Source organism: Struthio camelus, chromosome 2 (assembly GCF_040807025.1).
Source record: "Struthio camelus isolate bStrCam1 chromosome 2, bStrCam1.hap1, whole genome shotgun sequence".
Classification (NCBI taxonomy): Eukaryota; Metazoa; Chordata; class Aves; order Struthioniformes; family Struthionidae; genus Struthio; species Struthio camelus.
In genome coordinates this window covers 130349291-130637648 of record NC_090943.1, presented here as the reverse complement: position 1 = coordinate 130637648, position 288358 = coordinate 130349291, and the positions used below count along the sequence as shown (strand labels likewise).

Sequence of the window (288358 nt, the reverse complement as noted above, 5' to 3'; positions counted from 1 at the left end):
GTTGCATTTTCCTCCTAGAAATGTTTGCTTTGAGAGGACTAAATACAAAAGGAATAAGTAATCTGAAAGACATTTTTTACATTGGGTTCTCTGCAATCTAGGTATTGTCATACAACTCCATCGAGGTTATCTGTTTCCGAAGATTTCTTCCAGAAGGCAGACGGAGATGATCGGTAAGGTTAAGTGCTAGGACACCTCAAGAGATATGATAATAGTTCTGGATGCTGGTCTGTTGTGCGTAAAGTTTTCCTTAATAATTTTCACAAGCTTTGAATAAATCACTCAAAAATAAAACGTAAGTTGGATCTGGGGAATTGACCTCCAGAAGCTAGCTGGAGATGAATATATGTGCAATTATAGGAGAAGTTTCACAGAAAAAAAGTATGACTGTAGCCAGGAAGGTAAAAGAATGTTTTGCATCTCTGAGCAAGTTTATCTTCTGTAGCTAGAGGGCTTCAAAAAACCTGTTATAGCTAGAATACGGAATTGAGCAGTGTTGGTATGAAACCAGTTATAAACCTCTGGCACAAAAATCCTCATTTTCTTCTGTGTCATGAAAAGTATACCTATTTGAAGCATCAGCATGGATTACTATCATATATTGAACTGATTTTAAAATAACTTACTGACGTAACCTAAATTACAAAACTGATGTCTCTGGTATTGCATAGCACTACTAAGGTCAGCCAGAAAGATTTCACTGGAGTAAATGGATACTTTATGTGGGACCTTCTGGAGAATTATGAATTAGTCAAACTTAACCTTAAGGCACCAGAAAGATACAGAAACACTCTCTTGCACAAAAAAAGTTGTAAGCAATAAAATAATGAGAAACATTAATGATAAAATAATAGTAAATAATAAAATGATAAGAAGCAGTCGGAATAGACTGCCAAAAGCAAATTGTGCCAAAGCTCATTCCAAATATAATTTTCTCCTTTGCTGAATAAGTACTGCGACGGATAGACAGGAAACAATATTAGTGACATATTTTGCCTCTACTTTAGGAAAGTTTTTAAAAATACTATCTCTGTGTGCCGTATCCAGGAAAAATGGGAAAATAATAGTATTTTGATGACACGAGGTCAAGATCAGTAGATGCAGAATTGCCTGAAAACCTGCACCCAAATAGTAGTTATTTCTAGTTTTCGTTTATGTAGATAGGATATAAGTAGCATCTGCAAGGACATATCTTGAGCCAGTATCATTTAGCACTTTCAATATAGACTTAACTGGTGGAACAGAGAACATATTTACAAAATATGCAAGCAGCAAAAATGTGTGAAGGGTTACCTAGCAGACTAGAATAAAGGATCGACATTTTAAATGACCTTGCATGACTGAGAAACAGATAGAAATCAGTTAATTGAATTAACTGAATTCCATGGAGAAAAATGCAAAAGAAGGAAAAAATAAGACAGCTACAAGGTGCAGAATAACTGGTTGATGTATTAGGAACAAGCAAAATACGAGTTAAAGGGGAATGTCATTTTAGTTTCTAGTATCAAAAATATTCCAGCGACAATACATGAGAAAATTATTCTATTTGGCTTTGATTAGGCTTTATCTAGACCATTGTTTTCATATTGGTGAACGTCCTTTCAAAAAAGGTGCGTTATCAATTAGGGACAGTCTAAAAGGGCAGTAACAAAAGAGTTTTATAAAGCACAACCCACAGGAGACATTAATTAGTAAAGATACAGCTGAGAGAGATACGGAAAGATTAACTATTTTTTTTAACAAAACTATGGATCCCCAAGCATCATCCACCAGGCATTCCTAGAGGTATGCTTGAATTTGTCTGAGACTGGAGATTGGCCTAGATTACACTTTGAGGTCCCTCTCTTTCTGTACTTTGCAGTTAAGGAGATGGAGACAGTTCTATTTAAAGCAGCATTTGTCATGTTTTCTTTCTTCATGCTTTCTGAGCTGGCGATTCAGGGAGCTGGGGACAGGTCCAGGCATGCATTAGAATTAATGGATGTTTACACAAGAAACAGTGTCTTTGCACTTGAGGAATTCAAAAACAGATGAAATCGGAAGAGGGGCCTCAGCAGTGCTAAGGGAGTTTGGATGAATGTCTGTATCCTGTAAAAGCAGCCAGATCTTCCCTAGCCATACAGGACCGTGAGCTCCAGCTACTATTTAGCCAGGTACCAGTCTGCTATAGGTTGAAGGTGTTACCTTGTGCACGTTGCTGCAAGTTTTGGCACACTTTCAGGACGTCATAAGAACACTGCTATAATTAAACAATCTGCTGTGCAGAGCTTCTAGCCATAGGTCAAATTGTTGCAAGACTTATCTTCGCTGCTGCGGAGTTACAGAAAACGGATCAAGATGTCTGTGTTTACAGACTCTACGGACGTCTCAAACAGGGCTGATGTTTAGATGTGCGGACAATGCCGTATAGAGTATTGGGCAGGTGGCCAAGCTGGGAATGAATCAAAGTTGAACTGTAACCTGAATCGGTACAGTCAGACCTGATCAGCCTTTTCTGAATTGCTGACACAGGTTGATGAACTCTGACCGCTTAATGACCTAGTTATTCGACCTGGCAAAAGCAACACTAGGACTTGCTGTGGGGTAAATATGAGAAGGAGAATCCAGAGAGAAGGAAGATTGTTTAAAAAAAATAGCTGAACATAAGATTAGTTTGGGCAGAAGTGTTTGTGAGGTGAGTTGACAGGAAGTGTGGAAGCATGCAAATCACATGATACTGGGTTTCTGTAGCTCTATAATTATGCATATGGACTTCTAGTACAATGAGCGATTTTTTTCAAGGATGAAGGAAGGCGTTTGTTGGATACTTGGACTGACATTTGGCCTGGAGTCAAATCCTAAAGGCAATCTGCGGAGAATCTTTTCTGAATTATGGGTTATGTGATGGAAACAATACAACTACTCTTACCACCTCATTTGTGAGGGTGGGAAACACAGGGTAAACAACACCAAAGAAGCACAGAACTGTGACCTGATTCTTAAACTGATCTGTTGTCACTGCAAATCTTGATGGATGGACAAAAGAAGCCTTGTGCAATTTTGTCCTGATAAGGAAAATATACAGTATAGTTTTGCGTGCCTACAGGGAATCCGGGCTTTTATTTCTAATTTTAGTTGATTAGATACTTTTTTTGTATTTATTATACTGCTATTTTAGAACAACTATAACCAAAAAGATAAGCAAGTGCCATTTTGTTTTAATGGTGATAGTGTCTTTTTTAGTGAAGTCAGCTGCTTCACTCATGCTGAAAATATTCAACACTATTCGTTAGAGCAGTATTCAGATCAAAGTATTCACTGGATAATACATTGTCAGAGAAGTCACACTCATTTGCAAGAAAAACATTATGCCCACCCTTTAACTAATTCAGAGTATAAAGCAATAAAATATAAGGACAAATTTTGATTGTGATAATATTCATCTCTCAATTCTTTTTGATTCAGAACTGGAACCTGAAGTGTCACTTCAGCTCCGACGGTAATGCTGCTTATTAACTTACATCTTGTGCTGGGGTAACCTAACGCCAGCTACCCATATAATCCTATTGTATTGACAAAAACTGAAGAGTATGGCTAGGATAGACCAGGTTTGTATGTTATATCTTACAGGGTTTCAACCCTATTTCTTTCTTTTTTGATGATGAAGTCCAGATCTCGTTGTCCAAGCAACCAGAAATATCTGACCCACCCTCACCCTGCTGTCTACATTTCTCTACCACAGCTTCCCTTCCCTCCCGCACACAGTCCCTTGACACTCTGCAGCAAATGCAAATCCTCTAGTACAAAAAATGCTAAAGCTCTAAAAACTGCAGTGCTCCACAGAATCACTTAGAGTATTGATCACTAGATCACTTAGATCACTAAGAGTACTGTCAATGTACCAGACTGCTCTTACTGTAACGGAATTTGTTAGATGAAGTTATCTGTGAAGATCATTTCCTAGGATAATTCCTCAGAACTACCCTTATTCACAGAGAAATATGAACTCCCATTCCCCTGAAAAATCCTCAGCAGTCTCTGCCAATCTTCTCTGGGCAAAAAGTCTTTAAAATTTAGTCACAGGGCCTAACTCAGTCCCTTTCCCCAAAATTTTGTGTTCAGGTACTAAGTACTGCCTCCGCTACTAGTGATCATGATTATCAAAATAGTACTAGCGCAGTTATATCTTGAAGTCTTCTCTTTACTTGACATACAGGAGTAGGCATATAACCGTATACAGTAGTTGCTTATATTAATGTATGTGAAGCAGAATCCTTTAAAGAAGCGTTGAATAGATTCCTATGACACACTGCACCTTACCTCTGATAAAAATGATAAAGTAACAAAGATCTGTGAGCAGAAGAATGAGTAATTACAGGGAGATAGAAGATAAGAGGCCACAGTGTTCATAGGCCTGATTTACAAATCATCTTTGATATCCTAAGCTAATCTTGGTTTTCGGTGTCTTTCAAGATATTACTCTCTACTTACAGCTTCCAGGTGGATACCTAGAGTTACTGCAAGTCTCTAAAATCATGCTTCTTATGTCCACGACATCCCAACCCCTTCAAAATGGTAAGCGTGTTTTTGCATTAAACAGATGCTTCCCTTTAAAAAAGTTTTGTTACAACAAAAGGATAGACTTCAGAATCAAGGGAATTAGGTAAGCTGTGCAATTACCAGAAAATACATGCTCCAATGCAACTGGAAAGCGCCATCTGGGATGTTTCAGACTGTAGCAGTTCTGCAGAAATCCACTTGTTGAAAGAAACAGACACTGCAAGGGCATTTAATCATCTTACTTTCTTGTATAAAAGGAAATCCCTGAACTCCTTTGGAATATTAGCTTTGGGCATAATTAACCTGGTGATGATAATGTGCTTCACAAAACAGTATTTTTTTGAAAGATTTCAAGTATCTGAGAAACACTTTTATCAGCTGATGTTATCTCTTGTCGCCGTCACCCACCAATTTCAGCAAAACGGAATTGAAGAGACAAGCAAAAATTTTTCACTTTAACTGCCTTCAAAGTTATCAAAAGTAAAGCTCAGGACCGAGTAGGCTGTGTTTAAGATGCATCTTCAGAAGTTCGCTTTGAGCCACATTTCTGATTTTGGAATATGCTAACTACTTACAGTCTTCATGATCACCTAACATAATTACAGTCTACATGACACTTTGATGTATGGAACAAACTTTAGCAGTAGCATATATCAGCAACTAACAAAAACAATTACCTGTATACTGTTATCTTCAGAATGAGAATGTATCTCATCACACACTGATCAGATGTCAGACTAGTTCCCAGATTCACTGTGTTTTGAAGGAAAATTCATTATCCTAACAGTATTTTTTTGAAATATGGTTGAAAACACGGTCCGTCAGTCTGTATCAGAAGCTACTGATGTTGGTTTTTGCTCGGCTGAACTTTTCTTCTGGCACAAGCAGAGAATGGAATCCACTTTGTAGACTTCATAGAATTAAGCCCTCGGAGCTGCCCTCAGCTTTTCCCTGTTGAGTTCTTTCTTATAAATTTGCCACCAGAAAATTTTCTCTCTGACTTTGATACAGCATCAGGGAATGACTGCATACATAAATGCCTTAGCATTTCTTTCTCATTCAGATAGAAAACATTGAAATTCCTTTCTATCAATGAGGCATGCTTCTCCATATTGCAACTAGAAGACAGCTTTTCATGGGCTAATTCTTTCCTCTGAGACCTGGGGCCCGACATAGTGCTGTTTACTTTAATTGATAAGTAGTATCCTGAAAATGCTGAAGATGATATAGAATATACCCTCACAATATACTGAAGGCAGACATGACTTACTACTGATAGAAGTTATGTGACTATCAGAGCCTCCTAACACTTCCCATATCTTCATACAGCTTATTAGATTGTGTGTGGTGCTGTGCTAACATGGGCCTGTGGGTTCAGTCATGGACACAAGAAGCTTCTTTTCGCCCACTCTATCTTATAGACATCCATATAGCTATGCTGGCAAAACTTCTGAGGGTAGAGGCATTAGCCAGCCTAATTTTTATTCATAGATTATCAGCATCCTTCCAGTATAAGTTAAAGCTTCCTCAGATGTCAGAAATGCTTCAAGCCGTAAGTGTGATCTTTCCATTCACGTATCATGCTTTTGTACACTGAAGTGCTATATAGGTACAACAGCTGACCCCATTTGCTCTAAGAGCCTTCAAAACCTGAACTGTGATGGGATAATTTGTCACCTACATAATGGGTGTGAGAGCACAGGCACAGGCATATTGATGAGAATATTGTTTTGTTCTTCAGAACACATTTCTAGACCAGTCCAGTCCAGGACCTGTTTGAAATGTGTGTTGAGCTATCTACATACCTGCCTGAGCTTTCTGGTATCGCTGCTCTAACACCTCCTTTGATACAAAATTTGTTCTGTTCAAACTGCCCTGGTTTGTGACACAGAGTTATCAGTACAGTTACATCCGCTTTAGGATGTGTTTGCATACGAGCAAGAAAAGCCCGATGCATGCATTGCCTAAATCTCACTCACCTAGTACAACCTGAAATCTAAAATCTCTACTACATTATTATGTAGTAAAGACAGTAGCTGGTATGCTTACTAATATATTTTATTGGATGAACATAAAAGGGAATTTACACAACCGGCTCAGGCAGCCTGGGTCCCCTTCTTCAGGTGCGAAATGTGAATCTAAAGCATATGAGCAGCTACAGCAATGGCAGCTTGTTACACAATGTCTGTCTTTGTTACAAGTGTAAGCCAGTCTCACTGGAACCTGAAATTTTGCCATGTATACGAGCTTAATCAAACCAACAGATGTTAATCAGATGGCACTGCTTTGTTCACGGGGAGTGTTATGTGCTGCTTCTGTGGAAAAGGACTTAAAAGAGAAAGTAAAGCACAGATGTCCTGAGCTCTAAACCCCGGGACCAGATGATGAACTAAACTGGAGCTGCCTGTATGTCCCTTTACAAATTGTTCAGAAATGAATGTATTTCCCTCATGCTTTTCACACAAGCCATGCTGTCGTGTGATTACTCTCACAGCACCATCCCATCCAAAGTCAAGTCTTAATCCAAAATGTATTCTTTGGTTTCTAAGCAAGGCTTATTTTACCAGCGCATATAAATCTGCACACTTTCTTGGAAGCCAATAAACATTGCATATTTTAAGCCAAAAGGGTAATGCTGCTGACCTCTGTTATTCATTAGGACTCTCTTCCTACAGGGGGCTTTTAAAAAAGAACTAAGAAATCTATCTGTGCAACATCCCTGAAACAAAAGGAAATTTTGGTTAATATTTTTGGCTTGTTTTGGAAGAAGGAATCCATGTGTCAGAGTGAGAGATTACAGAAGAGTCCTTCATTTTGGCAATAATGATAATATTCTTTGGCAGAATGATGTTATCTTCTTCTGTTATTCTATTTCTGTTTCTGAATTTCGTATAACACTATTGTTATATAAGAAGGGAAAGAAGAGTTGTTTGACATGGTCAAAGAGTCCTGACTCAGCACAGGGAATGCAAGCCATTTCGGTTCAAGTGTTCAGAGTCATTAATTATCTCAGGACTAGACTAGTTTCAGTTAAGGCGTGATTTCCTTGACTTCTCCCTCATTTCAGCCATAGTGATACTATCTGATAGGCTTCAGCGTTAGCAGCTCTCTTGACCTGACATCCAGCTTTAAAACTGCCCCTTCTTATTGAGATCTAACAAGGAAACTGCATGGTCTCCAAAGGAACAGATTTTGTTCTAGATCATTCCAGGCTCCTTTGCACAAGGAGGGGAGGTAGAGAGCAAACCTCCTGAAAACAGACCAGAAAGCAATTTAGTGCTGATGATGCTTAATGAGACCTCATGTTTCCAGTTTAACATCAGAGCTCACGAGTCCACATGAATTCGGTTTAACCTGTGATTGACGGTTTCCTGCCAGGAGGACAAGTCCCAGATAGAAATGCCACTGAGGTGACTAGCAGAGACTCCCAAGATACTGCTCCATATCAGTGCTGATCATCACATCATTCCATGAGCTTCAGCACATTATAATCAGACTAGTCCGGGGAATTTGGGTATTCTATTTCTTGAAGTTTCCTGATCAATAACCAAAATATCTGATAAAATGTATTGGCAAGCCTTGCACATCACCTTTATTTAGGAACACTGGACCAGATTAGACCAATACCCTTGGTCAGCTGCTGTCATCCATGTAATTCTAGAAGATTTCACAAGAAATCTCATTTCTAGCATTCTTAGGCTGTAACTACAGAAAGCTTCCCTCCTGAATGCCATTTAACCGTAACCTCTTTACAGTTCTGATCAGCTTGTGTTATGTCATGAGATAACAAATACTGATAGGAAAGCCCAACACAATAAAAGAGAGATCACAAGTATTCGGTATAGACAGAGCTGCAACCCTTATTTACATATCCAGGGGAATTTTATGGCTGTCTAAATTTAAGTACTTAACTGATAGATCTATATTAGGATCCCGTTTGCCCAATTCCTACTACATAGCCGTTGGGAAAGATTTCCAGTGTCTATCCCTCCATTCACTTTATGGACAACCTTAGATGCCTAATGTTAGGTAGCTTAAACCTCCTATTTCGTCTCCCAGTAATTTCTGATATCTGTTTAGTTCCTTTTCTTAGGAACAAAGAAATCAAAAGTTTGGGCAAATATTTTTTGCAAATATGGAACAAAATGTCTTGAATATCATGAATGGTGATTCCGGAACAGAGCTAATATAGTAAAAGGCGCTCTTATGTAACCAGATCCAAAGTGGGACCTTTTAAGTTTTGCATCAGTTTTGGCTGGATGTTTAGAGAGCAAAAAGTTAGCTCACCTGTCAAGCTGAGTTTGCTATTCCGGGTAGAATATACTGTCCTGAGTTTCAAAGCATTACTGATTAACGAATATATTCAGCATTACTGGGATGTCTAACACTAACAGTTCATGACTTGGTTAGTAATTACACCAGCAGAACTAAAGGATGGGGTATTGCCAAGGGGTATTGCATTCTTTTGATCCAGATTCGAGAGAAAAAAAAGTCTAGTTTGTGGCTGTACAGGCATAGCTATTTTTAGAGGTTGCCATTCTTACTAAATTACCCAACAACCACAAGAGTACATGAATCAAGTTCTTTTGTTTGCCTACTTACTGTTTAACGTCATTTATGGTATCAAAGTATTTGACTTGTCAAACTAACTTAATGGAAAATTAACAGGGGTTGCAGCTCTCGCTGTGGTTCTGCCTGTACAGTATGAACAAGTCAGTGCAAACCACTGCAAACAACCGCTAGTCACTTCTTGTTACACAGAGCAGACATTTAAGAAGAAAAATCCTACATATTATGCTGCTCTCTGGAAAGTAGAGAGCACGATTTGTGGGACAATCCTGAAGTAAATTGGAGATTGTGGGTTCTACCACTGTGTATATTACTTGACAATTACTTCAGGAGAAGAATGAAAGATTAAGAAGATTACAGCTCTCCAACCCCTAAGTCTGACTTCCTCTCCCTCACATATCACAGAAGAAAAATTCAAGAGAGAGAGAACATCAGGAAACAGCTTGCTTGGCACTGCCATCTGGGTTTCTACCATATTCTATTTTGAACTTCATATTCAGTTCTATATTAGGAGACTTTATATTTTATCTGTATTTTAACAGATATTTTTGTTCTATCTTGAGCATACATTTTAATTAAAACATTCTCATCTTCTTCCCGTTTTATGCATTCTTTTTATCAATTTCAAAATGAAATCAGTTATCGAAACTATAACAAACTTTATAGACTTTCTTCTAAAAATAAATATGATCTATAGATGAATAAATAGACTGATTTCTGTTTAAATTCTTTGTAATATATGAAGGATGTCTAATTCTTCTTCCTCCATCAATTTTTACATCTGAATTTTAGATCTTATCCACACTATTTCCTCTGAAAGGCTATGAGAAACCTGACAGTCATTCTGGCATCTTAGAGCAGACCTGTGTAATAAAATTGATTAAAAGTAGAAGATATTTTTATTAAAATGATACAAACAAAATTCTGAATTTTGAACCAATGATTTGAATCAAAGAAAAAAACCACTTGCAAGAAAAAACAGTTCCGGCAATTAAAGATGTGATAGAAATAGTATAGATCAGAATTGTTCCTTGAATTACCTTGAGCTCAGCTGCACATTTTTAAATAATCTTTTTCCTGTATTTTGTTTTTTTTTGTTGTTGTTGTTGTTCATTTATGGGCTGATGCGTAGACACTCAACATGAAAGTTCCTACAGGGATCTGACCCTGTTTTCCCCCAAAGACTATGCACATTCATATACATTGCGGTAACCATTTCTCTTTCATAATGAATTCTGCTGAATGACAAAAAAACAAAAAGAATAGTAAAAACAATATTTGATATCATAATCATGAAAATGAATCACCAGGGGAATTAGATGCAGAGGTATTTAGCAGAATCAACCTAGATAATGGAAATGTTAAAAGACAAAGCAAATATTCACATGCAAATTAGAGAAGGTGATCTCCACCGCAGTCAGTTTAAGAGCAGGAACTGAATGATCTAATCCAGAGCTGTTCCTATGGCAATCTTGAATATGTAACAAGTCTTTATAGCCAGTTGCACTATGAATCAACAGCTGGTGATGCATTAATGGAATGAGGCATTTTCTCAACAGTTATTTCAAGCCATTTCTCTCCTTTCTCTGCAGACTGAAAATAAGACATTCAGATAACCCTTCATATACAGATACGTTGCCCTTCCTTCTGTGGTGAAAAAGCACCCTACACCTATGTATACAGCAAAACCGCCGGCAAAAAAATAGCTTTTGTTAAACTCCAGATAATCATTCTGGTAATCCTTTGTAACAGTAACATGAGTGCATACAGAGAGAAATTACATCTATCTTTGAAGGGAATAAAGTTCCTTAATAATTTCCTCACTCACATACCATTCAACTTACTATTTTGGACCCTGACACATCCGTGTCCTAGAAGTGTAGCTTTATTTCTCTATATCAAGACCCCCCCCCACAGCTTAGAGCTATTTCAGTAGCAGCCTGCTTCATGCTGGAGTAGCTTCCTTAACCGACATTAAGAATCATCTCAGTTTCCCACCGTTAGAGTGGAAAATCTCAGCCTGGAGATGATTCATTGCCTCCTTTTTGAGAAAAGTGGGACTTTAAGGACAAGAGGAGCTGCTGTATAACCTCCTTCTGTTATGTCTACCTAGCGCAAAATACAAGGGTCAGTTTTAGGTTTACGGTAGCAGATATTTGGGCCAGCAAAGATGATGGAAGGGTTTTTTTTTTTTTTCTAACCACATTTAAGCCAGCTATGCCAAAATTAAATTGAGAAGGCAAAAAGCGCTTAGAAAATTGCAGCAATTTAAAGCACAGTATTTTAGTGCAAGTCCAGAGGGATGGCAGAGGTGTGGTGACATTTATCAATAACTACAACATAGAGTTCCAACAAAAAGAAAAGGAAAAATCTGCTCTCTGCCCTTGGTATGATAATTTGCCTTTTACCTTCTGCATTTTCATATTTTAGTTTGAAAAGCAGAGGACCAAAACAATCAGCAACAGATGTTCCATGCAATCAGTGTAGTACATTAATTCAGTTAGCATGCAAATTGTCTTCCCTGGGCTATTCATACAGACTGCTGAGAAAACATGAAGCCTGCTTTGCAAAAATAGATAGAAGGGGTATGATTAAAATGTCTGGACTCAATCACATGTTTAATCACCATCCCATTTTTTATCTCAGCTACAATGACTGGTAGCTATTATGACAAAAATTTGAAAATGTGCATGATACACAGTGGCACTCAGAAGCTAGATAGGTGGTCTGTGCTTGATCAAAGAGATCAAAGCTTTATTCTGTGTTTCTCTCTTTTCTATCTCGCCATGACAACTTTAAATGCACAAAATATAATTTACAGAAGAGTATTCTATATTTTTCTTTTTAGGCTATAAACTACATCTGAGTTTTTCGATGAAATCAGTAAATTACTGAATTACATCTCCCTAAAAACAACAACAGATGACTGTGTTATCTACTTAGAAATGAGTTCTTAGGGATAATACAGGGGAACAGACATCTATATATACTTCTTCACAACTCCCACTCACTTCAAACCTGCCTACAAACAAATGGTGGGTGAATTCTAAAAAAAGTTGGTGCGGTCCAAAAAACCATTCCATTCTGAAACTTATGGGTCAGATAACAGCCATCCTTGAATTATTTTGGCACTTTCCTTCTAGCTGTGGATATGAGCCAGAAGGTCAGGGAAATGTAGTAGGAAAAAAAAAATAATCTCGATTTCTTTTTTTAAAATGTAAAAAGTCACTTAGTTAGAATTTTTGGCAAGGATGTATTTTGTTTATGCAAAGAATGATATACCAAAAAAGAGCAGCCTCTGAGGCACAGAATGTGAAAACTTCACTCACTGTGATAAGTTGCCTCCAAAGTGAAGAGCTCGATTTGTTTCAAAGAAACTGTTTTTTTGAGTTGCATAATCCAGCCCAAACTGCCTTGAAAAGGGAAATTGTCAATGGACCAAAAACTATGTACAGGACCCTATAAACTAGAGATCACCCTAAACAGCAAGAAATTAAATATCGGGAAATTGTCTTAATGGGATACTCTAAAGATCAGATACAGTACACTACAGTAATGATGAAGAAATGAAAGCAAGAAACACTTTAAAGAAAATTCCCAGACAATAGTAAACTGAAAAAGATTTACAAACATGGGCAAGATAAGCAGCCTAATTCAGGAGTGCCTCAAGAAAACAGCAACCTGGCCAAAAAGGATAAAACAGGATCTGGCTTGGTAAGATGCATGCTATCAAAGCAGAGGAGAAAGTAATCTGAAACACAAAATTAACAGCAGAAACCTGGAAAGCAGAAATGCCAAGAAAAGGAAATTAAGAGTGAGGAGATGGCTCCACCTCCACCAACATTTGCACAAGTGAATAGGAGACCATGACATCGGTTATGTGCGGTCCATGTTTAGAAATTTGAATAAATGGGAAGATCAACGAAGGCTTGTATTTTTGAGAAGCAAATCGAATCTGAGATTATCATCCCTTATTGGGGTTGTATATGGGTCTTTACTGATACTCCCTTTCATAGGTAAAGGACCAGGACAGGTACCAGGAATTTGACTTTTCGGGGAAGAGGGAGGCTATACTGTTTTAGAGACTGAAGTCTTTCAACCTGAGACAAATCATCTAAGAATTCTTATGTCCTTTTGATGCGCCTCAAGTAGCAAGCCAGGCTCTACCTGGAATACCAGAACAGCAGTCGTGCATCCTCCATTACAGAACATAAGTAACAGAAAATTTCAAATACAGGGAAAATAAGAGAGATGGCAAGTTAAACATTTAAATGAAGAACGATGATACTGTCTGCTTTTAGAGTTGTTGTGTTATTAAAAGACAGCATTCACTCTGGTTTTGCAACAGCTCTGTTGGCAATTGTAAGCTCGTGTTGTTACTTAGAGTGTCTGAGCCATTTAGACCAGGTTGGAGGACCATAACAAGAAAGGTAGCATATGCAATGGATAAGATGCAATTTATATACTTAACATTGAAACATTCTATCATGATTAAAGCTTAATTTGGCCAAAACGCTAACTCTGTAGACTTCTTGACTATAATAAACACAAATATTTAAAATGCACAGTTCTTGATTAAAATAGTTAGTGTGCACTACAACTAACAGCTCTAATATTTAAACAAAAAGGAATGCAATGAAAATATAAAATGTTTCCAAGTTGCCCAAATAGAACTGCAGCCATAGATCACTATGGCTGAAGTAAGTCCCTTGAAGTTATGGAATTCATATTTTTTTGTTTTCTGAGGCAAATTAAGCACCCATTCTTTTTTGCTTTAAATTGGACTTGGTTGGCCAATTGGCCTTGCTGCTTTTGAAAGCCACTTCTAAATTTATTTGTCATTTCTTTTACTTGTGCAGTTTTTAGTTCCCCATCAAGAATACTTGGAGAACACTGAGCAGGAGAGCAAAACTGAAGAAGAAAATTCCAGTTAGCTGCTGGCAAAATGGTCTGGAGAAAAAGGTTCACTTAAATGGTCCGTCCTTTCTCCAAGCATAACTTTTAAAAGTTTTATATTGTTCAATCACCTACATGAACTGCTATTTACTAGTCCCGTCTTTGGTAAAGGGCATTTCAGACAACAGAGTGGAAGATGAAGAAGGAAGGCTAATAGAGAAGTCAACAGCTGTTACTCACAACAGCCAATGAGTTTTACAGGTCTCTCCATCTGTTTCCACAAAGGTAGGTATTAGCAACTTATTCCACCAAGTTTGACAGCAGGACTTAGCAGTACTTCCTGCAGGTCCAGAACTAATGCAACCTGCATTCAGTTCTAGGCTTATCCATAAGAATTGCTCTCAGACGACACATGACATTTCCTATCTTCCTTTTTCCAGAAGAACTGCTCATTTGACAGGACTAAATCTTATTTGTTTTGGTAATTCTCTGAAGTACAGAGCTACACAGCTGCTAAATCTGAAGGATGCAAACCACTGGACTAGATCCCTTTGCACTAGTTAAAAAGTGAGCCTATCTTAGTCACTTATTTAATATGTGAAAGGCACAGTTGTTGCCTAGATATTTCATCAAAAACACTTAGCAGTAGAGGAGTATTGCAGCCTTCTCAGTCAATGGCAATAGGTCTTTACTATAATCGTTGATCCTTTGATTTGGTTACATCTAAATTGCACACAGAACCCAAGATACATACAATAGTAACCAAGCTATGGGAACAGAACACAATTCTTCTCTATGGGATCAAGAAATCTTCCTATTGCCAGTTTCACTAAGCACTCTGGCCTGTCACATAGTATTGTAGGAAGTGGTTTCTAATCTGGGTAGAAGAAGAAAAGGAGGAAGTAAATACTGACTTACATATAGGAAGATTGGAAAGTAGAGAAAAAAATCTGCATAGTTCAGGAAATTTCAAATGTATTTTCAAATATACAAAGAAAAATTAAAAATAAAAATCTTCCTCCAAGCCTTCCAGAATCTAATTCTGCCATTCTCATTGTTTAGAAGAGCTTAAAATAAGAGAAGATGTTAACACATACTCCATTGTTACATTAAAATGGCAACAACCCATTTTCAAAGCAGTCAGTTTTTAATCGGACTTTAATATCACCCATGAATTGTAAAGCTATTTGAGTAACCATTTCTTCTACAAAAATGAAACCCCCGAAATCCAAAGCTTTGTAGACACAAACTTTCTGTAAAAGTCATATTTGACAATTACCGAGCAAAAATGCTTTGCAATGAGAGGCTGCCATCTGTTTACTGTATTAAATATATGGATCACTGTGTTTTTATTAGAAGATTTTTTCCTTTAACAAGGCAGATGGAAGGGCTTACATATACAGCAAACCCTTTTACTGCAAAAATGTGTATAACATGTAGTGTTGAAATAATACGACATTTGGGGAAGATTAGAAATTCTCTCCCTGGATGCTGCTCAGAGATGACCAAAACAACTATATTCGATTCACTCTTGCAGCAGTGGGTGTAAAACTCTCTTGCTGGAGAGGACAAGAGAATTTCACATCACCTCTGATACTTTTATTCTGCTAGGAGACCCTTCTCATTTAAGAAATTCAGAAGAAAGTCTCTAACTGGATATTATTATTTCTAATATGCACATATATCTCTGTGTTTAATCTCCTACAGGTGTTGATTCCTATGCTATGGAAAATCCTTTGTTCAGGTAACCAACTCTTGGACCACAGCTGGACTGTGAGTGAATTTCTGGACCACCTTGCTTACTCGGTCATGCACTTCAGCTCTTCCCTAAAGAAATGGCATTTTAACATAGGTATGATATCAGAGATTTGTAAACTGCAACGAAATCCTGTTGTCATTGAACACATTGGTCTTCTTCTTTAACAATATTATTTGAAGATATCTTACGCTGGTTGTATTTTTCGATTGGTTATACTTTAAGTTTTTAATGGAGATTGCTCCCATCAGCAACAACACTTATTATAGTTAGGTAAAGAGCTTTTCCAAAGATATTTTTTTGGAAAATGCACTAAGTTGCCTAAAAAGTTGTTTATTCATCAACAGATTTCCTGTGGATTTTTAATTTCTATTGTACATCTATGAATTCTGTACAAAGAAGACAAAGACTGAAATTTTTGGAAAAAAAAGAAAAGAAAAGGAATTGCTACACACCATTGGTCTGCTAGAAATAATTTTGCACAAACTGGTGACAAAGTGTATTGAACAAGTGATATCGATTTAAGGCCAAATTCACTGCTGTATCAAACGGATGAAACTTCACTGATACTACTAGAGCTTTAGTAACTTAAATCAGCGGAGAGAATAGGCCTTTGTCTTATGAGATTCTTCTAACAATTCACATGTGATACACATGAATTGTTAAAGTGAATTAAAGTTCTTAAAGATGGCAACCATTTTAATTTATTTCCTCCTAACATTTAAGATCTCATAGAAGTTGTCCCATGGAGAAAGAGGAATAGCTATTGCTGTGTCCCTATTTAATGTTTTGTGCTAAGAGGTGTTCAAGCGGATCTGAGCTTTCAGTCCTGAATAATTTACTAGCAGTCAAATATTTCTAATACAACTTTTGCAAAGACACTACTGCCAGCTGATCTGTAGGCTGTTCAGAGGTTCTTAGTGTGCTGTGTTATATTCCAGAATCATCTCATACCCTCTCCTCTTTCCTCACAGTAGGCCACCAAATCTCAGCTAGCGAGGTGTGTTTTACTGGAGAAATATAATAACGTTAAAGATAAGGCATGACATGGAGCCCAAGCTAACACACTTTATGTATTTATTAGTATGGTCTCTGTCCCAGCGCTGTTGGGGTGGTGGGAGTGGGAAGAGTTAGGAAGAGGAGAATGGAAACAAATTGACTTTGGCTGTAGCGTGGGGATTGGGCAAGACAAGAGGAGTGTGATGCTGGGTGGAGGGGAGAGGCATCCAAACAGGTGAGAGAAACCCTACTGCAATGACATAGCTGGGTCAACATAACCACCCTGAACGATGGGCTGGTTCTCCAGGATGGAGGGTTGCTCTGCAAATTAAAAGGTACCATTCCTATATGAACAACCGTGAAGCACCTCTGAAAGGAAAGAAGCTCTTTCCCTTACAGAGTTACCAGATATCCACAGTCATTTCAGCATCTAAATTGGAAAGGCGAGAAAATGAAGCAATGCAACGTCACCTTGAACTTCCTTCCAGTATGTAAATGAACATACATTTTTAAATTAGAGGGTATTACTGTTCTTTGGCAAAAGCCTGTGTCATAGCCCGTGATAATTACAACAGGCCTGAATCACTGTCCTGCCTCTGAAGTCATAGCAGTTAAAAAATGTATTGGAGGCCCTAACTTATCTGTTAGAAGAATGCAACGTGCCTGAATACGAGATGAAAAATCATAAGAAACATAGAAAGCTAATTAATAAATGCTGAAGGGATACATTTGGAAGGGAGTGGGAAAGCAATGAAAGCCGAAGTGGAAGGCTAGCTTGTGACATTAGAAGCAGCAAAGAGTTAGTGATGGTTGTGGAAGTGCTATGGATTCTGCTTATAGGGGCCTCTAATGCCAGTGAAAGTGTGTTGCTCCTAGGGGTTGCCTGTGCTTGGCCTACAGAAAGCTATTACACTTCTGGCATGGCATAGGACCCATCTGCCCCACCACAGCAGATCATCTAGCAGAGCCAGCAGAGTAGGTGTCTAGAAGTCGTACAAAGTTTTTTCCACAGTGGTAATTCCCTCTGTGCTGTCAGCGGGTGGTGGAAATTGCAGCACATTACAGTCCCTGCTGGGAAAGAAGGGTTGGCTCACAGCAATCCTGAAAAAAAAGAATACAAAAGGTATAACTGAAACCCCTTTGAAGTCTTTTTAATGTGAAATCTTCAGCTGCAGCTGCTGACTCGGGCCTTGACTTTTATTGTTGCCTATTCTGCAGTTATTCTTGCATCCAATAGCTGGAGCAACCATAAGCAAACACACAGCATGGAGTCAGAGCTAATGTCAGCTGAGGAAAACCATTGCTGGGAATCAGTTCAACTGACAGCATCAGCCCTGGTCTTCTCAGCAGTTGCTTCCCCACCACTTGCAGGAGCAAGTCTGCTGTACTCTCAAAGACCCAGCTAGATATTGGTTCTTTATTGGTTCCATCACAATGTGCAGGAACTCCTATATCCTTGCCATCTCAGTACAGATCCTGTTATTTTAATTGTTTGCTTAGCAGTAGAAGAGGAAAGAAAAATTCACATTTCCTTTTCTTTGTGCTGTCCAATAGAATCATTAAAGTCATTGTGCATAATAGCATAAAGATAAGAAGTTGTGACATTTATCTGTTCTCACAGTAGCAAATTTCATCTTTGCATTTGCACAAGTAAGACTTATTGTTTACCATATCCTTCAAATATATCTCATAAGGATCATGTATACTACATTGCTCCCACAGTATGTGGTGCACATGTCATCTTTCTACTTTGCTTCCTACCTGTTCTGAAAAATCTTGGGCAGACTTCTCTCAGCACTGGTAATATGTTAACAATACAAAAATACTTGAAGATAGAGCTGCCTACAATAATAATATATCTGTTATACTGAGTTCAGAAAACAGCATTTAATTAGCATCCCAACTTGATTCCCCCATACGTTATATTTGGACCAAAAGCCACTGCCTGTTTCGCTTTGAATAGCTCCAGCTTTAAATTCTAATAACATTTATGATCTTTGGCCAATGTATTTCTCAAATAACATGCGGCCCTCTGAACCCAACACAAGTTTCTTCAAGGTGGTCTTCACAATGTTAACCTAATCCAAACAAGAATAATTTAGTGGCTGGTATTTTTGACCTTAGATGCGATATTTCTGTTTTTGAAGTAATTGTAACAATATTATAATTTCCAAAAGTATTGGAAAATCTTGGCTTCACTGAGAGTCAGATGTATTTCATGGCAAGTGTTCCAAATTATGATGCAAAATCTCAAGAGACGTATGAATAAATAAGATTCTTTCATCTGTTTGCTTCTGATCTTTTACAGGTATGCTAGAAGTACATTTCTGAGACTGTCTTTAAAACCAGAAAGGTTTAAAATTGACTGATTCTTTTAAAAGAAAGCTGAGATTCTCGAATAATCACCTGACTCTCACAATTGGGCACTGCAGAAAAAGAGCACTAGGTATCAAGAAGCAAGAAAAAAAATTGCAAAATTTGACAACTGCATAGCAAATCAAAACACTAGGTTAATTCTTTTGGATGGGGAAGAAATAGAAATGACCAGTTTTCACTTGTGAGTAATTGATTATGCATGCAGAGCGCAATTGTACTTTAAGTAATTATCAGTGCTATTCATTTAGTTGGAAACTCTGATTAAATGTTTCCTCAGCTACACTGATCCTCTGTTTTCTGGTGGTTTTCTAATATTAGGGAGCGCTATCCTCTTCTCTTACATGCTGGAAAACACTGAAAATGTTATAACCTGTTTTTAATTTTCTGCAAAATAGGTACCTTTAATTACAGGCCTTCAAAAATTTCCAAAGAAAAACATCATTTATTGGTGCTGATTTTTTGTATTTCTATTAAGAAATAGAACACTGTTCAAGGAAACAATGTGATGTTGTTTCCTCTGGTCACATACTCCATTTCTATAGCTGGTCATGCTTTTCTTCACACTGTACATTCTTGCTCACTTATCGTGTTCACGGTGCAGTCAAAAGAACTACCCTGCTCCTCTTGAAATGTTTTAAAATGTGTGATGATATGCTCCAAACAGAGTTTTAGATGGAAAAGCGTTCACTAATTGACCTGTTACAAGCTTCCTCCTCAACCCCCCTTAGTCTGGAGACTGAAGGGCAGAGTGCATCTTAAAGAGCTGCATTTTTATGATGTGCTAAATCAGCATTTGCCAAATGTGACTTTTACTCTGTACCTCCAGTATGAAAAGACCCTAGTACTGCACTGCTGCTGATTTACGTCACAACTCTATTGGACAGTTACAACCCCTTACCACAAAACAGGAATGTGGTCTTTGCTTGTTGTTCCAAAATCTGTCTCATTTGCGCTTCCAAGGGGTCAAACAGTCTCTCTTTTCACTTGCCCTTCTAACTTGTTCTTTGTACAGTTTGTGAATATAGCAGAACAAAAGTTTACAGTAAGCTTGGTCTGCCAGTAGGATTAGAAATACAGACTTGTATGGATACACGCTTCACAGAAGGCGCTTTCATTTCACTGTGGCTTGTCAGGGACACACAGAGAAACCTGCAGGGGAATAGCTTAAACACACGCACACACTGCTCCAACAAAACCACTTCCCTGAACAAGAGCCAGGGCCACTAGTTTTCCCAGCAGGCACAATGCATTACAAATGGAAATAGAACGGCGTGGGCTTGTGCGGGGCTAGGGTAACTGCAGCGGATATGAGCAGTCATCGACCATTCGTAGGGTGCAGCCAATATAATTAGCGATGGACACACCTTGGTTATGAGGCCAGAAAAGCAGCTACTACCAGCATCCCAATCATTTTGCTTCATGGTTATTATGAAGGCTCTTTGTTTGAAGGGGGGTAACAGGCTGGTCACCCCCATGCACAGCTTCCCCAGCCTGTCCTCTGCACTGGCAGGTCCAAAGGGGTTTGAACTGAAGCAACAAGGTTGGCATATGAAACTGCTTTCAGCATTTTAGGCTTTGTCTCTGCTAGGAAAGTCTTGCTCAAATCTGTATTGGTATCACCTTTCGAGGATGGACACAACTACATTGGTATAAATGCAAGTATATTACTGTAACTCTTTGTTCCTCGGGGAACTTAGCACCAGATCAACCCAGACCCCTAATCAAATGGCCAGCAAAACTTTCAAGCGCACAGATGACCTAATACTTGCAAAATGCTTTAAAATATGTTTCTTAAACTAGTGTTGAATGTATTTAAACTTCTATAAAAGGCTGCACTGTCACTCATCTTGGTGTGAATAGACTTTTTTTTGTGAGACCAAGCTAAACAAAGTAAGGCTGGATTAAACCAAAATAAAAGTGACCGTGTAGCTTCTTGCACCTGATTAGCAACATCTGTTTAAAATCATAACTTAAGCTCAACTGGTGCAGTTTTCTCATGCGTGGAAGATCTAAGTTTTAGCTGTTACAGGTGCCGGGACAGAGAAGGCAGCTCCTCAGAACTCCGAACAACTTCTTTTTCCTATTTCACACCATGGTTACTTGGTTTGCATAGAGTCTTCTTTCATTAACTTTTGTCAGGAGCAATTCGTTTTTATTCAGATTATAGTTAGGTGAACTTGTTCATAGCACAAAAAAGACCAGGACCTAGGATCAAGCTTCCAAATTGAGAATTCTCAGATCTAGGGATTCGACTTTGTGACCACTTTAGTGTATACAGGAATATTTACACCCAAAAGCTTTCTGGCAAAATTTCTTCCCCTTTACTTTCTCCACAGGCACAGTTTCTATGATTGAAAAACAGTACTTTCCACGTCTTTTTCCATCCAGGACACATGAAAGATGGTGACTGAGTAGGAGGAGAAGCACCTGCTCATGCACGTTATTTGCAGAGAAAATTACTTTTTTTGAAGAAAGAACTGCTGTACGTAAGGCTGCTCTGAGAGTCAAACATTACAATTTCTTACTTAAAGGAAGGGTTCCTCCCTTCTTATCTTATGTTCTGTTACACTCCCTGTTATCTCTAATGCTATTGAGAAGATTTCACTGGGCACTGTGGCTGATAAAAAACGGCCTTCTCTTCCTCACATATCTCCCAGATTACTATGAAATGCGTCGTGCAATCAAAACTAGGTGTATCTATCCTGAGCTCACAGATTCTTTCATTTAAAAGGAAAAATGTTATTGTATATATGCATACTCAGTCAGAGGCTGAAAAGTCTCGCTCTTATTTTGAGAACCCTTAAGGTAAACAGTTATTATTCTTAAACAGACATTGCCTTCATAGAGACTCCTGAATTCCCAAAGAGAAGTCATTAAAAGCTCTGCCAAAGCTTTTCAGTGACCTCTAGCTGCTTCCTGAATCACCTCAGACTCTGCTAACACACAATGTATTATATGCCCCTGTAGCAGATTTGGAAAAAGCATCACTTTTTGCTTATTCATTGCTGAGCTAAAGGTTGAGCATCAGTAAAATAACAGATAACTCTAATAGTCATTAACTTAACATGGTAATATGGAAACACTTAAAAAGTAAGTTTGACTTTCAGAAAGTTGAAAGCCTTAGAAATTTCTATGCTAAGGCGTTTAAAAATGATTTGAGGTTGGCTAGCCGGAATTCACTAGCCACTTGTAAAAATCATAGCCATTAAGATTGAACAACCGTTCCTCTTTCTTCTCCCCACAGATATTGCCCTCTCTGTCCCACAGAGCTGTACTTCTAGCTGACTAACGTAAAAGTCTTTGACAAGACTGGTAGTATGGACTTAAGAAAAAAATATTGAAATTTACAGTAATAACCCTATTTATTTCAGCTCATTTCCTTTGAGGATAGAAGTTAGTAAGAGATGCAAGGAACTGGATTAGGCAGCCTGTAGAGGTTCAAATGCTCCCTGAATTTCTTTAATAAGGTCAGCTTCAATCTATCAGTAAAAAAACCCAAACAAAACTCCAAGTCTGGAACACAGTGAAGACTAAAGACTAGTGTAGAGACAACTGAGTGAAGAGGACAGAGGCATGAATTTCAAAATAAAGATGGTGAAAGACTTATTTGTTTTTTAATAAATCACACACTTTCTATTTTCTCCTTGAATCCTAAAGCTAAATGAAGCTACTGGAATAACAAGAGAGTGAGGTAAGTTCCTGGTCAGATTTTAGGTTTAAATTATCTCCTTATATGGCTAAACCTTATTAAACCACACATCTGTCTTTGGGTAATGGGGACATAAAGTGTACACTGAATGCTGACAAAGCCAGGTTAGTTTATTTGCACAAAAAATTATTTGAGACTGGTCTTGCTTAGATGGAAACGTCAATAAGTACCCTTCCTGCAACAGTGTTATCCTTTCTTCCTTTTCTCCTTAATATGAAAGCACTTTAAAGGACTGAGTTCCAAATTCATTAACATCATCAGATCAGAAAAACATACCAAGAAGTTTATTTTGTCCATCATCCTGAATAGCAAGCTAGGCAATATTTATCACTTGATATATTTGTTATTCAGTCCATCTGCTCTCGCACATATAACATAACCATAAAAATCAAGTGAACTCTCTAAGGTGAATGAAACATTTTAAAACCTTCTAATCCTCATATACATTAAAAAAATATATTATTTACTTCCAAAGTTCCAAATATGAAAATCCTGTTTTAAATGCAGTCTCCTAATACGCAACTGGCAAGGTGGCAATGACAAGCAGAATGAGGTGGGAACAAAAGTTACAATAAGATTAAATATTGCTTAAGGAAAAGACAAGGGGAAAAGTACTTATAATCGCCAAAGAGCTGCCAAGTACCAAAGTATTCTTCAGCTGTGTTGAATTTGAACAATTTCCCATTGTATCACATCATCCATTTCTAGGCCACCTATAATTTTTAAGGTTGGCTTGTTAAGTAAAACACACAACAACTCTGTAAAGTTGAGTAATTCCCTGGAACCATTTTCAATACCTTCCTTCTTCCTTCCCCCTCACTGTTCTCATTTAGAAAATGAGGAAATGAAGTAAATTTAGAATGGTGTTTTCCAGCAGAGTGGCTAGCTATTCATATCAGGTCTTAAAGACCTGTAACCTAATTTTTTTTTTTAGGTTCACAGAATTATATTTACCAGAGTAGTTGCCATGTGTGCCATTTAAACCCTAAGAAGTGCAGTAGAATCAACCTGCATAGTGTTAAAACCATAGGCTTTTAAAGGTGAACACTGAAATATTCATTACCAACAAAACTTAATTTCTATGAAAGTATTTTTGTTTGATGATTTAAACTACTATTCAGCACTTATTGCAGTCAGAAGGATTATGGCTGTAGTTCTGTCCTGCTATTCCTTTCCCCCTGCAAGGTGCTATCAGAACTTATGTATTATCATACTAACAGCATCAGAGAGACTAACAGGCAGAACTAAGTCTAATACAATCTGTGAACTTCAGATACTTTGCTGGAAGTATGGAAAGAGATTAAATGCTGAGCATCATGGAAGTGGGAGAAAAAAAGAAAGAAAAGACACTTGTTGGGAGGGGAGTTATCAGCTCTCCTTAAACAGCTGCTCACCTGATTATTACTAGCAGTGTTAAGCCTGCATACTGCTGCACTGCTTTCCGAGAGGTTTGACCCCACCTGCCAGAAGCTAGAGGAACTGGTCATTCTCTGGGTCGGCTCCGGGGAGATTTCAGTCTGGAAAGCCCTGAGCTGGCTGGCAAGGCAAATGCGGGCAGGGAAGCATACCAAGGAATGGGCTTTTATTCTGATATCCTAAGAAAGGGCTGCCCAGCTACTGAAGGCCAGTAGTGCTCTGTCCAGAAGCATGAATAGAGGGCAGAGGATTGGCTTGGGGCAGCCTTTGCATGCATTTGAGGTGTGGATTGAAGAGGGTACCTGATGAACAGTGTTCCCGCTGTGATTTACCAGCTGAACAGCCCTGCCGTGTGCAGTTCCTTGACAGCTCTCAACCTGCCGTGCTAATATCCATCTGTAATTTAAATCAAGTGTTAGTGAGAGATGACTTTTCAGGAGGGACTTGATGGAGGGTAGAGGTTGCAAGCTGGAAGATACTTCCTAGGTGTAAGATCTGGCACGGTGCTCTGGTAAGAGGGAGTTCATTGCTCTTTGTACTTGTGGGGCATATGCACACAGTCTGGAAAACAGACATGGAGATGGAGAGCTTTTCTGTCAAATAAAGCAAAGATGTGTTTCAGCAAATCACTATGGCTGTCTCTTTAATAGCAGACCTTGGCTACTGTTCCACCAGAGCTTTGCTGAAATTGCTCACAGCCTCTGCACCTCGACGGCATTTCCTGAATTCTAGCAGCAGCTCAACAGCTCTAACCCTTAATATGTATGTATTGGCAGAGTGGTACATAAGGGTAAAATAAATGACATCAGGTAAAAAGGGATAGTTTTCCATTCTCTAGTAAAGGATTAACTCTGGGACCATCTAGATGTTGCCAATTCAGGGCCAGAATCACATCCCTACTTTTGTACTGCAATCTCAACTGTACCAGTGCTTTCAGGGGGGGAAAAAAGAGAATACCTCCCATTTTTTATAACTTTTGGTCACTGAGCAATTGCTATTTGTGTGGGCCAAGAACAAGCATGTTTACTAGTAGATCAACTGTCTGGTTACTGCTGTTTACCTTTTCTTTTGCCAGAAAACAGTTTCTATGGGAAATGGCATGTATAAAAGTAGAGGGTACCAAGTAGAGGGGGTAAAGATAACCTCCATCTATGTGGATTCTTGATCATATCACTGAAGTAAAAATAGCTAAGGGTAACTTTTTCTCTTCAAGGTATAGCTATGTTATATAGCTTCAAGGCAGAATAGAGGAACTACATATTTTTAGAAACAGCAGTGTTAGCCACCACTAGCTGTAGATGGTTTCTTCTGCATAACTGCACTACCTTTTTTTTCCAACATTTAGTGTAGCTTTTGAACACGTTCAAAGATTGGAACAGCAGAAAAGCATGAGCAAGCATAGTTGTCCTATAAATAGAAGCTACATAAATAGAAGCTACATGGATAGAAGCTTACAATAGAAGGACACTGCATGTTGTGGAGAGGATACGCTCTCATTTCCCTACTCGCTTCAGAGCTGAATCTCCAAAGACTGTGCCCAGATCACTGGCAATTCACTGCATTTTTGTAATGTGTATTAATGTCATCAAAAAGTAAAGCTGAAAAAAATACTTAAATTCTATATTTGCTCCAGTATTTGGTTCATTAATGACACATTTATTATCTCAAACAGTACTGATCTGGAGTATTGTACCCTTTTTTCCTTTGTCAACGTGATTAGACTTGCTATTTTGACCAGGAGAAACTGTGGCGTGGGGTTCAGATGAGGAGCAGATGATAGTTTCCATTCAGCTCAGGTTGATGCATTTCTGGAAGAAGTCTCCTGTTGCAAAAAAGCTTCATATGAAAAAGCCTCAAGCTATTTAAGAAAAGATATCAAAAGATATTTTGCTGTTCTGTGTCTCATTTCACAGGGGTGTAATGTAGTAATGACACAATTATGATAATTAAAGTATTTTTCTTAAATAAAATAATTTCCTGAGTAAAATACAATTGTTTGGTATAAAATTTAAGAAAGGGAACTAGTAAGTTTTTTAACAGAGACATGAAATGGATTTTAGTTCAAAGGGAATGTGAATTTTATTTGAAGTCACTGTGTAAACTCAAACATTTTGAGAAATGTTTATTAATAATACTTTTAAGCCTTCTGATCTATTTTGAATATATTACACTAGAGAGCAGGCCAGGTGATCTCTATATTCTGGATTTGAATGCTGCCACAAGGCAGAAGGATGGACTTTTAAAAAATGGAGCGTTACTGATACAGCTAAATGTTTCAAAATATGAATATAAATCCCATTTTAGCAACTGGAGACTTAGTTTAGAGGGGAATAAATCAATATAGCCAGTATTAGTAATATACAAAACTCAGCAATCTGAGGAAAAACTTATTAGGCTTTAAATTGCCAATTCTTTTCGAGGTAGAGTAAGTCTTGTACTACGGACAAAAATATCACTCTTGCAGTTTAGGTAGTGAATATCTATTTACTTAGGTTTTACTTGGTTGGGCTTTACAAAATGAATATCACTTGCCCTGGTGCAGCTAATATCCACGCAGCTGTGTGATTTTGAAACTGTATTATAGGCATATAAAATATTTAATACTAAATTTAATGGGATTGTTTTAGGCATATGGATTATTGCATAGGAGGTCAGGAGCAGGGGAATCTGAACCTGAATTCTGCTTGTGGAGTTAAAAGCCAGGAAGAAAATGGTATCAAGAGTTTTAATACAAAGTACTAATGCCTCAACAGTTTTTAAAACTGCAAATGCAATTTTTAATTCTTGGATGGACTTTCCATGTTATGTTAAAGCAATTTACCCCCACGCACCATGCTCTACATTGTCACTTGATGCATCCTTATTACTTCTCCAGGTATTAAAATGGTGTGATATGTTTTCATTTCATTAATCTTCTCTCAGGGGGCAGTGATGAGTTCATCCAGCTCTCTCCTCCCAAGACTGAAAATTCTTTTCAATTAAAAAATCATCTCCACAGATGGTACTGGCATTAGCAGCAGCCCGTTCTGTCTGCAACAGCAAATATTGAGATATTTCAAGAATTACCCTATAAATCACTGGACATGGCACAGTCTGCAGGATTTAAAAAAAAAAACAACAACAAACCAGAAGTTAAGAAGATGCGAATCTGGCCCATATGGTTTATTGTCTCTTCGATGTGTCAGTTTCATCACTGAGTCTAGACAATTTAATTGCGTGTTAAGGTGAAATACAGTGAAAAATTTAACAAAGCTACTAGCTACAAGTATGTTATCCAAAATGTTAGGATCACAAAGGTGATAATAGAAATGGTTTAAACTCAGGGAAAATGCTCTGTTAAAGGGGATTAAAGAGACCATTTATTGAATAGGATGGATTTCTTCCAACCCCCTATGTGCAGAAAGCATGCAATGCGTGAATAATTCATCCAGAAATTCTATCGTGAAGTTGTATCAGTTTCCACAGTAAAACCTGGCTGTGGAGGAGGAAAATACATCAACATCTGTGACAGGCCTTATGAAGAGACAGTTGCAAAGCCTTTCAGGCACCAGGAGCAAAGCAAAATATAATAAATTCACCAAGTGTCAAATTTGTGTCGGCTGAATAATGACACCATATGTCTGGGTTGCTGTGTCACTGCAGGCTGCCCCACAAAAGCAGCCCCCATGCCTCCTGTTCTCGCCCCCCCCTCTGAAACACCCCCACGCCTTTATAAAGTGTATGTCAGCAGGGGAAGTGCTCTAGCTACTGTTTTCCAGCCGTAAGACGGATAGACATCCACTTGATAAATACGACTCTTGGCCATTCTTTTAAATCAGAGCTCGAGCACATATTTTTATCTCCATCTCAGGCTAGGTGAAATGGTCACTTCCAGTCCAACACAAGTTCTCTAATTTATTGTCTGATGAAACAGAGGCATCCGGAGCCCAAAAGGCTGGTTAGCGTTCCACAAGAGGCAGGCTTTCCCCAGCTCTCAGGGGCATGAAATCACATTTAAAACTGCTGTTGGAGCTGACTGAACAGGCTGGTGGCGAACCATTGCTACCCTGCATGAGAAGCACTTTCCTGGATGTAGTGATCTTCCCTGCAGTGAATAAAGGTAATAAATTCTGATCTGGTGCTTGTGCCCCAGAAAAAGGTGCTGACGGCACTGTTCCTACTGTCTGATCCCTGCTGGCAAAAGCTAGGTAAATATAAGAGGGGAACGAAAAGGGGAGGGGGGCAGAGGAAGAAATCAGCAGATTTTATGTGGTTAAATTAGGTTTACTCTACAGTGGAAAACAGGGACAAAGAGAGAAGACTCAGCGTTTCCCTGAATGATTTGTGCTAGCAGGCAAAATTAATCCTGGTGACGTATTTGACTCAATTCCTTGGAAAAGGACCTGAACTTCTCTCCAAATTCTGCTTCAAACCTCAGTCCTTCTAAAAACTGACTCAGAAGCTGCCAGCTTGCATTTTGTTATAAAGGACTGAAATTTCGTTATCTTTAATACCGTGATTGCTGTTCCTTATTCTGAAACCACCTTGCCCTAGCTGATACCTTTTATAATATTGTGTTTCATAAAGCTTCCACAGAAACTACAAAGCAAATGTTGCAGAATCAAAACTTACGTGCTCTTGCTCTGTTCAATAGGGGTGAGACAGGTGTGACATTGACTGTTTACTCAATAACAAATATTAAATTCTCTTTTACAGCTGGGTTTATCCCTAATTATCTGATGTCTTTTTCACATATCCTAAGATCTGGGAAATGGAAGTAAAAGATTTTCTGAACATTGTGAAGATGATCCAGGAAAAATAAATAGATAACTGGCAAGCAGGTAATTGTGGAACAGCTAGAATATTACCTAGTCTGGAGATGGAGATGGTGATGAGCACTTAAGATATCAGCAAGCTACCACTCCTCCCTTATTAAACAAAGGAATATTAAATAAACAAAATATCAGATCAGTCAGAACTGAAGTGTTTAATTTCAACAAAGTCAAGCAAATGTGAATCTACGTAGAAGGGAAGAAAGGGCTAGCAGAAAATTTTGCTGTCCAGCAGAATCCTATTTTTTCAACATCTAGTCAAGGAAAATAATCCCCAAATCCCTAAATACGTTTGCTCTGGAGAATGGGTAACAAAGTAAGTAGAAAAAAGCTAAAAGAAATATCTACTAGAAGAAGTGAACTCCACTGTGAATTGTTTTACAGCTATCTATCTGTCACCATTTCTATGAACATCAGAATCAGTGAGAAGTCTGTTAATAAAAGGAGGGAAAAATAAATCAGGTGCTTAAAATAGAGGAGAAATTCATTATATACATATATCTACAGGCTATCAAACTAACATATATCTACAGGCTATCAAACTAACATACACATGGAAAACAAAAAACAGAATGTGCTCTAAATAGGTCATTGCAATGGAGAGAACAAAGTCCTACCAAAATTGTCTTGGTTTGGGCTTTTTGTTCATTTAATGAATGAGAGAGGTCTGAAAAAACTTTTATTGCAAGAAAAGCCAAATAAAAGGTTGATATTTGGTTGAAGAAACGATTGTAATTTGCAATGAACAGTGTTTTGGAAACATATGGGCTCTTGCTGGTTATTGAATGGCTCGCAGAATGCTATTTGCTTTTGTTGCCTAATTTTTAGGTGACAGATCATAGAGTAATAAACTATCTCACTAATAAACTATTGTATTATTTTTTTTTCTAATTAAATAAGTGGAATTCTTGTCAAGATCTTCTGGGGTGTCAAGAGAAAAAGGTGGTAAGTTTAGGAGAGAGGATATGGATAGGGATCACAGAATCACGGAATCACAGAATGACCAAGGTTGGAAGGGACCTCTGGAGATCACCTAGTCCAACCTCCCTGCTCAAACAGGGGCCTCTAGAGCATATTTCCCAGGGTCACATCCAGGCGGGTTTTGAATATCTCCAGCAAAGGAGACTCCACTACCTCTCTGGGCAACCTGTTCCAATGTTCTGTCACCCTCACAGTGAAGAAGTTTTTCCTCAGGTTCAGATGGAACTTCCTGTGGTTCAGTTTCTGCCCGTTGCCTCTTGTCCTGTTGCTGGGCACCAATGAGAAGAGGCTGGCCTCATCCTCTTGACACTCCCCCTTCAGATACTTGTACACGTTGATGAGATCGCCTCTCAGTCTTCTCTTCTCCAGACTGAACAGGCCCAGCTCTCTCAGCCTTTCTTCAGAGGAGAGGTGCTCCAGTTCCCTCATCATCTTTGTAGCCCTCTGCTGGACTCTCTCCAGTAGTGCCACGTCTCTCTTGTACTGGGGAGCCCAGCACTGGACACAGTACTCCAGATGTGGCCTCACGGGGGTTGAGTAGAGGGGGAGGATCACCTCCCTCCACCTGCTGGCAACACTCTGCCTAATGCACCCCAGGATCCCATTGGCCTTCTTGGCCACAAGGGCACATTGCTGGCTCATGTTTAACTTGTTGTCCACCAGCACTCCCAGGTCCTTCTCTGCACAGCTACTTTCCAGCAGGTCAACCCCCAGCCTGTACTGGGGCATGGGGTTCTTCCTCTGTAGGTGCAGGACCCTGCACTTGCCTTTGTTGAACTTCAGGAGGTTCCTCTCCACCCATCTCTCCAGCCTGTCCAGGTCCCTCTGAATGGCAACGCAGCCCTCCGGTGTGTCAGCCACTCCCCCCCCCAGTTTTGGATCACCAGCAAACTTGCTGAGGGTGCACTCATGTCCCTTCCTCCAGGTCATTGATGAATATATTGAACAAGACTGGACCCAGTACTGACCGCTGGCGGACACCGCTAGCTACAGGCCTCCAACTAGACTCTGTGCCACTGACTGCAACCCTCTGAGCTCGGCCATCCAGCCACTTCTCAATCTACCTCACTGTCCACTCATCCAACCCACACTTCCTGAGCTTGCCTATGAGGATGTGATGGGGGACAGTGTCAAAAGCCTTGCTGAAGTCCAGGTCGACAACATCCACTGCTCTGCCCTCATCTACCCAGCCAGTCATTCCACCAGAGAAGGCTATCAGATTGGTCAAGCATGATTTGCCTTTGGTGAATCTGTGCTGACTACTCCTGGTCACCTTCTTGTCCTCCAGATGCTTAGTGAGGACCTCCAGGAGGAGCTGTTCCATCACCTTTCCAGGGATGGAGGTGAGGCCCTTTTTGAAGACTGGGGTGACATTGGTTTTCTTCCAGTCCTCAGGCACCTCTCCTGTTCTCCAGGACCTTTCCAAGACGATGGAGAGTGGCCTAGCAATGACATCCGCCAGCTCCCTCAGCACTCATGGGTGCATCCCATTGGATGATTAGGGAATTTAGGAAGTTAAAAATCCTTCTACACTGTACAAAGCAGGACTTTCCAAGGGCATAGCTCTAAGAAAGGTAGGTTAATGTCAAGTTTATAGGACAGTGAAAGGGTAAAAGGGTGTATTTCATCATCTTATTTTCACAGAGCAGTTATATGCGTGTTGGTAATTTTAAAATGATTTTTGTCACACTGATCTGGCTTATTCCCATTCAAGCTTTGGCTTCCCTGTATACTTAAAGAGTCAATAAATTCATTCCATGTAAAAAACTGTATATAGGCGAGGCTTAGAGCTTGATTTCTCTAAGCCCTTATGTCAGTGAGACTTGATTGTTAAAATGGCCGTCGTAGCAGATGTGAATACAAATGGTTAATGTTTCAGCTTGAACTAAGTCAACTGCCAATAATTTTAGACTTGACAGCAGGAGCAATAATTTCTTCCTAGACTCTTCATCTGTTTTCTGCTAGCCTCACTTAGCTCTACCTGATCCTTTCCTGTCCTCTTCAGCTGCCTCTTTCTCTTCTTCAGCTCCCAGCTCAGTTTCTACAAGAACTTTCTCCTTCTCTCCCTGCTTACTGTAACACACTAGAAGTTAGCCTGACGTTTGCCAAACAGTCTTGGATCACTTTGCTCTCTCCTCCTTGACTTGGTCTCTGGGAAAGTATACCCCCAAGTGTGAGGACGGTGTCAAGGTACGTTCAGTGTCTACAACACCAAGGTCCTGATCATGACTGCAACCTTTAGAGAAACAAACATAACACGCTTCACATAAGTAGCAAAAGCTGAAAAAAAAGCAGTAGTGTCATCTAGCTGTAAAAACTCTCAAAAGAGCCAAATGGAGTGACCTTCTCTTCTAAAACACTGCTCTTTTCTTCTTTGAAGGTGGTTATGAAAATAGAGCTGGGATGAAGGACCCCACTGCTCCGCAGAAGCGTAGAAACAATTGGAGATATATGGGGAAATATATCTGTGAAAGTGACCTTTACCCCTGGAACAGAGTGCTCTTTATGCGTAAATCTCAAGGAGAGACAAGCAGAAAGGGCTTCAGTTGCTGATTAAACCCTCTTTTTCAGTCATGTTGAGACTGGATAGTAAGAAAAGCTTGAGTGGTTGTTACTTAAGAGGTACTGAAAAGTCCTTTGAGGGAAAGAGGGTGGCCCAAAAAATGCTGAAGAAACATCAGGTTAATGACTGACAGACTCACTGCGCTGTGTTTAGCTGAGGAAAATGGCTAATAGATCCTTGACATTTATATATTTATTTATTTTTAAAAACAGATGTAATCTGAACTCCTTCCCACTACAATGGCAGGCTTACTAGTATCCCTCTCAATTGTTTCAGGGTTTTATACAATTAGAGAGTATTCAGAGGAAACCATGGGAATTTTACTGTACTGAGATTAGGCTGTGTGAAAGTGCCTATACTTCTCCACAAATATTTTAAAACTGAAAATCTCAGGAGACTCATTTTGAGCTTAGAACTGACATGTGACATTTTGTGAGCATGAGATTTTGAGCAAAAGTGATCCATTTTCTTCAGTGGGCTGCATAAAAAGAAAAAGCGACTGCACACACCCTGGTGGCCCCACTCTCTGATTATCTAATTTAGAAAGGCTCTTAACTACTGCATCCCCAAACCTTGTGTAACAAATTTGATGCAGTAACAGTTTTCTGGAAACTATATCATTCCCTTTACTCCCTGTCAAATTCCCCACAGGTTTTCAAAGCTGATGGAGTCAGTCTTACACATTTTGACTGCAATTAGATCTTTGACTTTATTTTTATGCATACAAACATGTTTGCAAATACAGAGTTAATGGTAGGGCTGACGATCTTGCATCAGTTTCAGTTCACTGATATCTTGCCTGAATGTCTACTGTGAGGCAGAGGTGCTGTATAAATCCTCAAGAAAACAAATGAAAACACCTGTAAGCTAAATGCTAGGATTTTTCTCAGCTTGGCACTAAATAAAAGGAGCAAGGATATATGAGTGTAATGGAAGGTACTATACAGTTATCTCAATTAAAATGCAAGTGTTCCCTGGCTGTGTTAAGACAGGGGGATTAAAGAAGTTTGTAGCTTGGAGCAAAGATGAGCCTAATCCAGCAAGAGAGATTTTAGGCCTTTGATACTGCAGACAATTTTCTGAGCACCACCTTCCCGCTTAAAAAATAATGCATTTGGAATATGAAAATATTCTAAAATGCAAGCCTATTTCAGTCTCTGCAATAATTATAACAGTATCTGGTGCATGTCTGTAGCAAACCATTTATAGATTCCCCTTCTAAGAACATGAAGAAAAGTGACACATCAAATTCATAGTGTAACACAGGCAACCAAGGGAGAGCTGGGCATGACAGCACATAAAATCAGCTGTATCATCAACTGGAATATTCCTGGTAGAAACATTCTGAGACCTTGTTGGTATCCAGATATGGCATACAAAAGCCACTTGTATTGCTCTTTGACTGAAATTCCAAATCTGAAAAACATTTTCTAGAAGGGGTATATATTTTTATGAAAATTGTACACTCAGAAAAAAGGCAGAGGATTTTCTATTTACAGAGGTTTTTTGACCATTTTGATCTGTTGCTTTGATGAATGCACTGATTATTTGTTATGACTGATGTTCCGTCTCCAAAAGTCTTCTAGCTACAAGGCTCCTGTCCTTCACAGTTATATTGCAAATTAGATTTTCACTTTTTAGGTAAGCGTAGAGACGTAAAGCAGAGAGTTCAGATTGCTGTTTGGTTTTCCAGTCTCTTTTGCCAGTATGCACTGCATTTATATTAAATGTATATCTAAATAATTCCAAATTCACATTCAATGTAACAAAAGTGAAAAGAAGAAAGACCATATGTTATGTATACCCACACTACCACTTACAGCAATTCTAGCAGCTTTGTAGACTCTTACAGTGACAAGTGCAATGGACTAATTTTAACAGAACAGACTGCTTTTGCCAATTTTTCAGTAAATTAAAAGTTGAGTTTTGAATGACCAGACCATGGCCTACACCTTGCCTATTCAGAAGTTCTCCCTGAGATTTTGTTCAAGTATTTCCCATGTTTGCTTTTGTACATTTTTTCTCAAAGCTGCATTTCTTACTCTGGCCTAAATTGCAGTTCTCTTGATGTTTATGCCCTTTTCGATCTGGATTCTTAAATGTTACCCTCCCATCCACAGATTATGTGGGTACTCGTAGAAAGTGTCAGTGAACAATTGCGGGCTAAACAGTACAAAATTAGTTTTTTAAAACCTTTTCTCATGCATAGATCTCGCCAGCTCCAGATTATTTGTATTAGACTTTTCTGAGCTGTCCTTATTCTTCCAGCGATAGCTTACCAAAAGTTGATTCAGATTTCAGGAATGATTACGCTATGGTTGCATGGGATGGTAGCTATTGCCTTTGTTCTTTGGTAGGAGAAAGCTTTCTCTGAGGAACAGTTCCTGGAAAACACAGTTTTTGGTTTTACAAGGCGCTGTGGCTACCGTTCAGCATATGTGAGCATACACTACTTGCTTGCATAGGTAGTGATAGTATTATAAAACAAAATAATCGTAGTTTATGCATACTGAAGTTGTCCCCTGGCTGCAGTATTAGTGAATCTCAAACGTTTAAAATAAATATCCAAAGCTCTATCAGGCTGAAAAAAACCCCAAACTTTTTACTTAGCTATCATTGGCACTGTCAAAGAAATGCAAATATCCTTCAAGGATCTTTTAAAGTTAGACTTTAGTTTCTGGTTTTGAATAGACATTTTAAACCTTTGATGCAGAGCTGCCCTTTGTTTTACCTGTAGCAATAGCAGAAAACCTGTGTGGACCAGAAATCACCTCTAGGCATCAAACCTGCAGCCTCAAAAACCACTAAATGAGTTTCTTTTTCTTTCACATATCCCTTCAACACAGCAAAATATTTAAACTAGTGCCAGAAACATAAAGAAGGTGAGCTACCTCACGAACTTTTGGCTACCAGTGCTCGCCCTGGAGTCACAAGCCCATTGTTTACCTTTTCTTTTGAAGCCTGGGAAGAAATATATCAAAGTATTTCAAGCCGCCAAAACTTTGCACACAGAGACACTGGCACTGTGACAGAAACCCAGAAGAGAAAAGATGTCTAGGTTTAAACATCACACTCTCCCCTGAGCTCTTCTTGGGAACTTGAAAGCTAGCCTGCTTCAAGGTAATGATTATAAAATCCTGCACAGAAATGGAAGAACTGTATGACTAATATGTTCTTCCTTGTGTGAGTCTTCTGGCCCAAAGTCGTGTGACATTTTTTCCCAGAAACTGAAAAGGGAAAAGAACTTGTATGTGCCACCTTGTTTTACTGACAGTGCTCAACTGCTCCTTATGGTTTGTTATTGTTCAGTGAATGAGAGGGAGTCAGCCTGCAGTATATACTTTCCAGTATAGCAAAGAAAGCAAGGCATTTTCTGGGATTACTTATTGATATATGCAATGGATATAAATCCATTTTATTTTGTAAGCTGTGGCACAACGCATCATAAACTGCACAGTTCCTCTAGCAAAAATCCTTGCTCTAGCAACATGTTTTTCTCAGGAAGACAGTCCCTTTTCCTCTGACCTTCCAAGTACTGATTTTTGCTCTCAATGCACTGTACATCTTTATCCTGCCTGTTCCCAGGTAAATATTTCACTTTACCAGAGGAAACCTTCTGCTGCACACCAGTACCCTTGGGACACATGGAACTTGTGTCTTTCAAGCCCCGCATCAAACGACTTCATATAGCCATGGCTATAACTAACATGTACTTCAGCCATCTTGCAGTGTTGGAGATACAGTTGAAATGAAGAAATAGACAACTTCTCTTTCTCAGTGCAAATAATGCCAAAAGAAGCCAGGTTCTCTGAAGCAAAGATGCTGTATTTTCAGTACCAGTTCTGTGTATCATAAATTTTCCCCTGGATCATAATCCTGAAATATCCAAGACTTTTAAAATAATGGCATGAGCTTAATCCTTTGTATTTCAAGTAGAGGTGGTACGTCATCAGGCTGAGTGGAGCAAATAGATCTAGCTTATTTAAAACACTGCTTTATTTCTAGCATAACTTAGAAATACCCTTGTACCAAAGAAGGAAAAATATATTGCACTAAAACACACGTCTGTTCCAAAGTGCCAGTCCCTTCTCTCAGCAGGTTATTTCATAAACACAGAACCTAGGAAACAGCTCTAGCTTCCTCAGCTGGACTTCCAAGGTTGTTTAAGCAACTACCTTTTCTTCCTAAGGCCAGCAAGCCACACAACCCATTTGACTCTTTCTTATATAGACTGACTATGCTGTGCTTGGGCAACAGAAAGACTGCGTTCACATACAGATATAATAGAAGAAGAAAGGATGAGACATAATAAGGCAGTCTTCCACAAGTTATGCATATCCCATTCATCCCATCCCACACACAGCATTCCTGCCGGAGACCACCCTGTTACACAATATAATAAGGTGACGCCTTCTCCCATCGTTCTCTGGGTTTCCTTGTTACTTAAACAACATAGTATCTTTATAGTCCAGATGTTCCCACTGAAAAGCTTTTCAATAGTATAATAGTATTCAATAGATTAAACTATTCCAAGATGTTGGCAAATACCAACTAAAATTCCTGTAACACGCAATTTTAACATCAAGATCTTCTGTTTGAGCAATCTTTGCTCTGGGCGATACTCCAGCAACACCCTTCTCCATTGTCCTAGCAGCAGAAATAGGAACTATGAACATGTGAAACCCTTGGGGACTGGCTCCTTTTGAGTGATCAGTTCCCTGTTCCATGATAGGACAGTGTCTGCAGCTGTTGTCCCAACGAGGCCACCTGCACAAATCACAAGTGTTTCCTCAAGCCTTTAGATCTGCCTCTAAAGTTATATCCCAGCCACAAAAGAGAGTTTTCTTATTATAAACAACCATTGAAAAAATGTATCTTTAATTTTGACCAGAATTTTGTTTGATACAGGTAAAATAAAAATAAGTCTGTCTACAGGTTGCTGCAAAGGACCATCCTACCAGGTAGCTCAATACTTCTGTTATCAGAGGCTGACTTCAGCTACCATTCATGGCACTACTTTCCAGCATCCATTTACCTCTGCATCAGATATGGACAGAGTTTTAGAACTGCTCAGATGACATTAAGGCAATTTGAGAGCTATTTTTGCCTCTACAGATTCCAAACACAGAAATTAATGAAACTTCTTCCCTTTCTATCCGAAGCCACGTAATAGTTTTGCTAACACAGAAATAGTCGTTCTGTACTACTAGCATAGCCTTATAAAAATTTAAGTTGGGTATATCTGGGGAGTTAACCAGATCTATACCACCTACATTTCCCTTTTGTCGGTGGAAATTCCCTCTGCGTTGAGCTTGCGCCTGAGGTAGGTCACCTACCTCAGACCTCAGAAAAGAGCTCGCTTTTCTTTGGATGTCATTTCCAATTGAAATGCTTAATCTTATCACAACTATCTGCAAGTTCATCAGTTCATGCTGGAAACCTTTAGCATGCACCAAGTTTTCAGCTAGCCATATATGCAAGAAAAATGAATTTCAAGCAATAATTTCTCTATTAACATCCTAAAAGTGCTCAGAGAATTACAGAAGCGAAACCGAGAACTCTCACTCTCATAACACTCTTGTCCCCATCTTTTGGATCCCCTTCCACCTGCTGAAAGGCCCTTTTAAGGTCAGATTTGAAAAAACATAAATGAATCTGCTAGCTCTCAGCCTAACACACCTTGATGACAAAGGGTAGGATCCTTGAGACACATGGAATTATTTAAAAGTCATATAGTTCTGGTCTTTTTGCCTGAGTAACCGGAACTGTGACTGAGACCCCACAACTGGTTGAAAGCATAGTTTTACTTTCAGTGCCTTATATAATAACATCAAATTCTTCTTGAAAATGGTAACCACAAAGGTACCTGTATGATTGTGCCTAATCTTGCCTTATCCCACCAAATAAAACTCAGATCTCTGTTGTGTTTGGAGAACGGTTTCCTTTTCCTCATGTTTTCAAATATTTTTATTGCACTCCGTTTAAGTGCATGACAATGTCTGAAACCGCTCCAATAAAAACTCAGAGTCCACAATATCTCCTTATCCTGTGATGTTTTCCTGGAGCCAACAATTACTGGAATTACACATCTTGCCGCTGTGGACCTGTTCTTTATCTGTTGCTGATTTTAAGAAATATGCAGTCAGTGAGCATGAGGTAGGTCCTCCTACAAGCCCACAGGGATGCTAGCTGCTAGAAATTCTCTTCACATTTGTCTACTTCAAAGTTGTTATTCGGATACAGTTGTAATGATGACTGTATAAAACACAGTGCAGAGCAGCTCCTCTCTGCAATTCAGCTTCATCAAAGCACTCGTTTCAAGAAGACTGTGTGCTTTTTGGCTGTAATGCTTTTAATAGCAGACTTTATAAAATTACCTGACATGCTATTGGTTAAGTCAGAATTCACTCATTAACTTAACTTTGCCATCTGAAACCGCTCTATCAGCTTTCAGGGGTCCAATTTGTATTATTTATTTTTTATTTAACTTTTTGTACTTCTTCATGTTCCTCAGTATCGATGTTCTCTTGATACCAATTGGTCAGATCCCTTCTACATCTTCAGCAGTTTCAATTTAATAACAATTTACTGTATTTGCAACTGAGCCCGCAAGTTGTGTGTTTCACAGTCTGTCTTCCGCAATCCTAAAATGCGCAAGTAATGATGAAAATCACTACGTGTTGTCATCGCTAGGCAGAGTTACAGTTGTTGGGCTGTCTAATCTCTACTTTTCGGTAAATTTGTATGATTTGACTTATTTAAAGTTTAAACTCAAATATTTAGAGATTAATTCAGTATTTTTCTGTATGATGTTTTAGAAAATTTTGTAATGCATTTAAGCTTTAAATTATCAATATGTGGCCTCAAGCTTAACTGAATTTTAATCTATGTTTTTGTAATATATCATTGCCAAGATCAGCATTTTATTATTTGCCTATTTACCTATTCCAGTTAGAGCTAGGAAGAGCTCTGTTCCAGTTTATTTATCTTACTATATCCTTTAGTCACACGATGAAAAAATGTGGATAGGATGCAAATCATATTATCCTTCATAGGAGAAAATTTAGCATTGTTCTTTTTTTTTTTTGCAATTCAGAAGCATTCAGTAAAAGCAACAAAAGAAGTTCTGAACAGAAATGGTTAAGGGACCCTTTCCTGGCTCTGGGATTTGTTTGAGCTTGCTGAGTTAATAGCTCATAATGACTGAGCTATAACAAAACCACTTCATCCCAAGACAACAGAAATTGTGAGATAAACTCTGGAAACAAATCAAGGGTTTTTGTGGGGAGGTTCATGTGGTCCTGTGGGGCAAGAAGACTTGTAGGAAATGTCTTTGAAATCAGAGTTTATGACTCACTAGTGCCTATAACAATTGCCTGCAGATGTAATAAAATGCCCCTTCTATTTTGATTGTCAAAAAGGTAAACTGGAAACACAATATGTGTAACAACAGGCATACAAAGTTGATGTTTTATATGTAGAGCAGAAACAATTTGTTATTCTTATTAATCATATCATCTGCGAATGCAACTTCTGCAGCTGATGTCAAAATAGAGATAGCAAGTTACCTCTTGATTAATGTTAGTCTTTATGCATATATGTTATGCTCTATCACAAATACAATTTAAAAGAGTTGCCATTAGCATCTGTGGTCCTCTCCACAACTGCAATCTATTTCATTAGAACAGTGCTCAGACCTCTTCTCAAACTCTCGCACTACATGCCTTTTCCTGATTTTTTTTGGTCTTATCCATCTTACAACTGATTTTTTGTCTTCTTCATTAAATTTACTTCCCTGTGCTTGGGGAAGACTCTTTTAGCCTCCCTTTCATGGAAACAATAGCCAAGAGGTAAAAATTTCAAAAAGGTATTACAGAAGCCAGGGAGCACTCTTATTTTCCAGCCATGATCCTACCACTTATACAGAGATTAAAACTCATAGAAAAATTCCTTATCTAAGTGTATTAATATTAAAACAAATTCTGAGTTACCTGATAACACTAGCCTTTAGGGCGCTGAAGCAGTGCAAGGTGTCTGTAATGCACACCAGGATTTCTCCCTTCCATCTTCTGTTAGCCTAGCTAGCTGCTACTAAATGCCATGTGCACTGATACGGTCCACAAATAATAAAAAGTGCCTTCTTCCTACGGAAACCAGTTCTGCAGGCAAAACTCTAACATTCCTAACTGGTATCTTTTATCAGGCCTGAAGATATTGCTTCAGCTGACTGTAAAAGATCTTCAGTTTCCTCAGTTTTCTAGGTCATATATTTAGGAGACAGGAATCATCTCGAGATTTCAACTTCAGTTTAAGAGTTAAACAGCCTTTATAGGCATATTTTTTGTGATAAAAGCACCAAGAGAAAAAGATGTTTTCCATTCACAGTTACGAAACAATTTCTTTCCACCACAGAAAAGAGGATGGTGGGAGAGACATGTGTTTCCTCTGTTTTGCCCCCCATATGGACGGTTGGGTACATCTGAAAGTAAAATCTGGCTGGGAAATAATTCACTGAATTTAAGTAAGTGATGAAACAGCATGATGTATAGACTTAAACAAATTGTTCAGGCATGTGCATATAATGCTTCAAATATGTAATAGGGCATTAAGGAATCTGGACCTCTTACCAAATGAAAAATATGGTATATATTACTAAGCCACTCCCCTGGGCATCTATATCAAAGACATTGCTTTAAGACTCTCATTTTCACTTATGCCACTGACTGCTGTGCAGATACAGAGGGGAAGAAGTTAAGCTGAGTATTTCCTGTCCTTGGTTATTTTTAGAAAACTGAAGTACTGTATACGTCTGTGAAACTGCTGTATCTATACAAAGTGCATTGTGCCAGGCTGCTGTAATATTGTGTTCAGAGGGGGCTGAAGGCAGGGTCAAAGCAGGTGATCTGCTCAGAAAGCTTTCCATCTGGCATTAAGTGTGAGGGAAAAGGGCACAGGGTCATACAGGAGATGAAGGTGGTGCAGAGACTAGGAGCATGGACCCTTTTTCATTTTTTTTCTTTCCTGGGCTTCATTTGGACTGACTTAAGATTCAGAGTTTTGAACAGCCTGGGCTATTTTCCAAGGTGGTTTTAGTGATGTGGATGAAACAATAATAGTTTCAGACTTTCTTTGCTTGTACTGTCTACTTCAGCTTCCCAATACTGAAACGTTGTGCTCTGTTTGAATATAAGAGACAAGGCACAGGAAAAAGTACTACAGCGTATGTCAAATTGGAACAAATTGCCTAAGCACTAAAAAAAGTCATTTGCTATTTCAAGTGTATTATTATTTTAGAAGAAAATCATTTACAGAGCATCAAGTGAGATAGAGACCTCTGGGAGAAGGGCAGCTAGACATCTAAAGAAAGCAATAGCTCTTGTAACGAGGGACAGCAGCTTTCTCTTGGACTGACAACTGTTTTTTTCTCCCCTACACCTTGCAGAAATTTCATGCCCTGAAAAATGCAGGTTAAAGTACACACGGGTTTTGTTCTCCTCTCTCTGAATATGTTCCATCCGACGTTCTCAAAGATGTCTATCCAAAACTCCACGTGACTCATGAGACCTTTTCCGGCCCTGTGATTATTTGTTATTGAGGTTGTGAGGCTCTTCTTTTCACTTGCACCCCATCACTGAGTTACCATAAGCCATCTGAAATGAAATTATCCCATGTGGGAGCCCAAGACTGCAGACAATGGGATCTCATCCATACCCTGAAGGATGGTGCTTTTCCCACCCTCAGAGTCAGAATTTCCACTTGTAGTGGGTGATGGTGACTGCTAACAAAACTAACCTAACAAACACCTACTTAAACAATCCATGCTTTTCTCTTCAGTTTGCAGTGGTTCACTCTCTCTTTCCAAAGAGGCTATTAAAATATTCCTACCTTTCCCTTCATTTTGCATAAGACAGCTCTTTAGTTCCTTATTCACTCACTATAGCTCCTTCCTGTTGTTCAAACCTTCCTGGTATGCCCAACAAACTACATGTGCGCTCTCACAAACGTCCCAGAGATTTCTCTAAATCCTGAAGTCTCTGATTATGTAAATGTTATCTTCATACCTAAATGAATGTATACTGAACATCAGCCTTCCTGAAGACATGTATTTTTCCGCTAGTTCCTTTCATTTGTTGAAATTGTGGCCAGATCCCTAGAATTAATTTCTGCTATTATCAGGTGTGAGCTTCAACTCCAGCCTGAACCCAGTGAACTGCTCTGTAACACTACAAAATGTATTGCAAAGTGATTTTTCCTTCCACAGAAGAGAAAGGCAAATCGTTCCTAAACGCTTACCATAGCTAAATTATCTGATGTTGGCAATGGATCAGAGAGAAACTACAAACAGAACCATAATCACTGTGCCTTCAGTTTCCATAGGTCCGGCCAGAAAAGATTTCCCTCCCAGACCCTATCCCGTTTAATCCTGTTTCCTTTGTCTTCAACCATTTACTCTCTTCTTCATACTTAATTTCTCACACTCCAGTCATTTTCTCAATTTCCATTTTGGTTTCCTCTTCCAATTATCATACATCTGTTAATAACAGTAGGTGCAATAAAATTCTAAATAAATCAGATTCTGCTCAAGTTTTTTAATTTTTTCGCTCTTCTAAATAAAGCTTACTTAGGTATTAAAGTCCCAAACACATACACTAAATCTTTCATACTTGAGCATATGAATGTTGGCTCCTAAATCTGTATTTTGGCATCTACATGAAAGTAATTCTTCAATGATTTTGAACATCTACATCTGCCACTGAAGCGTTAGGTGCTTAAATTTAGACAGTCACCTTTAAAATAGTTTTAACCGCAAAATTTAAACATTTTTGATAGCTACAATCTTCCGTAAGTGATCTACAAATCTTGGCTAGAAATTAATGCTTCATACTAGTAAAGCTTAAACTTCTATATTCCATCCCATAGAAGTCTTTTATTCTATCCCTTGAGTAGGTCACAGAAGCAAAGAACAGCAAAATGCAACAGCACATTTTAAATTTTTTACATTCCAATCTGATCTTTCTCTCCCTTATGACTATGTAACAAGGAACTTTTCAAATAATTCCATGGATATTCAATAATTTCAGTGCCGGTATGAGATTAAAATGGGCCAGCTTGAATTCAGAATCAGATACTGTTTGAGGAGACCCCTGTGATGGCAAGAATCAGGTTACTCCCAACATAGACCCCACTCCAGAGCAAGGCTACTGTCGTCTCCTAGGGCACTGGAAAGGTCCAAGATTGGTTACTGTAAGGGAGCAAAAAAGGGGCCATCCATGTGGAGTGACTTTTCCAGATCGCTGTGATGGATTTGCTTTGTTTGGATTTGCATCAACTGGTATTGCTGTCAATAGAGAAAATCGGTGAGCAAAGTTGAAGGTGGGAGGAATCCACCTCTTTCTTTCTGAAGCAAAGTTCCTGGACAGAAATGAGACATAAAGTGCTTTCAAAAGATTGTTTTCTGAAACAAAGACCTATTTCATCACCCTGGTAAGCAAACAAGATGGAGACAGTGAAGAGACCATGGCTGAGGCCTCTAATGCCTAAGAAAGCTGACCCAAATCTGAATGCAGAGAAAGGTGAGACAAGACTCAAAACAGGTTTGAGACTCTGGCTGTTTTCCATACAGATATAGCTCTCATTTTCCTTTTTTGTTTTTGTTTTTGGGCATTTTTGTTTTGGGTTTTTTTTGTTTAAGAATTCAGCAGGAGCAAATGAAGACCAGATTCCAAGCATGGCCAGTCACTAAAGGCCTGAGGCAATGTACTCAGGCTAACAGAGTGAGCTAGTAATAGAGGAATACAAATTAGAGACTACTGAGTCATTGCCCCATTCTGCTGCAGCATAGATCTCACTTCCCTTAAGTCTCAACAATAATGCTCTTACCTTTGAAACTCTAATTTGAAAGCATTTGGTCCACAGAGTTAATTATTTGCCTTTCTTTCTCCTTATCCCCAGGAAGAGAATAATTTAAGAGTGAACAGTGGAGTTCTAATGATTTAGTGGCAAAGTTGCAATACATATTCAATTACTTTGTACTTTTAACATTTCTTAGACTTCAGTAGAGGTACATATGTGCAGACATAGCTGGAACAGGAATGTTGGTAATGCCACATTTCTCATAATACATGTTCTATATGACATTTTTTACTATTAAAATCTTCTCCTATGAGCACTGTTTTTTAGATTGCAGATATTCAAAATCCACACCACAAGCAATCGCTGCAATATAGCCAAAGGTAGTAGCAGCAAGGGATTTTCAGTAGGCAACCAGGGAAATTTTTACATTTGGAATCTTCTTTACCTTGATGTTAACTTTTTAATTGTTTATGACTTAATTTTTTTAGACTAGCTAGAAGCGTCTTAGTAATATGGACAATGAAAAGCTGTCTAATACCAGTGCCTATGTGGGCTTTATAGTGCCATTTGTAAATGCAGAGTTTTAGTTCCTAGACCCAATCTCCCCCTCTGAGCTAGGGGTCAAGGTGGGTGTTGGGGAAAATGCAGGCTTTTGCCTGCTTTTGCCCATTAAAAGTGATGAAGAATTTCCTTATACTGTTTAAATGACCCGTCCACAGTGGTATGTGAAAGAGCATCCCCACAGTGCAATTTTCTTTGTAAACATCCTGCTGGTTTGCTTCAATGAGTGCTCAATCTGTACCTTGAGGGGGAAAAGTCGGTTGCCTTTATAATCTTGTGTTTTAGGATGTTCTGAGAGGCTCATCCGACTATGAGGAAGAGGCCACCCCTCTACAGCAGGTTCCTTGGCCCTGGCCCCAGTAATGATCTCAGGGTAGAGTATATGCTGGAAATTGATGAAGGGCCCATCTAGGCACAGCACTCGTGAAGAATAGGGCATGAAATGAAGGCTAAGGCCACTGTAGGTCTTATCCTGAAACTGATTTGCAATATGCAGGCCGAAGCACTTCGATGGGGGAAGTGCTCCTGTGGTGCCCTGAGGCAGTCGTAATGGAAGCATAGCCTTTAAAACGTCTAATTGGGGGCAAATAGGAACATTAAATGCTTCCAAAAAACATGCTACATTTGAAATAAAGAACTGCCTTCCCATAGTCCTACTGGCGAAGGACTAAATCTTTAATTTTTATCTTTTCTGAGGACAATATCAGATGCGAAGTGTACACAAGGGTTTGGTAGGTAACAGCCTTAAGACTTTTGAAATGATGTCATGAAGGAATAAGTCATGCTATAGCTTGACAATTTAACCAGCTTCCTTGAAACAGAGCAGGAAGAAATGCTGAAACCAAATCAGCTGTTTATCAATAGTATCAGTACTTTGACAGCAACCCTCGTGGTGCTCAGGATTTGTTAGGCTCTGAGTCCCTACTCTGAAAAGGGTAAATGTATTATTACAGTGCTCTGTGCAAACCTCATCATTCTGCATGTTTACATAGATCTCTTGTCCATGTAGTCCGTCTATATTAGATTTTGTGCACTTACACAGACCCTTGACCCTTGAAGAGGATTATGGCTGTACTATGTTTTTGCTTTTATAGAAATCATGGTTTCTGTGAAAGCAGATGTAAGCTGGCAAACCCATTCCCCAACTGACATACTTAGATGAAGGCCCCAGCTCGTAAGTTCATTTTAGGACCAGCTTTATTAACTAAAAGACAGTGCAAAAGTCCTCATATGATGTTGCACAAAGCTGCACAGCAAACAAATGCCTGAGCCGTTCTACAAGCCAGAAGAGGGAAAGTCCTGTCTTCCTAAGCAGTTTTTCCTGGATCTCTCTCCACTCTGGACATTCCCCAAACATTTAATCCGGGCTAAAAACATTTGTTCTTTACTTTGTTCTGATCCCTATGGCTTAAAGGTATCATAAGCTAGATCCCGAGAGAAAGACTCTTACAGTTTCCCAAAACCGGGATAGGAGCCCCTCTATTTTGTAGAGCAATCAGCAGATAATCACATGGGACTTGAGAAAGCGACCTTTCATATACTTTGGCAAATACAACCTCCCAGCATCCTTTCCTGTGCAGGACTAAAAGCTATAAGGATAGTTAATCATCTTAAAATATATATCTGTGACTCTCTCTGTCTTAAGAAAACTAAGCTGATAAGTTAGGAGACTGGTGGAACTAAACTAACGAAAAATTTTGACAGTTGCCCAGCAAAGTTGTGTGTGGGGTATGAAGCTCAGGGTAAGAATTCAAATGAGACTGAAGTAATTCACATTGACTCAGGATGCCTCATTTGATGAACTGCATCCCTAGTAATGTGCACTCTTTTTGCTTGTGGATTGTTATTAAAAGAGTAAAAGGAAGTAAGTTCAGGCGGGCAATCAAATAAGCTGGAAGATAAGCTAAAGGACTATGTGTATTTCTGTCAACGTTACAGCCTGCAAGCAAGGAAAAATAAAGCAACAAAACACAATGCTGGTGTGAAAGTAAGCAGCAGGATACTGCTGCTGGTGTAAAACAGTAAGTGTTCTCCTAATTTAACAGGTGATACCAATTATACCAAATACAACATGTAATAGGGAGATGGATGCAACTGTAACAATATTGTTGCCTAATACTTAAAATAAGATTTCTTTATTATTATTGCTATCTTTGGGGAAGGAAATTATAAATATGGACAAACAGCACAGTCTTTAGGAAGAATGCCCAAATGGATGGGTCCAACATGTTTGAACATCGATCTCCTGTGGTCGGAGCGCCTCTCTGCCTTCTTTAAATTCAGGAAAGAGAACCAGAAATGCGTACTTACTTTGGGACACAAAAGCCTCAGCTCCGCAGCTATTCTCAAAAGTCATATTTACACCTCTGCTTGACACTATAAAACCAACCACGCTGCTAGTGGGGCCTCAGAAAAATCTTTCCTGTGGGCTCAGTTTGTGATCGCAAAGGTGGTGTAACCCAGCCATGAGCGCAGCCCAAAACGAGCTGGGGGAGGCGAAGGGAGGAGGAGGAGGGACGCTTGTCTTGTGCAGCAGCACTGCCATGGTTTTCTTACACCATGCAGCTGCTACTGGCCCCGCCACACTGGGCCACATGAAACAGGCACGCTGCCCCATGCCAGCTCAGGCGTTGGGCCGTGGCCAAAAAGAGGAGCACTGTCCTGGGCTGGAGCAGAGCACCACGGCCATCCCCTGCTCCTGAGCCCACACACCAGCTGCAGCTGGTGGAAATAAGTGCCAGATGTGTGAGCTGGATGCATAAAATGTGTGAGTTGACGTGTCTGCTAGCGTCCCACCCCCATTAATCCACACTATGTAAATCCCTCAGTAAATCCACCCAAACTACGGCAGCCAAAACCTGCTTCTGCTGGCATTCATTACACCTGAGCCCTGCTGCCTGAGCAGCACTGGCAAGCCTTTGGGTGCCAGCTACGCTCCACATCGGCGGCCCCTCACCATGAGATCACCTCTACATCCCTGGAGGAGAGCAGAGAGTTCCATGTCCTTAAGCAAAAATCTTGAGCATAACTTCTGCCCATGTAAATCTCTTGATACTCGTCCTAAATAAATAATAATATTCCAATAGTAGTATGAGTGTTGGCTCAAGAAACCAGTAAATCCAGTATTTGAATGCTACTACTCCATTAATTTGTTATGTGACTCTGGTACGCTTCATTCATAAGACAGGGAAATAATTTTTTCTACTTTTCTACCTGGTAAAATCATAAAGACTATTTATTTAACATTTATAAATTGATTGAACATATTAAATGCTAGTGATTCAGCACTTACCATTATGCCTAGGCTCCTGGAAGCCAGTTTCGCTCCTGATTCAGATGAAGGGTTGGGCCCTAATGAAACTTTAATTTCTATATTTAGATTATCACCAAACATACAATAGTGTCTATTTGGACTTTATACATATTTTATTATTTATAAATATTAAAGTATGCAGGATAGAAAGTAATCTTTCTTTTCTCTGCTGCCGTACATTCCTCTTGCTATTATGAAGGTAGAGATCTCTACACTCACACGTAAATCACGCATGTAGAATGCATGATACAGATTTGTTGTTACTGTGTATTATATTCTTCTCGTTATAACAAAACATTTCTTTATCAGACGACTCTCAAGAGAATATGAACTCTGTGTTGTGATCTGAAGGGCTTGCATTATACATTTACCTGGAGCTTTCATTATTAATAGACCCTCCTTGAGCACCTCTTAGCTAACTGACATTCATTTGAGACCACTGGCTTCCTAAACTTGCTTGACCTTGCAGCATTATCTCAAGATTCATGGTCTCAAGTAGAATGTATAAACCAAATAAGATATTTTTATTATGATGTCTCAAAAGTCTCTAAGTTGACAGCGAAACAGACATAATAAAATTATGTTGAAAAATATTTCTCTAGAACAACATGTCTTTTTATTCCCTAGTTTACCATATTTTCCCATTTTTTTCAATTACAAGGAGACAATAATTTATTCACTTCTAGTACAGTGATAGAATTCTAAGATAAAAAATGGTAATAATTATACTGTATTTGAAGTCAAATCTGCATAGAAATATTTTTTAAAAATTATTTTCATGAATATTTGAACAGTCAAACGAACTCACAAGCTTTTTACAGGAACATTAGTCTTCAGCAGCTAGAATATGTCAGTCAGTACAACTGTAATGTGAGATTCTGGTAGGGAAGGGTATTGGATTTGTTTTGTGTCAAGGCTTCCTTCAGAGTTTTCCACAGACTCCCTGCTGAACGGTTTTTCTTTTTTAACCTGTCTTGGATCGTGCCTGCGTTTTGACTCACTTACTCTAAGCACCAGATTCCTTTGTTTCTGGCACTTTGAGAAGCAGAACTTGAGAGCAGAGGACACCCGCAGAAACCTCCTGGCCCCACTGCGGACAATGGCAAAATTCCCTTGGCTTTCATTGGGTCCAGGAGGTTTCCCTCAGTGGCTTGCAGCTTATACAAGTGAGCATAAAGTCCCACTCAGAGCTCTAGGAGAATCTCACCAGCGAAAGTTCAACTCTAGGTATGATAAATGAGAACAGCATAGACAGGGAAGGGTACTTGCAACTGTGTGCGAACCCACCACATGGTCCTCAGCTTTCTCCCTCCTCTCCAGGGACACAGGAGTTGCTCCAGAGTCAGCCTCAAGGACATTTCAGAGAGCTGAAGATGAAACATAGTGGGAGCTTTTGCATATTCCTTGTTTGGCTTTTAGAGTTTTCTCTTATTATTTTAATGTGCAGTAACAGGTGCCATCTTCTACCCACTGTAGCTTGCATACCTCTTTACAAACTGTGCTGATTTTGCATGGCAGAAAACAGCAGTTCCTTTCTGCTGGTCCTAACTAAAGTAGTTATGAAAAGGGGTGGCAGCGCAAACAATGGAAAGGAGGAAATAGTCAGGAGTGATTTACTGACATAAATAATAAAAAACTCCTAAGGTAGACTTGGGATTTCATGGCTCTATATTTTTGTTAAATATTAGGAGGCACGGAATGGGAAAACAATTGCAATGGAGGGAAAAGAGGGAGTGAAGAAGGGAGAAAGGGAAGTCAAGATCTCTGTAAAGCGATGCCATTTCCTCCCTGAACTCTGACTTGAAAAATAGAGCTGCTGTGAAGCCACCAGCCTGCCGCACCAAGGATTATTTTAAACACTGCAGCCTCACAAGTTACAGCTGAAGCTTAACAAACTTGCACAAGGCTTGGCCAAAATCTGAGGCCGTCCTTCAACCCTTAGATATGCAATACACCTGTGGAGTGTCCCTGCTCACAGGCAAAGTCTGTGTTCCTACAAATGCAGCTGTCGGAATAGATCCAACTTTTAGGATCAGGGCCTTAGTGAGGATCAGGGTATGGCCCATGCAGGGACTCAGATTCCTACAGTCATTTTTCTTCACATTTCAGCACTTTTGCAGCTGTTTTTATATCTTTGTAAATCGCCTATAAAAATGTTCTCTTTGCCTTTGAATATTTAACTGCACTTCTTCCAGCAAGTCTAGTGTAGCCTCTTTCAGGTCTGCTCATCACTGACAATTCGGAAGTATGATATAAACAAAATATAGTGAAGGCATTCAAGACATTCCCAATACTCTTGACACCCTATTTCTTTCAAAAGTCAACTCATATTCTTTCCTTTTGTTCACAAACGTAATTCAGAAAATCAAATCAAAAAAGTCAAAAGTGAAACAAATAACATGCCCACAAAATCCTACAACTTAAATGAACTTTCCACCTTTCCACAATAAAGCATTCATAAGCCTGGTAGCTAGATACTCCTATTATTAATGATTCACTAGCGGTGTATTCATTAATAATAAGTGCTACTGTCATCTCAATAGTGCATCTGAATTGAGCTAATTATATTACTTGAAGCCTCATATTTTATGAGAATAATTAATTTCCTGTTGGATAAATCCTTGGCTTTTTTTCCAAAGGCAAACAAACAGACCTGGTAGTTTATTCCCCATTGGAACTGGGTCAGAGCAGAGCCCTTTATACTCTGTCCCCGGGTCCGTCCTGTAGCCTGGAGTTTGCAATGACTTCCACATTTGCCAGTGTGGCAAATCCTTATCCTTGCATAAGGATAAAGAATACTGCTTCCGCCTTTGTGTTTGTTTTGTACCCCCACTGCTTAGCCTGAACCTTCACTGCAGCGGGAAGGTGAGTTGTCTCACCTTCCAAGGGAGAAGGGCGGTCAGTGGCCACACTCATGCGCATGTCAATGTTCAAAGAGAAGAATTCACCTTACCATTTCTGGGAAGGAGTTATTACTGTAGATGTTAAGTATTTTCTTGTTGTTTTAATATTACTCTAACGCTCTTCGAGCTGGTGTGTCCTTTTAAGTGCTTCAGGACATTCACAAGCACCTGAAACCTCCTGACGTGAATTTACCCCTGCCTTGGGTAAATTCAAAGCACAGCTTCTCGTGTTATCTTTCTGATCATCTCTGAGCTCTTCTGCGGACTAGTGTGTGCCCACGGGAGCAGACAGTGCAAGCAGGTGCAGGCATATCCTGACTTGCGCAGCCTGGCCCATTTAGAGGACGGTTTCAGCAATCCGTCATGGAACAGAAGAACTGCTCTCTAATGTCTAAGACCTCTGGATGAAAGCAACATTTTCGTCTCGAATGATTCGAAAGAGGTACAATTTCCGGAGGCAATATCCTTCTCTAGGCAGGGCAAAGAAATTGTTCCCAGTAGGACGAATCTTCAAAACATTTCAAAAGATTATTTTTTTTATTAAAAATAGGGACATGTTCCTTTGTAAATATTTTGGCAGAATTTGCTCACCCTTTGTCCAGATGTGGTTACTAATGTCTTTGTGTCCCCAACTGGCTGCCCAGCTTTAGTACTCTAAGGTAAAATAAATGGGCAACAGAGACATTCTGACAAAGTTAAGGAATCTAACTTGATACCCAGCATATACCCAGCAGCCTCCATGCAAGCTGTAGCAGTGACGGTGTTGCTGGGCAGACATAGTAACGGAATTTTTGGGGGGAGAGGGTGCCAACACCATGTGCACAGGAGCAAACAGGATTTGTAATAGCCCTTTGCTTCGTTGCTTACCACAGACCAGGTAGTCCTACAGAGATGGACCTGGGGAGTGCTCTGTGTTGCAGGCCTTTTTCAAGACTTGTTGCTACATCTGGGGAGAGCTGCTGTCTAATGAGATAAAATGAACAGGTGATTCCAGAGGCACCCAAATCGCATGCTTTGTCTTAGAGGTACTAGCTGATTCTGACCAAAGTCAGCATCTTTTGCAATCTTTTTGGAACATGGGAGGTAGGAAGGGGAGATGTGGGGTATCATCCCAAAATAGCTCAGCTTCTGATTTTGAATAACTCAACGGATGAGGCTTTGCAAGGCCGGAATCACCCCTTATTATGCTGTTGCAAGCTGACTGAAGCTTTTCTAATATCCACATTGTCCCATGCAAAAAGGAGCAGCTTAAAAAAAAAGTCTACATTATAGGAAATATACTTTTAAACAAAAGAATAAGCATATTTCTCTAAATTTCTAAATTTCTTTTATTTTGAGGTATAAAAAAATTACATTTTCAGTTCAGAGACCAGGTCATTGAACAGGCATCCTCATAGAGACCTTCCCCATGTGAGCACAGTAAGATCTTCAGTAGCTATTTAACATTTTTATAACAGCCCAAAAATATGTCCTAGATTTCTCAGTTGCATTCTACTATATACTTCCGTGGTCACTTAAGTCTTAAGTTCCCTGTGAATAGGTCACATGTAGGACACTGTTGAATGTTAGATGCATAAAAGTTGCATAAACTTCATTTTAAAAATAAGACTTTTCTCCTACAGCTACTTAATTAACGGGAAAACAACCTTTGACAGGGATGCACCAGGCACAGAATGAGTACCTTGGAGCAAGATGACTTGTAGATGATTTTGTTTTAAATAACTCCACCTCCTTTGTTAAATTTCCCACTGAAAAGCAAATGACTCTATCATGAAATAAAATTTAATCTTATATTTCGGTGTGTGCATTGTTTTTTTCCCCTTAGATTCACTAATTCAAGAGCAAATCATATTTGATTGTGGATAAACTTTTAATGAGTTCGCAATTATATTTTGTCCTGAATTCTTAAGTATTCATCTGATCTGTGTGAGCAGAATTATATTTCCACCGAAAGCTCACCAGCCAAAAGGACAAACTAAGTCTCAGTGTCAAGTTGTTTCGTGACCTTCACCTCTGAACTTGCTTTATTAGTCTGAAGAATCAAACCCAAAATAAATGTACTCAGATTTACTTGGCCTTTCCAGCTTGGCCTTTTTAGGCTCAGAGAAAGAAGGTCACACGCTATATCTCTTTCTTAAACCAAATTAGTCATGTGGGCATTAGGAACCCACTGACCCTTTGGGTACCAGACCCAAAAAGCCACATAGTATTTACAATTTAGGAATCCAAATAGTTCTTCTTTTAGAAATCATTTACTTAACAGGCAGGAAAACTGCTTGTAGAAAAGCCATGCTATGTTGTTGCAAAAACAGAACCATAGGGGAACACGCGGAATATTGAATTTCATGGATTGCATATTAGCTTAGCACTGCATATGAATTTGCAAAGGAAAATAAACAGATTCCGTGAAGCAAGCATAACTTGTAAAAGAGATGATTTCTGTGTACACTCTCCTGGGTTGTCTTTCTCTCTTGAATAAAAATACCTTGGAGGAGACTGCAAATGATTCCTAGTTCAAAAGATAGAGGTTGAGGGTACAGTAAATCTTCCGAAAGTCAGGACACTTTCAGTTTTCTCTCACAGGCTGTGCAGCAGACAGAACAGTACAGTTTCAAAAATGGGTGTGTTACTCTCCTTATAAAATATATGTGTATTTGCTAGCACTTGCCATGATTTTCCCCAGCAGAATATTGCTATGTGAACATGCAATAAAAGGTCCCAAATCTCCCGTCAGATATGTGCGTATGGAGAGGAAAATCAACAAGGCTCCACGCCATCTACTCTGCTTCTAACAATCTCCTTTGTTAGAAAGCCTGCCCTGGTGTTACACGATTATGGTTAAGAGCAGGCATAGCACTCTCCAGCATTCAGACTTTCAGTGGGTAGTTTCAGCCACTTGCATCCTACTTACTAGTAAAAACTTCAGAAAAGTTTGACACATAAGGAGGCCTAGGTAGTCCCAAGCACGCCCTTGTTTTTCTTCCAGACTTCTTACCTTATCCGAGCAGCTTGTTAATCTGAGTTCTGCTCCCCTAATACCAGATATTTCCACAGCATGCATAGAGATGAGCTTTACAGCATGTGCACAGTACATTCAATACGTCTGTGTCATATTAGACCTACTGCACATGTGCACAAACTACTTCATGGTAAAGGTGCAGCAAGTGTAACGCTTATTTAAAACAGCGTCCTTCTGTGCACAGCATTTCATAACCCGTACACATGTATTTCTTCATGGCAAAATGCCTTCTTCCTTCTCCCTTCCTGCTATCCACAGCAGGAGAACTTTAAAAAGAGATAAGTTTCCATTTAGGACCCCGATGGAGGAAGATGTGCTGCACGCTGAGCTCCCGTAGCAGCTTGGCTGTAAACACCGCATGTTGGGGCTGTAGGATATTTTGAGCTCTTATGGAAACTTGGTATCTGAATATGAGCGTCAGAAAAATCTGGCTGTAACAGCAGATGCTGAAACGTTTGCAAATCTGGCTGACAGTAGATATTTTTCCATCTTGGTAGCAATACGTTCTGAATGAGAAAGTTAAATAACAATATTGGAAAGGAAATAGATGTCAGGCCAGACTGCAGCTCTGCAGAACCACCAGCTAAGCACCGGGGTTGCTGGGCTGAGGTATCCCTGCGAGGGGACCCAGCTCGCTACCACCCAGTCCCACGCAGCTGCTGCCAGCACCTCCCCGCTGCAGCTACCCGCTGCAGCCCCCTGCGGTACGGCCGTCTCTTACTGCGCTGCGGCCTTCATGCAAAGCCTTGCGGTACTGCTGGACTGATCTTTGCACACCTGTTTGGCAAAGAGAAAGCTCAGAGGACTATATATTTAAATATCTGAGTATATATTATCATCTAATGTCATTGAAACATTCTCTCTGTTAAATAACTATGTAGAGGAGCGGAGAAATAGCCCCCAAACTGACAAATGCAATGAACCTTAAAGCTTAGTTTAATAAATCTGTGAAACAATTCACTGCACTGATTTCAGAGCCATGAATTCTGCGGTGTTTGCTATGCTACATTTCAGCGCAAGGCAAATAAGAGTATAAGCTTTTGCATAAAATTCTTAGGTTTTTGTAGTCATGTGCTGAAAGGTGAACCAGGCTACTGACAGCAGAGTTTGCCTGCAGCAGTGAATAGTCCTAAAGGGTTTCATATTGAAGATGGTTTACAACCCCCAAAACTTGTACAAATCACAGACATCTGCATATTTTTCACTCATTCCCTGAATATCTCACTTACTTACTGCAGAAAACAGTATCTGTATTAAGGATATTGTAAATTGTAAAATGGTACTTTATAATCTTCCCAAAAGAGAAAGACCTCTCTCTCCTGCTCCCCCCCACCTTTTTTTTTGAGAGTCTTTTTTGAATAGCTGGTAAGTGCAGTGGGGATAAAATATAATTCTGTATACGATTATGCCCATGTATTTTGAGGAATAGCTACAATCAATCAGTAACTTTCTCATTTAGAGTTGCATTGGTGAATATTCTTGACATTACTTTATGTGTGTATGAAAGGTAAATATTAAGACAATTCTCTTGGAGTTCTATGTTTGAGAAATTTCATATATTTCTGTATAGCTTCAAAAACCTGGGAAATTTGTTGAACCTTCCATCCTCCCTGCCCCTGGATTTACATCAGTATCTCATGCTATTCATTACTCCTGGTGACTCATTTCAAGTGAAGAAGACAGATTTCTAGCTAAGCACCAGCCTGCGTGATGCCTTTGTGGTAGAATAACGTTCTTCTAATCTTCAAAAAAATGCAGGTAAGCTCATGCAAATTGGTATGGTCTAGTGCTATAATAATTACACAATAATGCAGTGATTCTCTAGCTCATTTTTTTCTCTGGCATAGCTTAATTCCACCAAAAGCAGAGTTTTTGGTCAACTGAAGCTGACTTTAAGCCTACTATCTTTACTATTCCCTTCATTCTTTTAGTTAAATCTCACCAAATAGAAAATGGAGTAATATTCGTCCTTAAGCTTAATTCTCAAACCTATCAAGTTGAAATTGGTTTGAATTTGGGGAAAATGAGTTCATACAGGCCAGAAGAAATGGCTGTCCTAGAGAAGCACCTAAAATTACCCATGATAATTATTTTCATATTATCTATACTGTAATGCTACAATGATATATTTACTGCCTGTTCTGGCAGAGATATAAAGGTGCTATGTGAACAAGTACATGTCTGACATTCCTGTGTTTGTAATTACGGTTCCTTGCACATGCCAGATGAGCTGAAGCATGGCACACGTGCCTGTGTGTTTTTTCAGCCTAAATCCATGCACTTGCTGTAAGCTTTCACCAGGCTGGCAGAGGAATCCCTTGTCTTCAGCCTTTCCTCTTAACAAGTATATAAAATTTTTTATTAAATTACAAGAGTGATGAAATGTTGGGACCATCTTCTGCGCATCGGAAGGCCAAATCAGCACAAATCAGCAGGCCACATTTTTATTCATATGAGCAATCCAATTAATTTCCATCAGATCATTTTATAGATATATTATTCCTGCCTGGATGGATAAACATTGGTAAAAACTGAGACTTCATTTTTTAATTATATTTGTTATGAATGAATGTGACATAGCTTTAACAGTAGGAAGTGAACCCAGTGAAACTGTTAAGTACCACAAAGGGTCCTATCAGGAAAATGCTAAATCAAGTGAAATTAATGGGAAACCTGATGTACGAGAGAAGCATCAGAAATATGGTGCATGACCACAAGAATTCTTGGGCATATGCTCTTAGTTAAACTGTTTAGAAATTTAACAGAATTTTACTTCTTACCTAAAATTTAATATTAAGAATATTTTTGTTAGCTTAGAACTCAAATCATTTGAAGTGCTCTTCATTTCAACAGATCACTTTTCACTTTTTTTTTTTTATTTTTGGTATAAAACTAAAATTCACTTCCACTGCAGAACATAATTGTGTTCTATGTGAAGTATTGCAGGTAAATTGGGAATATGAGATATTTTTTATATTTGAAGGCAGGGCTTTTGCATAATTAAATCTGAGTAAGGATTTCAAAAGTTGTGTCTGACAGGTTTTGTGTGCGTCAATTTTACTGTGGTAAATAAATTAGATTCAGTGTTATGAGGCTACAATTATTGCAAGACGGGAAAACAGGACCAAGACAATTTTGTCTTTGCAGCTATTTGAAACTCCCTGTGCAAGTTAGTAGTCTAAGGAATATCTTGCAATAGCATCTGAGTGGCTGTGTCCAAGTGGTTCTGGAGGCTAGAACAGGGGATTAGAGTTGCTCCCAGCTTTTGCAGCTCTATTGCTTATCTTCAGCTATGACTTCTGCAGAACAGTCTAAGGAGATGGGAGAGATTAGGAAAAAAAACCAGACAACATTTATTTTGTGTGTTACAGATTACAGAAACAAAATTGCTATGCTTGTTATATGGCAATCCACTTTTATAAATATTTGAGTTTTCCTTTTAAAAAGCAGCCAAAAACTATTTACAATTATTTTAAGTCTAAACAAATTTACTCACTAAAAACAACTGAGAAAAAAACCCAAACGTACTCAACCATGTAAACCAAATGCAAAACTCTACCAGCCATTTTTTGAAAACGGTTTTGATTTGCCAATATATAAATTGGCAGGGGCATTTTTTTCCCTCAGTATCACTAAATTGGTTTTACATAAGGGGCTTAATAAAATAGGCGGCATTAGTGAAATGCAAAATGTGTCAGGGATGTTATTATTGCCTAACAATATTGAGAGGAAAGAGTAATAGACATTGCGCCTTCTTTCAAATCAAACATACTCCATATCATCTCTTGTAAGAGGAAATCTAGAGCTATACTGATGGAGGCTCAGTATTTTGTAAAGATATTTATCAAAATAAATTACATAAACTGTGCTGCAATATCCTGCTTTTCCTATAGTATGCAAGCAGTCTTCTCTGCAGTGAGACCACTGAAGTAAAGTTCCAGGCAGTTACCTTTGCATTCAGTTTACAAACGTATTATAAACATCATTGCGTATTAGTACAGCAGTGCCTAGAGGCCCCACTTGCCACGTTGTTGAAATGTATTAGCCAAAATAATAACATAAATACAAAACCTTTTCCATCTGTAGATGGAAGGAGAAGCAAAAGAGAGAAACGAGGAGATTTAATAATGTATCTGTCTAAAATAGGACCTGTGCATTACAGCTGACCGCTCTGGCAATGCATTGAATTTGCTACTAATAGTTGTTTGAGCCTGAGTACGTCACGATCACGTAATGAGGCTTCAGATGATCTTGATTCTGTAAAGCACACACTTTTTCAGAAGTAGAAAATACATCTCTGACATCCAGGAATAAATGCTTATTTTTTCTTATAGCTTTCTTAGTATTTTTATCTGCATGTGAGTTGCCATATTTCTGATTCATGGTAGAGACAGGGTTTTGTTATTAAAATAGGCTTGGAAAGTAATATCTCATTATTTGTTACAGGACCAAAAATAACAATGTCTGAAGTACTTAGTGGCATGAGAAATGCTGGGAAATTTAGGCTCCTGATGGTTTTGACAGAAGACCAATATTTTTCATAAATACAAATATCACATCTCAAATCAGATATTTGAAATGGAACATCTCATTTCTGAAAACTGACACGGGATAATATCAATACAAAATGCTGCATTTCACAGTTCAAAGCAAAACATTCTGTCTCCAATTTTCTCAACAAAAATATCTTTAACGCATAATAAGATTCAATATTCCCTAGGAAATATTTTTCATTTCAGTAAAACATCATGTTTTATGGAGCAAAGATAATGGTTAAAATCTTTGAAGTTTCAGAGTTCAGGCTCAGGACTGTATCTAGACTTTTCCACAAAATGAGATGGCAATTTAGCCTAATTCTATGCCTAATATCTGGAGTTCTAAAACTTTGTGGCTAGCTTTCCTGAACAGTATGTTAATCAAATTAGAGTAATATTTACTTAAGTACATTAACATAGATAGTGGGGCAAGCCCGCACAAATCTGGAACAAGCTTTGCTGATTACCTAGGAGTTCATAAGGATTTGCATTATTACTAAGAGAGAGCAAGGTTCGGCCCTGCTTCTTTGCTGTACCTGTGTATATAATTTACAAATCTCAGCTCTGGACTCTCTCAGCCTCTCTTTAACCGTTTGCATAACAACGCTTAAGCCTGCTCAGGGAGGACACACTGAGATTCCTGGCACCGTTGACTCATAGTGCCATCTGGTTGTATTTGCTGTTCCATCCGTTGGAGGTAGGCGTGGAGAATTTACCATCACTTTATAGCACGTGGTTCATTTGGATCTACGGCAAGACATTACAGTGCTAGAGAAGAGCTGCTGGCCCCTTTTCCTTCCCTGTCCAAGCACTTATCCTCCTTTTAAAGCTTTTCTCCTAGGGACAGCAAGGGAGTCACCAGAGCTTAGAATTTGCATTGAGCCTACCATCTTGATCCAAATTAAAATCATGGGTAAAAGAATGACCTGTAACTGCCTCTTTTCAGACTAGAATGGATTTAGCTGCAATTATGTTTACTGTGTTTTTAAAGAGATTTACATATGGTTTTCTGCTATGCAAAAAGAACATTGGAAAACGTGTAAAATACCACAGCCCATGAGACAAGCAAATCCATCCTCCTTTAGCAGCATCAGTGACTTCCAGCCAAGTTAATGCTCTGGTTGCATATGTCTGCAGTAAATCTTCGCCTTTTTCAACACCTTCATACCATTTGCTGGCTCTAGGTATGCTGACACCCTTTCTCATGTGAGAACTTTACGGCTTGATAACCATAAAGGGACAGTTGGCTCAGTGGAGTGGTTACTACTTACTCTCACCTCCTAGTTGGTAGGAATTTAAATATATAGAAATTCCTGTACAATTCTCTCTTGCAACTTGATCTACAGGAAATGTTCCTTTATGTATGAGCTTATTACTGTGGGGATGTGTGTCTTACATCAGCAGTGGCTTTGCAAGTCTCTCTTTAATAATATAGCAATTAGCAGTGGGCTCAGTCTGAACACCCCTCAACTCTGGAAAAGTCTGGATCCAGTTCTGAATCTGACCCAATAGGTCAGGCCTATTTCTATTTTCACCTGCTTCTGCACACACTGTATAGGAAAGAAGAGGAAAAAAAAATCTAAGGTACAGGTAGACATTATTTAGAAAAAGCACAATATTTTATAAGACTGATATACCCACTTCTACAATATTACTTACAATCAGCTACAACATATGTTTAAAATTGAAAGCTGACACTTAGTGTCAGCAGGAGGATTGTAGCAGAAAATCGTAACTATGAAATCTGGGGCCTGAAGCTGTATTGCTTGTGCTGAAAGTAGTTTGTTGCTACTTTTGTAAATAAGGAAAAGAGGACGGCAATGAACAGGTTCTCTTCATCAATCCCTTTCTCTTTCTTTCTCAGCATTGTGCTGATTATGTTTTATTTTGGACATGATATGTTAGATGTCCCGTTCGTATGAAGCTGAGATGCTCTTTGTGATTCACTGCCTGCAAGAGCAGCAGATTGTCTTGTAATTTATAGCCAAGGCAGACCTGCCGGGACAATGACTAATTACCTCCATTTATCATGCTCCCAAGCAGTCTTTCAGGTAATTAGACTGGAATCTCCTCTCTACCAGTGGCCCAGGAGACCTCAATTTGGAGGACCACCATAGAAAAGTGCTGAGGTTTTGGCACCAATTATTGTTCTGGCTGCTAAGATACTTAATTGCTATAATGCAGGGGGAATAAATTGCCCATTGGTCAATTGCTATTAAAACTTAATTCTTCAGTGTTACCTTTAGAAACCTAAATTCACCAACAATTTTAAGATCGTAGTTCGTGTTCCCTCATCTCACTGTAGTGAGAAAGAATAGATGCTAAATAAAAATTGTCACTTCTAGGTGGCCCAGAAAGGAAGGATAATAGAGCAAACAGGAGCATCACCACATCAGCCCTGGCCAGCCTGTCGCCCTTGAACCGCCGCAGTGTCCGCGAGCCACTGCCGAGATTTTCCTCCACTCACGTCTCTGAAGAGTAGTATGCGATGTGGAGAGGCTGGCCACAGCAAAGAGGTTTTGGAGGGTCACAAAAATTGCCCTTCCTCTACTGTGGTGAGGGGGTGCATGCACACACATTGGAACGGAGTTGGGACTAGAGCGCCCTGGCCCCGCTCTGGCTGTACCCCAAGAGTTTTCACTGTTGCTGTCCTGTGGCTGACTGAACCCTGGGGAATCCTTAAGAGGGGGGGAAAAAAAAGAGGGTCTGAGGTACTGAGATCGAATAGCTAGAAGCAGCAGCTGTTGTGTTTCTCAAAAGTCAAAAGCTGACCACATCCCCTAGCAACTGTAATGACATGCCATAGTACAAAAACAAAAAGTTGGCTTTTCTTGTTTGTTTCTATCGTAAGAATTTTGACAGTTGGACTCCTTCTGACATTATTTTAGGCAATTCTTGACAAATTCTTAAATTCTTGAGCAAAATCCTTAAAAATTACATTTTATGCCAAATTAGTGGTGCAGCATCTCAAAGTTTGTCACTTCCCAGTATGTTTTCTATTTAGTTCAAGACGAAAAGATATTCTTTTTTATTTTCTCTCCCACTTGGCTATATTCTTCTAAATTCATGGGATGTGCCTTATATTCTGCAATATGAAATCAATAATTACTTCATTAGAATTTTAAGCCTCATGCTCTTCTGCTAATCTTAGTAAAAGTCACAGTGCTCTGCCAAGACCCCTGGGACGCCTTATCAAATTCGTTCCTGAGGACATCTTACCTTGTAATTCTAAACACTTGAGAAATGTGTGTGTGCATTTAAATGCAGAAGACTAGATTTAGTGATGCAGAAGACCTTTTTAGGTCTTACCTTCCTCTGTTTCTAACTCTTTTATTACCATTTTCAAAATCCACCCAAGACTAGAATTTATCTTTAGTAAGGGAAACTGGTATTTTAGTGTGCCCATTCTCTGTACCATAGATTTAAACTTTTTCCCCTGAAATCCCAGGTGATTTCAGTACAAAAATCTTATGCATGGAAAGATGTCAGTTTGCAGGCATGAAAATGAAGCTATAAAAATAATTTTTTCCAAATGCAATATTCCATAAGAGAAAAAACCTCCAATAAAATTAATTATTGTTTAGACAGTGATTTTATTTTCCTATTTGATACATTCTTGGAATGGAAAATGTTGAATTGGTCCATTGACTTACATAAGGTCCTAAATTTCCTTTATTTAATGTTCTAGAGCTCTGCTAAATATATTTTCAGCCAGATCAGTAGCAGTGTAAGTCTGTGGCTTTGCTAGTCATGTGCTGCATGATATTGTGTTACCTTGATAATATATTTTGGATCCCACACACATACATTACTGTACAATGGGCAAGTACTTTAATTTTGGCTATTCTCTCCAGGATATCTCCTTACACTTGCAACTAACATCCTCAAAATACTTACACTGTTTGTTAAATATACATTTATAATTTAATAATACATTCCAAGAATGATCACTTAAAGCATCAGGTACCTGGAAAGTATGCAGAGCAAAGCCAGTACATTCTCATATACATTTCCTGACCTTCTGCCAGCATATACAGTGCTTTCCTTGACTCATTCCTTGCTTTTACCAGCTTATTAAAGTAGAGCTTTCCCGAAATAAATGTTTCTTTTTAGGGTCATTTCACTATTTGGAATATATTTCTTTGAACTAACTGTTAAGTTCACTCTACAAATATTAGTTCCTTCTTATACCAGTTCTGCACCTACAATTAGAAACCGAGTCCAGTCAAGTGACAGAAGTCACTGTCGTCTTCCGAACTGATTAAGTCTAGCCTCTCGCTGATTCTCTGCTCACTGAGGGGATAGGAGCTGTTTGTGTCAAACACCAGATTGTGCTACATTCACTCATAATTATTCTACTGCAATACAACTTATATTAAAGCTCTATTATTCCTAAACGTCTACGTTAGAAAGAAATCTTGCAATAGTCTTCATACTAATTATGTGCCTCAGAATTGTGACAGGAATATAACTCTGTCAGAAGCTAATGAAAAAATATCCTTTCACAGGCAGAGGAAGGGAAAAAAAATGCCTATGATAACGTAGTTATTGCTACTGTTTGTTTTGAAAGATATTTTACTATCGTCTGATCTGTTTTCTCAAACTTTGATACGGACAGAACTCCTAAACAAAGTTGAAGCCAGAATACCAATGACAACAAGACCAAAAAAGATAAAAATCGATGTGCGATGTGAGCCAGTAGTAAAAGCCTTTGCTAAAGCCGTATTTTACCTAATTTTCTACACTGTTCTTGAGTGTGGGAGTTGCTGGGCTTATAGCCTGAAGTTATATTTCTGCTAGGAAAAGAAACAAATGCTTAACTCCATAGAGTGGGGAAAAGTTGTGTGTTCACAGTAAGCCGCGTTAAAAAACAGAAGGTCGAAGGCTTTTTGTGTGATTCTGGGACTAGTCAAAATTTTACTGATTTTCAAAGAGGGAAATCACTTATGCACCTCTCCCTCTGTTCCCAGCCCAGAAGCTGTCCCATACAAGGGCTGGCGGTTCCCTCCACAGCGTCCTGTCACAGGTGCAGTGGAGCAAGAGGACTTTTGCCTACTCTGCTGCCCAAGGAAGGTCAGCTCTCAGGGGGAAAGGAGATGTCTCTTTTGGCTCCTTAAACGTTTCTGTACGCTAAAAGAAAAGTATTTTTGAAACTAGTCAAAGTGATTCTAGCTGTTAGAAGTAGTTTTTAGGAAAGACGAATTGAGGCACAGGAACAAGGGAATAATTGACTCAGATTGAACCGTATCCCTGAGGTGGGTCTCCAGGTTACCAAAGCAAAGTGTATGTTTACGGTTAGTACTCTATCAGTCCTTCTCCATATAGATATTATTCTTAAAGCAAATGCTTTTCACCTGATTGCAGAAGCCTGACAGACAGCAAGAGAGTGAACACTTCACATCATAAGTAAATTACTGTAGCAGGGGTGCTTTTTTAAAAAAGGAAAAAAGCAAACAAAAGCAATGAAAGCAAAACCGGAGGCACAGGGTAATATTGCTGAAGGATGCTCAGCAGGAAGCCACGCGTTCGTTCCAGCCGGGCTGAGCCAGAGCGGCGCTGCCTGTTGTTTTCATGGGGGGAAACCGCGACGGCGCGCTGCAGCCGCTCGCTGAGCAGGCAGAGAGTGGCAAGCAACGCAGGGCCTGCTGCAGCAGCATGGGACACGGCATGTGCTCGGGAGCAGGTCACAGTCTGGGAATTTGGCCCAGAGACTAGGCGATTCTGGCCTACAAGGTCAAAGATCCTAGAGGCACAGCCCATCATTGACAATTTGATTTAAATTCACCTGGCCAATTGTCATTTTAGGTAATTGGCTGCGCTGCAGGGGTAATCCACAGATATACCCCTGCAATCCCAGAGGCTGAGAGTAAAGGCTATTAAATGATTTCTTCAGGCTAGAAAGTAAAAGCATGAAGCCATGTGAATAACTGCAAAGATTAACACGCTACTTTTCAGTATTGCAAGGAAATTTTATATGATAGAAAATTAGTGAGGCTGATTTTTTTTGTGCTTGGGACATTATCAAGGAAAAAAAAAGAGCAAATACCTGTAAACATCCTCAGTTTGCTGGTGAGATAGCTGAAAACCACCTGTTGGATGACAGATACATAACTATGAGAGAACCTTCCTCAATTACTGCGTAAGAAAAAAATAATTAAAGGCAGTGTATGACTGACTGTACCCTTTTAGCCTTGTCAAACAGCCACAGCAAATTAAATTGATTTGACCTGACTCTATAACTTGTGTTATTTTTCAAACCTACCTTTTTCTTACCAAGAAGATTTTATTCAGGCGTTTGTTTATCAAACTGCGATTATTTTAACATTATGATATATGAGCCATCATTACGTTAACCACAGATTTATTACTACAGTAGACAAATAAAGCAAGCACACTTGTTTTCCAAACAGCACTCTATGTTTGTGCTTAATCATATTGCAGGGTTCTGCCAAATAATTCAGAATAATTCATTAGAAGAGTTTCTTAGCATTGCTTTAGCTTCTTATATCATCTTTAGACTTAAAAATAGATTTTTTCTTAAAGGTTCTATGGTGCATTTAATACATTTCTGCCCCTATTCTGTAATCCTACTTCAAAATTTAAAGCATCTCAAAGCAGATACTTAACAGCTTTAGTCCACCAAAGCTGTTTGGTGACTAGCTCACCAGTTGCAAACAATTGCAATTCAATGGGAACTCAGGATGATCTGAACCACTTGACTTTTGGCTTGTGCAGACATCATAAACAATATATTTGCTCAAAAGGGGAAACAGTGGCTTCTCATATGGAAGAAGGCCGCTGAGGCCTCAGGCAAGGATAGATCAAAGCACGGGCAGAACGTCAAGTACATGAGCTATCATCGACTACAGTGGGACTATTCCAGAGCTGAAAGTTAAATGAATAGTTAAATGCTTTCCAGGTCTTGTGCTTCACGTTGCACAGTTTTTTAGGGCATAATTTCAAATATATGTTTAATTTTTTTAAGCATTAAACAACACTTCATAGTATTGCAGGTTAATATAACAAGATAGGTTTACCTTTTACATCAAATTAAAAAATAAATCTGCCCTCAGTTTTGACCTGGAGTTGATATTTCCCTTGCTCTTTTTGTGTATAATTGCAAAGTGCTAGCCTAAGGGAAGACATTTGAAGAATTCTATGTTTATAAGTGGCCTATATTATATTTTATATGTGTAGGCAGCAACTATGGTCTTTGCTTTTAGGCCTGACGGGAAGGCAATGGTTTCCTGCGTCACAGAGTCCCAGCTCCTGTCTGTAAGCAGGTACACAAAGCTCCCTTTAACTTGCTTGAAATGAGCGGCGAGATGAAACATGCCCACTGATGGTTAACAGATCTGTCCCTTAAGACTCCTTTTCTTAGAACGTGGCATTTGTTTATGCTCAACTAAAGCTTTTAGCATTTGGGGGCCTATAAGAGGATTTGCTGGTAGCCCTGCTGTTGATTGTCCTATTCCCTAGCTAGAAATGTCAGTTACCACTTTTCTTTCTTCTTCCATTCATTAAGCTTTTTGTATATTTTCTCTATCGTTCATAGGAATTAGTGATGACAAATGCCATTTGCATATTACTGTAGTTCTTCCAAGGGATGTGACTACACACAGAGCTTGCCGTTTTTAAACCAGTAGGGACTCCAATGACTTGGAGGCATGCAATATCATCTGAATATTATTTGTAGCATCTTATATATGGAAAAACCTATTGAAACAAAATAAGAGTTGTTCAGCAACAACTGAATATGCACAAATACTTCCTGATCTACAAGCAGGCATTTTCTGTACACATGACAAAAAAGCATTTCTAGATACCTATCAACAGTATAACTAACCAAAAGGGTCAGGCAGCTAAAATTGTTTATACCACCCTTGTATTACCATGTACTGCTCAGTCTTCAGCATGACTGATTTCTCAGAGTTCCCATTAAGAACCCTTGCTGATACCTATTCCACACTGCCTGCCTAAGAAACTAACGTGGAATTTCTCTATTTCGCTCTTGTGCTTACCCATAACATACCTGACAAAACCACTCACCCCATTTCCTTAGAAAAGGAGATCTTTATAACACACAGAATCTTCTTTAGTACAGAGCCTAGGCTCGAGCCCACAGAATTAAAGCTTCAGTCATGGTCAGATGATGTACCCCAGTGGCTGCCGTCTCACGTTTGGTGGCAACCAGCCTAACTCCCTTTATCTGGCTACTCATTCCTATGGGGATGACCTCCATCATCTGTTAACCTTTTTCCCCAGTCAACCTGTTTCATTCACAAGCTTAGAGTACAGTGTGTTGACAAGCAGTTAAACCAGCAAAAGTGAGAGGGACATAGCCTTGGAGAAGATGGTAGGAGCAAGCAGCTGGGGATCAGCAGCAGTTGACTTAATCTGCCTGCCATAGCTGCCTTTAGCTTCTTGCAGCATTGAACTGGTGGGGTCTGACTGCACTGTTGAAGTCAATTAACTTACCTTTACCTAGCTAAAAATTAGATGTCTGGTCCTAGCTCATCAGCTAAGGTCCCTTTAGAATCCAAAAAAGAGACAAGCACTTCCAGAAGGAAGTTCATCTGGGTCTTAAATGTGTATCTCAAGTGCTTTCAGAGTGCCTCATCCAACTCTGTCTCCATTGATGATGGTGAAAGCACCATCATGGGATCAAAGAAAACCTTCAAACCACTATTCTGACTGGGATTTTGGTAACACTGTGCTGGACTAGTGAATATGCTGCAAGTGATTCATCTAGGATAGAAGTGTCTTCCTCCTTGAGATGAGTCTTCAACCCCTTATTTCTTTCAGTCCTTCAGTGGACTGTCGTAAGAGACTTGTGGGCCCCCTTACATGCAAACCAGCACACAGGCCATTCCCCTTATAGCCATTATTCCTCTGTTTAAATTCAGGCTATCCTACCCCAGATGACTAGATTAGACTATCTGTCTAATCAAAAGTGGCTAAGATCTAGTGAAATGAATTGTATTTTTAAAAGCTAAAGATAGTACAGACAAAGCCACACCGGCTGTAAACTAGTTAGCTCAGAAAACGTGAGCAATGCATTTATTAGGGAGATCAGGCTAGGCTGCAAAATTCACCCTTTTCAAAAACTTTATCAAATACTCAAGCAAGCAGCCAGCACTGAACTCTGGTCAGCCAGGGCTACACCTACAGCAGTATCCAGTAGCTCCTCAAAGGATAAGGGTCTATCATACAAGTTTGGGGCCTCTTAGCCCCAAAATGAGACTCAATACATTCTTTAAGAAAGATTCTAACATAAAATGGCTGTAATTTCTTAAAGGACACATAGTTATCCCAGCTCAATCTGTGGCTGGCCCTTGGCATTTATGTATAATGAATTAGAAAGTGGGGTGGTTTCTCCTCATATGGATGGCTTCATTTTTCTCTTCTTTGAGAGAAATTCCACTCTTTCAAAATTCCTCTCTTTCATTCTGCAAGCCTGGAAAGCATTTCAAAGCCTGTCCTGTTCCTGTGAACAAGAACAGTATATTTAAAAAGTAAATCTTTCCACTTTCAACTCCTGAAGCACATATCCTGGCCACTTAGGCTTGTTTCCATTTGTACCACTGCTGGAGTTTCAGAGACAACTTTTTGATCTTAACTGATACATCAGTGTAACTAAACTTCCACTTCTATGTCAGCATGAATACCGCGAAGAGAAAATCCCTTCTGATAAGAACTTTATTGAAAATGGCCTATGGGAACTTGCACAAATTGCAAGACACAGATGCCTATTTTTTTAAAACATACTTGTTCCTAAGTTCCTAAGTCATTCAGTTAAGGAAATATTAATGGCCCTGCCATTCAGATATGACATACACAGATTTCAGGGGGCACTCATATCCTCTGAAGATGCACTGCTATAATTCAGGTAGAAACAGGGTGGGCATACCTTATGCAATGGAAACCTCTGATGCAGCGGCAACCTGTGCTACTGCCAGAGGCATTATATGGGGGACTGTGACCAAGGTCATTAGTCCTGTTGAACTGATATATGTCACATGCTTCTGAAGGAAAAATTATGAAGCAGCCAATATTATTCTCTCTATTTCAAAGGATCTATTAGAATTTGTAGTTTTTTCTTTTTTTAGTGAACTAAGCCCCTTAAAAAATTCTATAACTACTCTTTAATCATAAACCGTAATGCAAATGCTAGGTTGCACACCCTCCTGTTATCCTCTGGATAGTCCAGTGAAATCTCTGCTGGTCACCATAAGCAATACAGCAACAGCTGCTGTCGGATTCAGTTTCATTAGCCACTTCCTGCCTGCTCTGCACTGTTGCAGGGACTCTCAGCTATCCTCTCTCCCATCTTTCACTTCGCTCCCTGCTCATTTATTTTCAGCTAAATCATATATTGTAAGGTACATCAGCTCCAGTGTCTGTTCTCAGCAGTTTGCAGAAGAACTGATACTCTTAAAGCATGCACAGCTGAGTGTATCCAGTTGCACAAAAGTATACACAAAGCAATTGGAAAGACAGAAAACTCAGGCAATGACTTTAGTGCCATCAGGTAGCAGAGATGCATTTGTACCTTGCATGTCGGCATATTTTTTACACTATCTGAAAGTACAGTAAGAACATTGACACAGAAGGAGAGGGAACGCCATGATTTTGGAGCACAGATGCTCTTTCTGTGAGAATTCAAAAATGAGGGCATGTGCTGAGATTGGCCACATTTTGCTGTCTGATGAGTTCTGCTTTTATATTAGGTTGCATAGGCTTAACAAAGTGTGACTTGGCTTGCTGTTTTCCCACAGTAAGTTGTTTGCAGGTATTTGTTACATTTGGGCAATGTTGTACCTTGTCTTCTATGCTGAAGTGTAGATGTTTTTTTCATGATTGTACAACATTAACCCAGTGAAAGTGGGGGCTTGTCAGTACCATACGATTAAAATAGTAATGCTAGTAACTTAACAGGTGCTTAAGGCTGCTTAGGAATTTTCTCCTTTTCTGTTATTACTACTTTTCTTAAAAATTCACCTTTCCGACTCAATTAGCTTTCTGAAGGATTATTTTATTTTGGTCTGGAGTCTTTCATTTGTCCTCTCTTCATTAGTTAGCAAAATAGGGTCTTAGTCATTTTTGAGTTCACAAAATAATTTTTGACTTTGTTAAAAATATTAGCACTTAAAAAAATTTTTAGAATATCTCTAGCATCTAAGCGTTTCTTAGATAAAGACTTGAATTTGGCACAGAAAGATAGTGTCACGGTCAGAAATGTCCCAGTATTTTGACAGCATGGTGAAAGTCTATTTTATTTCATTCAGACTAACAGTTAAATATACGCAGCTTTTGTAGAAAACACAAAGTGATTGTGTTCCTAAAAAGCTGCCTCTCAGTCTTCTCCTGACTCTGTGCATGCTTGTGTAGGTAACCTGAGATGAATGTTCAGTTTCTGAGGCTACAACTATTCTAGTAAATTAAAAAGTGGCAAGGAACATTCTCAGATGCCGGACTTCAACTGTCTATACTGATAGACTTTTTGAAAAGTCCCTGGGATGTTTTTAGCTCATGTCAAATAGCACTCTCTCATACAATACCCAGGCATGGTCTGAGGGTTAGGGATGGACATGAGCTCTTCTCTGTGGGCAACCTGAATGCAGGCACTCTGTCTTGGAGGGCGGGAGAGTCATAACGTGAATGCAAATGCCAGTCGCTCTCAGTGCCAGAGAGCAGTTCCAAGCACATTTGGTTTATTAGTTTAGACACAATTTGAGTAGTATTAGGGGACCTCTATCTCCTTGATATTTGAAGGACCTGTAAGATGTCCTTCTCATTTCAAAGGAACTGTTAAAGGTCGGGGAAACTTTGATGTACCAAGATGCTTAAGCAAGTAAGTAGTAGGCAGTGTAACTCATATGCTTGAGGTTAGCTCCATCCTTGTCTGAGTCTGAGCCTCAAGCACGAAAGCGTTGAGCTATCTCACCTCACTGAATTTGAACCTTCAGAAGACAGTCTTCTCTTACTTCACAAAAAGTATCTCAGAAGACACATGACAAATTCACCCCAAATTCAGAAATGAGACCTTTTTTTAGTACCTCTACTCTCTTTACCTATACTGATGTGTTCAGTTTCTGGCCACTGTACTGTTACTCCAGATTTAACTTGCATAATATATATAAAAAAAAAAGATATTAGATGACTCTCAGTGCTTCCTGTCTCAGAAGACTGATGACAGGGCCTGTGTTGTCATTAAAATGAGCATCCTCAAAATTGTGCAGCCTAGGAACAATTACCATATAAATGAAGATTGACATGGCTGACTCAAACTGAAAAATGTCATCCACAGCTTAAATTATCTAACAGAAAAGTTAGTGCATTTGTCACTTTGATGTAAAGAGGGAAAGTCCGTTTCCTTTAAATTTAACCACCTAAAAGCTACATCTCTGATCTAATCTAGATGAGGTTCCCTTTGGGAGAGACAAGCTGCTCTAAAGGGAAATTTTAGTACCTAAAAGAGTGGTCTTAGAATGAAAAGCTTCTGAAAGTACCTTGAGGTTGATGATATAGATTAAGCACGTGACTTTTACACTGCTAAACTGAGGGATAACTACAGTGAATAAGTGAGCTTTGATGAGCATCTATTCACATGAAACTCCTCTGGATGTAGTGCCATCTCTCAAAGTAGCCAAGTATTCACTGTATAGTACAATTCTGACCAAAAAACAGTCATATTCTGCTAGGACAGATTGGAAGGGCATGTGATGAAGCTGATGGAGGATTAGAAGAGATAAACTTGCATTTGTCACCTATCAACTATCACAGACCTCCTCTACCCCCCCAAAAAAGTGCACTGTAAATCCTGAGTCCCCCAAAGCGGGAAAAAAATCTGGGGCAATAAAATCTATGTAACCCATAGAGAAGTCTGTAGGTTATGGCCAAAGGCAAAAGGCTGCTATGAAGGGAGGGCAGACAGAAGACCTGTGCCATGGAAGAGCAGCCAAAAAGAAAAGATTTTGGCTGCTTATTCAGACCAGGACGGTGTGAACTAATGTGATATCCTTGTGATGACCAGGCTGGAGACACAACCTGAGGGCCGTGCGGCATGTCTGGTGGTGTTCTGCTGTGGCGTCCAGGTGACAGTCCCCATAACACCAGTTGCAATAAGAACAAACTAGGTAAGATGCATAGAAGTTACTGGGAATAGCCAGCAAAGTACCAGGATAACCAGTCCAGCCTGATACTGTAACAAGTAAACAGCAAACTCTCTAGGTGTAAAAGAACAACACTTACAGAGTTGTATAGCTTGATTATAATCAGCTGGGCACATGGAATTCTAGTATTTATTAAAGATATTTTTCCTCTCCTTTTGCTTTGGATTAAAAAATAGCAACATCTTAGAAAGAAGTCCAGCAACTCAGTGAGGCAAGAAGATTTTCTTTAACTCCAGACAGCCCAACAGCCTCAAAGTGGGAAACACAAAAGTTAATTGCTGCTTCTCTTTTACCCCTTCCCCTTGAACAATTTGTCATATCTGATTGAGGCTGGCTGATTTTATAGCGCAGATGACAGGTCTAGGCAGGCAGCACTGCTTGTACCGTAGAACTAGGAGGGAAGCCCAAGTAAATCTGTGCCAGCTCATGAAGTTAAAACAGTTTTGCATATAAAAAGGAAACCATAACTAATTAACACCAGGCAGGTGGTCTAGCTGGAAATCTAAAATCTAAACTAGTTCACAAGGGAATACGGGACTTGGCAGACAGAACAGTTGCTGAAATCATCTCCCAAGACCAGCCAAGTGAGAGCAGAGCCAACTACCCTTACGAAAAAATATGCCTGTGCCAGTCATTTCTGAGAAAAACAAGCCAAGGACAAATGACTGCAGCTCTCAGAACGAGCATGATTACATTTGGACTTCAAGGCTTTGTTTCTAAAAGGGTTTTTTGTTAAATGCCGATTTTATTTGGTCAGATTCACTGCGAGATCAAAATCAGCCTTCATGGTGCTTTAAGAAAATCAGCAGGGAAGAAGAGTCGGGGGCTGTTAAAAACTAAAACAAAGAGAAGGGTGTGAAAGTTTATGTTAAATTTAGGTGGGGCTTGGAGGAAGCAATGTTCCCTGCTGAGTTACAAAAGTAAAAGCAGATACCAGCAAAGTGCAGAGCTGGCTAGATATCAGCTGCAGTATCAGGGATTCTGGCTGTTACCAGAAGGGGAGAACGAGTTTTTGCCTCTAGGAAAGAAATGGAGAAAGTGAGATTTGTAAGGTGAAAGCCTCAGCTGTTACACTGAAAATAAGGACTGATCAAATGCAAGTACAGTGTCTTAAAATTTACCACGAGTAGTGTATGTGCTTTGGGAAACTAAACACCCAGATCACATTTTCAGTTGGTGGCCCTTAGGGATGCACGAATTATTCCCTCCCCTCAACCTCCTGAAATGTAATCTTATGACTCACCTAAATGAGAGAGCAGACTGATGGGGATTTACCTGCAAGTTAGAGAAACAGTAGATAGATTTGGACTTTTAAAAGCTTATGAGAGCTTGCAAATGTGTACTGTAACAAAGTATGTACAAATCCACAATTTTTTCTTTATTTAAGCTAGATTCTTCCATTCACCTTATTATCGCAGCAGTCAGAGTATCTGTAGTCCTGTGTGTGAAAAACCTTACTATGTATTTAATGCACAGTAAAAATACAGACTGTAAGGTCAACTGACTGTAGTTTAATGGAGTCCTTTGGCAAGCAATTCAGTGAAGAGCTAATTGTAATCAGTGAGCAGGAAAGTAGCTCTTCAGCTTTAATCAGCCTCATGGCACCGTTTATGCCTACTAGGATAAACCCCATTACGGTAATTCTACAACAATTCGTGTTTGTAATTTACTAAGCTTATGATTGTTCTCTTTAACATTGTAATGCTCACACACAGTCACTTATAGCATTATACACGTGGCTAAAAGACGAAGGGCCAAGCTCTCTGTCATTCAATACTGGTGTAGCCTACGGATGTCAAGTGGATCCCACGTTCTTGCCCAAAGCCCCACCTGTGAATATTACTTAGCCGTATTTAAATAAGTACAAGGCAAGGCATAAAACATTAAGGGATCAGATTCTGTCTGTGAAAAAATTTAAGGCTTAAGACAATGTCTTCTGTGAGATCATACTGGAGTACTTGAGGTCCTAATTGTCCTCAGTTCACTGTTGCATGCTTGCAGGACCTTCTCGATCTGCGTTATGTGGGCCACTCAGGGTAAAGGCAGCCAGATGAACTTCAAAACTCATCAGGGTGGTTTGAGCTAATCCACTAACCCTGTGCTGAAGTAAATTAGGAAACACTCACCATGTTTATTGCTGAGGCTATTTTGGCATAGCAAACCTCTGGCATGATGAGTAACATCTAATGCCACCACAAGATTTGCAAGGTGTGTCATGCATATGAAAAATGCACCCAGACCTAACAGCTAGTTCCTCCCTTAGGGAGGCAGAAAGGAGACGTGGTTTCTCATAAAAGACAGGAGGCTGCTCCTTCTAGGAAACTGCAATATGGGTGAGGAGAAACATTAAGACTGGAAGGACATGAAAAGGGTAAAGTAGTTAATGCTAGAGGCTGGAGTGGCAGCATGAAAACCCATGTTATGGCACTGAACGACATGAGATCAGCTGTCAAGCTCCTGCACCATGGTAGGATTATACTGTGCAGGAGCTGTCATCCATTTCTTGAAGGGAAAGTGAGAGTTTATTCCCCATTTCTAATTAGCTGTTCCCATGGCATTGCCCTGTTAACTGCTTTTCTTGTGCCATAGGGAAAAATCTCAGTTCATAAGGGCAAAAAATAACCTACTATAAAAAGGCAGAGCAGTCTCTGACAATTGTGCGATCTATATCTCTTCTCTCTCCATGTTTTACTTCAGGCAAGATACTGTCTTTCTTATAGGCCATAATCTTCCCTGAATGAGAGTTAAAGCAGCCGACTACCATTACTTCACACTTCCGTACTATTATTAGTGAACTGGAGGAAACTATATACTGTCTACTTGGATTGTTTGAGAGCCTTGTACAGTTATGCACATACAGTCATTGTAATCGCTATAGAAACATTTCTCATTGTCTTGAGGAAACATATCTGAATCCTTTAAAACCTTTATTACTTATATTAAAATTATTCTCTTGGACAATTACCATACCTGTTGTTTTGGGCTTTGAGCTGAAACTGAGCTATTATAAAATCACCCTGAGGTGGTTTCTATAAAAGTTTTAATTACTGAGTTAAATAAAACATCAGTTGTCTTTTAAAGAAATACTTCAGTGCAAATAGGCTTTCTCTTGGGTTTACCAGGTACATTCAAAAAAAGCACTTAGAGACAGTTCAGTTGTTATCATTATTACTTTTACAGCGTCAGATATGTGCCTGTTTTATTCTAGAGAGAAAGATAGTAGACTCAATATGCTTGGACTATTTTTTAAAATAAATGAAGATCAAAGCAAAATAGGTTCTTAGAGGATGAAATAGTAGAAGGTCATGGTTTGGCCTCTACAGAATAAAGCTCATAATCTGTATTGCAATGGAAATCAACATTACATGTCTAGAGAAAAAAATATAGGTGCTTTAATTAGCATGTTAATGAATGTGCTCATCACATGTGACATAGCCAAGTGTTAGAGACTACTCTGAACAATTTCATGCACCTGCCACACCCAAAATACTCTTAAAATACAGGAAACTTAGTCACTTAGTTTATATGTAGTTCTCTCTGGCTATCAGTCCTATTTTCTTGAACACAGGCAGAATTAAGCAATGAAAGACAACTTTGCTTTTAGAAGCAAAATTTTTAGGGCAGCTTTTGCACAAATGGTCTTATTTCCCTCTGTACTGCATTAGGCCATTCTTCAGCTTCCTTTCCACTTTTTGAGCTTTCTGTAACTGCATCTGCACAACCTTCTGTACAAGAAGCAAAAGCATACACAGACCCACAAACGCATGTACACAGACCCAAGTGCATCCTACTTAATGTAAGTTCAATGTCCCTCTGCCAGGATTATTTAGACTCTTGAGCAGGATCTTACCTCCCTTTTTTCTGAATGGAGGCATAGGCTTGTGCTTTGGGTTGGAAAACTGCTATTATTTCAGCTATATACTTCCACAGAGGCTCTTAATGATTTCTCCCAGCCCTTTTAATAGTGGCAGCTTAATCCAGTTCCTTCAATGAATCCATGCCCAGCCTGTCTCCAAACCTGGCTATTGCCGTTTCTCAGACTGCGTGATTCTCGACACACTGCATTCCCATACTGGATTCTCGCTCCTGCATTCAGTACTGGATTTTCTGCACATTTTGTATATCTCTATGCAGATCAATAAAACAGATTGAACAATAAAATGCTAATGAATAACAACTGAGAGACTGCAGCTGTTTCATTTTAAAATGCTTTTAATCCCCATTACCATGGCCAGCAGCATGCTCCTGAATGACAATAGTTACCAAGACAGACATACCGTCCTCATCATTAGCGATAAATCGCCAAACAATCCACTCAGCTGCAGTGCTGCTGTGAGTGATGTGAATCCATTCAGTGAAGCTACTCCTCTGAAATCAAGGAACCTCTGCCTGGTATCAGTTTCAAAACAGCCAGATCCATGGAATTGTTCCATGAAGTGACTAACCAGCACAGTCCAGACGCTTTCCATGTCTGCAGATCTGCCTGGGGACACACGGGAAAGTTAAGGCAAATCAACTCAAGGTGGGAAGTCACTGCACATAAATTACAGCACGTTAATCCCTTCCACAGATGCTCTCACTTAGGTGTAACATGTTGGAGGCTATTGAAGTTCCATGCCACCCTTGGCAGGATTTATTTACACTTCCTGTGTGAGACTGTGGTTTGATGGTACAAAACGGTCAACAGTGATAACAGCTCAGGAGAAAGTTAAAGAGCTTAAAGCTTAAGAGAAAGTTTCCCCAGTCCAAAAACAAAACAAAGTATCAATAATTTTTTTCCACTAATTTATTTTTCAGCCGGATTAGCTCCCAGTCTTATTAACAGTCAAGTCACACAAATAGTTGATAGTCTATTGGAATCTCTCCTCTTTTCAGATACAGTTTGTTCTGGATACATTGAGGTTTTATGACCACATTTAACTGTAATGGGTCGTGTCATTGTAATCAATCTTGTTGAATTATGCCCTACATACTGTCATACTAATTGTAAAGGTAATTGTTAATGAATAACCTATATATCTAGATATGTTTGTGCATAATTAAGGCATAAACAAAACAATGTCCACTCCTAAGTTTTCCTCAGTTTGTGCGTCTGCAAACCCCTTAAGTACCTGCGGTGAAAAAAACATGCAGGATCAGTGAAAAACCACGAAATCAGTGTAGTTAACCTCTTAGTGAGGTATTATTCAAGAAGTATAAATCGCACCTTGCTGAGACTGCATGTACCTTTGCTGAAAAATTTGGCTGAGCAGGTCAGGGAATGACAGGAAATGGAACTGGAAGTGACAGTAAGTCTAGGAAGGTTGTATAGCAATATGTAAGATATTAAGTCTCTATAATCAGTTTTCTATTTCTATTTTTTATTACAATTTCTATATGGAAGTAATCAAGTAAAGGAAAGAAGAGAAGAGTTGGAAGCAGAGCATGAGTAAGAAGTACTCTGTAAGAAGTGGAAGGAAAGTATGTGATGAGACCAGCTTGGAGCGGCAGCCCTTGAAATCCATTCAGAGGATTATAGGAAAAGGGCCAGGATTTGGCAACCTCAGGAATGAGACACAGAGACTACATACACCCCTACATGAGGATGGAGAGGAGCTTCTTCTTGTAGTACTGAAAAGCTCATTATTTCTACAACAACACAACAGAAACTACCAAGCCGCTACTGCCTAACTAAACAACAGGCAATGACCTCTATTCTGCTCTTTGCTGTGGTTGGATGCGCTGAAAACATATTGGGAGAACTATAGGTAAGGTGCACGGGACTATTCAGGATTATTGATCTCCGTTGCTAAAGAATGAGTCTACATAATTCAGGTGCATTTGGAAATGTTTTCAACCGGTATTTCAAAATTCCCTTTCACTAAACCAATTATCTATTTAGGATTATTTCAACATTAGTCAGTAACATTCTTTGAATAATAGACTAGTTCCAGCCTCCCTGGCAAAACTCACCTTGATCTGTATTATCATTTAGACTCCATCTGAAAACATCATTAATTTAAATAAGCAATAGAGACTGAAATAAAATTCCATTCATGCTTAACTCTCCAATGTGGTTTTGAAAACCTTTCTTCTTTAGCCAGTCTTATGTTACATGCTGGATGGTCTTTGCTTTGACCACCTCATAAAAAAAGGCTCATAAATACTTTTCATGTGTTATTTAAACTAGCGGTGCTCCCTGAGGCACCATGCTCTTATTTTTAAAAATCCTTTGTGTATTCCTAAAGCATTTCTAAACCAGTAGCAGAGGTAAATGTATATTTCAACCCAGGAAAGCCATGTTCTGTCAATATCAGACCACAAATTTTCTTACTCCATGCTGATAAGAATAAAATATTTCTAGCAACCGCCACCAGATTTATTTGCTTTCCTTCTAAAAATCATCAATTGTTGGGTATGAGTGAAAAAAACTGAAATGATTTTGCTTGACTAGATGCTTTCCAAAACCAAAAATGCTTTCCTAGTATCCTACCACAGGCACAAGGAACAGACCAAGGATCTCTCCCCCTGCAGCCACCTGGGAAATGCTCCGAATGGAGTATCATTGCATAGAAGAGACACTTGGACTGGGGGCAACTTTGCTTGGAGAAGAGCAGGACTAGTAGAGACGTGGTGGACAGTGATCCTGAGTAAGTGGAGCAGGTGGGTAAATGGGAATGCAGAATTTCACCTAGCACAAGAGATATTTTATTTTCCTTGGCTGACAAGTGTAGATATTAGTAGAATTAAGTGCTAACCACCAAGCCAGTAGAAGAGCCTGAACTAACAGTAAGTGTTGGAAATGAGAAATATAGAACAATATTGGAAGAATATTTCATTTACAATAATCAAATGTAAAGGAGGATTAAAATCAAAAAGGTTAGAAACCAGATAGGCAGGATAAGCATTGGACAATTGAATAAACTCAGATATTTCAGAAAATCTAGTCTGGGTCTCTCATGTGCAGTTGTGCTCCTCATTTACCTTTCAGCAAAAACAAACAAACAAACAAACAAACAACAACAACAAAACCCTCCACCAACCAAAAAAACCCCTCAAACTCATAGCATGAGAATGTTATCTTTTGCAATTTATAGCAGGTGAGCTTCCTTATATTGCTGTGAGGGAGGCCAGAAATGATATCTGGGATGACAGGTGTTGTCATCCCAATCTTCTTGAAGGATCCGGGCTGTGGTGCCCACACAAATGTGTTGATAAGAAAACCAAGGGAGAGGGTTTCTAAGCTAAACCTTCTCTCTAAACACTGCTGCTGCTGCTGTGTCTCCTTCAACACATGGAGGTCAGCTGGTAGAACTGGTAACGTCTGCATGATTACTCATAGAGCTTGCAATCTCTGCTAGGATCTGACAGTGCTTTCAGGGTTCACATTTCTTTAATGGATAAATCCCTATTAAACAAATGTACATCCTTCAGAAGAACATGCAAAAGCACCAGCTCTCACGGAAACAAATCACTAAAACCTACTTACAATTTTAGACCTAGCTGACTCTCTAGTTGCAATATTTTAAAATAAATTTTATAGAAAATTGTTTACAGATTATTTTTAAGACTTGTTTAGTCAAATGCTTATATTGCCAAGACTTCCATGGCTCTTCATACTTTAATAACAAAGATGCAGGAAAACAAAATAATCAACCTCCCCCACTCTTGCCCCAGCCTACCCAATTATTTGATAGAGAACCACACATGAAAATTCTGAGGAAGAAAAAAAGATTTACGAGGAATTTAGGATTATTTTTGACAAGGGAGAGAGCAAGAAGTGGCCTCAGAACTGGTCTAATAACAATGCAGTATTTCTTCCTCCCTTTCTCACAGTCGGATTATGCCAGTCAGATAAAAGTCTGAAACAACTAACCTTTCACAAAACGGTTGCTATTTAGCTGGCACTAGTTTTGGGATTCAGTTCCAGTTCACATATCACAAAACGTGAGAGTCTGGCTGGGTTCTTATTACCTGGCGCACGCCTTGACAATAGCCAACACGGAAGCAAGGGATGGGGCTGAGGAGTGAGCACTGTATACGGAAGGATTTCCCCTCTGAACGTCTCACCACATTCAGCAGGAGAAGACGTTAATCCCTGCAGAGCCATCGGCCTTGAGTTTAGGTGGGGGGGGGGGGGACAGCAAGAAGCGTAATCTCTGCATACTTTTGCTAAGTGATTGTCAAGGATGACTGTTTTCTCTCCCTCTTACTGCCCCTGCACACCACAAGGAGAGCCAGAAGTGGGAGACAGTAACACTCTCTCATTGGACATGGAAGAGAAGGAGGACTGTCCCATAGACATCAGGACATCTGGCTGACCTACTGAGATCTGTGGGAAATTAAGAAAATAAAAACCAATGAGGTAGAAATGACTTTACTTTTAAACTGGAAATGAACAAGCAGTAAAATACTGACATACATTGAACATATTTGACATTTTTTTGTAATGTCTGAGAAGTGCGCAGTGCTTCACAACTGTTAGCATGCTAATGTCTGAACAGCTATTTTGCATATGATATTTTCTTTAATTAAGAGGTAAGAGACTTTAGATAGAGTTGATAAGTATTTTACTTAGCATAACACAGGGAATCTGAGAATCCAGCCCAGGCTCTGTATCCTGTAGCTGCATAAATCAACATTTTCCCTCCAATATGCTACTCCTGACTCACAAAAGATGCTACATGCTTGATATTCTCTTCCTATGTGAAATAATACTTTGAAGGTTGCAGTCAATCTCTGCCCTTCGAAAGTCACTTGTCAACTCACAAATCCTCATGAAGCTAAGAAGAAAATCTGTGGTTTAAAAGACTGTACAGTTCATGCTTTGTAGCCTTTCTGTGTAACAAAGAAGTCTGGACAGTCGCATTAAAAAAAAAAGGTGGTTTTGAGTTTGGGGAAAGAATATTACAGATTACACTTGTGGATGGACATTACACTTTAAGTGTCCGGGTTCCTTTCTGGATCTGTTTATTCCCCCCACACCTCACCTTTCCACATGGAAAATGGGAATTCTTGCCTTAAGAAAATGACATGAAGATAAATCCAAGTGCCATCACCTCTATCTGGAAGCTTTTTCTCCATGATACTTGGAGAATCATGCTTTGGTTTGGGGAAGAAGAGGCTATTGGGGTAGGGGTTTCTTGATGTTGGCCATGTTCACGCTTTGCCTTCTTATGGGATTTAGGGAGGTGTCCAGGGCATGCACATACCACACAGCTCTGCACAAGTCAGTATTCTGCTTTAGCTATGAAGGAGCCCACACGGCCCTACACAAGCAGCAGAGGTGGGAATGCACCTTCCTGGATCTGAGAACGCCATGCTGCAGATCCGCCAGCCCCAGCCTTGGAGCCCTGCCTGCTCCCTTTCCAGCTCTGGAGAGAGGTGTGTGAAGCACAAGTTAAATTTTCATGAGATATTTCAGCTAATATGGACTTTAAAATTAGCCACAGATGCTGGCATGGCAAGCAACAAGCTCTTTAAGCCAAGTCATTTCTCCTAGCCTGGATGATCCTATCTCCCTGACTGCTGCCCATCTTTTACTTTCTGGGAGGTAAGCAATGATCTGTCTTTCCACCAGCTGTATTAGTCAACATAAACCATTTATTTATAACGCCACTTTTTATCCTGCCATGCCCTGCCCTGCCCTGCCCTGCCCTGTCCTCTCCTCCCCTCTCCTCTCCTCCCCTCTCCTCTCCTCTCTTCTCCTCTCCTCTCTTCTCCTCTCCTCTCCTCTCCTCTCCTCTCCTCTCCTCTCCTCTCCTCTCCTCTCCTCTCCTCTCCTCTCCTCTCCTCTCCTCTCCTCTCCTCTCCTCTCCTTTGATTTTATTTGTAAAGATCCAGAATGGTCTTTATCTCCCAAGTAACCTGGACAATTCTTAAATGAAGGAATAGTAGCATAATTGCAGACTGATTCAGTCAGCATCTGGAAAGCTGAAATGCTGTGGCAAAGTCACAGAGACCACAAGCTAGGTTTGTGGGCAGAGGCTGTTACCATTATCCTATTTGGTTTTTTGGGTGTTCGGTCTCTTTCAGCAGCTGTGTCAATTAGCGTTACTAAAACATGGTTCTGTAGGATTTGCTGTCTATACTATAGGGCTGAGGATTTAGGGAGTTCTGGCAGAACAAAATGCCAGTGCTGATGGATAAGTAAAATGACATAGTTATAGGGGTTCAACTTTGGTTGAGTGATTGCAAATCATGGCAATGCTTTTTGATTTAAATTTTTTTACCTCCTTCTTGCAGGAAACTGCAAACCACCATAGGTTTAGAAGAAAATCTGAGGATGTCAGAGTTGGTTATAATCTGACCACTAGGACTTCATAGTTTATTTTTTCATGGGTTAGACCATGAATAGCATGCTTAGTCCTTGCTTTGGAGAAACTATGACTAATTTTATTTATAGCATTAGTGCAATTGTTTCCTCCTGGCATTGTTTAGACAAGCTTAAATTTTGGATGATCCTATTAAAGAATATTGTACTGAATTTGAAACAAAAACCTTTCTTCTATCCCTGGGCACAAATACACGATATTTTGCTTTTTTTGTTTTGTTTTGTTTTTTATCCCAAGGCACCTTTGGCGAACACTGAGCATTAAGAAGAAGTGGAAAATTTTCTTTCAAGTGAAGATATAAAATGGGTGAGACATGAGGACCTGACACTTAACTCAGTGACTTGGCTTGAATTTAATAGACAGAAATCTAGACTGCATAAAAGATCCAAGATGCCACGACAGTGAGCCACAGCTTTGCCAGTTTACAATCCTGTAGATTACTACACTGATTGTGAATATAGGGAGTTTATGTTATGTAGCATCAAAAGATCTGAAGAATGTACTCTGCAGAACATGAAATACTTCCGTATATGAAATAGTTTGAACTCAGCCATGACAGAGCACTACCCGTATATACAGTGTTGAAGCTATTAATATATAAGATGGATACAGACACAAATACTGATTCCTCCATCTCCTGGAGTCTCACAGGAACAGAGCAGAAGATGAACAGCAGCTAAAATATTGATTTCCACGTATATATAGACTCACAGAAAAATAGTGGGATGGACACACAGTGGCCACGGATCCATCTGAGAACTCCACATGCCAGCACTGATACTGACTGTGCAACTGGTACTGGAAGTGAAATCCAAGTAATCAGGAATGGCAATGGTTAGAGATACAGGCCATAATTGCTACACATGTTTAAGCGTGTTCACATAGCAGCTCAACCACAAACACATTGTGTCATGCTTAACTTTTCACACTGAGTTATCCTTTTAGTATATTAAAACCAATGTCATTTTGTTATAGATGGATTAGTAAATCAAAGGGCCCAAATCCAAATCTCAGTCTCTCTACTGAATTGTGGGAATAATTGGATCGAACCTCAGACCGAAGCTGGCTGTCAGTTTTCATTCTAAATAAGACTGAAAGGGGTCTACTTTCTATTTCGAGTTAGAAAGGAATGGATTAAATTATTTTTTCCATCTGTGGGAGCCAAAATCTCACAATGCTTTATGCCCCAAATTAGAACACAAACCCTTGAACCTCACCTACAAGTCTAATGCAAGCCTAATGCTCAGACTAATTTGAAAGCAGATTTCATAGCGCATCTTCAGATTTATGTTTCAGAACAATGCATTTATAATAGTTTGTTCTTCTTTTACATTACAGTTAGGTCATCATTTCAAATATGATTTTTATTTCTCTCAAGTTATTGGCAATTAGTTTGTCATTTGGATAGTAAAACCATCTGTCCAGAAGTATTCCCACCAGGAAACTAAAGGTTTAGAAATCCCATGTACTTCAACGCTTTAGAATGATACCACAAATATTCAGCAGAAAGCCACTGTCTAAGAATTAAACCGATGTCTTGTGGAACAGACTCCTTTTGCCAGCATGTTTTCAAAATTACTAGAATGGTTTTAGAAATCAGACCAGAGACAACATAAGTGTTCAAAGTCCTGCCAGAGACCTACACAAGGTTTGAACATCAGTCTATATTTGGAACAGATGAAAGAGCAATTAGAAGCCTGTGGAAAATATTAGTATCTGAATTGTAACTTTTTCTGCACAATTCAGGTACAGCATTCTCCATCTCAGAACAGAAGGAAATCTATTGTGTACTATTATAGAAGTATTAAATAGTTTTCGTCTCAGATGTCGATGTTTAAAACATTGGGGTATAGAATATGGAGGAGGAGGACATTGCACCCAGTAGGAAGAAGTTAACATGGCAAGAACAGTATAAGAGACAAATGAAGTAGAAAAGATGGTCCAAAAAAAAAAAGAACAAAGAGTGAGGTAAGTATCTGCTGTCATCACCCAGTGGCCCAGCTCAGGACTTGGGCTGTTCAGCAGGAGGGAGGAAATAAGATCAAACGTTTTCAAACAAAACAAGGTTCATGAACCAAATAAAAGTCTTAAGAAAAAGCTCTGGCTCAAGGGTTACTATGGCAATAGTCTGGTTTATCTATTTCCTATTCTTAATGGAAAAAATGAGCAATATTAACAAAAAATACCAATAAACTCTCAGGGTTCGCTTACAGATCTTACAGGATGCCCGTAACTTTTATAGACACCAATGGGTGTCCCAATGTCTGGGATTTGTAGTAGGCAGTTTAGCTTTAGGTTTTGATAGGAATTTAATCTTTGACTGCAATGGAAGCAAATTTAGCCACTGCAAACCAGTGGCTTTCTGCTTCTCTGCAAGAAAGAAAAGTACAAAAATAGGTCATAAATTGTAAAGATTATCAAAACTTCTCAGCTATCATTTACTACAGAAATATATTAACTTACTTCTCATATGAAGCAAAGATAACAACAGCAGCAAGTGCACCTTTGTGCCTATGAATATATTAACATTAGCTTTGTCTCCTGCTCTGAACACTCTTCTTCTGGTTTGGGCCTTCTGCAGGGAAATTCCCAAAGTTCCTCAGGAAAACATTCAGGCCTTCTGATTGACATAGTAATGGGAGTAATGGGAGGAGGAGTCATACTGCATAGAAGCAAGTAGCTGAGAGAGCTACATCAGAAGATTATAGAAGGATGGATCACAACTAGATTGTAGGAACATGAAAAGAGATCATAAGCACTTGAAAGAACCTATTTTTTCCTTACAATTGCCATATCACAAAAGGGACATTGCAACCTTCGTTACTTCTGCTACTGTTTTATTTTGCTGATCTTTCTTTGTCTTCTGGAAAGCTTAGTATATAATTTACGCTTTTTTCCAGTTGCTGTTCAAATATTTTCTGTCTTAAAATCAGATATCTCCAGGAAGAATGTCACTAGGGATAAATTGGACATTTTTAATGGAATTGCAAACTCTCGTTTCATAAGAAAATAGCAGGACTAATCCTGGAGGGTTTACCTGCTGTGTAATGGAGATATTACTGTAATAACTTTTTGCCACCCCAAAATAAATGGCAAGTACCAAATGGTAAGTAAGTAGACCTTCGATATCTGTGACAATGATACACTACTGAATGTTGAATAACATGAATAATGACTGCACAAATAGATTTAGCAACCTGAACATGAATTTAATGTAAGGTTACTAATCCTTTCTGGAATTCTAACATTTACTGAGGTAAAAAGAAATGCCATTATTTTGTTTCATGAACTGCATTTATTCACTTTGGAGAAGAGGGAGAATGGGTATCTTTCCACCCTCTTGCTGAATTTGTTTCAGTATCTTAAATAGATTTTTCTAAGGAGGGTAAAGAGCATGATTATAATTCAGTGGTGAGACCACAGGCCCACTAGGTAGGTAGGAGCACCAGACTAAGTGCCTGCTCCCAGGATCTTCTGTATTTTGCATTAAGCAGCTCTACAAAGGCAAGATATTCTTTCTCTGCAAAAATCATTCTTGGGTGCTTATATGAGAGCTTGCATGCTCTCTTGCTCTCTCTCGCTCTCTCTCTCTTGCTCTTTCTCTCCTTTATTCTTCCACTCCCACAAAAGATATTTAATGAGAGTATTAAGGGCAAAGGAATAGAAAGTACAACAATCTCTAGTCTTGTGTTTGGGGTAGCCTTCCAAGAGGTGCCAAACAGAGATTCGGATAAGGTAGAAAGAGGACTTGAATTCAAGTCACATGTTTCCTGAGTGAGTTTTTACTAATTGCCAAGCTTTTGCACAAAAATGGGCAGGGGGGAAGGAGTAGGAAATGCAGCACTTCCCATTAAGTGCCTTAGCACCAGATGCTTCTGCTCCCATTTGATTAAGAGAACAGGCAGGCAGTTACTTGTGGAAAAGGGCTCCCAGCTGTCAAGTAGGGCAACGAGAAGGGCCTGCGGCTAGATGTGGTACCCAAGCTCCTGAGGCAGTCAGGATTTCATGCACTGCTCTGGTCCTGGTCCCCAACTTGGGCAGTTTCCCGCTGCGGCAGCCAGTGCCTCCAGACAGGGGACGCAGGCCTGGCTGAAGCTCTGGATCTCTCTTCGCTCTGCTGAGTGCAAGTCTTTTTTGGACAGGGGCTGCTATGATATGACCAGGGGGTTCTGCGGTGGAGCTAGGAAACGAAACTTGCCTTCTTAAAACTAAAACTAATTCCCTCCATACTGGATGGCTCTTCGTTCTCCCCCATCCCTTGCTTTGGATTATTTTTTCCCAGATTTATTATCTTACATTTTTTCAAATCAAATTACGTTTCCTCTTTCTCTTTCTAACCGCTCTCCATCTCCTCTGCATTATTTCTTCTGTCTCTGTGGTCTCAACTACACAGTTTAGTGGTATCTCTAGATTTCATCTCACTCCCATGTCAAATCTGACATGAGTTGGCAATGAAGAAAAGGAAGCAGTCTAGGACTTCCTTTGCAAATGCCTCAATTCCCACTTTAGAAAAGTAATGCTGCATCTGTACACAAGCCTGGAAAAAGCACAGTGCCAAAGGCCAGCCCTTCAGGGAGTAGTTGTCAGCAGTCCACGCAAAAGATTTCAAAGACTGGCTGAGAAGTAAAGACTTAGTCACAAATGCCTCTTCCCAGAAAATAACTGTCAGTAAGTGGTGGGACAAAGGAAGGGGCAGATCACTAATGACATAGTTATACATTGGGCTGACTTCCACAAGGTGTTAGTTGGCAACAATCAGGTGGCTTACATGTGAGCTGGCAGAGCAATATTTTTCCTTTGGATTTTTTTTTTTTTGTTTCATTTCAGCAGTTATTCTAGCACCATATATCACTACAGAAGAAAAAATATATTTTTCCCCAGTATATCAGAATGCGAAAGTTTATTTGCACTACCACAGAATGAAAAGTTGGCAAACAATTATAAAGATGGATTATTTGTGTGTAGGCAAATGTAGTAGCTCTATTTATCTTTCATAACTCTGCTGGAGACTGATAGTAAAGAGATTTTCCTATTGCAAACCATTTGCTTTAAAGTCAGTGGGCCAAGTTCCCTAAATGACACAGACTTCTAGTTCTGCTGTTATAATCAAGCTTGGCAATATTTCTGTATATTACACGAAGGGCCACACAGGAAATACTCCTTGGAGGGACTTCAGAGCGTGTATTGCACACACATTTCCACATCATGCTGCAGCCCCCACAACATGGTGAGAGGTGAGGGGGACAGTAAAAGAGGATCTCAAGGAGTCAGGAAAGGGACTGCCACCAGCCTCCTCTTTGTAGACTCCCTCCACATCTGAAGCCTGTACTGAGCTGCAGTATCTCCTTGTGAAATTCCTCCTTGCCCTGGCCAAGCTGGCCATCCACACCATGAAACTGGTAGGACAAGGTGCCTGCAGATTGTGGGGCCTCTAATCAGTCCTCTTCCCCACTCATGTGTCTGGGCAGAGCATCATGCAGCTCCTGGGACACCGTCTGGGCATGGTAGGTGATCTGCTCCATGTCCCTCCTTGCCTTCCTATACACCCATTTTTGAGCCTTGCAACCCTCACACTTCTCCCCCTTTTTCAACCTGGGGGGTTGGTTGTTTTCCTCTGCATTTTTTGCTTTTTCTTCTAGGCCTTTGCCTTCCCCGGAGAGCTGGAATATTTTGCTAGAGCCCATCACTGGCTAAAAGGAGAACGACAAAAGCAGTAGCCATGCAGGCTTGCCATTGATAAAGAACAGAGGGAGTTTGTACTTCTCCCTTATCAAATCACACAAAGCAACATGCCTCTTGACTCTCATCCTCTATTCACACTGCAGGGCAGAATTCAAGAATCAGAACACTGAGAGAAGCAGAAATTTGAAGAAAAAGACAAAGGAGAATTTGTAACAGTATTTCATTGGCCTGCAATGTAAGCATTTTTTGGGCATACTAAGCGTGCTGTCCAGTAACGAAAGACAGCAATAATAGTAATTACTATTATTATTTTCACATCTTGGCCCTACCCCAAAGTTACATAGCTCCAATGATTTTGATGTGTTTTCTTCCCAGATCTAAAGCTTTTATAGTTGAACATTGTTATCACGGAGCATCTAAGAAACAGAAACTTGTAGCAGTACTGATGCTCCAAAAAGCAGATCCTGAGCTTACTTGTTACCTACATAACACAATGCCTTTCACTCTACATGAAACCCTGTTTGCTTTTAGATTTAAATAGGGCCTTCATACTAAGTTATTGAAAAAACAATTGTCTTACACTTGCCGTGGCCATAGTTCTCCCCATTACCACAGTTATGGGCATTGAGATGCTCAGAAAAGAAGGCCATGGATTTCAGAGGAGATTTAGGTGACTATTTCTGTGGACTACTTCCTAGAATCACTGCTGCTATGGTGAAAACATGTAGACAGAACTTAACGCTGAGCAGCGAACTTCCATCATGGTGCCAAATATAGAGAAGCAGTTCCTTGATTGATCTTGTTTTTGATTTCATTTGTTAGGCTGTCAACTTTCAAATAAAGGGAGGGAAATATAAACAAAAAGCTCAATTTCATCTCCATGTTATGCTGCTGCATACTGCTGATACTGTTGTATTGCTGTATTTGTGATCTGCCACTCTAACCTCAATGCTTTAATGGATTACTACAGAATAATATATCGCATCTGGCTTCTCTTGCCTCAAAAACATGAAGAGTACTGTACATATAATCATTTTAAGATGTGAAAGTTTTAAAAAATGAGGGACCTAAGGCAATATTTTTGTAACAAGAGTATGTGTATTCATGTATCAAAGGAAGGTAGAATTCGCAAGGCAGAATATTTAGGCTACACAGCCTCCATTGGTAGTGTCAAATATTGTATAGCTATAGGCCTAGTAGAGTTCTGGAAGCAAATGTTTGGAGCTAAGCAACATTTGCCATTTAATATTCTTGGTTTAAATCTAATCTGAGATCAGAAACAATCATGAAGGAGGACGTCTTTAAAACTGTGTGATCTTACAGCAGCCTAAACACTAAAATGAGCTCAACAGAATAGACGGAACATTTTCTTTGGGAGCACACCTGAGCACCTCATTCAGTGCATCGAGGGAAAGAGATTACTTTAAAGTCAGCCTCTTAAAGCATGGCTAGCTGGCACGTGGATTTCAGTCTCCAAAAGATCTTCAGCCTAAGACCTCGTAATCACAAGAGATGGCAAATCTCAGAGGCTTTGTTTATCATTCGCAGAAGCAAATTGTGAAAACTCTTGAAATGACAGCCACTGTGCTTATTCCAGAATATGCTGAATTGTACTATTTAGAAGAATTCATTTAATTTTTCTGCAACAGAGAAGAACTCCTTTTTTGAGCTTTTTAAGGGTAAGTAGCTTCCAAAAGGAAGATAATTTCTGGTAATAAGTGGCACAGCAGAGCTTACAGAGTCCTTCACTATATAGTAAGACTACACATCTCTCAATAAATGCTGCCAAAGAAGACACCCTGCAGCAAAACCCAAGTAGGAGGATAGGAGAAAGGGTAGAAGATACAAAAAAAAAAAAAGGCATTTGGCACGTGCAGGTTAATAATACTACAGCTTAGTTTGTCACCATATTAGCTTTTATTCATGTCATTTCAACATCTTTTTCTCTTCCACTGGACTGAGATAGATGCTAAAGGCTAAATATAGAAAGGATCCAAGTTACCTGAAGTGGGTCTCAGGTGGACTATGCGATGAAATTGTCATCCTCTTCCTTACCTAAAATTCACAGATACTGCAGTGTGCAAAGCTAGAGCTCCTTGCATTTAGATGTTTAATCTCTTTACATAACCAGTCTTTGTTCCTAGCTCACTCCTAGTGCCAACAGAGAGCTGGAAAGCAGACGTTTCTTCTCCTAGATCTGCTGAGGACTTCATTTGCCAGGGACTTCCAGGACCTCAAATACTGGTAGGGTCAGGTCCTCCTTAGTTCTATAACATGCAGAGAATAGGTGCAATATACTCCTTTTGGTCAACACCGTCACAATCAGACAATTAGTTCAAGAAGGAAGCTAGGTAGACTTAATCCTTTATCTTTCTGAGAATATTCAAGCCCACACTTGACTAAACTATGCCTTTCCTAGGCTGAGACACTGTCCTTTGCTCCATTTGAAGCTGTGGCACAACACAGCAACAACACCAGACCTCACTAGACCAGAAAGTAAGTGCCCACTAAGTGCCTGCCCTTCCAGGTTCTCCCTCGTTGGGTGCAGGAATGACAAGGTCTCTTCAGTAGCCATTGTACCAAATACATACATCGCTCGTGGACTCAGTTTCTCCTCCTGGCTGATCCTGATTTTCCCTCCAGTACAGTTATATTTGCTCTTTGGCCCACTTATTTCTTTCATGCAGTCTCTGGCTCGACTAAGCCCTTTGTGCAGGGTGGCACAGCAGTAACAGGAGGAGTGGAGGACACTCCTCAGACTGACTGGCCTAAGATGACCCTTTGGAAGGTGAAACGTGGGCCTGGACATGCTTGTTCCCCTCATTAGAAGAGTGATTCAAACCCACTTTCTGGGTCAAGAACTTATGGGTCTACTATGAAGTGATCTCAGTCTGCTATGAAAAGCTGGGCACTACCACTCTTCCCCTGAGTTAAAGGGGAGGCCTTGCTCTTGTGCTTGCAAAGAACAAATCTAAGTAAGTGCCAAGTTCCCAGAGACATTCAGGTCTGCAGATCTTCTGAGGATGGAAGACTTTCTGTAGCCCTAAGATATCTGAATGACGGGATTTTCAACTTGCTTTCACATTTTGGCTGTTCCATAGGCAAAACTAATTTTAAAAGTTCTCCATTCAGCTTGTGAATTATTTTGGATCACATTGTGAAGCACTACGGCACCTTAATTTTAGGCATTTACTTCTATGAGGAACACACTTTAGCACACATTTCAGAAGAAGAGGACACCATGCACTGATTCCCTCTCACATGGCCTATTCTGCACTGACCTTCTCTAGCTCCTCCCAATAAGCAGAACAACTGCTGCCTATCTAGTTGAGCCTTTTGTAAACTAGATGCAAATGTTTTTACCCTATTTAGCTTCTCAGGTGGGCAGCACAAGCAGATGAATGACTTCTGCCTTGGGACAGCAAACCGTGAGAAATATCTTCTCATTCCTGACTTAGAGGAGAAAAATATCACATACTTGCATACAACCGGATTGTTTAATATGTTCACAAATCAATTTTATTAATTTAAAACAAAATTAATGACAAAAAATTCTGTACACAGTTGTGGACACAACACACTTTTTTGTACAATAAGGCCCAGATAAACTGTTTTTTCAGTCTGCGAGTGACTAAAAAATTGAAAAGCGCCCCCTAAAAAAAGAAAAGACAACCAACTCCCCATCACTGTCTACTTTGCTTGAAGAAAAAAAGGCTAATTATAGTCTCAATTCTAAAAACTACCTACCACGTGCTTTATGTATGTATGTGAGTACCGTGTGAATTCCAATACTCATATTGTGTAAAGTAAAGCACATGTGCAAGTCTTGGTAGGATAAAAACCTCTTCGTTGGTAATAAAGCAATTTGGAAATCCACAAACATTGAATTCTAGCAGCAATATGATTCCTCCAATACAGAAGGGTGTTGCTTTGAAGCTACGTTGGTGCTTTGTAGCTGTTTCAAGGCTGGTGTTTTTAGCAAAAGAAAACAAGAAGAAAAGCTGGAGAATGAACCCAGAAAGCTGAGGTTTCTTTTTAATGAAGGGATTTAAACCAGGTAAAGGGAATTGGTACAATTCAAGCCAAAAAGTCAGACTCACAGTTTATCTGACCAAGTAGCTCATGGCCTTCAGGATTAGAAAAGTCACAAGTCACAGACAGACACAGTCTAAGGTTGTCCTGTAATTGGATATAGACGAAACAAATTTCAGCTCCTTGGCGATAACTATTTCAGTATTTCCATTGCCGGCAATGGATGTTATATCTTAGGAAAATCTGACTCCTGGTGGAAGAGGATTAAAAGACTTAAATGTATAGATCTGGATATGAGTATTTCTTGCTCAATCTCTCAAAAACATTCCCATTTCTGATTTCTAAAAATAAAGATGATAATTTCCTTTATTTTTGGATGAGACAAAAACTATTTGGTACCTAGATTCCAGTTTAAGTCATGTCTTAAAATATATTTGTGTTTTCTATATACTTCTTTATGGAATGAATCTGTAATTCATTTTTCAATACTCTAAAAGCGTGTTACTATGTTAACACTAAAAGAGAAAACAAAAGATATCAAGAGACTCCTCTTCACTTACTTGTTTCATCTGCGTTTGCTTAGTAGGGGGAAAGAAATCAATCTTTTCATAGTCAGAGTAGCTGAGAGATAAGAAGGTAGAGAAATAGCTGAAAAAGAACAAAACCCAATTCCTATTGACACTTGACATCCATGCTTTTGGTCTTGACAAATTTATCTAAAAAATCCATTATCTACATATTTATATCCAACACATTGATAAGGCACCGCACAATATTTTGTGCACACACGGCCTCATTCTTCACCAACAAGGCATTACTATCTTTCAATAGCATTTACCTTAACAATATGTAAAAGAATCATTCATTATTACAAATTTACACAAAAAATTCTTCCTGTACATGATTGTCTCAGTGATGTACCTATTACTTTAAATTAGACATATTTTAAACTACTCTGTAATGTGCTAAAATCAAAAGTAGTTGCTGTATCATAAGGCAAAGGCTTATAATAGCCTTTAATCCTATTATACATATCCTCAGTTATACGATGTCAAAATATAGTCTGTTCATAAATAAGTAAAGATGTACAGAGTACCCTGGGTATGAGAAACCAAAAAGTAAACCTTCTTTACAAGAAAATTACTCCACTGGTATTTTGAAAATCTCAGTCTTCATTGTGCAATCAAGTTTGCTGTGTTGAAGAAACGGTGTGTGTCACATTGAAGAGTCTAAAAACTACAAAGCATTTGCAGGTCCTTTTTTTCTTCACAGGTATGAACCTTTTATTTCCTTTTCTTTCATTTCTACTTCTTCTTGGTAGCAAATATGATAAAGACGAGTTGTTAAAACATTCGCATGGCTTATTTTCGTTGGACTCGCAGTACCAGAGTCAACAGCTGTTCTGAAGAAAAAGACGTGCTCCTCCATTTACTAAGAGGGCAAGGGTTAAGACCAATTGCAGCTGTACGTCAACATGTTGAAATCACAAAGTTCTGTAGTCCAATGCTGACACAAGACACAGGCATACCGTCCGCGGGCACAGGGAGGTTCTGGGGTTTCAAAGTGCTGCTGAGCTGCTACAAGTACTCCAGTTCCAAGGCATGATGAAGGGCCATAAGGTCAGAGTGGCTTGAGATCCTCCAAAATGGCATAGCATGCTGTGAACAGCACAGACAAAATGTAAAAATAACCCCAAGCATTCTGGTATTTAGACCCACCCATTGTCTTGTGCAAGAATAAGGTAATACTACAAGGAGAACACAAGAGTCATGGCTCTTAGAAGTGCTAGCCCTTCACGTTTCTCTCTCATTTATCTACCCGCCCCCCCACCTCAGCATAAATTCTCAATAATATCAAATCTACTTGACAACAAGAACAACAACAAACATTTTAGGAGATCTTAAGGAAGGGAGGAATTTCTCATCTCTTTTTCAGAAAAGGATTTCGGCATAGTGCAAAAGAAAATATTATTTCTAGAAAGAATTTAAGGAAAAAAGTCTAGGCATGAAGCATACGGGTAGCTTGAAGAAGGGAATAACACTTGGTTAAAAATAAAAAGACAGGAAATGAAAGCATTATTTAGTATCAAAACTTATTTATTCTTTGTGGAACTATCCCTGGCAGGTGAGTTAAGAACATACCAGTGATGATTCAGAATAGCTCATATGTTGCTCACATCATTTGGAAAGGAATTTTATCCCGGTGGTTTGTACTATAATGGTCATTGTTAGCACTGATCTTAAAACATCTTTCCATATGGGAAAATTTTAAAATAAATTCATATTTTTTTCCTATTAGCTGTAATAAGATCTCACTTTGCAGCACAAGTATGTTTGCAAAGAACCTGAATAAACCAAAGATATAAATACCAGGAAAAAGCGCACATTACCTCATCCGTGAAGGGTAAAAAAAATGATTAAGAATACTCACTATCTTTATATTGCAAAACAGAGACTATAGTATCAGCAAAAACTTTTTCATAAATAAAGGAAGATAACCATCAGCTGTCTTCAGGAGAATATTCTACCAGTCTCATGGGAAAATAGTTTCAATTCAACAATATTCTGAAGGCTAACTTGATCCTGCTTACTATGATCAGTAATTCAGCTTGCGTTCTGGTATCTTTAGGATGCAAACCACAAGCAATTCGCTATCGCAATAGCTCCTGAGATTCTCAAGCATTTTATCTACAATTTCTCAGACAGGATTTCTTCATCCTCCTTCAGCAGCTCCTGAGTAAATTCGTAATTCTATGAAATCAGTGGCAAAAGTCCATTTTTTCTGATTATCATTTCTATGCTGACCTCCTTTTTTCATCCACATCATCGTCCTCAAATTTTAAATTGAAGAATAATATTGAAAACTAACAGGATGCCAATGTGAAACCAACACCAATGTGAAACCTTCTGTTCCCAGGTGTGTGTTTTCCTGTAAATGCTTACCAATTACTGTATCTTAGAAGACAAACTCCTTGGCACAGAGCCTATGATAAACTTGTCTGTAGGAGCCCAGGCAAACAACAGGCACTGTACAAATAGTAATTATTTCTAGGCTCCTTCAACTGGATAGCAGTGAGATGATGAACTCAGCTGAACTTAAGGAATAAAGCAGAGACTTTTAAAAGGAATGTAACCAGCTAAGTGGGCAAGTCTCTCTGAAGTCAAATGGCAACTGTTAAGGAACAATCAGCTGTTGCCCTTGTGAGATACAGTAGAGATAATGCTGAGCAAATTAACATGCATCAGCAAGATCTTGCTAAATAGTGGTACATGATCAGCAATGGAGCACTAGAAGCAAACTGGAAAGTACACACCTAATATAGGACAGAATACAGGCTGAGAGAGGCTGTTTGTCCATTATCAAGTCCTGCTGCACAACAGGAGTGGATTGTAGAGCTAAAGAGGTGGTGCTGCCCGCAGTATGCACAGTTTAGGGTTTTCATCTCGGAATAACTCTAGTCTGCTATCATGGAAAAATGCCCATTAGCGGTTAGAATGCATCTGGTGAGCACCTGGACAATACATTCTTGGTTAGTTATGTGGATGCATCAACAGATTCCCATGTTCAAGTTACGCCTCACTTCTAGAGCAAAGAATCTTCTTCAGGAAGAAAATAAAACGACCAACAGGGAAACACGACTGGAACAGTTTCTGATTTGTTTTGCTTTATTCCAGATTGTCACGAAGCCTTGAGAAATGGCTAACTGAATCTCAGCCTGAAAGAAGATGGGGGAGCCAGAGCTGCTTACAGAGAACTGAATGATTATCTTTTTCAGGGGAGAAAATAATAATTCAGGGACAAGTGAGATGATGTTGGAGCAAAAGCTCATAAGTCTTTCCAAAAGACTTTTCCATGTTACTCCCTTCCTTAAGAAGGAAGCGTTAAAATATGAACTGTGACATCTACCATCTCTACATCTCGATTGAGACTTCCCATTGTGTTGTCTCTGTGCTCCACCAGTGACAGAAACTACCTGCAACTAGCTCATCAGGTTACATATCCATTTCCCAGCGTCTTTCCTGTTACGCTGTGCAGATAGTCTGTCCTCTTTGCTTTGTCAAGCCAAACACTACTGCTTTCCAGCTTAAATCTTTCCTAAAGATTCATTTCTTGCTTCATGTTCAGGAAATGAACCAACATTAGCAAAAAAGAAATAAAAATTCCTAATCGTAATGTTCTCTGGACTCTCTGAAAGCTTCTGTGCACCCATCTCATTTAGGCCGTGAGATCTTCCTGCAGAGTTTGTAACATCTGATAGGGATATTACACCAACAACACCATGGGCACAGGCTGGTGCTTGCCGCAGGTTTGTGCAGGGCTTGCCAGGTTGCCTGCCTGCGGCTGGTGCTGCTCAGCAATGCTGCCTCTTGTTCTTCTGTGGCTGCAGTTTCCCTCTTCTCTCACAAGCCCACTGCTAGATAGCGCTTACTTGTTCTCCCTGGTACCCAGCCATAACTCTCTGCTTCTCGTGGTCAGCTTGACACCAATTCTACCTGAACAACTGTGTTAGGGATGTGTAAATAACATAGATAAGATGTGGCATGGTGAAGAGCCTGATGGAGATCTGCCTTTGAGCAGTGTCTACACAGAAGCCGAGAGTCCATGACATGAAAGCTGTCCAAGCTCATGCAGGGAATTAATGAACAGGGAGAACTGCAGTAGTAAATTCCTGGCTTGCAACTCCCACTTCATGCAGCCCCCACATTATACTGCTTCGCTAGTAACAACCTCAGCATCACATAGAGTACACATCAGGCATCCAGGGTGCTTACAGCACCTGATTGATTTAACAGAAGGTTTAGCTTTGCTAAATCAAAATCGCAGTGATTCTTGTTAGATGTCCATATGCAATATCAGTTTTGGATTAGTCACGGCTGTTTATGGTCAGATTTTAACCCAAAACTTTAAGTGAACATTATTTTGGCTATACCTTTAATATTCACTTAAATGTCCTTTGCTGTATTTTCTCTGTCTGTGAAAGGGGTATACCTTCATTTACTGAAAGGAGTGAGGTTTGGAATGATTGGGCCCAGAGAGTCACATGAAAAAAAGGGTTGTATAACTCTTAGGAGTATAATTATTTTCAGTTCTCCTGCAGATTGGTCAAAGGGCCAATACGACACTCCCAGCAAATAAAACATGCTGGGAATGCAGTTGCTGCAAGCGAATTGGAATCCACACCAGAGCTCTCTGCACAGGTCTCCTGCGGCCGACGCAGATCTGTATCAGTTTGATCCTATGGCACATTCTGCATAGCTAACTGGAGGGGAAACAAGCCTGATACATATCTATATATATCTGTGTGTGTGTGTGTGTGTGTGTGCACATACATACACACACACACACACACACACATATTTGTACAGACATTTGTGTATATTTTGCATGCGCAAAGATTTTCACCATATTTAACATAACAGAAATGATTCCCCAGACCTTACACATTATTCCTGTATTAGCAAGCCCCACTATCCGCCTTGCCAAAAGTGACAATACAGTGGTGAGACAGAGGCCCATTTTTCACATCAGATGACCAGGCAGGAAGAGTTTCTTTCGATAGATATTTACCCAATATTGCCTTTAGAAAGTTATCCCTGCCAACACTTAACACACATCTGATACACAACAGGTGCCTTCTATTCTGAGCACATTGAAAAATAGTAATATCTCACTTACTACTATGTGAGAATGGATGACAAATGCTAACTGCTAATTACAGGCAGTGTGACTGCATGCATTAGTATATAATGAAAACATGAACAAGGTTTTCTTATTGCTTATTCGAGGAATGTGTATCTAGACTGGTGGTAAAACAACAATTTTCTGTACTGTTTGAATATTGTTCAAGTAAATCTGGAACTTTTGTCAATTAAAAACATGAATTGTTTTGTAGATGTTTAACAACATAGGACACTTGTTAGTTAAGTACATTTATGAAGTATTTAATGATCTACTTTTGATGGCATTTTGAAATGAAATATGGTGGGAAAAGGTTGAATTTGTTTTGGTTTAGCACAAAAAACATCAAAAGTTCTCCCCTTATTAAATTATTAAAACTAACAATTCTAAAATTATTAAATAATTGTAAAATTATTAAAGTATTTCCTTCCTGAAATAAAAAGAATATTATTTTTACAGAGTGTATTTTCTAAAAAAACAAAAACCACCAACTATGTCAAAGAGAATGAAGTGTTTCTATTCAGTACGTGTGCATGCAAAACAAAACCATTTTTTGACTGGGCAATACTGAAAAGAGGAGACTATCTTCTTTCCCTTAAAGGAGTACATATTTATACAAAAATCTTACTCCTGAGATTTGCAACATATTTGAGTAGAAGACTCATAAGTTTCTGTCACCTTTCCTGGTATTTTTGTTGTATTTCTGCCAGATTTTGCTGAGCAGTCGTCTTTACTTCCTATCACAAACCCGAACAGCACAGTGTGACTGTGAGCTTTAAAACAGTGGCATATTGGATACCCATTTATATTCTATTTATTGCTCCACCAAGATTTATGATTTTTCCTCCCAGTTTCCCTATACAGCAGAAGAGCACTATGACCACTGCAGAAACAAAGGCAGAAACCGATTTGCCCACGCTCTCCCAAACCACCTGATTTAAAATCCAGCTCCTGCATGCAGACACCCTCCTCCCCTTGTCTCATCTCCCGCGCTCAAAGTCCTTCGGAGGACTCTCATAAGCAGAAAAACTCAAGAGCTTTTTCTGCTTTACGAGTATTTCACAACTTTGTTTCCGAACGCAAACAAACAAACAAAAGAAGAGCAAAGCCCAAGACAGTGGATTTTCCGGCAGAGAAACCCAGCCAGCGCAAACTCATTCTGCCGATAGCTACGTCACCCGAGTGGTATTCAGAGAGACACTGGTCCTGCCAAGCACAGGCGCAGGGAGCCGGGGGAAGGACGAGGCTCGCAGTGGGGCACGTGCCCCTCCGGCGGGGTGCAGACCCGTGCGCCCAGGCTGTGCCCCATTTCAGCCCTGGGGACTCCCACTTCCTCACACGGGTTTTGCTCTCCCTCTCTTTTCAGGAGCAAACTGATGCAAAGGCAGCAACCTCCACGTGAACTCGGGAGTTACAGCTATCCTGACTGTTTGGGGAATTGATCCAGAAGGGTATGACTTTTCCGTAGTCTGCAATGCAAATGTCCTGAGAATTTCAATTGTCTTATAAAATATTTTGCAGGAAATGACAGCTAAACAAAGGTGTTGATACCATGGCTTGTCCCATGCTACATGAAACATAAGAGCGTGCAGTTTCCTCAGGGTATTGTATTTATTTGCATCAAAAGAGGCACTATTTTGCTTTACAAAAAAAGTCCAGCCTCAGAATACTTCTTAAAAGAGTGTAATCTTGTAAACTGTATTAATAAATCTATGTTATTAAATTTTTACAGCAACAACAATAATACAAAAGATTTTTAGTAAATAAAGGCCAGAAATGAAAATCTTGTTTTAGGATGAAGCAACTGGCTACATTGTCAGTAAATTATTTCTAGTAACAAATCTTAACTTCCCTACTCCCCAACCTGGAAGCTCAGCACTTTTCACTACAGGAACACAGAATAAAAGTCTCACAAATGAAATAGGTTTGAATGTATATGCTCACTTAAAAATACTCATTATGTAGTTTATATGTCATCAGTGAAGTGATATTTAAACAGGAAAAAAAAAAGGTAGGCTCAGTGTACTATACAGTGCAAAGAAATCTACAGACTCCTTTAGCTAGCTGCTGCGCAGGGGGATAACATGAAAGCTGTCCCTACCCGGAGAATCTCACAAAGAGCAGCTTATGCATAGGAAGGAGCCAAGCAAGGAAGCAGCTACAATGTTGAGGGGATGAGCAAGGCAGTGCCGTACTTCTGTGGACAGTCACGTCAGTTCGTGTTGATGAGTTCAGGATTTTTTTATGGGACTAAATCTCCTGTTTTGCTGGTACACTCCCTGGAGAAGGTCTAGGCTTTTACTGTAGTCTGATAGAGTGATACCATTTATTTGCTGGGCAGGGCACACGTCTCTGTGTTGAAGCATAACATACACCAGTGCGCATACCCATGCTTCCTCCTCCTAGTAATGCTAAAAACAATCTGACGAGTAGACAACAAATAAGGCTTAATTTGAATTGGGAGCAGCTCCCGCTACAGCACGGCATGTTTGGTTCTTCCTCTTGCATTGTGTGAAGGCCAAAAATTAGAGGCAAATCTTACTTTCACAGTTTGAAATAGTAGGTTCTTTTTAGGTAGAGTAAGAAGTAGGAAAAGAACCATAGGAGCATTTTCCTTAATCAAATTAATAGTTTCTGCAGAAAGGCAGGCCTGCTGGTATACTTATTGACTTCTCTGGCATTACTGTAGCAGATAATTTAATCCAGAGCATCTAACATTCTTTAAATCTGAAAATTCCTTCCATCAAGAAAGAACATACAGAAGGAATGGCACAAAGGAACTTTCTATACTGCTACTTCTCTTAGCAACTCAAAAGGTTCTTTTTCTTACGCTTTTCTGAATCATGTTTCCTGTTGAAAAAAGTATTGGATTAGCTAATATTACCAAAAGGGCTACTCCTGCCATTATCATATACAACACTATTTCACCAAGCAACAGAAAAGGAACAAAGAGAAGACTTTTTCCCCCTGATCTTAAATGCAGCTTTTAAAATGTAATCATTTACAGCGGGAAAACATTTCTCTGCAAAGATGAAAGGCATTTCTGAAGGAGAAAGGAGCAAACTGTTCCCATCAGTCCGCCAAAGGGATATATGAAACTGACACTCTCGCAAAGTGCTGAGAGGAGAGGGAACCTACCCGGAGCCGTTCAGAGGGACAAACCCCCATATTTCATGAAGCAAAACCAGTCAGCGGTGCATCTTGCAAAACTCCATGTGGACTAATTAGTTTCACTTCTCCTTTTAGAAGGTTACAGTGGAAACAGATATAGTAGCAGCACAGAGATTTTAATGGGAAAAGAGAATTTGTGTAAAAGCAATTTACCCGTAAAATGGAGGAAGAACTGACATGCCTATTTTCCTACTCTTTCTCCTGTTGTTCAAAAAGGCAAAATGATGCTTCATTTCTTCAAGCGAAGACTCCTTCTCTGCTTTACTTGAGTAGAATAACAAGTCTAGGAATATTGCCTATTATTTGTCAGTGGAGAAGAACTGCTTTTTAAGGAGCTTAGTCCTCGTTGGAAAAAAATGTGATTTTTCTCCTTTTCTCCCAGAAGAATGTGAAAGAAATATTAAAGACATGTTCAGATAGTATCCTCAGCTCAGTTAAGTGAGATTGTGAATGCTGGACAAGTCATGAGTATTTACCATAATGCAAAAATCAAATTAGGGACCCACAAGAAAACTGAAATTTATGTGTAATTAATCCATTCCTACATACCTTTTAAAAGTTTAACTTCTTCATATAGTTAAATAGTACAATGTCTTCAGTCAAAATAATCACCAATTTCTGCTGACATTCATAACATCCTAATTGGTATTTTGGGATGCCAATGAAAATAGAACTATTAGTTCTTGGCACAAAAGCCATGGTACATTTTCTGGCTCCTTTTTGAACTAAATCAAACATACACAGCCACCCTAAGGTGTCCTTTGGAGAACAGCAAGGCACATCATTATCTACAGTTTTATGCAGTCTTCTACTAGATATGACCAAAACATTACATTTCATAAAGCAAAGATATAAAAATCAAATTTCAGTACATACTATCCCATATCTAAGAAAGGACATTTTTGCTTTCAGACTCTTGAAATCAGCCTGCACTGAAAAAGGGCCATTACCTTTTTTGCTCCTTGTTCTTCTTCAACACCATCCCCTATAACAACATATACTACTTTTCTTCCAAATCTTTGAATTATTCGCTCAAAACAACTTTCCTTTCCTGAAAGAAAAAATCAAACTATTCAGGATAGGTGATGATGGGATACAATTAGATCACTTTTTTATTATTTTTGCCTGGACTTTCCCAACCCTTCCAATATATAATTACCACTACTGAGAGAGCCAAGAGGTGAGCCCCTCCTGCAGGAAGAGGAGGATGAAGATACCATCAGTGTGATGATGTATCGAGGCACACTGCAGCTTTACTGCTGCTAGAGCACCTGACAGGCAACCTTAAAATCTGCTTGGTAAGGTCCTTTAATACACACGACATGGTAGACATAGGGTACTAGAGAGCCACGGTATCACCTTTCTTGTCTCCTTTACTAATCTGAGACAGGTTTCAGAGGGAACTTCCCTACCAGGAGAATTCCCTACTGGCTATTTACCAACAGGATCCTGAACAAAACTTGATGGAATCTGAGTAGAAATTCTAGCTTTTTCTCTACAATCTATGGCAAGATTAATCACAGCTCCTGAAACAGCAGTATCCTGACTTAGAAGGTCACCAAAAAGATTTAAATTTAAATGCATGTAATCCAATACATGGACAAGGTCCTTGATCCCGCACTGGGATCCAATAAGTGGCTCATTACTTCACTGCACAGACTGAGAGAAATGAATCCCAATACTCTAACTCTACACTGAATCCCAAGTCTCTACACACAGTTTTTCAAGTACTGAGAATACCAAGAATCCAGAAAGAAAGTAAATGCTTACAGTAAAATTTTCTTAAATGTTGCCATTTGTAAAGATTTCATCAGTCTGTTCATAATACGTGCTTACCTGTGTCTCTAAAGCATCCAAAAGGAAAAACAGTGTTTCAGACACAAGTTATTTCTGCTACAGGACAATGCCAACTCAAGAATAAATAGGCTGGAAATTTAAAAAAGGTTTCTAGCCAGCAGAGGAACAAAACTATTCAAGAATAGCCTTTAATAGTAGTACCAGACACCAGAAACCTCCAACACTAACTAGGCTAAGATAATGCTTGAAAATTATCAATCTTTTCATATTACAAAAATCTCATGATTGCCTGTGACAATCAGTGACTCAACTCAGTATTCCAAAAGCAACCTTCTCTCCCGTGTACTTAAAGTCACAAATGAACATTCATTAAAATGTGTTTTAATTGAAATGTGTATCTAAAGCATTACAATTCAAAGTTTTAATTTACTTTCATGTTTCTACAAACACGACAGTAATGCTTCTTTCCAGGAAATGATTTTAAATCTTTTGTGGTAATGCTTTCGAATTCTACATAAAATTCTCAACTAAGTTTTCTAAAATCAAAAGCAAACAGGCAAAACTAACCCACCAGTTTTTCTTGGCCTTTTGAGCTTCCTGTATTATAGATATTTAAGAACACATGAAAAATGTTTTCATGTAGCCCACAATTTTGAGGGACTCTGAGACAGAACAGATATGTCATAATCACATTAAAAACGAAAAGCACCCTTGCCATCTGGTACTATGTACTTCTACATGCTCAGAATAACATCTTTTATACTGAACCAGAAAACAGAAATAAACATTTGCCTGGCTGAAGCTTATTACGTTCAACATGAATTAACTTAAATAATTACCTTCTGCAGCAAAACATTCTTGCTTCTGGTAAATTATTTATCAAAATTTTGCTTCATAGCATATGAAAATGCATGCAGTCAGGGCTTACCACTATAGAATTTCTGCAGTTAATCTAGGATTACTTGAATGTTCTGAGTTTACAGCCTCCTAGAAATTATCTAAACTGCTACATAGCCTTACAGTTTTTAGAAATGATGTCAAAAAGCTATTGTATTGCCTCCTCCCAGAGGCTGCTTCAGTAAGTTTATAGTTTATAGTATGAAGTCTTCTGTGCCGGATTATGACATATATTTGTAAAGCAGATGTAGGATGCCTCAGCATGAAAAGTGTTTCATGAGATCAGTTGTTATTACTCTCTATGTGCTACAGTGAATGTATGTTGAGAAATTATAAATATAGACTACTATAGCATTTGATTTAGAATTACAGCTTCAATATATCACAACATTATACAAATCGCTCACCTATTTTAGTTGCACTGTAAATATTCTCTATGGGAAATACAACCCCTAATCCATACAACAAGACTTTTGCCAGAGCTGGAATAAGCTGAGTAGTTGTTACGAGAATGTTCACACAATTTGTCCTGCAGAACAGAAAACACAAACACCCTTTTTTAATCAAACAGCATGAGGAATACCTTAGCACTCTCATCAGAAACCCTCATCAATACTATTGCCATACTTTCTTTGCAAACAAAGTTAGTTTTCACCACTTGAGAGGAAAGAAGGCATACAGTGGCAAGGCCAAACCAGAACAGCGAATAAGGAAAAGGTCCTCCAGGTTCGACATTTTGTCCACCAGACCCAGCAGCCTCTTCTAAAATATCAGCAGACATCTGAACGGTTCATATCTAGTCCTTACTCTTGGTACTCACCTTGAATGAATAAGTGTGAGTGCTTTCAGTGCAAGCGTCAACCAAGAATCTGTCAAAGCTTCAATTTCTGCTCTTAGTTGTAACCAGGCCTCTCTCTTGGCCGGACCAAGAAGACCTGTGGAACAGACAAGGGCATGTCTGCACTGAAATTAGGTACCGTTCTGTCATTTTCCTTTACTTGCATTAGCTCAGAGAGAACTTTCGACACAGTGTGAGCTAAACAGCGCACAAAAGAAACATTACCATGTTAAAAAAGGAACAGAAAAGAAGAGAAAAGACATTCCTTTTTAATACTTCTCATTCGTCTTGTTATATACTTCATAGTCACTTGCCTCCAACATTATTTTTGTAGGTGTTATATATTTCTTTTACTCGTCTGTAGCGGAAAGCCAATTTTCTCATCCAGTCCACTCCTCCACGCACACCCGTTGCTAGGCACAAATTAGCGCTGGTGGCTGCTGCAGGAAAGCCATCTGTTCCAAAGTTATAGGTGCTATTTGGATATAAGAAAACCCCCAAATTAACAAGATGAAACGGGCAAAGTTCAACCATGAGCTATTCACAACTAAGTTGCAAAGGCGAGCTAAAAAGACTGGGCTACTGTAAAGCTTTACAACAGTTTACCACTTTCCCAGGAAAGTACTTGCAAAGCAACATTTTATCTTGTTCAGTTCTGTTGTACCTTAAATCTTGACCATTGTCATCTGAAGATACGTCATCAATGTGAACCTGGTCGCATTCCTGAGGTGAAAGAAAGACATTATGATTTTCTTTATCTTGCAAATCTTAAAAACCAAGCTATAAAAAAAGGAATAATCTACTCATCAGGATTATTTTTAATTGTGCAAATCAGTAGATGGCACTCTTGTTAAAACAACTATTTTACCTATTGCTTGTGCTCATTTCTTAGAATAAAAGCACACGATCGTTAACTGCTCCTATTAAATAGCTTTCCAAAAACACATTTTTGTGTTTAGAAAGGAAAGTGGTTAAAAACAATTAGCATATGTGTTCCATAAACATTCTTGTAGCCTTTCAGGTACCTTAAAACATCACGCTGCTCAAAGCTGATTCAGTCAGTGCATAAGTGTAACTGAAACCAGACATTTTGGTAAATGTAACATATTAGAAAAATTAAACCTGATGCTAACCGCCAATGAAATTATGACCTCTGATTGCTGTTGAGCCACACACCAACACAGCCTGAGGCCAGTTTTTCAGAGGAGTGCAGACAAAAAAATCTGTTCCTAGTTTGCCATTCATTTGAGAGCTGTGAGTTTCCTTCTCCCTCTTTGGTCTTAGTGCATGAAAGCAGCATGAAAAGATGAAGAAAAGCTGAACAGAAATAGCCAAATCAAACTGTCCTCCTTCAGCAACTTGTACACAAACTTACACGGCACATTCATAATTAGCTTTATCTACCACTAAATTAAAAATCATAATGAATATGGTTTGTCCATTAGAAAGCATTAGAACATTACGACTAACAATTTGACGTTTGGCAGGAAAACAAATAAACCTGTGGCACTGTAGATCAATCTCAATCCCATGCTTGAAACAACAATGGATTGCTATTATTTTAACAATTTCCTCTTCTCTCTCCTAATGTGAAATCTTATAACAAACATGATATATTTTAAAAATGAAAATATTGGAATCCTTTATTTTTGTGTTACTGCTTTCCCCTGAACAAATTTTTTTCTCTCCATGGATTTGTGAGGAAGGGAGGGAAGATAGAAGTGGAAAGAAACTCAAACCAGCTGTTCCCTAACAGAATTAAAATCATGACCCTCAACCCTTTTTCTAAAACATCTATTTTCCAGCCAACCCTCTCCCAGCAAGCAGCAAGCTCCAAGGAGGAAAAGACTTTGACCCTGTAACCTTCTCCTCCTCTCCTGAGGTCAACAACCTCAGATAAGAAAAAAGCAGAAGTCTATTTGGCCTCACATCATGATTGTGGATTCTACATTTTTAAAAACATAGGTCTATGAAAAATACCTTGGGAACTTTTCAAACTTTTTTGGAAGTAGAAGGGGTGGTCTTTTGCACTTGTACAACATGCCCTTATTCTTAATGTAATACATAGTTTCGCATTTTATATAGCAGTAGTTTGCATTAGAGAGAGAGAGAGAGAGGAAAGACAGACAATCAGGATAGGAAAGATGAACAACCAGGATATGAAGGACACTACTATATGTGTTCATATTCAACCACCATCTAGTGAATTTCCTCCTCAGGCAGAAAGAATGGATTAGACACACAGACAGAGCTGAAATTACAAATGTGAATATATTAAGGGCTTGAAAATCAATTCGGCTAAGAAAAGCAGGGATTTTCTTCAGAAAGTTACCAAATTCACAGAAATTAAGTTTTTTTGTTTAAAATCAAAAGAAACTTTCCAACCTACAGGCATGTGGAGTTAAGAATTTAAATACAAACTAAGAATAAGTTAATGAAGTCACATCCTCCTGAGCCTGCAAGTTTCCCATTTCAGTGTCTCTCCTACTGCTCAGCGATTTCTCTAAGTTTCCATGGATAGAAAACTTAAATCTTGAGTTGTCACTGTAGCAATGAAAATTATCAAGTCAATAGCTTCCTCTCCTAGCTTGGAAATGATGAATGACAACTGGAACAAGTTGCTAGAGAAGATTCAAAACGAAAATCAAGGAAAGAGAGACACTTTTTGTAGTAACCACAAAAGTAAAGGAAGGAGTAGAAGATCATCTTCTCATAGGAGATCCTAAAAGAAGGAAGAACCCTAAAAACATCCTAATGCAATTTTCTTGGGCAAAAGCTGGAAATGGGAAGGAGGAGACGGTTGTGTCTTTGATCCCGCAATTAGAGAGGGCCAGAGGAGATGGAACTTTAATTTACACGTGCAAGGTCCTGGGACCATCACAAACTTTGGGACATCACAAGCCTTTTCCCCTTTTGTCTAACCACGCTCATTTTCCATCTGCTTGTTAGGTAGAAAGCGAGAACTGAAAGGATACATTCAAAATAGCAATTATGGTATTGAAAGAGAGGGATTTTGGAGAGAAAAACCTGGAAGAGAGATCAAAGACTAAAAATTGCTGGGGTAATGGTAGAAAAACTGTGTCAAGAAAGAAAGCGAAGAGAAGAAAAGGTCATGAACATCACAAATTTCAGGTGAAATACTGAATGCAGTGGAAAAGCATACTGTCATCTTTTGGCAGGAATAAAAGAGGAAAAAAGAATCAAGTCAGGAAGGGAAAGAAGAAAGACAAAAATACAAGAGATACACATTATAATTTGGAAAGGATTAAAGATAAACGTGATTGACACTACATTACAGCTAAAGGAAGGTCACAAGCAGTGCACAACTGTTTTGTTCCTCTTGAGTGGCAGGACATGGCTTTGAGGCTAAATGTGAGATTCAAGTGCCAGGTATTTTTCACACTATCTTGCTGACCTGGACATTGGGTTGGAGAGTGATAGGTGTGCTTTTCAATCCCTGAACATGGGAAGCAAATACGTTCATTTAGCAATTGAACTCCTCCTCCAGCAGAGAAGTTATTTAGCAATAACTCTTTTCAAAGAAGTCCATTACCTGTGCACTGTTAATTGACTGATACCAACCTTCTATTTGAACCCCTTGTGTTTGTTTTCACCTGCTTGCTTTGCACGGAGCATTTTGTTCATGGGCAAAGGCAACTATCTGAGGCACTGTTCAGTGCCTTGAGGTTTAAGCAGGCATCAAGTTGAAACTTTTTTAAAATACTAGTTTACCCAGTGTGCATCATAATCAGGGTTATACTAAAATGAAGTTTGACACTGACAAATAAAATGGGCATTCCCAATGAGTATATTTTTGCAAAGGTATATTTTAATAAAAATACAAAAACTCAGAAAATCCTCCAGTACTTCCCCCAAAAGCTTCTGTGACTGGGAGCTAAGTTAGAGCTAAACAACTATTCAGGAAAAAATTAGTTTGTGTGCAGGTTTACCTTTTTAATCCTTTACAGCCATATTTGGCACTTGTTTATAACTTTTTCATAGGAAATACAGTATTATCATTCTCCCTCTAATTTATTTGGTAAAGTGATATTTGCAATTAATATTGAAAGTCTCTTTAGAAACACTATAAATATATGCTATGTATGCAGATGTATTTTATTATGCTAGAATCAGCTTAGCAGTCAGCTGTAAAGCAGCACATTAAAATTGTTTGATTCTCTTTGAAAATAGGTTGAATTGGCAAGTGAGGAGCAAAATATCCTGTGGCTCATGTATAAAGACTATACAGCAAGCTGTTATTTTGCTTCTAAAGGTGTTGACCTTGCAACTTCAGTGCATCTAGTTTGAAATCTTCATGGGGAACAAGTGATGACATGTTTGCACTAAAGGTTTGGATTTCAATCAGACAGGCTGAGATGCAGTGCTGCACTGTGAGAGCAATCATGAGAAAGCAAAATGCCCTTGGTACAGTTTAGGGATCATACTTTCAGAAGTGCAAAGAACGTCAGGAGTCTAAACCTTACTCTTATATAGGTCCATCTAAATAACCCTGATTTTAATGAAACCATCTCTGAAGGGCTTAACTCACATTTGAAAATAGGATTTGGGCTCCTAAACCGTACAGACATTTTAAAAGATGTTATTCATGGTGTCACATGCACTCTCTGTAGATGAGGGGCAAATATAAGACAGGACAGGTGTTCACAATGAGTAATTTAGTCAGTTTAGGGAAGCAAGGCTGCTCTGACACCTCCCCATCCCGTCAACGGAGACAGACTTGTCTGCCAGCTGACTCAGACAGCCCAAGCTGGACTCGTGCTCCCAAGTCTCCTGCCCAGAGGAGTTTATTTCCCTACAGTGACAACAGCAGAAATCAGAGGAACCAGCAACCTTAGGTTAAAATTTAGCACAAGTAAATAACTTCCTAGACAGTCAAGAAGGCTACTACCATACGTTTACTCAACGTTGCAACTGCGTGCCACGAGAGGGAGAGAAAACGTCCCTCGAGGGGAGGGTACGCTGCTGTCCCACTCTTCCCCCAGGCCTCGGATGTGGATTTCCCTGCCTCTCTTACAACGGAGGCCAACAAGCATAGGGCAAGCCGGTCAGAAACCTGGATGGATTCTCTTTCTCGGCTGCTCTTCTGCCAGATCCGCACGCTGCACCGAGCGCCACTGTGGGAAAAGGCAGGCGTGCGGCTGGGCGGTGGGAGCAGGACTGCCCTTCTGGGCAGCAGCCCGCGGTTACACTGCACCCTCAGAGAGCCATGTTAAATAAGTACAAGTGGTGAGCCGGGGAGCTTTGTTCAAAAGGCTTCATGGAAAAACTACATTTTAAGAAGGAATTTGGGGCAGAGAGAAAATTCTTTGGCTGTAAAGGGAGAGAGCAGGACTTTTCAGCACAGGAATGGCAGCATGAAAGAATGAAAGCTATGAAAAGCAGGATACAAACGCTTTTAGGAGGGAGGCCTGAACAAAAGCTACTGTCACACGCGAGAAGGGTGAGACTTCCGACAAATCTTTAAAAAAAATGTGGATGACAAGAAAATGGGATCTGAAAACGTCAGTAGCATGCTCAAAGCAGCTGAAAAGAGGTATGATGTCAGCAGTGGTCTGGGGGCTGTCTGAGGTCTTATCAGTTAGTCTAGGGGAAAATGAGAGTGTTGGCACACGTAGCTTAGCAAATCTACCTATAGTAGTTCAAGAAGTTATTGTCCATGCTGTCCTTCTGCTGGGACTTCCTGTGCTCTCAGCAAAGCTGGTTGCATGGGACTACATGCTTGTGTCCCTCAGCAGCTTCAATGCCACAGCTGGTAGCTTCTCTTGAAACACATCTGCAGCAGTTAAAATTAAATCAACAGACTGTGCACTGAATGATAGAGATTTGCTTGTCTATTCCCTTCCATCAGCTCTGCTTTGGGGATTCAACCAACAGGAGATACGTGCCTGCAGGAGCTCCTTAAACCGCTGCAATCATTTGCTAAGTGAAAATACGTCTCCAGTGAAATGCAGTAAGCCAAAGAAAAACAACAATCCAAAAACGAATGAATAGATGAATCTGGCATAAGACTTGTAGGTGGAAAGCTTGTTTCTTCGCCCTCCTCCATTCCCAAAGCATTTGCTAACTCCTTCCTGCTAACTTTTCCTCCTTCTCTTTTCTGTTTTGCATGATGGGCCAAAAACCCCCAGAGATGCTCCACAGCCATCATTCACAGCTCTTAAAATGCCTGAACCTATGTAGACTTACTCATTTAAACTAACTTTGAATCTTTATAGAGAGTCATATGCAAAGCATTAAGTTATGGCAGAAATGTTCTGCAAATATTTATATTACTTTGCTCCTTTGCTACCACCCGTCAAGTTGTGCACTTCTGCCATAATTATGTAAAATATGTCTTACTACTCAATTTACTGTAGGAAAATTAATAATAATAAAAAAAGAGATTAAGGCTGTTACAACAGTTCCTCTTATCTGTGCCAATAGCACATGCCAAGTGTAGTGATGTAACGGCTAGTATGCTGATCCTCTACATTTCTGTGTTACAAAACTAACAAAAATAAACCTAGTAATTCTGCTGTCTTTGAATAAACACTGAGTATAAGATAACTCTGGACAAGTTTGCACATTATAAAAAAGAATAATGTGAATAACATCAAGAACATGACCTCAGAGGATGCTGAAGTATTACAGTCCCAAATCTGCTGATTACAGCTAAAATACATTTCCACATTTGCTTAATCTTCTTAATTTACCGTGAGAAAACTAACACCATGCTGTCAACTAATTGCTTCAATACCTTAGTCTACAAAGTAAAATGAGAGGAAAAAAAAAAAAGGTCCTTCAGAACAAGCTATTTTCATTTTGCCTTTACATCAGTGTGTCCATTGAGACGACCTGGAAGTTAGCCAACTCACAGGAAATGATTGCTGGGATTCTCTGTTCCTCTCATATCTGTCATTATGCAATTATATCCACTGCTTCATTTTCCCTACTGAACAGTAGAGAAATTTGGTCATGTACATGTGAGAACAGATCTGGCATAACAAGTTAAAGCTGCAGTCCTTTATAAATGTGATGTATCTGAAAAAGACTTGATTAAAAAAAAATCCTCAAGTGTGCACTACTGTTTTTGTTGTGCAGTCTTGCTAGGACAAGAGTATCTCTGTGTATATCTGTTCCAGAAGTCAGAAATACACACCTTCAGATGAGTATCCAATCCACAAATACTCATCACTTCTATAAACCAACACCATGTGTTTCTTTGGTGAACATACATTCACAGACTATCATGGGATGGTTTTCCAAGCAACAATTGAATATTCCAAAGCCAGTTTGTGAATGTCCTTTTTTTTTTTAATGAATCTATCGGTTTCTATATCTTTTTACTTTTAGCTATGATTATCTTTCTGCAAAATAAAAAGCAGATTACTCCAACTAACCTCTATTCTAAGTTTAGAAAAATAACATGAAAGGATGCTAATGTTTTTTAATTCTAGTCATTAAACTTCACAACTAAATCTCTGTTTTTTACTTTACTAGAAAGACAGCAAAATCCCTAGTATGTGCACACAGGTCAGGAAGGATATATTAAACAGAACAACACGTCTATATCCCATATGTATGCACGGCCTGTGCCAAATGCTCCTCTACTGTACTTGCTAAATATACAAAAAAATCTGCACTATCTTTCAACCAGAGGCAATAAAGGCTTAAGTGCTGAACTTCCTAACCCATCATCGTGGGATGCCTGTTAACAAACAACATAAATCCATGTGAAAAAGCAGAGACTACGGTTCGCAGGTTCCCAGCACTGGCACTCAATTGGCAGGACCTGTCATCTCCGTCTAGCCTGCACTTTGTGACCCTAACATTTTCTCTTCTTTCCCACCACAATTATTTTGTGCTGAAGAAAAAGGTGCAGATTACCTGTGGGTCAGGCACAGGATATGAAGAACAAAGAGAGTTCTTGAAATCTACTTCATTCTGCCTGACAATTTGTGGATGAACAGTCAAGGAATCAAATCAGGCTGTGAAGGCTTTCAAAACACTCCCTTTTCAAACTTAGAATATAAAGAGAAGTTTATATTGCTAAAAAAAAAAAAACAAAAAACCACCTTTAAATAGCACACCAAATAAAGAAATAAGATGGAAAATTAATATTCCAAACACCGAGGACTGAGAACTGAAATATCTTAACAAACTTGTTTTTCACAGCCAATGACTTTGGAGCGTTTTACTGCGCTGAACATGTAACCCTTTTAGAACACACAATGGATCCCATTCTTTCCTAATAGAGAAAGTGATTCAAATCCTATTTTGCTTGCTCACACGAACAAGTGCATTTGGATTAAATTTGCTGCTCCCAAAGTAAACAGTATTTGTTCCAAAATAAATACAGATCTAATTTTGCAATTTGTGTTCACTGGAGTAGCTACACTAAAATCAGGGTTTACATTTTCATTTCAGCTGCACCTTGTAACTGGAAGAATCCAATTTAAAGTAAAATTTGCTTTAGAGAAGCATCTATAGAGCAATTATAATGTGTGAGACTGAATAGACATAAATTGTTGCCACTTTCATTCCCACAGCAGAAGAAAATTCTGTTTTGCTAGTTTTCTTTATCCCTTTAGCGTAATGAGGCAGATACTTTCAGAACTGATATTGTCTCAATTCTTTTATCATGTTATTTAAATAAAGCCAATAGATTGAAATCTTTCCATTTTTTACTGAAAAGGAAGATCAAAATGTAAAATCATATCCCTAACAAAAGGGTCAGGAGAGCTAAGGACAATCGCAGTTAAGTGCAGCCTGCCAAGCCCCAGAACTATCTTCCTTGTATTAGACTCTAGCTTTATAATTCAGGTTCCAGTTCAGAGGTACTCCTTATCACCCTGAATGTGTTCATTACACTGGAGTTGTTCAGATAATCTAAAACATAAAACAACTTTATTTCTGTAACGTGTGGTTTTACTCAGGGAAGTGATTTAGAGTATCAGTCTAACAATCAACTTGTTAGTCCATTTTCACATATTTTGGGGGGTTGGAAAAGGGAAGGAGAGGGTGTTAGAAAAATAATTTTACCAACAGACAGAAATGACTAAACGCCACTCTGATGAGCAAGGGGAGCAGATGAGAATCTGTCATCCCTGGAAAGGACAGCGTTAAGTTTAAATGTCAAATTCACTTCATTGTAAAAGTTCAGCACTTCAGGTTGCAAATACCCTCTTTACAACATGATTCATGTTATCTGTGGATATATACTTTTGTAAAAAGAAAAAAAAAATCTGTGTCTAACGAAAGCCAGTGAAAATAAAATGTGAATGTGTTTAAAGAAGTAACAAAAGCCATGAACCTGGTCAGTATGTCATGAATTATTCCCAAGTGAAATGGGAATAATACTTTGAAAGTATACTTTCAGAAACATGCACATTTTATTGAAACTATATACTAAGGTTTGTTTAGATATATTTAAATTATAAACAATTTTAAAGTTAAACCTATGAAATGACTGAAGTTTCCATAGAAGCTAGAAAACAATGTCTCATATCTCAGGAAATAAAAGTATTCTTGCGGTTCATGTGGAAACTTTTCCCAAGAAGATGTAAACGCTCTTTCAGTTGTATGTGACGGGATCATTTAGACTTGCTGTGCCTTGGTGCTGTTTGCCCACCTCCAAAATGCACGTTTCTAAACGCAAGCTATACTGCTTTGGGTTAGTGAGTCTCCTGTTCTTGTAATTATCCGCTAATGGGACAAAGACTGGGATTAAAATTCTCTCTGCTAACCTTTTCCGCACAGACTTTAAAACTTTTGCTTTTATGAGCAGCTCGAAGAGCTTTGCATAACACTTTGTATGCTTTGCCTTCCCTTTCTTTCTCTCTCCAGATGACGTGGGGCAGATGTGGATCCCTATCATGCTGCTCAGCGCCAGAAGTAGGGTGTCAGCTGAGATAACTCTGCCATTTCCCAGCTGAAGCAGAGAGCGGATTTGTGTTTTTTGAGAACTGCGTGAATGCCACAGCTGGGCAGGATGAGCAGCTTAACATTTTGTGCCATGTTAGAGCTCAGCCGTTTAGAAAAAGAGAAGCAACAGGAAGGTAAATAAAGTAGATGCTACCAGCCTGGCAGGCTCCTGCATATTTCAGCTGAGCTGGGGCTGTGCATAAGGACCACTCCAAGTGATTCTCCTGGGAAAGGAAATCATGAAAGTTTTATCTCCAGTGACACCTAACATGAAGGTGCTCATCACTGGGCACGTGAACGCGAACAAGTCATGTGGTTAACAAGTTGCATAAGCCCTTTAGGAACAATCTTCTCAAGTGAGCTAAAAGACTTATCTGTTATTATTCGTAACTCCAGGACTCATGAACCGCAGCCACACATTGCACAACAGCCAGGCATCGAGCACTTGGGGTGGGTCAACGCTTTTAGCTTTCAGCTCACATACATCAGCAAAGCCACAGTTCCTGCCTGTGAATACAGATTTTGTTTCACTTTTCTGTTCACTTACCTACAGCTACATGTGCAGTGTAATTTAGTTCCATGTTCATGAAGTGCTCCTTTTTATGGTTATATTTATCCACTGAGCTTTTTGCAAGTCGCCCATGGTTGAAGTGCCAAGCAGATGAGAAACTAGTTATTCCCTCATACACTTATCAGGGAAAATGCCTCACCAAGATTTCTATTCCCTTTCCTTTCTTTCTTTCTTTCCTAATAGGGAAACTGAGCTGTTCTTGGATTGTTACTGTGGAAAACCAAATGCTAACAGCAGTGCTGCGCTGCTTGCTGGAAGGGAGTCCACAACCACTGACTGGTTCATTAGAAAGCAAAAGCTGCTATGCTTCATAGGACTTAAAGAACCCTAAAATTTAGGATTACATCTAACATTGAATACAGTGAAGTAAAAAAAAGCATTACTGAAGCTTTCGGAATAATCAGATTCTGGTTTCCCAGAACTTTCTGTTAGGTTGAAGGCAGAATAACAGAAATTTCACTGTGGAATCCACATATAAAGAATCAGTAAGACAGGTCTGCAAATTCCAGTTATAGACATTGCAAAAAATAGGATGAGGTGCACTCCTATTTCAGCTAGAAGGATAAAAGGCATTTTTGGAGAGGTATTCCTCTGCAGGGCCCTGAATGACTCAGACTGTATCCTGGATTAGCTTAGCTGACATCCTTGCACTATGTGGAAGTGAGGGGAAGATAATTCAGCTAGTTCTATATGGAGTTTCCCTCTCCCTACAACCCCCTTGCATCTCTCTAAGAATAAAGCTTATTCAACAGACTTTCCAGTAATTACTTCTTTTTTTTTTTTTTTTGAGTTTGATGGCCCAGAAATCTATTTTCATTATGTTCCACAGTCCTTCCTGCCTGTTATTTTGTAACAGTTGGCTACAGTTGTTTTTCATTCAGCATTCAGGTACACTTAGGAAGTGAAGGAGCGAAGGTCCATTAAGACTTCCTAGGATCCATCCTACAGTCAGACGTATCAGAGTAACTTTACCAAAATCAGATACATCCTTCACAAAAACAGCTATTTTTCACTGTTGCAGAACCAGACCCAATGTTCATTGCTAAATGAAGCTCATCCAGTAAACTCCATCATTTTATGACAAGCTGGACTGTTAAATTCTCAATTTTTATATTACCAGCAATAACTATTCCCATGACCAACATGAGTGATCACATTCAACAACCATCAAGAGTTAATTCTTTTTTCACCTACATCTGTACTATCACGGTCTTTTGAATATTATTTTCAAACAAAAATATTTCTCTTAGATTGGTCTTTAAATATTTCTCATGAAGATATTTAAGATATGCAGGAATGCACTTCTTTTTTTTCTAATTTGAGAGACTATTAAATGTTATGGCCTTGTCACTGGCACCATCTCAGTCAATATTTACTTTTGGGTCAACACAACCATCCGCTCACCTCAAGAGAAATTAATCTCTACCTATTACCAACACCGTTCTTCTGTACTGGCTAAACATTTTGTTCTGACATCGACACAGCTAGGCTGATTTTCTTCTTTGCTGGTGCATCACTGGTGATCTCAGCACAACAGGGGAAATTTATGCCCCAGTGCTATACTGAGGTTTTGCAAAGCTCTCTGAGAAGTTTGTAAATGAAATGGTTGAAACAGAACCGGGGTAATTGTGCATGAGAGAAACAAAGAGGGGGAGCATTCAATGCTGCTATGTTTACTCCTTAAACAGCTGCTAAATATTTCTTAAAAAAAAAATCCTAACCAATCAGTAACAAAAAAAGATACTTCAGCAACTTTCTTCATGCATGAGTGAATGATTAAGACCTATGAAGATGCTGTATGGTTTTGGGAGAATCATTAAGTCCTATGTAACTTTATTCCTCCTCATTTTAAATGAAAGATAAAATCAATTATCATGGGGTTGCCACAGACCTAATCAACTCTTAAAAGAGCATTCTGAAAGGTTATGATTAACAGGAGCTAAATGCAATACTGTTAAGTTACTATCAACTAAGTAAGTTCATTAATATACTGTGTCCTCTATCACACTTTCCTTCTAGTAATATTTCAAAATATATCAAGAAGTCTATAAATAAAAATTTTATACTAAGAATACTATAATAAAAAACTTAATCAAAGGAGAAGGACTTTATTCTAACTCATACATCTCAATATTTTATGTTATGAGCCTGACTTATCTCAAGGAGAACGGTATAACTTTCAAGGAGAATGGTATAACTGCTTGAGAAAGCAGTAATTTTACTGATTTCTGAAGAATTATTTTACACTGCTGCAACTGAAAGCCTAAAAAACTTGCTTTATGGATAAGAGAAATGGGAGCTATTAAACAATGCATGTTATCACAAGGAACTTGTTTTGGAACAGCAGTACTCAGAAGAGCAAAGCTCTGATTTACTGTTGTTCTGATTTCTTCTTTTTCAATGAGTTAACCCATCATTCTGTAAATATAATTTGTCACCAACACCAGCCAGAGCTCTCTGTAACTACTTTATGCCTTTCTTTTAGATCTGTTATCCCTGCTGAGAGAATCTACTAAAGAAGAATTTTTCATACTGACACCAACTGTAGTCTTGCTGTGAATAACCACATTCCCATAAAAATCATTCCATTTATTGCAAAGTTGTTGGCAGACCATAGGAATAATAGTCAACTCAGGAAACCTTTTATCCTGAAATCACACAGCTTAACTCTTTCTATGGCCATATGAAGTTTATACATAAAAGCTATATTATCGCACTGCTGATTTAACTTGTTTTAGGAAATGTATTTTTGTTGTTGGCAAGTTTTTAAAATCATCTTTTCAGAGTATTTCATTTTTAATTCAAAAAAAGACAGAAGTGGATTCAAACAAGCAATATTAGGGTTCTTTCTTAACATATAATATTACATTTTAAATTATAGATCCTTTCTCAAAACCCAAAGTAATACATCAGCATGGATACTTGAATTTATTTTTGATGATAATCTAAAAGGTTCCACTCAGATAAAACTTTTTTTCTATGTTCCTACCTTCCCTTGGTAAGAAGCAAGATGCATATATTTACAACATAATGAATAATTTTTAAAAAAATTCTTTGCTATATGAGTTTTGTGAAAGACGTCAGTCATTATATTTGCTTTATTAAACACTAGACTAGTGTTGATTAGTTTCAGGAAAGAGACATTAATTTTGTTAGTCAGTCCTCTTGATAGTTTGGGAGTCAGAGGTTGCTTGTATTCAAATTTATATCTGAATTTATTAAAGTAATGCAATAAAAAAATGTTGATGTATGTTTTCATTGTCTTCTTGTTCTGTTTGTCAACCCTTATTTGTAGGCAACAATGGCTTAATTTATGCCAAGCCACATCCATAATAGGAATTTTGTATTTGAAAATACTCTTTAAATATGTGTGTGTGTGCGCGCGCGCGCGCGCGTGTGTGTGTGTATACACACACATTTTTGTCCAAGAAATGAATATTAAAATATGTCACTAGTATTTTTAAACATTTCAGTCAGAGCAAATATCTAGAAAACCTCCCACTTCAGGTTTGCTGTTACAGTTGGCTCTTCTCTACCAATATATGCACGAGCTGTTATTTCCCTGGCCAGTCATATCTTATCCTGGCAATCGGAGTTATACAAATGCACAGATTAAAATAGGAGACTCTTTAACTGACTGAAGTGATTTTTTTAGCGTTCTGAAGGGATCATTTGTTTGGATATATCTGATCTCTCCCTTCTTGTGGCAACAATATTTTAGCTAAGTTTAGTACTCATGTCAGCAGTTTGTATTCCACTGTCACTGAATATTTAACAGCTCTAGTCTCCTATCTGCACAGCAGCTAAGGTAACGCTCAGGAAGTGCGCAGAGAGAGAGTCCCTGCCAGGACTGCCCTGCTCTAACTGGACAAGGACCGTGGAAAAAAAAATACTTCATTACTTCAATACTTAATTGTTTCCTTGGGCTGCTTTTCAGCTATATTTTTTAAATCCTCATTAAATACTCACATAATAGCACACCTTAAGATAGCTTTAGTTCACTACAGAATAACTCAGCTTCATGACTATCTCTAAAGACAAACTTTCAAAATACAGGCAATTTAACAGCAGTCATATTTTACCTCAAAACATAGAATATAAAAGTGGCACCGCAGTGAGTAAAGGGAATAATCCCCCCACCCTTCTTTAAAGTTTCATTAGACCATTGACCTGGATGAAATTCAGATAGAGGCCTTATTGTAACCACACTGAAACAGTAGAAATCTCCAGAGACTGTGAAACTCAAACATTTTGGGAACCAACTTCAAGCACTACTTTCGTGCTTTTAAAAGAAAATAAATGAAAGACACTTCTTAATTTTTCTCCCTGTAGCAACATTTTAATGAGATTCTTGCAAAAAAACCCAGCACAAACAGATCTCCTTAAAATACACATATGTACCTATTTTCTCACAATTTAAACTACAGTCATAGCAGCCACAACTAAGCACGCCAGTGCAAACTCCATGACAGCTCTCAAGATACCAGAAAACGGCATGGGCAACATTGCAAATTCATGCTAAAATCAAACCTAGGCTGAAGCGGTTGATAGTAACTACCTACCACGCGTACCGCTAAGATGCTTATTCTGTGGTAACCAATCTTTGTACTTAAGTTAGGACTGGCTAATGTGATCTCATCCTGAAAAACGCATATAAGGATGACACTTAATTTTGTCAAGCTTTCCTAAAATAAAAGGTACAATATTTTCAGGGACTAATCCACTTAAAACGCCAGAGTGACCAATTCAAATCTGTGGTTTGGTATCTAAGATGGAACGTAAAGTAACATGAAGAGATTTTTTAAGGTGACTGTTGTGCTCTCTTCTCCAGTTTATATTCTGGGTTTTGCATTGGAACAGTCCATTAAGGAAAAAAAAGTTTGCCTCAAAGTGGTGGAATCAGCACAAAATAACGGCATTACATGAACAGAAAGGGCGGGCTGGGAAAGATATTTGAGAGTAAATTAATGTTGATCTTAGCTGAACTAAGTTACGCTCTTCAGCATACGCAGCTGCACCAGGGAGTTGACTGGCTGCATGAGATTTTACACATCTGTCAGCTAAACCAGAGACCCAAACACAAAATCTATTGCTCAGGAATGTTATTTGAATTTGTGAAACTTCTTAGATTTTTAGGTTACAAACCAGTAATGGATTACTTAGGAAACTTAGCAATGTGTTATATAGAATGAGTCATAGCTATAGCATTTACATCTGCAGTAGATAGGTTCTTGTTCCAGTGGCATTCGTAATGTTTTAAGAAAATGTAAAAAACATCACATCAGCTCCCTGATCTATTAAAAGTCAAAGAGAAACCCCTCTGTGCAAGAATAAACTGAAAGTAATACATTAATTAATGGTAACATTAGCTGCTTTTATCGTTAATACCAACTAATTACACGCTCATTTGGCACTATTGTTTTACTACTACAGACTATTGGGCTGAGGCACATAATAAAAAGGGCCTATTCAAATTTGCAGTGGCACTTCTGGCACTAAGAGGCCTTCAGGATGAATCACATCATGACCTGGTTTGGGATCTAGCGTGTGTGCGGAACCATTAAGCCGTGGATGACGGCTGCATGTGGCCTGCATCAGCAGAAGGGCGCTGTAGCACTTGTCTGTGATGCTGTAACCCTTCAAATGTGAAAATGCACTAATGGCAGGTGTGTATACGGGTCAGTAACATAGAATAAATCAGTAGTTTGAAATATTCTAATGGATTCACAGCAAAAGCATGGAAACAGACAGCTTGCAAACTAATCACTATGTTAAATTGCTTATACTGACTTTTGTGGGTCTTAATTTTCACCAGTCGTTCTAGAACAATTATCTTGCTTCATTATTTGTTGTAAGCGAATTTTTGAAACTGTCTCTACATATAGCTATTCTTATGTTACAGTTCAGGGCCTGAGATCGCAGCACAGCAGGAATGCAATTAAAGCAACCATACCTGGGGCGGATTTGAGATTCCCAGCAACAGACTCTGTCTATAGACTTCTCTGATGTGGGACTTTCAGGTAGTACCTCACCACTGTCCCTCAATACAGGATCTCCTAGACTGGTACTAGGAGACTCCTAGACTCCTGGACTAAATCTGATACTTCAGAATCTACTGAACCTAGCTGTAATGTGAAGGTACCCAGATTGTTATCCATGAAAAGCAGGCAATTTTTGGTATTTTTTTTTTCCTTGGAAGGAAAACGTTCAAGAACTTTTAAAGTCTTTCCCTTTCAGGAAGACCTCTGAATGTGCAATTTGAGTATGCGGGCAAAATATATTTTGTTTTCTGCTAGAAATTATTTTAAAGTACCATCCTGGAGACGGAATTAATACCACTAAAAGTTGATTTGCTGTCTGTCACAAACCCTTTTTCATTAGCACGGATGCCACTGACAAATCCTCTTTACTATATCGGGTAATTTGACATAACCATGCGCTTCATCACTAAGCGTGCCTACCCACTCTTTAGCTCATTTGTATCAAGTCTGAGAGGAAACAGATTCCCTTCCTCCTTCAGACTAAAGTAACAGAACATATGGCTTTATTGCTTCAAAAGCGTTCCTCCAGGGCCGTGGGGATACTGGGGACGTGTCTGTGTGAAGAGAGTGTGTATCGCTGAAGGACCTGGGAGGACAGTCCCTTAGCGGAGCCTGTGGTGTTGCTGAGACACCTACAAAGGAGATAATTTTACAAGCATATATGTCCCTGTGATGAAGAAAAGGTCTCCTTGAGTCCCAGAAGTGATTTATACGGGGTTTTCGCTTCAAGTAACAGGGAGCCTAGTTTCACACATAGGACTTGAAGGATCAAAGCGACTCATGTCGGAAAAGTTTTGCTCCATGAAATTACGCAGAAAACAATCCACAAAGGGAAGGTTTCATAAAAAATAACTAGCAGCTAATCTCTCCCTATCATTTTCTAGATCTGAGTAAATCCAAGCTAACAATTACAGAGCGACAGGAGCTGCAGAAGGGTGTGTCATCGTATCGGTAGAAGGAGGAGGAGGTCTGCAGGCCAAACGCAGGCCACGAGAGTGCAAGGATGTAACTGCTATTTATTCTTTTCTTTAATTTGTGAAAAATGGCAACTACCTAAGTCAGTATCTTGATGTTCTGTGAGAGCTAGGTGCATTATCATACACTAGTACGTAAAGAGTAGGATTTGTAAAAGATATCAGTACTAATCTAACTTTATTAACCCTCCCACAGATTGAAAAGGCAGGAGAGTTAGAGCAGCGCAGGTTGCTGCTTGTCTGCCACTTTTCTGGGTGCACTGATATAGCAACAGTCACAGCTGCTGGGGGATGACCAGCAGCCAACGAGGACAAGGAAGCAGCAAAGGTGCTCAGCACCCAGGCCCGGGGAGCGAGCTGCTGCCTCCCAGCCTCCAGCTGCATCTAGCCTGGAGTACAGGTACCGCCGAGAGCTGCACGTCAGAGAAATTACCTGCAGCCCTAAAGCAGGCAACATTTGAGAGGGGCTGTATGAAATAATGCGCTAATGCAATGCTTTAAAGGTGAATTAATTCGAAGTAATGCAAATCATAAAGCAGTTATGCAGCTCTTTTTAAAAAAAAAACATAGAAGAGACTATGCTCTGAACATCCATCAAGAGCACAGTAACGAATATCCAGGTGGATTTTAAGTAAGAATCTGAGGAAAAATAAATATAAATCTCTGTTGTATCTCCAAGCTACTAGCTATCCCACGGACCTTATTTCTTCTTTCTTTTTTATAGTTATAATGGTAAATGTAAAGAAAGTAGCCAAGTTCAGTAATGCTACTTGTTAGAACATAACATTAACAATGTTTTATTTTTCCTGAAGAACAAGCTATTGCTTTACAGTAATGCCTAATAGTTTTCCCTCTTCTTTTTATCAAGAGAAATGCCCCAGCTAAAGTAGCTGAAGAACTCATACCATACTGCCATTCATAACAAATGACTTTTCATAAACATAATCATCATTTAGCATATGGAGACTTCACAAACAAAAGTGAATTGTGAAGCCCTGGTTATGCGTTATGTATCCTTCACTGATGGAAGAAATTGAATGCTAGTTATCATTCTTGTGCCTTCATGCATTGTTTCCTTTCTTACAGGTGGCAAAAATGAAATTATTTATAGTTTCATAATATATACAACCTTATTCTGGAAAAAAAAAACCTCATAAAAACCCACACCAAAAATCTGAAATGAACAAACAGAAATTAAAAAAAAGCATGAAAGAGAAAAAAAATAATTCTGAAAGAAAATTACAAATTAATTGGATTTCTAATGACTATAATAAAATTCAACACTTAGATCAAAAAAGAAATTATCTTATTCATAAAAAGTATTAGGTAAGAATTAAAAAAAAAGGCTTCATAAGACTCACAAATGAATAAAGTGATATTTCCAGCTTCAGTAAATAACACCTTAACTTTCTAAGAGAACAGATCTAATGAGAGATTATCGTTTTAGAATAGAGTTTGAAAAGCGCTGAATATCTTTTTTAAAAAAAAGGTGTTCATAATTATTCACAACCAGTAACTCTTCCTATAACATATCACGCTATAATGTGCATCTGATATGCCAAAGAAACAAAAAACTAATTTTAAGATGGTCATAACACTTAAATACATACAACCTTTAAAAACACTATAGATAGATACCACTTTTCAATCCAATCATCAAATTGCCAATTTCCATGCAACATTTGAGCACACTTTCTAAAACACCTAGTACTTGTAATTCCTCCGTACAGATCATTAAAATATTACACCTTATGCTTCCTGTCACAGCATATTTCTAACTGCAGTGTAAAATCAGACATTATTCTCTGTTGATATAATTCCAGTTCTCTTGAGAGCATTACATCAACATATTTATTCCCTCCTGTACACAATTAAAAATCTACTAAAGGACAGAGAATAGCATATTTAAATCATGATTTTCAATACTGAAAACCTCAACTTAAATTTTTCAGTCTATACTTAGCCACATTTACTACCAACAGGTGCCTGACATTTTTCAAAGTGAATCTGCCTATTTTGGACCCCAAAGATGGACTTCAGAGTCTACATTTTGAAAAGAATATCTTTATTTTCTACTTCGGTTTAGCCTAGTATAGTTCTGTAATTCAATTATAAAATTGCAATTAATACAACAAATCATTGCTTGTGAGAGTACTTAGATCAAATTATACCTTAGTAAACATTTTCCTTTCAGTATGTAAAATACTTGTCATACACCTTTAGCACACTACATAAGAATTTATAAATGCTGCTTCAAGACTGGAAATTATTTAATATTATATCAATTTGGAATTAGTTTAATTACTCCCCCAAAATTGGTGCAAAGTGAAACAAACAATCCATCTCTCCCTTTCCCTTTCTTAAAGCAATAATAGAAAAACTACAACAAAGTGAGGTGCAGCAGCTAATTGGAAATCTGAGTATAGGTCACTTATTCATATACAGAATGTTTGCTTCAGAGCTAGAGGGTGAGATCTGACTAATTTTTTTCATCAAGTTTGAAAAATATCAAGCAACGGATTAATAGATTTTCATACACTAAAGCTTGGTGTATTCACAGGGACCAAAAAAGTTAAATTCTTTATAGTATATTATTATTATTACTACTACTACTATTACTTAAAGAGCAACATACAGGAAATGAGTTAACTCATTTACCTGGCTGTGTCCCTCACTAAATTACGAGGGGTGAACCAGAGTTCTGAATGCCACTGATATTCTTCTTGGCATTGATTCACTTTACACAGACTACAGAATGACTGCTGAAGTTTATAATGTAACCTAATAAAATTAAATGAATCTCTAATTTGAGATATGAAAAGCCGGTTAGGTAAGAAACAAATGAAGTGATTCTTTGGAGATCCCTACTGCAGTTCTGCCCTTTGCATTCAAAACGTAAGGCAGTCTTTAGCAAGTTGCAAGAAAACAAAATATTTTCCCCCGAACTTAGGTGACAGGAGTACTGCTCTGATTAGCACCTTCTGGAAAGCAACAGATGAAAAGAATAGTTTTGTTAAGAAAACAGTAAATTGTGGTGTCTGGAAAAATATGACTCACAGGCCAAAGTTACGATAGATGACTTGATGTACGTATGCCCAGAGGGGCTCCCTCAGAGCCCGGTAGAGAGCACCAGCTCTCAGGCCTAGGCTCAAAGCGGTAGCTACACTGCTATTAGACGTGCTCTCAAATCCAGCTTTGCTCATCTTCCACACTGTTTCCAGGCAGGAATGCCCAAGCTCTGGGGCTGGTGAATGGAGTTACCTCTGGACCTGCAACAGCCCAGACTCTGGTTCATGCAAACAGGACAGATCAGACCTGAGCAGGGGCACCAGCAGATGTTCCAGACTCAGTCCTTCACCAGCAAGAAAGATGCTTGGAGCTTGAGGCATAGCCATGCCATGCTGACAACCCGCAGTTTTGATGGAAACCTGTCAAGCATCTGGGGAGCCTGAACTTCCAAGCCACAGAGCTAAGAGCTTAGAGTATCTGGGGTAGATGCAGGGAATCTGCTCAAAAGCCACAGGGCTCGGGGACTAGGCAGGCCCTGCTGATAACGATGACGCTCACAAGAATGGCAATCAGCAGCTTCAGGAGGGTATGTTCTTGCAAAAATACTATGTGTCTGCAAAATATTTCAAAAAAATGAAACTTCCAGGGAACTGAAAGCCTCAGTCTTTGGCCAGGCCTAGGCCTAATGTGCTGCTTCCCAGATATTACAAGCTCTCTTATTGCTTCTCCCTCTGTACGTTTTCTGTAGACCTATGTCAATCCATGAGCACACCCCCACTCTTCTGCATGCAGAACATGCTCTTCACCCCTTTGGATGGGACATCACCTTTCAGATTAGAGTTCGTGTTCCTCAGAAATAAGGCAGGTAACTACATTCGCCCAGTCTTGTCTTAGGATAAGAATGAAACTTCACTGGAGTTGTGTGGCCACCAGGGAGCAACGTGGACATTTCCCTGCTCTGTTTTCCCACATGGTGTCTTATCTATTTGTATTGGCTGAAGATCTCAGTTGAGATCTGAATATTGCCATCCTAAAAGCTGTAAGAGAGCAGGAGAACAAGGCAACTGCTGCCATGCCCTGCAGATCAGCTGGCCGCAAGGGAAGGATCGTTTCCTTGGCCCCTCCTCAGCACACCCAGGACAAAATCCAGAACTTTGCCTTGACATATCACCTGACAGGACCACAACTGCTCACTTGCACATATGCCACACATGAAGAAGATACTGTGCTCTATCTTCTTCATTTAGATTACTATACTTGTGACTGGAGATGTCAGATAACCTCCTCATTGTCAGGGCAACGCAAAGAGCCGAACTCATTCTGGGAGCTCCTGTGATTTAGCGAAATACCTGGACTAGTATTTTTTCTGTACATAGTTTTAAAGTTCTTCCGTGAATAAACTGCTACGATGTAATGTTAAGGCCATAAAATACCAAATTACAGAAGATAACCCACTATCCGTAAGATGTATATGATTAACTTCCATTACAGTCAGTGACAGTTACATTCATGTATCAAGAAGTAGCTACGTGTCTACTAAATATCTGATTATGCACAACAAATGAAAACATACTATGAAATTTATTGAACATGCTAGTAAGATATGGTACTATTTTCTCTTCCTTCTCTGGATAAAATGCAATACAACCATAAATCAGAAACAGATTTGGAAAATAACGAGCATTTTTATTCTCTTCTACAAGTCTGAAAATCAATCCTATACATATTGCTCACTAGTGGTATTACTTATATCCAAAACAATAACATCTTTACATACCCTTAATGAAAGAAAATACTTTTTAAAAAATTTTGAGAAATCATGTCTTTTATTTGTAAGTACAAAAAATAAATACTTCACTAAGGAATGGAAGAAAAAATAAAGCACATTTAAATAATTTCATTACATTGCAAGATGCCAATTCATCTGTGAGTGGTTTCTTTTTAGATGAAAAGAAATCAAAATATAGGACAGATGTTGGACAAACCACATTTGAGGGCTATCACACACTGGCATTTTTCAAATGATTTTGGCTCATCTATTAAATAAGGTGTATTTTGCTTGATTTTGAAAGGGAAACATCAGGAAATATTTAAAGGCCAATTGCTGCCAATTAACTTTGATCAGCAAAAGTTGCATTTGAATCTTTTAGATTCTTTTGCCTGTCTGGAATAACACACATTTCTAAAATCTAGCAAAACAACAACTTGATGATTAATGTGTGTTGGCAGCCCCACCACAAGCTTGCTTAACAGTTGGATTTTAAATAAACAGCTGTCTTCATTACGATGGGAAAGAAATCTGACTGTTTTCATGTTTTCTTGCTATTAAAATATGATCAGAAATTGCTTTTTCCCTTTAAAGATGAAACAGCCAGGCATTATGGTGACAGCCTGTTTCAGCGGTTCAGATAGTTTTAGAACGATCTCACAAGAGTCGCCAAGCCAGAGTCGGTGTAGGCTGAGAAAGCCCTTGGCATGCCGACACCAGTGACTCACAGCATGCCGCAGGAGGGAGGCAGGAGTGACACAGAAACCCAAGCACATAACAAATTGTACCTGCCACTGGGGAAGGCACAAGACCCAGTGTAATAAGCCACTGAGACTGACAGCATATACAGCATTAAGGATTTCCCTCGGGTTTAAGGCAATACTTCCCCACAGTGGGACGTCAGTGAGAAATCTGTACCCAGCCATTAACTGTTTATAGAAGCTGAAGTTTAATATTTAATGGCCTGTACAGACTACTGAGTTCTAACGCTTATAGATGGGCTTGGTGTATCCACTTCTGCAACTTGTCTACTGTGGTCATAAATACAAAGACCTGGGAGGACAAAAAGCTACCGTTAAACTATTGTAACCTTTGAATGCCAGTGCAGACGTGTAAGGTAGACATTATTATATATTTTAATGACTAAATTATACGGAGCTTTTTTCTAACATTTCCATACTAAAACAGCAAAACCAATAATAATTTTCAAACTATCTGATAACTCTTAATGAAATATAAATGTTAAATAACCGTTATGTGCTTTAGAATAATGAACACTTACTTCCAAATCATTAAAGAATAGGTGCGTGTCTGCCAAATTGAAAATCATCTCTTCCATTCGCAGTCCAAGGGAAACTGAAGTGGGTGGATCCTTAAAGAAGAAATTAAAACAGTACGCCATCACTACCACTCATAACGTATACACCAGAATATACACTACAGGAACTATTTTTCAGGAGGGATTATTTCATGTGTTAAATGTAACATCCACACGTTTGGTTTAACTTCAGCTGTTCTCCAACCCTGTACTGAACCACTTACCAGTAACACTCTGAAATCTGACTTTAGCTTACACCATGAGTGTGCAGCTGGACCTCTGTGATCACTCATGTATCACGCACAGGTTTACGGCCCTCAATGTAGCACTGCAAAAAGGGAAGGATTCTACCAGCTGCAAACCCAATGCACCTAAAACTTCTTCAGATTTTACAACTGTTTACCAGTTTTATGACCAGCCAGGGGCATGATAATGGTATCGTTACTCAAAACAAACTCTCACTGGCCACAGTGAAAGGATTTGATCTTGGGAGTAGCTATGAACTTTAAAGAAAATCTCCATTAATATTTTATTTGCAAATCACAATTATATTTAAAATTACTCCTTGATTCTCCATAACTCCATGCTTTAATTACTCTTTCAGTTTGGCCCACCCACACCGAGTGAACAAATCTATTGTTTGTTATTAATACATAACACACTTTTAACTTCTCTACAGAAATTACCATAACAACTTATTCCTTACTGAGCTAATAAACTCAAAAAGCATGTTCAGCATTGTGGTTACCAAATGCATTACAGATGTTTGTCTTATTTTCATTTTTTTGTATGTTTTATATATTTTCAATTTGAAAATTTGAAAAGAAAGCCTAATATGTATATTTGATATACTTTTTCTCATTTACAATGCTAACTATATCCAAGGGCACAGAAGCATGAACTTGAAAGAACATGTTATATTATCTCACGACGCCCTCTACTAACAATGTTAGTTTGTTTGGAATTATATTTTAAATAGAACTGCAGAAGTGACAATCCATACTTTGCTTAAAATAAGTTAATATTCTAAAACCAATGACAACTCAAAGTTAAAAATAAAAGATGAAGTCCCCGCTTTCTCTTTCTGCCTTTCGGTCAAATTAATGGGTGTTTCAGCATGATCTCTGAACGTTCAAACATGTTTCTGTAACTACTGGTTAAAAAGCAAATCATAACAGTAGCAAACATTTGGAAAAGTGTGGCAATTTGTCAGCTGGTTTGTCTTCTTGAAATGCCCAAAACAAAGTGAAGCTAATCAGAAAAAGAATTTTGGAAAAAAGCATTTAGAAACAGAGCTACATAGCACAGGGAAAACATCTATTCTTGAACAGCCACATGTTAGGAGTCAAAAAGTTTTCTAGTATCAAAAAAATAGCCCTTAAATAGGACAGAAAAGGTGTGTCACACTATCTTGCTGATAATAAGGATTCTGCCCTTAAAAATAAGTCTTGTATTTAAACTGTTACCACCCAAAAAAGAGCATTCTAATTCAAATGGAAAGACTTTAAAATATGAACAAAAGTATTCTACCACTCCATTTTAATGTTGCTATATTTGCACACTTTATTTATTTTTTTTATTTTTGTAGGCAAGTGAGGTGGAAAGCAGGTGACATTTTCTCAGTAGAGACCAGAGGCTCCTTTTCCCTCTCACATTCCTGCATATCTTTGTTGCCGAGTTACAACCCCATCACTCTCCATATTTCATTAGTCATTTTTTAAACTGATGACGAGGATTTGTATTTCTCCCGAGCGCTAACAGAAGTCACCCAACAGAATTCTCAGCTCTAGTTATTAAAAGAAGTTAGACGATGGATGAGATGTCTAAGATGCGAATGAAGCTGGCTAGGTACATCTTGACTACTGACTTCTTCCATGACTTTATGGAAATAATTCCATTCCGATTTTCCATTCATAAATATGAACATTATCTTGAAAAACAGGACAGACTGGCAGTCAGAGCATGATCTTTGTTATGAATGTGTGGTTAATTTTAAACAAATGCCTGTAAATATATTTTAAGTTTCAATTTATGCAAGTTTTAAATTAAATATTTTACTAAACTTTTTAATCACACATTTGGGTCTGAAAAGATGGCTCTTTGTAATGCTTTCTGTAAACCATTTTAGTCACTTGTTTTTTAAATGGTAGACAAAACAGAATGAGGATTTCTCAAAATAATATTAAAAGAATGTCATTTGCTGGGTTAATTTAATTAGGAGAAAAACAAATAAGAAAATCATTCGCACCTACTGAAAATGTCAGATTAAATGCCATAAAATCTAAGAGAAGACACAAAACAGGTTTCTTTTCAAATAAACCTTATTTTCTTCAATAAATGCAACCTAGGGCAATAGAAAGTTCCACTTAGCATTAAAAATGTGTTAAAATGAAGCTCTGGATACTCACATATTTACCGGAGGCAAAAGCCTTATCTACATTAGGATTTTAAATGTCTATGTAGTTATAATCTTGCCCCAGTAAAACGCAAAATCTACAATTCAGTGGCTTTAGGCACTGCAGTAGAGCAAACTGATGTCAATCATTACAGTGGTGGCTAAAAATCTTAATGAAGACAAGGCTAGAATACGGTTAAAAAAAAAAAATCCCATGCCAAGCCTTCTTTTGCAATTTTAAGCCACTAATTGCTAACTAATTATTGTGAGGTGTCACACAATGCAAAGGAAAGCTAACAATCTGTTCTTGTTTATTAGGATTTGCAGGTTCAACCAGAGTGTCTTTTCAGGTATGGCCAAAATCAGGTACAAATCTCTGAGGGAGGTACAGTTTAACTAAAGAAAAGAAATACCAGTGTCAAACCGCTTAAGCAGGCCTCTTATTTTGAATACTGGTATTGGAGCCAAAACATTGTCTGTATGTCATTTCTAAATTCTACCCACTTGATTTCATTGTTTTGTGGAGAAACAAGAAGCTGAAAAACAGGAAAGTTCACTTTGGGTACAAGGCTTATTTTCCACTTAAGCCTACAGGTCACAAATGAAGGGTTAAGTGAAATCAGACTTTGTTTTTCTCAATCTCTTACATATAATAAATCATGTTAAAACAGCTTATAATCTAAAGGAAAATTCCTTTAAAGCATCTGAATATAAATGTTTTCATGGAGAATGGAAATTCATAAGACCACAGTACTCTAGTGCCAATACTAAGACATATTTCTACCTGCTTCAGGATATCAACACTAAACAAGGTCTCAACTTTTTCCAAATTTCAAAATGTAATGAGTAGGCTCAAAATTTCAAAATGTAATGATCTGGCTCAAAATATAGGTTTTTTTAAGTGTCTAAAGCACTAATGTCAATTAAAGTATCTGATAACTTGAAGTATTTGGTTGACAGATCTCTCTCTCTACATACATTAAAAAATGTTTCCGAAAGCTAATAGAAATGCTGTTCCCATTTTTTTCCTGGAAGTACAACACCATATTTCTATAGTAGATGATTCATTTCCATGACATTCACAACATTCAAATCAGCTGCAAATAAAAATGTAGCAGTTTATACTCTAACCAAACCGAAAAATAAGGGCGTTATTTTGTTCAACCCCGCTGACTGACAAAAGGAGGGAGAAAACAACACAATAGCAGGAAAAAGAAAGCAGGTGATAAAAACGGACAAAAGAAGGAAGAATATACAGAAAACAGTGGCAAAAATGAGAAGTTAGGAGAAACGAGGGAGAGAATAAGGAAAAGAAAATCTATCCCTTCAGCAATAAGGCTGCTCATCATTCATAGTCATTCACCAAGAAACTCTTTCAGGCTTTATAAAAAGGATTGAATGCCAAGCTGCCAAATCCCCACTATTTAATTAGGATATTTCTGTTTGTTTGAAGATTTGGCTTTTGTAATTTAATGATCATGTGAGCAGCTCAGGTTTCATTTTTAAAAGTGCATTTCTAACTCTTGTCGTAGTAGAGAAACAGAGGAAAATGTCATGTTAGATAGCTCGAAAAGCAGAAGACAGGCGAAAACAAACAAAATTTCCTTCAACAATTTTTGCTCCTTTTCAGATTGGCTTACGATTTAGGACTTCTAACTTTAAAGGACAGAGATCAATAGGAAACTCTCTTTAAAGAACTGTGCATCTCCCGTTGCTGCAGATAAACCCTAGAATTCCTATAGGACAGATACAGGTGGTTTTAGTATGTTTACTTAGCACAGTTGACACCATTTTGCTCCGATGACTACGGATATTGCTAACTATTGTCTGAAGCTGCCAATAAGGCAGGAGAAATTGTGATCTGAATGACACTTTAAGGAAACAAAGCAAGAACGGCACATTTTCCTGACTAACTCTGGAAGATAAGGACGGGTACGTTTCTACCTCTATCGGAAAAGACCTAACATCTATTCGCGGCGCTTCATGCATTCACTCCCAACGCAGGCAGTCGTCCCTTCTAGCACGAAGCACTTTTTTTTGTTACCACAGGTGACGCCCAGTATCCCTGCGTTACATAAATTCATTTTGCAGCGCGGCAACAAGACTCCGTTGTCGTTGCGCAAACGCAGAAGTATTCAGTCACGTGCAGCACAAGCGGAGGCAGCTGGGCTGTACTTGTGCACCTCAAGTACACCGCCTCGACAGCGATGGGGCTGCAAGCAGGACTCTGCCTCAGCCTCACGTAGCCAGCGAAAAAGGTGCTTATGTTCAGGCCCCAGTTAATGGAAACACTATAGGGAACTAGTAACAAACGAAAAAAACATGCTGGCACAAACACTTCTCGGCAAGGACTAATTGCACGTGTCCAGCACTGCTCTGCTGCCCAAGGCAAGGGGTGAGTTTCTGTTGGCGTTGAATTGCTCAGGAGGACTGGCACTTGTTCTCCTCATTCTGAACTGAATTGAAATATCAGATTTTGGGGTGCTCTGCAAAAGCTCTTCTTGGAAGAAGTTTGTGATACATCCGTAAAAGTTTGAGAGACGGAAACAAAAATTGAATTAAACATTGTAACGTTTCATACCTTATCATGCTGCTTGCCTGTTTGTTTTCATACCATAACCAAAACATCTGACGTTTTAGTGTCTTTTTAACTATCTAAAAATAAACCAATAACACTAAGAAACCAGGAATCCTGCATTAACTTGCTATTTCTACACAAAATGAAAATGAAAACACTAATTATATTCCTCAAACAGGTAAACTGCTATTACAACAAACACTTCCGAAAATGCACTACGCTGCCTGAAAGGAGCAAGAAAAGGTACTGCTTAAGATTTTTACAGTGCAATGAAGTATTAGGAGGAATTCAAATCCTGACCCAGTCAGGAACTGTATCAGCAGCAGCTTTGCCCTTCGCTCAGCTTAGCGCAGGTTCAAACCTTTCAATAAATATAATTCTTATCTGTTTATCACTTATAATAAGAATTTTTGAATTAAAAACAATTCTAGTTTATACCTCATGTGACACGAATTTTGAAATGGCAGAACATTAGCTTTTAGGCTCAGACATTAGCTTTCAAAAACACGACCCCCCAAAAAAGCAAGAGTTGATCTCACTAGGGCATTCCAATCACAGACTGGTTTTATTTACCTAAAATTGTGTTTCTCATCTGAGAAGTACCTAGAAAAGCCCAGTCTACAGACATGTTCATAAGTTCAGTTATAATTTAAAGACTGTGCGTAGCAGAAAGATGCAACACATAAGCAGGCTTTTAAAACCATCAAGCAATAGGAAGATTAAAAAAAGATGAGGACAAAAATGTTGGACTAATCTGTCTTTGTCCAGAAATATCTTCTCGTCTTAACACACAGTATTCCAGTACCGAGCCCTAGAATTAAAATGGTAATTTTAGAGCTCACTCCTGAAAGTTCTTCACTTTTGGAGAGGAGCCAAGCCTTGGCAGACTTTGGGTGATATCAACAGGTTTCACAGGCACTCTGCACCTACCTACAAACAAAACCTCAAGTGATCAAAGTATTACTCCCAATGCTATTTAATTATTTATTGCATATAGGAGCTGAGCAAATGCAAAAAATGGAAATATGAAAAGGCTTAACTCTTTGATCTTCTTATGTCTGGAAATACCAGCACTAGTACTTCTCTGGAAAATTAGCTAATGCTTTGCTCTTTCTGTAAAACAGTAAATATTACTGCAAATTAATGCCAGTTTCTTGACACTTACCCTTCCATATCTGTTAGCATAGGACCCTGTAAGCAAGGAATGGAAAATGATGATTGTCTCATCCAAATCCCAAATGAATACTCTCTGTAAAAAGAGAACCAAATCAATGTGTTCCTCGGTGAACTGATACTTGAAATGGAAAGTTTAGACTTGAATCAGTAAGTGCACAAATAACAAAATTGTATTGAAAGGGTTATATATTAAAACCATAGTTTCCTTGCCATTTTTTTTCAGAACTAACAAGTTTTTTTCCAGAATAGGGTAATACAATCTGTTAGATTTCTGTTACAACTGCTATTATATTGAATTATTCTATTAGAATAAAATTATAGTTATTGTCAAATACACACAGAAAATGCTATTGTACAATATATTATTCTAAAGCCAGATGTGAGATAAAAACTGAAATATATGAAGAAAAGCCTTTCAAAATTAAATCTTCTGGGTTTGAATTTTGTCTTTCTGCAAGACTTATAAAACAAAGTTCATATAACTCTTCCTAGAAATGACCTCTAAAAACAAGTAAAGTAGTAAATTCCTGCTAAGCACTTAAATCCCCTTAACCTGGGCTCATTTTGAATGGGATTTAGGCACCTGAAGGATGTAAATGGTGAATTTAGATGCTGCATACGTAAGAACTTATGGCAACGGTAAATAATTCCTTCACTTATACCCGGCTGGAAAATATGTATGTTTTAAATTTGTCCTCTGACCACACACAAAATGATATTTTAATGAAAAATAAAGTGTTCAAATACAAGTATTTTAAATCCTGGTGGGATTGTATTTCCCATGATGACTAATGGACTAAGCTTTTGGAAAGGAAAAGTAATGCAGTGTGGACATTCATAGCTGTGGTGTGTCATTGGAGATGTGTGTTCTGAACATAAAGTATGGTCCACAGAGTGGAATGTGAACGTAGCATGAGTGAACAAAAACCGCTATTGTGCTATAAGTGTCTCCTGTCCAAACTCAAACCCTTCTTTGGTTTAGGAAAAGCTTTCTTTGTTGTCAGAAGGAAAAAAAAAACCCACTATTTTTCAGAGAAAGTAAGTCCTCTTCATGAGAAAGGTTGCTTAGGTGAAAAATTCAGTCTTTCAGGAAAAAACAGGAAAAAACTGAGTTAGCTCTAATGCCATTAGATTTTTGATTTCTATGCAAAACTTTTCTCTGCAAAATAATGGTAAAATTAGAGTATGGAACAAGTGAAAGACATCTAATATAATATACCTCTAGGTCTGAATCAGGTGGTGGTGAAGGATTATTGTTTCTTCTGCCACGTCCACGTGATTTCCCATCTGAGCTACGACGCAATCTATCTGAATCCGAATCTTTAACGGGGGTTGATGGACTGTGGATTGTACTGTACTCTGCTGTAGTAAAGAAATGACATTTTTAATCTTTCAGTTTAAACTTCAAAATGTTCAGCTCACTTGCTTTTTAGATGAGGCATTAAAAATAGGATGCTCACTAAAAAATCCTAACTTTTTATTTAATAATTAAATATATAATTGCTAAATGGCAATACTAGTAAATTAATTAATTCAATCAAGTACAGGTCACGTGTAATCACAGAGAATAATTTATTTCAATCAGCAAGCAAAAAATGAATCCATAACTTCTTCATTCCTCCAAATCATAGAAAAGATCTTATCTCTTTGTGTTTTTAAACCTCAAATTAACCATTTTATGGGATATTAATTCAGAATACTTTTAAGCTACACTCATTTCATTCTAAGTCAAGTTTACAAAACCTCACCTTAAGATGATCATCACAGTGACTGGTAAGAAAAAAAAAATGTCCAGGTGTGAAAAATAAAATATAGAAAGTTGAAAATTAAACCTCTGAAAACTTTTCTAAATTGCTTGGTCACGGGCATTCATTTTCACATGACTTTTTTAGCCAGCTGAATAGAATTCTTTCCAAATAAGGCTTGAAGTAGAGTTCTTATTTTCTTAGGATAGGTTCAGTTAAGAATTTAAATCTCATCTCTATAATTGATGCTTATTTCAAAAGAATTTTTCAAAGGCCTGCTCAACACTCCAAGCTAAGATACAGCTATTTATAAACAACAAATTACACTATTGTGCCTCAGCAAAATGTATTTACAAAAATATTTATTGGTGTTGAATATGTAAAAAGGAACAATGATTTCTATGTACAAGAACAATGTTTTCCTGAAAACATGCTAGCTCAAAGACATTTTTCTATTCTTAACATCTATAGACTCAGTTAACAGTGACAGGACTGAACATTAACAAAGGAGGTATCCATAGCAAGCTATCCTTCCTAACTCATTTCAGGACATGTGATGTGCCCCTCCAAAAAGCAACAACATGTTTTTTAAAGTTCTCTTCAAGATTTCCTTTCACAGCCTTGAGTGTCCAGAGAAAAGACTTTCTTTTGCTTTCATGGTTACTATTGCAATTTTTCCTAAAAAAAGATTGTTTTGGTGAAGGTCACAGGCATTTTCTGCATACAGCATGTTTATCAACTTCATTTCTCAGTTGATATGAATTACTCCTTAGAATTCAATAAATGCTGATATTATTGATGCTAATTTACTTTTTAAAGTAATCTAGGCCATGGTGTTCCAGTTTGAACACAATTCTCGCATAAGTTATCCTTTCTTCTAAAATGCATCCTGTTGAGGTCAAAGGGTAGATTAAGGCTGACACCAGGAGATTTTGGACATCTGTGTAACACCATTTATTCAGAATTTCTCTCAAAATAATAAGGATTGCTTGTGCTGAAAATTAAAAGAATTAAAAAAAAAAGTCTTGAAGTTCTCATATTTGATCTTCAAACCTACACTTAACTAAAATGATTATTTTTTTTCCCCTATATATCTCAGGTTACATTAAACAAAGCAGAATAACTAATTACTATGTAACACCATGTAAAAAAAGAGTCTTCAAAAGAGACTCAACCTGTACCTAAAAGAATGTTTTTGTGCACATGCTGAACAGCAAAAACATTCAGCTGTCTCAGTCTACACAACTACAGACAGAAGAGATTTAAATAAAAACTTAGAAGCCATTGTAAGGAACTGTTATTTAAACTTAAAAGATCACACACATTCTAACATCATGTACACATAGATTTTCCACGATAACATACACTCCAAGATAATTAAATACTTGAAACACCGTACTGAAGTGTAAGTAAGAAATCTTAATTCAACTAGTACACATTTTGCAACCCTTGAAACTTAAATGAGTTTCTTAACTGCTGTATGTTACTTTTATTACTTAGCCCTTAAAGAAAAGAAAGAAAACAATACCCAAAAGCTCTGATATAAGTTATAACCTTGTAGAACAAGCAGGCCAAAATTTGTTCAACAGGTAAACTGGCCGATAGTTTTCTAAATATGTGCTCTAAAATTCTGACGTAACAGACGATTGCATTTCCTACTGACTAACTGAAATGAGAGGTGATCCTGGTTTCTGAGAGTATTTTCAGGTGTGTAGCTTTAGATCTCCGATTTTGAAAGTCTTCTCACAGAGATGAGATGCCTAAAGTTTTAAGTATTGAATTTAGGTTTAGTAGTAACAATACAAAATTAAGCAGGAAATGGATAGCATAGAAAAAATATAAATAAAACTTTATTACAAATAGAAACAAGTAAACCTAAGTAAGCGAGCATATACAGCAGTGCAGTGAGTGCAGGGAAGAAAGCCTATTTAAAAGAAACATGCAGCTTTCCACCTTCACAAAGAATTTCATTTCAGTATATTGCACTCAAAATTTCCAACACTTGGCTGTAATTTTGGAGTCATTTCCATCTCCCCTTTGCAGGCACAAATGACCAGGCGAGCTCCTCACTTGCTGCAACCATTCACAAGTCTGCCTGGCGACCTCAGCTTGGCTGGGCACACAAGGTCAACTAGTCCTCCTTTTTGGGCTAGCTGTACCCACATCGTTTCCCATAGAGATTTGGCTAACTTGTTCTTACAAGCAATCTACCTACCTCCAGGCAATCTATTCTGCTGCTTTAATAGCCATACCATTAGAAAGAAGGTAGGCAACCTCAGCCATCCTTGTTGCAATTTAAGTTCAGTCGATGAAAGCAGAGAAAAAATGATTCCCGTCACTGTATTTGTATGCATCTGAAGGTTGTTATCATATCCCCTTTGTTATTAGGTTAAGCAAGCCCAAACTTTCCTCAACAATCCTTCTTTTTAAGCTATTATTGCTCTCTACAGTCTTTCCAAACTGGATACGGTAATCCAAAGCAAGCTGTTGAGTAGAAGAAAACTTTACTGCAGGTGCCTCGCAGGCTACCCTCGCCTGGGTACCGCTTGGTAGGGGGCATTTTCCTTTTCTGCAGCATTTTCTTTAAATATTCATGCAAGGACCCCTAGATCATCTTCTGAAGAAGTATCACCTAACTGGTTGCTTCTCAAAGATTAAATGCTAATTTAAGCTATAAGATATGAAGGCTAGCCATTTCAGCTGTAGAACTACCAGGGCGGAGGGCTTTCAGTCTACTAAAAGAATAATGGAAACCTATACAGGCACCTATGAAGTTTGCTGAGGAAACAAGGAGATGGCCAAATATTGCATATGAAGTGAACATACAATGCTACTAATAGCTAGAGCTTCTGAGCGTACTTTGGAGAGAGTTGCAGCAATCAGTCCGTTAGAGATGGCAGTAATCAATGGTCGAACATGTGATATAGTGTATAAGAAACATATTCTATGTATGTAAAGAGAAACCGTAGCATGTATTCTTTGCATTGAGGTTGTATGACAGTCAAGCCAGTTGCTATCAGGTCCTCATAAGGAACCCCCAATCTACAAACATCCAGTATCCAACCGAGCTCTGATCCTGGATAAGCCCAAGTCTCATCCCTGATAAATTCTGGAGCAAGAAAAACAGTGGGTGAGGGTACTTGGTGTGGCATTAATATTTGGAGTACTGAGAGTGGTTTGCAGGGAAAGGTAGAGTCTGGAAGGAGCTGCCAACATTCCTCATCCCACATTTGTGCAGTTCATCATTCCTGCCTAAATGTATATCTCACACCTGCTTCTGTTCAGATCACATCTCCATTTTTTGAGTTCTCATTCTGTCTCCAGAGAACTTGCAGTCCCTCTCAGCATGGTGTCATCTACATATTTAATAGGCAAACACATTCTGTTCCGTCACTTAAATGATTAATGAAAATGTGGTCTGGTACCAGGCCCAAGACAGACACTCAGGAATGTCACTGCAGCCATGCTTCTACTTTAACAGTGAGCTGTTACTGGCTACTCTCTGAATTTGGCTTCCTAGACAGCTTTGTATCGTTCTACTGTAATTTCTTCTAGAGCACTTTACCCTAGTTTGCTTAAAAGATTGTTAAGTGAAAAGGTATAATTCTCAGGGCAACAAAAGCCTTGCTGAAGTCACGCTATCTAGCCACAACATATGCTAGTGGTATACTCATTGTTTTCTATGTGCAAGGCCTGTCATACACGGATGTTAGTGTTCTACCTCAGCTGACTTCATAGTATCAGATATAGTGTAATATTAGCTAAGGAAAAGTATTACGTTTCTAAAGTATTAAATCAACTTTTATTCTATTCCTGAGCGTCGCAAACACAGAGAAGTGCAGGAGAAAACCCAACCATCTTGAAAATCTTGAGTGAAAAAGGTGGACAGGATCAGCTCTTTGCCATCTGTTCCAATATGAAACGTACCACATCACCAAATGAAGCTAGCAGAAGCGAGGTCAAGCAAAAGACGGGGTTTCTTGCCAAAGAATGCTGGGTTCACAGTAGATGACACAGGTTCAAGAGGAGCATGGAGACATCCTCAGAAGGGACGCGTTCAGGGTTGCTATGGCCATGCCTGCAATAGCAGGTAGTGTGGCTGGTCTGTAGGACCAAACAAGTGCTGCCAACAACCGCAAGGCCGCATGCTGTGTGTTTCTGGGAGATCCTTTCAGCCTAGATCTAGTCTGACGGCCTCAGCACCCTTTTTAGCAGCTGGAGGAAGTAGGTGCTCTCCTAGAGGACATCATCCAGGTGAGGTCCTCTTGAAAGGCCCCTAGCCAGCTCTGCAACGCTCCACTGAGCCAAAGCACATGAAGCGGGACAGTCAGGAGATTCACTTCAAAGCAGACTCCTGGTCCAAATTAAATTCTAATGTAGGCACACCCTAAACAGATGAACAACGTGAGCTTAGGAAATCCCCTGAGAGGAAAATATCTGGAAGCTGGAAAAGTGCTTAGGGCAAGTCTTATATAAGCTCAGCCTGTCATCACTGCTCCTTGGGCACTACTCACAGCCACACTGTGGCAGCCAGGACAGGAGCCAGGTGGACCACTGGTCTGGATCACTACAGTCATTCCTGTGTGCTACCTATGACTTATTCTTCTGCATCTGTTAATGGACTTATTCTTCTGTGTGCTACCTATGACTTATTCTTCTGCATCTGTTAATGGATACATATAATTTTAGATATTCCTACTGTGATACCTCTCCACGCTCTGCCTTAGGCTTTCTAACACCAAATGTTAAAGCCTGTTTCAGCTTCACATACTCTTCCTGCACCTTGATCAAATCTAATAAACTCTATCTTGACTTCTCCAGTTAGTAAGAAAAACACTCTTAACCCAGGTTCTATTCATATAGATCTCCTTTCCCAAACCAGACAAAAACTATACTTGACTGTGAAAAATACAATGTTTTTATTCTGTATTACATAAAATATATGAACCGTATTGTAGCTTGATTTTCCGCTATGCTGCAAAGCACACTATTGTTGCAACTTGCCATAAAATGTCATAGGCAAATACTTGCACGTTATACATCACTGCGTGCAGTTTCCACAGTATTGCATCACACAGAACAATTTTCCATCATCTCATAAATTAGAATATTTTTATTACTTGTGAATAGACAATAGAATCACAGAGATACCATTTGCAACATCTTATTTTGTAATTCCTTTGTTTGTTACAGAAATTCCCCCTTCATATTTCTGTAAGAAGAGTATCTATTCTCATTTTTAATTAAATACTAAGAAAATACAACAATTACTTAGTTCCTATTATTGATTTCGATGTACTCCACAGAAATAATATGAAATGATCAGCTTTGGGGAAACCTAGTTGTCCCAGAAATCCAAAAATCAGGTGTAGCTCGTCTTTCTAGGCAACTCTGGTTAGTGTAAGGGCAGAGTGGGGCTCTTGCTGTCGACAAAAGCATTGCAAATTTCAGACTTTTTTCCTACTACATTAAAAGAATATGTAAAAAATAGCAGATGCATGCTATCAAAGTAATCATATCTCATCTCATAATGTAAATCACACTGATGAGATGGGTCTGGCATAGCTTAGTCAAATGTCTCTGCAAATAGGTATATACAAACATATTCCAATTAGATTATGCCTTAATTCATGGTTTTCCACAAAATTTTGATTTAAATTTGAATAAATATCTGAAATGCTTAGTCCAGTGTAATTTCAATTTCTGTACATCAAAATAAAAATATAATATATAAGTAGTTCTAAGATATCAACCTTATGCTATTATTTTCTTACTTTTACATAAACCTACCTAAACACAGCATCTCATTAGCACCTAAAAAACTTCTTCCTATTACTATTCTTGTGTATATAAAACTGTACCAGAATTTAGAAATGCAGCAGAATCATAAAGGTACCTGATAATTTTACTTCTCTATAAAAAACATATTACCACTACATTAGTAGTAAGAGCAAGTAAGTAGTAAGTAAATACTGCAAGAAATGCAGTAATACCTGTTGATAGGATTAGCGAAGGATATCTTTAGTGTTATTTTGACCAAAAGAAAAAAAAAAGTTAAATCTCCATTTGAAAAAACTAATCTGATATTTGCCTATTGAGGACTACTAGAATACTATTGTAACTTCAACAGAAACCCTCAATATTCTGGTAAAGAAGCTATTAGAAGTATTGGCAAAAAATCCTATTTATTTCAAGGCTTGGATGACTTTTAAGATCGTATATTCAAAATAATAACAAAATAACATATTAACTGTATAAGGTATACATAGAAGTGCAACAGTATATATTAACAATATATAACAGCAACTATACTAACAGACCCTGCAGCTGTCCAGAATTTTTTCTTCTTTAGTTTTGAAAGCTGGAGAAAAACAAGGAGTAAGCAATTCCATAATGGACAGATAGTACTTCTCTCCATTGTAGACCTTTCTTCCCAACTCACTATCTGTGGTTTTGGACACTTTGAAATTATTACTACTTTTAATCATACTGAAAACAATGATGAATATTCTATTTAAAAAATTATATATTAAAAAATATATTGAAAAGTGTTTCATGTTCTTAGCCTCAACATATCTCGCAACAGTGAGTCAGGTTATGTATTATTAAATGAAATTCAAAAGAATTACAAATTGTAAACTCATGGCCTTTAATGTAAAAAACAAGAAAACATCCAATATTAGAAAAACAAAACTTGTGCTGTAGTTTATGACCTTCATTGTTACAGTCGATCTCACTGCTATTTTTATAGAATTTTTATTGTGCCTCTTTCTATACAATATACTGTATATTTACTTCTCATTTATATGTATTTATATTTATGAAAAAATAGCAAAACAATAATAATTACTGTAAACAGAGCATACAATTGCAAACTGGATACGTATTAGTGAAAAATTGTCTATACTGTCTCTCTGCTCTGTTTCACCTTACTATTCTGATTTACTGTTATGAAATATGGTAAGGAGAAAGTGTAAAAGCAGATCTCCATTCTGCAATACTAAATGTGATATAGCGTTTGAGGAAAAGGTAGTTTAGCCTATAAGAGCAAAATGATGACCCATGGCTGAGAACAACTTTTGTTGGCTAGAACAGTTCTTGTAGGGTTTTTAATCTGCATTGTGAAGTATGTAATATGAAAAAAAACCTTTCAGTAATATTCTAAACATATTTATTATAGAAATTAAGAAAATAGAGAGATAAAAACTCAAGAATAATGCAAATCTCTTGCAAGAAAATCAATTTAATAAATCATAAATACAGCTTCATACAAAACAAAAGGATAAATTTGGATTTGTTGATTATATCTCCAAACCAAAATTTGCACAAATCAAAAAAATTATTAGCAGCTGTGATGATGGAGGTGACGTATTGCAAGAGAAAATTATTAAAGCTTTAGAAAAAAATAGTCATCTTCTTCATTAACTCTTAGAAATACTATTATGGATGTTCCTCACATCATTTTAGAACACAGGGTCTGGCATAATGGATTAGGGAAAAATTCCATCTACTCCGGGATAAATTTCAACCGTAAGAGGACACAAACAGGACAAAGACATGTAGTGCAAATTCATCCTGCATCTCCAGTGATTTTTTTGTATCAAGTACTTCTTGAATGAAAGTTGATATCTGTGTATGCCTAATCTATGAGTTTGTCTACGTAACGCTCAAACCTGCCTAAACTCCAGAAAACCCTGCAGCAAGGAGCTGCACAGCTGCACCACACGCAGCATGAAGAAATACTGCCTTTTACTTGCTCTGAATCTACTTTCACTAACTGTCCTCCTGTTTTAGCATTGGAAGGGATAGTGAATTATTGTCACTAGCCAATTTCCGTGATTTTTTGTTGTTTAGTTGTTATTGCATGTCTTACATACTACAGCTCAAACGATGACTTAAGAATCTTCACGCCTCTGTGTTCTGAATCAGCAACTCGCTGCTCATACCAGGGATGATCCGCTCAAGTACGGATTGAAAGCTCATCCCAGAAGAAAACTAATATTATACTGTTATTCTGAAGAAATAAATTTTTTTTATTGTAAAGCAAAAGTTAGAATTTCACAAGTGAAAAAAACATTTAAAAATTCTTACTTTTGATAATAAAATGTTCTGTGAAATCTGAAGCAGAGTACATTATAAATCTTAAAGATATCATACTAAGTTTCATTTTATTTAATAGTTTTCTGATTATTTCTATTTCGACTAGCAAAATTACAGCTTTCTGTAGAAAATAAAGAAAGGCACAGCTAATTTAGCAGAAAGGGACTACCAACCTTTGCGCAATCAGAAGTCTTTGTCATGAAATCTCCAAGGGCAAAGCTATTCTCAGTGCAGAAACTTCTCTCCAAATCATACTGAAACATGCATGCTTTAACTGCAGTATGCAAAATGACTTTTTTCAGACCCTCAAGGGGAAGAGAAAGAACTACTGAGCATGGAAAATCTCAGGTTCTTCTGCAAGCATTTCTGCAAGTATCACTGGGCATCCTGGAAAACCTGGACACCCCTTGCATAGGAAAAACTTGCTTTTTTAACTAAGGACTGTGGGAAACCATTAAAGGATTACTTTATATTTGGACAAGGAATTGAACATAAAGAAAACTATCTGAGACTTCTGAGTCTGCAGAACTCTCCTAGAATATCACAAGAGCCCATAATTACTTTCTTTCTTTTCACATATTCCTTAACAGATTGCTCTGTTTCACTTACTGGCTAAATTCACAGGAACCACCAATGACTGTGAAATGACTCTGGTGTCTCTGTAAAGTCTGAAGGCTGTTCTATGCTTGTCCTGGCATAGTTCAGAACCACATACATATACATATATGTATATATATTTAATATAAAAGATGTCTAGGAATATCAGCATCTAGTAAGAACAGCTGCAATTCGGCAGCTGCAGTCCATCCTAATAAAGGGGTATAACAGTCAAACATGATAGCCCTGCACTGCTCTCCACCATCCCTCATATACAGAGTTCAAATTGTGGAGCAAAGAAGGGAATTGTCATTCTAACTTGACCAGACATGCTAAGAAATCTGAATTACTGTAACATAGAAATCTGCATAATTGTAATAAATTTAATCACTGCTAAAAGTTGGTTAATTTGCTCATTTGTTCCGTTTTTGATCCAACTGTGAATTTCACTCTAACGTGCCTTTCACTTGTCCCCATGCCATCAGAACTGTCTTCCTCTGTGCTGTTCCTCCTTTTCTTTGACTCAGTCCTTGCTTTTAGCTCCCCCTCACAACCTATACTCAATACAGTAGCACCCAAAGGAATGCTAACACATCCAACCCAACAAAGCCTCACTTCAGATTACAGTTTATTAAATTGTTACTAGCTTTATCCATGTGACAAAGCTGATCATCTTGAAATTACCCATGTGAAAAATAAGCAACGTCTGTATATGCTTGCAGTGCAAACAGGAACTCTGCAAATCTAGAAAGAAAGATCTATTTTGGAAGATCACCAACATTTCCTTTGTTTTCTAAAAGACCTGTCACACTTGTAAACACAAATAAGTTGTTTTAAAAATACTGTGTATGTATATACACACATGCACACATATATATTTGTTTGTATAAACCAAAGCTCTACTGAGCAAGAAAGTGAAAAAAAATACTTTGTCCAAGGGAAAATACCAGGCACCACTCTGCATTTACTGACTGGTTCTTCGTTCCTCTCTTCCAGGGTTCAAGGTTTGAGAGGCACAGAAAGATGCTATATTCTTCCCACCTAATTTTAACCTAGGAACATAACACTGGTGGGTCAATGAGCTTAAGCGCCTTCCATACCAGTGGAAAGACTTTGGCATCTCTGGATTAAGAATGTACTCAAACTCAACTCTACATACTGCTCTAAAGGTGCTCATCTCCTTCCACTGAGGGTATGTTCTTAACTTAGGTGACTCATTTAGTTGCGTAAAGACAAATGGGGAAACCTGAACCTAACCCTGCACCTTCTGCAACCGTTTCCACATCAATAAGCAGAAGAGAAACACAGCTTCGCTCCTACTTTGCTCCTGCTAATGGAGAGTGGTCCACAGGAGGTACTCTCCCAAACGTGCCCTTCTCTGGTAGTCATAGACACAGTAAGACTTGTTATTTGCAAACAATTAGAAGGAAATTTTCAAAATTATTATATCAGTAACATAAATATCTCAAGGACAGAGATGCCAGTCCCAGTAATGTAAGACTAGATGTGCATGTGGAAAAGGCGGGGGTATGTGTAAGTGGAGCAGTGGTAAGGCACCAACATATGTATAGATTTCAATACATATGTGAGAACACAAACTAGAAGAGGGTTTAGGTCCAGGAACCACCCGTGAGAAAGCCTGCCAAGTTATTCAAGTTTTTGAACCAAACTTTCTTAATAAGAATTTAGCAGATCTGAGGGAGAAAAGACCGACCTCTTAAAAAGGAACAGATAGAAAAACCCTGTGCAGGCTTGTGTTTTTCCACACAAAAACACATTCTTGTGTTTTCCACAGAGAAAGCTATTTAAATACGAAGACACTCTTTGACTCAGCTATTAAGTTTGAGCTTGGGAAATATTCTTCCTCTTCCCATACATAATTTTTCTTTTGCTTTTAGAAAGTATCAAAGAGTTTTTAAAAATACATACATATACATATATATATATGTATACATACATATATATGAAAGAAGATTTTGCCAAACAAAAATAAAAAATTGAAAAAAAAAAATCAAGACCCATATGATACAGTAATTAAACTTTAGTCATCTTGGTAACACCTAAAACTTCACCGCATTTGTTTGTTTGGAGTAAGAGGAATTTATTGCTTCCAAATGAAAAAGCAAACAAAATCACAAACAAAAAACTAAAAACAAAATGAAAAGCAGAATAACTATGCATTCACATATTTAAAAAGCTTCCCTTCTCAAATATACTGATGTACATATATATGACTGTATGCATATACACACACATACAGAGTCTGCCTTTTCTTCCACATTTACTTTCACCAAATGTATCAAAAGACACAACACCGTACATTTTCTTCAGGAACACACTCATGCAGAAAAACAAAATGCTAACAAATTATATCCAAAGCTCATGTTGCACATACTCAACAGGTCCTGTAAAGTACTCAAAGGGAAAAAAATAAAAACAACCCCCAACAACAAAGCCCCAAAACAACACCTTGTCATAACCTTGCCAAATCATAACTGCTTTTTACCACATTACTGAGAAACACATATGCACCTAGTACTTTCTCGTTGACAGATTTCAAATTTCTGCCATCTACTAACTCCTGGCATGCTTGAACTGTTTTTTTGTTTTTTGTTTTTTTTTTAAATAATGGGAAAGGTATTTTTCACCCTTCATTTCCAAAAGACAGCTGGAGCAGTTTGGCCTAAATGTTCAAAAAAATATCTCAACTAGTAAAGGACTGCCAAATTCCAGCAAGAAAGGTAAAACGACTGGGAAAAAATACAAGCCACCAAAAATCTTTTCTTAAAATGGAAACGTTTGTGCAAACTCAACTACCCATTACAAGCATTATTATGTCCTCTGAAAGTGAAATATATAAAAGCTCTCTTTTGAGAGAGCTATAGTCGACGGACTATAGTCTAGTTCAGCCTTACTTAGGAAAAGTCAGAGGAATTGATCTTTAAAAAGAGATAGGGCTTAAAAGTGTCAGGTTTGGCTTGGTGTGAAGACTTTCCCATATCCTGCAACTTTTAACAAAAAGGTTTTGCAAATCAATACAAACAACTCACACTTTGCACAAACCTTAAATTTTTACTAATTTCCGTTTTTCTTTAGTCTATATTCTACCAGAATTTGTGCAAGACGTGCCACAGACTCAGGATTAAGAAATAATAATAATAAAAAAATGAACGACTAAACAAAAAAAAAATCCAATCGAAACCCCTTTCAACTTGCAAAAACGTGCCTCATAGGGACCATAAAATCCATGTAATTACCTGCTGCAGGATCTGTAACCGCTTGACTGGTGATGCCAGATGGTGGTTCTTGTAGCTGGTATGTTGCATTTGTGGAGGGTGTCGTTGGGCTGGTGTTGCTGTTTGTCATGTAATGGGAAGGGTACGGCGAACTATTATAATACTGTGCATACTGGCCCTGGCCAAAACTGGGATAAGAGGGATATTCCTGCAAGACAAAAAAAGCGATTGAATAGTCTATCAAAGTTTTGCTACTTTTTAGTATAAATTCCAAAATATAACTGCAAACATATGTCAGACTTTCAGCACGTATGCTTTCCAGACTGTATGCTGTAGGACTAAAACTGCAAAGCAGTAAAAGTAAATCTAAATTACACATAACTTAGCATATCTTCTCATACAAATAGCTTATTAGACATATACTTAAGATGCATAAATTAGAACATAAAACCCCAACAATTAACTTTCTTTTGGAAGATGACAAATTGAAGAAAAACATTTATAAACATTCATTTAGCTTGAAATTATGCTAATTTCTTACAAAGAGCTATTTAACAAGTACATTTTTTTCAATAAATGAGAAGCCTAAGTTTACAAAAGTTTCCTTAACTCATATTTACAAATTTACCTGCTGTGAATTATTAAATCCAGTAGAATTTGTGAGTGAATTATTTCCTGCATATATTCCTGATGATGTTGTAAAACTGCTGCCTGAAATTAAATGAAAAATTATGTGAATTACTAAAACATAGTATTGGAAAATAACTTCCATCATGCAATTATATCATAAGGATATGGCATATTTATAATATTTCCCATATGTTGACCGATTTCGTTGTCATCAGTTGTATAACACATCAGTTCAGGGAAAGCGATCGCTCATTGTTCTCAAACCCTGTTTTTTGTTATTTCAATAAAAAGGAAATCTACTTTTATGGCAACTTGAAATTTAGACAAGGATTCAGAGCCACCTCAGATGTGACTGCACATTTTGCCCGTCAGGTTCCAGGTATTCTGCCCTCCTCAGCTTCCTGCCCCTCCGAGTTATACCCAACATCGTGGGGGTAATGAGCGTTTTTACACTCGCATTTTTTGTTTAGCAATAACTGCGAGCTTTTTCCCCGAGAGATGCTGTATCCCCTCGCTGATGCCCACAGGCTCAGTTCCTCCTACAACCATCCAGAATTGGGACCTCTCTTACCACTGAACTGCAGCGCTTTAAAGGAACGGGAAAAGTCTTAATTCCCTGCGCTGAAAAACTCCGTCCGACTGTGAAGCCATTAGGATTCACTAATCGATCACGGACAGCCTTGGGCCACAAACCTCCTCCTTTTCTGATAGGGTCTACCAGGCATGACACAAGGGAAGAAGAGTACCTCTCTTAGAAGCGAGACCAAAAATTGAATTTAGCACAGAGACTGAATTACTGTCTTCACCTCTCTCCTCCCCTCGCAGCCCCCCTTCGCACGCCGACAAAAATAGACAGATGGGTCTCGTTTAATATCTAACCTGAGACGCTGTTCCACAAAAGGGCAGCAACCCCCTTTCAGCTGTTTCGCCCTCGTTGGTTATAACCCAGGAGCGACACAGCTACCAGCTGAGACATATGGATGCACAGGGTGAAACCGCATAAAGCCACACGAAAGTCTGCATTGAGGCAACCTATTGAACTCCTGCAGCAGGAGACAACCAGGGAGCGAGAAACTCGCATTAAAGCGTGCTGCTTGTTTACAGCCTCCCTCTCCGCTGAGGCCCACCTTAGTACAACGGTATACTGAGATCTTGGCAGCAAAAGCTTGGAGGTGAGCAAAGGAGGCAAAGGCACTGACAGGGATGAAAATCAATAGGGAGTCAGGCGTACAGATTCACTGATCCTCTGATATGCCCAACACAACTCCATTAACACCCAAATCCTACAAAATGGTGATACATTTAGAAAAGCAATGTTTCTTGCAAATCCAAGCTGCAAGGAATGCAGAGCTGCATGCTTAGTACAACCCCTAAAGGACATTTGAGAGCCATTTACTTTTCTAATTAAAAAAAAAAAAAAAAGGCATCCTAGCTATAAGAAGTCAGAAGGAAAACTATTTAAATGCTTTGATTGCAAAAGTTACTAAAAACATACACAGCTTAAGCCTCAGAGTAGGAGTTGAAGTGTGTCTGACAGCAGTGGGAGTTAAAAAAAAAAAAAAAAAGTGAGGCTTAAACTTAACGCGTGATAATGACTGTAAACATTTCTTTTCTATTTGCTATTAGTGCTGAAGTTCTGTGGTTGTTGATAGATGCTACTAATCCTGTGGACTAAAACCAAATTACTTCAGCAGAAGAGTTGACATCCAAGTTTAGCAGATAGTACAGATAAATAGTACTAATGAGAAAAACATGTTGTTTTAAATTTAATTTAAAATTGGAAAACAGATGTTATTTTTTTATTATAACAAACCCCAGAGCCAGAATACAGCTGAAAAATATTTTAAATTGCAAAACTTTGAAATGCTATTTTATTTCTAAGAGTGCTTTGGCTGGAAAAATGTAAGTTACTGTGTCTCTTTTCATTTCTGTAATTATTTCTGAGTGATGCAGTAATGCATTCAAACATAATGTTTATAGGTGGTATGAACCACTCTAAAAAGATATAAAAGGCATCTCACAGTTACAAGGCAGGGGGGGAAAAAAAAAGAACTTTTTTGGATGAATACATTATCTTTCCACTGAATGTTTGGCAAATAATTTGCAAGAGCAAATGAGAAAAGTAATTACATGCCAGTCAGCATCTCTCCCTCTCAGACAAAGACACACACATACTAACACACAGACCTCTCTCTTTCATCTTATGGTCAGTACTGGCTCCTATGGAGGAGGGGCAGGGGTCTCCTAGACCGTAACAAACATGAAGCAGGTTTCTCAGAAACTTCTCTTTGGGCCACCCAGCACTAAAGGCCTAAAGTTGCTTTTAATATACTTCAATTTCGCCTTTTTTTTTTTCCTTTCCTAAAATACTCAGCTGTGGGATGGCATAGAGTTGCTGTTCCTGCATTAGCTGAACTCACACGAAAATAAGAACCTTTATGAAACACGCAAGTTTTACTGCAACAAGTTGGCCAACCAAGTAGCTTTTAAACGTGATAAAAGCTGTAAATTGCAGGTCAAAGGTCTATTTTGCAAAGAGCGAGGACCCACATTAAAGCTGGGAACCTCCGGCAGCCTAGGAAGAACGCTGGAACCTGCTGGGAGGAGCGGGCGGCCCCGACGCGCGGGACGCTCCGCCGGCGCTCCTGCGCTCTGCAGCATGTGGTCCTCCCCTGTGTATTTTCCACAGAAGTCCATTTGCTTTCCCAGCTCCGTTGCTTTGCCATGGGCTATGTCTATCATCAGGGTACAATATATGTGGCAGAAGTTTAGCGCAGCCCTCTCGGGAGGGCCTAAGGAGGCCAGATGGGCTATTTAAACTCAAGGTTTCTTCCGTTCGCTCACAGTGTTTAAAAATCCTTGGCAAACTCCCCTTTGTTGTCCTAGTAACTGCTTAGCCATCCAGCACAATATTTTTATACTGTATAATAATAACCAAATACCTTAACGTTTACTTTTTATGGATGAATTCCCAAACCAATTGGTTAGTATATTCTGAAACATAACAATCTTCGTAACTAAAACAATACTGGTGCTCATCCCAGGTTTAGTGCCCTTCCAGTGGTTATGATACAAAGATGCCTGGTAATAAGGACGCTTTTACCCCAACAGCAAGGATACTCAAGACGACAGCTGCAAACAGAGCTCTTGCCTTGGCTTTTCCCCTGCCCCTTCTCCGCTCCGTTGACCCTCACCGAGCAGTCCTTCTGACTGTGCCAATGCAAGAACAACGGCCCATTCCCACAGCCATTAGTCATGTAAGTGGTCTTTCAACATCTATGAAGCAACTTATAGGGAAAAACAGCTTAAGGAACATCCTCATTAACGGTGGGGGGGAGGGGGGGAAGGAGAGAGTGGTGTAGGTCCTCTCCCTACCTTCTCCTCCCCATTATAGGGATGAAATATTCCTAACAAACGAAAATCCAATTGCCAGAATAATCTTAGTAAGCAGTCACACACAGTGATTTTCCTCACGGTTTTCGAAACGCGGTTGTGTCTCCCTCAGCTATTGTTCAGTGACTAATCGTGCTGCAATCTTTGCGTGGCCAGGAAAAGCAGGGGGTGTAATTGGCTGCACACGCACGACAGCGCGGTGCCTTTACATTTCAGGGAGACGTTCGCCCCACAGGAGAAGAACCAGCCTGATTCCACCCACGGCCTTTGAGCGCAAGGCAACCCCAAATCAGGGAGCGCAAGCACAACCACCGTTAGGCTGCTAGTAAATCCCGTTTACTACGGGCAGGAACGCCAGCAGGGCCCCAAGCACGCTGTCGGGTAATGCTTGTTTATGAAGTAGGTTGTGGGATCCATTATCTTCATTTAGCAGCTCAGCAGCCGCACACAGGAGATGAGGAACTGCTATTGCAGACCCTATGACAAGGCTGAATCTGCAGCCTGCCCGTATACTGCTAGAGGCAAAAGGGAGAACAAGCTCATTGCCCTCTCTGGAGGTTTCTGCACAAACATCTGAACAGCAGCAGCGCTACCCTCGTTTTCTGCGAAGAGAATGAATTCTGTCCTTGAATAACAGTTCAGACTATGAACAGTTTCTCCTTCCAAAATTAAAACTATGAAAGGGAAACCAATGTTCCTGTACACTTTTAACGTCTGTTCAGTCAAAAGGAGGAATTAAGTCAATTTAAAGTTGTTTGAAATACAAAAGTTAGCTTAATGAAAGCATTAAAAAAGGCATGTATCCTAGAGTATAGTATAGGTAGATCCTGAGAACATTTAGCAGCAAGAAAGACCTGGTTAGCAGGTTTTCTCCTTCACTTTCTTCCAACTCTACCAATATTTCATTTGAAACGCCCTCCGTTTCCATTCTTATGATCTGAAAGGTTTCTATAGGAGACCAGTCTTTTCTCCACCCACACACTATGCTGTTCAGAGAACACTTCCTTCCCGAGCACGACAGAATGGACACATACGTCACGGTGACGCCCTGACTCCCCCATCGCTGACCGGCGGTTCCTCCGCCCAAAGCAAACTCTCAGGTCCTCTGTCTGTTACCTTCTGCGGATGCCAGCTCTTATCCTAAGCTCGGGGCATAGGCTGAACTCAGGTGTGAACCACCTCCTCCCTCAGTGTCTGTCGACACTACTACCATGAAATCAACTATTTGGCATTGCCATTGTCCCGTCTCTCTTAGGGCTTCACAAAGGGGTAGTCTCTAATATATTTCTTTTGTACAATATTTTTAGACCTCAGTCTTTCAAAGTGTATAGCTGAAATGCTTTCCAAGATCTCACTGTTCCATGACTTGACAACTGCCAGCTTTTTATGACCTTGACAATTCTCAACTGATTCTTATTTTGCGTACTGCATAAAACAAAGCAATACCCTTTATAACAGGTCTCTATGTAGTCCATTGACTGAGTTCGAGCTTTGCTCTACTAATGCTAGAGTTCACTGCTTACTCTTAACATTTTCCAACAAGCACTCACACTATCCCATGCTGCTCCCTCTTTCCTCCCTCCATTGAATGAGTTTCCCATAGACATCTGCAAAAACACTTCATTGTCCTCTCTAAAATCCCTTTTTATCAACATCCCTCTGCTCTGAATTTTACAAGAAACAAACAAACAAACCAACCACCACCAACAACAAAAACACCTTTACGATTGTTAGATAACCAATATGGGGTGATCATTGTTTATTATATCTAAGCAGCATCAGCTTTATTGCTACTTTAGGCTCTCCCAGACAGTGTGGTTTTTGGCTTTCTCCTACAGAGACTTTTTTTTTTTTTTAATAGCACGGCGATCAGCAGAAAGTAAAATCTGGTTTTGATCTGGTTACGGTTATACCTACTCAGCTGAGTTGAAGCTCACTCCTAATCAGTGGGTAGATGAAAGGTAGTATACTAATCTTATATCATCCTCCTCTTCCTTGCCAAAGTGCACTACAAGTAAGCAATACTTCGAATGTCATATGGTCACTTCTGCCATACTGAGCTCCTCAACACACAGTTCAAAAGGGGATTGAAAAAAAAAATGAAAAGGTCTCTCTTGTGTCTAAGCAAAGGACTGGATCAATATACCCTTAAAGCTGTGGAACAAAAGCAAAACCTCATTCATTTGATCTCTGAATGCACTTCTGCCTCAAGACATTTCATGGAGCACAGTTTAAATGAAGCAGATAATAAAGAGAGGGGCTAAACTTAAAAGGAAAAAAAAGTTGTCCAATTCTGTGTAAAATCTGGAACCTGCAGAGCACTTGTTTCAGGAGTGCTAAAATCTCTTTCTGCAGTGCTCTCAAATTGAGGGGTGAAGAGTCCTAAAGTGGACATCCAAAATTAGCTAGTTGTATGAAAAGAGATTACTGAAATATCTGCAAGGCAGAGAAAATCCAGAACCAGTCACACCCAGCAGCCTACCGGTATGGAGGGGGTGGGGGGGATGATGAGACAAGAGTGAAATGAGGGGGAAAGATTTTTAAAACATTAGGTAAACCAAACAAATAAGCAAGACTACAAAATATAATTGATAATAATAGCCAGCATGTACAAAGACTTAAAGCTTTTAAATAGACTTCAAACAAATATACTTCAATCATTACTTAGCTACCCCCACAGCTGCAGTAGGTATTTTTATCTTATTTTCCCTCCCCAAACACACTTTGGTGTCAAATTATATTTGGCACGTCCTAAATTCATAATCCTGACACGTTTTCCACGACTCACTTTGTCACATTCATTATTTTTTAAACTACTGCTATTTGGAGAAATAGTTTTTACTTTAATAACACTAAAACACTTCAATATTAAAAAACTAATGAAGTCTCGAAGTGCGGGATCTTGCACACTGCTGAGAGCTGGCCTGTCGCCGCTCTCAGCGAAGGCAATCATGGTTTCAGCTCCAGCTGCAATAGCATCAGAGGTAAGCCAAGGCTCAAGCAAACATTCATTTTTATTCTAGGAATGTAAAGAAATTAGGAAAAACAAAACCCACATAGTATTAGCTACTAATTAATGGTAGTATCTATTTATACAGACCTTGCATCTGGTAGCTATAGGGAGCCTGTCCAGGTTGAGGTGTGCTAAAGCTTGCACCATAGCTTAGAAATCCTGTCTGTCCAGGTGACTGTGACTGTGACAATCCACCTTCTGTCTTGATGCCTGCCCACAATGCACCTAAATCAGTTAGTGACAGCAAATCTATTTGTTCATATTCAAACAGGGTTGGAAAACAAAATCACTTCATTAGCAGCACTTTTAACTACTGCATGCATGACAGAAGGAATATTGAGAGCATATACGAATAGATGGGGAAAAGGCCGTCTAAAAGTACACATAAAACTGAAGTTCACCAGGGAGAGGTTAAATTCAAAACTGTGTTTCCAATAACTGCAAAAGAAATTTATACATGAACAGGAAGTTGCATTATTCCTTTTTTCCTTTCCTGCCAGAGGCTAACTTTTCCATATATTCATGACATTTCACAGAGGTAGATTAGCAACTTTATATGATTTTAATGAAGCATAACATAGCCAAACTCTCCTGCCATCCACCCATTAATGACATAACTGAGATTTGCATTGTATAATACTCCTGCATCAAAATTACATGGCTCCAAGTTCCATGGCAGTCTGAAGAATTAAGCACCTCTTTAAAAGCGGATAAAAAGAACTATCTGCGTAAAGCGCAATGTGGATTTTCAAAGCTAATTAAAAATTATAGAATACGTTCGATCTTTTAACAAATAAACACATATAGACATGAAATACTCCTGAAGTAATCTCCCAAACTGGGAAAAACATAGCAGTTTCATTAATCTGCACTGACAGGGAAATCCATTACACACCACCTCCTCATTTCCAAATTCAATGAGAAAATAATCCAAAGGCCAATTTCACGAACGACTTGCTTCCCAACTTCAGTGATTCTTGCATAAATTTGTAAACAAATAAGCAAGTAAATATCAGCAAGTGTCACGTGAGGAAATGCACACAATTCAGCCTCTGTCATTCAGTTTGTTATTAATAACAATGTCCCAACATGAACTATCACTTGAACGCCTTTAAAAAAAAAAAAAAAAAAGGATAGCCAGAGAAATGCAAAAGTAACATAACACTTGTGTTTCATTGTGGTGTTCAGTGATACCTCACTGTTCAGAAACCAGCATTATTTGAACTGAGTTGACTAAGTGTGAATTAGTAACATTCCTTTGAAAATAAGTTCATTTCCTGGTGGGATTTTTTTTTTTTTTGAAAAACAATCTTCTACAATGTTTGAAGGTGGGAGAGGGCTGAGAAGTTACTGTGTTTGTGAAACTTCCGTATCTCCCTGTACACAAATGGCAGCATATTTTCTTGTGGCATTTAAATGATTATTTTCCAACTGGGGTCATTAATTATCCTTAATTCCTTCTGCCACGCTCACTAACTGCCAGACTAACCCTGTTTGCTTGTTTTTCCCTGGTGCTTACTTTCCTCTTCTATTTCATGTTGCAATTAAGCAGTCACGGTGACGAATCTGACACCTCATTTCCAGTGGGAAACTCCTGCTATGGATGTTTTAGTATCAACTATTCCCATTTGTTGTCTGTTTAAGGACCTCTGAATTGCTGGTTAAATATTACTTAGATAAAATTTAACTAAATTAAGTTTTAAAAGTTCTAGCCCAGCTTTAACAGTCTGATTCAACTCTCAATCTCAGATAAAGCGAGGGGAGACGATCAAAGGCAGTGGCAGGAGGATGCCACTTGAGCGAAGACAACTCGGCACGGATGTGCCCTTCCACCATCCTCCAAGCTGTGAGGAGCCTTTCATCTCTGGAGACGTGCTCTGCTCACCTGCTCTCCTCTACAAGGCCTTCACTCACTAAATCCCAATGCTCCCTCCTCCTCCTCTTTCTACCAGCCCTAATACATGCAAAGGAGCAGGAAGGGACAGTGTGAGAAACCCTAATGGGACTGCCAATATCTAGAGGGAGAAGAAGCTGGTAAACGAAGCCTTTACGAGGCTCCTATGGGAGCGGGCAGAAGGAAGGAGCTTCAGGAAATTCTCCAGCCTCCTCAGCAGGCTTTGCAGATGAAGCAGAGCCGGGGCGCCCTGGCAGGCAGCTGTCCCTGGCATTCCCCTCCACCCCCTTTCCTGCGGTCACGACTTCAGCATGGTCGAGGTGTAGGAGTGGAAAAACGAACAGACTAGATGCATTCAAAACAGCACCTTCCCAAATTCTGTCCTAAAGAAAAAAACTTTAGGGAGGTTGATAGGTGAATGTGGAATTACAGGTGACATCAAAGTTCCCCCCTCCCCCTTTTTTTTTTTTCTTAAAAGGACTATTCCCCCTTGCCCCCCCCCACTAAGTCCCAGAGTCAAGACACAAAAGCAAATGAATCCTCCCACTCCGATTCAAAGTGTTTCCTTTCACATAAGTCTCCTCTCTTTATACATGCTGGAACCTTTCTACCTGGAAGAGAGAAAGGCAAAACATATGATACATGAGATCTGTGCTGCAGATCCAAGAGGAGAATTTTGACTCTAAACGAGGTTCCACTTCTTGCCTTGTGCAAATGAGGGTCCCACTGTTTCCCATGCAATTTATTTCAGGAACACAGATTATATGATGAGCCTTACATGCGCAAAAATATATATGGTGGTAGCTCCTAAAGCTTTTTAAAAGTTATTTGCTTTTAAATATCACTGCTAGATGTTAAAGTACAGCAGCAAGAAGCACCTTAGCCCCCGTCATGAGGCTCTGTCTGAAAAGAACAAAATGCATAAAAACCTATTTGACTTCAGCAGCAAAAGCAACCCTGCAATGTAAAACATTAAGACAAAATTATCCACAGTCTTAGGCACAGGGGATGGACTGGGTAGAAAATCAAAACAAAACAAAACAAAAGAGCAGGCAGGCATGTTAACCCCCAGCTAGCAACTGCCAAGTAAAGCAACTCTCAATTATAGCCCCGACGACAGGGAGACAGCTACGCTGAACTAGTGAAATCAAGGCCCTGCTGAAGTCAGTGGGAGTTTTGTAGTTGACTTCAGTGAGGTCAGGATTTCATCCAGAGGAACCAAGCAAAAACAAAAAAGTCACTGTTTGGGCTGGCCAAGCCACCAGACAGCCAAATATGAATGCGAGGTGTCTGCAGGAGAAACGTGTCAAGAAAAGCATTGTAGGGAGAGGTATTGTCTGTCATGAGACCACCTGATACAGCTGGGGGGGAAAAAGAAAAAAAAAAAAAAGATAAGTACTCATCAGAAACGTAAACTTTCTTTTATGGGGGGAGAGAACCTCCATCTTCTTTGTCTTGAAAATGTACTTTAAATAATTTTAAACTATTTTGTTTGTGTAAGTTTAAAATATGTGGAATGGAACTGAGACATCCAGTTCATGTTTATAATTTCCGGCAGTAAGCAATCAAGATAGAAGCCATAGGAGGAATGTTACTTTGGGTTATAATTATTGACAATATAGTAATGAAACATATATTTTGTAAAGTCAGGGAAAACAATAATCTATTTATTCTACCTAGCACCCACAGTAATTTGCTGTAACATATGCTTATGCCCCTGTGGATTTCAACTTGCAGACTCAAGATGAAAGATTCACCAGTCTTGTACTTTGACTTTTTAATAATTTTAAGGAGCACAGGCCTACACTGTGAGTTCTGTCCTCTTGGTATATAACTTACATTACCTGAATGTATTTTTACAAAATATGCTGCTAAAAGCATGTGGATCATATATTTCCAATATATTCCCCCAGAGGAATATAAGACCTATTTTCTAATAATGCATCTTCGCTGCCGAACTGCTATGTGGTCTGCCAGCAGACAGTCTGGCAGCAAAATGGTCTCACCCACAGCAGCTTGTTTTTAAATTAAATTTTTTGGAAAGATTTGTTGCTTAGTATTATCTTCTTCATCACACAGACAGAGCTTTAGTGGCAATTTGCCTCAGTTTTCACCTCCAGGGAGTTCTGAAGCATTGCGAGTGGGATTTTGGGGGCGGGGGGAGGTCTTCGGAATCAGGTCTTCATACCATCAAAATCACTGCAGCTTCACCGATTCATTTATCTTATAATAATCTAGGTCAGCTGAAATTCAGACCTTTATTTACCAACTTACCCTATTACAATGCTGGCAAGCACGACTCCTTGGGAATTACCAGGAGTTGTGCCAGTGCAATGGAAGTCCCTAGATCTCCTTCTCCATTTCAGTGCTGCTTTTTTGTATCACCAGTAAAAGCCTGAGGAATTTCTCCCCTTGATCCATCTGTTTAACCAGAACAGAGCAGATCCTCCCGAGCAGCTTCTTTGTTCTTTATCACACAAATTAAGCTGCACTCACTCCAATTCGAAAACTATATACCACTTTTCCACGATAAACGTTCAAGAGCACAGCTGTCCCACTAAACGCTGACATGAGGGCCATGTAATCTTCTTCCAAAAAAAAAAAAAATAACCCATTTACCTCAGGAATATAATAATACGGATGTGGTTTCTTACCATACGAAGGGATTCCATAAGGCTGGCCTGGCTGCGGGTAGGTGGCGTAAGCAGTAGCTTGCTGCATCCCTGTTGTAAACTGTGTCTGCCCATATGCAGCCATCGTTTGTGAAGAGGGGGTAGGAAGAATATGTGGGTATGGTCTGCTATTGATTACAAATGACAGAAAATAGGACAGACACTGCATTAGACAGACATGCAAGTACTTATTTTTAGCCTTATTATAGTCCTGCTACTTCATTAACACATAATCGCAGGCTGCACTAGAGAACAGAAACTGTAAGACAAAGACAAAACAATAATAATAAATCCATTATAAAAGAATAAGTAAAATAAGGACTTTTCCAAATATTTTTTTTCAAATACATTCTTAGCATTAAAAAAAATATACATCTTTTTTCCTAGAAGCTGCTGCGGTTTAAATTATGACTTAACAGATGGACCCAATTATTATTTTAAATGAGGTTAAAATCTGCCTATTTCAGTTATTATTATTACTACTATTATTATTATTTTTAAAAGATATCATACTTGGAAGGGTAAATCTGTGGTGGGGAGAACTGGTGTGTTTGTCTTGGGCTGAAACCACTGCTTCCAATTGCTGCACCAAGGAGAAAAGAAAGCACACAGAAGTGTAAATACACACACCAAAGATAAATATTTTTTTTCCTAATAGAATTTCAGAATATTAACAAGACTTTAATTAAATTCAAATATCATTGATACCTGAGGTGGAAAATAATATTTTATCAGGAACTATGCAAGAATGCTTACCATTAAAATCGTGATTACAAATTTCAAATACTAAATTGCCCCTTTGTACAATTCCAGAGCAATAGTTGATTCTTTGCTTGCACACAGACAACATTTTCAATGCAAACAATCTATTTCCTAATGGAAACATTTTCCTTCATATTTTCAAAGGATTCTGATATCTCAAGTGCAACATTTTATGAACTTTTAGAATTTTTAAGACCTACATTTTATGAAGGAGCTTTATGCATGCCTCTATTGAAAACACATGGTCAGCTTCAGAGCATTGCCTCTTTTAAAAATAATTCCATAATGCATAAGATGCGTTACCATATTGCACCTCCTCCTCTTTTTCCCCGTGTTATCTACTTACTTCTAAAATGCTTTCAGACCTTCAAAACACTCAATATTATCTAAAGATGTCACGATAAAAGTGCAAATTTTCTTAGTGAAACGCTTCATACCTACGAGGCTAAGTAGTTAACCTCTCTTCAGACATTAAGGGTTCCCTAAAAGCAGTCACCGCTAACACAGTTTTACGTAAACCCATATGAAACTCTTCCAGTATTTATGGATGCTGACGAGAGCGTGCGTCAGATGCGCTTATGTGCTCTGCTCTCATCATTATTTTCAGGAGCTCCATACAGATGGCATTTTCCTCTCTGATTACCATTTGGTTGCCTTTTCTCCACTATGTCCCGAGGTTAATATTGAAGCCTTTGCCAGGAAGAGGTCACTTGCAGGTTATGAGGCTACTGTAAAAATCAGACAGCCAGAGAAACAACAGGCCCTATTGCTAAGTACTTGGAAATAAACAAGGCACGGATAATTACCCTTTGCCAGCTACCCCTTTCCTGGCCAACTACAGGGAAAATCCATCATCTTTACACTCTCGGAGCACTCGGGAAGTGTGGAGTAAAGCAGAGAAACTCTCTCTAGTCCTTCCACGCTTGAATTCTTTTTTTCGTGGCCTCTGAGGCTGTAGATATTTCAAGTGTCATGGCCCAGGCTTTAGTCACATCACCACAGACCTATGTAGCTACTATTAATCATACTACCTCCTCTCCTTTTAGAGATTTAAAATATTCTAGAAACCTCGTTTATCTTTAAATTTTGATACTTTCATACTCAACTGCGTACACAGAAAATGGAGAACATCTCTCAAGATCAGAAAAAGGTTGGCTACTTGGAACCTTACCGGTTGGGAGACGTCAAATTTTGCTACTCTGGAAGTGTAATCCCACTACATATTATTCCCTTTTTTTTATTTGATTTGTGCCATTAAAAAAACGTGCTAGAAATACCACAGTTAATCTGTAGGTATGCAAAATTTCTCGCAGTATTTGTCTCATGTATGTTAGCAGCTACGATTGTTTGGCTTCCAGCAACAAAAAAAAAAAACCCCAAAAGACTGACAAAAAATACCTTGATAATAACAACTTACAACAAAAGAAGAAGATCTTCACCTCAATTACAACACAAATCACAGAGGTAGATATGTTTACTCACAGAAAACAAAAGAGTAATTACTTTGGGCCAGAATACTCCCCAGCTCCCCAGTGAGACTCTGAATGAAAACACAGTGGACATCAATAAGCATGATACTCTCTGTTCCTTTATCAGGGAAAACTTACTGACTTGCACTACTTGAATAAGATGAGCAGAAACAGGCATAAGCTGCAAAGTGCACAAAACTTTTTAACAGCTGTGCACAAGTTTAGACCATATGGGAAAAGAAAATATTAAATGAAAAATTGCTGAGTGTAAAACCTTTGTTTATTCCTTACCTGATCCTGAGAAATTGTCTAAAGACCCGTCTGTGGTAGTAGTAGTAGCAATCTCACTGCTGCTCATTGGTTCTGTTTTAACTATAGAAATATAAATAAAATATATTCTATATGCACCTAATATTCTTGCACACACATGCGCACACAGTCACAAATTCAATAAAACAAAAACCTGCCAAAAACGTTTAAATCATGGCTATCAATATTTTGTGTTTCATCTCTTTGTGTGTGCAAACAATGCAAAATAATGGCAGCCATGATTTACAGATACATATAAAATGATTAAGAGGGTTATTTCTGTCCCCAAGGAATAAGAGCCACCATAACAAATGAAAAGTCCCCATGCAACTCTCTGCACCTGTCCTGACTCCTCGTAATCCTACAGACCCAACAATAAGAGGCTACATTTAGACCAGGTCACACAGACATTTACAAGCTTGAAACACAATGATCTGAATAAGATTAAAAATAATAATAATTTTTAAATGGTTTTGTCTGAGGGCTGGTCAAAACGTTCCTATCCAAATTACTTTTCAGAGGAAAAATGAAAATTTCAAATGAAGGGAAAAAAAAAAAACACCCAAAGACAAAAACATCTTTCCTCACAGTGCACTTTTCTTCTCAAAACAAAAAAGCAACTTCATATTCAGCAACTTTGAATACACAACGGGGACACAGTCCTCAGCAGATGCTTCACTAAAAAGAATGCTTTTACGTTTTATTCCTTTTGCAGCAGAGACCCAAGACAGCTGTCAGACTAGAAAAGGATGAGAGTAAGAGAGATTCTCCCTTGGCTCATGCAATATCATAATTAATTGTTAATGAACGACTTTTAATAAAGCCTCGAGTCAATGAACAAATGTCACTTTCTGTTACTACAGTGTGACGTCAGTAACAACAGTATTCTAATCTGCACACCAAAGATAGGGCTGATCTGGCATGGATTTAAATAGGCGCTATACCTATTCCCAATAAGTTGTTAGAGCGGCATAACAATGTCTCAATTTCATTTTTACATACCCAGCTTTTGGAGTTACGGTACACCTAAAGCAAGGATGAGGATGACGTTTCACAAATCAGCTGAGCTGATTTCACAATCTACATCCCAAGAAGGATGAAGAGCTTTTGCTCCTGTTGACATACAGTCACTGCTTCCTACACACCAGAGTAGGTGCATATCTGACCTTTCAATGCTGCAGTTCAGTTCCATAAGACGAAAGAAAACGAATCCAGGAAGAACAAGGTAAACTACATACACCCTATTTGACACATACAGCCTTAGTGTCACCTAAGTGTGTGTGTGTGTGTGTGTGTGTGTGTGTGTGTGTGTACACATGTCTGTGTAGGAATATATATAGGAATATATATTTGCAGAGGGTGAAGGAGGGAATCTTTTCCCTTTTGACTAAGGACCTTTCTTTTCCTTGCCAATCCAAATTGTTATTTCTGCATGTCTCACTATTTCTTTCACCTGACCTCATCTAAGGGATTTGCATGCAGCCTCTCAAGATTTTACTAATCACCCACTATTTTCATTTGATTCTCCCACAGGATGTTTTGTCTGATCTGGCTAACTGAGGAGATCAATATTAGCTCCACACTGAACTCAGCTATGTCTACATTAGCAAGAAGTGCAGCGCAATGGGAAGAGATTTATGGAGGGAAACAGTCAGTGCAGAGGGTCCAATATCCACAGCATGGGTGTTTTAGGGAAGGGTTACTTCATACGAGGTGTAGCCTTGTCCCAAGGCCGTGTGCCCACCAGCAGTTGGAGCACGTTGGCTCCACTTCTGGTTTCGTTTCATTTACAAGGAACAAAGGCCAAGGGCTGTCCCCAAGGTGAGCTACATCACAATCCCAGAGCTGGTCAGGAGATTCCCTTCAAGGCAGCACAATCTGAACTACAACTCTGATCCAAACTTATTGCTTAGAACACAAAGCATCTCATAGTGTATTCAAAGACCCATTTCATTCCTAAATACTTAACATCTAATACACTGATATAAAAAAATATTTGAAATGTCTACCCCAAGGCATTTTCAGGAAACTGCCAGATTTTTACAAATATTCTACATTAAATTTAGAGATCAAGAGTTACACCTACATTATCTTCTGCTTTTTCTTAAGAGAAGTTTTTTTACCACTGCATCTTACATCATGCTCTAGTACTTCCTTTGTAGAGTACTCCAGCTTCCCCAGCACTTTGCAAGTCTTCCTAGCTTAACTTCCTTAATGCAATTATACTTTTGGGAATAACAGTGAAGTATGCTTTTCTCTACAGTCGACAACTGAGAGAGAGGAAGAAGAAAGGAAAAGAAAGATCAATCCAACTTGGGGTAAAGGTTCACAGGAAGGAAGATTTCAATATCTGCCTTCTCCCAGCTCTTCCCTTGTTCTGTCCCGGGGAAATGATTCCTTTATTTCTTGTAAAATGAAATACCATTCTTTCGTATCACCATAAACTAGCAGCCCTAGGACTATGCTAAGGCACTTTCACATAATACAGAGACCTACTGCACCATTTGCCACTTATTTGAATCTCAGACCTTTGTTAAAGTTATCAGTTGGGGAAAAACCTGATCAAAATGGAAAGACTCATGAGCAGTATTTCAGGATAACAATGTTTAGAACTGAACTTTGTTTACATAACGTACTGCTTCTTAAGATATAGGAAAAATATATGAAATACACTGCAGTGCCTTCTTCATGGAAATTAATTCTATTTGCTGATTGATGTGCTCACAACTGCTCCCTAGTCCTCCTTCCTCAACTGTTATATTTCCTGAATATATGAAAAATAGGATAAGAAAGGCTATTCATGTTGTTCCTGATCTGAATACACATTAGAAGGTCATAATAAATAAGCCCTATCATTCCCTCTTTAGGAGAATGACCTTAACAGACCTTTGTGCTGCAGCTAGTTGGGAATTTAATAAAGATGGATATAGACTGGAAAATCCTCCACTCCCCAAACACTTTAACCAAAATGCCAGAAAAAAATTATGTATTTCCTTCTCTCTGCAGCCTAAAAATATTTCAAGAGGATGAAACCTTGCTATACAAAGAAGACAACTAAGAAGAAAAAGTCACAGTTTTACCCATCAGAAAAATCTACCACATGGGTTCTCACCGCAAAGGAAAGTCTGTCCTTCACCCAAAACAAACACAGACCTGCAACAGAGTAGACTTTCCCCCAGCACCATGGGGAAAGAGAGCTGTGAAAGGAGCTCCTAATGTCACAAGTGTACTGCTCTATCACTGTAGCGCTTCAGTAATCCATATCTATTATGTGAAAATATGGAGCTGTCCAAGCAAGCAAAGCTTTGGAAGATCACAGATTACGTTGTGTGCAGCAAGTGCAGACCCTACCCTTTCTTATTACATGTCATGTCTCTTCCCAATGGCCTAGTAATACGCTCCTTAAACAAGCCCTGGATTTTAGCTCTCTATATTTTTCCATGATAATAAAACTTCTGCAACACGTTCTAAGCTTTCGTAGTACAATACTGGGAAATCAGTGCCACATCTATACAGAACATGTTGCAAGTTTCCCAGTAATTGCCAACAGCGTGCTCAATGGTGGCAGACACCAAGGAAAGTAAAATAGAGGAGTTCTCATTTCTGCTGTTCCATTATCAAAATGGAAATTTGCAGAAGCACGACATTATCAGACTTGCATTAGAGAGAGCCTTTGTTTTATGAATATGCTACTAAGTTTTAATGCTAATAAAATTGCTCTAATAAAATAGAATATCAACAAGAAGCTCAAGAAGAAATCTGATGCATTCCTCATCTGCTGCAGGAATTAAACAGTTATTAAGAACTACTAATTTAGATTTGCTTTAGATGCCAAGTAACTTAAATATCTGTGTCACTGGAAAGACATTTTTCCTCATTATTTTTCTCCTCCTAGTTATTTATGAAATTTTAAAAACAAGATTTTAAAAGAGACTATATAAGGAAACAACACTACAGAATAGCAGGAAAAAAACAGGACTAGCAGATAATCTATAACACACATGCTAGCCCTGCAAAATAAAGCACAGAAATTCTTAGATAGCATTACTGCTGATCTAGCATTAAATTGGTTGTCAAAATACTCCATCTTAAGACGTTTTTAGAATGTAAGCGCAACGTGCCTTGTTTTGTCAGCAATATTGCAAACGGTGGTTCGTAATGAATTACTAATTAGTTTCTGAACTCCACTAAGAAAGAGTACTTCATATCATAACCCACAAGTTTGTGTGGTTATATTATATGAATAAATGAGCACAATGAAATTAGTCCTGGCTGACGACTGTCAGTATTCACGGGGCACAAAGGTCTCAACAAAGTAAATGAGGTGATTTGTTTATATACATACATCTAAATACAAACCTTTGGCCCTATTTTGTTTTGCCTCAAGATGATATGCTCTGTGAGAAAAATATAATACGCTATATAATAGCATATAATAAAATATGCTATAATATAATTGAACTAAAAATCAAAAGTTTTGAACAATTTTAATACTCTCTAAGGATGTGATTTGTCTGTTGGTTACATTCAGTGAAAACAAAATTAGCACTGTTATGTCTAGACATTACAGAGTTTAACAGCATCATTAAAGCAACACAAAACAATTCCTTTGCTACTCCAAAGTCATTTTTTTTAGCAGGCTAAGCTACCATACTTAGACAGGTTGATCTATTTTCAAAATCATACAGTTGTAACTAATATTTTAAAGGACCCTAATATTTTGCAGTTCCTCCAGCCTGCAGATTTTCTCCACTAATCATGGCTCCATCTTATTTTCAGTCTCATCTGATAACATCTTTTAGTATCTCTCTCACCTTCTCCTCCTTTTCTGGCTATGGCATTAAGCTAGTGCAGATATTAAACATATTACCACTTTAAAAACAGAAATTTTCACAATGCTCACAAATTCTCAGTCTTCAAACAATATTAGTAGCTAAACAGTATGCCTATACCGATTTTCACCTTTTCACAGCCTTGGTATATCTTCATTAAGTATTTAATATGTCGATTACTAATGATACACTATTTTGCCTGATACTATGCCCTTTCTGTACCCAGCAGAAGCCCAAGGCTCACCTGAAAGTTCAAAGGTAATTCTTAGGCACAAACAACAGTACAAAAATTCTACCTTCAATTTCTAAGCTGATGAAATTTTCCTGTGTTCTATTCAAACCTGAAACTGGAACCAAATCTTGCAATATTTGTATAAAAAGCTTATTATATCATACTAATTGCTATTGAGGGCATTATTCTCTCCTGTTGTCACAGACAATCAAATCATCAGCTTGCGGCCATGCAGCCTGATAAACTTACTTGCTCCTGCTTCTCCAACCAGAAGATTCTTCCCAAGTCTCATTTGTCTGGAAATTACCTTGTAGTAATTATCATCTGGTAATTTCCAGGCTAAATTTATGTTCAGTTTTCAAAGAAAGTCCCCACCCAAAGAAACGCACTCTAGTTCAAGCCCAGGCTATATCCTGCTCTACCTTCCTCTGATGTGAGGAGTCTTCACATATCCTGTGGTGTTTTGGCTACCGCTAGCCTCCAGCATTCACCGCACGTGTTTTTCCCCTACAAGCCCCTTGCTCTTATAGTATGCGTTGTAACTGAAAGAGCCTTAACTTCATTTTTCCTGCTCATTTAGGAACAAAAAAATCTTGAATTTACAAAGAAATGCTACCACTACAACAACACAAAATCAGAAAGAAAATTCAAAACCCAAAACTCTTGGGTTGAGCCAAGTTTTGATAATACTTGTAGCCACTAATCCAGTTTTAAGTCTGAATATTTATCTCAGAAGCATAGTCATGAGCTAAAATAGTTTCATTTACTCTGGTTAGGAAATCAGAATATCTGAATCAAAATAACATTCTTAGGTTTTGATATTCTCATGTCAATTTATACTAAACAATTGTATCACCTCTCCTGTCCAAATGGAGGCAGCATATATCTAGAAACAATCCTTTTAGAGGTGTTATGGTATATTTCTTTTCTTTCTTTCTTTTCCTTTTTAAATCATCTATTGTGAACTTGGTCATAGAAACTCCCCTATGCATAGGTAATAGTTTGCTCCACGTTTGCATGTAAAATACCAGTATTCTTTAACCAAAGTCAGATAATAATGCCATAGAACGACCACACAGGGAAACTACCGCAACCATTAATGGCAAAGGGGGTTCTCTTCAGCTACCCTGCAGCAGCCTGAAAGGCCTTCAGGCAAACAGAGGACCTCACGGAGAATTCAAGTCCGCTCTACCATTTTGGTGTACAAGGTGCATCACTGAGACATGACGCGAGAGGCAGAATGACAAAACGGGCAAGGCCTTTCATAAGTGGAAAATAATCTCCTCCACCTTTAGCCAGGCTCTGAAGTCCAGGGCTGACGGAGCTGGAGCCAGGTTTACCTCGATGAGGAGAGACAACATCAGCCCGCCTTCGCAGTAGGAAATTTCCAGGTTGTCCAATCAAACAAGGTGGCACAGGTACTTCTCTCCAAGTTTCAGCACACACTGGCCAGGAGTCAGATGATCTGGCTAACCCTGACTAAGTTTCATGTTTTTTCTGTCTGCCTGTGATAAGCAAAACCCCTCGGAAGACTGGAATATCCAAATGGAAGCACTGTAACGTCTAAAGGCCGCAGGTCTCTGAAGAAACTATCACCCTATTTTCCATTAAGGTGGAATCTTTTACCCTACACTTGGATGTCCTGTACCTGTTTCCTGCAGTTTCTGCTGGTAGACACAGGAAAAAAAGGGGTTGGGTTTCCTCTGGTTCTGGATTACTGGCCATGCTTACAATACTTCTATCTTCTGCTGTGGAGGGTAGCCCACATTACCAGCAGCTGCACATATGCGGATCACGCATGACAGCCCAGACATGTTGGAGAGATGCTGCACCCAGTGTAGCTCTGTTGCAGGCACAGCTTTTGATTGAATATCCTCACAGGTTCCTGGCAGCCCACAGCCTGCACGGAGCCGCCACACCAGCGGGGCTCTGGGACCTCACACACCCTTAGTGAGCATCTCGTGCCTCTATGCTCCACTCACTGCCGGGAATAGTACATGCTGCAAACAGCACGCTTATGAGAAACTTGTGAAAAGGACTTGTATTAAAATAAAGGCGTTTCCAAGATGGTTCATTCACTTTTCTTTCTTAAGTAGTTCTGTCATTTGGAGTATTTTCCTTCTCTCAAACGGCTCTGGGAATCAGTGTTGTTACTGGCCTTTTTTTTAAAGCAGTCCCTTCTTTCAGGAAAATGTTATGGGGGAAAATAAAATGGTGATGTTTGCACAAATAGACGCACATACATGCAGAAAAAGTGATGAATATGTAAATATTTATAGGCCAGTCTCCTCACTCAAGACCTCGCAGAAGGAGTTGCTGGACTTATACAACAGAAAAGTTATTTCGTTGGCCAAAAAGCTATGGAAGAGGAATAATAGAGCATTATGCTACATGTGCTCAGAACAGACAGAAGGACTCTTGGGGAAGCAGGAGAACAAAAGCACGAATAAAATAAAGAGTCTGGAAAGAAGCCAATGTAATACAGCAGGAAAAAAGGTAAAGAGCAGGGAAGAAAAAGACAGTTCAAGTCACCCCCTCGCCTTCACATGGACAGACAGAGCAGTGATGTGTATTGTTTTCTACTCCCCAGAAGTGGCAACAGGTAAAAGATTAGCCCCAGGTTGCTTTTGTAAGGCTGGCTGGACTGGAGTCTTCGCCTCTTGTCACACAACTGCCCTCCTGTGCTCTTCCTGGGCTGAGTAAAGATGCTTCCAGATCAATAGTTCCTGACATTAACACCCTACTGAAATGAAAAGATTAGTTTCATTTTTATAGGGCTATTTATTTCAGGTTGTCTAAATGTGGAGGTGCATCAATTACAATTCTCACTCCGTTGCACCCTTCCTCACAAACACAGGTCTCGCAACTTGAACATACGCAATTGGCAGAAACTCAGTTAAAAGATACCCAAAACCAACCGTCTCCTAAAGGAGGATCATTTTGTCTGATTGTCATCATCTACCACAATTTTGCACTCTAAAATATACAAAAAATTGAATAATTACTAGTTGTTAAAAAAATTAAAAATGATTAATTGCTAATGCACAGGATTGACTGCAGCCACGAAAGACTATTTTGAGTGCTGCAAAGTATCATTAGAGGTGCAATGAATACTCAACATATTGTTTACTTGCAGAAATCTACCTAACTATATAATGAACATATGGCGTAGTAACAACCAGCTCATACCCTCTCTACAGATCTCAATATTCTATTCCACTACTTTATTACACTCCTTCACAAGGAGAGCCTCCCAGAACTACACATTTAATAAACACTGTACCTCCTCAGTAAGCATATATCCAAAAATAACATCCATTACAAAACAAAATACGGTGCTGTAGTTGTCCAGATAATGAATGAATGAAGAGTGAGGTGAAATGATTAGTTAAGAAGAATTAGGACAGGCACATGGCTTGGATAGTTTGGGGGAAGAGAACAGAAATCTTTTGGGTGTTTGCTGAAAAATGCTGTAAATTATAGCTTTCTTTTTAAGTGAAGGTTTTTGTTTTGAGTATGCTATTGACTTTGAAGGGTCTTCTGTATACGTAAACTCATTTTACAAGCATTATTGTAACCTTATTTTCTTCTTTCATTAAGGAACAGACAAACTTAAGAAAGGGCACACACCACGGGTTTTGGAATGCAGATAAACTGTTGCACTTGCAACATTTTACACAACTTTAAGAGCTGCATCAGGCCCAACCTGATATACCTTGACGCTCATCTACATAACTTCACTGCTGGATCATATCCAGCTAGTATGGATCACAGGGCAGAGCGAGCTCATGTTGGCCTACTGAACAGAAAGGCTCAAAAGTCTTCAGGAAGTTGCCACTGAAGCCTTCAAATTAAAAAGACACCTCTCTCAAGAGTTTCTGGGAAAAGACAGGTATGTTTTTTTTTTTTTTATATGGTTATAAGTCCTTAGACAATGCCTAATGCAAATTTCTCTCCACTCTATAATATTACAAATGGACAGCAAACATACTACACAGTGGTCCTGCTGCCTTTTGAAACCCTGAAGAGGGATTTATATTCACCAGACTTAAGGCAACCTTTCTAATGGCCACCTGCCTGGTAGTCACATGGCGGGGAACTCTGAATGCCTTTGTGTGGGATCTCATTCTCATGTTGCAGCAGGTACTTTAAGAACTTTTTCTTTCCCTTCAAAGGAATTTTGATGTTCAACTCCCTTTGAAGCCTCCCTTCCTATGTATCTTTGAAAATCTGATCTTCAATCTGTTATTCATTTTCCCTTACCACTTGATATTAAAATGCCTTCTCTTTTTCCTTCTATATACTCAAAAATGATGGCTGAAGCACCTCCATACTCCTAATACAAATTAAGTGTAGTTGCCTGGAAAACCACTGCTCCTTCTCTCAATCTTCATCCATTCTTTTCCATTACGGTTGCATAATACATCGTAATAACGGGTCACAGGCTTCCATTTCTCACTATACGGAATCCAAGAGGATTGATTCGCACTCTTAAGATAAGAGTAAAGATCATTCTAAGTAGAAGTTGCATGCAGTTGGCCACTGTGGAAAACAGCTTTACACATCCTTACAAATTTTTGAACTACTCCCAGCCTTTCCCCTCAACAACCCTGTTGTTGGAATAGCCAGTACCTGTCGGATGAAAATAACCAAACTGCCATTTATTAGTTAAGTCATTTAGTATCAACCCACCAAAGCAATTTGCTGACAAAGTAAGTTTAGAGATAAGGCATGACTTTTTAAATTTTGAGCCGTACTTCAATTCTGTACTTTGTTGCAGATTTTCTTAGGTAAGTCAAACAGGGCCAAATTTTTAAAGGTGTCCAGAGTGTCTGCTGTTCATTAATACTGAGGGTATTATGTGGAAAAATACTTTAAAAGATCATGAAACATTCAAATACCGCAGTATTTATGATAGACATTCTATCCCCCCTCAGCATGCCAAGATTGCTTCTTTCTGAGCATTTTTAGCCAAACATTTTAGTGTTAGTTTTCTACATTTGCACCTGGGAAATTTCTGACTGGGCAAGATCTATAATCTTCCTGTAACTTTCCCTTCACTGGTTTGAAGACCATGCTGCCTGACCAGCCCAGAGAAAAGGAGGAAAAAACAAACACCAGTAAAGTCATTGGTTATAATTAGTTTTTTCCTGCTATTATTTATGGTTTTTTTTTTTTTTACTCAAAATGCTAAGGCAATTTTATTTTCCCCTCACCATGCATATATCAACAGTTATGAAGATCATCTCATGACCTGAAACAAACTTGAAAGAAGTTTTGCTTTAGAGAACTCACTAAAAGACTACTCTAAAAGAATCTCATAGGAGAACTGCTATAGAACACAAGAGGTAGTCAATCTGATTTGTTTAGAAGTTTTTAAATAGAAGGAAATAAATAGTAATTGCCTTAAAAAAAAAAAAAGCAGAATTTCTCCAGTTGCATCACTACCTGGTCAGTTCTGCACTATAACAATTTTGTTCAACTGATGAGAAATTAAGCACCCCAGTTACATAAAAGCTCACAAACAATTATATAAAAGCTGCATGCAGAGATTAAACTAAGATTCAATCACACAAATAAATCCCCATTCAGTGCTTTGAAAATCTACCACTAAGTGTGAAGCTTAAAATTTTAGCTAATAACAGTGAGCTCTCTTCCAACCACATCCTTTTGTAGGACAACATCAATAAGAGACAAGTCTGAAAACGTGCCTTAGAGGAATTAATGAACATTTGTTTGAAACAGGGCCATTTCACTTTGGGACAGGTTTCCCCCCACAATCTAGTGAATATACTCTTCACTTTGGGGTACGGAAACCTGCCTAAATCACACCCATGGTCAAATCAAATTTAACATATCTTTACAACACATTTATAACATGCAAATATGTATATACCTGGAGGCCCTGTTTCTCATTCACATGATGGCTCTTATGCCAAAAAAAGGAAGACTGTCTTGTATTAGTGAGAATGAATGCATAGATCAGAAGTCAGCTTCCTCTATTGTATTTAATATGTGAATGTTCAGCAACACACATTTCCATTCCACATGCAACAAACAAGCAAACCACACTGAAGCATTTTAAGAAAGGTGTTTGGCAACCCCATACACATGTATCCCTACAATCTGTCATTTGCGTTTCAGTGGGATTCTGCTTCAAGAAATTCAGGGGAAAAAAGTTTTACTTCACCCTTCATTAAAAAAAGAAAGCCTCACTACATTCACTCCATTTTTTCTTAAGCTTGTTTAGCAGCTGGAAGAACCCAAAGCAAACATTTTCTCAAGAAAAAACAAATTAACAGTAAAATTCCACCTTTGGATTCTTAAGCATCTACTTCACTCGCAAAACGTGGCTCTTAGCACGCATCTAGTTCAGAAATGAATGATTCTATTTTTTTTTTTTCATTATTTGTCACTTAAGAACAACCAGAGACAGGAATTGTAAGTTTAAAAAATTTAGACCAGATTCACGGAGCATGAGATACTCCTCAGGACTCTCTTTGGACAACATCTTAAAATGCATGCTAACAGCACACTTCTGGTACGTTCACCACAGCTACACAAACCTGCCGCGGTTTGTGTGCTAGTACTTAGTAACCAGTCTGCAGTGCTGAGGAGAATCATGTCACCTGGGGGAAAATTGCAAACAAAAGAAAACTTTGACCTCATCTCTGATGGCAAATGTGTATTTCAAGTTCTATTTTTCTTGGTAGAATTCACCCAGAATGAAAAAAACTGAACTTTAGAATTCTAATGTCAGAAAAATAATTTACTATGGTTTAACTTATCAGTCTGAGTTTATTGAAGAATGTAAGTAGGGATACTACTTTCAGAATTATTTGCTACATGAGGTTAGTGCATGAACGGATACAATATATAACTAATTTCTTGACAAAGTAATATTAAGAACCCAACGTTCAGAGCACAAGCCTGCACACAACAACTATTTGGAACAAAAAGAGTAGCCAGATGGTGAATGTCTTTCAGTGTTTCAAGGAGCACTTCCCATTTCTGTGTTACTAAAGAACCTTTAAGTTACACAGAAGGTACAAAAACTGGTGAAGTTTACAGCAAAGGCCTTAGTGATCAAGAGGGATTTTAACTCAAAAGGGTCAAACAATTTTATTCTGTACTAAAATCAGTATATACCTGACACTATAATGTAAAAATATAATAATACACTTGATATTATAAAGGAAGAAGACTCACCTGTGGACTTGAAATATTTTTCTGCTTAAACTACATTAACACATTAGGCACTTTATTTATTCTTTAAAAAGCTACTTTTTTTTTCCAAATTCCTTAAAATTTGAACTTGCAACAACACTTTTACAGCAATAGCAAAAGTAAATTATACACAACTCTGGCACAAAAGCCTGTTAATCTGATAACCCATAAGCCCTCCCAGCCATAGAGGACTCCAATTAGAATGAATAACAGAGATGTTTGGGGAATTGAGGGGGGGGGGGGGCAACATCTGTTTGATTGACATGTGCCTTTCCTGGAAGAATGCAATGCATGTCCAAAATCCTAAATAGCCTGACAGCACTAATGCGATCCAGTTTATAAAAAAAAAAAAAAAAAGGCATATCTTTGCTACAACAGTTGCTTAACTATATATTTATATCAAAAAGTTGTATTTAACGCATTACTAGTAATTAGAGTCATGCTTCTTTAAAGTCTCCCTCTATACAGCCAGCCAAAAATCATATATGATCTTTCCTATTATTGCCATAGCAATGTTACAGTAAAGAGTATTTTTCAGTGCATATTATATAAATCCTTCTGTATTTCATTATATGTCATTACTGGCAGAGCAGATAAGTTGTTTAGCATTAGTATTCTACCGAGAACAAACATAACTTATCAACTGGCTGACTGTTTCTTGAAAAATAGGTATCAGTTTACCCCATTGAATTACTACACCTGTTTGAATTTTGGCCACTCCATCAGAGCAGCAAGCTAGCCCTAGGAAATTTCAACACTCAGTTTTATCAGCCTACTTGACAAAGCTTTCATAGCCTTGGGAGCTTGCAAGAAGTGCAAACATAAAGAAATACTGAAATAGTAAAAAAGATTGCAAGACTGCATTTTACAGAGAAGACAGCTATAAACACTTCCTTTTTTCTCATCACTAAAATATCTTTGTTTTTTCTAGATGAGGTTTGTTTTAAGCATCGCGCATACTACCTACTCAATGCATTCAAGCTACATGAAAGGAACATAAACCTGAAACGGGAGCTATTGCTGAAAGTGGATAATAGTAACTACTGATAAACATTGAACATAGCTTCTATACATCATAAAAATGTAACACCTAAAATAGTAAAGTGTTTTTTCTCTATCTAGCTTACTGACTGCAGAAACATGGATGGAATAAGGAAAAAAATTGAACTATGAAACACTAAAAAACACGGTAGCTCACCTTCTGTGCCATTGGGTGTCATGGAATTATTATTTAGATGAGAGTTATCAAGTTTTGGACCATTAGGGGATTCACTACTACCACTTAGTCGGCTATGTGGGCTGGCTAGATCCTGCATTTCCATAGACCTGAAAACAAGATGCAACTACTTTTAATGACATATTCAACATGAATAGAAGAACTGCCTATAAGAAATGCTGCCCGCTTTTAATGAACATCCTAAAATACTTAGTAAAAAATGAACAGGTTCTCCCAGCATACTCTTTTCTCCTGTTAACTCTTGTGCTGTTGCTCCATATACACGATTATTGACCAGCTATCATGACTATTTTTGCAACTTCTAACAGAACGAAATTTAGATAGAGTACTGAACTTTAGACATTCATGTCACCAGATATTTTTAAGGTAGGTACAAAGACAGAATCGCCAACATATGAAGAAACCTATTCTCTTAAAAACAAATTAGTACAGTGTTTTTTCAAGATTTACCGCTCAGTGGCAATATAATGGGCCTCCAAACCAAATAAAACACTTGAAGCAATTGTTAAAACCCATCATGTAGTGACAGGGAATGAGATATTCCTGATGTATGTGTTTACTCTGGCAAACTACTTAATTGTTCTTCTGTTTCCGCTGAAACAAATGCAGCATTAAAACATTATTATATCTGCTCACTTGTTTGCTCTGTGGATTACACAAAGCGTGCCCAATTGAAAAGGGATATGACCAAACACACAGGGAATCCATATAGGTGTTAGTATGCCTTAGCACTCTGCACTATCTCAGCTGTCATGTAGTCAAAATAATAAGAGAGTAATTCAGATTCAACGCAAAAGTTAAACATTTATACAGCACACAAGCGGCTGAATATTTCCGATTCGCGTTTTTAATAGCCTCACATAAAAAGGCCAACAGCCATCACCACCATGACATATCTCTTGGTTTATGTCTGGGAAGCTTATAAATACAGTGCCCCATACTTCCGTCTCTTTATACCTAAAACATTTGATAATGTTATTTGATGTACTTATTCTAAGTAATTGCTCCCAGTAGAAATTTCACAGGTTACTGCGCCTCCAAGGCATTTGAACCAGCAATTTTTCTATTTAAACGAAATGGTTAGGCTCTTTTAAAAGACTTGTTAGAATTTAGAAAAAATTCTTTCCACAGTAATGGTATAAATATCCTAAAACATAACTGTCATTTCAATCATCCAGTTTTCACCTGAAACTGAGATTTCATCATAAATTCTAAACATAAATCCTTAATTTTATATTTCATTACTTAAAACCAACCTACCCACGGAAAACCAGGATGATTCCACAATGAGTTAAAAAAGTCAGTACCTTACGTAAAGTAAAATATTTAGTGAAAAAGCGAATATGTTCACAGCTTACAGGCTTCGCTGCATGCATTCAAATATGAAACTCCAGGATTTACAGAGCTGCTTGACGTGGAAAACAATAACAGATATTTACTCGCCACCTGAGTTTAAGAAGAACAGGCTTGCGGAAAAACAGCCAACTTCAGTCTCAGCCTTACCTGCAGCTTGAGGAAACAGCAACATCTGAACTGGTTTGGGACTTTTGCACCTGTAAACCAGGGAAACAAATAGAAGCGTCTATTACTCCGCTTTAATACGAGGCCTTCCCTTAGACAAAGGACATCACCGCGGATGACAATTCTGTCCTTTAAACCCAAACGAAGAGGAGGAGGAGGAGGAGGAGGGCACGGCGGCCGTGAAAGGCATATTGTCTTTAAACCGAAGGCTCAACTGCTGTTCCCTCGGCAGGTCCCTCTCCCTCCTCCCCGCGCCGGGAGACGGCGGCCAAATGACGGGGCAGTGATTCATCAGGGGCCCGTGACAGCTGCGGAGGGGCTCACTCCTCCCCCGCGCCGCCGTGGCCCCCGGTGGTGGGGGGGGAGGGAGCCTCCCCGCCCCGCCTGAGCCCCCCGGGGGTGGCCGGCCGCCCGCCCCGCCGTGGCCCCCCCGGGGGCGGCCGCCCGCCTGGGTGCCCCCGGCTGCGGCCGCCGCCGCCGCCGCGCCCGGGCAGCGCGGGGCCGGCCGGGCGCGGCGCCCCGGCCCCCGCGGCGGCAAGGCCGGGGCTGCTTTTGGGGAGGGGGGCGCCTGCTGCACAGCCCTCCCGTTCGCGCGCAGCAGCGGGACACGACGGCCTCCGAGAGGAGCCCGCCTGCCAGCCGGCCGCGCGAGGGGTGCGGAGCGGCCGCGGCCGCGCGAAGGCCGCCCGGCAGCAACTCCGGCCCCTAACGCGATTTCTGATAAAACGACTCGAGCGAACACTTCTGGTTAAATAGGCAGGAGGAAGCGACACCGTTTCCCTCCGAGCTAACTCACCAAAAAAGGCATCTGGTTCCATCGGGAAACCCAGGAATAATTTCCCAGTGTGACAAAAACCCACCTGAGTTACAGGAGGAGTTGTAAGAGACTTTCTTATCCTTTCAGCAAAACACTGCTGTATTTGCTTTGATTAAACAGACTCTTCTCTGCGGCCTGCAAGGATTGTCAGCAGGTGATAAAACTCAGGTGAAGATGCACTGTTCGCTTAAAAGCGCACACAAGCCTCTCCAGGCAAGGTATATATCCTCTTAATGTCCACACTGAGAATCTTTCATGTGTGTTTCCATTCAACCTGAACTGACATCTCTTAAACGATCACAGAGCAAAGACAAGAGAGATGAGGCATTTTAAGTGCCATAAAAATCATCCAAGCAAATCCTACTTATGTGTCTGTAGTTTTTTTGTTATTTTTAATCACAGACAGAATTACTACCAGCAAGAGTAAACAACTGCTAGGGGAAGCCAGACAATGCATAACATTACAAATGATGTCAAGAAGCATGCAATAACGCATGCTGAAAAACATCACTCTTTTTACAACTGAGTACTTAAAGTACTGCATAACGTGCTTTTCAATACATCGTAGCATGCCAAATCAAACCAGAGGAGCAGATATGCTCAGAACTGTGCACTTTGGTTGGTTTTTTTTTTTTTTAATCAGTTGTAAGTTTTTTTTTCTTCAATTCTTTACCCCAGAAACTGCAGCAGAGTGCCTTAGGAAATGTTTCTGCTGTTACTTCTAAACACCTGGAAAAAATTATAGGTGAGAACTAAGTTTGCTTACAGAGCTATCTTCACTCTCTCTTGCACAGGATCATTTAAAACATATCTTATAATATAAAAAGCTTCCTTTTTCAACTATATAGTTCAATTAACTGACATTTTCCAAAGTACCCTTTAGTATTATTCACACTTCACCAAACTCTAAAATGCATTTAATCCTCACTATTTTATCTACCCAAATTAAAAAAGTAGTAACACATAGACATGTTTATGTATGTGCCCGTGCATGTGTGTATATGTGTATAGTGAGAGAGATTTAATTCAAGGATTCATGGCAGAGGGCAGAAAAAAATCCAGCTCATTCCTAGTGAATTAAATACATACCTTATACGTCCTTTTACACTCTATGATTTGTGAAAGTTCATATCCACAATCTTCATTTTCATTAGACATACTTTAGATATATTCCTTTGTGTCTCAAGGATTATTTAAACCATGTGTTGCACGTTACCATATTTAAAAATGACTCTTTAATCAAAATAACTTTAAAACAACTAATCCTCACTTAGGCTGGTCAGCTGAATCCACATAGTGGTCCAGGAAAAATAAATCTACTCTCAAGAATGCGAATGCAGACAACAATTAGACACAGATGTGAGTGAAATTAGTTACAGTTTACAAAATGCTACACTTCACATGCTTTCAGTTTTTTATGTGTAGTACAAAATTACAATGTAGTAAGGAACCACACTTATGACGACTAGTTCATCGAACAAAAACATTTCTGGGTGGCGTGCGCTTGTTCTCATACATCCTCCTATTTTGCCAACAGATTTCTGGATAATTGAAGTTCTGCAACATAACTCACATATCAAACACAAAGAGAAAAAAAGGCAGTGGCCTTACCCGCCCAGTCAAAGGGATGCATAAGAAAAAAAAATTAAAAAGACAAAAACGTGGCTGTCACTCACACTTGATACTCTGCACTCTGCTTAAACTAAAAATGCCTTAAATGATAAATGATGTACACATTCTTCTTAATACATCAGAAATATGACTTTGCATAATTTGATTGCTCCAAGTAACATTCGCAGCTTTCTCTTTAATATGATCTGTAGGTATTGGCACTAGATAGTGTATGACCAGAAAAAAAAAAAAAAAGGACAATGACAGCAAAGCTACTTAAAATTCATCCACGTAAGAATCTTAAATCAGTAACATCAAATTCTGATTAGTTAATGAGGTCTTTTAAGTTTGCCTTTTTCCTAATTAAATTTATAATTCTTCACAGATGTAGGTTTTGTTGATGTTCAATTTGTCTCTCTCATTTTGTTAAACCTCACATAGTACTCCACCAATCCATTGAATAGCCACATTAAATCTGTTAATACCATGCTCTTCAACCCCAGAAATTATTTCCAGAAGGCAAACTTGCTTTGAGAGATCATCAAACAAGACTTAAGGTACACATTTTATCACATTTTCCCTACCACAGAGCTCAGGATGCAGAGGAAAATTCATGACTTTTGCACTGTTTATTATACTTTGCTAAATTACAAATCAAAAGCATCTGACAGAAGACCATGTATGAAGCCAAAAAGTTAATAATGTTCTGTGAAAAGTAAACTGTAAATGGGGAGGGATTCTAAATTTCAGCAGCACAGAGCAAATAAAATGTAGGTGCTTGTCTGAATTACAGGTTTTCCACAGTATTTTTGCTTGCTAGAAACAATTTTTTTTAATGGCTATAATTTAAAACATTTTTCCAATTGAAAAGAAAATTTTTAAGTGAAAAAAATCAGTTAACCCAGAAAAATACAGCCATCATATGAGCTGTTATTTTAAAACACACTTCTACTTTAAGGATTCAAGTCCCAAAAACAATGGCAATTTTCTAATCAGAATATTTCTCCTTAGGAAAAAAAAAAAAAAACCCACACAAACTGTCATTTTCATCCGGGGGTGGGGGAAGGGAGAGAGAAAAGAGTATTTTTCCCCAAACAGCACTCTTTTCCGCCTTACAAGCACCATGCAATCACTATCTACACACACATAATGGTTTCAACAACTAAAATGTTAAGAAACTGAAATACAAACTGGCTACAAAAAGGCACCTTGCTGACAACATATAACACTTCATAATACTTTCACTCTTCATATAATCATTTCGTTAGACTATAAGTGTGGAGGTAGATCTTTTCCACTAGGTACTTACTTCAAAGACAAATTGCACTTATTAAAACAGAGGCAGATAATTACAGTTACTTAATTTTTAATTACTAGTTTAAATTCTTCCAAAAGTACTATCCTTTATGCTCAACTCACACACTTATGAATGAAACGTTCTGCGACCTGAACAAGCTCTTCATTTTAAGAAAGAAGTGCCACGACGTGACAATGCTTCTATTATGACCAGAAATTTAAGAATGACTTTCTGCTTTTCCAAGATTTTTTGGCTCCCATGAAATATTTCATACTTATTGAAAGTTAAACAAAACGATTACTCATTCTTTTTCTGTGCACTCCAAAGATGAACCGTGACTCACGCGGCCTGTCACTGCGCAGCATTTTGGAGAGGGGATGGCTGCTCATTTACAGACCCTACCAGGCCTTGGGAAACCTCATACAGCAATGAGGTCCTTGGCTAAATGCTGCATTTCACCCACTTGTGAACATGTAAAATGGGGTGAGTGTGTCTGTGCGTGCATGTGTGTGTGTGTGTGTTTATATAAAATACACACACACATACACACAAACACATATTATTTATTTTACACATCAAACCGGCAGTCTGTGTCCTGGCGGACACTTTCCAAACTGTCTCAGTACGGGATGGAAAATAAGATTCTTTACATGTGGTAGCTAAGGCTAAAAACTTCCAGTGATGCACTAAACAATATTTACATTTGTTTTCTCCAAATCCCTCTCCATCATTATTTTAAATTTAAACAAATTACATGAACTATGCTAGTCTTTCTTTCTGAAAGCTGTTAACTTTTCCGCTCTTGGTTTTAAAGGTTTGCTTAGAAAGAAAGAAGGAAAAAAACTTCTAAGAGACACTTTTAAATGCACTGACACCTTTCCTTTTTCCAGGATAAACCCTTCACTACAAAAATCAGTCATCCCTCTTACCGATGTCTGTGAAAAACACCTAGAGAAATACGTACGCGTGAACGCTTTGCGGGTCTCAATTGCTCAAAAGCAAGATGTAAAGTTTAATGAGACTTGAAAATATCTTTAACTTCCTATTTCTAAGCTCATGGTTCTAAATAAGCCACCTAAAATGTCAATAAATGTCAAATACTTTAGTTGTGTAGATGTTTATTCTGTCATCCTGAAAAGTTCTCCTGTGGGGATCTGTATGTTTTGCTTAATGTTTGGAAAATTTAAACATATTAAGCAAAAGGATTTCCTGCTTCGGAAAGCGCTGTCAAAATCTCTGTCATGCATTCTTCCTTCCAATTTTTTTTTATTATTTTTCTCACGCTCTCACGCCTCTTCCTAAAAGATCTATAGATTTCCTATATTACACATCTCCCTTTTTTTTTTTCCATTTAACATCTCATCATCATGTTATTTATACTCAACCAACCATTAGCACTCTAGGAAATCAAACAGGAGAAGCAAAAACCTGGCTGAACACAATAAATAGAACCCCGTAACATCTGCTTTGTGGGAAGCCTACAAACCCGAGCCTGAAGCCCGGCCAAAATTAACTGCTGTACCTAGTGATTTATAATTGTGTATTACTCTTATCAGGAAAGGCAGAAAATACCCCTGGAACTTCATGCAAGGTTAATCCCCACAGTTGAAGAATTACAGGCGGTTTTGCAATTAGGCTATTTCTCCCCCTCTCTCTCTCTTTTTTTTTTTTTTTTTGGCTTTTTGGGGTGTTTTTGTTTTTGTTTTCCTCCCCCTCCTGCCTGCTCCTCCGCCCCCGCGCTGCCTCCTGCCCGGCCGCCGCGCACCGCCGCTGTCAGCGCCCGCGCCGCCCGCTCGCTCGCTACTCACGGTGCCGGGGCGCGCCGTCTCCGCGGCGCGGCGCGGTGCCTCCGCGCTGGCGGGCTCAGCGCGCGGCGCCTCCCATGGCGCGGTGCGGCAGGGCGCGCCCCGGGCCGCAGGGGGCGGCCGCTGCGCGGAGCGGAGCGGAGCCGGCGGCGGCGCGGGCAGACAAAGCCGCGGCGGAGGCTGCAGCCGCCTGTTTGTTTGCTCAGGCGGGTGGGTCTGCCCAGGCGCTGCCTGGGGGCACGGCGGCTCTCCCGCTCCCTCGCTCTTTCTCCCTCTCCCCCCCCCCCCCCAAACCTCCTCACCACACACACGCTTTTTTTTTTTTTTTAAAGGTTTTGTTTTTGTTTTGGTAATGCAAACCGCAGCTATTCTCTTGTCCCAACCTTATTGGTTTAAAAGCAACAATGGAGATGAGGCTTGCCCTGGCTAAAGTCAACCTTCCTGCTCCGGCCAGAGGCAGCGCGGCTGCCGCACCGGCGGCGCGGGGGCTGCGCGGCCGCGGGAGCGCGCCCTGCCCCGCAGCCGGCCGGCCGGCCGCCCCCTCGGCCGCGCAGGAGCTTCTTCCCCCCCCCACCTTGGGCACCTTTCTCAGCTTCACCCCACAACAAGCAATGAAACCCTGCTGACTGAAAAAGTTTAACTCCGTGTAGATGCGTCCCCTCGAGTAAGCTGGGTTTAAACAAAAGCCGTGCTAAGAGAACAACTGGAATTAGCCCAACGTTATATCAACGAGAGAAGCTAAATAAGGATACTCACAGAGGCTCTTAAGCATACAACCAACACATGCACGTCTGGACGTGCCGTTTTGATTGGATATGTAACAGATTTGTTCTCAAATGTCTGAGATTCTTGCAACCTTGTAAAGAAAAGGTCTGCTAAAACTATTTAAGCCAGCCTTCTCCAATTTAAAGGTATTTAAATAAAGTATCTGGAACTTTTTAAATAATTTAAACCATGCAGGTACGTGAAATATCTGTGCTTCTAAAACCAGCATTATAGTCAATTTATATTTTACACTGCTATTCTTCAGCCATCAGTATGAAAGCTTTATTATTTACAACTCCGTAAAGGCTATTAGAAATATTTCCAAAGATGAGGGAGATGGCTGTATCAACTTGAATTTGAGCATTAAGTTAACACTAACTGCTAAAAGCTTAACTTTCACCAATCAATAAGTAATTAAATAATTCAATTAGTAAGTCATCAAACTGATACAGGGTTATCATACATTTCTATTATAGCACTTCTAATTGCTCATAATTCAAATCAGTATTTTAAAAAATGTATACACCAAGTAAAAAACGTTAACTATAGCATACGTAATGACAAAACTTGACCAGGGTTCTCTGGAGCTTTTCCACTTCGTACATAGTATCTTTCAATTCATGTCACGCTTATTTTTCTACACTTTTTCCGTACGTGTAATCCAAATATGATGAGGAAAACAGTCTAATGATTTGCAGTACCCAAAAAAAAAATCTCAATACTATGCCAGTCGAATGCACTAAATAAATAATAACTCTATATTGTATAAATAGATTCAAACAGAACTTTTTTCTTTCAAAAATCTGAGGTTATTCACTGCTAATATATCCTTACCTTCAACAAACTAATCTGTGAATGAAAGCAATACTTCTAGAGGAGAAATATCTTCTGGCTACTATATCCGAGTAAGCGATACATTATTTTGTAGAAAGTACATTGGGAATACTTCAGGAAAGCAGATCGTTTTGCAAAGCTACAAGTCAACCTCCAGCTGAAAACGCACCTAGGATTTCATTTTGTTTAGCGCAGAAAAGGAATCTCGGGATAGTCACATACCATATATGGGAACTCATGTCAAAATAAGCAGATTTCTATTGGGCCTGTCCATGAAGCCAGCACAAACAGAATTCATTTACTTCTTTATATTCACAAAACAGATCTCATGCCAAAAAAACTATTTTATGATGTCCTATATTAAACTGTGAAAGAAATGCAAATTACTTATTACGGAGTTATGCAGTTTTGTCAGGTAAAATTCACTGAAATACTGCAATACAGGGAAACGTAATCATTCTGAACTCCATACTTTTTGGAACCGCCATGATCCCCTAAAGAATACTTACCTCTGAAGCATTTACTAGTGTTAATAAGATCATTAAAACCCAAAAATCTACCTAATCCCACATACACTTAAACACACGTCCTGCCTCAGTGTCTCTAGGAGCTCCATCCACTCATGCAAAAAAATCAGGCACGTACTTTTATGAAAAAGCAGCTCAGCGTCTTCTGAAAAAAATCTCAAAAATTATTAATCATATTGTTGCAACACACTATCTCACACTGAAAGATGTAACCCAAAACCCTCCCTCAGAAACAGTGCTATTTAAATGAAGTTATGGGAATGCAAAAACGATTTAAAAATCAATGACTGGGACTTCCAGCAATGCAGATGAATTTTTGCAAGAATCTACTGCAGTTTATATTTGAAAAAATCAAATATTACAAATATATGCATAAATTACACCATTTTGAAACTAAAGCTTACTGAAGCAAGTTTACTGTTGGAATTTGTAGTCTCTAATGGAATTCTGTCTAAGTAATAACTTTAGGAGTTTGCCCAGTCCCTGTATTGAATTAAACTAATATAGATCCCCCCCACAAACATACAGACCTTGATAACGTGATGATAAATATGGGATGAATTACACTGAGGCTAAGATGATCAGGAAAAGGGTGTTGACGATGCACTGCAAGAAAAGAATCAGCTTTGAATTTTTAATCTCTTCTGTAGTATGGCATGTAGACAGTATGGGAACTGAAGCCACATAAATTAACTAGATGGAGGATATAAGATAAAGCAGGGTCCTCTGTGTTTATACAGCCATTAAACAGTGCCTTAAAGTTCTTTATCTGATGTCTGAAGATTGGACTTCAGATTAGTCTATATCATTACCTCATGGCACGGTCTAACCTATGAACTTATCACACAGCTGATACCATGGATGCGATCCTCATTTGGGGTAAGTGAGTGCAGCTTTTTTATTTCAATAACAATGAACCAATTATGCCAGCTCAGCACTTCACCGACTTGAAACCAGGTTATGCATTTGTTGTGCCTAAAGCATAAATTTGTTTAGCTGGCTTTTTGATTTTGTTCTTCTGACTAACTGAATACCAAATCAGTGCAGACGGAGTTGTTTACCACTGTCACCCAATATCAATTTTAAACCACAATTACACTAACGCTGGGCTTGGAATAAAGATTTTGGAGGGATTTGTATATGTTTACATCCAGCCTGAATTTGCCCTGATTAGGCATTCCTGTTGACTCAGCTGGCATCTCAGGAGTCACAGAAGTAAAGGACCAGGCCCATTACATAATATCAAGTGTATAACAAGCTATGGGGTGTATTTTTATAACTATTACTCATACGATATGGTTTTAACTGCATAAGCAACGTCACCAGTTTAACGAAAGTAAAATGAGTCCATTCTGAACATGGTATTTACTGGGTATTTAGATGCCGCAACTACAGATGTACTAAAAATTTCAAAAAAAAGAATAAGATTGTGGTATGGAATAGTGGAATGCAGTAGCTGAATGTTTGTCTCTAAACAGGAAATGCTACTGAAATAGTTACACATTAAAAATATGTACAAAAAGACCACACTTAATTAAAGCAAAAGATACAGTCTGATGCTCCTGGAAGCTGCTATGTGGCTTTCCCATAACAATTGCCCACAACAACACCGAACCCTCTGAAACAGGCAATAGTTTTCCTATGTCTCCAAACAAGTTTTATCTTACACATGGCAGCTGTTGCCTAGATATGTGCCTGGCTGTAGCAGAAGTCTGCAACGTTTGACAGGAGTCCTTATTGTCTCATGCTACTCACGTGAGCAAAAGTAGGAGGACCTTGGTAATTACAAACAAACAAGAAGTGACAGAAATTAGCCATTGGAACGGTTTTATCTCAAAAATATCAGTGTGATTGAGAAGGACAATTTTACATTTCAAGTTATACCAAATAAAATTAATAATGAATTACCATATAAGTGTACTGAGTTATAAGAAAGCGTGCAAACTGCTAATCATAGCCTTTAGTCAAAAGGTGTATGAACTGCTAGCCTAAATTACATCTTTCCTATTTTGCATGGAAATATGCTTAAGTCCATAACTTCACTAGGAATATGGGATCATGTCATATAATTTAAAATAGGAAATAGTAATCTTTATTATCTTGAAGTAGATATTGCATTATTTTTTTACAGGAATTCATGACTTTGTATGATTCTGAAATAATCATATAAACAAATTCAGAGATTTTTCTCCAAAGTAATCGTCAAGTGCAAATTTGATAGCAATACATTGGTGTTTCTCAATTTTTCACTTCCAAAGTCTAGGCATGCATGTTTTTTCAATACATTCAGAGTACCTAAAAAGCATTATGCAACAAGAAACAGAAATATAGCTTATAAATATGTATTTATACATATACAGAAATATAGCTTATAAATACATATTTATACACCCAAACGGTATAAAGTATAAATATACCTGGTATTCTAAGTGAAAAATAAATAAGCAGCTTGGCAGGGAAGAGAAAAGTTTCCAATATGAAGATAAAAGTTTTATATGTCTACTACTGTCACATTTCTTTCGGTACCTTGTCACACCCAGCTGAGCATCTCCTACATGATTTTCTAGAAATCCCATCGAGGGAATCATACTTCTGATTCCCCCACAAAAATACTCATTAGCTTTTTTCTCCAGATCACCTGAAGCAGATGCTCTACCCAAAAGGGAGGGCATCGTTTTTCCCCAAAGACAGAGAAGACCAGGGCCACAACACGCTGCTGGCACCGCAGCGAGATCAAGACTCTCCTCCTCGTTTAGGGGCGATGTGGTTGTAGCTCTGCTAACGACAACAGCCTTTACTGAAGCAGTGTCTTATCAATGAAATTGAACCACTGAAAATGATTCACCGTATTCCAATAACGGTGAATAGGTTTAGAGTGGGATACTGAATACTGTTTCAGTGAATCAGTGAGAATGTCACTTTTTTGAACAAAAATCTCAGCTTGAAAGATGCATAAATATATTAGTAAATGTTTATAAAAGTAGTCCCACTGAAGGCCATGTGCTTGCTGCTGAAAACGGTTACATGGAGAATTAGCTGTTTGCAAGATAAGGCATGAAATGGAAGGAGTAAATCAGAAACTGTGAGCATCCTTGGAAAAGGGCTAATTTTTCTCATTTACACTCAAACTCTTACTCCAGCTCTGCACGGAAAAAAAACTGCAAAAAAATTCAAAATAATCATCCTTCCCCCTGATGTGTGAATCACAATTTGTTTAAAAGAAAAGTATAAGTCAAATCAAATGCACCAGTGATGATGAGGAGTAGCCTGTTATCGCTCTGATGGACGATAAAAGCTATAATTGGAAGTTCCCCAGAAGACGAAATCGTATGAAATAATGCACTATAAATGAGAGATTACCAGTTAGCTAATAAAATAATTAAGTACAGTTCTTCTGTAAAGACTATAAAACACATCATTTCACACACATGCAATTTTTCCATAGTTCATCCTCCCACAATTATTTAAGCCTTCCTCATCTTTCATTTAGTATTACTAAAAAAGACAGAACTAACAAGTCATTACCAGTTTGTTCACAGGAATTAACTTACATTTTGCCAGCCATATAAATATAGCATACTGTATAACATGAGTCAGCTCAGTAATGCTAGACTGTCTTTTCTCCATTTTCTGTTAACATGAACAAAACCAGTTTTGTCAGCACCTCCTGTAAGGTGAAAAGGGAGATGGAAAGTTCCTCTTTGTGTTTCAGCTCTGAATTAAAGTCCAACTCAGGATTCTTAATTCTGCAAGAAAAATATGTTTCTTCACCAGCCACAGAAGTAATAGGTTTATTTGTTGCAAATACCATTTTGTTATTATTTCCTAAATATGTTCCATATTTTTTCCTGAAGCATTATTCATGTCACTGTTCAACAGTAGATGGAGCAGTCGATCATTACTGTATTTTAGTTATTTGTGTCAATTATTGCCTAATTTTTCAGCTGCTGACACATGAGACTAGTCAAGCAAATAACATGACATAGAGAAAATAATAAAAAAGGTTAATTAAAACATTTAGAATTATGAAGAAAATGGATAGAACAAGATTCCAAGCTCACTCTGACAAACGTTTTAAGGAAAGCCTATATTTATAACTTAATATAGATGATTCATAAACACACGCTCAAAATCACAAACCTTGTGTTAGTTGAATATAGCATATATCTACGTCCTTAACCTTGAAATACTCAGTTATGTGGAATACACATATTTTTCTTACGATGCTCAGGAATGGTGAAGTGTCTTCTAAAAGTTCATAAATATTCCATATTTTGACCCTTGTAACGAAAAGGAAAAAGTGCAAGTCTAAGTTCAACTAATCATTACAAGGGCAATTTATTTCACACTTGCATCGTCCTTGCTTGTCCTTTAAACTGTTTATATGAAGTTTACCACAATAAAGGGTTTTGGACTTTACAGTAATTATATCATGACCCTCACTTGTTCAGCAGGGGTTAGATTCTTCCCACCTAACTGTATCCACGTAAAATGAAGCATTTAATTTGAGATGATCATCTCAACTCTTCTCTTCAACGGAGATACACAGACACTACTAGGCGATGTGTCTAGGGGAGACACAATTAACTTTGGGGTTTCCTCTCTCCATAAGCACAGATGATCAGCTTGAACTTAGACTTCAGGGTTTGATGGCTGTGGCTCCCCCAGGAATGCCAACTTATCCTTTGTAACCAACTGCGTAATTTCCTTTAAAATCTATGTAAGCAGGACTGGATCTCAATAGGAATTGTATTCACAGAATTTCAATTGCTGCATACTCTATTTTGAAACTTCGTATAATTACTGAGTCAGACTGCCAATATTTGTTGTTACAAATCAAGGCCAGAGGAAAACTTCTCAGATGGCTTCAAAGTCCCAGTTCTCATCTACAAGCCCCCTTCCCTCCCCCGCTTCCTTCCAGCAGCATTAACTTTTTTCTCTGCAATCTCACAAATCGGAAAAAGAGTAACCTCTAAAGCTGTTTTAGACTGAAGGTCAGAATTCAAAGGATTGGTAACTTTATCCACAGAGCTCTGCAATCACATTGCTATTGGAAACACACCCAGAAGCACCAATACTCGAGATGTTTTTATTAAGCAATGTCAATAGGTACAAAATTTGAAGGTTTTTTTTCCATACTGTAAAGTTTATCAAGACTCATATTTGCAAGAGATCAAGTTGCTTTCTGCCACCGAATTTTGGTTTAGTGTTCTCCGAGGTAAGGAAACTGGGCTCTGTGTTACATACTAATGAAAACAGCAGCTTCAGTTTGTTTATCTAAATACTTAAAGAGAGGCACCTCTTGCAGCCAAAATGTAAACAAAGCTTAAACTCTTTTTACTGCTTGGATACTTCCAGGCTACTAATACTGTTTTTTTTTTTTTTTCTTAATTAACTGAATCATACAGATTTTCTACTGTCAAGCAATTCCTGCTTGACAATATACCTTTCCAAAGAAATGTTTAATTCCTAAACCAATTATACGTAATTACACCTATATTTTCAGTTGATGAACACAAGATAACAGACCCCTAACAGACTTAGGCTCCGGGGAAAAAAAATCACAAAGGGCAGTCAGTAGTTTTGTCTCTGGCAAACCTTACATTAATTTGGGGGAAGTAGGCTGAAATAAAGGTTTCAAGAGGGATTGACAAGAACCTAGGAAGGGCCAAACTTTGAGTTCACTATCTGAAAAAACTAATCAGCTATGTTGCTGCTCTGTCTTGTGCCCATAATACATTAGACAAAAGATCGAAGCAGTCGTATCTGCCCTAGCAACTCACCTGCTGAAGTTCTGCAAATTCATCTTTAAGGACATATTGTCTATTATAGTACAGGAATTTCCACACACAGCACACTCCATTGAATAATATTGCTAAATTATTATTTCGGAGAGTTACAGACGAACGAAAACACACCTTGCTCTGAACGCCAGTTTATGTGTCAAAAGAAACAACGCAGGTACTGTAAACGGAGCAGAGGCAGAACACTTTTCCAATCATCATACTGGTAGAGTGCAATAACATGATCAAGAATGGGTCACAGACATACGCAATAGCTCAAAATTGTTTGGAGAACCTGAAACAGAGCTGGATGAGCAGAGTTAAATAGTTTTTAACTGTTATACTATAATTTGATTTTAAAATATTGTAATTTGGCCACTATCAGTATATGGAATGTGTTGAATGCAAGGCAGGAATGCTTATGCATCTTCTGTACATCTGTTACCACATTCCTTCTATTCATAAGCAAAGCACCTTTGTATACGTAGGCTGATTTTTTAATAGTTCTTCTGGGAGCCAACAAAACCAAAATTAGAGACATTTAGGAAAATTTAGCTGAAAACGTATTCCACCACGCTTCAGTTTATTTAAGACTAGAAGGAAAACTAAGGAAGTGCTAAATAAATAAATTTTAAAAAAAGAAAGAAAAAAACCCCAGAACACTGCTTATTGAAATAAAGTCAAAATTATTCCGATAGGGACTGATTGCTTCAAGTGATTCTTTATGGTCCCTGGGAAACACATAGTGGAGCCATTACCCTGGGTAAGGACCCTGGTGCTGCTGCCATCACATCAACCCCTGCTGGCTGCTTTGCAGAGCTCACGTTGGCCGGGGCCTTATTGGGGAACATCCCTGTCCCACCAGTCACTGGGGAACTATACCCCGCTGGTCACTGCAAAGCAGAACAGATGTCCAGAAAGAAGGCTCCACCTGCTGAGCCTTCCTGCACAAAAGTAAAGGATTTTGAATTCAGTAAGAGTATTAGGAACGATCTGGTGCATACCAGCCATCAGTTTAAGTCAGAAGAGGAAAATCCAAGGACGGGAGAGTCGCAGCCCCACAGCTGGGTACAACCCTGGCAGCATAAGGCTCTGTTCCCTCCATGAGACCTGCAAGACCTGGCACAAACCAGCAATGGCACCACGGCAATAGGATGCTCTTCCAACCTGCTTCTCCTCTCTCATAAAATTCTCATTATTATTTTTCAATTGTAATCTTCTATTAAATAAGAAAGCACTATTAATATTTTCACCTTCCAAATACTATAAAATATCATAAATGTGTATTTAAGCCTTATCTAAAATAAGTTCAATTTTATGATGAGTTTTCTCTTATGGAATTGGCCTCAAACATAAGTAATGCACCAGGCACAGCAGGAACTTTATCTTTCTCTACTAATTGCTGAGTTCCAGGATTCAGCTTTTGTTCTTCTGGCCAGTATGTAAATAAAATACTAGTTATACAGTATGCATCATAAGTAACAACTGACTGATCAAATATTTTTTACGATAACCTAAGATGGGGATGTCTAACATTGTTTTTACCACAGACATATGCACGTGATGAGATATGTTTCAGTTGGCCTCATGTTATGAGGTTCCCGTTGGCCAGTGTTGGGGGCTTTAACAAAGAGAAGAATCTGCTTCAGCCATGGCCAGAGTCCTGCAATCTGATCCAAACGGTGGATGAGCGTACCTGCTAATAGTCCTTTTGACCTCAAAAGGACTATGTGTCAACATCAGAGTCTACCCCCAGAGCTCAGATGGCATGATCCAGGTCTAGTTATCTCTTCATGTCTGGATGTACCGAAGTCTGCCAAGACGCTGGTTTCTCAAAATTGGAACGGGTACCATGAAATGACTTGCAGTGAACAGCAATGAAAAAATAGCTGAAAGTTAATACGCAGTAAAAATGTTTCCTATTAATTTAGTAAGAGAAGTGGACTTTAGAGACCCTGAATAAGAGGTTTGAAGACTGCTGTTTACATTTGGTTTAGAAATTCATGACTATGAATAAAAAGAAGAATAAATCACAGTGATTTACGAGATTGGTTTAAAACACTGATTTGCTAAATCTTTGCCCTCACCTAAGCTTGCTTGTAACTTTGTGGGACATAAGTTTCTTTGTTTTAATAAAGCTGAACTGCGCAGTTTAAAGATACATGCCAAATTTCCAACTTTAGCTGCTGGAATACCAAAAGTTTAAGCACATACATGACTTCTCTTGCTAGAAAGATGCATATATAATATCAATAAAACTTCCCTCTAATACCTGAGAACTAATAGTACTCAGAACTGTAAGTAATTGGAAAGTAATGATGTCATTTAACAGTCAACAAACATGAAAGTACATGTGGAGACATCAGTGGGAACAGGATAACATAACAAATAATAAAAATGGCAACATACAGACATACATATCAACATGACATAAGCACATAGGTGTCATTTGCTCAAGGGAATGATTAATTAATTTAATACCCCCTTTAGCTTATGAAAATATGTCCCTCCTCCCATCCTAGAAGAATTAATAAGCCACAGGCATTCTTCCCTGTCTGACAACAAATGTGACTACGTCCAAATTAACATCTCCAAAGGGCTGATTCTTCTGAAAGCAGAAGTAAATGGAATACATTTTGTTTGCTTCACTAGATCTTGGATGATCTCCATAATTTGAAAATCCTAAAGAATGAATTTATTGCTTATTCTGATTTCTTTCTGAAATTTGCAAGTGGTCACAGCTAGAATACCAGGTAAAGGTTAACATCTTATTAATGACTGCTAGCTAACAGTTACAATCAAAAATAAAATTTGTGACAAGTTATTAAGATTTTGAGTAATTACACTGGCTAATTATAAATTGGGTTAATAAAGTGGAAAGTATATATTTTTTCTTGTTTACCAGAAGAAAAACATACCCCTAAACTACTCTGAACTCCATGAATTGGAATCAGTTTTCGATCTAACTTAAACCTAGACATCTAGGTGAAAAGAAAAAACTAATGATGCCAGAGAGTAACTTTTCCAACACTTCAGTTGTGCCGCTAAGCATACTGAATGCCATTTCTCTTCTTGAAGAGCTGGGCATTGTACTTTGGCTACCGTTTTCTGCTGTTCAAGGCCCACCGGGATTCAGAAGACATCGCAGCGCCCATGTCCTCAAGCAAATCCAGGTTGCTCAGCACGAACCCTGCGTCCCTCACAGCACAGCGGAGCAAGGGGCGAGACCCCCAGCGCTGTGTGTAGGACAGTGTAGGACAACACAGCGCCGAGGGGCACCTTGGGAGTCAGCACCCACATGGTCAGACTGAGCAGCCTTCAGTAGCCACCCCGTGCTATCTCCGCTGTGTCTCGCACTTCCCATGCATGAATCCCACTTCGATCATTCCCTTATTTCTGGCAGAAGCGGCGGCAGCCTGCCTAAACGAAGGACCCAGGCTCAAATGTTCATGGGGAGGCTTCAGGGCAGCTCTCGGACACACGCACAGCGGAAAACCCTGCAGCAGAACAGCACAACTTCTTTGCAGTGCAGGAAGACCTCTGGGATGGGGAAGGGTGCAGAATTCAGTCCAGCTAGAACTTCTGCATCTTCCTGACAACTAATAAAGCCTGCTTTTAATCTAGCTTTTAATAAATATGACTGATTTTTTTCCCTGAGGAAAAGAAATTTCCTGAAGAAACTAAATTTCATATGAAATCATCAACTTTTTTTCTGATCTGGCATTTTCACAATGTTTTCACAAGATTTTAATCAATTGGCATTTGATCAATATATTCTCTAGAACATCTACTGTATTTGTTAGAAAGTTTATCAGAGTTATAGAATATGACAATGGTAAAAATAGAACAATAAAATTGTTTTTAAAAAACAGAAAAATGGCCTACTCCTAAAGAGATTATTTTCAATTTTCCCATTAATATCTTTCCAAGCATTTAGGTTGAAATGTACACAATCTTCACTTCTTGCAAGTCTAAATGAAATAGAAAACATAAATACTGATTTACTGTATAAAATCTGTTCATTTTCCTCACCTGCCTGCAATCACAACATTGACTTCATTACCTGAAGTCTGCTAAATGTATCCCAGTCATCTTCTCATAACTGCAACCTGAAAGTGTTTAATTTCTTCAGTCTTGATCACCTTATCTGATTATTTCTCCATCTACATAATTGCTTGTTAGCTCCAGAAATTACTTTTCAGACAGTGTTTATCAGAAAAGTCAATGCATCGCTCAATATGATGGTGTCTAGCCCCTAACCACATTATAAACACTTTCTGAAGAGTCGGTTCTCCCATGAAGAGGTGAGTCTCTGATTGAGTTGAAGCTTTTCCCTTGTCTTAAGTCTGAAAATTGAGGAAGGAAGTGGACATATTTATAGATCTGCATTGTGTTCACTGCATCAGCTCTCTTGATCTGAATCATCAAAGTACTAATTTGCAGATATCCTGAATTACATTCACAATGGACGCAATCTCTTGACAGTATGTGCTGGCTGGCATTTTTTGTTAACAGGTTCTGTTCTCCAGCTGACTGCAGAACAGCTACTGATCGCCACATTTACCCAGGATGATTTTCCAACCCTTTCTCAATGTACCCTTTGGTGAACTGTTTCACACACTTTGTCTCTCTTTACATAAGCTATTTAAATTCTTCTTCAGAGAAGAGCCAAACATATTTCCCAGAGAAGCTACTCTTAGATTTTCAACAGAACGGAGAGTGTGCTAAATTTTTGCTCGAGACATACATGGGAGGATGAGGACTTTAGAATCGTTCTGTCTGCTACTGATCAATTTGCTGTATGCTTCTCCACACACATTAAATCATTACTATGCCTGGTCTCACCAGAAAGGGTTGGAGCAGGTTGGTCGTACTGGAGAGAGGCTCAAGAGATATTACTGTTTCTTTTTTTTCAGTTTGGGATCTTGGGAAGGAATTTCACTGCTTTGCAACTTCAGGGGAGGGCGATGTTTGAGTTAAGGCAACGTTATACAGAGGGTAAGCATAACATTTCTTTTCTCTTGATCTTTGTTTTGTATCCAGTGTTCAGTTCGCAGCACAGAGAAGTTAAGGCGAACTGCTAAAGCCAATGATAGACTAATTGGCGACGGAATTATTTTGTGGAGGATCATTGCTCAGCTTGACAGGACCTCAAAATGCAGAAACTATTTGGCAGACAGGGAAGCACAGCAAGAGCTGCAGAATGTCTAGTTTTCCACCTGCAGCCATTTTGGGCAAGCAAAGGTGGTACAGTAATACTAAGAGCTGAAATTATGTCGCGGAGGTCTTCAGTTTTGGTTGGGGTGGAGACAGCTTAATTTTATTCAGACAACTCTACTGCTTCATCTTGCACACTTTCCCTGAAGTGAACTGTTATATCAGGAATCTGGAATTAGTTACCTTGTTTTGCATTTATACTGTTGAATGAAAGATCAGTGGATAATAAAATTAACACCATTCATGATCCTATTAAATATTAGCAGCGTTCGTGTTTTAGTAAGTCCATGGTAACTGGCTAGAGGACACTGTAAGTTCTTAAGCAAATGCATACCCCTTTCCTTTTACTTGCTTTTCTCCTCTTGTACCTTCCTCTTACAATCCTTCGCTTGCTCAGTTCAGGTACAGTCTTCAGAACACATAAAACCAGTTTAAAACATTGTTGAGACTGGTTTAGACTCACAGTACCATACAAGAAGATTGTTGTATTACAGAGGATCTGACTGACATATACCTCTCCCCTTAAATGATGCAGTCATCTGTCTTTTTTTTTAAACATACTTTAGACTGTAACTTTTAAATATTTTTGTTAAAAGTGCAAGCAGGGTTAGTGGCTCCTTTAGAAACTAAAACAGAAAAACATTACTTCTTTTAATAATTGCTGAACCTAGTTTTCTGTGTTTCTTTCTTCAGTTATGTATATTTTATTACTGGACAAAACTGAACTTTATGTAAATAATTAAAACATAAATTTTGTGATCACATTGTATTTACATTGGCTTTTGCTCCATTGTCTGCATTTTATTTCTGATTGCATAAATATTCATAGTGAAACATCTAGGGAAATTTTCAAAGTGGTACACAGAGACTAAACTATGCAGTTATTATTAATTTTAATAAGAGTCACATGGTTATGTTCTCACACTCTAATTTGAAAATCTGCCTCCTGCTTTTCACCATCTAAAATTATTGTATAATTCCAAGTATGCAATGTTTGCATCTCCCACTCTATAATCTATAAATACAGAAGAGACATTCAGTCTTTTCATATAGATAGTGATCAAGACGATCTAGCAGTATTTTGTACCCAAAGAAAAAAGTCCCCAGCCTAGTCAGTTACAAAACTCCTCATGCTGCTCTTAATCCTCATCTCTAAAGATGTTTCCATTCATTCATTTGCTAAAATACCTATCTAGGAACCTCTGACATAGTTAAAAGTACAATTAACAAAGAGTAAGATCAAAGATATCCCTAAAACCAGAATAAGACATAATCAACCTGATAACCCACTAAACCATCCTAGAAACCATGCTTTGACATTTCTCCCCCAAAAGCTAATGATAGCCGTTTATAAATGAAAGATTTTTGTCATTTGACTATACTTGAACTTTTCTCACAAGGTGCCAGAAAGGTCAGCCCGGGTATTTTGGAGCAAGGCTGCTAGTAGACAGAATTACAAGCTTAGAGTTACTTACAATGTTTTGCCAGAGATTCCCTCTATTTCACAGCTACTAGGCTTCAGCTTTCACAGTTGCTGCTTCTTACCAGCTATTTTACATCTCCTGGAAGCTGAGAGTGGTGAGGGGGAAGGAATTTTGTTTCCTGCACGTAAAACCTAGTTGAGGTCCAGCTGGCCTTAGTGGCCACCACTGAGAGAGTGGTGGTGAACACCCACAGCCAGCAGGAGCACAGGAGGCTCAAAGCAGCACTTCCACAGCAGGCAGAAATGAGGTGTGAAGTAGCCTTCATAGGTTCGAAGGATCTGCCTTGGGAAATTTGAAGAAAGGATTGTGGGAGGGCTTAAATAGGGTGTAATTAGGAGGTAGAGAAGAAAGGGAGGTCTGCGAATGAGGATGGTGTAGCCCCAAGTGGAAAGGGTAGGGCTTCCAGGATGTGCGTTGCTCAGAAATGAGACCTCTGGGCTGGGAAGCGCTGAGGATGTGTGGCTTGGGGCAGGAGTTGTCGTGGGATGGCTCTCCCAGGCACTTCTTACCGAAACCCTAGTCTGGGGAGAGGGACACACAAAGCACTGCTCCACCAAGAGCCCCCGGGAGCTGAAGAGCACCTAGCCTGAAATGAAGACTCACATGCCTCCAGCCTTCCTGAGGGCAGAATGGGACAGCCACGTCTTATGGATTCTCAGCTTAAAAGACTCATTCATCGTTAGCCTTTCCTTCAATCAAAGATGCCTAGGTGCCTTTCTCCACAACCCATCTACGTGTTTTAATAAAACTTGTAGGAGCATAATATTGTTGAGACTGCTAACTCTCCGTCAGACTTGGCTGAGATTACCCAACAAATCAAAAAGTTAGATTTACAGCTAGAAAGACATGCACCGAGAGTATAAAAGCAAAAGCTCTTTTTTCTTTAGGAAATCAAATTATAACTAGAAACGTCCTAATTTCCATTTAGTTATTTTAATGAACTTTTTCATTTTGCTCACATTCATTTTGGTGACGGAGCAACTTCATTGTATGTAGAAAGGTAATTTCCCAAAAAACTTGCTCCATGATATAAGCTGGATATACAGTTCCTTTACTGTTTCCGCATTTGAAGCTCTTAGAAATCTCACCTTTCTTGTACCACTTGAAAAACAAGATGTTATCATGTGTAAGAGGAAAAGACAAGTACATGGGGACTTGCAACCACTGCTGACTTACAAACACTGAAATCTTTAGTTTATTTAGGATCAAAGACTGAGGACACTTACCAACGCATCTGTCCCAACCGGGTAGCTATAATTTAAGTAGGTGGCCAAGCACGCATATTTTTATGTCTCAACTTTTCATTTCAGCTTATTTGCTAATATATAGTGGTATGTAGCCTGCGTGCTCCTTAACGGGGGCTTCAAAATAAAGTTCGAAACTACCAATTAATTAAATAATGAAAAAAATGAGAATAACTGTTGTCAGCTTACCAGACCCCAATATAGACTAAGATGGACTATTCCACTACTGACAGTGCTAGCAGCCAGCCAGTGCCAAGGTTTCAGAATGCAAAATACAGGAATCATCATGTCTTTGCCAAAGTTGATGTGTTTTTAAATACTAGTCATTCCTAATAAATCAATAGTTGACTTTATGTATCTTCATGAACAACTGTGGCCAAATTAAGAGTTCTGAAGACAAATGTACGTACCATCTAGATGGTAATTAGACAAGCTATAGAATAAAGCCACCCAGCCTTCAATGGCCCCTGTTACCACTTTGTGCTCTCTCTTCTTGTGCTTCCAGACTCCTCAGCAAACTAGATTTTTATTCTCCTCTATCCCTAGGTTGTAAATATTTTAAATGATGTCTATGGAATTGATTCTCTACATCTGCTCCTCTTCTCCTACTCAGCCTGTTTCGTATTCTCAGTCTGGGTTCTTCTCTACTATTAACTCAAGTCAGCAGAGTTAAAATGAAGTTTTTGCTGTAACTTACTGAAAAAATATATTAAAATATGCTTTTAGGATGAGAAGATGTTGAAATTAACTCACTTTTTTCACCATTCAATTGTTGGCATACGGCAATCTCCTTGCAGTGTAATGTGACAGAGGTTTCGGTCTAGATACTATTTTTTAGCTACACTTACAGGTTTGATTTTGTTGAGGACGTGTCAAAAGCCAAAATTACTAGTTATGGCACTGCCACAGGTTTGGTGTATAGATCCTGGAACACTGAATACGTCCAGGTCTTTCAGAAGAAATATAGTTGTATGTGAGCCCTTGCCAGTATTTGCTTGTATGCAAGATCTGGATTTATATGTGAGCACATTTTTATAAGCACAAGATGGCTGCATATTCTGGAAAATCAGAGGTAGATCCTTAGCTGGCAAAGGCAGCATACCAAGAAATAAACTTCATCTCTGAACATCACCTGGAGACCTGTTCTAATGAACATAATGTCTCTCTCAGGAATAAAACTATCTTACCAAGCTCACAAGGGTGCACTGAGACTTAATTAACAGTCCTGGCTCTCAGGCAGAAAGTGCCAAATAATAAAAAACATTACTGTCATACGTACAGGATATGACTGTTTCGCCAAATACAGGCAGTACTCCTCTGTTGTTGTCGACAGATGCATCATGTCTCACTCCTTCAAGATGAGGACTGATATTTTCAAAAAGTAATTTGTCTGAACTTTAGGGCATTTTTCTGAAACCCTCTAAAATATGCAGTCTGTTTGGCCAGTAGATTTCAAAGTTAATGAAGCAAACATCCTCTTATGTTCAGAAGGGAGGAGAAAGGGACATAAATCTTTCTGTTTGACCTCCATTCACATTTGAACATGAAACATGAGCACTTTTAAAGCAGGGTAAAATTTTCTAATGTATTAAAAGCATCTGCTAAAGCCTACTGCTACTAAAAAGCCTACTACTCCTAACTTTATTACTGCATTGCATATGTCACCTAGCAGGTGTCCATGAACTTTTATACACATGCTATATCTAAATGAGAAAAAAAGGAAAGAAAAAAATGTAGAAACAATCTTATGATGACTACGCAATTTGCAAAAGAAAGCTCTTTGAAATCCTGCCCTGAGCCACACCGAACTCCAGTTGAATAATTAATTACATATTGACAAGGTCTTATAAAAGAAAAGCTCAGAGTTGTATTGACATTTATGTCTTCTTCTTAACATTCATTGGAAAATGTCATTCTACTTGAAACAATTATTGGTAGATTATATGTCTTTGACTACATATCCAAATTCTTAGGAAAGATACTTGACCAATGATGTTTTATAGTTATGCACATTAACGATTTGCCTAATATTTAATGTTTACAATCAACAAATTTCATTAAGAGCGTATTAGTATCATCAAGAAATGCAGAAGAAATTGTCTTTGTATATAGCTACAGGCCTCAGTGTGTCACAAATATTTTTCGAACTATTCTATCTGAGCACTGCTTTTTAATCTCTGTGCATTTGGGAACCTTTAACTAACCTACATGAAAAATACAACCAGAAAAAAAAGCTGAATTAAAAAGATAGTCCATAAACTTTTTAGACAGGCTATCAAAAAAGGAAACATACCAAATAATTATGAAATCTGCAATTCTGTCAATGTGCTGTATTTGAAAATGAGAGAGAATAAATTTTCATATCTCTGTTTTCCTATTTCATTTGCTATTAGCTGGACTAGGATGGCATGCACATTTCTTGTAGAGCTCCTCTGTTACAGTACTTCAGATGCACTTAATAAATTGCACCTTCCATGAAAAGAAAAGGTGATGGATTGAAAAATGTTTAGCACAACCATGCATAATTGATAGGTTCCCTAGTGCAAATAAGTGTCTGATAAATAATTAAATTTAATCTCATTATAAGAGTTTTCATAATGGGATAATTTAATTAAATGAAAGCCAAAGGGTTTCTAGGGGTTGAAAGATGTTGGTGTTGCTATATTTGGCTAATGGTCTAGGGATAGTATATGGAAGAAGGGTAATTCACATGGGTGCATGCATTATTTAATGAATCCCTCTGAGATGGAGGAAAGGACAGATCAATGATAACTTGTCATTTTATCATTGCTTACAATGCACATTTAAACAACCTGGGAAATGTTAAAAACAGAGACGGAGTCTTGCAACTCTTTGAAGGCATCAGGCCTCTCTCTGCCATACAAATACTTTGCTTTTTCTTTTGCAATACATATTTTCACTTTCATCTAATATTGTTAATTTTTTTTGTCCTTTCAGACTGTAAATAAGCCTTACAAGCTACTGTACAGTTAGGGCAAGCCTGCCCCTAAGTGAAAGTTATAATGGATACAGCATGTATATCTGATACTAAAAAATTGATAGCTGTGTCATGTGGGACCCATTAACAAGCTTTTTGAGTGGGCAGAGTTTTGAGCTTTAAGTCTCCAGAAGCACTTAGCTAGACTAGGATACTAAAACCATACAAGTCTAAGTAGTTAGCTCATTTGTAGGTGATCAGTTATGAATTAATATGAATGGTGAAGGTTATATCTTTTCAGATAAGACAAAAGTGTCATCTTGCACAGAGTAAATGTGCAAGATCCAAAACCTAAATGGAGTGATTTTGCCATCTACTCTGCCCTTTACTAATGTCCTGTACAAACAAGCATTCTCTCTTTCAGAAATTGTCATCCTTATCTGTGAACTTTGAACGCAATGACCACAGCAGTCTTGTGGTTTGCCTTTTCCAGAAGGTTTCATCCATCTAATGGTACCAGATGATTACCAGCAAGACACAAAAAAGTTTTCTAGAACAACTATAGAAGGATACAATGGGCCATGGTTTTGTTTTTTGAGACATGACAGTTACGTAATATTAAAAAAAAAAAATCACGTTTTCATAAGTGCTCGTTATACATCTCATCCTTGTTAATATCCTATTAAATCCTTCTGAACTTAAATACTTAAAAACTTCTCTTTTATGGGTAACACAGGTTAATTACTTGCACAAAAAACATTTTCTAGTATCAGACTGACCATTTTGATATTTGACTGGTGCCAGGCTCTGAGCAGAAGTGACAATGAGGTAGGCACAACGATGCCTGAACCTGTCGAGGAATTCTGACCGCTGTAGCTCACAAATTTGCCAGCCTTACCCAGTCCCACAGAAGTTTCTCCCACCTTTCTTAACTTTCTTCACCTAAATTACCAGGTCTTAAATTGGCACTTCTCCCTTTATTCTATTTTTTAGTTCATTAATAAACATATTTACCAAAGAACATGTAATATAAATGCTGAAGAATGATGAATATCAATTTCTATTCTTTATTATCTGTGCCAGTTTTCAATCCAAGCAGAAATTTAATATAAACTCATTTCTTAAGTTACTTCTTGTGCGAATCTAAAGATTTTTGAAAATCCAAATACATTGTATTTGGCTGGGTTTTGTTCACTGTCTCAGCGACACATATGAGGAATGTAGCAGACTCACTGCATCACATAAATGTTCTCCTAGGTATTTATACCTCTACATTCACTATTTATCTCATACTGAAATATGTCGCAGTGCTCTGTGCTTTCCAGAATTGCCATTCTTTTGTTTACCCATTCCCTTCTTAAGCTGAACAAATACAATACAATTTGGCTTTCTTGCTGCTGTTCAGTTAGCTGCTTTAGCACCCCTTTCAGCACTGTCAAAGCAAATAGTTCCTCAGCTTTGTATAAATAGTAGCTTTTTAATTATCCACTAACATAAATGAATCATTCATGAATCATTATAAAGATATAATGCCTTTTCCCTTCTCAACTTTTATATTTACTTTCTTACAGCCTCAGAGATTTTTGTTTTGGCTTTTATAAAATGAATATTAGGATTTTTTTATCTTAATGGGAATTAGCAAAAAGATCTCAGGAAAAATGACTATAAATTAGTTTTCTGTTGTTTATAAAAGGTAGTCTCTTCCATCTATTTCTCTACAGGCAGAAAATAAATCATATATGACTTGAGAAACTGTAGGGACTTATCTGTTCTGACTTGGATGCCTAAAATTCAGTAGCCTGATTTCTATGAGAGCTCAGTATTTTCAGTGCCTATCAAATAAGTTTCAAAGCCAGTGGTCTGAAATTAAGATGTTCTTTTCTATAATTCTACTTCCTCAGGCAAAGTCATCTAGTTACATCTCTGGGAGGATTTGTGTACATTTTATTACAGCTTATTTAATTCAAACAGCTGGGAGGTAAGATCTCTGCTGACTATTCAATAATCTATTTTGTTCCTCAAGAACTAATGAAGTTCTCCATCTAGTTCTCCATTTTTCCAAGGAGACCTCCACTAAGTCATCTATTCAAGCTAAAACATACATTAACCTTTATAAAATTAAGATTTGCCATGCTTTATATAAAATACAGGACCAATATAAAACACACTTATTTCTTCCTTTCATAAGCATTTTCATAGTTGCTTGCTGAAGTATACCTGAATTCTGAATTACTCGGGACATTGTTCAAATTTTGGGGGGTTGAAGAGGGGAGGTTGGAATTTTAAGAGTGGGAACTTCTATTTATTTTTCCTATTGAAGTTACAAACTCCAATTTAAATAACCTTTTTTTTTTTCTCCCCAGGAACTAGTATTCACATATGAAAACCTTAGCCAATAGCTATATCTAATGTTGCAATGGCTATCATAATATAAAATTCTAAATATAGAAACTAGATTAAAATCTACAGTTTCAACTCCCCAGTAAAATGCTTTCCTAGATATTAAGAGAAAAATCCAGTAAGTCATAAAAAGGAGAAAAGACTCAAGTGAGAAAATAAGATGGAGGTTGGTGGGAAAATCAGACTATATGTATGCCTACTCAGTATAATTCCCTTTTTCTTTTCTTTCTTTATGACAATTTCTGCCAGCCACCTTAAACTCCTAACTTTGGCCATCAGCAGTTTCAGGCAATACTCCTGTATATTCAGAATTTAACACTGCCATGTGGCTATATAATGGCTCCATATATTCTAAAACACAGTAAAATAACCACAGCACAGCATGGAAATACTGTAATTTCAGCTTGCAAATCCACTTTGTTGTAACTAGTGATTCTATACGTCAATGTCTTCTAGTAAAGAGTCAGTAACCAGCACTAATGAGTAAACCAATAAACGTTTTCATAAAGCTCTGCTTTTTGCACACACGCGTTACGGAAGCTCACGTACAGATATTACGAAGAAACAGAAGAAATGCATGTAATATTTGTCCTGTTAAATGTATTCCAAAACATATTTTAAAAACTACTATTGTACCTAAGTTATTGTGCATTTAGGGCATATTTGGTTTATCTAATTTTTTTTCATTTCTTTTGAAATTCACCCTCTGTAAACATACCTTTGTTGCACTACTACCACTCAAAGTTGCACTACCACTGTTTTATGATGACACTGCGATATATTTTGGGTGACTTATTCAAAGTATATAAATTAATCTGAAAATGATTTCCCAGATGAGCAGTTATTTTACTACTTTCACAATTTACATGACTCAGTATCCCAGATTGGCTTTTATATAAAACAACGAACAGAAGCACTGGGAATTTACACTTTTAATTGCTAGAGCTTAAAATACAAGAATGACTGCAAAATAACTTTCTTTTTCTCAATGTACCAATTCATATCTCAAAAGTGTTCTCACCTAAACATAAATTTAATAGACCACAACAACCAATCAAAAACTACAGTTTTACTGCCATTTCTGGACTCCTTCCTGCTGCTGTGAAATCCTTCCCCAGCCGATTTCCATGACCTCAGTTCTCTATGAGACATACTAGTTGGCATAATGAACAACAAAACTTCAGTTACACTAGAGACAAAGTCTACTTAAAATAGAAAGAAACCAAAACACTAATATTTTTTCTGCTTACGGCCCGGGACGGATGCTCTGAATAGAACTGTTCAAAACCTGTGGAATTTGGACTGAGTGCATCTCACAAACTAAAGCCTCCACCATGGGGATGCTATCAAGCAAAGCTCAGCACATCTGCTCGAAGAGCTATCTGTCACCCTGTGCAGCGCTCTATCTGTAACCAAACCTAAATTAATTCTTCCTCACTTGTATTCAAAAGAACTCCTCTCCATTCCCATACTTTTTTATCCATCCACCTAGTATCTCTTTCCACTGAATTTCCTAGAAGTCTTTGAGCATGTATAGGAAACACTAAACCCATAAATGAAAGAAGAAAAAGAAAAAAAAAAAAAAGAAAAGCTTTCTACCTCTGCTTCCAGCCAAAGTAAATTAGGTCTTTACAGTAGGAATACTATATATGATGGAAAAAAATCTCCAAATACTATGTATAAAACTGTCAGGGAATCTCAAGGAATTCCTCATGTGTCTTGCCAGCAGTTTATGCTCTAATGATCTGTTGGATATAGTTCACTAAGGCTTTATGAAAGCTTCAGCCTCATGAAACCCAGCTACAAGACGCCAGTTCCCCTAGAAAGATACAAACACCGAGTGCCAAGCATAAAGTTGTGACAGATAAGCAAGGCTCTGAAAATAAATATGAATCCAGTCTTTCAAGTATTTTACACACACTGATTTCTGGTGTGCTCTAACTGTTGTATGTAAACTAATTAATGCAGCTGAACAAATCATTTCTGTGTTCTTGGAACATCGGCCAGTGACAGATTTGCACTTTTATTTCTAGGCGCACACAAGGTTTCTTCTTTCAAATGGAGACTGTAAAAAAATAGGAATGTTATAAACAATGCTTATTTTTGGTTAGTTTTGGTGTTTTGTGAGGGGCTCCCCTTTGAGTGCCCTTGGAGAATGTGAGGGAATATCCCCACGTACTCACCTCCAGCCAGAGGAACAAAACACTTCTGCATGCAAAGTAATCAAGACAACTAGCAGCAACTCGGTAACACATTCTCAGGCAACTGACATTCATCTGATTGTTTGCAAAAAAGAAACTGTCCATCGGAACAGATGGACCACTTTTCATAGTTTGAACATTTTCAGAGACCTTGCACTGAAAATTAAATGTCACCAAAGAAATGCAGAGCAGACTAGCTAAGGCTCTAAGAAAGGAAGAGCAGATCTCCCAGAAAGTTTATGAAAAATATTAAGAAGTAGGATAAATGTTCTAATTTGGTGAAGATAAGCTAAACAGAGGTTCTCTGAAGATGAACCCGTATTCCCAATACCTTTGTGAACCTGGCTTTCATTCTTCTATTCTCAGTCTCTAAATTTAAAACCCATTTTAGAGCTGACAGACCCTGCAAAAGGGCAGAAAGCAAGAAGGATGCCAAGGGGTATGCCCCTCTTCTAGAACAGAATAAAAAGCTGAAACAAGACAGGAGAGGAGCTATCCACTGACCTTTGGAGGAACCTTGAGTGATTAGTGCAAATAACAGATTACTCCCATTATATGAAGAGACAGTCAAAACCAGAGCCCCTGCAGCCAACAAAGAACACTGAACATCCACAACCTCAAAAAAATAAACCTACGTTTTAGTTCACCCCTGCTGAACATCTGGGCAGAGTGTTCACAGCCACTCGCTGATGTCAGATAAACACTAACTGCACTGATCAGTAAAGAAAAAGACAAAAAGTTTGAAGCATCTAAACATGCATTAACAGGCAGTTGTTTAAAGGGAAAAACCTTACTTCTCAGAATAACATGCAGCTTGCTCAGGGCATAAAATAAGGCAAATTTAACCAAGTTTATTAGGCTTAAGGGGTACCTGATAGCAGCCTTTCAATAGCTATAAGGAGGTTATCAAGAAGACAGAGCCAGGCTCCTCGCAGTGGCACATAGTGGGGGAATGAGAGACAGTGGGCATAAGAGGAAACAATAGAGCTTCAGATACGATAATAGGAAACTTTTTTCCCCCTGAGATGAAATCTCGGAGGTTTTTAAGACCTGAGTAAATGAAGTCCTGCGCAACCTGGTCTGACCTCACAGCTGACCTAGCTTTGAGCAGGAGGTTGGACTAAAAACCTCCTGAAGTCCCTTTCAGCCTGAATTTTCCTATAATCTTAAGGTCCTAAGTTATTAACTACCTAAACAGAAAAACAGTTAAGTAATTATTAATTAGAGAAGAACTAATGCATAAAGTGAAACTGTTTACCTGTAGTATATTATGCGGCATTAGCCACGTTGTGTGGCATTAGCCACAGATGGCATGCTAGTCTTTCAGATCTATTATATCATTATATATCACAATATCTCAGAACAAGTGCCTTGATAAGCTCTTACGTAATATATATTAAAAGTTCGGAAGAAAACTGTCACAATTTTTCAGTGAATAATCCACAAATTAAACTCTCTCCAGGTAGACCTTGGCATGATACGTTCCTTTTTCCTTCAGTAGGCAGATTGTAATGATTCACCTGCCACCAGGGATTCGTGAAATATACAATATGCACGTTCCTAAGCTGTGTCTGGACACAGTGCAGAGGGGCAGCTCCAAGAAGCTGGCTATTCCTCCCTGTTCTTGGCTTCGCAACCAAAAGAACAGGGAGCCTACCTGTACTTCCACTGATACAGTCCAGTGAACGATAAAGCACTGAGGAGTTTAGCTCCACCATGACCTGTCTCGGCCTCTAGATCCACTTCTCCTAACAGGAAAGGTAACAGATGGCACAGGAAAATTACTTATATCCTTTCCAGGGCAGAGCAGGGATTCTCATTATCTACCAAGGATTCAGCAGAGCACACAGCACGTGCTCCAGCAGAATCTGATGACCTGGAGAAATCATTTCTAAAGCAAAATATTATAACTTTCCAGCATAATTTCTGAACATCTCTGATTAAACCCTTTCCTTAGTGTCCACAGATATAATTCACTATTTTTACACCCCAGCAGCATCCACGAAGTTCTGCTGTGGGATTGCAGGTCCACGGGCATAACTGCAACATCTAGTACGTCACTTGGTTGCTGCATGTGTTTTACAAGTCAATAAGTATTCAAGGTCTAGAGTTCATATACTACTTACATATATCTGTAAATCTAGATATATATTGTTACAGATACACATATACATGTAAACACTGCAACTAATTCTTCCACAAATTTTAGTTTCCTGCCAGTGGTTGATCTGCAAGACTTGAGCAGTCCCACTAGAACTTTAAGAATGGATAGCTAAAAAAAGGGTATTCACCACCTATTATATCAAAACTGTGCTGAAAATCAAACTTTATTTACAGTATCACTTTACTTACAGTATTCCTTCTGGTGCAGTGAAAGAGTAAAGAAATAGTTCTTTTTTGCAGTTTTTCAGTAATTATTTTGCAGAAATATTTTCCGTTTCCCAAGCAAATTGTGTTATAGAGCTTTCTTAAATAAAGAACAGTACTGTTCAAATCATAAAATTATGGTGCTACAGGTTGTTATTCATATCAGTGATGTTAAGTATGCCATAAAGTTTCAGAAAAGTGCAGGAACATACCTTCACAATATTACCTATTAAACATACAAAAACATAGGCATTGTTCTTGGAAAGAGCTCAGCTAACCTTGTTCTCTGTTCTCGATGAAGTTACAGTTTCCTCAATCTGAATAAAAGGGGTAACTGCTGAAGTTAACAAAGAACATCTGTTTTTTATTTGAGGTGCATTTAAGTGTTCATTAAAGTGTCCTCACTGGTCATTTTTGGCATTTTTTTCCCTTCTTCACAATGCTGTGTTTCCAAATACTGTAGCAACTTCAATGTGTTACTTAAAATAGTCATTGTCATTTTACCTTTTCCTGTGAAAAACAGCAAGGGAAACATGAAAGAGAATCAGAAATAGTTCTCATCTGATTTCTGTGTAAAGTGTAAAAGCAACTTCTACAGTTCATCTTTTTCATACTTCCTAGGAGTGTTTATTCTTTGCAATTATTCATCTAGGCTTCAGTGAACTTGAATATTAATAAATGTTAAGAAGTGAAACAAGAAGCCTTCATGTTGTCTGCAGGGAGACATAGGAAAACTCTGAGTTAGGCTGTGAGTTATTAGTATTAGCACCTTTGGTGGCAGTTTTTTGTTACTTTCCACAGCAAGTCAGTTCAGGTAAAAACACCTGAAAAATAAAATAAAATAAAATATTTACAGGTTTGTTTTCTTTGAACACATGATGATCCTTCCATGCCAAATATAAAATTAAGGGGTTCATTATAATCGATAAATATTTTCTTTAGATTTGTGTTGTCGTGCTCGATAAAGCTATTGGATGCATTTTATGGAGACCTGAATGTAAAAAAAAAAAAAATTATTTCTTCAGTTTTTTACTAGTTGTGTAGCTAAATTTGGGGACAATCACTAATTCTTGCATTTAACTGTGTGCATTATTTATATTTATGGGTTTAAATTTAAAGAGATTACTTTTGTGCTTTAAGGTTCTGTTTTAATGCTTGACTAGATCAGGTCAGGAACACTGAGCAGAGCGCAGTGACTGCATCCTGAGTAAATAAACGTTGGGTGGATTACAAAACTACAAGCACACATGACACTTGGCAGGCAAATATAAAGACACACTGAAATGCGTAAGAAAAGGCAGCAAAAATTAAGGGCATATACATGCGGGCTTTAAATGCATGTAGGATGCACACTCCTACAGTTTTTTTGAAACTAAAATATTTTAATAGCTGCATAGGTGTTACACAGGTGGTTCTGATATTCAATAAATGTAATCAAAGCATTGTCTGCGTGACCTGGACTATAAAAATACTTAAAAGGCCTTGTATCCTGTCAACAAAAGGGTAGCAAGGAAGTTTGAGAGCAAATGGCTTTCCAGCTTAAACTCTCTTGGTTGCTAGTACCTAGAAAACTCAAGTATTTATACGCTTTTAATACTAGGAAAACAAGTTCCACAGCACGTTCCAAACAAAGATCTACTAAAACAAGATGTGATGTATAATAATGAAATATACATTATTACCTATTAAAGAAGAAATGTGTTACTAAATGTTATTTTTCACATAAGTTTTTCAATTTTATTTTAGCAAGTAAATAAAATTACATTCTAGGTGGAGATGACAGCATTCCTATAGAATCTATCTGTTATATATCTCACTGTAGGTGTTCATAGCTTTCCCAAGGTTAAGCTGGTTGGTGTGAAATGTCATGTCTGGCAACAAATTAATCAAAATAATTTAGCCATTTCTGAGAAAGATAAAAAAGAAAACACTTCCGTCCATATTCAGAATAATGACTGATTGTTTTTTAAGATGACTAGAGCTAGATCATGAAATTTATGTTAAGGAAGTGATTTTTACTTTCCCTATGAATTTGGTAATAAGTAATTAAACTTGGATGATGTGGCAACAGGTTACATGTTAGCAGGTTAATCATTTGGATGATTCTGCCCACGCTTGGCATACTACCAGGAAGTCTTAGCAGAACGTTCCCTAAAATTAGGATAGAGCCGGGTTTTTAACTTTTTTTTAAAATAATCTTTTACTTCCTTTCTGTTTTTTCACACCGTATCCAAGAAGGATAGCGAAAGAAACTGATTTAAATGCAAGGAAACAAGAGCTGTTGAAAGAAAAGAAGCTCTGAGGCTAAGAAAAGCACGAAGAACAGGTGAGCAGGCAGAGGAAAAAGAAAACTAGGAACGACTAGAGAAGGAGACTGCGATACAGAAACGTAACAGGCCATGTGAGAACTGAGATTAGATGAAGGAAAGTGGAAAACCTGAGGAATGAAAACTAGAATTGATCATGCAAAAGAAATGTTACCAGCAGGACCCATCAAGGAAGAAACATCAGGGTGACCTGAGTGATCCTGTGCTGATATCGCTGGTTGGCAGGACACAGGGGGTACCTAGGGGGACAGCTTGGGGGTCAGCTACAGCCCTCCTCAATAGATGATGCCAGTGGCACTCACATTACAGCGTTTTCCTGGCCACCCCGGTGATACATTTATATAAGCTAAGGGCAGGTAGGAGATGACTCTTTCATAAGCTGTTGTTAAAGCAGACAAACATATCCCAACAAAGCACTCAAGGAAGGAAAAAAAAACTGAGGCAAGAAAGGACAGCACAGGAAATATGTACATGACGCCAAAAGAGGATTAATGAACAGAAGTCCTGTTTGTGGAACCTACCTATGATTGCTAAAGCCAGGATAGCTGAGATGATACTTATTTAAAGTGGAATCATTTCCTAGAAAAAAATGGCTTCTGCGTGAGCATAAGACAGTTCTGCTCAGAATAAACCTCTTTCTGCATTGTTCACACTAACGCCACGTCCAGTCTTCCTTTTGCCTTCTGTTTACTTGATCTGACGCTGCCCTTAATATCCGATTAATATTACCAGACAGGGACAGTCCGGAAATCTCCTTTCTTTTCAAGTCCTTGACAGCCCTTACCTACAATAATATCCCTATGTTTGCTGAATGCACCACTTATTTAGGAACTCTTTAGGTAGCAAAGATTAATGTATAATAATGTAGTATTTTTCACTGCAATTACTTTAACTCATTAAATCAAGTATCCAAGAAAATTTCATTGTTAATGGTGATCCCAGCCAGGCTGAGTGATGTATTCCCTAAGGAAAGCCAAGTTTGCTGTGGATACTAAGCACATCACAAGAGCAAGCTTCCCATTAAACAAACAACTATAATCAACAACAAACAACCATTATTCACATTTCTCTGTAATACTTTTTAAATAACTCATACTTAAATAGATATTTTAAATTAGCTTTTTAGTTCTTACAAATTCTACATAAACCAAATATTTAATTTCTAACTTACATGTGATCCATGCAATATGCCACAGCACTGTCTGCCTAAACACTCCCATTTAGTACAAACAGAAGAATAATTTGTTTAGCTATATAATCAGCAGAGAGGCAGCACACAATAAAAGAAAGCATTCTAGCTTTAAAATGAATAAAAATTGATTGTGTCCCTATAAAAACTAAATTGGCAGAGTGTTAATTGCATTTCACATAAACATCTGTAGCAGTCGGTGACTCGTTACCGTGCTGTAATGCAATACAGGACACTTAGGAATAAATGCATCCTCCAGATGAGTTCATAGAGATTTTCTAAAAGCGCCTGATGAGATTGTAAAAATCTGATTAGTCAGAACTGCTAATGACACTTAAAACAAAGGGAAATCTTTAAATAAAATTATTTTGCTTTTCTTTTCTCTTGATAAATTATATGCAAATTACCATTGATTGAAAAATGCTTGCCTTGAAGGGAAATTCATACTAATGAAGGAAAGGTCATCAGACAACAAAAGTATTTGCTAAAGAAATCTGCAGGCACTTACAACTTTGGAAGAACCTAGTTTTCTTTGTGTATAGTAATCTACTAGAATAAGCAAATATACTAATTCTTCTTGTTATTTATGGCTATTATAATACATGAGGCACTCTCCAGGGAGGAAAGCAGACTGAGTTACTTCCCTGAAGACCTCAAAGTAAAAACTTAGTACTCAAAAGATGTAAACACATGCTCAAGTGTATGCAAGCAGTATACAAGCAGTCCCCTCAACTTCAACCACATTAGTTAACTGTAAATGTTCGTCTGCAAGAGCACGGTCTGGAAAGGCAGGGCTACGGGAAATAAACAAAAGCAACAGTTTATGTTTCAACACCTGACAAAAAATACTAACTTACAGAATTTTCCAGTCAATATAAATATCCTTCCCAAACTTCCACTAAATATTTAGGGAAAAAGGATCGATATAGTTACAGGATTCTGACAACAAAAAATACCCAAGTGTTTTAATCATTTAAAATATAGACTGCATGATTTCAGTCTAGTTGTGGTACAGCTCTAAATGTGTACTGAATATACACTTCAAGCACTCCACGCATAAAATATAAAAATCATTGAAATAAAAAAAAGAGTTGGATTTAAAGATGCTAACTGAAAGCTTCTATAATACCCTTCACCTGCCAAGTCATAAAATTGTGCCTGCATTTTAAATCTACTTTAATTATAATAAACTAAAGTTATATGCTAATATGTAAAACAACCATTGGAACATCTAAATTGGCAGCTGCACAGATTTAAGGCAGTAACTACAGGGTATGTAGCAGTCCCAGGGCAAAGGATTTGGAGCAGATCACCAATTCAGTCTAAGAGATCGATGTGAAAAAAAGTGTTCATTGCATTTTGACAGATAAACTGAAACGTCACATGCAAGACATGCAAAATATTCCTCCCACCCATCTCCACTCCAATACAGCATCAGCTTGTCTTACGTAAAACACTCCAATAAAAATGTGAACCAACTGGAGAGCCTCAAAAGAAGAATAACAGAGACAATCAAGTTAAGGAAACATGAGTTATCAGGAATGACTTAAAGAACTGTGCTCAGTTGGTTTAGAGAGGAGAAAATTGAGAAGACGTAGCATAAATTCTTTCTCATTTGTAAACATCTATCACAAAGAGGGCAATGAACTCCTCTGTGAGGACTGGAAATATGGCAAACTCCATCATCACAGATTTTGAACAGCAAGTTAAACATCCACTGGCACAAAGTTATTTAAGGTGTTTGGTCCTGCTTCAGAGCTGGTGATACATAAAATGATTTCCTGAAGTGCTCTCTCATTTATGTTTCTATTAACATTTTTATGCTTCTATTAACATTGCTTAATGTAAGTTAGTGTGATTAAAATATTGTGGGGATATGCAATGTAGTAAAAATGTCATGAGGAAAAAAAAGCCTACTAAAAGTTGAAAAAGGCTTCTGATGCATATTTCAAAAATTAGTCTCATATGGGCCTCAAATACATATATATAAACAACGTCCTTTACAGCTAATGGTAGAGAAACTACTGATAATAAGAGTAGGGGTTTTCTTGCGTTGTCTTTAGTATTACCACTTAGGCTACAATATTAGCTGAGAATGAACTTCACCTTCTTTGGATTTCTACAAGTGGTGTCACACTTCTGACACAAGCCTCTGAAGAACACTCTTTAGTTCTAAAAAGAGCAATGCCCAGCTTTCAGGATACAGGAGTTTCAAATGAAACAAACGTTTTCACTTCACTGCTATATGGAGTGTATCTTTTCAAATAAACAAGGCTTTGAGTCTTACCTTACTATGCACTGTATAGTCCTATTTCTAATATGTTGTAAGCAACGTGGTCTGAATTGCGACTGGTGCCGTACCTTTCAGCAAATGAAAGCGAGTGGACATACGGAACCACTGCAATCCATTCTGTTCATCTATTAATGGGAGGTCCTAAATCATGAACCATAACTTTAGTGTGTTGGTAGCTGCACTGAGTATAGTGAGACAGTTTACTCCTGAAGTTAATGCTTGAACTGATTCAGATTCTTAAAGCAATCAGATGAGGCTGGCTAAAATGTAGTTCTTGACAGAAAAGGATACTCAGAGCAGTACAAAGGGATTTGCCTACAGTGAGGCTAAATAGAAAGGCCAGCAGCAAGGTTTTAGTTGGGCTGGCAGGTAATCTATATCCCCTGTAGGGTCCAGCTTGCAGAAGCAGACAGAAGCTCAGCTACTTCAGGGCTCAGACACAAGCCAGGTCAGCGCTACAGAGCGCGGTTCCTGATTCTCCTAAGTAACAAATGTGCATGGCGTGGCTTTTTATACACAAGGATTTTAGGATGTGGCTCCTAAGATGAAGAAGTTTGGCCTCCTCTGGTTTAAAATTTGCAGCCCCATGGAAAGACTCAAACTTAAGTATTCACAGTTCATCTGCTCATTCCTTAGCAGGCTCATCCAAGGGTTTCAACTGGGATGCTTCCTGAAAAACATTAGAAAGTATAAGACATTTTTGGTGCTGTCTTCCCTTACAGAAAGGGCCCCAACTGGTGGTAGCATGTAGCCAAGAAAAGACGGAGCAATCACCAAAGCATTTTCACATAGTAAAGTCCTTCCCCCAAAATACCAGCACAAAGTCTTTGCTTCTATTTAAATCACTGATAAAATGTGCCAGAAAATACAAAGGAGTCCTTTCAATTCACATTTCTGTTTCTGTGCTTTTCTCCTAAATAAGTAAAATTAATTAAAACAGTTTAAGTGGCAAAAGTTTTATACATTACTTAATCACCAACCATGTGCATCTTAATGAGGGAACTCATTCTTTCCCAGGATATTCTCCAGTCCAGGCCTGACTGGAGAATATCTTTCCCCTGAGCTGTTACCATGACACAATCCACATGAAGAAGGTGTGACAGTATGGCTGAACTGGCTGTTTTCTGCCATTCTCTCCCAGCTCATCTTACAATACTTTACTCCAACAGTTAATGACGTTTGAACTCATAAGTTCCAGGTGCAGCAATGACATCTAAGTGCTTTTGGCATTTGAAGATAGGAGGTGGCCTATACCTTTGTGCTTCTTCCTCTGGCAAAGTAAAAGCTAACATTTTCCTAGGAGCCAGAAAAGGAGGATGACTAGAAGGCAGATCTAGCAAGTAATTTTTTTTTTTGAAAATGGAACAAAAGACAATAAAACAGCTAGTCTTTAGCACACTAACGACTTTGGCCTGATATATGCTAAAGCGCTCTCCAATTTCAGTTCTTTAAAAATTGAAAAAGGTGTGTTTCTGACTTTTTCAGATTTCCTCAAAACAGATAATTTCTGTTTTTTAAAATCTATCATAAAGACCAACTGTAAAATACCTTTCTGAGACTGTGTGTTGTAGCAGTCTGGAATGAATACTCACTGAAATATTTCAATGCATCATAAAATTACGTGTTCCAGTCCACTGGCTCCTAATTTAGATAATACAGTAAGATCTGAATTGAGAAGGTTGGTTGGTATGTAAGGGGCACCCTTTAAGGGACTTATATTAGGCTATTAAGACTTCAGTTTTAGCAGGGCTGTAGTTATGTGATCTACTTGAAGTGAAAGCATGACTGAACTTTTTGAAAAAAGTGCTCAGTGGGGTGCTTATATGTGCATTTATGAGGAAAACATTTAGACCTCATGTTTATGCAGACTGTAAGCAATTTCTAATAACATCCACAATATGTTCTTTATGAATAGCTCACACTCTCTTCCTTTATAGGTAAGCATTTAGATAAGAGGGTCAGATGTGGCTCTGGATTAAAAATCATTACAAACAAGCATCAGACTTAAACTGAAGGATACAGTTAATTGCTTCTTAGTCGTACATAACTGAATCATCTTCTTCCATGGAAGGATTAACTCTGAACATATCCGTTCCACGGCAACAATTTTGTATTTTGTCAAGCCATTCACTCCTCTCTGCTACATTTTAAGTAAGGTCAGTGAGTGAAGAGTCTATTATAGAGAGTTCATTTTTAACAGAGTGTTAGCTCCGCTGCAATTTCTCCTGACTGCTTTAATATGTATAACTATTATGTAACGCAGAGTGTCTCCCAACGTTTTAATTTATTTGGTCATTTCCTTTTTAAAACATGTGCTACATGGGTATAGCATACCTCCTGACTGTGATTTTGGAAGCTTTCAATTTATTAGTTATATTTCTGACATTAAAATATTTACTTAAAAAGCATTAAAAAATTATAAGAGTTTGAAACCATTGTTTTAATATTTTACTAACGACTTGTATGGAGGACTTTTGTCTCAAGGTGAATGTGTTAATCAAGTCAATGATGTGATTTGGACAAGCCCTATATAAGGTATTTTGTTTCAGAAGCACACAGTAAGAAGCTTGTCAGGAGAAAAAGGAAAAGTTATGAAAATCAGAGCGACCCACCAAAGATTAAAGAAAGGAAACTTGGAGCTACCGCTCTTCTTGCGTTCACATATGAAGTAGTCCAACTCAGTTATCTTATTCAACCTTGACATTCATTTATATCAAGGACAAGGCTACAAATGACTTTAGCAGGCATGCAGAGTCTCTTCCTGAAGAAATATAGTTAGGAAAAAAACACAGCAGTTATTTTACAGTAACTTGCAAGAGGAATGTGGTTCATGTTAGGAGCTTATCTCAAGACATGAATTATTTGTTTCCCCTAATAAACATCCTATTACACTGGCTACTATGTTTAGGTTCAAGATTGACAAGGAGGCCTTGCATAGCAAAGATTTAGCTACTGCCTCATGGTGCTGCAGACCAGATGCTGAAAAAACTTGTCTCACACAGACTTGTTCTAATATTTGTGTAGCAGCCAGGCAGGCAAGTTTCCTGTATAAAAAGAACATTTGAACTTTAGGCGTCAACACTGGAAGAATTCTTGTTCTTTAATTAGGTCACTGATCCCGCTATACTTCCATGTCCTGACTAGTACAAGTTTTTCTGGTCCTCAAGACAGTCAGCCTGTCCCCTCTGGTTCATTTGAAACAGGATGATTAAAACTATCTTGTAGGCACATTCCTCCAAATGCCTTGCACCTTGCATAGTTGTTTACGTAAGTACAGAGTGATTATAAATGAATATAAAATCCTGTCAAATAAGATCAGTGATGTTGTATACTCTTTTTCAGGGGTATATGTGATGGAACATGGCACCTGGCAATAGAGAGTGTGGCCCACAAATCTCTGGATGAGATGTGACCAGTTTTGATTATCTGAGAGTTATAGATGGTTGCAGATCTATTAATAAACTTTTTAACTTTCTATTGGTCTTTTAGCACTGTTTAATATAAAAAAAAAGTAAATGAATATTAAAAGACACATCAAATGTTTTACGGTTCTGTGTCATTTTTAAGTGTTGGTTAGGACCTGTTGATTTTTTTTTTTAAATATGTCATCCTGTTCTTTGTCACTTTTTAGCCAGTAAAGGTCAAGAAATTTCATCTACTATTAATATGAGCTTTTACTTAGATAATTCACTTTTGGGGGAGGAAGTGGTGTCCATGAGAGAACTACATTCCTACTAAAACATGTAGGACATATAAGTCAAACAGTAGAGGTTACACTTTTACATCAAGCTTCTCTACACTCCTCATCTCACTTCTTCCCAGGATCTTAAGTAACTACCTATTGCTTTCCCAAGATTTCTTATCTAGGTTATCAGTCTTACAATAAAATTGTGTAAAAGCTCTAGAATCTTATTTTAACATGTGACTTTTTAAAAGATCCTGTGGGATGCTACATGACATTTAATTTCTTTTACTAGAAAGCATATTTCAGTACATGATGAAGCTTAAGGATTTATGTTGCACAATGACTTATCTGATATTCATTATTTCATATTTACATATGGAAGATATGTTTAAAGCTCACTATTTTTACAGATTTGGTTGTGGATTTTGCTTTTTCTTTTCTATGTGAAACAAAGATCAAATTCTACATCACAATAAAAAAAATCAAGTATTTTTAGTCTTACATTCTAAGGAAACAAAGCTTACAATTGCACAGGTTGTCTGTAACTCTTTCTTTGGCAACTTGTGAACCTGGGAGACAGAGGGCAGCTTCTACAGTGCTAATGGAAAAGGGTGATGAGGTAGAAGACAGGTCCTGATTAGCTCTTCCTCAAAGAGAAAGGCTCCATCTAATTTTTACACGCTAGAAAAGACAGCCACTGAAGACAGCCACTGAAAACTGACCTTCATAAATTTCACCATTCAAAGGTCTACTTTTAATCTAATATAATTCAAAATAATAGTCTTTGAAATGCACTATCAACTAATAGACCGATGCTATATAGACAAATATCAACTGATAGAAACTGGCATACACTCCAGAGTGGGACTCTGCTAGTTACAAAAAAAGGAGGTATGTGCTCCATCAAACTATTTCAAGCAAGAAAAAATGATAGTTGTAAAAAAATGAGAGCCTGATTCCTCTGAAATCGCTAGTAATACTCTTGCTGACTTCAACACGGTCATAGTTTCACTCACAAACTTCGTGTTAGGTCTGATCATTAAAAATAATTATATATTTCTTCATTGATCTAGGCATAGACAGTCTGTGATTAGTGTCTCTAGACACTAAAGGGAACTATTTATATGCTGTCATTATTAGTATAAACTAGTTAAAAAAATATAGAAACAAAAGGTCTGCAAAAGCACTACTTTGGCAGGGCTGATTATAGTAAGGCTGAAATGTTCCATTTACTCTTGGTTTATACTGAAGATCTTCCCTGTAGACTTTAAAGCTCAAAACTGAAAGTCAACTTTAACAATGGAAAATCAAACAGCATGACAAATGACCAGCCAAATCATCACCTTGGCTCTGTTTCAGAAATGTCAATCAGCTTAAAAATGAGTCTTGGCACTAGTAGAATTTTCCCAATTTTCTTTCAGTCAGCTATCTAGAAAAGGGAAGAAGTATAAAATTCCCTTTTATAAGTCCCCTTCAGGGAGATGTGTTCTACTAAATCAAGACTTTTGAGATTTTTTCTGATTACAATACTTTGCTCCCGCAAAGATTAAAAGAGAAGTACAGAAGGAATGAAAGTGAGGGATTCAGTATAAACATTTCTAAAATTTGATTAGCCTTTAGAATAAAATTTACCTTAATAGATCAGTTTTCATGCAACTAAACTTGCGATCCATTCACAACAGATGATAGACTTATACTCACAGTACTAGTGGGAAGATTTCTACACATCTTTCCAGTTCATTTAATCCAACTACTTATATCAATCTATGCAATGCACTTTTTTTACCCAAGTGTGCTTACCAAAAAAGACAAGTCACTGGCATGAAGAGTTCAGACTGAACAGGTCCACTGACAGTTACTGAAGAGGATTCTTTCTGACAGTTTATCAGTTGATTCACTCATTTAGCCTTTATTGTCTTTCTCTACAGACAGCGGATACAAATGAAGTACATATAAAAATCTTCAAAATAAAAGGCATAGAATTGTAAGCATCCAATGAAGTAAAGAAAAGCTTTGTTTTTCAAAATGTTGTGAGTGAGTATTGAATTTGTTTTGTTCTTCTTATAATGGGAATACATTTGGACTCTGGAGTTTAACTGCATTAAATAGTTTTTGTGGTTATCAAATCTTGTAGCTTAGCTTGGGCTTTTAAAAGTTGCCAGAAAAGTGGTTTACTGTTTTGTACACTCTACTGGCATAAACATTATCAATTAGATAAACTGACATAAAATTGTTGGTCATTCAAAAGCAAGAACTTCCCCTAGGAATTGATACAATTTTATCAGGCTCTCAGAAGTCTAGATTTCTGTTTATGCAATAAACATTACACAAAAACAACAGTCACTCAAAATACAATAATTACTTTGCATTCTTCTGTTAAAAAAAATAAAAACACTTAAATCAATTTCCTCTTTCAGCCTAACAAGCTATGGTTTACATCTACAGTTTGCAACGCTCATGTTTACTATTGTGTTTCTTTTCTCATTTAAATGGCCACACAGCCAGCTTTAAATATCGCCCATTTCTACGCAAATGTCCACTCATTTAAAGCACTTTCCTTTGAAGCTCATGGATAAAAACGGCTATGAAAAGCTGTTCCCTCATCGTAAGAGAAAAGAGCAATCCCGAATCTATTAGTGTGACAGCAGTAAAGCTGCCGTAGGGAGCGTCCTCCTGCCATGAACGCAGTGCAGCCTTGGAAGAGGTGGCAACAGGTACCGCACGCTTGTGAACGGGACTGAATCCTAACACCAAAGAGAGCACAGCCACTTCACTCCTCCAAGGGTGGTTTGGCTGATCTGTTTCTCGCCACTCGACCTCAGATTTGTCAGGGACACCCCGGCCCTTCCAAATTGTGATGCCACCCACCGACTCCCTACCAGGCTTCCCCACCCTGGGGTGAGGGCAGGCTGGGCTCTCCAGTGCTTCCAATTTGTTTTATCACTTCAAAGAGCATCCCAATTACTTTATTTCCTAATAAAATCTTGCTGGCGCCAAAAAATTAGCATTTATCCTACCACTGAGAAGATCTGATTGCTTATTACCACTATGACTTGTAGACTGCCTTTTTACTTCCCCAGCAAGTGATGCAAAGACCTTAGTCTCTGGAAAGAACCTATTCAAATAGCTCAAACGTTCAGACTCAAACTCAAATAGCTGCACGTTCAGAAGTGCCATCAGTGTCATCATTAAGCCCTGTGCACGTGGCAAAAGTAAATACCTTTAAAATAGCAAAATAGGGAGTGTTTAAAAATGGAATATGGAGAATTTTCATAATGCATACTATTATAGTCATAACATACGTGTGCCTCTAAATACCTTTTTTCCTTCTTCTGATTTAATAAGTCAATAGCAATAACTACAACACAAACTCTATTTTTTTCTCTTCAAGTCTCTCATGCCATATGTTTTTCTAGTCAATTTACACTAAAATAGACAAATTAATTTTCATGAAAAAATGAGGAAGAAACTAGTGTCTGAACAAATCAATTACTTCCTCAGGCTTAAAATGTCTCCTGACTTAAGCAGTAAATTCAAAACTATGCGAGATTCTGTATCTTTGGAAGACCCAGAGCGTTCCATCTTATTTAGGCCCTGTGAAAAACTGGTGTGTATGCATTTGGACTCAGCATCAGGTATAAAGTGAGAAAAAATCATATATATTTATTCTAGGAACACTGATAGAACAAGCATACTAAGATCTACACACTCCTTTTTTTTTAAGTGGGTTTATAATATGTTAGTAAAATATTGCTATTTTAGAAATACTAACTTGATATTGGGGTCTAGTATGTCATTGGTGTGCAAGCAAATTAACAGTGATAGCAGTTACAAGCTTCTATTATATAACATGCAATTTCCCCTTATTTATATAGAGTTTAATAACAACCACATAATCCCTGTATTTGCAGTGTATTACAAAATCATTTATTCCGAAGAAAAGAGAAAAGGGGGAAGAAAATGTTTTTGACAGATCATCTTTCATTATTACCTTCCTTAGATTTCTTCGATGTCTATAGTTTCCAAAATGTGTACAAAGCCAAAACCAAGAAAAATAGAAAAAATGAGGAAAATAATTTGATTTATAATGTTAATAGCAATGATAACTTTATGAATGAGTCTGCCTTCAACTGATAATAAACCTAGACATCTCTGATGCTGATACAAGAACATGAAAAAAATCTGTGAAAAGAGGACACAAGAAAATTTAAGTTCCTGGCTCCAGCAAAAAAGAAACAAGAATTATATTTTTTGTCATGTGTCAAAGGGTAGCATACTCTCAGTCACGTCCTAGACTACATTGCTTCTAATGCTCACAGCTCTGCCACCTCCCACCTGGAGACACAGGTTGTCTCTGCTGGTGGAGCATCTGTATGATGCTCAGAGTAAAACAGGAGTCACAGCTCAAGGAGAAAACGTCATTAAGCACCTCTCAATAGCGCAGACACTTCTGTGTTTCCTCAATACATCTGATCAGGGTGAAGACACAAGCTGATATGTCCACTTTATCGAGAAAGGAAAAAACCCCAGGTTGCCAGTCTTGGGGCAGAGCATGCAGGGGCTCTGCGCCCCACACCACGTTTCAGCCAGCAGTTGTCAAAAGACTGTGAGCAATCTCAGTTTTTTGAGCTGAAGTAAGGGAGTTCTAGTCCTAACGTCTTAACACACTGTGTTGATAGTTACTGCCAGAGGGTCCTGCAGCACCTCCCCAAACATTACAAATAGATGCTCTTTGTAGCAACCAGATTCTTCATTTAGTGAGTTGGCTAAATCACAGCCCTAAAATTTACCTTGCTAACGCCACCAGCTAATACCATCAGCAAATCTGATGGTCGATAGTAGTCCTCAATGGAAGTAGTGGATCTCTGTTTCTTCCTTTCCACATTCCCTGACAGTGCTGCCAGCTTGGAGACCAGACCCACACTTTCCCTCTCTTCTTCTGACATACCCCACAGAGAAGCCAACCCCACATTATCAAGAATACTCTCATCCTACTCCCTCCTACTAAACCCCACTCCCTCATCTATCTAAATCTTTTTCTCATTCAGAAGAGCAGATTTTGTCTTGTTCAGGGACCTGCCTGGCAGGGTCCCACATGGCTAGAGGGGTCCAGGAAAGCTGGTTGATCCTTGAGGACAACCTCTCCAAAGCACGCAGGAAGCTGAGGAGGCACAGCAGAAGGCCAGAATGGCTGAACAGGTCACTCCTGATATAGCTCAAACACAAAAATGAAGTATGCAGAACATGCAGACAGGGCCAGGCTCCTCAGGAGGAACATAGAGACATAGTCTAAGTGAGCGGGGATGGAGATAGAAAAGCCATAATACAGCTAAAGCTGAAATTAGCGAGGGATGTGAAAGGCAACAAGAAGAGCTTCTGCAAGAACAGTGGCAACAAAAGGAAGGCTAAGAAAAATGTGGGCCCATTGTCCAAAGGGGTGCAGGACCCAGTGACAAGAGATATACAAAATAATGAGGTAATTATAATAATGATGCCTCTTGTCTCAGTTTTCCCTGGTAATTTTGCCCTCAAGCCTCCTAGGATGCTGAACATAGTAGCAGAGTTTGCGAGACTGATCCGCAAACACACATCCGTCTTCAAGGGCACATCCGTCTTCAAGAAGGACAGGAAGGAGGATCTGGGAAACTACACGCTGGTCAGTCTCCAGAAAGATTATGGAACAAATCCTCCTGGCAGTCATTTGCAGACACATGATAGACAAAAATAGGACTGGGAACAGCCAGCATGGATTTACCAAAGGCAAATTGTCCCTAACTAACCTGATTGATTGCCTTCATGATGAGATGACTCGCTCTGTGGACAAGGCAAGAACAGTGGATGCTGTTTAAATTGACTTTAGCAAGGCCTTCAACACCATCTGGCATAGTATTATTATAGCCAAACAGAGGATAACGTGGATGGAAAATTGGCTGAATCTTTGGGGTCAAAGGGTTGTGATCAGCAATATAAATTCCATCTGGCAGCTGGTTGCTAGTGGCATCTCTCAGGGCACTGATACTAGGGCAAATACTGTTTAACGTCTTTATTAACAACCAGGAAGAGGGGATGGAGTGCACTCTCAACAAGTTTGCAGATGATATCAAACTCAGAGGCAGGGCTACTACTCAGAGAAGCCTTGACAGGCTGAAGAAATGGGCCTACAGGAACCTTACGAACATCAACAAAGGGAAATGCACTGTCCTTCATCTGGGACAGAAAAGTCCCATGCAACAGTACAGGCCATGGGCTCACTAGACAGAAAGCAGCTTTGCAGAAAAGGATGTTGGGATCCCAGCAGACAACAAATCGAACATGAGTCTGCAGTACAACCTTGCAGTGAAGACTGCTAACTGCATATAGGGCTGTATTAGCAAGCGTGTAGGCAGCAGATCAGAGAAAGTGATCTCTCCCCTCTATTTGTCACTTGAGAGACTGCATCTGGAATACTGCGTATAGTTTTGGATTCTCCAGTAAAACAGAGACTGTGCCATACTGGGATGAGCCCAGCAGATGACTACCAAGAAGATTAGGGGGCATATGCCATATGAGCAGAGGTTGAGGGAAGTGGATTTCGTCAACCTGAAGAAGAGAAGGCTAAAGGGAAATCTTACTGCTATTTAGAGCTACCTAATAGGAAGACGTGGACAAGATGGAGCCTGATTCTCTTTGGAGCTGCGCAGTGATAGGACAAGAGGCAGCAAACATCAGGTTCAATATGGAAACTCCAATTAGATACAAGGAAAAAAAATCACCATAAGGGTGAGGAAACACTGAAATAACTTGCCCAGAGAGCTTGTATAATCTCTGTCTTTGGAGATACTCAAAACTTGACTGGACAAGGTCCTGACCAACCTGATGTAGTTGGACCCACTCTGAACCAACCAGATGAGCTCCAGAGGTCCCTTCCATAAATTATGCTGTGATTTAACAGCTGACTGGCAATAAGCATCTATGCGACAATGAGTACACTTGCCTGTATCTTGTGGGGTAACAACATTAATCACAGAATCACAGAATCGTTTAGGTTGGAAGGGACCTCTGGAGATCATCTAGTCACTTTCATTTTTCACTAATCACTAGTCACTAATCACTTAGTCACTAATCACTTTCATTTTTATCCCCAAATGATAATTTTTTCTGTTATTCTCGGAGAATGTCCCCCTCTTCTTCCTTACTTGACAAAAGCCAGTGCAGCATCAGTTGATGGTATGCTAATCACATTATATAATGAAAAAACTGACCCCATAATATCTGATTCAAGCTGCTCATGTAAGTAGTAATCTATGGCTAACTGAAAGCTCTGGAAATCCTATAAGGAAAGAACTTACTGAAACTCAGAGTATAAGGTATTTCTGCTGGCTGTCACTTTGTTCTTTTGTCAAGCTGGACACAATTTATCAGTGATATAAATGAATTTGGCAATGCAAAATTTTATTTTTATGGCTATTTTGCAGTACTTTATCGTTCTGCAACTGGAATTCACTGTGACTGAATGGCAACTGCTCTCCGGAGTACGACTTATTATAGTAAGACTGGCATAGCAAACGTTGGTCTCATCCTATAAATATTTTTATGTGCATGAAGATCACTGTCACAACAAAATGTCTCTTTCTTCTTAGCTTAATTATGGAACATAAATTATATAGTAAAAGAAATAATTTTCAATTGAAACATCAAAATATGACAACTGGCTACACAACCAGATATTTCTATTTAACACATCTGATGTAAGGAAGCTATTAATTTTCTAAATGCATGGCCAAACTTCTTCATAACACCTGACACAGCATTTTTTAGGGTAATAAAAGAAAGTCTGACAGCTGCAATTTTCTAGAAATACAGATAAGCCTTGCACTATGCTATTAGGAAAGTTTTCTCTTCTGTGAGCTTCTATAATTTGTTCTAAAATGGCTTGCTTCTGATCACTCAGACCTAGAATTTGTTTTTTGTCTGCTCCAGCTACACTTTATTTTTTTGGCATGCGTAAAGACTGCATATATCAAAGCATTCAAAAAACAAACATATATTCTTCTAAATATACTATCTGTCACTGCTTTAAAATTGACTTTTTGAAAAATAATTCTTTCAAATACTCACTATACTCAAGATTCCAGTCAAAATCATTCTCATAGTCTTGATTAAAGCTTCCTATAAAAAAAACAAATTATATTAACTGAAGAAGAACATTGTAGTGAAAGTAGCTGGCTTCCCCCTCGGAGAATGAGACGCTCTGGTGCCTTATGCTATCTGGTGACAGGAACTAAATATATTATCTGCATTCTCCATGACATTCCTCTTTGAACTTAACATGTCAGTAGTTATAGTACAAGTAAATGGACAGCTGCCATGAGGAAGGCATTCAAAATTTGAAATGTAGATTAATAGAGGAACCATAGCTAAATATAAAATAAATATATGAAATACATGTGGCAACTAGTTTTATATTCATTGTTTAAAAATATTTATTCTAAAATTTGCATAGTTTAAAAAGCAATCAAGCTACTAGATAACAGATTCTTGTACTATTAAAATTGTATCACGTAGACCTCTGTTCATGTAGCGCATATCATTTGCGCATAATAGCAACAGCAGTCTTCTAAAAGTAAGATCACTGTCTTATTTTAGGAAGAGCTAAAGAAGAAGTTTACAATTTGCTTTATTTATCCTGGCATTTCCTTCATTTGTAACACTTTGTATTAACTAAGCAAACTAATCAATAGACTAAAAAACTACCAAACATACTCTACAATGTTGGAATATCACAAAATATCTCCATGTTAGGTGTGAACAAAGAAATGTGTAAATACTGAAAAGTGTCATTTAAATATGTGCTCAGTAGCTAAAAATGTCAGTCTGCTAGAGAAAGTATTTGTTCTAAAAATTAAATAGTTCAAAATGATGCAAATCTTCATGGACTACATATCAGTCATGATAACATGTGTGTGCGTTCACGGAGAGGAAGAAACCATACACAAGAATACGCTTTAAGATAAATTATTACATTTCTAGAGTAGAGTTGAAAAGTCTGTATCAAATTCATGGCTTTGGCTGTGTACACATAGGTCTCACTCAACGGAGGCAGATTATGCAGCGTTCAGATCTAGACTTTGGATCTTTCTCACTGCAAAAGCATAGGGTCAGTCCACGGGTGTTTTGGATCTGCCCAATGGAATACAGTTGCTCCAGGCCTCCAGCAAGAGACATTCACAGGAACAGTGTTTTGTGTTTCACAATTTTTTTTACTGAAAGCAGAAGCTTTGAATAGTTCAGCTTTTACTTTAGGCGCTCTCTCACTCAGCTTTCACAAGGAAACAAATTAAATACGCAGGACCGTAAGACAGTGCTTAGTGCACCTTCTATATATAACACAAGTTTATTACAACTAACTCAAATGAATTAGACTAATATGACAAAAAGTAAAGCATTACTGTCCCATTTTTCAGACAAAGAACAGGCAGAGACGGACTACATGGTATCACTACACTCATGAAAGGAGTTTGCAGGTCTCCAAAGCCACGGATAGGATTCGTATATCCCGAATCTCAGGTCAATGTCTTAATGACAAAACCCTCCTTTTCATGTAAACATTATATCCAACAGTGAGCAATCCTCCAAAGATAGATGGCTGAATTAGACAAGAACATCTCAAAGCGGAGAAAATTAGATTCTTCCTCACTGAAATCTCGGATCTTTAAAAAGTGTCAGCAAAGCAATCATGAAATCACTAATGAAAGTCTGAGCTCACTAGAATAGCACAAAGATTTTATATTAAATACACTGAATGTTACAGCCAATTAGCCTACTCCTCAGTTTTGACAGATTTAAGGCTGTTAAAAATAATAGAGCCTTACAACTCCTTTGTGAAAGTTAAACTAAAAGTCTTGTACTGAAACAAGATAATCTCCAATTCAGAAGCCCAGCACCTGCACCCTCCGTTGTAAGCCAGTTTGTGTTTCTAATTGTACTCGCTTAGCATGCCTTTAAGAGCTTCAATAACTCTACTAATACCACTGTCACACACTTAATCACAGTCAAGTTTATTTTTCTTGGCAGACCCACACAAGCCCTGCATAACACTTCTTAGCACTTGATTCATTCAAATCTTATTTTTATACCTACAGATGACTAGCAGAAAACAAAAGTTAAATTACAAAACACATCAGGTTTGTCAGCACCACTCATTTCTAACAATTCTCTTGGACTTCCAGAGGCAACTGTGACAGTTCTTCAATGGGGCTCAAGACTTACAGGCAGAATAAAAAAAACCCTCTGAACTAGTACCCTACATGGATTTGGGGTTAAAGACAGTTGGTTAACCATAAAACATTTGCTAAGTAACTCCGTATCAAGAACTAAAAAGAAAAATACTAAGACAAGAATTCCATGACAGTAACTCCCATCTGTAACAGAGAGCACAGCAAAAGTTCAACATCCTCTCCAGGTAACAGCGGTAACATCTACATAAAGTTTATTCTCAGTCTTGCACTTAGGAGTCAGTTTGACATGAGCTACCCACAACTGCTCAGCAAAATCAGGAGGGACAGGAGTTCTATTTCTAGCAGTTGTCTCTAAAGCCTAGTAACAGTCACAGTGTACTGTTTGGAAGGAAAAAAAAATTGTTTACCTACTCAGCCACCGACAAGGAGAAACAAGAGTTGCAGAGACCATCAGTTGCTGAATAAGATGAGTGCAGAAAAAAATATTACCCCAAGAAGAGTATTGGCTTTTGGTCAAAACCAGCTGAGATTCACAGATTATTATTAGCATAAGCTGACAGGGGATGGGAAGAAAGCCAAAGGTGCACCAGTACTTAAAGAAGGGACTCAGGATGACATAACAAGCATCAGCGTAAATCTGGCATTAGTTTGAGGCAAGCAATAGTCTTCAAGCTAATCAGCAAAGGATAGGTATATATTTAATACCTTTCAAAGTTATTCTGGGAAAATTCTTAACATGCTTTTTTAACTTTATGACAAGTCATGCAAATCTTGAGAGCTCAGAGGCACAAATTTTTAAGACATAAGTTGGTATGCTCCTTGGTCATGTGTCAAGCCTCAACTGATAAAAAAAAATGTCTGTATTATGCTGGGAAATGTGAAAGCAAAGAACAGAAGTCTAAAGGTGAGGAAGGAGAAGCGAGTGAAAGAGATTTTTCATCTGGAAATGAAAGAAGGGAGCGAAAGACTTGTCCTTCTTTCTCCCAAAGTTATTTGTCTCTGTTAGAATTGAGTCATCTTCCACAACATTTTATTACCCCCACATGTCCATTGTACCAAACAGTGGAGTTCCCACCTTCTTCCCCAACCTTTAACTTGTTTACCAAAGCCTCTTCCCCCACACCACCCCATCAGAATGCCCTAATATGCAGATAACCGCCATGAACCACAGGAGAATGAACATGCTCTGTAAAGGAGGTTTCTTTAAATCATATGAGGTATGATAAATCTGAAGGACTAAGAGGCTCAGGGAGTCAAAGGCGTTAGCTGGACCCATCTCAAGCCACAGTGACAATCAGTCAATACAGCTTGTCATTCCAAGTCCTGAAAATCATCACATTATCTCATGGCAACAACCTCCACACAGACCGTCTAAACCTTTAATATAGAAAAGGAATATTGAAGTATTATATACCACTTTCACTTTAATAACACTGCTTATTCTCTTTCCACTTAGATCCAGAAAATCTTTTGTGGTGTAACCTAACTGTAACTGGATTAACTCTTCACTGGAAGAAGACTAGGAGGAGGCAGAAACAACTACTGGTGTCCAATCTTCTATTCTTGAAGAACAAAGAAAATACTCATAAAAGAAAAGAAAAACACAATTAGAATCAAAACATAACTTCTGTGTCTCCCGCTATTTTTAATTGTAGCCTTGCTGATTGAGGGTCGGCTCAGCTCATGATCTTTTCAGACACAGCAGATCTAGCAAACTGCTAGCACCAGGCAGTGTGAGGCTTGCTTTAGCAGCTTCACCAGTCAAGGACTCGCAACTGAGTCGCTAAAGAGACCATGCTGGTCACTTACAGCAGACTCTGCTTGAGCAGAGGACAACAGAGATAAGCAAGATGAGAAATAAAGTGGAGGAAGGAAAAACAGTGCACCAGGCAAGAGCAGCTAAGAGCGCAGAACCCCACGTCTTGCGTATCAAATAACCGGTTTGGGATTTAGCCACAGGTAATGGAAGTGATGATGCAGACCTTCCCTTTTCTGCCCTAGAAATATTGGCCCAAGCTCTAGGATTTAGCCACTGCCAATACAGTAGTGCTGGCTCCAAGGACACTGGGCAGACGGAAGTCAGGATGGGTGACCTACCAATCTATGTCAATGGTCTAGAATCGTGATCTTCATCTCAGGCCAGGCTCATTCAATGCATTCTTAATTCTAGAGATTCTGAAAAGCAGAGATGAATGCACTAGTTCATCTTCTCATTATTTTCTCAAGAAGTCAGGTGTGATTTCTGGCATTTTGATTTTGATCCATGATTCTCCCTTTCCATTCTACTTTTATTAGACTTGTGCTTGACTCAGACCTTTTTGTCTTGGCTCACTCAGTCTTTTTGCTCTTCGCTTCTGCCAAACAGTTTCATATAGCAGGCTGAATGTGATTTATGTTCCCTTGGACAAATTCGGAGTTCTGGCCTGAGGGTCAACAGATGTCATTGGCTGGTGATACTTAACAACAGGAATAAAGCCCTGTATTAGATCCAAACTTCAATTAGTGCCTTGGTTCAGCCAAGAGACCAGAAAAAACTGAGTCACTGGCTGACTTATTAAGGGTATTGATTATATTTATTTTTAATAAGAATATTGATAGAATATATTTCAAAAGATTAAATTAAGTAATTCAGCTCTCAGAAATTCACTTTCAGAGCAGGTAGACTCACAGCTGTAACATTTACTCTTCCTTCATATCTTGCTATAAACTAAATTTGCAAGTTCTTTTAGTCACAGACTGTTTTTCTCTTTCCTTTGTCTATGTCATTTATCAGAATGAAGCTCCGATCTTTCTCTAGATTCAAAGGGTAAGTGTGTGTGAGGGGCAGGGTGTCAGTGTGTGTGTGTGTACATCACAAAGCTAATAATTGACCTTAAAATAACATTATGTAAATTATGGCATGTTTCCAGACATTTTCTTATGCAGTGGGATACAGGTTCCAAAAAGAATGAAAAACATGCAGCTGCAAATACTGAATGTTTAATTGAAGACTATGTCCTCACTCTCCCAAAATCTAACCATTTTGAGTGAGATCAAAAATCAAAACTTTCTAGAATTTTCATAGGACTGGCAAAGAGAGGAAAAAGCTTTTTAGGAATAGCTTTTAACAAAAACATTGAATCACAAAAGGAAGGAGGAGGGGCAGGTGGTTAGAGCTAGCGTTTCTACCACCCTGACTACTCTACTATCCAAGGAATTCAAAATAGAGCTTAAATCCCACTTCTACCTGATTAGATCTGGAACTTAAACTTCTCTTCCAGGAAAACATCTCCCTTCTTGTATGTCTAGGACAGGCTGCTGTAAGACTCCCCCCCTTCGGATACCTGCAGTCAAGTGGCTAGGACACCCCTAGCAAGCGCTAAGTGTTGTCACATCTCTGCTTCAAACTGATGCACTAGCAAAGACAATGTATCCCACGACAAAATCACTACGGAATAAAGAGGGAATGAAATCACATCCTCCCAACTTGCCACTGATGACAGTTTCCCCAGTTTCTGGCTTTTCGGTCAAAACTATAGACCCCAATTCAGCCCAAACTGATGAATAGTTTCAGTTTCAAAATTATTCTTTTTTTACACTGAGTAAGTGAGAAAGATCATAGGTGTTTTTGCATGTAAAATCAAGTCTATTTTCCCCTCCTCTTATTTTATCATTTTGGTCTTAAAGAAAGACATAACTTTTTTCTGCAAATGAGGCAAGCGTCATTTACCTCTTTAGACTGTCACTGCAATACCAACACTTCCACTCAGGTACAATTAGCTCTACTATGCAGCTCATGCACCAAACGTGGCACAAACCGTGTGAAAAACAAAACTTTGTCACCTCAGCTCTCAGCTGGAGAAGGGAGCCCTTTTAGTGACAGTCTGTGCAGCTTACCTGTTCAAACAGCTTACCCGTTCTAACAACAACAACAAGAAAAACAACAGCTTCTCAGATCTGACACTATTGCTGTACTGTCACAATTGCAAGGATTACAAAAGCTCCCACTGTAAAAGTTACTGCAGGACAGTAAGCTCTTTTGTAAGGCATTGGCACATAATGCAAAGTTTTACACATTGTCACAGGGTGCCTTTGTCTCATGTGAAGCACTTCTGAAAAACAACAACAAAAAAAAACCAAACCGGACAATCTCACACAGATAAAGGAGATTCATTAAGAGAATCTGACGTCTCAAATAATAAAAAATATACTCTGCTTGTTTTGTAGCTTCATTTCAGTGGTTATTTATGTTGTAAGAAAACAGTTTCAAAAATAGTAGCTATGTACCCTCTATCCAGATGTTTGTGATCTAATTCTTCCTACTGTAGTTTAGGGAGTTCACCTTCAACAAAAAAGCAGGAGGATGAAACTCAAGAACTACTCCATTCTGGGTTTTTAAACGCACTTTGAGGACGCTGTAATATCTTTTGTTGTTGTTGTGCTAGCTTTGAGGGAAAGAGAAGTCCCATTGCCTGTGTGGCCTCGCTTTCTGTACAGAATTTAGAACGGGTCAGACCGGTGCCTTGTCGGTGTCCACGTCTTTGGCAGCAGGAAAGTATCGGTGCTTACAGTGCCTCAGCAGAGGGCACCTGGTGAGAGGTGAGACACTGATAAACCCTGCAAAAAACACATTAGACAGACTAAAGAGGTACCTAGACTTCTAGTTAAAAGTTTGGGTAAGACTGTACGGGACATGATTTTCTGAAACATACAATAAAACAGCAAAAAAAGAGTTAGACCATTTGTTACAATAGTAGGGCTTTGAATACTGGGACTCCCATTAGCCTGTGAACCAGGAAAAGTTAATAATCAATTTTATAACCACAGTAAATGAAAAAATATTCATGACAAAGAAATAAGAAGGCGTTCTAAAGTTGCAAGCATGCATTCATTCGTGCTAGCAGACATACTCAAGAGGATCGACACTTGATGCTGTCAGTATTCTTCAAAAACATAGTTTCTTGGAAGATGGCTTGTGCTTCTTAACTATGCCTCCTACAAGTCAAGATGCAATTCAACCTCCATGTTTTCTGTTTTCTTATTTTTAAACACAAGATGTGATCCATAGGTCTCCTTAAAGCAAGGATTTTTACAAACAAAATAGCGAACGATACTCGTAAGAGATGAATGATCTGTAACAGCACATTCACTCTGTGCTCTGTAAAGGTCACAACAACAAGGATACAAAAAGAACAGCGAAATAGCAGGATAAAAGACTAACAAAAAGATTCTGGGAGCGATTCTGATGCCTGAACAAGGCGTCTAGTGCTTTTTTAGACATCCAAGACATCTGCACAGGGCTAGCCAACCTGCACAGAGCCACAGAAGTTTCAGACTTCTTGGAGCAGGATCAGAAGGAAGGTCCAGTGAGATGCCATAGGCTAAGCACTATGCACTACAGCACTAAAGCTAAATATCTGAAACAGAAACTGGTAAAGGGCTAAATTTTGTAAGTTAAATGCAAAACCAGGAGAAAGCAGGCCAAAAAGACCTGAGGAACTCTTGCCGTTGCACAGATTAATATTAAAAACTGTGAAAAATGTGTGAAAAGCCAATATTTGCCTGTGGCATTAAACTCATGCTCCATCAAGATAGGGCCATTGCAGAAAAGCTAAATGAATTATTTGCATGATACTCACGATGCCAAAAGTTAAGGAGCCCCCGACAGGTCTAAAACCAAAGTATTAGCAGAGGAATCTTCGGGGAAGATTGATAAAATAAAAGGATACAAAACAGCCAGACCAAGTGGTTTTCACTGGAGAGTTCTAAAAGAACAGAAGTATGATCAAATCAGCTGTTGTAAGAGAACTGGTAGGCACTTGGGAATATGATGTAATGGGGAAGAGAAAGAGTGGCTCTGTAAAGATAAGCTAAGATTATCAACATTTCTTTAAGGAGCTAATGATTTTTTGGTTAAGGATGATTTAGTCACTGCAGTATATTTAGAGTTCTGAAAAGCTCTCACAAGCCAAAAACTCTTAAATAATCTGTCATAAGGTAAAACAAAATTTCTGTCATGATATACTATTCTAAAGATGTAAAAGAAGAGATGGACAGTTTTCACAAAGTTACTAGTGGAAGTCCAGAATGACCTGCACTGTTAAACATACTCATAAATGCCTCCCAAAGAAATGACGGAAAGGTTTTAAAGTTTTGCTTCTCCTCAGGAGAGCTCAAAATAAACCTGCCTGCAAAGAACTGCCATCACAGTGACTACACACTACAGTGGCAGGTGAACTTCTATGTTGGTAAACGCAAAGTTACAGACAATAACCCAAAAGGTAGATGAGCAAGGATGAGTGCTAAACTAACTGTTGTTCTCAAGAGAGGGATCTTGGAATTGTTGCCAATAACTGTCTGATAATAGCTGCTTAGCACACAATGGCAGTCAAAAGGGTAGACTGAATGTCAAAACTTATTAGGAAGGAAATACAGAGTAAAATAAAAAACATCGCAAAGCCAGAGCGTTCACATCTTGAGTCTCTCACACAAATCTCGTCACTAGCCTCAGGAAAAACAGAGGCTCTTCAGCTTGGAGGAGAGACAGCTGAGTGTAGTGAATACACTAAAAGCCTACAAAATCAAGAACAATTCTGGAGAAAGTAAATGGAGACTGATGAGTCATTATTTCTCATGTCAGGAAAACTAGACACCCCCATGTTTGCGCTGCAATTATCAGGCAGCAAGCTTAAAACAACAAAAATAAGTTCTTAGGCTATGCATAATGAACTCGTGGAACTCATTGCTACAGCAGCGCAAAGTATAAGCATGTTCAAATGAAAGGGACTTCATAAAGGACAGCATGAAATGGATGCAACTTCCATCCAGAGAGTTCTTAAACGCTGATTCTCCAGAGGCAGGAGATATTAAAAGCAGGATTTCTCCATACCAGTTCTATTTCTCCTACTCCTTCTTTAAACTTCTGTTGCTGGTCCCTCTTAAAGGCAGAACAAACTAATTTACTTTGTCAGACCCAACATGTATGCACTTGCACTACCTATTTGCTTCACTGCCAGTCCAAATATGAATTTTCTTCAAGCTATAATACAGGGTCTTGTTTTCTATCCAGCCCCAAAAGAGCTCCTGCATAGCTACTGTCTTTGTCCTTAAACCAAAAAGCTGTCAGTTTAATCATACCTGTCAAACACAATTATTTCCTTTAAAATCGAGGATGCAGAAGAAATAGAGGAGATGATGGAGACTCCAGCTACAAAGAAATGCAAGATACTCTTTGCTCCCAAAGATCAAAAGAGGACGCAATACAGGCAAATAAGAGACAATCTTTGAGCAACAATAAACAAGACAAGCTAAGAACAGAAAGAGCTGGTGCTCTGTGCTGCAAAGTCTTGGCAGTGTGCTTGTCTTCTGTTTATAGAAAACATAATGGCAGTACACAGCCATTCCAAGGACTGACTGTAGTATTTATGCAGTGTGCACACTATATAAACCTGCTTGCTATGCCACTTAGCATTTACAATGCCTTACTGAAAACAGTCCTGAAAAGAGAAAAGTAAAATATGGATCTTACATTTCCTCCCTTCCCAAAACATTGTTACAATCTCACAAATCTAATGTACATATCAACCTACCAAGAAATATACCTAGTTCAAAAAAAAAAAAACCTAAAAACAAAAACCCCACGAACTTATACTCCGCTCTAGAGTAGAAAAATTGAAACAGGACATGCTTAAATGTAGATTCCTTTTTCGTGTACAAATAACTGAAGGTGAAAGCAAGGCATATAAGCGTTTAACTAGTTGATTCTGAATGCAGAGATACTTTTAGATCCTTTAAATTATTTACAGGCATAAAAGGCTGGTCAAACATGGAAAATATGTGCAACTTTTAAGAATAAAATAAAATATAGATCATGCATACTTTCCTAAAAATATCTAAAGTACTAAAAAGCCATTCAGCAAGGACAAAAACCTGAACCTAAAAGATTAAAAAGACTAGGCTACATGAAGATAGTGTGAAAGCGTGCCTGAAATTACTTATGTTCCAACTTATTCCTTTAAAAACAGATTGAGATAAAAAAGACAGAAAAAAAAAAGCAATTGTTTACCTTTAAGCATTTTCATTCATTGACTCAAGACCATTAACAACACTTATAGCTCTGCAAATTATGATCAGGATAATCAAATCCTATGCTTCAGGGTATGAGCTGATCACCACAGGAGCTGCAAAGACATTTTATCCTATCTGCTGCACTGAACCGCTGTATAGGTGCACTGTTGCTACGATGGAAAGAAGTTCACCCTATGTGAATGCTGGCGGCAGAATATAAGGCTTTGAATACCAAAATGTCAGAACGACACATTCTATGTGATTGATGAGAAATCCCTGAGAAGTCTCTTCACTCTCTGCCAGACTTTGCTGCTGTCCTACATGCACAGACCGCAAAACGAGTGAGACCACATCTTCCAGGACAGTCTAGACAACATAGCTAAAGCAAGGCAGCAAGAAAGAGAGAAGCATCTCTTGCCTACAAACTCTGCTCCTGTTGTAAACAGGTCCTTAACTGACTAATTTTATCCCCAGCAAACATAATTTGATTTTACTTTAGCCATATATGCAAACATAATATGAGGAAATCTTGGCATTAACATTATTAACTGCTAACAAAATTATATTCCTCAAGTAAAAGCTGGAACATAACCTAATTTAATCTAATACATTCCATGCACACAGACACACACACGCGCACATATATACACACACACCAGAATAACATTAATTTAAACATCATGTTTCAGAAATCCACTAATCTGAGGTCAGTAAATGTAAGATTGAAAACTGCATTTAAACAGGGCTTCTCTGTCTTTCTATCACATTTGACTATTACCACAGGACAGTACTAGGTCCAAATATTTCAGAAAAATCTGGAACCAGGAGGGACTTATATCTATATCCCTTGTAAAATAACTAACAAACGAAAACTAGGAGTTTGTCACATGTGTACAAGCAATACCAGCAATAGCCATATTCCAGCCAGGTACTGTAGAAGTTTAAGTGCCAACTATAAATGGCCGTCTTAAAATTGCCAACTCTAAAGTTATCAAGACACATATATGTGGCCCACACCAATGTTCTGCAGACTCCTAAGCTCACTGTGACTGCACAGGAAATAGTATTTACCCTCTATCTTAATCCAGAGTGTTATTTTCTGTACAACTCCCAAGCACCACCAAGGGTGTGAGAAGGAAAAGGGGCGAGTCAGTGACAAATTTTCTTGTCAAAATACTGTTTTAAGGAAATAAACCTTGATTAAGCATGGGTAGAGAAGCTTCACTAACAGCTTGTAATTCCTCCCCGTAGACGACACTCTTTCGACTAACAAGCCCCATCTTATCTGTGAGTCAATGTCACGGAGACGTAGCTCAGAGCCAGAGCGAGTCCGTGTCATTAGTGTGCCTAAATATAGGATCGGCCCTAGCACATAACTCTGCATGGTAAATTTGATAGAAAATTTTGATTCAAGAGTGCATCCCTAAAGAAGCTGCTGAAGTCAGCACTCCCTTGCCCATATATGTTACAGCAGCTGATGAAGTAGCTCTCCCGTAACAAGCAATTTTGTTCCTACACGGTCACATTCTCTCTTTCTCTCCCTAGAAGCGTTCAAAGGGAATTGTGTTTTTAATCTATGCGTTGAAATACTTCCCCCGTGTGTCTGCCAACCTACCTTATATTGGAAAACTTACTTAAAAACTAACAGGATTTCTTCGTTTACTTGAACGGTGCCAGGACAGAGGGTGTTAGAAAACAAGTACGTCACTGAAATCTTTCCAGCTGAGTGAATACCCTAGCTTTTTAAGCAGCAGCGAGAATATGTCGTTCTAATTAAAACTGATCATTTCAAGAAAAACAGTATGTACTTACAGACAGTGTTTCAGGTAATTCACTTAAGACCGCACAGATATACCCTGCTTTATGATAAAAACAGAATTAAAAAAATACTTTAGGTATGTGTATGCGTAAGTAAAGCAGTGTGTGTACATGCTATACACACGCAGACACAAGCCCCTGATGCACTGAATAAACTTCAGCTATATACCTTAGCACTCTATTCTTAGTCTGCTTACCTTCCGGATTGCTAAGTCTTTCTAAATTAGAACAAGCAATTTCTCTTTGTTTTACCTAATATTTGAAAATGGCAAAAAAGTCCCATGGGTCACTGAAAATTATCCCTTCATTCCAGCCGCCTGTTTCAAGTCAGTCAAAACATTCCAGACTTCAAAAGGGGGCTTTGCCTGCTTAGGCCATTTTGGTGTCCTTCTACGGTTGGCCTATGAGGGATTGGTTATTTGGATAAATTAGTTTGTGGAGCCTGCTGGCCTTCTAGAAGACCTCAGTGTCTGACTGCAAATTAGTTCTACTGAACATGTAGAAATCCCTGGGCAGACGAGAAGAAATAAATGGTGATAAAATCTAATACTACAATGTTTGTAATGCGATTTTATTCTGCTCTGTAGCTTGTAAGCAAAGCTAATGTTGAATTAAAAATTTAAAAATATAAAAATGTCCATGAAAGCACAAAATCAGATCAGTATCCAAGTCACAGCAGAGAAGGCTGAATGCCAGCTTTAAAGTTAAGCTTCCAGCAGGAATCTTTTACAAGAACAAACAAAAAACGCCCTGGTTTTCCACAAAATCAAGTAGGTATTTACATTACGGATGCACCCCCGCTTAAGCCAGGAAGTCACACAGTTGAATTCTGCTTGAGCTTGGGCTGTGAATAAACTGCTATGCAGTCTTTTAATGCATAGTTGTACAACTGCCTAAGGAGAGTTTATCCTTAAGGAAGAAAAGCCTGAGAGCCAAAACCAACAAACATGGCTCCTCAAGCGGAACAATGGTCCAGAAAACTTAGTAAAAAAGAAAATAAACTTCACTGGCAGTTTGCTTTTTACTGTTCAGGGCTAAGCTACAACTTGATCAAAATTTTCAAGAAGAGACTTCACACAGAACAGTGTATCTATGTAGCTGCTGGAAACAGTTAGATGAATTAACCCCCTCCCACCCACCCCCCCTTTTTTTTAATAGGGCAGTCTAAAAATGCTTCACACCGTAATAAAGACAAAGATTCACCATTTTAAGGAAAACAGGGCTTGTATCTAAAATCAGTGGTGACACTTGTTGCCTGAACCCAACCAAATCCCTGCTAGGCCTCTGTCCTGCAGCTCCCGTCCTTCTAAAGCCATGACCATAAAGTTAGCCCTGATGCATGTGCGTGCAAAGCACACAAAGAAATATACTGGCTGTGGGATTAGTTTCTTGTATAACTGGTAGTAAATTACAAACATTCACAAAAAATGAGAGCTGCTATGAATACAATGTTTGGGCTCCGATTCTGCAAAGACTGATGCCGGTGCAGAACCCTGTGACCTGTAGCTGGAACTGCTTCTTTCGATGACACTGCCACGGTTGCCGAAGGCAGGATTTGTGCCATGGGTTATGAAAAATAGGTTTTAAGTAACAAGGGTTTCTATGCGGTGTTATTCTAAACCCAGTCGAATGAATAGTTTGAAGTGAATAAGGTATGCTTTCCTGTCTACAAACTGTCCACAAACAGCTTATAATTTTCATGACTATTTCCACTACAGATTTTTTTTTAAAGAAAAAAAAGTCTGTTGATAGTTACTGATCAATAGACCAGTTACCATAGACTGACTCACAGCAGCTCATTTAAATTTTATAATTCAGATGCATCAGCTAGCTCTGGCCATTCGCTTTTTGGCATTCAGTGAGTGTTATAAGTTACTTTTGTGCATTATATCTTCAAAATACTACCAATTTCAGATAGAGAGGGGAGGGGAGAGGGAAGGGTGCAGGCCATTAAAGAGGCTCAGATACAGATTAGGTTTGCATGGCGCCTGCCGCTTATTGCCTTGAACGACTTTTCAAAATCAAGGATGCTATATTTGTCCAGAATAGCAAAGTAACACAGAAGGGCATGCAGCGTCGTATCACTCTTCAAAGAACGGAGGTAGCACAAATGTGCATGATTTCCACAGCTGAAGGTGATAACACTATGAGTTTTCAACTGAAGCTAAAATACGTGTATTTTTACCCGTTTTCCTAGTAGACTTTGTACCTTAACGTGACAAACAGACAATAGAAGTGGGTGTGCGGCACATGGCGCTGCAAAAGGAAGGCTATGCCTGGCTGCCACGAGCCGCGCTGCAGTCCCAGCACCGTGGCGCTTGCCGCAGGATCCGCTCCTCCTCTGGAGCGCCACGCTCCAGCATCTCGGCTCGCCTTGAAACAAAATGAACTTTCTAGCCCTTCTGGTTGCGAAGATAACCTTGAAAATGTGAACAGAGTGTAATCTGATGCCTGACTAAGACTGCAAAGAGCTTGAAACAAAGACAGAGAGATGTGGACTGCCCCAGCCATCTCGCTCAGGGCCCCATGGACTCAGCATTTCTGTGGTCGTGGAGCCTGGCATTTCTCCAAGATTCCACAGAATCTAGATTGTTTGCTGCAAAATTCATTATTTTGCTGCAGCCAGGTGCTGGATGTTTTTTCCCTTTTCTTGCTGAAACCAGCTACTTGCTGTGCATCTTTCTGTTTAGCAGAGGAGTGAAGTGAATTTTCGGTGCAAGGGCCATTCTCTGATGCAAGGAACCAAGCAGCCGGGGGTAAGCGGGATAGCCGTGTCCAGTCAGGAGCAGGGAGGAGCCAGCAGTTCAAAGTATGCAGTTAGGCTGCCCAGAGCACGGAGGAAAAGATGAGGTTTGGGGGGTTGCGAGGGGAATCTGAGAAGATTAACTGCTGAAGCAGACTATGAGCACCTCCTTTCTTGGCTCATTGGGTACGCACTGTTTAGATATAACTATGACTGCTGAGGGCCTCAGAGTCTTCGCTGTGTTTTCCAGATGGACAAAGTCCTTCATCAAAAGTATTCACTACTGAAAATACTTCTTCATTACAATTTTGCAGTGAGAATTTTCAAGTGCAAGCCAAAGCTGTATGTGGACCTGGACAGGATAGGAATGAAAGGTATTTAATAATAATAACCTAACATCACTACCTAATTTAAGCCCCATTTTGTTACAGGACCCAAAGGGAGACTGATGGGGAAGAAATGCCATCTGAAATATTCCAATAGGGTACAATAGCTGCTGAAAACATGTTAGCATTTACTTCTAAAAATTGCCTTTTGCTGAATCTTGTAAATGAGTATATTAAAAAAAGCTTAAAAAAATAGACAAATAAAATGCCTGCCTACCTCTAGAGAGTCTCTTCAGAAGTTTTTGAAGGGTTATCAGGGTACCCCTAACACAGGTGTATCCACCTCAAGCATATCAAGCCATGATCTTCTGAATTTCAGTGTTTGTCATGTTTCTAGGGCTTTGTCATACCCTGCTGGTCACAAGTTGATGACTCTGGGGCTCTGCAAAGCATTCATGTCAATGTCAAAGTTGGGACTGGGAAAGATTTGGCCTACCACAAATGCCACAATAATTTTAAATCAATTTTTTTGAAACTGATTTGGCATAAGACCGACTGTGACCCATTTTCATTTTCCTTACAACTAGAATCTCTCTAGTAGCCAAACTGATATTACAATCTCAAAGAACATTTAAAGTGAGAGGTGTTTTTCCTTCTCCACTATGTGAGAGCAGGGAAACACACTGTAAGTGACTGGCAGGCAGAAACTCCGCTCAGGATGGTGAAGACTAACGCTTACCCACAAATAGAGATTGGAGCACGGATAGGCCAAATCCGGCATGGGATACAACAGACAAGCCCTATGCATGGCACTTCAAAATAGAAATGTCTTCGCTATGCATCAGACTTGTGGATTTCAGTTCAAAGGCCAAATAATACTACTTTGGTGTTGTTTGCTCCAGAGTTGATCAAACAAAGAGGAAGACCCATAGAAAGACCAGTGAGGACAGCAGCACTGCATTTTGACAGTCTTTGAGATGAAATAGCTCCATCGCTGAAGAAGCCAAATCAAAGGAACTTGTAATTTCTTGATTATCTTTCAGATCTCTGCTTCACTGACTAATTTGGTTGAAATCAATGACCAGTTTAAGAGTTACTTCAGAAACACTGTGTATACTGATGCACGTCTATGAATGCCTTATTCCCAAAGTAAACCAAGCTAAAGAAAAAAAAAAACACACACACGCCACAAAAAGCAATACAGAGATATAAATAAACAGTCCACAGCAAATTTACAAAGATTCAAGAGCTCCTTCTTCATTCTGATAAGACACGAAGGCAATATCTTTAGTAGGTGCATACATCATTAAAAAAAGAAAAAAACAAGCTTCACTCCTTCAGTAAAGTCCCTAGGGCACATCCCTTGATAGATCAGAGACAAGCAACAAAATCTTCTGGCAAAGAAATGAACACATTACACCTTGCTACATATTCTAATATAAACTTCAGCAGTACCCTCTCTCCTCAAAAGAGCAAAACCAGCTACCTCCTTGACCATTCCATAAAAAAAGAAGTTATCTGAAACTGAAATGAAAGTAAAAACTCTGAAATGTTCCAGTAGCAATGTTTCTGCACGGGTGCTCACAGGACGAACAGGTACAGCTACAGCACGAGATGTAGAGCTACCACCAAGTGACATATGTAATTCCAGTCAATAAGACACGGCCTTAACACCATCCTCCTCCTTTTCAATTGCTGATTGATCATTTAGGCACAAACTACCTGTATTTGCTACAGAAAAATGTTTCAGAACTTCTGCTTTTGCTGTCATCCTTTGTCTTACACATTAGTCACAGCATGGACCACACACAATAAACATGAAGAAAATACTCCACCTTTCCATGAGAGTAACTAAGGGCTTTTTTCAAAGCCTTTTTGGCTGGACTTGGAAAGAAAGAAATTGAACATCGGTGACTTTTCAGGTGGGATAACACACTGTTATACTCTGTCTAGCCCACATCGGATTTGTGTTATGCTTCTTTCTCAGGCATCTCGTAAGAGGCAGAAGGGAGCAGATGCAGCGCTCCAAGTTTACACAGTGCTTAGTTACGTGCTTGTAAGCCACTTCCTACCAAACACGAACCAAACACATCATGGTACCACTAGTGCCATCTCTCCGGATGTAGATGTGCTGCTACTTTGATGCTAAAATCTCATTTCAGCTGTATGAACATAACAGAGAGCAGAATTTATCCTGCTGAGGTTACTATGGCATCCTCCCATGCCTGTTAACTGACAGGCTGCATTTGCAGGTGGAGGACCACCCTACTTCTCATTTAGCAGAGCAACCTTAGTCAAAGAAAGTGGCAAAGTATCTCCTCATCAGCTCTCGTAGTACTAGCTGCTCAACTTTTTCCTTTTCCTCTATGTTCTCCTGGTACTTCCTTGTTGTCCTTCAAGCTCTATTTTCCTAAAACATCACGTATTTTCAATTCTCAGTTGCTGAATAAAGCTCCTGCTTTACCCACAGGCACTTGAAATTGCTTCCACAGTATAGTCTGCATTAGCAGTTTGCACTGACCAGTTCCAAAATCAAAGCAGCTTTCACCTGGTACTTGTAGTGCAGTTTTCCTCTTTTCCTATGGACTACTACCAGGTTTCAAGAGTGGGTACATGTGTCTGGGATCTTAAATCACAAACAGCTTTCAGTTTGTGTATTGTAATTGTAGAGTGCTAATCTATCCCTTACCCTCTCTTTCGTGTATACACACACACAGAGCAGAATAAACAAAAACAGTGTCCATGCCTTCTTTATTTTCAGAGATTATTTTGCCTTCTGTCTACTGGCTTTAAGAAATCTCCATGCTGATCTATTGATTGCTGCGAATACAGCAGCCTGCCCAGTTAGGAATGAAGTGAATTAAAGAGAGGCCTGATTCCAGGATTCGACTCACCAGCACTAAACTTATCTAATGACATGGCAATCAGAAGTCACACTGGCATCAAAGTGAAATACTACAGTGGTAATTCTCCCCTGTGTCACATACCTTTGGGCTGTCCAGTTCTCACATTAACAGAAGCCTAAGCGCTTTTCAATAGGGCCATTCTATTCAGCAGTTACAATTTTAGATTTTGATAATCCTGATAGCATCCATGACTACCACCCACTCGGGTAATGCGAAGGGAAATTCTGAGCAGATGAAGTGTTTTACAGGCTTTCTGGGCTAAGTGGTGAAAAGAAAGAATGGAATGAATAAGCCCAACAGGAGTGCTGGCAGTGCCAAACCATGAACAAATATTTCCCTTAATGCTCCTGTCATGTTAAGTGACAGTTACATTTGTCACTGCCCACAGCTCCAGAACACGATTCCCTGGCCCAAACCCACCGCAGCACACCAAGCACGGGCTCCGCTGGGGGGACGGGGAGGCAGCGTGGCAGTGGAAGCCACAATAAATCCGGACAGCTTCAGGGCAAGATTTTTTTATGCATAGAAAAAAACCTTAATTCAGAATATAACAAGGACAAGGCCGGGGTGGTGCTGAAAGCACTCTGACTGCAGCTGCAAATAGAGCCACCGCTGCTTAGCACCAGTTTGCTAGAGAAAGCAGTGGTCATGGTTACACTGGGCTGAATTGGTCTTTTTCACATATTGCTGTAGCAGCAATGGATAAATACCCAAACGTACACACAGAGACAGACGGTGGAGTAGATGAATATTGGAAAATGATTGAAGCCATATTGCTTCAGACAGTAAAAATGACACTAGAGAAGTATAAAAAAAACACAAAACAAAAGGCTTATTATTAGGTGGCTTATTTCTTTCTACTCTGTTGCTAGGTGAAAAACTAATACAAGCATCAGGGAAATGGATTATACAAGGGAAACAGTGAGAGATGATACAGAGTACTGTCAAAGCAGGAACTAAAAAAAACTAGAAAAAATACAGGAAATAAATCTAACCAGTTTTAGCAAACAGTAGTCTTTGGAGTTATTTTTACAACAGGTTAAAAAGGGGCAATTTTAATGTGCAGTGCTTCTGTTAAAATGATCTAGAATGAAAACATATATACAGCATTATGATGTTCACCGAGTGCCAAGAACGATATCACAAACTAAGCTAACAAATCCATAACATACATTAATCATTTGACTGTGCATGAAGTATTATTCTAAAACATTATTAAGGATATCTGATAGTCACTTTTCAAAATTTGTTATCATTGTGACTTTTTAAACAGCCATTTACAAGAAACACCAATGCTGCTACAGATTTTTTTAAAAAACATGAATTTTGCCATCTTTTGCATAAAAGATTGGGCAGCCAAGAGGTGCACCAGCTTCTCTCGGAAGTAATTTTTGCGTGCATTCACACAAGCAAAGAGAAAGAACTTCAAACATGCCAACGGAATGAAAACTCTTTAACAGACTAAAAAGTTAAAAGCGAAATAAAATGCAGCAAGCCAAACATTTCTTAGAGAAGGCAACAACCCTCATTCTGTGACGTGAATCGCTGAAGATAAATATTTGTAAATCTGTACACGTTTTCTTAAGCAACGTAGCTTTAGCATAAGCCTCCACCTCTGAATTAATTTCATCATTCATTGTTTCCAGTCATTAAAAGCGCATGTAGCTTTCTAAAACCTTCCAGCCACTTTGTTGAAACAAAAATAATTACTACTTTAAAAGCAATAACTTTTTTCTTAGGACTGACAAGTTGTTTACTTACAGACTTCCCATTTTTTCCCTGGGGGACTTCCATTGAAGATTTCTTCTTCCAAATTATATACGGGCTATTAGTTACAGTGAGGTTCAGACAGTCCTAGTATACACACACACCTGTGGAAAAGACAGTACCACATAGCTTCATTAATTTGTTGGCATGAATTTAGGAGCTGCTCTTTACATCTGCATTTTTCCATTAACTAACAAGTATTCACAAGTTGGGAGCACTTATCTTCAATGAATTGAATTAATCCTTAAAATAAATACATGGTTGAGCTGTATATTACAATTTTACATGCGCCAAAAGCAGGAAGCAAGAGCGCTGTTGTGCTTGCTGTCAGCAGACAAATAAAAGGCAGCCAGGAGCTCTTATAGCCATTATTCTGTGCCAACAACACATGAGGCTTCTTTTTTTTTTTTTCTTTTTTTTGGTGAAGTTCAGCTTCTTCCTGATATCTATCAATGTCAATCATGCTATAATGCTAAGAGGAAATAATAACAAAGAAATATGATTGTAGACTGAGCCAGGATAAAAGAGAAAATCCACAAAGTTTTCAGAACGTTACCCTCAAGCTAAGGATATTATTATACTAAATCTCTTCGAGTTTACATTAGGTCACAGTTCTAGCCCCTATAAATTATAAATATGGGACGCTTTGTGTTCTCTCACCTTTGGAAACTGTGTTCTTTGATGTTAAAGATAACAGGGAAGTGCTGAGATGAATTAACTAAGGCTTACCCCTCTGGCCCCCGACAAGACAGCAATTCAAAATAGGGTTTCCCCATAGAGACAATTTTCCTTAGAATACGATGTTGTAACATTCTTACAACTTAGAATTAATCTGTCATACCATTCAAACAAACCCAACTAAAATCTTCATTAGAAAAAAGGATTTGACTTTTGAAAGACATGCAGCAAATACAACCTGTTACAGTGTAGCAAGAATGTAAATCTGAATTTTTTTTTTAAGTATCTCTATCTCAAATGCACAGAGATGTGAATAGCACTTTGCTTATCTGCTAGAGGTGAGGATCAAAGGGCATGCAGATAGTCAATTTGTCCTAATACAATTCTGTATACTGAAACACATGTATGCATATTTCAGGATCCAAAAACCTTATTCTGCATTCTTTCCACCTGAAGGGGATTTTTACAAGGAAAAAGAATCCCTTCAAGGCCAGTTTTTCTGCGCACAATAAATCCATATTGGACACAATTATTTGCACAAATTCATCTACTTTTATACAATTTAAACATTAAGAAAGTGTTAACAGGTCCACTCCACACCCTAAGGAAGATGCTAATATGAAACATGTTTCTGTAATACATCCACCCCCTTTTTTCTGGTTTACAATTGAGAGATCTAATCCAGTCCTGCTCCTACTGAGAACAATGGCAAATCTGAAATATTTCTATGAAATCAGGGTTTGGTGCTCATATTTGTTCTGACACTAGATTATAGGTTTAGAAAATGATTCAAGGCTTTAAAAGTGACAATTAAAATTAAGGCGGGGGGAAGAGAAGGATTTCTCTTACTTAAAAAATAATACATTGCAAAGAACAGAAGAAAAGAGTTCTCTAACAATACTCCACTCCTAAGCAATGACTGACATCTGTTTCAAAAAGTCTTTTATTGCAAAATTCAATAAATGGAAAAACCACACAAGCTGAAAGTCTGCCACTTCAGTGAGGGAATAAAATGGAGGCTTTCCTAATGGAAAAATACTCAAAAGTCAATTGATGCTGGTATGTGGATGATCTGACAGATTTTCAGATCAGCAGCGCTCTCTTTACCCAATACAAAGAAAACTTTACCAAGACTGGTAATCTTCTACACTTAAAATGCATTTCGTATTAAAGCCCATACGGAAAAAGCAGATATGTTTTAGTTGATATCATAGTCCAATTACAATTAAAATGACCGCAATTGCAGAAGTTGTTGTAGCTAACAATGTCTCTCTGGGAGAGGTTTCTATAACATATCAGCACCAAAAGAGCTCATTTATCACATATTCTACTTTGACAAAACACCCCTCCAAGTTATTACCGATGTATGATTAGAGCTAAAGAGATTTAATAAATGGTCCTATACATACCCTCCCTACAGTCAGGGGCAAAGCCCTGTCTTTCTCTGCACATACCAGAGACCTCTGACAGCAAAGCCAAGCTAGCAGTAATATTAGGGCTTAGATGTTAATATAGAACAGCTGATTTACAATGTAATCCATTTTAAAAAATAAACTTTTAAACTTAAGAGCAACTGAGTCATTTTTATTACAATTGTCATTTCAGATTATTTTTAACTTTTAGTAAAGGTTTTCAAAAACTAATTCAATTCCCCTGAATCGTTAATGTATTAAAAATCACATCTAAATTACTTGGAGTATCTACTACAGAGAAGTTGTTATATGCAAAACAGGCCATCCAATATGAGGGAAAATACCTCAGATTGTTGAAAAAGACAAGATCTAAATTGAAGGGAAGTCATGAAAGTACATCTCCCCTTTTATTTTTCTCTACTACTTTCAAAGTCATTTGCTTGGTTAAATGTTATTACTAAATACTTAATGGTAATAGTTGAGAGTCCAACCAGATAAAGAAGCACTATTGTACCAGGCATGGTAAGTGGCAGCTCCCTTTTCCAACAGCTATTAAGATTTTAAAGGGAATAAAAATACAAAGAATAAAGAAGTATAGAAAGTGTTTTACTGTGGATTTTATCCTCTTCTTTCTGAAATATTATCCAATGCTGTGCAATTTTCTCCACACATATGGATCTAAACACTCGCCTCTGCAGTCAGCACAGCGAGGTTGCCAAACGCTCCCCAGCAGGACTGCGGAGGTGGGCCAGCAGCGCCAATACGCTCCTGGCCGCAAAAAGGCTGCCCGCGTCTCCGCTCCTCGCACGTATGCTTAGCAGCTACCTGAAAATCTGACAAAAACAAGTGGCCTATTACAAGGCAAACAGGCATTAAATACATTCAGGGAAACTTCGAAATAATCTCTTAAAGTAGGACGTTACCAGTGACGGGTGATCTCTTGCACAGATGTCAATGAACATAAGAATTACCAAAAAGTAATTCTTGCCATGGCTGATTCTCAGCAGTTACAGACACTGATATTTAAGGATGCTGAATGTGATTTCTTATGCTTGCTGAGCTGTTCTCCACAAGCTTTGCACTTCCCTGTAAATGTGTAGGGGCGAGCCCTACTCTGCCGCTAACATACGCATCTCAGCTGTCTCAGGGCTACCATAACGTACGTTCGGCTGCAGTGAGTCTCTGCTGATGCTATGATCAAAAACAGCAGGAATACAATATCTTGTGTTACCTTCCTACTTCCATCACCAAAGATGCCTGAAAGAAAACGGATTCGAATTTTTTGCCTATTCCCATGCCATTTGCGGAATCGCTCTGTTTTAGAACCTCCCAGTTGATTATGCTATCACAAAGTCTCGAAGATGAGATCACTTTCAATACTATCAGTGGATATCACCTTGCTCTTTTTTTAAAAAAAAAAAACTTTTGCCAGACTGATCATGCTTCTTCATTAACTGGTACGGTTTTCTAACAACACCTAGATAAAACTGTTACCTCTCCAAACCACACTCATTCGCTAGGAAAACAAAAACAAAAACAGCCACATATGCTTTATCATTGGGTATAGCAAGAAAGAAAGGGGTTATGACACAGAATGAAATGGCCTTTATTTTACCATTTAGATGATAGCATGTGATACTTTATAGTTAATGTTAAGGAACTTCATGGTTTTGATTTTAGGTGTTATGCTGGAGAAGTTTCCTTTTTAGCACTTGGTAAAGGATCACTACATCCACTACATTCCCAGGTAGGTCTCTTGCCCCCCACCCCTCCACTTCCTTTTAAGGTGTTAAATTTGGCAGACTTCCTGTGTAGCATTTAGAAAACAATTATTTCCAAATGCTAGGAAAGAAACTTGCCAAATGTAACAGCTAAAAACCAAAAAGAAGAAAAGGGAAAGGAAATAAAAAGGAAAGAGGAAAGATTTTTTAAAAAATAAAATTGAGTAAGGACCTTTCAGCAGCTTTATAAACAATTAAATCCAATGCTGAGGCTGAGGACCACCGCCGTTTCAGGCTGGATCTCCTGCAGATGCAATATGGCACCATCCCTCTGGGTGAGCCCTAGCGATTCCAGGAAGATGAATAGGTGCCCAGATGTGCAAGACCTAACAGATACATCTCTTGGGAAATACCACACACCAGCTGGAATGCTGACATTCATCTAAACAAAGCTTCAAACGTTACTGTAGATGTGCAGCCCGCAGGTAACATACTCTGCACAACAGCCTATGAGGTAGGTCACCAATCTGGCATGCCCATAACCACCCATGTCCATCTCAACAGACCTTTGTTTCCAATATCACGGCCAGGAAATGCATAGAGCATCAGGATTTGTGGCTGGGGTAAGCTTTCAGGGAAGAGGGCTGAAAAACTTCAGGTTTTTTAGTAAGCTTCCCTTCATAAATACAGAACAAGCACTCCTAGTGTCCTGGACAGGCCAGTGTAGAACATGGCACTTAAACCCACTGTGATGTCTGAACCAGTACGAAAATCATTTCATCCTTTGTAAATCAGTAACATAAATTAAATATCTAGATCTTTAGCTATCAGAGGGATCACTTTAAACTTTATTTTAAAGAGAAACAAATATCTCCTTGCAATTATCTTTGATGCCAAGATCTCATTTCTGTGTAGAAAGGGTCAGCTCAGGGCCCATCGCTCTCCATGTAGAGCTGCAACTATTTTGCCTGAGTTCCATGGCTTTACATTTATCCATGCAGAATTTCATCTGTCATTTTATTGCCTAGTGACTTGTCTCATAAGGTCCTTATATAGTTCTTCACTGCGTGCTCTCATTGCTATTCACTCTACTCTCCAAGTCATTTATAAACGGGTTGAGTAATTTGCTAATTTAAATTGCTAACTTGAAATATTTTCCATTCAAGTGGAAGGAATCTAGAAAAATTACCTGATTTATAACAGATTATTCAGACCAAGCTATTTGAAGAAAGTGGAATTAGATCAATAGAGAATTCCCAGCAGAAGAAAGGAACAAAGACAAGAGCTGTTAGGAACAGCTGCAGAAGATGGCATGTTCACCGAGGAATGGGAATCTGCTGACCGTGAATTTCAGCACACACAAAAGAATCCTAAGATTAGAAGAGACATGGTCAAATACAAAGAAACTTCTCCCAAGGTAGAGAAAGAGACCGCCAAAGCAATTACCAAAACTCCCAGAATACTTGGGAGAGGCAACGACTTAAAGGAAGAGAACTGCGAAAAAAGGGGGCTATTATTTTGCTATTACTTGTACAAGTTCTAAAACTGAAACATAACTGGTTCAAAAAGTGTCTCAAAAAAATCTTTGTGTTGCTTGCCTCACCTACCAAGGCGAGGAATGGTTTAAACTGTGAACAGGAACAAAGCCCTAGTGAGCATGGGCATCATGTGTCAAAACTAGTGCCAAAGATGACCGGATCCCCTGGTGCAGCTCCCCAGAAGAGCTACCAAACCAGCAGCCTGGCTTAGGAAGCTCCAGGAAGGACTGAAGTGAGAGACATATGTGTATATGTATAATTCTAAAGCAAAAATCTTATTCCAAAAGCAGAGCTCTCCAAACATAGCAAAAGATCATATTTTTCATTGAAGACTAAATACACATGAAAGTCAAACTGTAAAACAATATTGTTAAAATTATACTGGCAACTTGCTTGCCAGAATTTTTTTTAAATGGCTTACAAAATTAATTTGCTGTTTAAACTACCAAATGGGATCAACTTTATTTGTATCTGAAATGTAGGTTGAAACTGTTCAATGCAGAAAAAGAACCCTAACAGTTTAGGATAGGAAATAAAGCCTATTTTTTTAATATGAAAGCATAAGGGGAACTTAATTAAAGTTATTAAAATTACCAGTTACGGCCTGAATTCTGTGCCTTAAACAAGGATTAAACAGCTTTGCTCTTAGCATTCCATAGGACCCTCATTATCAAAAAGTGACGAGGATCCCTTCTTTCCCTGCAGTTTTTGATGTATTACTAGTAAAAAGAACAAAAAGAGACTGTAACAGCCAGTTCCTTTTCTCGTGAGGTTCTTGATCACTGCATCCATTCTTTGCTTTTTGTGTGTCAAACATACATTTAAAACAATTAAAAATGACCAGGGCTTCCACAGATTAACATTGATTATGGGACAAAGTGCCATGGTTAATAAATAATATGAACTATAAACTAGAAAAATGTTGAGCTATGAAACATTAGGTGCAATTAGAATACTTACCTAGCTCAGGAAAGAAAATGCAAAAGATGATTTACAAACAAAGCTTATTTTCAACCTGTGTGGTTCTGTACAATGTTTCTAATGAGTAATAATTATCCAAGTGCTCAAGGAAGCCTTTCCACACCTCTTATAAATTTAGATTAAAGGTAAGGCATTACTCATTATTTCACATGGGCTTTTAAAGTAGTTTGTAAAATATATCCAGTCTATAAATGTTTGTGGCCTAACAACAAGCAACTGTACTGCTCCTGCATAATTAAGTGTAAACAAGCTCAGGTTTGCTAATTATAATTAATACAAGTCACATGTAAATGTTTAAAGATTTTACACAGAGCAATTAAAAGTAATTTTGCTCTAGCTGAAATCACGTTTTATTTTAATCAGTTTTTAACTTGAATTCATTTTTAAAAATAAATTGGATAAACTTGAGTTTGAAATTTTAACAGCTTTAAAGCCTAGGCTTCCACTAATCTATTAAAAGCACTGAAATAAGAAATACTGTCAGCATGATTTTCAATAGGCGTAGCCACATTGTCCCAGACAGCAGAAAAATATATGCAAATAATATGGCTTAAGGAAAATGTGAGTCAGCCTGCTTATGGAAAGCTAATGCTCAACTGGAAAACTCATAGGCCAAAATGGCCTAGTACCAGTCGTGGCATCTGTCTGCCCCGTCTCTGCCCATGCTCCCGCCTCTAGGAAGCCAACACAGGGGGACCTGAGCTCTCTGTACGTCTGGTTCAGCGAGCCCAGTCAAACCCTGCTGGCTCTGCACGCGGCCAGCTCCGGGGTCCCAGTCCCCAAAGCCAACAAATCCCTAATCGAGATTCAGCCAAATAGGCGCATTGGTGGCCTTCTTCGCACAGCAATGAGTGAGGCTAAGGATGCTGCTTTTACATTTACCTACCAAGCGAGCAGAAACGCTCTCTAACTCTTGAGGTCAACCAAAATTTCATTGGTAGGCAACAACATTCACATACTGCAAGAAGCACTGTATTTTCAATCTTTACACTAGCTCAAATGCCAGAATTTACATTTACTCAACTAGAAATATTTCCATTTCTCATCACGCAAAAAAGTTCTTGTTTTACCTGCAGCAGGTGTGAGTTTAGATAGTAGGTGCAAGAAGTCTGTTTTCTTTCTTTAGACTCATCCATGAGATAAAAGAAGGAAGACAGTTTTTTTTTCTTTTTCAATCTCTATTAAAGTCCAAGCAAAAGAGAATGAACACTATTAAGCCTGAGAAGACGAGAGGGCTAGAGCACTGAACTGTCAGAGTTGTCAAGGAGAGGTCCAATGGGATTTTTAAAAGCACTTAATTGGGTTAAACGTCTATAGCCATTGCTGTATATTTATTTATTTATTTATACTGCAAGCAATTTTATGAAGCTAGAAGCGTTAGTGTTTCCAGCCATTAAGCACCCAGCTGCACCTTTAGTCACCCCAACACCCTTGGAGGTCTGACCCCCAATGACCGGAAATGCCAGCAATTCACTAACAAAGGTTAATTTAAAAACATAAATGATATTCAATTTATCTAACAGTGATGCCAGCTCTCCTTCAGGTTTCTGTGCTACTTCCTCTCGTTCCTGCCTCTTAGAGGGCAACCCCGGGCCCCTCCTGAGACCCCCAGGGTGTCCTCCACACCCATGGCGCTGCTGCTCATCCCATGCCCCCTGGCTGGGCAGTGGCCACAGCCACCACCCCTAGCCCAGGGCCGGAGAGGTGCTCACTGGCTACGCAGGGGCTCGGGTATCTTGCCCGAATCTTACCCCTCCCAGAGCACATAAAGTGTGTGGGGGGGGGTGCACTAGCTGCAACCTCCCTCCTCTAGCCAGTCATCAGCTCTTATGAAGCAGAGAAAACCTCACTAATAACTGTCTGCCAAATCTGGGCAACTGGTGTGAATATTACAGAGGAGGAGAAGAAAGTGACTGTAAAGAGCATTTTTGGGACTCTCATTTTCTTTGGAAAACACCGCTAAAAGAGCAGTTTTAAATGTTGGTTTGTTCATCTTTGTCATATTTATTGCTTGACAGGTGACATTCTTTTCCACCAATTTCTGCCAAACTATTTCTATGAAAATGAATTCAGTAACTCATCATTTTTAACATAATAAACTGAATACTTAAGGATTAGGAACCTGGATAAATATGCTCTGCTTACATAACTACATAGATGTATATTATATGTTCTTGGTTAGCAAACAGCAGTGTTTAGTTGCAGCTCTCCATGTTTTAAACCTGTTGATAAATGAGAAAAAAACAGTGTGTGTGTGTGTGTGTGTGTGTGCATGTGTGTGTGTATGAAAAAATAAAATGCACAAGGGCAAAAGACAAAATTATTTAAGCTGTTAAATCAACCTGTCCTGTAGCAACACCAATATTTCTTACAAGTTTGCTTAATGCTCTTCCAACCTTTTTCACCATTACAGCTCAAGATAAAGCTGTTATTGTTATATAATACTGGCTACAGTAATATACTAAGTACGAAAAACAGAATAGACAATAAATAATTAAATAAATAATGCAATATTATTTTTACAATCTATTATAAAAATAAATTATGTTTTTTTCAGATGATGCTATAACAATTATTAAAGTAATAATTCATAATAAAGGAGAAAGTAAAAAACATACTGTATGTACATTCTGAGGATAATGTTTCTTTCTCCTTTGCAAATTGCATAACCTAGAAGCTTAAAAAAAAGTCCTTACTCACACAAAATCATGCAGTCCCCTTCAACATTCAAATAAGAAAGTGTCAAGTCATTGACTTGAGAAATTTAAGTCAGAAATTTCAGGAGTTAGGCCAAATGCCTAAAGTGGCAGTAGGTGTGACTTGCTATGGAAACAGCATAGTAAGGACAGAGAAACAACTTACGAGTCGGAGAAGCCTTTAAATACCCAGCTGTGGCCTCCTTAAGGACTTTACACACAATTTCCATTCTTATAAATAAAAAAGAACTTTTGGAGAGAGCACTTCACGATGAGGATAGCTGCAAAAACGGAGCATGGCCACACAGGACGGGAGCTCCCATCAGTGATTTTGTGGGACTCCCAGCATGGCGAGCGCCCTCAGCAGGCTCCGGGCGCTGGCCTCGGCCACCCGTGCAGCCACCCCACCCCACTGGCCTCCCCTTTGCAGAAAGGCCAGCGTTGTTCCCCTGGCTCTAACCCTTTCACGTGCCTCCCCCAGTAGCCACTTGTCACAAAGTCACTCTGTGGTCTTGGACAAATCTCCTGGGCCTTCTCCTTTGTGAGACAGGAGTATCGTGACCTATTTCATAGTGCTCAAGGGTAAATTCATCCTTATACTTTCTCATGCTATGCAGTAGGATTATTATGAGACAGTGAGAAGAGTTGCCACATGGCAAGAGGTTAAAACATGAAAAAGAGCATTAGAAGTACCTAGACGTTAGAGAAATCATAATCATATGATGTTTGATACATCAGATCAGGCATTAAAAGACAAAAAGAGTAAAAAAGGAAGGAAGGAAAAAACCCAAGGCTCTTTATTCGATTTCATGTCATAATTTTATATCACTCTTCCCTCTCCTTCTAAGCCTAGAAGGAAAGGATATGGTGGCTATTTTGAGCAATAATATTTATGGAGTCTACAATTAAGTAATTGAGTAAAAGAACCAGAGAAAATAACCTAAAATTCTCTAAATGCACAGGATGCAGGAGGCCCCCTGTTTCTAGTTGACTTGGACAACTGTTCAAACGTCCTTTGAAGATTTTAAAATTCTCCTGCCAGAGGACTCCACCCCTCACCTTGAGCAAAAGCGACAGGATTTGCAGCAAGAGGAGGACAGAGCCATAAACAACGGAGTGACTTGCTTCCTTTTTCTTCCTACCCTTTTAATGAGTCAGTTAACATGGGAAGATGCAAATAATCAAGTAAATTAGAAATGTAACATCAGGCCTGAAATAGTAATGCAGTCATCAGGAACCAGTGGCTTAGCTTCTACTTAGACAGGATGTAAACATTTTTATCAGTGCTATTGCAAATTCTGCAAGGGGGTACTGCCTGGTAGCTCGAGATTGTTGAACCATTCATAAAGGCTAATCTACACATTCATAAGAGTTTGTTCAAGGACAGATAGTTGCAGCTTACCTTAAACTGAACTCTATGGTAGAAAAAGATGCTTGCAGCCTAGGATAAAGGTTTGGGGGGTATCCAGACTAGCCTTTACAAGATATGCCAGCAATCTCTGTGAGTTACTGAACTCAGGAACAGACATTTCCATACATATTGCCCATCCATCTCTTATTTTCTAGTGTGGACAGACTACCTGCTCCATGACTGCTCTGTGATCCTACAACTGCACTCGTTATGGTTCATGCTTGCACAGCTCTTGGCAGAGAACAAACAGCACTAATCTGGAAACGGTTTCATAGGGACTTTCCATACTCCACATTCTCTGTTTAAAGAGGGAATCACACTGCTCACAGCACTGAATGCCTGACTCCTCTCCTTATAACCATATTTTTATTTAAAATGACTATGGAAAGTGTGAGTCTTCAAATGCAGCTACTGTCCAGTGCTGCTATTCATATAGCACTTTGCTAGAGCATACATAACCACGACAGAGACTTGCTACTTTAAGAAAGTCAATGTGAACTACTCTTCTCTTTGAAATTTAATTGTAACACTATGTTCCGCAGAGCCTAAAAGAAAAAAAAAAAAGCCTAATGCTATATTTTAATAACTGAAGAAAGCTCTGATCTTTGACTCCGTGATATAAATACAGCCTTTTTCATTACAATTTTAAAGAACGGGAAGGAAAAAATAATCTTTCTTGACTCTAAGAGCAGCAAAGCAGACATAAATCATCTCCCAGCGAGTCACATCCAACAAGCCTTCCAAGTAACGAGGGGCCCAGGAAGGCAACGCAGAAGGTGCGCTGGCGAGAGGGACACCTGCGGCTGCCTCCCTGCCGCTCTCAGGGCTCGGCGCTGCACACGGGGACGGGGCCGGCGGGGCGGGCGAGCCGTAGCAAGCCCCCGGGGATTTGCCCCCCTGCCCGGGACCCCCTGCGGCCGGGGCTAGGCGGCCAGGACGGCGCTGCCGGCCAGGGGCCGCGCCGGGCGCCCGAGGGGCTGCCCCGCCGTGCCCCCGCACCGCTCCCACGCGCGGAGCCGCCGGGCCCCCTCCCCAGGGGAGCGAGGGCGGAGAAATACGCTCGTCGCAGCCGAGCGGCAATAGATTTTCGCCCTTTGCCACAAAAAAGCACGTCCGGCGGAGCCGAGGCGCCCGCGCAGCAGTCCCCGGCCGCACCCGCGGGCCGCCGCGCTGCCCAGCCCGGGCGCGGAGGGGTCCCCTGCACCGCACCGCACCGCCCGGCCCCAGCCAGCTCCCCAGCAGCTTCGCCCCTCCCCGCCGTTGCGCACCCGCGCAGCCTCCCGCCGCGGCACCCCTCGGCGGCGCAGGGCCGGCGCCCCCCCCCCCCCCCCGCTCGCGCCGTGGCACCCACGTGTCCGCGGGCGGCACAGCCTCTCCGCGCAGCCCGCACCGGCACCAGCACCGGGGGGGCGGGCAGCGCCGGCCCCGCAGCGCGGCGCGGAGCGGAGCGCACTTACTCCGCGGGGCCTCCCCCGGGGCGGCGGCGCGGGCCCGGCGGCCCGGCGGTAAGTTGCGCGGAGCCGCGCCGGGCGGGGAGGGGTTTCGCAGGGCGGCGGGGAAACTTCCCCGGCGCGGCTCGGCTCGGTGCGGCTCGGCGCGGCTCGGTGCGGCTCGCCCGCTGCCGCCGCTGCCGCTGCTGCCTCGCCCGGCGGCGGCACCGCGCCTGCCCGGCCGCGCCGCCCCCCGCCGCCGCCTCTGCCGCGCCGAAGGGCGCACCGATAGCGCCTACGGCCTGTCCTGCCCCCGCCGCCGCTCCTCTCTCTCTTTCTCTTTTTTTTTAATGTTTTCAGAGGGAAGGTGTTTCTAGAGCAGGGGAAGGATGGGCCTTGAAGGACGCGGGCTTCCCGCGGGGCCCAAGGGCTGGCTGCGGATCCACGCACCGCCAGAGCCCGCAGCTTTGGCCCGAGCCGGCAGCACTAGCGCAGCGCGGGGGCTCGCGGGGCGGGCGGCCGGCAGGGTGCCTGCAGCATCCCCGGCCGGGAAGGGCTCGTCTGACACCGCCGCCTTGACCGCGCTGGAAAATCCATCTCCTGCCTTGGTGGGAAAAGCAAAAAATGAGTCAAGGAGACAAGGACAGCTTGGGAACGCGGGTCTGGAAGAAGTGGCGCTGTGATGGGAGTATGACATGCATCCGCATCGTACTATGCATGTGGTACCTGGCCCCCATGGACCTCGGAGTACCCCCAAACTCATCACATCATCCCCTCCTCATTATTTACGAAGAGAGGAAAAGCATGGGTCTGATTCCTCATTTCTTGTACTTCAGGTATAAGGTCTATACAAGTAGTGATAAAAAGCCCTTTTTGCTTGCCGATACTGGAAGTATGAATTTACTGGAGGTAGGAGTTTACCCATTACTCTGCATGAAGCGCTGGCATGTGAGTCTAAAGTAAGGGAATGCAGTCCTGTTCAATTTGACAGGTCGGTCCAGAAGGAAGCAGCACAGCCACTGACCTTTGTACCTGTACTAGAAATATGAACGCTGCTGTCCATGCCTCATCCTCCCTTTCTTCTTTTTTAAACCGGAAGGCACCCTCCCATAGACTGGCAAAATAGGAAAGTGCTGTAAGTCAGTTGCCCCTTCTTCAAACTCCTTCATTTATTTCGAACTTTTTCTTTTCTTCAGTACATAATCTTCAGCTATTTTCCTTTCCCAGCTCTTCACAGTCTGCCTGTATGCCCACTTCAGAAGGTACAAAACATACAGGCAAAATTACATTTAGACAAATTTAGATTCTGTTCCCACAAGCATTTATGATCTTTCTTAACTGGGACTACACAAGCAATGCCATCTGAGTCAACAGAATAGCTAGATGTTTGTCCTGAAGGACCTGATCGGTTGGAATCTTCTCCCCCCCCTTTTTTTTTGTTTTAATTTTATGGCTTTTCTCCACTTGTTTCTTCTCCAGTGTAAAAGTGCTGCCAATTCATTAGAGGGGGAATTAAAATGTCAAGCACAGTGCCATGCTTAAGCGTATTGACAAACTGAGATGGAGTGCAGATTTTTTTCAAAAATTAAATTAATCCATTAGTCCATACTTTTGACTTGCTGGATACTAGATTTTTATAGATTTTTTTCTTTACACTATTTCTAGTTCAGCTCAATTTTAAGATATTGAACTGAGCTCACTTTAATTCCCATTCAATTCAGTAGCCACACTCACCTTGACCCATGACAATGGGATCATACTAGTAAATAATGGATGAATACTGCTTCTGCAGGTGGGCATTTATATATTCCATGGAGGCAGATTAAATTGCTCACACATACCTGAGGGAAGAATGTGATCTGTGCGCTCTAAAAATTGTGGTCCATAGCTTATAATAAAGACGCACTCAAGAGATGGTAAAGTCACAGGTCCACCCACTCCCTTGCAGTGGAACATGAATGGAAAAAACCACATGTGGATCTAGAAAAATCTCTGGAAGCAAGAAGGAAAAAGAGGATCTCGGCAATATGCTTTATCCAGGACACACGGAATAGACACGTCTCATCCTCAATTCTGCTCTGCACAAAATTTTCTTCATAAATTCACAATCTTTAACTGAACATATGATTGAGTGGTGTGGCCTTTCTTCTAAGTCAAATGTAGGCTACTCACAATGTCCAGCTTGTGTCTTTTTTTCACCTAGAAATCTTGTCTGGTAAGAATTCAAAGATTCAGATTTCCTAGGAGTTTACTAATTTTGAGCCAGTAGTGTAGTATTCAAAAACCCGACACATATCCAATGTATGTAGGAAGATCTTTGCCAGAGCAAATCTAAGACTCCAGGTAAGCACTTATTTTTGTGCAGGAAGCCTCAGAATAAACTACGACAGTACTTGACATCTCAACATCAGGTGAAAATATTGCATAGACCTTTCAGAAAGCTGGAAGCACAGACCTGAGGAGAACCGTGGTCACACCAGAGACATGAGCCCAGTAATCCAAGTGAAAGAGTGAACTGCCCTCCTGTAGCCCTGGTGGACTTCTACAGCACTTGGGTGCTATGGTGGTAAGTGCTTTAGAATTTCTTAGATTTCACTTTGCAATGTTTCTGTTGACTTTCCCCTGCTGCAGGTTTTACAAATTGTTCATCTTGTAAGGAGAATCAAGGGAAGCCTATATTATTTAGGCATTGAATAAGTCCATGAAATACCGTTCACAATAGGTGGTTGATAGGCTTATAGCTCAAAATGTTTAAGTTTATGTTTAAAATATTACCATACATTCATACTGACCTATACTACTTGTGAGAGTCCAATCTCATGAAATTTCAAGCATCTGCTATTTCCACTGGAATAAAGGCAAGTTGTGAATGCTCCCTTCCTTCCCAAGAGCTGTCAGGTCACTTCTTGGAGTTATCCCTTTATCGGCAGTGGAAACTTCTGAAATGTTAACTGGCTTATAAGACTTCTGGTGTTACCTAAAAATAATATGGGGCTTCCTTATGCATCTAATGAATTTCTGTAGGGATAGTAAGGAAACTTATGAGAACTGACAATTCAAACTTCTGAAATTTGGAAGACCGATGCCTTTGAGAACTGACAGTAGCTCCAAGCTAAACTGTTTCTCTTCTGTTATTCTTTCAGTCCTCAAAACAAGCACCTCTCCAGATCTGAGAGCTTCTGGCAGGTATGATGAATGGCAAATCCTAATGAAGGCTATGGTTTGGCTAGAAGTGTTAGGACTTAGCACACTGTACAATTCTCATCTGAAATAGGAATATCAGGAGCCAATTTCTGGAACATAATTTATTCCAGACACTAGCTGGAATAAACAGCATTCTGTAACCTCCTCAGATATTTTGCCAGTGGGGAGCTGTCTTTACACTTCTTTCAACTAAGTTAGTGTTCCAAATACAAAATTCATCACTCAAGAATACAGTGTGGTTTTACAAACTTGAGGATTTGAGTTCATTACTGTAGACATGATTGTGCCCTATCTATGTTTTTTCCTTTGGCGTCAGATCTAGAGTAGCAAAAAAACAAAACAAAACAAAACAAAAAATAAAAAAGCACTCAATCGTGATGCTGTTTAACTTTCTAGAAGCAACTTGAACATAAATAAGTTCAGTTTCTAAAATATTCAATATTTTGCTTAAGTGAAGTTTCATGCGAAAGAGGGTATAAAAATGGGACCTTCTTAGTCAGTAGATGTTCTCTTTTATGTTCAGAGTCTTTTTGGTTCCCTTTAGTAACATAAATATTTCATATGTATATATTTTTACCCCTAGTGCCCTGCACAATGTGCGCAGCTGTGATAGAATGAGCTAGATTTTGTTCTGGCACACACATTATAAACAGAAGTACTGCCACGAATATAATCCTGACTTACCTGTGCAAACTAGGACTGATAAAACTCAGCTTTTCAGTTTCAGAGTTAGATGCTGTCCTCAGCTACACCTAGATGTTACCACAGGCAAAATTTGACCCATTTAGCCATGCTAGTAAAAGACAAGATGCAAAGGGAGAATTTTCAGGAATGGTTTCTAATGGAACACGGGAACATTTTTGAGACAGATGCTACTAGGACACAGTACGAGCTGGCCCTGCAATGCCATGTTTGTAAGCCGCATGTGACAACAGCTTCACTAGAAGATCCCATGAGAAAACAAGTGACAAGTAGTCCAATGAAAAGTAACAAGTGAAAGTGAATCCATTTCATCTTCTGATTGCTAGTTATGCTTTATTTGACTCCCCAAAGAGCCCATTTTCTTCTATAGTGTTTATGTTTGCAATACCTGAAATATTTCTTGTCCTCCACGTTATTGATCTAGAAAATACACCTTTTGATATGCCTCCTGAGAGATCCCTCTGCTCTGCTGCTCGCTTTTATTCTGATACTCTGTTAGTTTGTGAATACCTGTTTGATAAGAAGTTGTCTAAAACTGATGAAAATGGAGGGGGCGGGGGGAGGGGGGGGAGGCAGGGAAGGGAAGAAGCAATTTACCAGCAAAGAAAAAGATCTTCCTGCTTCATGATGTGGTAATTGGGTCACAGCTTCCCATACTGCAGACAGAAACTTCCCCCAGGAGTCAACGGTAGAACTCCCTCTCATTTCCAAGGATGCTGATCACTTTTTTCACTGTCTGTAAATTCACCTCTATTGCTCTCTAAGATTTAGTTTTATGAACAGTTCTGTTTGTAATTTTAGTGAAACTGCTCATAAAGCTATTCGTGAATACATGGACTTACAGAAGTTTCCTCTATGAAAAAAACTGTCTAAAGCCAGATTATAAATTAGATTATCGATGAAGTCCTATTTTATTACCTTTTATATTCTATACTTTCTGGTCATTTTTATTGCTTCTTTGTTTTTCCTGATGTTCGTTATGATCTTCAAACTGAGTATTGTATGTGAAAAGTATCCTAAGCTTCAGTCTCTTTACGAATACAATTTTAGAAGGGATTCTTCAAAAGTAGGCCTGAAATTAGAACCCTGTGTACATAACAAAGATATTAATGGAAGGCTGAGCCATTCTGAGTGACAATCCACTTGTTTAAGGTCATATTGTGTAAACATGGACTTGTGCATCAGTTTTCTGTGAGGCTATTCACAGAAGCAGTTAAGCACAGAGTAACTATGGTAAATTTGGAACTGCAGTTTACCAAATATAGGAGTTTAATCTAAGGTACCTTATTTGGAATCTCAAAGACCTTATATATATTTAACGTTCCTCATTTTCCTTAGAACATTGTGGCTGCATTTAACTCCTTACAGTCTGAGAGGCTGACTTGTGTGATTTAATCATTTTGTTTACAATTCAACTCTTGTTTATCTGTCATTTCTCTATAGTCAGGAGGATCATAAAAGAAAACCATTTAGTATAGTTGAGAAAATGGTGTTAGAATGATAGAATAACATCCTCAGAAGCTGTCGGGGTTGGGGGGGGGGGAATGTTGGAATTTAAGATTACCTTGCCTGAGTTTGTTCCAGGCCTTTTTTTGAGCGCACGTCTGGAAAAATTCCAGAAACTGAGTTTAGTGTCAAGAAAGTTAACGAAACAGTGGGCTTTAAGTAAACATTATCCCATGAGCAAATCTGAGCGTACAAAGGCGCTAAGAATAACCCGCGAAGGCGAAGAGAAGGAGGTTCAGCGGGCCAGGACAGAGCTCGCCGCCCCGTCCGACCTGCGAGGAGCCGCGGTTCCCTGCGCAGCGAGGGCACGGCCGCGGGCCGCTCCGCTCCGCTCGCGGGAGCGCAGGGCGGCGCGCAGCGGTGCGGAGCGGCCGGGCCAGCTCTCCGCCCTCCTGCCTGGCGGCTCGGGAGGCCGAGCTCCGTCGGCGGGACGATGCCCCCGCCGGGATTTTGACCCGTTTCCTCCCGGACTGCTGCCGCAGCTCGGGTCCCCGCGGTGTCTTAAGCCCGCGCGGGCCCGGCCGAGGGACGCGGCGCGGTGCTGCCCGCGGGGGCGGCCGCCGCCTCCTCCCCCTCGGCGGGGCGTGAGGGACCGGCGGGTGGGCAGAGACCTGCGGGCTGTAAAATCAGGCGCACATGTGAAATTCTCGCCTCTTGGTAGAGCCGGGCTCGGCCCCCACGGGCTCGCAGAGGGGATCTGCCGCAGCGCCTCGACGTTGCCCAGGGGAGGCTGCCTGGGCTGCTGCTTGCACACAAGCCATCAGTCACTCGGGTGGCTTCTGACGTACCAGAGAGACATCTCGGAGATGGATCGGGGCAGAAAGCCTGCTCGGGGGAAGAATGAATCACTCGTGTTTAGTAATGTGCTCAGCACGAGTAGCTAACTTGTCTCTGATCCCTTTGGCGATTTGCAGTGCTTGAGCGCAGCAATAGCCCGTAGCCACGTTAGAGCTTTGAAGCTATGGAAATCATCTTCACAGGCTTTAGTCAGTATTTTAGTAGGGCTCATTCTGGCTCACTTTTTACAAGAAGTAAGAAAGTCAACAACTCAGCACTCTTCCGGGGCGTCTAAAACGTTAGGTCCATCCTCCGAGGGGCATATTTCAATGTGAGGCCAACTGCGGAGAGACGAATGAGTGCATACGTTCAAAACTGCATTTTCAACAGAAATTTAGATCAATCCGTTCGTATTTAAATGTGGAGGAGTGGGACGGGGGGGGGGCGGTGTTCAGTGTGCAGGAAACATCACTGGGAAACCTGGAATGTAACAGCAAGGATCAAAAGTGAATGGCCTATTTGATGTGAAAAGTGAGCTGGGGATGCCTGAAACGGAGCGAAAAGAGCCGGAGAGAAGCACGCAGGGCGCCTCGGAGCTGCGCTGCGGCGCGGTGAACCGCTGCGTTAGGGCCTGCCTCGCAAAATACCGTGAAATGGCCTGAGCCATGTTCAGATACTTAAAGCAAAAAAAAAAAAAAAAGTATAGCGCAGGTAGGAGCGTTGCTTTGTTGACTTAGCCTTTAATCTGGCGGAAATTTGGCCCCTGGTGCCGCCGCCGGCCCCGGCCGGCCCCCGCGCCCCGCCGGCCTTTGGTGCGCTGCGGCTTCCCCTGCAAACACGCGTACGGATCCCTCACCATCTGTCGTGTGAAGCCTAAAAAGGCATCGCCAGCTTCCCTTCCTCTCTGCCCGCAGCCAAAGAGGCGAGGACTTCAGCACAGGGCTGCAAGAGAGCCCGTGGCGTGCGGCGGGTCGCGCAAGGCGTGTGCCTGCGCGGCGGCTCGGGGACCCTCGGGCAGGGGGCTTCAAAAATCACCAGGACAGCGCGGCCCTCGAGCGCTAGCTAGGTGAGCACTGAAAACGCTCCCTCTGCCTGCACGCCTCCCCTTGCTCGCCTTGCCTCCGTCAGCCTCCGCAAGTGCCTCCTAGAAACGCGGAGTTGTGTTTGCACGTAACTTAGGCTCGCAGGGAAGTATGCGGGAGAAGACCGTTTGCTCGGCTGTATTGTAGGGCCACTGTCGCAGCGCTAAAGTTATGGACCGCTCTCACACCCCGTATGGAGCCACCCTGTTGATAAAGCGATGGAAAAATACTAGCCGCTGATACAATCAAAACACTTTATCCATGCCTGTGTCTTCAATTGCATTTTTGTACAAATAACCTTTTTCCCTTGTACCGCTTAATTTCTGCTGCTTTAGCATACGTTTTGAATTAAAACTGTTGACAACATTGTAACGAAAATACTGATTGATGTAAACATGGCCTGAAACAAGCCCACGCCTGATTCTATTTCTCTGACAATGCTGATTAAAGCCAAACCCCCACCTCCAAGCCCGGCAGCTCGAGGGTCGAGGAGATCTCCAACTTCCAGAGAAATTGTCGATTGGGACGTCACGGTGACAGAGTAAGCGTCCGAGGAAATGCACAAGCGCGGGATTTGAGGAGCTCCTCAAATACGTTTGAGGCGGCGTGAAGAGAAATACATTGCATGCAATCATTTCCTCCCTTACTAGCTCCCATCTCAGTCCCCAGACATACTCAACTGTTGAGAGAAGTCAGCCCGCTGCTAGCTCTGGGATGCGCTAGAATGAAAAGGCTAAGCAAAGCCAAAAATGCCTGTGGTCTCCGTAAACTACATTAAATCACGGGGGTTTTATGCTTAGGCGGATAATGAAGCGCGTAAAACGGTAGATAAAAATCAGTTGCTATGGCCTGCCTAGGATTTCGTATGTTTTTATTAATTTTCGTAGGAGATTTGGAGCTGTACGTGACCTCTGCCGCCGGCGCTGGTGCGGGGAGCTGGCCCTGCGGAGGAGGAGCCCACGTTGCGCGGCCGCGGGAAGCGCTGGGGGAATCGTTTGCGCCTTGCCTGCTCCAGCGCCTGGCTGCGCCCTGTATAACGCCCTGGCCGGAGCCGACCCCGCCGGCGTGCCGAAGGCAGGGCGTCCCGGCCCTGCCCGTTTGCACGAACGGATTTCGGTGTGGATGGATGCAGGGAGCTCCTTGGCCGTGCGCAGGCCCCTGGCTCTGAGCCTCAGGCCACCTCTGCGGGGACCGCTGCGAGGAGCCGGGAGGTTTGGCTTCCGCGGCTTTCAGCCTGCTGAGGCATAACGCGGAGGACGCTGCTGCCTCTTTGCAGCAGCCACCGTCCCCCGGTGCTTGGCTGGGCGGGAAAGCGAGTTCAGCCCAGTTCCTAATTATGAAGCAGCTGCTTCTGCTTAACTCTCCAGGCTCGGTTAGCCCAGTTCACCACCGCCACCATCTTCCCTCTCCGGCTCCTTTCCCCTCCTAAACGCAGGCACCAGCAGCAGCAGCAGCAGCAGCGGGGGTAACAGGGGCTGGGTAAAAGAGAAGGTCCCGCTGGATCTGCAGGCAGATTTCCCCGACGCCGAGAGGAGGAGCAGCCGAGGCGGGGCACAGGAGGTGACCTCTCCTCCTGCCCGCGTCCCTCCGCGGGGCGCGGGGGCGGCGGGGACCTCGGCGGCCAGACGGCCGGCCGGCCTCCCGCGACGGGAGTCCAGCGGCCGCCAGTCCCCCCCCGCCCCCCCGGGATGCGGAGAGAAGGGATCTCCCAAAACGCGGTCTTTTTAGTGGGATTTGTATTGCCTCTTTTTAGCAACGACATTTCGGGTTTACTTTTTTAATTTGAGGGAGGGTGGTTTGTTTGGTTTTGTGTTTTTTTTTTTTTTTCAGGGTAACGTCACTAACAGTGGCAATCTGTGGCCATCCGTGTTCACAAGGATGGGGACGAGCCTTCGCGCGCCTTCCCGGAGCCGTGTTAGCCTAAGTCACGAGCTAAAACTTAAAATCCCGGGGCAGTCGCGCCGCGGAGACCCGCGCGAAGGGCAGCGCTCCCGCTGAGCTGGCCAGCAGCGCGCACTCAGCGGCAGCAGGCGTGGGTGTACGTGCTCCTTCCCCGGGCCCTTTCCGCGGGGAGCCGCGGACCGGACCGCCCGCAGGTGCTGCCGCTCCGCAGGCGCGCCCTGCGCACGCGGGCGGCGCACGCTCCACCCACGGGTTTGCGCCTCTTTTTTTTTTTTTTTTCGACGTTTTTAGCAAGTTTAACGGGTTTCCACGCACCAAAGACAGCGAAACTGCGCCTCACGCTGCGTCCCGTGCCCGGACCTCCGCTACGTGCTGTTCACAGCCTGAATTCCTATGCGCCAGTTCCTGTCCGTGCCAAGCGCGGTTTCTATTCCATTTTCCACGGGGTATATATCTATATCTATCTATACGTATGTATGTATATGCATACGCTTATTTCCCGATGGCCAGTGAACAGGAGCTCGAAGCGGGTAGCCGGTATCCTTTGTTTAGCGAAGCGGCATCGCCAGACGCCCCTGTAGCCGCGTTAACGTCACGGTGCGCGTCACCAAAGCCGCGGCACTCTCCGGGCCGCCGCCGCTGCGCGGAGCCTTGCGCGGCCCCGGCCGCGGCCGCGCTCCCGCCGCACCGCGCTCTCGGCTGGCGGCTTTCTCCTTCAGCGAGCCGGGCACTCCGCAACCGAGAGGATCGACGCCGCGCTGAAACATTTCACGTCGCGTTCATATTTAACGTGACAGGGCGGGCCGCTCGTGGAGACTGCCGCCGGATGAGCAAGCCGAGGGCAGATGCAAACGTGCCCTCTTAAGCTCACGCTTGAAACGCAGTCCAGGCGTCCCCTAGGCTGCCATCCACCTTCACCGCTTTATAATAAATAAGGTGAATTTTAATAGCAAGCCCCCATTCTTCCGTGCCTAGCTTGTTTTCCATTCCACTCTGCTCCATACAAAAGAAGAACAGAAAAGATGCTTTCTGTGTCAGGGTGTAAGAACGATAAGGAGTTATCATTTGGGGCAGGAACTATGTATAAGTTCAAAGACAGCAGTTCTGTTTGCCTGGCTTTCAGAAGCGTGCAAAAAAGCAAGTGAACAACAGCAACAATAAACCGAAAATACCATTTTTTTAAAAGGCAATACAGTTTAAGATCTCACCCAGAACACAGACGCACTGTTACGATAAACAGAAAACATAACTATCCTTGCCTTTAAGCCACACACAAACGTTTCTCTTAATAAAGAACAACAGCAGGGAGAGAGAATTGTGTTGAAAATATGCTTGCCTCATACGCTCTTATTTGCTTTTATAGCTAACCCTTCAACTCCCGGGTTTTCGAGATAACTAACCATCCATCTCACAGTTGCCAAAGAACACTCTCTAAATATCCCAGCCATGCAGGTAAGAGTGCAGAGCATTTTACCGATTTACTTTATTCCCTGTTTCGTATCACGAGCAGCCAGAATCCACAAAGAGGCGGATTTCTCCTTTTTCGATTCTGATCTGACACCCACGTGTGACTTGAGCGTGTGCACGCGTGTACACCACAGAATATGATGACGCGGGAAATGCATTATTTCCTGAAATAATAAACAACCATCTTGTTCAAATAATCCGGCTTTTACTGTGTTTTGTGTGTGTAGGAATGCTTACCTCAAGTCTACTCAGGTTTCCCAGGCATAAAAGGTCTGTGAACATTGCAAATCATCTAGTAAAAGTATTTGGTTGAATTCTGCGAATCTAGGAGTAGACACGTACTGCACTTCTCTTTTTTTTTTTTTTTTTGAAGGAAAAAAGATTAGCAGGATACGATCTTAAAGAAAATATAGCGAAGGGGAAAATTAAGGAACAGAAATTGAAGGGGTATTGAAAAAGTCTTGGCTCTGTTAAGCAAGGAAACACTCTATCTTTTCCAGCGCCTCTTGATGAGACCATAAAGAGACCGATATTGTGCGTTTTCTCAGAGTTTTTCAATATGCCACACACAGACAACACTAGCAAGTTTCGACAGCTATTGCCAGTACTCGAGTTGGTTTCCCTCAAGTGAAGAAATGCATCTTTAAGTGGGAAATCTGCCATTGGCTAACCACAGTCAGAGATGTCTGCTGGGATAAACAACATTGTTAATTCCTTCAAGCTCCATCTGTGGAAATGATAAAGTGCAGCCATTATGGAAGACTGCAAGGTTAAATTAATTAGGTTCCTCCATTATGCTGCAGTATTCTGAAGATGATTGCTATTTCCCTCCTAAATGCCATTATTCCTAGATCTCACTAGCAGCTGATGCAATTAAAGTGAACATAATGTAAATTTAACAACAGAAATAACACTTTCCTCCATGTACGTTTGGTGTATGCCAGGGATATATCGCGAGCTTCAACCTTCCCCAATAAACATCTGATGTAACCTTAACAAAAATCAAACAAACCAGTGTGTATTTGGATACTTTTCTTCTGCGAATTCTTGGATCAATACTTTTGTTTCATGTTTTCATGTTCTCAGTAATGTTAAGGGATCCAGTTACAAACTCTTGCCAGTAAGAAAGAAAATATGCCCCGCTGTGCACCCTCCTAAACACTTCTAAGAAATCGTGTTTTCTTTTCATTTGGAATGACAATTTTGTTTGTCTGCTCTGCCCTGGCGAAGGAGACTATAGATTATTAGTAGACACATTTAATTCCGCACCATAACGCAGGCGGCTGCGCCCAGGCGCGCCCTGCGCTGCTGACACGCGCCCTCCCGACGTGGCGGGGCCGGGCCGGGCCGGGCCGCCGGGGCCGCCGCGCCGCCTCCCTCCCCGGGGCTGCCCGGCAGCCCCGGCCGCGCCGCCACCGTGCTGCGCGGCGACTTTTTTCTCTTTTCTTTTCTTTTGGAAAAAAAAAAAAAAAGCCCCGTTTTTCTCTAAGTCTTAGCAGTCCTTCATGGGTCATTATGGCTTAATGCAATTAACGTAACCTTTTGTAACCCAATATCAAGTACTTCCAGGACAAATCTTTAAACAGATCACTAATCGTAAAACAAGTTATGGTGTCCGGGAGTAAAAACTAAGCTATTCGCACTGATACGTTCGGGCTGCTCCCCTCCCCCTCCCTTCCCTCGCTGGCTCTTGGGTCTCGGGTTTATGGGGTTTGGTGAAACGCTGCCTCATGTTACTTCTACACCTTCCCCCCCCCCCCCCCCGGTAATACTCTTTATTTAGCCACTAGGAAAACAGCGTTGGGGTTTTACAGTTTTCGTGGCGAAGGCCGACGGCAATACCTTCAAGGGACCAGGAGGACAAAAAGCCGGCGAGGGCGCAGGGCGGTTGTGTGCAAACGTGAGTTTCCCTGGGCCGGAGGCCGGGCGGCAGGCGCGGAGCGGCGCGGGTCCGCGGGGCGGCGCGGGCGCGCGGCGGCGCGGGGCCTCGCGGCAGCGCCAAAGTCGCCGCCTGCGGGCCCCGACGTGCGGCCGCGGGCGGCGGGGCCGGTGCCGCGGGGCCTTCCCGAGGGGAGCCGGGGCATCAATCACCGGCCGCCAATCAAGCAGGCGGGCGGGCTCCCTCCCCCGAGTTAATTGCTTTTGCTTTTCTTTCAATTAAGGCCTGCGCATTTCCCCACGCCTTGAGCGCAGAGCGGTTTTACCCAGGGTGAAAATTAAGCAGGGAAGCCGCGTGCGAGGGAAGATAAAAGAGAAACTGTAAAATGTGTCGCTACATTTACAAATGCTTTTTTTCCCCGCCTTGTAAAGCTTTCTGCAGCACGTACAATGAAACAGGTTTGGCCGAGCAGTTTATGTTTTATTTAATGGCGAAAGGCATTTTCTGGCCTGCTTTTTGGTTCCCACTGCGCAGTTTGGGAGTAAATCCAGGTGGGATATTTAAATTTGGTTCAAATGTTACACAGATAATTTATAGGTTGTTCATGCTAGAAACAGATCCTTTCCTCAAGCTTATGCTTATTATGTGGCACGTATATGCATATATTTCTGAAGGTAATTGTTATGTAGATAGTGTCCACGCACCAAAAGAGACCCAGCTGAGTGCTGTGGTACCCAATCCAAAAAAGGAATGAAAAAAAAAAAGGAAGTAAATGATACAGGAATTCCTGGTTCAGTGGAATTACATCTCAGTACTTAAAACTGTTAGATTCTGTTTGGACAGATCATTTAATCTACCATACACCATCTCTACGCTTTAATTTTCCTGACTCTATGGGTAAAATCGATCTTGTCCTGATTTCAGTTTAACAGTGGAGTTTTCCTAGTACAAATTTTAGTTTCCTGCTTATCCCGGAGGAAAGACAATCCCTTCATGAAGCTGACAACACAAGACAAGAATCTGCAGTGTCACAGGATACATGTGCATTATACTACGTTTATTAAGAAGCCCTTTAATATGTGTCATCTTTTACTGTTTTGCATTGTGCTTTTGTACGTCAGGACCAGGAGTTGTATCTATGTAGTTATCATAATGATGTAAAAAGGGAATGTAACAAAACAATATTTAAAAGGTCCTAATTGCCTGTTTGGGGAGGGGAGGAGGAGATGGGGAGAAGAATCACCGTACCCCGTCTGTCTTTGGAGAGACTGACAGTCATTCAAAGAAATCCTGCAGAATGCACAATGCATTCACCTTGTCTAGTTTAATAGAAGCAGAAAATGATTAGAGTGTGTTTTAATGCTTGTTGTACATGTGACGTAAGAAGCCAAGCCTCAGAACAGTTTAAATGTTGATATACCCAGCTTGAAAAAGCTTGTCAAATAAATCAAACCGTTCTGGGGGCAAACCCATGTTGTTTTTAAACCACAGAGTGGGTCAGTGGGCGTGGTTACTCACATGGTTGAATGGTGAATGTATGGATTTAAAATACATTTTGCCACACTGGTTTCCAGAGGATTGTTTTGGCCTCGTATTCCAATACCATGAGCCAAAACTCTGGTCAATGTTTTGACAACAGAGCCAGGAAAAACAAAAAAGGCTTAGCCTGTGAAAAAGAAATGAAGATGTAGTGAAGGAAAACAGTAGTCTCTCTGCCACTGCCTTACTCAATCCATATGTGGACTTAAACACAGGAAATACCCACCATTCACCGCAATCAAGCCAGAGGCTTGTGCATCAGAAAGTGCCTTGTGGAACTAATTGGGCTCTATTAAGATTGTCATTGACATGGGAAAGCATTTTGAAATTTTAAATCAGAACATTTAAAGAATACAGAAAAAAGATAATCAGCTGTAAGAGTGATAATTTTTAAAAAATGTATTCACCACAACATTAAAATCTTAAGAAGAGCTTTTATTATGGCTCTTTCTTAGATTAATTATCATTTAATGATGTTTGTATTCTTAAACTCTTTATATTTGCCTTTAATCTAAAATCTTTCCAGCGCAGGCGAAATTCACTGAGTATGCTCTGGCATCACTTCAGAGTGGAAGAAAATCCAAACGTTGGCAATTTAAAATGATAATCAACACAGTTCATGGCACTTCTCACACAGGCAAGGTTTACGGAGAAAACATAGCTCAAAATTATGGGTCCTAGAATGAACTTTTTCATTTTATAAAGTTGAATGAAAATAACAACACTTGTCCTTGCCAACAAGTATTTGGAAAAGTGTTTATTTTATCACTTTCCTGCCAGATATCTCCTCCTGAGATTCTGGTGATGCTTTTCCTGATTGCATTATTCGACGGTGCCATTGCATTTGGATTTTTAGCATGGTGAGCCACTAGTAGAGCTGAAAACAGTCACAATGTTGAGACTGCCAATCGCATTCAACCTCTGAGGAATTTTCACTCAATTCAAATGTCCTGTCAACTCCTATGATCTTTATGTGTTTGATTTTTATTCCTAGTGCTTTGCATCAAATCAGTGGAACCACCCGTGCTCAAAATGGTACAGGCTCTTTAGTATACTGCTGAATTGTGGGTCAAGTCACTTGGCCCTCTGATAAGTGTTTGAGAGGGTGATGTGTTTTCCACAGTTTTCAAGTCATCAGATAGGGCTGCTGTAGAGCTTTCTAACAAAAATAACATGTACAACGCCGACACATCAGCCACACCAAGTACTGCGGTAGGATCCGTGTGTATCTCCTTTCCCTCTTTCCTGCTTGTTTCTTTAGGGTCATGGAATTTAAGTGTTTTGGATGTTGTCTGTACCTGAAATAATGCTATATTTTTCATGAGGTTCATCCTTTTGATCCATTTTTTTCCATCCAATAAGAAGAGGAAAAAATATCCTCTTCTAAAATAAACAAACATGATTGTAAAAATAAAACCTGGGAACATGTGTGTTGCTGGAAATTACTTTGGACTCATCTGATTATGAAGGTGACAGTGTTATTTTCATTAAGGAGCTGTCTAATATGTGGTTGAGTGATGGAGCTTAGGTTTGGTATGAGGGCACCAGGATCCCTTTTTGTATATTAATCTTCATGCAAGTGAATAGAGAATTTATGTGAAGCACAGTAGGTAGGAGCAAGAGCAGAAGTTCAAACTCTTGCCCCTCCTCTATCACTTTTGTGCAGAAGGGAAATAAAAGCCTAACTGCCCTGTAGGAGACTGAGAGATGAATGATTTAGGAGAGGATCTTAGGCAAATAGTTACGAAATCTTTTAAGAATAAGTTACTGAATGCTGTACACACTATACAGTTAAAAGGGAGGCTCCATTGTGTGTCCCACTGAACACCAGCATAGAGGGGCTCCACCGAGAGGCAGATAACTTCACTTTTGCTACTTCTCCATGCCACTGGAAGATAGGGGATGTTATCTAATGAGAGATCAAATTATCTTTATAAATGAAGTTATCTGTTATTTGAGGATACAGTGTAGCTGGTAAAAGGAGTTAAGACTCCAGACCGAAGGAACAATGTTATGAGTCAATATAGTGTGATTACACCACAACAGAGAGGATCGTTTGATCCCTTACAACAATCCAGCGTGCTTAGTATGCAATACTTTTAATTCCTCAGTCACAAACTGCAGTAGAGATTTTGGAAAAAAATGGTAACACTAGTTCTTCTGCTTGCTTGATGCTGTTTCTGACAAAGAGATTGAGGAAGAAATGTTTTTGGCTGTGCTAAAAATATCAGCAAACTTTTTTTCTGAGAAAATTTAATTTTGAAAATGGATGATTGAGCGGCCTTTGTGTGAGAGATGTGCCTTTTGCCCGCCAGCTGCGAATTCACCTTAATTTGGCCAAATTATAAACCACTGAAAAACTGCTGTTTGCCTATCTCCAGAAGACTTGCGAGACCAAGTCTTTCACACAGAGGACTTGCAGTTGTAATTTCCACATGCTTTGGAACTGCAGTGCTGGATATCTGGCATGTGGCAGAACTCCTGCTCCTAAACTGCACATTTAGGCCTTGCATTTGCTTGCAGTCATTTTAACTCCATGCCTATGAAAAACATAATGGCAATGGAAGCTTGCTCTGTTTTGCCATTTCTCACAAGCCCTGAGTTTTGCTTGCTTGCTCCATAGTCTGGAATGAGGCTTGGTGTTCCTGACGGTCACTTTTCTCTCCTATCCGTTAGTAGTGCTAAAATTCACTGAAAAAGTACCCTGGCTTCCTCCAGAGTACGTCCACAGACAACCACCACCTAATTCCAGTTATCAGTTATCCTCTTAGCTCAAGCAGCAGCCTTATCCTGGCATTCTGTAACTTTTGCAGACTTGACTCCACAACTTATGAAATGTTTCTTGCATATTATGTGGTGCTTTGGGGGAAAGGGTGGGGAGAAAGGCTGTGTGCAAATACATAAAATGTGATGACTATATAGGCATGACTCAAGTCTGATTGTAATGTAAATAAAAGTGATTATTGTGTTGGTAGAGAAGTCTGCAAAGTGTATTTGGAATACAATAGCCCATATGATACATTCAGAAAGCAACTGAATATATAATAAATCAAGAACAGACAAAAAAGTTATTTCCCTTTAAACAGCGTTGTTCATTTTCCATATATATGATTCCTGTAACTTGTTCCCTGAGAAACAGTATATACATAAAAAGTTGATCTGAGCACCCACCCATGCATCCACCCACATTTTTGTGGGAACAAAAAGAAAAGTGAAGTTTGGCATCCTGAAATCTGGGCTATTGATAGACACACTGTCATAATTTTTAAAAATGAGAGCAAGGGACTATGGGCACTAACATTATATTTTGAGCTTTCGTATTGCTGGCTTTGGAGTGACAGCAAGTAAAAATCACCCCTGAAGGTACAACGTAATTAGATTTTTAAGTTATCCATATTCCTCCTGATGAAACGAACATTAGGCTAGTATGCATTGGAGCCTGGGAAATTTAAACATTTTGGCTTCTTCACTGACTTTACAGCCGAATTTCCTTGGGCGTTGCTCATTAAAGTTCTCTGCAAAGCCAGCGTTGACCCATTTTCTTTTACTTTTTTCACTGCAGACATCTAAACATATGAAGTGGTGGGATTATTTAAGGAAACAAGAATAGAAGAGCAGAAGAGATGCGCTGAGACAAAGAAAAAATGAAACAAATAAAGGAGAAGGGGTTAGGAAGAAAAGCAGAGACAAATGTGTCTATATGTATAAATCTATTTCCTCTGAGTTAATCTTGATGAAAACTGTAAATTACAGCATATACAACAGCAGAGTCTTCTTTAGGTGCTTCTTCATTTCAGCTACTACGCATGGTCTGTGTCCTGAAACTCTGTAGCATTTAATCTGACGCCATGGAGATAGGCATGGAAAATAGAAGAGCAGAGATTTGTAAATAAGATGCAATAAGTCAAAATCCAAATCAATGTGAAAATATGAATTTAAGAAAAGATAATACTCTTAAAAATAACAATTTATATTCATCAATGAAATCAGGACATCAAAAGCAGTGAGTATTGTCGTAGACCTACTGGATCTTGTTTTTGGCATTAGTGTGTAGGACCTGAATTTCATTCAAGCCCCCTAATACTGTCAGCTATGTCTGTGGACCAATCTTGTGGGTCTGGTTACTTCAAACAAAACTTTTTAACCCCACAAAACTATAAATAACTTTAGTGATGTGCAGACTGAGGACAACAGCATGGGCTACCAAAAAAACGAACCTTAATTTTGTTAATACATAGTATTAGTGGGACCTAAAGAATAAATGAGAGAAACTACTGAAGACAGTAAGAGTTCTCTTATGGCCATCATAGAGTTCTTAAAATAACCACGTAATCAAGCGTTAAGTTCAAATCAGTCAAGCTGTCTTGGGGAACGTACTTCTACACATAAGTGATAGATCCTCAGCTGATGTAAACAGATGTAATTCTGTCGATGTGCTCCTCACACAGCTGTGGATTTAAGTCCATAATACTCTATACACTGAAAAGTTTTCTAACCTCCCTAGGCTGTTGTCTGTTCTTTTGGGAGATCAAAAATACAGAGCTCAAAGTGTACATATTCTAAGCTGAAGCAAATGCAGCTGTCAATGTTTATGAAAATGTAATACTGAATCATGAAAATAAATTTATGTCTGCTACTCTGTATCTTCATCGAAAGAAAAAGGGGGAATTCTTTTACACATTATATTTTTAAATACTTCAGGATAAAGGCCTGGAAAAATCCAAACTCGGTTTTTTTCAGCCCTAATTTTTTTTCTCTCTTTTTCTATTTTCTCCCTCTCTCCTGCCCCCACAAAAATTCTGGTCAATTTCAACCACATTTGAGAGAGAAGGAGAACTCTCAAAAATAGTTAAATTCCAAAAACTTGCATGAAAATTTGTGGTTGGATAGAAGACAGAGACCATATTTGTTCTTCCAGGTAACTTAGCTGTCATTTGGCAAAGCCAGATTTACTTCTGCTTGGCAACAGCCAGATGCACAATCAGCGCATACTGGCCAACTAGTCTGTAAACTCAGAGCTCTCCAGCTTCAAGCTGTATCTTCTCTTGCCAAATGGGATTATCAAGTAGGGACATGAGATGAATAGGGTTAATACAGTAGTAACATATAGAGGATACAAGACAAACAGGGGATCAGGCTGTGTTAGCTACTCACAAAACAGCTTGTTTTTAAAATATATTGGTAGTTCTTATATTTTTCCTAGAAATTAAGTCCCATGCTTATGAACTATAATCCTTTGATAGTTTATCACTTTCAATAAACAGTAGTATTCAATGTTCATGCTATGGTTCTTTCAGTGAAGGCATCTAATTGAAACAGGATCTACGGTATTTCCACGCCAAAGCATGCAACATTAGCTTTTTTATATGAAAAAAATTACACTTCTGCTCAGGCTCTTCACTGCAGAGTGCAGGCGTTATTTGTACAAATCTTCCTATTATTTTACACATATATTTTAAGCATTGCTCAATTTAAAGTTTACCTGTGCTCAGTATAAACACCATTTCAAATTAATTCATTTAAAAAAAATCTGATGGACACAGAGGAATGGATCTTTAGCTTCTCTTTACCTCTAGCTTTTCTTTTCAGCATAAGAAATCTGGAGCTTGCTTGAGACACTCAGTGGTAGAGCAATCCATTTCCCTGCCTCCCTGGGGGCTGGGCTCTTCAGGTTCCCTGTACACGCCAGAGAGAGAAAAAGTAACTTCCAGAGGACAATCAAGAACAGAAGCTTGTGCTGGGAACTCTGAATCGCTGTCTGGAGGAACCCCTCTCTCTGATCTCTGGCTTAGGCACTGAACTCAGACACCTTCAGATGGATGACGTGAATGCTCTAAGTGGAGAAGGAGCTTATTCAGAATGTGCTCTCAGCATGAGATCAATAGCCACAGTAATACAATAAAAGGTTAATTTGCTCCTCAGGGTAGGCCTGAAGAAATTTAATTTCTCTGTGAAGGAACATGATTAGGGCCCTCAGCTCCGCAATGCTCATGCAGTCTGCAATCAGTTCCTCATGGAGCCCCTGATTAGAGGGGCAGAGGCAGGGGTGACTGGTTGCATGCAGAGCTGACAGAAAGGTCCCGTCAAAGACTCCATCATTTCCCATTTCCAATTCACTCCTTAAGTCAGGGGCTACCCTTTCTACATCTTCTCAGGCACCAGTTTTCATGGAGTGCTTTCACTGAGGTTATCATCACCTTCTCCAAGCCAATTTATCTTGCTGCTTCTCCATCACTGTCCTGTGTTCGCTTGCTTCTTTGGACAACCAAATTACTTCTATCTCTGATTTCTTAATGCGTCTGAAGTGCTCCGTAGTTTCCTCCTTCCTATATTCTCTGCTCCTTTTAAAGCCTCTCCTCTTCCTCTGCATTTCAGTGTCTTCTCAGGGCTTTCCTCTTTCACTGCTCCCCTCCGTGCTCATCCCTTGGCAACTAAATTCATTTTCATGGCTTTATTTACCGTCTCTATGAGGGTGGCTACCGAGTCTAAGTTTTTGTTCCTGACAACAACCTTCTTTGCTGTCTCTAGGATTCTCAGATTTCACCCCTTTAGTCTATCCAGTGCACAATTGCCAACATTTCCTGGCTAGCTTTCATTACAATTTTCTCACTATTTAAAAGAAAAAAAAAGGAAGGGGGAGATATGGTTCTCCTTTCTGAAGAATATGAAGGGGATGTTTCTATTCTTGGTGTCTTACCAAGTATTAAATATAAACTTTGCTTTATTCTAGTGCATGCTAGACTCTATATACTCATATGTAGCCCCTCTGGTGGCACTTACACCAAATCATTATCATTTGTATGGAATAACCTGTCAAATATGCAGAGATTTAAATATTTTACCACTAAAAATTGCTTGTGCTTTTCTGAGTTTTAGGTTGAAAGTTCCACATAGTTCTTAAAACAACAGTTTCTCCTCCAATATACATTTTCCAAAGCCATATTATTGTAAATTGCTTTTAATGATCATCATTTGTGTGGGAGAGGAGGATGGCAACAGGAATGCTCATTCCACCCGGAGAGCCTTTGTTTGAACTGGCAGAAGACAGTCAAGATCCTTCTGCTGTGTGTATAGCACAGGAGGGGAGAAAAGAGAAAGAGGGGATTCTCTGCTGCCAGTGGTGATTTGGCTTTAAGTGAAGAGATTTGCAAGGCTGAAACTAGGAAGGTGACTGCTCCCTAGAGAATAATTGAAAATAATTCCATCCAGTCTCATGGAGAGTGAGGAGCCATGGATAGGATGGCTAGGTCATGGATGAGAAAAGGGAGAAACACAGAGCAGGGACAAGCAGACAGCATAAAGCAACAGTCTTTTTGTTACTGATGATGGGAACTGTCTATTGGCTCCAAAATGAAACAGCTGTATTTCTTTCTGTGGTATGCTGGACACCAAACTACATAACGGAAGCTGTCCCTCTAAGGTGAAAGAGGATGAATCTCTACACAAAGCCTATGCTAATTTACAGATCTGCTGACCTTTCCCGCAGTGTCGATTCCTGGATGCATACAGCAAAATGACAGAGATGGGCTGCCACGCAGCATGCCCTCTTGTGGTGCATGGAGAAGGACCAAAGAAGCAAAAGATATGAATTTATCTACAGATGAAGAGGCAGGGGACAAAATAAGAGTATATACTTCCTTGTCACTAACACAGTGAAGCACATATGCAGAAGTATATTACTTTTTATGTTGTATTTAATCCTTTGGGCTATGACCAGAAACAATAATTCTTTTGTTTGAATTGAAAAGCTGCTATTTTCAGCTGCCCAAAATCCAGGATTTTCTTTTAAAAATTCTCAGAGAAATGAAAACAATAATTGTTCTGTTGCCTCAGATCTAATGGTGGAGAATATGGAAGGACTTGGAGAGCTGATATGCCAATGTCATCCTCATTTTCAGGAAGGATTTCTGCTATGTTTCTCTACCTATTAGTGAGGTTAGTAAAACCGAATACATATTGTAACACATCCTTCATATTTTTGTTTCAAAGATGAATCTAAGGTACATTTAATATCTTCTGGAAAACCTTGAAAAATATGAGGGGCTAAATTCATGCCATGCATACAAAGTCTGTACCTAATTTAACAACGTAGAAAGCAAATTTGTAGCTGTTTCACATAACCAAGAGGTTACTTTTTCTGCAGATCCTACCTAAAGCAGACCCAAGAACAATTGTAGCAGAGGATGGGCAGAGGATTGTGGTTTTGCATTATACATACATTGCCATTGCACTCAGCCAGGGTCCCTGAACACAATGACTTCATCCATTTTAGCGTGCCTGAAGCGTGACCTCAACTCACTTTGGCTTCAGTTTGTGTTGAAGGTTCTTAGCAGGTGCTGGCAGCTCTGTGGATGTGACACAACATATATAGCACTCTTTTCATCCAAGATCCAGGATCAGTTTCATGCTGACCCTGCAAATTACATTTGCACTATGTGGAGCTTGTCCTGTTGTTGTTGTAGCTTGGATGATCTAAGTTTACAACCGAGTCAAGACTTGTAAGGAGAAGTGGTATCTTTTACTAGACATAACTGGAGGAATAAAACAAAAAAACAACTGACAAGCTTCCAGGCACAAAAGCCTGTCTGGTCCCTCTCTACTGGCAAATTAGAAATGCTGAAGGGTTTGTGTCACTATCCAGAGATGCGCCATGGATTGCTATGCTATCACTATGTGTCATTCTTTCCCTTGGTATTCTTTCCCTGCATTTTAAGAGGCATTTTTCTGCCAAGGACATTCACAAGGAAATAGGGCTCCAGTTTTAAATACAGAATCCTTTCGTTTTGTTTAGTCATACTCACAAATCTCTATTTTAATGATAAGCGACAGATCTGGTGGGAAATAGCAGCGTGTGGCAAACAGTCCTGTACAGAAGCTTCAGGGTTTTCTCCGTACATCTCCCAAGACACTGCTTCAACTGAAGTCCCTCCTCTTAGCAAATCACCCATTCAGCACACAATGTTTCTTTTTGAGCCAGAAGATTTTAATCTGCTCTGAAATCTGCAGCTGTGTTTTTATTCAAGTAGCCTTCCTTCCATATGGCAAAACTAGTGCTGGTCACAGAAGCTATGCTTACAGTAGCAAGTCGTACAGACTAGTAGGAGCAGATCAGTGGAGCAAATCTGCCGGTGCCGAGGACCAGATGTCCACACTACGCGTGTCAGAGAGTTTTTGCTTTGGGCTTTTGCTTCCTGCCTGGTTCTGGGAACTAAGTGCCCGTTAGCTGTCAGAGTGCATTAGGTACAGTCCTGGGGCACATCTTCTGGTTCAGTTTCATTCAAAGGCATTTATTTAACGTGCTCTAACACCAGTCCAGGCTGTGAACCGCGGCATAACAAATGGGAGCAACCAGGAGATTTATTTAAAAACACACTTCTGGTCTGATCTGAAGCGCTATCGTAGATTCACTCGAAGCGCACTACACTTTGGTGTGGCTCACAGAAGGCCACTTTCTTCATAGTGCATCAGCAATTATTTAGTGTGGCATTGTATTTAGTTTTCTTAAAGACGCATACATTCCTTCAGGAATTTGGGATGTGGATTGACGTTTTTGCTTCTGACACTGAAATAATGATAATAAGCCCCCTTTCTCCCCTCCAAATCAAAGGGTCTTTCAGAAGTCTATATTAGAATGTTTAAGATAAGGGAGTGAGAAACAGTGGTACGAACTGACCATACTTATGCTAATGACAAGTGCTTTCATTTTGCAGTGGAAGCAAGGTACTTTAAAGGGCTAAAACGCTTAATCTTCTCATCTTTGCTAGAATGTTTCAATCATCTGCCGAAATTAAAAATATAGAAAGCAATGGAAGTGTAATTGTTTCAACAAATGTGAGGTTTGAACTAAGTGCCAAGGAGTAGTTTAAGAAATTTTTTTCTTGTCTCTACTGCTACAGTTAAGAGAGTACAGCTGTCACTCTTGCTTTGCTAAGGTCTTTCTTGTGGAGGTTGTCCCACTGATTGTGGCCAGAAGATGCTGTGATTTTCCAAAATGTGACTTTATACAGATACCTGTGTGAAACTAGTGTAACAAGAAGAAACTACACTAAAAGTGGCATTATTCTTTTATTATTATTATTTGGGTCATATTCCTGGGAATGATTTTGCTTGCTGATTCCACCTTACGAGTTGTATGGACAGTGTGTGATCGGGAGCTCCAGTGAGCTCAAAGAAGAAACTTTGCAAAGATTGATTGAAAGAAAAGATTTTGCACTAATTCCAACCAAATTCTGAAGGCCTTCCCCATGCTCCTCAGTTTCAGCTGTGCATCGACTACACCAAACTTCAGGACTTGGCTTTAAGTGCAGTTTGAACTATAGGAAGGGTTGGAGCAGACAGAAAAAGTACAATATGTGCCTGAACACATTGTAAAATAAGAAATGTAAACTATGAATATAGAAGAAGAAAACACAAAGTAGATTTCCAATGTCTTCATAACCATAAAATATGTCCTAAAAGTAAAATAAAATCCTTCAAATAGTGCCAAGTATTACTCGATGGTAATTTTTCATTGCATTCTATCCATTTGCATGAGCCACTAACTCTCATTTGTAGCCGTCCACTGGTCTAGACAGACAATTCTTTGGAGATCTATTCTTTTTGATGGGTTTATCAGATTTCCAGCCCCATTTTCCCCTTTACAATTTCTGTTCCTTCCTCTCTGTTGTGCTGGCTGCTGTGAATTGCTGAGGTAGGTCCACATAACTAATCCTGCGGCATGAGGGATAGCAGCTTGCTTACTTGTCTTCCCTTTCTTTTACTCTTGTTTGAAGTGACCCCCCACCAAGTAGTTATTCTAATACGGAAACTAGCTGCTTCTATCGTAAATTTAAAGCCTATACGGTACACACAATATGCCGCTGCCTGGGAGCACAGAAAAATAGCTCAGTCAAACTCCTGTACTTTGAATGCTTCTGCTCCTTTAATACAATGAGTATTTTTGCTGTGCACACATTTGTACAGCATCTGCACTGAGTATCTAGCAAGCTTAATACTGTATGATATGAAAAGTGTTGTTGAGAGAAGATTGCTAAAAAGGGCTTTAATAAAGCTGTTTTTTAACATGGTAATTTTTGTTTATTTTCAGAGTTCAAGAACACAGGGCTTTGGTAGTTCTGCAGTCCCGGATGTGTAAGGTATTTAAAAATCAATTCCAGAAACCAAAGCATTCTATCCAAGGTACATCAAGGGCTAGATTCCAGCCACACATTCAGTATAAATAATGTAAAGCCATCAGTCACATTTTATAGTAAGCAAAGTAAAATTGAAGAAGTAAAGACAAGCTAATAAAATAATTAATATTAGTGGAAAATAACCGGTATACAGTAACAAATACGTTCTGTAGACATACCACTTAACTCTAAAAAAATATATACATACATATATGATGGCTACAAATGAGGTTGTGATTTTCTTCCAAAAGTATTTGAGCAGGAAGTAAAACATTTTCCCAGTGGATGAAATAACATTCATTTTTGCCAATCTAAGCAAGGCAGATTTAAATTCTATGTGTGTCCAACTGCTTGTTCCCCCTCAGCTAATAACCTGCCTGCTGGAAACATTTCAAATGAAAAGGAGTTCACAGTTCCTAAGCCCAGCTCTGAGTATATCTGCCATGCATGTAAACAAGTAAACCATTATGTTTCCTGTTGAGATAAAGAATACCATGATAAGTGGGGACTTTTACAAAACAAAGGGCTTCCTATTGCGAGTGTGGATAATCTTCCAGAAAACCCTGTGTTTTGGCAAATCACACCAGATTAATCTATTAGGCATCTCCTTTCATCATCAAATTTCCGCTGCCTATCACAGTGGCTGCCTTATCAAGCACCCTTTTTTCAATAGCAGGCCCATTCCTAAGATTTCAGGTGCTGGCCTTCCATGCTCAGAAAACAGGTGTCCCCACTGTTTTCAGGCAGGAAAGGTCCCTGCACAGAAGCCTGGGAAAGGGCAGGGGTATCAGCTGCTGTTCTACCTGAAGGAACAGGTAACAGGAAACTGTTGATTCAATGAACTGCACTTAATTGGCACACATTAGTCAGCAGTGAGTGGTTTTGTGAATTAAAATGCCTTTATAAAAATTCTTCCTGACAACAGTTCTAGAAGGGGAAAGATTCATGTCTAAAGATGCCCTCCTGGTAATAACCAATTCTTGTAATTCCGTTTTGCATGCTGAATTCTCCCAGTGTATTCCAGAAAATACGAGCTAGGAGTCAAGGGCAACATGTCAAGCTTTACGTGGTTAGGTATAGTGCCTAAGCTGTTAGGCAAATTGCCTATATGCAGAAGGAAATGGATTTCAAATCTCAACTAAAGGCTAATATTCCAAACCAATTAGTATGATGGATCGGGTTTTCAAGCTCTCAGTGCCTCCACTTGCCAGGCTTTTTCTTTTTTTTTCTAGTTAATGAAACTAGGCATACGGTTTCTGACCAGACTATTCATCTATGAAACAGGGCTGTCCACTTGGTTACCCAGAAACGCAGCAGTGGGGAGCAGAGACAAAGCTGGGGATATGAAGAATGTCATTTCAAAGCTGACACAGAAATTTGTTCTACAGGAGCCAGTAAATCCTTGCTCCTCTTATTTAACTCTCAGTGCTTATCTCTTCTTGTCAAGACAGCATCAAGCAGCTCTTGTCTTGGCGAGTGTCTCAGTGCCTGCCTGCATTCTCTAGCAGAGAGACCGTCATTCTCTGCTCTGAACTCAGTTCCTGAAAAATTGGCTTGTATAGACTTTACTGTAATAAAATAAAGGCACTCAGGAAGGCCACCGTAGTGACAACAGGAAGGGCCAGTCTGCTTTCAGCTCTTTAGTTTGACAGCAGGACTGCTCAGAAGCACCGAGATGAGTTCCTAGCTATACTTTGTGGGTCGGAAGCGTTTGATAAGCGCATACCTTTGCTTCCGGTACTCCACAGCACAGGCTTTGTTTCATCTACAAATGATTAAATGGTCTACGGGGCAATTATGAACTGAAGGAAGGAACAGCCAACTCTCTCCAGGTTTCCTCAATCAGCACGATTGAATTTCTCAAAGGAAGGCAGCAGTAGCACAGGCAGTCTCAATGACTTTTCCTGAAAAATGTTCTCCAGCTTAGGACTGAGCTTTCATTTAACTACTTGCTGTTTCATTTTATTAAGTGCAAATTGTGGCTTAATAGATTTACAGTTGCCATAAACTTCAGCATCATGAAAGCTGTCAGAATGGCCAGTTGCACTGCATAATACTAGTATGATGTTAGAAAGGGTGAACTGGACAAACCAGGCATCAAGAAATCCTGCAGAGCATTTTAATGGCTCTGTTCACAGTATTTTGAGAGGCAGAGATGATCCCATAGAACTGAAATACATGCAGTTGCTCACAGTAGTTACTTTTCATTCCTCTCTTTTCTAGGAATGAGAGCAGAGGTGGAAAAATTCAAAAGTTTATCTATAAATGAAAAATTACATATTTTGCCTTTTTAAACAAAAAGATAATAAATTAACTCTGCTACACAGTAGTTTTCAAAATCCAAAGACATAGTTTTTTTTTCCTGTGTACCCCTTACACTATAGTTCTGTTCTGTACCCATTACACCGTTTGGCTCCAGATACCTTACAATCAAAATATGTAGGCAAACTGGAGAGAGTTCAGAGAGAAACATCAATGCTGATTAAGGGGCAGGAAGGACTGACTTCTGTGGAAGGATTAGAGAAACTTAAATATGAACGGTTTGGTTAAGTAATGATGGGGCAGTGGGCATGACAGCCACCTACAGATGTGTTTGCAGAGAAAGAGGTAGGACAATGACAGCAGGCTGTGCAGTTTTTAGCATTGTAGCTCCACATAACCTCCCTCCTGGTCAGGTGACTGATTTACCATGGTAAAAAGGAGCTGATTAGCTTCCTTAGAAGAAACTAAAAGAGAAGAGCTAAAGAGAGGGAGAGAAGATGTGATTTCACTTATTTTCTTCATTCTATCCCCCGGGCTAAGAATTCTCCCATGTAGGAGTATCAACATAGAGGGGAAAAAAGACTAGTGTCCTATGAAAGGCAAACATCTTCCCTCCACATGCATGTGTGGGAATTTCACCTCCTTGGCTTACATCAGTAAGTGACTCCACAGGCAAGGATGTATCCCAAAAGTGAAGTGGTAGAAGTGAAGCCTACACGTCCAGGTGGGAAACTATTTGTCCTGTTACAGCATTCTGAAAAAGTGTTTCCCTTCATGGCCAAATATTCTGAGAAGTGTTGAGATGTATTTATAAGTCTTGCTAAATGACAACAGCTATATCAGAATACCATTGATCAGATGACCTGATAATTGCCTAAATAGCTTAAGTTTCTCAGTAAAATAATCCTGCCTGAAATAAGAAGATAAGTTATTCTAAAACAAATTTAAAAGGCAAGAAATTGCCCATAGAATATACTGGGACAGTTAAATTGCCCACAGAATGCGTACACACATCATTTTATAATGACTTGTAAACCGGCAAAGACCTACTAACAGAGATTGAGGAGACGTTAGCCCTTTCATTGCACGAACACACTTCATGAGCCCACAGCTTACAATGTCATTGTATCCTTACAACCTATTCCCGCTCCTTTCCTGTCAACAATTCTGTCCCATCCTATAACACGGCACGCAGATCACGTTAGATGTATTAGAACAGAATTATAACGTGTTGGTGTATGTTCAGAAGCACACAAATCATTACCAATGAAGCCTGAACAGCCTCTGAAAAAATAAAAAAAGGAATTTTATGATCTAGACCTTCCTGTGGTCCAGCAGTTAAATCATACTTTAAGTGTACTCAATAATATTTCTAAGGCAATTTTTCATTAACTTGCTGGTACTGTGAGTCTGTGAAATGTAGCCTTCCAAACAAAGCTAAGCTGTGCGCTCTCCTTGTCCTTGAATGACAAAACACAGGTTCATAGATGCTGGTTAGTAAACCAGCAAGACTTTTTTTCCCCCACTGACTTCTTGGGTAAATTCAGTTAATATATATTTGCAAAATAAAGCCTTTACTATATGAATAGAGTATAATAGTTTGAAAGGTCTTGGTTCGTTAAGCTGATTATAGCGTAAAACACTGTCACTTGTTGAAAAAGATAATTTTGAAATGGTTCAAACATCTCATAGAATTGCCTAATCCTCTACTCTTCATTAGCAAATTTCATATGTACAGATCGTCAGACTACTTAATGCAGACCATGCTAATAGACAGCTGCCAGCATGCTGTGGTGAGGAGGGCCATTTGTAATTCTCATTAACAGTTCTACCATTTTCAGTTGTATGAAAAGTGATAACACACTGATCTAGCAGTCATTAAGAACTTTTTCTTACTCCTTAAGGATTAATTTGCACTGACCCAGAATTCTGTATTTGCTTAACACAAGCCGTGGGCCACTTTGATGTTATCTGCTTCTATAAACAATAACGTACAGTTCTCTCCTGGGCTAAAACAGCTCTTATTCTACTGAGAATTAGCTGTATTAATCATTGTGAAGTCCAAGAGTGCATGATCATAAATTGTGTGCAGGGACCTCACTTAGCAACTCCCAGGACTCTCATTTATCAACATTTTCTTTCCCTTCCTGGATATTTAGTATGTAGAGAGTAATTTATTTCTGAGCCGGTGCTTTGTGATGTCTTTAATGCTGAAGTAAAGTTGGAAAACTTTCTGCAACAAATATAATTTTTCTTACTCCCTTAGTGTAAAAACAAAAATTATGGATCACAGCTACAGACTGATTCCCTCAAGTGGCCATAACAGAAAACACAGGCCGAACTTCCAGTCGTTTAACTCTGATCTGTATGAACTAGACAATAGGAACTAAAATAAGGAGAACTGCACACTAAATACATCTTTTACTAGTTATTCTATTAGCGTTTTAAAACATGTATGGTATCTTTAAAGCTGGTACCTGTAAAACTTTTTTTTTTTTACCACTTCCAAACTAAATTGCTAAAATATAATTAAGGTATAATTAAAGCAAGATGAAATCTTCAGAGAAACACTAGCTCAATTTATTTTTTCCTGAAAAGATCTGGCTGCAAATAAACGATGTTTTTGTCTTCATCATTTTTGGTAATTTTCTCACTTCCGAAAAACAATACAAATCTATCAGAAATGTAAGGAGGAAAAAAGCTGTTCCATATCAGCTCAGTGCTGTACATTTTCTAATTCATACTTTTCATGCAGTCAGAAAGAGACGTTTAAAGTCCCCTCTTCACTCAAAAAACACTTGGAAAAGAATACAGAGTCAGAGCATACAGAAAGTAAGGACAGAGGCATGGAGAATATATTGAGTGAATGGATGGAAAACTTCAGTCTTAGGTGGCTGTATTTTATCCATGTGACCTAATTTCTTCAAATTTTGGGATTTTCCATCACATAAACCAAAAGTGGACAGAGGTCCTGATTCTGCTTTGCTTGAGAACAGTGGACACCTGAAGTATCTCCATCGACTAAATGAAGCAAGTCCAGATTTAAGTCATTTTTGTTGAGAAGAAAATTTGGCCCAACTTAGGCAGAATCAAACTCATCAGCACAGAGACATTTCCAATTTTTTTTGCTAGTTTCATCCTGAGCTTAACTTAGATTTCAAAGCTTTCACTGTTTTATTGTAAACATGTGGTTTTTAAAATACTGCACTGCTCCAAAGTTATCTGCATGTGAGTTTATTTTATATTAAGTACTTAAAAAATGTCTGAACGTAAAATGCCAACAGAAACAACAAAAATATAAATAAATCACTGCATTCAGCAGAAACGCTTTAGTTCAGAAAGTAATAAAGACAGTCAAGGTTTAAAAAGTTTATGCCAGAGTGTGAA

General features: G+C 39.2%; 1 protein-coding gene and 1 long non-coding RNA gene across 8 annotated transcripts; one reads left to right on the top strand and one right to left on the bottom strand.

The window, feature by feature from the left end:
* Positions 1-13982: 13982 nt before the first annotated feature.
* LOC138066205 (uncharacterized) lies at positions 13983-15880 on the top strand. Its single transcript, XR_011139449.1, has 3 exons — positions 13983-14083; positions 14176-14289; positions 15712-15880. It is a non-coding gene; the product is annotated as an uncharacterized lncRNA (long non-coding RNA).
* Positions 15881-91467: 75587 nt separating this feature from the next.
* EYA1 (EYA transcriptional coactivator and phosphatase 1) lies at positions 91468-257565 on the bottom strand. Of its 7 annotated transcripts, none has more exons than XM_068932522.1 (19): positions 257508-257565; positions 245608-245717; positions 176989-177038; positions 175447-175574; positions 161940-162020; positions 159931-160000; positions 159400-159545; positions 154939-155076; positions 148444-148526; positions 147837-148023; positions 135357-135499; positions 134127-134210; positions 127953-128042; positions 105048-105106; positions 104698-104858; positions 104366-104480; positions 103953-104074; positions 101802-101902; positions 91469-93659 (listed from the first exon to the last, which is right to left on the bottom strand). In XM_068932522.1, exons 2-19 carry the CDS (start codon positions 245638-245640, stop codon positions 93579-93581), a joined length of 1872 nt encoding a protein of 623 aa, XP_068788623.1. In that variant the 5' UTR covers positions 245641-245717; positions 257508-257565; the 3' UTR covers positions 91469-93578. The 7 variants fall into 7 exon arrangements, with proteins under 7 accessions (XP_068788628.1, XP_068788623.1, XP_068788625.1 ...); XM_068932524.1 differs by having other exon boundaries at positions 159400-159542; XM_068932527.1 differs by lacking the exons at positions 245608-245717; positions 257508-257565 and adding an exon at positions 182540-182606 and having other exon boundaries at positions 91468-93659.
* Between the last annotated feature and the right edge of the window lie 30793 nt (positions 257566-288358).

What these genes read in the sequence shown, in the direction of transcription:
- EYA1 (XM_068932522.1), bottom strand. Translation starts at nt 245,640, where the DNA reads ATGGAAGTCCCCCAGGGAAAAAATGGGAAGTCT. An exon ending in AGACAATTTCTCAGGATCAG is followed by an intron (nt 160,001 to 161,939) that starts GTAAGGAATAAA and finishes TCCTTGGTGCAG; the next exon opens with CAATTGGAAGCAGTGGTTTC. An exon ending in CCACAGATTTACCCTTCCAA is followed by an intron (nt 159,546 to 159,930) that starts GTATGATATCTT and finishes TGTAATCAATAG; the next exon opens with CAGACCATACCCACATATTC.